The sequence below is a fragment of the Phocoena sinus genome, chromosome 8, assembly GCF_008692025.1.
Source record: "Phocoena sinus isolate mPhoSin1 chromosome 8, mPhoSin1.pri, whole genome shotgun sequence".
Classification (NCBI taxonomy): domain Eukaryota; kingdom Metazoa; phylum Chordata; class Mammalia; order Artiodactyla; family Phocoenidae; genus Phocoena; species Phocoena sinus.
Genome location: NC_045770.1, coordinates 84,351,947 through 84,628,338, shown reverse-complemented (window position 1 = coordinate 84,628,338; position 276,392 = coordinate 84,351,947). Strand labels below are relative to the sequence as shown.

Below are 276,392 nucleotides of genomic sequence, written 5' to 3'. Positions count from 1 at the left end.
GTCCCACTATCATTTTCTCTGAGGCTTGACCATACCAGTCATCTTTGGCTGCTCTCTTGCCTACCATACCCTCCAGGGTGACAGCAATGGAGTCAGAAGAGCTGCATTTAAGCCTGATTCTTTGGAAACCACAGGTGTCACTGAAAGGACAGTGATGAGCCACATTCCTCCCAGTAAGGAGAACTTCAAGAAACTTACTTGATCATCAATTTTGTATGTAGAGGAAGGGTCTAACTACAGATATGGATGACCTCTTGAACTCTGGTGACTGGCTTAGCTGATAGGGGTCTGGAAGAAGCCAGGTTGAATGACTAGAGACCAAGAGATCTGGGGATAAAGCACAGTTTAAGTATGAGCTGGAAAGACAGGGGTGTGGCCTGATGATGAAGTCTGTCATTGAGTGATATCTTTTATCTCCCCGAGTAGATTACAGGAAATTTACACCTGTCTCTGTGGATGATAGCTCTTCTCATCAGAATAACCAATATGTAGAGCGGGGGAGGCATCACCAACGCCACTGCCATCACTTCCTCAGTCATGCCAAAGCACGAGTTCTCTGTGGACATGACCTGTGAAGGCTGCTCTAATGCAGTCACTCAGGTTGTCAATGAGCTGGGAGTTCAGTTTGACATTGACCTGCCCAACAAGAAGGTCTGCATCAACTCTGAGCACAGCGTAGACACTCTGCTGTAGACCCTGGGGAAAAGAGGTAAGGCCGTTTCCTACCCTGGGGAAAACAGGTAAGGCCGTTTCCTACCCTGGCTCCAAGTAGTGAGGGCCTGGGCCTCCAGCCTGCAGGATGGACCAACGTAGACACAACTCTGATCCTCTCCTGCCTTCCAGACAGATCTAAGACCTGGCAATCCTGCTCAGTGATGGGAGTTCCTGCAGAGACCTTCACTTGCCCTGCTCCTCTGTAGCTTCCCTGCAATAAAGTCCAGCTGCTTTTGCTGGGGGAGGTGGGTGGGCAAGAATAACCAATATGTATCGAATACATATGTGCTAGGTCCTGTGCTTTGCATGGTTTATCTCATTTAATCTTCAAAATATCCTTACAATGTGGGTGTTGGTCACTATTATTTCCATTTTATAGGAAATTGAGGCTTAATGACATTAACTGCCCAAATCATATAAACTAATATAAATTGATGAGTGCAAGTGGAGCTTCAAACCAGCTATGTTTGACTCCAGAACCCAATAGGCTTGGTTCAAGTGCTACTGCCAGGTATCTCCACTAAAGAGTTGCTATGTTTTCTTTTATAATTAATGAATGTTTTGTGGGTACTTTAAGACTGTAAACTCCTGAAGCATCATTCCTTCACCACTGGTTTTAGTATCTGTATTAGTTTCCTGTGGCTGCAGCAACAAATTATCACAAACTGGGTGGCTTAAAACCGTAGAAATTTATCGTCTCAATATTCTGGAGGACAGAAGCCCTAAATCAAGATGTCTGCATGTGCGCTCCCTCTGGAGGCTCTAGGGGAGAATTCTTCCTTGCCTCTTCCAGCTTTTGGTGGCATTCCTTGAATCGGCTACCTCGCTCCAGTTTCTGCCTCTGTCTTCACATTGCCTTCTCCTCTGGATGTCTTTCTCATCTGTCCTTTATAAGAACACTTGTCACTGGATTTAGAGTCCCCCCTGGGTAATCCAGGATGATCTCATCTCAAGATCCTCAACTTAATGACATCTGCAAAGACCCTTTTTCCAAATAAGGTCTCATTCACATGTTCTATGGATTAGGAGATGGACACGGCTTTTGGGGAACCACAAATCAGCTCACTACAGCATATCCACTGATGATTCTTGATGAAATCAATTATTATTATGGTTACCAAATTGTAATTTTTGTAACTCCATCCTTTCTTCTATAATAATTAGTTATCATTCTTCTACAAGAAGGAACTTTTCTTTATCCCCTATTTATCTACCTATCTATTTATTTCGGTATAGATTCATGAATTTTTTTATTCAATGGATTTGTGCAGTATAGAAATAACTTAGCAGGTTCAGGTTGTCCAAACCCTGTGTATTCCAAAGAAAGGTTTGGCCCTTGCCAGGCTCCAGGGCCATAACTTCTAAGCACTTGAAATATCCTGCCTGTTAAGAGTGGTTTTTTTTACCTAAGGCCTTGGACCACACTAGATAGCTATGCTAACAATGTGATTTATGGTGGGGGCTTTGGACCACACAGTATCAGCTTGACCACTGGAGGGGTTAGAGAATTAAGGTCAGCCACCAGGGAGTCAGCCATGCCTATATGATCAACCTCCCCCCCCAAAAAACAAAAACCCTGGACACCAAGGCTCAGGTGAGCTTCCCTGGTTGGCAACACATCATGGGATGAATGTCCACAGCACTCCACTGGGAGAACACAACTTCAAGCTGCACCTGGTCTCCCTTAGACTCTATACTCTGTGCCTTCTTCCATTATTGATTTTAATCTGTATCCTTTCATTGCAACAAACTGTAACCATCAGTATAACAACTTGACTGCCTTGTGAGTTCTTATAGCAAATCATTGAATACAGGGTGGTCTTGGGAGTCCTTGAACACAGGATTATAATCTGTTACCATATTTATTTATTTTGATGTTCAAATAGTGCCATATTTGGCCCAATACCCAAATATTTAATTACTTTAGTATAATTCCTCACAATAAGGAGCCATGTGAACCTCTTAAACAGGGAGTAAATGATCAAAGCTATGGAAAACATTCCCTTGCCCTTCCTAAAGTCCCACCCCATTCCACATCTTCAGCCTGGATGGAACATCAGTGTATCAATATGAGAAGTACAGTCCCTTCATAGGTTTACACACATACACACCACCACCACCACCAACAACAACAACAAAAAGAAAATAATATTCCACTACTTAAGACAGTCCTATTATACTCCTGTTCTGGTTGTTTGCAAACACAACTTGAGGCAAATATCTTCCAGAGGTTTTGCGGCTGGAGGATTGAACCTCAAACCAAGGGTGGTAGAGCATGTGTTCTGAAGCCTCCAGTTTCTCATCTATGGCCTAAGAGTAGGGCACTAAAGCACACTCTGCCTGAGCAGAAATCCCCCTGCATAGCTGGTTTATATCCTCTCCCTTCTCTTGTTGCTTCTCTGTTCCCTTTATCACAAAGCCCCAGATATGGTGGTGGTAAAGGAAGCTTGTTGGGAGAGATCTAGACTTCACCTAATTGTCGTGCATGTTAATGTTAGTATATGTATATTAACTACTAAGCGTATCATTACCTGGTATCAGATTCAATTTTGTCAAATGGGATTTCTCCGTTACTTAAGATCCAGATACAGTAGGCTCAAACATCACGTGGAAGTCCAAAACCCTCTAACAATTTTCTGCAAAGTCTAGGGAAACTTATAGTCTCTTGCTCAACGTGTCTTCAAGTTTCTTCTGCTTCCATGAGTTGTTTCTCTGTTCAAGGGAGAAATTGAAATTCAGTCTCTTTATAGAGTTACACACACATACACACACACACACACACACACACACACACACACACACCCTCTACTCATAGAGAACATTTTTGAAAGTAGCAAAGTAAGCACAGACTATTCATTATCCTAGTTTTATTATTTTTATGCATACTCATCTTTTTTGCTACTCATGTAACGTGGCTGCTTGCTCACAACGTTAAAAACTCAGAGGGAGCATTGGTCATGACATGTTGTAGCAGACTCCTCTGGTGCCCACATCACATCGACAGTGCTGACTTACCTTGTGTGCATAGCAGCCTACCCCAAGACCCTGCCATGCATCTTTCTGCATTCTGCTTTCTTGGGCATCACTGGAGCTCCCCAGAATGCAGGGGAGTTTGTATTTCCCCATCAGGAGAAATCCTCAGTCAATGGAGAATGGATGTCCAGCCTCCCAGCTTCCAGGTGGGCTGTTATAGGAGGCATTTTTCATCCTTCTCAGAGAGTGGTCCTTATAGAAGTGAGCCCCTGCTGCCGACAACAGCAACTTTGATAATATGCTCTTTGGTTTGTTCTCCTGTCCTGCCTTTCTCCCTTCACTGTCATTCTTGCTCCCTCCCAATTAAACTACCTGCGCCCAAATTGTTCTGCTTTGGGGGGAACATGTTTTATATTATTGTTTGATATAACTACTTAATTTTAGTGTTGTGATTGAAATTTGTATGTATGAGCTGTCCCAAGTCTTAGTTACTGAATCTTCTCCTTTCAGCTATGGATTGGCTAAGGGGACAAGGCAGAGTGAAGGAAAGAATGTTGCTAAAAGTGCTAGAAGCTACATCTTGAAAACATGTTCAAGAGGTCAGAACTTGGACATTTCCAAAGAAGTTATGATACAAGGGGGAAACAAGTGGGCTGGGGTCTTTAAAAAAACAAAACAAAACAAAACTGTAGTCCTTCCTAACAAAAGCTTACATGCCCACCCCCACCCCCCAAATAAAAACTAAAGATATACTCTTTAGAGAGACAGAATAGCATAAAGCTTAAGAGCATAGACTCTGGAGCCAGGCTACATTCACTCAAATACTGCTTCTGCTGCTTACTGTGTGAACTTGGGTAGACTACTTACCTTCTCTGTGCCTCAGTCTCCTTTTCTGTATAATACCTGCCTGTAAAATTATTACTTAGTAATAATACCTGCCTCATAAAGGTATTAAGAGAATTAAATAACAGTATGTGCTTGGAACAGTGCTTGGCACATAGGTTTCAATTATTTTTAACTTTTTATTTGGACATGGAGTAGAATAAAGAATAATACAAAGCATATCCTGTATCATTCGCTAACATTTCATAAATGCTAACATTTACTACATTTGCTTTCAAACTCTCAGGCAGACCATTCTTCTCAACATCATACTGGAGGTTCGGCCAGAGCAATAAGGTGAGGAAAACAGAAAGAAAAAAATAAAACTATGTTTATTTGTGAATGTCATGTTTATGTCATAGGAAATCCTAAGGAATCTATTTTAAAAAGTAGAACTAATAATTGAATTTAGCAAGATCACAGGATACAAGGTCAATAAGTAAAAAACAATTGTATTTCTACATAGTAACAATAAACAATTGGAAAATACAATTTCTAAAAATTGAGATATTCACAAATTCTTAATTTCAAAGTATTCAATCCAGTGGCTTTTAGTATATTCATAAGGTTGTACAACCATCACCACTATCTAATTCTAGAACATTTATAACACCTCAGAAAGAAACCTCATGTCTAATAGCAAACACTTCTCATTCCCTCCTACCCCTAGCCTTTGACAACCATTAATCTACTTTCTTTATGGACTTGCCTATTCTAGACTTTTCATATAAATGGAATCATACAGTATGTGTGGACTTTTGTGTCTGACTTCTTTCACTTAGCATAATGTTTCCAAGGTCTATCCATGTTGTAGTATCTATCAGTACTTCATTCCTTTTTACAGCTGAATAATATTCCGTTATATGGATACACCACATTTTGTGTATTCATTCATAGGTTGGTAGACATTTGGGTTTTCCACTTTTTGGCTATTATGAATAATGCTACTATGAATATTTGTATACAAGTTTTTATGTGAATATGTGTTTTTAATTCTGTTGGGTATACCTAAGAGTTAGAAAATTAAATTTTAAAAATAGCATTTTGAATAGCATAAAAAGACACAAACTGCTTAAGGATGAATTTAACAAAATATATGCAATCCTTGTATACATAAATCTATGAACATTGCTGAGAAATATTTTCAATATCTTGAAAAATATATTATGGATTGGAGGACTCATAATTGTTGAGGGTGATTCTCTTCAAATTTTTCTATAAATTTAGTGCAATTCTAAATTCCCCAAAGTATTTTGATTTAGAAGTTGACAAGCTAATTCTAAAATATACATGGAAATGCAAAGTGCTTTGAATAGCCAAAATAATTTTGGGAAAGAATAAAGTTGTAGGACTTACACTACTTCTTTTCAAGACTTACTACAAAGCTTCAGTGAGCAAAACAGTACAGTATTGGCATAAGGATAGACAGAGATGAATGAAACATAAAAGAGGGCCCCAGGTATATCATCAATTGGTTTGCAACAAAGATTCCAAGATAATTCAGATAATTAGGTGGAGAAAGGATAGGCTTTTAAACAAATCTTGCTAAAACAGTTGCATAGTTGAATGGAGGAAAATGAATCTCAATCCTAACTTCCTATATACACCAAAATTAGACTTACATGTTAAAGCTGAAACTGTCAAATGTCTAGAAGAAAACAGAGGGAAATCTTTACAATCTTGGAGCAATGATTTCTTGACAGGGCACACAAAATAATGAACATAAAAGAAAAGCAGATAAATTGGACTCCATCAAAATTTAAAACTTCTGCATTTTGAAAGACACTGCTAAGAAAATGAAAAGGCAAGCTATGACTAGGAGAAAATATTTGCCAGACACATATCTGACAAAGGACTTGTATCAAGACTATACAAAGAACACTTGTAACTCAAAAGTAAGAAGAGAGGGCTTCCCTGGTGGCGCAGTGGTTGAGAGTCCGCCTGCCGATGCAGGGGACGCGGGTTCGTGCCCCGGTCCGGGAGGATCCCACATGCCGCGGAGCGGCTGGGCCCGTGAGCCATGGCCGCTGAGCCTGCGCGTCCGGAGCCTGTGCTCCGCAACGGAAGAGGCCACAACATTGAGAGGCCCGCGTAACGCAAAAAAAAAAAAAAAAGTAAGAAGAGAAATTAACCAATTAAAAAATGGCCACAGATTTGAATGAGCACTTGATAAAAAGAAGATATGCAAATAGATAATAAGCATATAAAAAGATACAAAAATAAAATTTTTTTAAAAAAGATACTCAAGGGCTTCCCTGGTGGTGCAGTGGTTGAGACTCCCCCTGCTGATGCAGGGGACACGGGTTAGTGCCCCGGTCTGGGAAGATCCCACATGCTGTGGAGCGGCTGGGCCCGCGCGTCCAGAGCCTGTGCTTTGCAACGGGAGAGGCCACAACAGTGAGAGGCCCGCGTACCGCCAAAAAAAAAAAAAAAAAAAAAGATACTCAATATCATCAGTCATCAGGGAAATGCAAATTAAAACCACAATGAGATACCACTACATTCCACCTGAGTGGACAAAATTAAAAGACTGTAACAGCCAGTGTTGACAAGAATGTGGGAGCCACTGGAAACTTCATATGTTCCTGTTGGGAATGTGAAATGGTTCAACCACTTTGAAAAATAATTTGGTAGTTTCTTATAAAGTTAAACATATGCCCATCTATTACCAGCAGTACTACTCTGAGGTACGTACCCAAAAGAACTGAAATTATATGTCCACACAAAGACTTGTAGAAGAATGTTCATAGTAGCTTTATTCACAAATACTATCAACAGGTGAATAAACAAATTGTGATATACCAATACAATGAAATACTATTCAGCAATAAATAGGAATAAACTACTGGTATATGCAACAATATTCTGCTGAGTAAAAGAAACCAGACACTAAAGAATACATGTCATATTATTTGATTTAGTATATAAAATTCTAGTATAGGCAAAATTAATCTGTAGTGACGGAAAATAGGTTGGTGGTAGCCTGAGGCTGGAGAGTCAGGGAATTGATAGTAAAGGGGCAGATGGGAACTTTCTTCAGTTGGAATGATTGCTACTTGTGTGTCTACATTTGTTAAAACTCATGGAACTGCTCGGTGAAGATGGCTCCATTTTATGGCATGTAAATTACACACCAGTGAAGTTGTTATATGTGTAAAAAAAAATCAGAGAATACAAAAGTGCTCTTGGAAATTAAAAACATGACAATCTAAAAATGTTTAATTTAATAGAGTTAGAAGTTAAAGTATAAGACCTTATGCAGAAAGAAGAATGGCTGGAGGAAGAAATTGGAAATAGTGGATCAATCCAGAAAGTCCAATATTCAACCATTAGGAATCATACAAAAAGTAGAGAAAACTGAGGAGAAGAAAGTGGCAAAAAATTATACAAGAAAGTTTTCTAGAATTACGGGGCACAGAACTTCACATTAAAAGGAGGCACTTGTTGCCATGAACAATAAATGAAAACCAAGGCCCAGAATTGTGAATTTGAGATCACCAGGGATAAGAAAATTTGCAAGTTACCAGAGGATGAAAACTAGACCTTGGGAGACAAGAACAAAAACAGGAAGACCAGTGTTATGAGTGAATTGTGTCCTCCTAAAATTTTAGATTTGAAATCCTAACCCTTAGTATCTCAGAATGTGACTGAATTTGGAAATGGTCTTTAAAGAGGTAACTAAGTTAAAATGAAGTCTTTAGGATGGGCCCTAATCCAATATGACTGGTATCCTTACAAGAAGAGGAGATTAAGACAGACGCAGAGAGAGAAGACCGTGCAAAAACAGAAGATGGCTAATCCACAAGCCAGCTAGAGAGGCCTCAGAAGAAATCAACCCTGCCAACACTTTAATCTCAGACTTCTAGCCTCCAGAATTGTAAGAAAATAAATTTCCATCGTTTAAGAAAAAAAAAAAAAAGGTTTCCCGAGGGAAATAAATATGTCAGGAAATGGAATCAGAACACTGTTAGAATTCTTAATGGCGATTAGATGCTAGAAGATGTTAGAGCAATATCCGCATTACGCCAAGTAAAATGATTTTTTAACCTAGAACACTACACTTAGCTAAATTATAAATCAAATTTGAGAGTACAGAAAACATTCAAGGTCATGCAAGAATGAGGGAGTTGATCCGCTCTTTTCAACTACTTTTCCTTTGGGCGTGCCTTAGCTGGCTAAGGAAGAGGACCAATTTCTCAAATTGTTCTCAATATTATAATCTCTGATATAAGTACTTTAATCTGTTTAAAGCTATTTAATGCTAGGAATTGTTGGAAAATGAACAAGAATGAAATGAAATGAAAATGGTAAATAATGAAACATTACAAAGTTTTCAAAAGCTGTAATAATACTACTATTAGGTGTTAACTCACGTTTACATAAAACTTTGCAATTGAAAGACTTTTAACATGGTCAGAAGAAATGAAAGATCCTGTAGAGCAACGGTCCCCAACCTTTTTGGCACCAGGGACCGGTGGCTTCCTGGAAGACAATTCTTCCTCGGATGGTGGGGGCAGGGGATGGTTCAGGCAGTAAAGCAAGCGATGGGGAGCGACGGGGAGCAGTAGATGAAACTTCAATCACTCGCCGGCCGCTCACCTTCTGCTGAGCGGCCCGTTCCTAACAGGTTCGCGTTCTGGTCCGCCGCCCAGGGGTTGGGGACCCCTGCTGTAAAGTAAGCGTTTGGCCTAGAGACTGGCACATGATAGATCCTTATGGTGGACACACCCTAAGGTGATCCCCAATGATCTCTCACCTCTGGTATTCAAATCTTTGTAGAATCTCCTTCCTTAAGTGCAGGTGGAAACCGCAACTTTGTTCTAACCAACAGAGTATAGCAAAGATAATGTGATGTCTCCCTTGTGATTATGTTACATTACATAAGGCTTTATTTTGCTAGCAGACACAGTCTAGCCATCTCTCTCTCTCGGCCTGATGAAATAAGCAGCGGTATAGAGGAATCCCATGTGGCCGGGAACTGCTGGCGGCTTCTAGGAACTGCAAACGGCTTCTGGAGCTAAGGTTGGCCTCTAGCGTCCAGTCCATAAAGGTCTTCAGTTCTACAGATGCAAGGAGATGAATTCTGCTAACAACCTGACTGAGCCTGAAAGTGGATTCTTCCACGACACAGCCTGCAGATGAGAACACAGCCTGGCCAACACCTTGAGTGCAGCCTTGTCAGACCCTGAGAAGAGGACTTGCTAAGTGGTGCCTGGACTCTTGACTCATAGAAACTGTGGGATAATAAATGTGTGTTTGTTTGAAGTCGTTAGATTTGTGGTAATTTGTTATGCAGCGAAAGAAAACTACTACAGTGCTCAACAAATATTAATTGATTTGAAACGTAAATGAGGTTACGTCTACTGTCTAATCGCCTTCTTTCTGACCATCCTCTTGGTTCTGCATTGTTTAACCCCTGCCCCACGTCATCTGGTTTGTGACAAGAGATTCTGATTGATCTTGCCGCCCACCTTGGGATGATTCTTGATGTCTGAAGTAGAGAGCTGCTAGTTTTTCTGCCCAATATCCGCTTGCCCCTGATTTAGTAACAGCATCATCTTCTTTTAGGGAACTGTCTCTCTCCAACTTCCAATCATGGTATGCTATCCTCTGGATACAGGGTGGGCACATGAACCAGGCCTGCCCACTCATTGGCCCAGCTAAGGTCATGTGACCCAAGCATGGCCAGTTAGAATCTTGATGGTAACCTGTGGGCTTTGGATGGGAGAAATTGCTTCTCTGCAGTCACTAAGCAGGTATAATGTAAGCCTGTGGCTGTGCCTTCCTCTGAGAATGGAGGAAGCCTGTGGGCAGCAGGACAGTGTTAACACAAAGAAGCAGATTTTAGAACTTGAGATATTAAGTCCCTGAGGACAGTTCCAACTGCAGACTTCCCAGTTTTGTAGACCAGTTTGAATTAAGTTTTTGTGACTTTCAACTAGAGCTCCAACTTATATAGCGTCTTTTAGACTCTGCCTCCTAATCTATTTACCAGTGACCCTGACATCATTTCTTCTGGTCCCTGAGTGAGAAAAATACGCTGAGTCAGCAATGGACCTCACAATCCTGCATTAACTTTGTAAGGACATTTCTAATCACCCTCACCTCCCAAATCTCTCTGGTTTTAGCCCTCAGAGTTGTCCTACTTAAGCATATTTAATAAGCTGTTAGTACAGGTTCTGTCTTTAGATGAAATGTGGCTACTCCACCTAGTTTTTTAGAGTTTGTGTCTGTGTTTCATTATCTTGTCACAGCAATCAAAATCTAGGAGATATATACATATATTTTATATTTTTTTAGAGATTCATATATTTTGTTTTTGTTTTTTGGCTGTGCTGGGTCTCCATTGCTGCGTGCGGGCTTTCTCTAGTTGCGGCAAGCCAGGTCTCCTCTTTGTTGTGGTGCGCGTACTCTTCACTGTGGTGGTTTCTCTTTGCTGTGGAACATGGGCTCTAGGTGCGTGGGCTTCAGTAGTTGTGGCACACAGGCTCCGTAGTTGTGGCTTGTGGGCTCTAGAGCACAGGCTCAGCAGTTGTGGCACATGGGCTTAGTTGCTCCACGGCATGTGGGATCTTCCCAGACCAGGGCTCGAACCCATGTCCCCTGCATTGGCAGGCGGATTCTTTTTTTTTCATTAATTAATTAATTTATTTTTGGCTGCATTGGTCTTTGTTACTGTGTGCAGGTTTTCTCTATGCGGCGAGCGGGGGCTACTCTTTGTTGCGGTGTGCGGGCTTCTCATTGCGGTGGTTTCTCTTGTTGTGGAGCATGGGCTCTAGGCACGTGGGCTTCAGTAGTTGTGGCTCGCAGGCTCAGTAGTTGTGGTTCACGGGCTCTAGAGCACAGGCTCAGTAGTTGTGGCGCATGGGCTTACTTGCTCCGCGGCACGTGGGATCTTCCCCTAACAGGGCTTGAACCCGGAACCCCTGCACTGGCAGGCGGATTCTTAACCACTGTGCCACCAGGGAAGTCCGAGGATATATTTTTGAATTTCTTGAAATTTTACTTATAGACTTCACCTAGTTAAATATTACATAAAAATCATAACGAAAACAATACACTCTTTTTTCCTACTCTTCAACAGAATATAAGGAAGTATTTTAAAAAAAAACTTTCAATTGGTCCTAAGAAAACTTTTTGTCTTAAAAGTAATTTTTTTAAATTAATACTTTACTTTTTAGAGCAGTTCAGAGCAAAACTGAGTGGGAAGTATAGAGTTCACATATACCCCATCCCCACACATGAGCAGCCTCTCCCACTATCAATATCCCACATCATAGTGGTACATTCATTATAATTGATAAACCTACATTGACACATCATTATCAGCTAAAGCCCATTATGGTTCACTCTTCATGCTGTACATTCTATGGGTTTGGACAAATGTATAATGACATGCATCCACCATTACAGTATCATACAGAGTAGTTTCACTGCCCTAAAAATCCTCTGTTCTCTACCTATTCATCCTCCACACCCACCCCCTCACCCAATCCCTGACAACCACTGATCTTTTTACACCTCTGTAGTTTTGCCAATTCTAGAATGTCATATAGTTGGAATCATAGTTTGTCGCCTTTTGAGATTGGCTTTTTTCTCTTAGTAACATTCATCTAAGTTTCCACTATAGTCTTTTCATGTCTTGATAGCTCATTTCTTTTTAGCAATGAATAATATTCCATTATCTGAGTGTACCACAATTTATTCACCTACTGAAGGACAACTTGGTTGCTTTCAAGTTCTGGCAATTATAAGTAAGGCTGTTATAAACATCCATATGCAGGTTTCTGTGTGGACATAAGTTTTCAACCCATCTGGGTCAGTACCAGGGAGCATCATTGCTGGATCAAATGGTAAAAGTATGTTTAGTTTCATAAGAAATTGCCAAACTGTCTTCCAAAGTGGCTGCACCATTTTGCATTCCGACCAGCAGTGAATGAGAGTTCATTTTGCTCCACATCCTCACCAACATTTAATGTTGTCAGTTCTGGATTTTGGCCATTTGAATAGGTGTGTATCTCTTTGTTGTTTTGATTTGCAATTCTCCAATGACACGCTGTTGGACATGTTTTCATATGCTTACTTGTCACCTAAATATCTTTTTTTTTTTTTTTTTGCGGTACGCGGGCCTCTCACCGCCGTGGCCTCTCCCGCCGCGGAGCACAGGCTCCGGATGCGCAGGCCCAGCGGCCATGGCTCACGGGCCCAGCCGCTCTGCGGCATGTGGGATCCTCCCGGACCAGGGCACAAACCCGTGTCCCCTGCATCGGCAGGCGGACTCCCAACCACTGCGCCACCAGGGAAGCCCCTAAATATCTTTTTGGTGAGGTATTTGTTCAAGTCTTATGCCCATTTTTAAAATCGGGTTGTTGGTTTTCTTACTGTTGAATTTTGAGGCTTCTTTGTGTAATTTGGATAAGAGTCCTTTATCAGATGTGTCTTTTGCAAATGTTTTCTCCTAGTCACTACCTTGTCTTCTCATTTCATTGATTAAAGTAATGTTAAGGAGTGTAAGTATTAACATTTATGGATTATTCGATTGGATAAAAAAATTTAAGGTGGTCTAAATATTGAACATGAAGTTATGTTTAATAATTATTTATTTATGTGTATGGTACATAGTATTACTTGTGTTTCTCTGAAGTTGGAGGTACTATTACTCCTATAATTTAGTATAACATTACTATATTTTTTTGATTTTTAATTTATAGATATAGGTCACAGAAGTAAATTCAGTTTTAAGGAGTAATATATTATAAATTTGCTTCAAACAATATATTAAATATTAAAACAGTGTTAAGGAATATTGCACTTTCACAACTGCAAGTAAACTGTTTAGAAAGCTAGCAGCACTGGGTGAAAGATACATACAGCAATACCATGCTGTAAACATTGTTTTGAAAACATGCAACATGTTGTTCACATTTAACTCATATAATTATACGCCACTATATGAAGAATGTTTAATTGAAACAAGCAACAAATATTTACTTAACATAAAGTTTATTCACATGTATAAAAAGTGTCTGTGATAACAAATCCGTTAAAACCAAAATATAATCAAACCTGTAGGAAAAATATGCATTCAAAAATGGGTTGCTTTTTCCAGATAATGAAAATGCTGACAAATTTGTACTGAATTGCCTTAAACTCTTAAACTGTTAGGGAAACATTTGTAAATGACAAAAAATGTTGAAGGAAACACACGATACAGAAGATTGAAGGCATCATTATATGTCATATGTGTTCCAAAATGCTACACAGGCAGGATCTACAAAAGAATCTAGTTTTTAAAAAAATTACAGAAATTCTAGACACTCTTCTAGTAGTATAAATGTCACATACAACATTTCAAATCAAACTGGTAACTAATTTATTTCACATTCAGTTAGAACAAAAGCAAAATGAATAATACGAAATTAAGCTTTTAGACAGCACTAACAAACTTTTTCTCACTAAAAAATTCTCTTGCACATATAGGAAAAGTACACACATACATAACTTATCTGAGAAATAGGAAAAAATGATTAGAATTTTACAGGCAAATGGGAAACCAGACACAGAGGACGCTGTTGCTCTAGTTTTTAACTGTTCTGAGAATTATCACCCAGCTCTGTATAATCACTCAGAGGGCACAATATTAACAGATGCAAAACTTTGACACAGTCATAATTTGTGCTCTCTTTGATTTTTTTCATCTTGAAAAGAGAATATTCTGTGTAGAATTATCTAGCCTACTGAAGGCATAACCTATTAATGTATACTTGTCTTTTTCTAGGCTTATTCCCTTTTCATACCCATATTACATTCATTTCCTGATTGTGATAGAGGGGAAAACTGATTTACCTAACTACAAAGCTTTGTGTCAAAAATAGATTTAATGGTTAACACTGGTAAGTTACCCAGGGAAGAAGCACAAAGAAAACAAATTAATCAAACTAGAAAACCCACCACCAAAAGTATACAAGGAATAGAAAAGCGTGAATGGGACAGAAATATGTGTCAATAATTTTATATTGATATTTTCCTTTTAATTATTATAAGTATTTGATTATGGTTCTATCACATTTTCTTTTTTATATTTAAAGTATTATGAGCTCAACATTGGATGCTCTACAAATACCAGTTATTTCATAATCTTAATGATAAATTCTAGATTTGTTCAAGTCAGAGCAACAGTTTCACACTTAATGATGGCACATGACAAATCTAGGCTACTGCTGGGGTGACAGGGGTTGTCACAGGCTCTGAAGCTAGATTTGCAGTTAGATTCTTGTGAGTCAATGAGAGTAAACAAGTTCATGGAATATTTCAAATTGTGATTCAATAAAAGATATATCGTATCTTATATATATATTGGGTTTTTTTTGCAGTACGCGGGCCTCTCACTGTTGTGGCCTCTCCCGTTGCGGAGCACAGGCTCCGGCCGCGCAGGCTCAGTGGCCATGGCTCACGGGCCCAGCTGCTCCGCGGCACATGGGATCCTCCCGGACCAGGGCACAGAACCCGTGTCCCCTGCATCGGCAGGCGGACTCTCAACCACTGTGCCACCAGGGAAGCCCCCGTATCTTATATTTTTATTCATCCTAAGAAACACATGTGTGAGAATACATATACAGATATGTAATATATGCACCTATATACATTTATGTATATATGACAAATGTTTATACATTTCTCATACAAACTTAGAATTGTCTCTATTTTATAATTTCATAATTTGAGACAGTGTAATTCTATAGATATGAGACGGGCCTAGGAAAGTGTGCTTGCTCATTCTAAACCTAGCTCTCACCAACATGTTAGATTTTGGTCAAGCTATCCTTCTATGCCTCAGTGTGATTGCTAAAGTGAGTAGAGTTTGCCTCTGACCTTTTAAAGAGGATTAAAATAAGGGCAAAGTGCAAAGTTACATGAGGAAAAGTGCTTATGTAAGCCAAGGTATGACAAATAGTAAAATTTTTATAGGTAACATAGGTGGCTTTAAAAAGACTTCTTCCTAATTATATCTAAATGTTGCCAGATGATTTCTTTGTAACACACAACCAAAGAGACTGAAAATATAAAAGGTAAAGTCTTTAGCAGTCTATAATGATTAAGATCTTTCTTTTATCTGCATTAAGATCATGCTGTCTTAAAGAGAGACATACACTCAAACACACAGTATAATATGATTTATATTTTCTAAACATTTAATTTGGAAGGAATTATCAAATGCATGTGAGTTTTAATCTCACCTGTGTGAAAATTATAAAACAAAATACGATTTCATAAATGGTCTTAAATAGGAAAAAAGCAATGCCTGGCAAAAAACATAAAGAACAGAATTTTCTATTTCTCAGGAGTATGTTTTTTTTTCGAGCTCCTGCAAAGAGGAAACAAATTCACATATACGTACACACCCACTCAAATAAGTTTGTGCACAAACATTCATTCCAGAAATTTATAGCTTATACTCTACTATGTTCTTAAGGGGAGACTGGTCATATATACAATTAGAAGAAAATACAAAATATAGGTCAAAATGATTACCTATGGTGTTCTGTGTCTAGACATTAAGAGATACAGGGGGTTGCTGGTAACTTTAATCAATATTATTTTGATAGCAGAAAAGTAAGTTACTTCTTCCAGGTTCTCCAACTATTATTTATAAAATTCAACAAGTTTTCCAGATTAATAGTTACAGTCAATACAGACAACGTAGCAATGAAAATGGGTGTGTCTACTCTTCATTAATATGCACAACTTATCAAGTTGTCACTCCTAGATTTGAGGCCTGTATCTTTATTTGGTGGTATAACAACCCTTGCAAATCTGTAACATTGCAACCCTGTTCCCTCTGAAGAACTAACTCTCTAGCAAGTATTTGTTTGGTTTTTCTTAAAGAAGACTATTGACCCCACTCCCCATAATAAAACATGACTGATCGCAAGAGTTCACAATAGGAACGTGCAAAATATGGTGAATGCTATGCAATAATTTAAAATAAAAAAACAAGTGATTATATGAAGGCCACCAATTTATATTTAAATGCCAAATTCTGTGAAGTAGTTCCAACCAAAAAGAAATCCTAAAAAAAGAGTAGGTCAAATATTATGACTTAGGATAATCTAATAGTTAGAAATTCTTACCTTTTTAGTATTCAATACAAGAACTCTACAAACTTCTTCTGTACAGAGGATACAGATAGTTCCCCAGTTGTAGCTGTGACACCCATAACAGAGTTTTTGAACCATTAAAAGGAACAAAAAAGTGCTCTCTTCTTAACTGCAAAGATACAAAGTTCCTTATCCAGCTGATGATGATCAAGTTCAGGTCCAGGATGCTAACAGATCTCCAGTGGCATAGTACACGTGCTTGTTCCTCCTTTACTCTCTGCAGTTTGTCATAAAGGGCTGAATCGACATGTCTTTTTGGTTCAGGGAAAACAAACCATTTAAATAATGTGAATGTCCTATATCACCAAGACAACAAGGTGGGCTTAGTGAGATGGGAGTGACATAGATTTTTTAAATACCCTAAACCCTTTTGCTGGCCCAGGATATGGTGGTGGTGGCGAAACACTGTGTTTTCTGGTCAGTGCCATTGCCTGTTCATAAGAAGGTAATCCTGTGTCCTCCACTGAAGGTGGCAATGGAGACAAGACAGCCTCCTCAGGTCTTCTGAAAATGATGGAGGGAGTGTGTCTGCCCCTTCTTGCATAGGTGGCTGAAGAACTAAACAGAGACAGCATTGAGGTCTAGGAAAGGCAGCATTTTTAGGTTAAGATGGCAATATTAAAAAATCCAACCATTTTGATAAAGGTGAACCCAATTTATTTTTATTGTTTTAATTTTTTGGCCGTGCTGCGTGGCTTGTGGGATCTCAGTTCCCCAACCAGGAACTGAACCCGGTCCATGGCAGTGAAAGCACTGAATCCTAACCACCAGACCACCAGGAAAGCCCCTGAACCTGACTTATTAATATAACAACAGTTTTATTTTACCCATAAACTCTGAAAGAATCTTGATAAAATGGAAAGATCAAGAACTTTGAAGTCAGTCATGGGTAAGAAACAGGATCTTGTCATTTCATAGCTGTGTGACCAGAGGCAAGGTAACCTAACTCAGCTTTCCTCCTCTATAAAATGGGGATAACAATAGCTACCTCAACAGAGATGTTTTGTGTGGATTGAGAAAGATGTCTTATGTAAAGCATCTACGCAATGTCTGGAACACTGTAACAAGGACTCAAAACACGTGAATTCCCTTTTTCTCCTGCTCCTGAATTAAAATTTTCTCAAAGTATGGTGTGAAACCAAATCCAGGCTTTGTTGAAAAGCAGCATAACTCCAAGCCTAGGAAATTGATGCCACAGAGATAATCACAACAGCGATGCCCGTCTCTCTCTCCTCTGTTCCCCACTGAATCCCTGCTGCCTGGGCCATCCCTCCTAAACAGGACTTCTATCATATCATTCTTCTCCGCAAAAGTCTAACCTGCAGCCTACTTTCTACTGAATCAAGTTCTAACTCCTGTGCCTCCTTTCCAAAGCCTCCCTTATTCTGGCCTCACTTTATTTTATAGCTCTCTGCTCTTGCCAAGGTAGCCTCTTTACTCTCCTCTGTATGTGCAATCAATCCTCTGGTCTATCTCTGTGGTTTCACCTGCATTGTTCCCTTTCTCAGATTATTATCTTTTCCCCATTGATCTCCATTGATTTAAGTCCAACAATTACAAAAAAAATTTTTTTAATTAAAAAAAAAAAAAGGCCTAGTTCAATATGGCCACTGTTTTCACAAAACTCTGTCACCTACACCACCAGCCATTGAAATTTGAAATGCAACACAGGTCTGGTGTTTTGAAACTACATTTTCCCTTCTCACTTGTGAATTACAAATTAAAATTTAGACATTAGTAAATTGATCTGTTTAGACTGTGAAGTTGGCTGCCTATGAAGCATCTATGCCTAAATTAACCTCTTATAGTTATGACTAATAAGATAATTAAAATGTAAAGGTAATCCCCAACCTCTAGTCAATATTTACAGTATTCTTCCCAATAAGAGACAGCTTAGCAGACCCAAAATACTGCAAACTTTTGCAAACTGAATCAATCAATTTGCCCCTTAGAATGCCTTTTCCTTTGGAGGTTATAATGAGATCTGGAACTGGACGGAAGGAGAGAGGAAAATTGCAGAGAGAAAAAAAGAAAAAAGTCTGTGTAAATCTAGCAACTGGATAATCAGCCCTTCAATAGTTGAGAGGTGACTGATAGCCTCAGAAGTTTACTTAGAGGAGTCAACACAATTCCTCCTCTGTCAGAAACCTGGAATGTGTTCATGCTAGGCTTGTCACTTGCCACATTCATTAGCTTGTGACGAAAAGTTCTACTTGTTTGTTTATAGGAAACAGGAGAGACAGATGTTTTATTTGAAGAAATGAATTTTTCCACGTTGACCTTCAAAATTTAAGTTACAGGAACAGTATAATTATATTAAAGTCATTAAGTGTCTCCACAGTGATTTCTTACAAGATTGAAATCAGAAAGTATGCACCAGGAACACCTCAAATAAGCTGAGAGCATTATATTATGCCTATTTTCCTCCGTAAAATATAGGGACTAAGAAATGAAAAGATCTTGTTTCCCATTTCTTGGCATGTTTTTACAGAGGAATGAGACAAACTATTCTAACAATGATCTTATTTTTTACTTTTTTCTTTTTCAAATAGTCCTCACCCTTCCCCCACTTCCAGACTTGCAAAATGTAGAAAGAGAACACATAACTCTGCTGCAAGAATTTCTTGGGACAATTGATGAACGGTACTTTACTAAGTATTTAAAAGTTAACCTTAACACAAGTGAATGTCTGGTTAACCTAGTTTGAAATGTCCCCTACAAAGGGTTTCTGTGAGAATCAAAGTGAGACAGTAGATGTAAAAATGACCTGTAAACAGTACAGCATTATACTGTACTAACATTAAGTATAACTAAACTTTTAAAATAAGAGATATCCAGGTTTTCAAAATTTTATAACAACATACATAGAAAATATGCATAATAATGCACCTCTTTATTCCTTGTGTCTTTGAATTCTGCTTCTAACCTCATGCAGGAAAGAAGCTAGAAGGTTTCAGAGAAAAAAGGCATAAGGTAAGAAGGTGTAGTGGTGCAGAAAAGTAGAAAAATGAAGAAAAACCGGAAAGAGGAGAGAAGACAATGTCGAGCATGAGGACACTGAACAATGGCTGTGCTCACAGACCTTGAGGGAAATTATTAAATGTGAGGGCATACAGAGACTTTTTGGGGGAAAATACTATAAATGGGGTGGAAAAGAAGGAAAGATAAAAGGCAAGGAGAGTCTTTAAAGACACATTTTCCGATTTCTTCATTAACCTTTGAGTTTCCAGGTATGCTGCAGCTTGTGGAGAAGGACATATTGAATAAAATCTTAGTCAAAAGCCCTAGAAAACAGGAAGAACTTGCTCATTTCCTGTCTGTTAAGTAAGGGAAACCTCTCAGCTTAAAACATAGTGGCTTAAGAAAAATTGCACAAAATTTTCCTTATCTTCTCTCACTTTTCAAAATTTTATAGGATTTACAGAAGTCTCAGACAATCTCCTTAGTCCCTGCCCACGATCACATTACTGCCTCAGGGAGTTGTTCAGGAATTCCAGCTTGGGGATAGAATTACACTATACTTTGCCCCTGTCCTCTGCCCCCTTTGCTGGCATGTCCTCCTCCGCACCCTTACTGTAGGCATCCTTTAAGACTCCATCACTTGCCTTCTGTCCTTTCATCACACTCAGAGAACTTGCCTACTCTCATGGCTTCAGCTTTTATCCTCCAGTGGATTTATCTTAATTCCATATCTGTTGCCCTAAACTCTTACCTTAACAATAAAGAAAACGTTTTTATTATGGTAAAATACGTGTAACATAAAATTTGTCGTTATAACCATTTTCAAGTGTACAATTCAATGGTATTAATCATATTCACAATGTTGTACAACCATCACCACTATCTATTTCCATAATCATTTTATCACCTGGTTACCATCATTAGCTTCTTCATAGAGTTTGAAAGTGTAAATAGGGATATATAAGCATTAATTTCGATAGCCTGTTTCGCATGTGGTACTTTTTGTTGAATAAGGTTAATTCTTCACTTTCTCATCTCTACTTACAGATAAGATAATAGAGAAGATAATAACTTTTTATTCTAATAAGGATGTTGAGATTCTATTATGCAAACAATTATGGCCTTTATGAAGCTTTACTAATGTGCTGGAACTCAGTTAATAGTAATGTACCAATGTTGGTTTGTTAGTTTTACAAATGTACTATGGTAACATAAGATGTTAACGAGGGAGCTGCGTGAAGGATATAAGGGAACTCTCTGTGCTATCTTTGTAACTTCCCTGTGTATCTAAAATTATTCCAAAATCAAAAGTGTATTTTTAAAAAAAGGCAGCCATTTTTTTTAGCCATTTAAAAATGACAGTATAGAACGTACAATAGTAAATTAAATATTTTTATTTGGTACTTACCCTGGATGTCGTTGCCTGTGACACTTAGTGATACAAAGATAGTAACCAAGTAATCCAAAAATAACCAAAAATATTCCAGCAGCAATTAGTCCAGTCAGAAGGCCCATAACATCGATTTTCTCTCTGTTAGCATCTTAAGATAAATCATTAAAATAACATGAATATAACAACTGAAAAGCACCCCCATGACTTCAATAAATTCAATGCTGGGTGTAAGCATGCTATTAGGCATCTAATAATTAATATTGATTACTTTTAAAAGTCTGTGCTAGAAACATGACCAGAAAAAATTTAGATACACTTCCTAAAAGCCCTAGCTCTGACTTCATTTATTTTTAATTTTTTTAAGTTTTTGACCACACTGTGTGGCATGCAGGATCCCCAACCAGGGATCAAACATGCGTCATCTGCACTGGAAGCGTGGAGTCTTAACCACCGGACCGCCAGGCAAGTCCTTAGCTTCATTTATTTTAAATGTTATATTAAATGGATGAAGGTCAACACTAAGTGGGATAAACATGTTCTTTGTTCAACTATACACATTTTGGTATTAACTACTAAGATAAATGTAGTAAGCAATTCTGGTGTAGCTATGTAATACAGTCTCCCTATGGGGCCCTACCTAGGGGGAGTGAAAAAAGAGCTGTCAAACACAAACAAAACAAAACAAACCTGACTAAAAAGCAGCTAGAGATGATAAATGTAGATAAAATAAAGGATCTCCCCTCTCTAGGAGTTACTTAATTCTACCTAACAATCCTAATTTACCTAGTAGCGTAAGTATTCTGTTTACTTGTAATGGTAAAAAAGAAAAAAAAATTAAAATAGTTTACTATTTGAAACTAATAGAGTACTACTTTTATTCTGTGCAAGTCTTGACTTAGCTGGACTGTTTAAAATAGCATTAAGCCTATTATCTCATTTCCCTACTATCTCACCAAACTTGATTTTCAGTGTGTAAATAGATGAATGTGGCCTTCTCTGTCTCAGATAGCCCAGTGTATAACTGAGAAATCTTCCGTGGCTTTACAAGGTATGTATGTTGTGCAACAACCAAACTCAAACAATGAAACTAAAAATGTACTATGATAGAGGGTGGGAAAAAACATGAAAATTCATCAATTCTTGCCTCACCTGATTCTGTGGTTGGTCCTTTAATTGAATATTCTTGCCAAAATGCCATCTAAGAGAAAGGTAAAATTTCCAAGTTTATTTAATTTCTTTATTGTCATTTCATTTGGTCTCAATGACCTAGACTAGGGGTGGTAAACGCTTGGCATGTGCCACAGGTAGGATACTAGTTCATTCATGCTGGAGGGCGTGACTCACTCTAATAAAGTACTGCCATCCACCACTGTTTCTTCCAACCCTGGAATTGGTCAGGGGATTATTGCCAGTGCTAGCTCTCTACTACTGTGCGCTGATAGTCTCCCTTCACCTGCCCAGAGCCCTCGCTCAGGCATCAGGGGACACTATCGCATTAGAGAGTCGATGAAAGTAGTAGAGGTGGAAGTTGAAGCAGGGGACTCATTATCATGTTTGAAAAGGAGTCTGATTTTTTTCTACATTAGGTGAGCCCTCAGTCTCCTAGGAAATTTTATTGAAAGTTATTTATTGATTTGGAAAGACATCTCTGAGACTGTTTAAGTTCAGTGTTACTTGAGAGAATGGAAGCCATTTTCAAGGAACCGTGATAAAATTAGAAAACGGGTTTGTGAAAAACAATAGAATTTCAACAGGCACAACTACAACGCAGAGTAGACTTTCTTTCCCTTCTCTAATAGATGCAGCAGATAATAGCAGGGAATGGAATCTGGGCACAATTTTGGAAGAAAAAAGAACTAAGTTTCAATAACACCTGCATTTAAAGGATACCTAGAGAGGTTCTTATTGACCAAAGAGTAAAATGGGATTCTTGAGGAAGGGGAAAAGGAGCTGGGGTTATTTAATCTACAAAAGTGAAAAATCTGGGTCACTTGTCATTCTTAAAGAATATGCCAGATTATAACAGGGACAGTGCTGGTTGTTTGTTTTGTACCTTTTCAGGATTAACAGATAGGATTTAATTGTATTTTAAGGGAGAACTTCTAAAGGTTTATTGCCAAGCAATAAAATCCTGAATGCAGGGACTATATATCTTATCTTCAGTCTCTAGCAGAGCACTTGGCACATAGTAGGTCATCAATAAGTACTTGAAATATAAATACAGTAATCAAAAATGGTAAGTCCTAATAGAAAAAATTGCTCTGAGTCTTGAATGATTGAAGCCTGAGTCAGAGAACTAACTCAAATAATATCCTGAAGTTTAATTCACTCTGCTTCATTATTGTCTTTGAATATCATAAAGTTAAACACAGAAAATCACGACATAATTGATAATTTGATAATTACTATAAGCCCAGTTAAGTATAAAGCCAAGTCTAAATGGGCTAATTATAATATAAGAAAGTAGAAAGAGATAACAGGTATGCAATCTGAATTTTATTTAAGGCACATAATCTCTACTGACTGAAAGTGCCACTTTCTTAAGTACAATTTAATAGATGTCTAGCCAATTAACATATCAACCAAATTACCGTTTTATCTTCATCCACAAAAATTTCTCTGGCTTCCTCATAATTACAAAGTTCTTCTCTGCATTCTCTTTCTAGGTCACTGGAAGTGAAGAGCTCCAAATCAAATCTATTATATAGGAGGTGTCTACGTATGAACAAGTTTGCTTCTTCTTTTGATGTAAAGACTAGCAAAAAAATAGAAAGATTTCAAACACCGATAAAAAATAAGGCAGAAAATTCCTGTTTTAATTACGGTAAAAGCATATAGTTCTTTTGATCTGGTTAAATTATATCAAACTTTCTTGTGTGGTTTTAAAATCTGACAAAAAGAAATATCATCAGTAAAAATAATTCCTGCTAACTATGAAGTACAGATACTAACAAAATTCCAGAACATACTTGAGTAGATTATGTCCGAAATTATCAGCATAAATAAAAATTATTTGAGTATCACTTTTTCCTCTAGACAATTATTTTTCCAATAAATGGCAGGCCAGACTATTCTATTTCTAAAGTGTTGGTTTCCTATTATCTTGACTGAGAAAAATTAGTCTGGTGTAATGGACAGAGTACTGGACTAAGAGTTAGAAGACAGACTCTTCTTTTTGATTTGGCTTAGCTATCAGCTATATCCTGGGATAAGTCACTTATCGCTCTGGGTTGCCATTTCCTGAAACACTTTTTTTTTTTTTTTTTTTTGTGGCTGCACTGTGTGGCATGTGGGATCTTAATTCCCTGACCAGGGATTGAACCCATGCCCCCTGCACTGGGAGTACGGAGTCTTAACCACTGGACCTCCAGGGAAGTCCCTGGGTTGCCATTTCCTCATTTGGAAAATGGGAATATGAACTAAATAATAACTAAGATCTCTTTATGTTTTAAAATTATAAATTCATACATTTATATTAAAATTGTTCTATCAGGTTTATACCAAAAAATTTTAAACTTCTAAGCTAATAAAATCATAAGTTAATTATAAGATTAATTAAAAGCCATTCAGTCCCTCCCAAAGGAGTAGCTCCCTCCACTCAGCCCCTAAACATGTGTCAACAGAGTTTTATAAGACTCCGTCTACGTGTGCATGTAGGGAAGGTAAATGGTAAACACCATAGCTAAGCACAGGTTGACACAAAAACCAAAATATCCTACCAAGGCAGTATTTTCAAAACCTGAAAACTTCAAACTCGTTCTGGTGTCACACAAAGCTGAAGTGATCTTGCTCCAGATCATATTACTGAGACTGGAATTCAGAAACTCTCTGAGAACTACCCCAACTGCTTATAAGAATTTAAAAGTCTTGGTATTTCTCACTGCTAACCATTACTAAAGGAAGAATATATTAAAGTGGGCAACTGAAAGATGGATCAAGACTGACGACAGGGACTTCCCTGGTGGCGCAGTGGTTAAGAATCCGCCTGCCAATTCAGGGGACATGGGTTTGATCCCTGGTCTGGGAAGATCCCACGTGCCACAGTGCAACTAAGCCTGTGCCACAACTACAGAGCCTGTGTTCTAGAGCCCACGAGCCAAAACTACTGAGCCCACGCACCACAACTACGAAAGCCCACACGTCTAGAGCCCAGGCTGTGCAACAAGAGAAACCACTGCAATGAGAATCCTGCACACCAAAATGAAGAGTAGCCCCTGCTCACTGCAACTAGAGAAAGCCTGCGTGCAGCCAAAAATAAGACCCAATGCAGCCAAAAAAAAAGACTGACGGGGGCTTCCCTGGTGGCGCAGTGGTTGAGAGTCCGCCTGCCGATGCAGGGGACACGGGTTCGTGCCCCGGTCTGGGAAGATCCCACATGCCGCGGAGCGGCTGGGCCCGTGAGCCATGGCCGCTGAGCCTGCGCGTCCGGAGCCTGTCCTCCGCAACGGGAGAGGCCACAACAGTGAGAGGCCCGCGTAACGCATAAAAAAAAAAAAAAAGACTGACGACAGTGCATGGTCTGGAAGACTAATACTAATTTGAGAGTGACCTCAGGTTGGCCATTTATTCTTAGCCTTTGAGAACAGTCACACCTTGGCCAAGATATTTTCCTTACTAATCAATCACTTTTCCAAGCAGGTCTGAATCTTTTTTTTTTTTTTTTTTTTTTGCGGTACGCGGGCCTCTCACTGTTGGGGCCTCTCCCGTTGCGGAGCACAGGCTCCGGACGCACAGGCTCAGTGGCCATGGCTCACGGGCCCAGCCGCTCCGCGACATGTGGGATCTTCCCGGACCGGGGCACGAACCCGTGTTCCCTGCATCGGCAGGCGGACTCTCAACCACTGCGCCACCAGGGAAGCCCCAGGTCTGAATCTTAACAGAGCTGGATTTGTCCAATACAGTAGCCACTAGCCACGTATGGCTATTGACCACTTGAAATGTGGCTAGTGTGAATTGAGATGTGCTGTAAGTGTAAATACACAGGGGACTTCAAAGACATGGTTTAAAAAAATATGAAATATCTCAATGCTTTCTATCGCTTATATTTGGAAATACTGGGTTAAATATTTTGGATATATTAGGTTAAATTAACTACATTATTAAAATTAATTTCACCTTTTTTTTTACTTTTTAAAATATGGCTCTAGATAATTTTTTATGTGGTTCGTATTTTATTTCTATTGGCCAGTGCTATTCTAGTGTATTCATTTCTATGTTAGGAATAACACATATGAGCTATTTGAACCAAGGGGGAAGCCAGAATGGGATCATTGGTGATAGATGTTTTGAGAAATATTCTAAAGGGTAGACCAGTGTGATAAAATATTTTTGTTCTTTCTTCTTCTTTGTCTCCTTGTAGATTTTACACTACCACCTAATGGAAACAGAATGAAAAATTTTCCAAGTCTCCATCATCTCTCATTGGGGTTCTTGCAATGGCCCTCTAAGGCAGCGGTCCCCAACTCCCGGGCCATGGACCACTATCGGTCTGAGGCCTCTTAGGATCCGGGAGGCACAGCAGGAGGTGAGCAGCGGGCCAGCGAGTGAAGCTTCACCTGCCGCTCCGCTCCCCATCGCTCCCCATCACCAGCATTACTGCCTGAGCCATCCACCGCAACATCCGTGGAAAAATTGTCTTCCAAGGAACTGGTCGCTGGTGCCAAAAAGGTTGGGGACCGGGCTTCCCTGGTGGCGCAGTGGTTGAGAGTCTGCCTGACGATGCAGGGGACACGGGTTCGTGCCCCGGTCCGGGAAGATCCCACATGCCGTGGAGCGGCTGGGCCCGTGAGCCACTGTCGCTGAGCCTGCGCGTCCGGAGCCTGTGCTCCACAACGGGAGAGGCCACAACAGTGAGAGGCCCGCGTACCGCAAAAAAAAAAAAAGGTTGGGGACTGCTGCTCTAAGGGCTCTCCTTGTCCCCTACAGCTACACTGGTTTCCAATGTGCCTGGTTTTCTCCTGCCTTTGAACTTGCTGTTTCCTCTAAATAGAACTTTCTTCTTTCACTCTGCTCTCTCACTTCCTTCAGGATTTTGTTCAATGTTACCTTGAACCCCATCCCCACTCACCCACCTCTGGCAATCCCCATCTCCTACTATATTTTGTTTTTCTTCATAGCACTTATCACCATCTGGTGTTCTGTACGCTTTACTTACTTGTTACCACTCTGTTCCCCTAGCTAGAAGGAAAGTTCCATTAAAGCAAGGGATGTTGACACACAGAGATGCCAAAAAAATTACTTACAAAAATAAATGAATGAACTTGACTTTCCTGTAGTGGGAAGGAACTCTTGGACCTAAATTCTACCAGGTGAAGCAATTCAGAGGTATAGTCCGTTACTCAGCTTGGCATAGGTTTAAAATATTAAAACAGTAATGAAGTAACTCTGAGCCTGCCTAACTTAGCTATATTGTACTTACTACATGAAATCTAATTTCAGAATGGAGAATTAGAATCTGCCTCTGTATTGCTACTTCTCAGGTACGCCCAGATCTTTACATTTTATTGGCTAGAAAAGCAGTGCCAAATTTCTCATTGTCGGTCTCCTATTCAAGTCAGTTTTCTGAGTTATAAAATGCCCCTGCCCTCCAAATGGGACTTTTAACTTAAAACGAAAATAAAAAAGCGAGTCATGAATATTTTTGTTGTTCCTGAAATGATATTTATGCCAACGAAAGTCTTCACTGATGTATAAAACATGCCCTCCAGGAGGGGCTGCTGTTTACCACTTCCCTGAGTGTGAAAGTTCTGACTCAGTCCATGGTTGACCTTACACTTTCAGTGCCTTATCAAACATCTTCCTGCCTCCCTTATGATCTTAGGAGAAATACTGTCCTTTGTTATTTGGGTTCTAAGTAGCCCTGGATTTTCTTTTAATTGAAAGAGGCAAACTTCCTTGCCCCTGGAGCATCCTGAACTTCCAGCGAGAGTTCCTATTTTCCCTCTGGCCGTTGCTGGAGGATGCACTGGCCTTTGCACCTTTGTATCTGCCTCAGATTGTCTTTCCATCTCTGTCTCCTGTCTTAGACCATCCTAGGAAGTTGCCTGTGCATTCCCCTATTTTAAGTCCACCAACTGAGATATTCCATTTTCCTCCTCTCCCCTGTCTCCCCATGCTTTCTAAATAAATTCTTTTTAGGTCATTTCAACCCCACCTTTGGGCTTTATCAGAATGTAGCTGAAGGTCCTTTATTTTCCTAATTACTTTTCATATCTACATTTATTATATCTCATTTGCAGATAGAGAGCACTGGCTTCTGTGCCATACAACTCTCCGGAGACAGAGTTACTGCTAACTCACTCTTTCCTCTGCTCTTGAAACTCTCTGTTTTAACTTCTGTCATAGAGTTTATGGAGATTATCAGTTTACACCCTGCCTCTCCCACTAGATGAAGTAGTCCTCCCGGTCAGGATTACAGTCTTTCATTTCTACATCTCCCGTGCCTAGCAGAGAGCTCAGCACATAGTATATGTTAATAAAGAGGTTATTACTGAACAAATCAGCTTTTTAAATATAGAGGATTCTTCATTTACATCTCCCACAGCTATCTCCAGCCTTCTGCACTCAAGTACGATCTCTAAATTCCTTCCATAGTTTGTGATGTCCTTGAGACTGTCTTTTATGCTGTATCATGTGAATGAATGAATACACTCCCAAGCATTCTGGAGATCAGCATCTGGTCCTGCTGAGCATGGATCATCCACCTTATGTATGAGTGGACTTACATATATGGTGCAACTTGGGAGGCACCAAGAAGGATTTCCTTCCAAATCTCCCCCATCCCACTGGCTAGCCTATCCAATTGCCTAGAATTCTGCCGTCAGTGTTTGATTCCTTCAGGTTAAGATACTGCCCTATCTTAACACACACACACACACACACCCCCTCCTAGAAGGTTTGAGACACTAAGCTGTATTAATCATTAATAAGTCATCCAGGAGTATTAGTGTCACAGATCCTTCCCAAAAGAAAACAAGAGTAGGATCTGATGAGAATGAATAAGGGACAGAAATGTGTGGAGAGGTAGATCCAAAGCACTGGCACTGGGTAGGGAAGCACAATGACTACGCAGGGAGAAATGAAAGCCATTTTTTTTTTCCTTTTCTGTTTTTTCTGGTTAGGCTTTCAAAATATGGGCAGGAATCAGTCTAAGACTTGGAGTCCACAAGGTATGGAATTCTAGGTTAGCAAGCCCCAAACCTAATCTTCTCATACCTTCTGACTTTACCCAGATAACCAGGCATTTAAAAGTTAAAAAGGACCTCAGAGATCATTCCACTCCCCATCCCCCATCATTTTACAAGCTGAAAGGGGTTAAGTAACTTGCCCAGAGTCTCCTAACACATCCGGATTAAATCCTGGTCTCCCTGTCCATCTTTCCAGGAAGAACTGGAAGAATTATGCTCATTATAATTACCACATAGCTTCATCTAGAAAAATGGCACTCACTGATTTTCAGAAGTTGAAATAGGTTTTCCATTCAGTTAACCACCAACCTGGTCTTAAATATATACTTAGCAAAAGTAACTCACAGAAATGAATGTGTAAAAATTGCACTTAACATAACAAACCACAACATTACCAAATAAACCACAAATTAAAGGACATTTTAGTGCTTCTATGATTGACGGGGGCATTTGGTTTCAAAGACTGCACTTTCTGGTTTGAGCTCTATAATCCGAGTCGGGTTTCCAAGAGGATTTTCCTGGAGCCGGAAGCCAGGCTTACCTTCTTCTCCCGCATGCCTCGACTCCTCTGGACTTCTTGTGAGATGAGGGAACGCGAAGGTAAGTATGCGCAGTTGGCTGAGTAGCACCAGGAGTGTAAACATAGTCTGGCAACTGTCAAACAAACCGAAACAAACAAAATAACCAACAAAAACCACGTCAAAAAAGGCCCCGGCTCAGCACTTTGAGTTCCTGGGGGAACTGAGTCACCTACCTGTTGTGCTCAAAGCCACCGCGCGACTGCGCCCCGCACGCGGTTTCGGTCGCCGGCGTCCGACCCGCGCCCGGAAAGCGGCCCCGAGAGCATGCCCGGGGACAAATGCCGCCTCCGCCCTACCCCTCGCCTCCCCACCCCACCCCACCCTCCTGACTCTGCAGACGGCAGAGCGGGCACCTATCGCCGCGGCCGCCCTCTGCTTTCCGTTGGAATCGAGCCCGGTCCGCCGAGGTGGGCCCCTCCGAGTCGCCCATTCCCCGTCGGGGCCGAGCCGCCGGGCCCCTCACCTGCAGCTCCGGGCGCATGTTCCAGCAGCTCCCGGGCCGGAGCCCCGTGCTTGGGTAGTCCCTGCGGCCGCCAGACCCTCCGTCTCGGCGCCCCCAAAACCCTCGCCTTGCTCTCCGTAGGGCCGCAGTGGCCCGCACGCTCGAGGATGCGCCTGGGGTCCGCGGAGCGCCGCCCTGGCCGGCACGGGGACGCGCGGCGCAGGCCCAGCCTTGATCCCGGGAGGCCGCGGAGCTGTGGGAAAAGGAGGAAGCAGCTCCTTGGGAGTACCTGGCAGCGCTCCTCCTCCCGGGGACCGGCTCACCTGCGGCGGGCGGGCAGTTGGCCGGCGTCTCCGGGGAGCCGTCACTCGCTGTAGCTGTCGCCGTCGCCGCCACCACTTCTGCCCTGAGCCCTGGGCTAGCCCGGCCGCCCGCAGCCAGTTCTGGCCCCGCCTTGGCGCGCGGGGGGCAGGTTTGGGACTGGTTTCTAGATCCCGCGTCCTCCGCCGACTCAGGGGAGCGTGTTCGACTCCCAGTAGCTAAGCAGAGCGCCCCCCGGAGCGTCCGGGGCTTTTCGCTTTGGGTTCCACTAGGCTAGGGGCTCTGTCTTGAGACCTTAGGTCTCAAAGGGTGGTCCGCGAAGGAGAGCAAAACATTCATCGGAGAAGTACTATGAACTGGGAAGTGACCTTAAAAATTAATCGATTACGTTGGTTCTCAAATCGTGATCCCCCAGGTCTGGGTCATCTCCAAGATCCTTTCAAGGGGTCTCCGAGGTCAAAATGATTTCCTTTATGGTACAAAGACATGATTTGTCTTTTTCACTCTCATTCTCTAAATGAATATACAGCGGAAATTTCCAGAGGCTGTTTGACGTGTAATGATGTCATCACTCAGCTAACAGGGCGCCTGCATGTGTATTGTGTTTTCCAGTATTTTCTATGGTAGTAGGTTTAAGTATCAACATGTACATTTTTATAGAGATTCAAAGAGATTAATAAAATTTGCTTGTTCTTAGTGCTTTCTGTACTGTTATTCGCTATCTTTAGTCATACCTGGCAGGATAGCTATAACATCATTTTTTCAAACAAGCAGTCATCTGAAATCTTGAGCTTTTCTTTGAGCCTAGGCAGGAAGACAACAAAAACTAAGTACACTTTGTTGTCTTGATTTGAAATAATATTTTGAAAACTTCTCAGTTTAACAGGTAATATGATAAATACCATTAGATAGAATTCACATAAGTAAAAGCTCTTTGGGGTCCACCACCTATAATGACTTATAGCATTTGGCAGTATGAACACAAACTTCAGCCACTATGGAGCTGCAAGATATTTTGAGATCAGGTAGCAAAGAGAGAAGAGACTAGTCAGTAATGACATTGTTCAAGATTGTCAATTTCTTCTGTTATTTATTTGCTGCATTCATCTTCTTATTTTGTATCATTTGCTTTTTTAAAGTCACAGTATTCTTATGCTTTTCTCCCAAAACATTTTAAATGCTTTTATTCTGGCCATCTGTAGAATTGGGCCGGATATTATGAATCTCATTTTACAAAGGATACTGAAGCATGAAGAAGTAAAGGATCTTGGAGAGTCATTGGTCAAGTAGTAGCCCAGCTCTTGACTCTTTCCAGTGCTTCTTTGAGTTATTACCAAGCCGTGGAGGGCAGGAGGTAAAGAATTATTTAATTTCAAAAGAAAGAAAAAAAAATCAGAGCAATGAGATTAATAGACTTGGATTAGTATGGTAATGCATCCCTGAGTTTGAGCACATACCCACCCACTTACCTGTGTGAACTCAAGAATGAAATGGAAACTCACTCTATTGTGTGGGCATGAGGATTGACTCAAAGACTGTGACAGGAAATGTTAAGGTTGCAGCCATGAAGCTCCGCGATGTTAAGGTCACATCCACATCCTTAAAGGCACAGCGTTAACTGTGTCATCAGACTACTCAGAACAGAAGATGCTACTTTACTGAACTTATGTTTCTGTGACATTTTAGCCTTGACATTTCAACATTGGTTGTTTGGTGTTTTAACTTATCCCCGTAAAATCAGTAGGTGGAAAATGAAAGACTCCTGTTCAAGGCTGATTCTATGTCTCTATGCAAGTATTTTCAGATTCAACAAATAGGCAGAGGGGTTAAAGATTTTATTTTAATCATTTGCTTAAATCCCTCTAAAGGAACTTTTGGCTAGAGCTCACATTTAATTTTATCATTTAAGAACAATGATTGTTAATAACAAAATAAAATAAAAAACAGTGTGAGAGGTTATCTGGTTTCCTGGTCACCTGATTTTATGTCATGCTGTGGTTAGTAATGAGAACTACATGTCATGTTAAAAAAAATAGTAATCCTTAGAGTCCTTACAGGGCACATAGGAACCTGAATCAGTGTGGTTCTGAGCTGCCCTCTGGGGCCTGTGACAAGGACCTATGTCATAGCTGGTCACAAAACTCTCACTCTTTGTTCAGACCTTGGCATTTTCACAGCTATGATTAGTTCTTTCACTCATTGGACTCATTTTATCATCATAATCTTACTCTCGGATTGCCACACAATTTTTTTTTGGCCTCTTTTTTGTAAACCCAAGCTCAGGTAATAATGTGCTAAGTAAACAGTTGTTGTTTTTCATACACAAGTTTATTTGGCATCAATTGCAAAACCATACTTTCATGCACAATGTCTGAAAAGAGAGTTTAGACAAATCATGAATTTTTAGCTACACAGCTGACAGTGTTTAAGAATCATTCAGGGACTTCCCTGGTGGTCCAGTGGTTAAGACTCTACACTCCAAATGCAGGGAACCCGAGTTCGATCCCTGGTCTGGGAACTAGATCCTGCACGCCGAAACTAAAAGCCCGTGTGCCACAACCAAGACCCAGTACGGCCAAATATATAAATAAATATTTTTTAGAAAGAGAATCATTCATTTATTCTGCATCAAAGAAGGGTAATAACGGAGTGCTGATGTTGCTGGTACTGATTAAAGACATACATTGTATGGAAGACCTGTTAGGAAATCTACAACCTAGGATCCTATTTATCCTTCTTTGGTGAAGGATTCTCCTTTGTTATTTTATGTACCACCCTGGTTTGAAGCTCTCAAAATGAGAGTTCTCAATGACTGAGTTTTGACATATAAAATGTGGGTTTTAAAGCACTGTTTATTTTACTGATGTACACTAATGGCTTTAGTAGAGTTTATGGGTCTCTTTTACCCACCCTCAACACTGCCACTCTGACAGCAAATTGAGAGCCAGGAACAAAGTTCACCAATTTTCGTACCTTGTCGGGCACATGGCAGGATTTCCTGACCGCTAAGTGAATGAAAGAAGGAATAAGTTCTAGTCCTAAGTCTGCTTCTCTCTAGCTTTGAACAAATCACTTCTCATCACTCTCTCTGCCTCTTCTGAGACATTGAGGGTTTGGTGTGAATGAACTCTAAGACACCTTCTTGGGACTTCCCTGGTGGTCCAGTGGTTAAGAGTCTGTCTTCCAATGCAGGGAATGCGGGTTCAATCCCTGGTCAGGGAACTAGGATCCCACATGCTGCAGAGCAACTAAGCCTGTGCGCTGCAAGGAAAGATCCCGCATGCCCTGCATGCGCAACGTAGCCAAAAGTAAATAAATATTAAAAAAAAAAAAAAAGAAAGACTCCTTCTTATGCTAAAATTTTATGGGTCTTTGACCATTCTTAATCATGAAAGTATAAAGTAATTTTCTAATTTATTCTTTCCTGTCTGGATAGTTTCGGATTATTTGCTTTTATATAATTTATGTTATTTCAAATGAAGTCATTATATCAAAATATAAAATTTGGAATTTATATACACAAATTACCTATTTTATTATTTGTTCACCCTTAATTGTACAAAATGGGAAGTTAATATAATTTTCTATGTGGCAAAAGAGATAGTAAAACATTTTTAAATTTACTTTCTTTGGCTTCTCTGATAACTTGATTTACACTTTTCATTCTTGTGTTATCAGGAGACATTGCTGCAGAATCGTTTTCCTATTATTGGGGCTCCTATTTTATTTCTTTCCAACTTTGCTTTTTCTTGGATTTATATTGAATTTATATCTATTTTTTTGGTATTTCTACTACCATTTTCCCTGTTTTGGCTCTCCAACTGCCTCAATATTTTTTTCATTTTCTCTTGTATCCTCAGAATTTAGAATTTTAAAATATGGGGCACATTGATCTGTCTTTCTTCTCTAAGGAGAATAATGTTTTCTCTTTCTTTTGAGATACATGTTGTGCCTACCATGAGATTATCTGTATAGTGTTGGACACAATATACATTGGATGAATTAAATTATTTCGAATTTATTGAGCTTCCCTGGTGGCGCAGTAGTTAAGAATCCACCTGCCAAAAAAAAAAATAAAAAAAAAAAATAAATAAAAAAAAAAAAAAAAAAAAAAAAAAAAAAGAATCCACCTGCCAATGCAGGGGACACAGGTTCGAGCCCTGGGCCAGGAAGATCCCACATGCCGCGGAGAAACTAAGCCCGTGTGCCACAACTACTGAGCCTGTGCTCTAGAGCCCACAAACCACAACTACTTAAGCCCATGTGCCACAACTACTGAAGCCCGCGTGCCTAGAGCCCATGCTCTGCAATAAGAGAAGCCACTGCAATGAGAAGGCTGAGCACCACAAAACGAAGAGTAGCCCCTGTTCACCACAACTAGAGAAAGCCCACACACAGAAACGAAGACGCAATGTAACCAAAGATAGAGAAAGAAAGAAAGAAAGAAAGAAAAAGAAAGAATTTATTAGTTTTCAACAAACAAATTAACAAACAAACAGAAACCTAAGCTCATAGATACAGGGAACAGATTGGTGGTTGCCAGAGGTAGTGGGTAGGGAGTAGGTGAAATGGGTGAAGGGGGTCAAAAGGTGCAAACTTCCAGTTCTAAAATAAATAAGTCATGGGGATGTAACGTACAGCATGGTGACTATAGTTAATAATACTGTATTGCAAATTTGAAAATTGCTGAGTAGATCTTAAAAGTCTTCATCATAAGGAAAAAAAATTTTTCTGTAAATATGTATGGTGATGGATGTTAACTAGACTTATAATGGTAATCATTTCACAACAGTATATACAAATATTGAATCATTATGTTGTATACCTGAAACTAATTGTTGTATGTCAATTATATTTCAATTTAAAAAATTAAAAAATAATTTATTAGTTTTTATTGCCATATTTTTAAAAATAAATTTTATTTATTTATTTTTGGCTGGGTTGCATCTTTGTTGCTGTGCGTGGGCTTTCTCTAGTTGCAACGAGCAGGGGCTACTCTTCGTTGTGGTGCTCGGGCTTCTCATGGTGGTGGCTTCTCTTGTTGCAGAGCATAGGCTCCAGGCACGTGGGCTTCAGTAGTTGCGGTACGCGGGCTCTAGAGCGCAGGCTCACTAGTTGTGGCACATGGGCTTAGTTTCTCTGTGGCATGTGGGATCTCCCTGGACCAGGGCTTGAACCCATGTCCCATGCAGATTCTTAATCACTGTGCCACCAGGGAAGCCCTCCATATGTTTTTATTGTTCTATTCTTTTTTTTTTTTTTGCAGTACACGAGCTTCTCGCTGTTGCGGTCTCTCCTGTTGCGGAGTACAGGCTCCGGACGCGCAGGCTCAGCGGCCATGGCTCACGGGCCCAGCTGCTCCGCGGCATGTGGGATCTTCCCGGACCGGGGCACGAACCCGTGTCCCCCGCACCGGCAGGCGGACTCTCAATCACTGCGCCACCAGGGAAGCCCTGTTCTATTCTATTTTTGTTTATATGTTCCATTGTTCCCGTTTCCCAATCCTATTTTTTTCTTTTTCCTTTTATTCCCTCTTATTTCTTCTAAGTTGCTAGTTTGGAAAAAAATTTTTTTTCTCATGATTTTCAACTCTGTCTTCTTTCCCTTTCTAAGGAATTTCTTTAATTTTCTTAGGTTGAACTACATGAAATTGCCATTGTTGTAAGTTAAAAAATGCTTGACTATCAGCAATTTCAAGTGGTTCAACCTAATAGTTTTCCTCAGTGCTTAGCACAGTGCTTGGTAGATGCTCAATTAATATTTGTTGAATGAATTCATAAATAAATTCTTTTCACTGGTTTCTCTGAGGGCCTGGATAACGTTAAGCAGAGAACTCTTTACCAGTTGTGGACTCAGAAATTTTTAATCATCAATAATCTTACTGATTTGCTCATTACCTGGTCTTATTAGTTCTTTTCATTGATGTGCTCAAGGTAAACCTGAGGATATGCTTATGCACAAGAATGTGGTTACCCACATCAGTGTTATTATATACATATTTGCATGAATGTAAGTAAACGTAAATTTCTGGAGCATGTGTCTTTTTGTGAACTTTTGTGGACATCTATATGATGAGCATCTCAAAAAGCTGAAATCTGTTAAAAGAGAAGTAGCAGAAATAGAAAGGAAGGTTAGATTTCTTAAAATACTATTTCAGCCTCATTAGCAGTAACATGAAATATCTGTTATTCCCAAAACTTTCACCTCTGATATTCCGCTACCCTCAATGAGCCTTTGAGAATTTATGCACACTGAAAGAACAGCTGAGCCTTGAAGAGGAGACATTAAATGAGGAAATTTTTAGGTTTCCTGAGTTGCTGATGACTAGAATTGCTGACCCTGTTCATGAAGATATTTAATTCAAGATGCTTTTAATACTTTAAAATGTTAACTCATAAGCCCATGTTTCCTGACAACTAAGATCTTTTTTCATGCACTGACGAACAGGTGCAGATATTTTAAGAAATTTATCTAAGGAAATTTAGCAAGTGAATCAGGGGGAGCATTGAAACTAGGGTTTGTGGTTTCTACCCAATAGGATTTCCACTTCACCCCGTTGTCATTAGACTTACTTAATCATTCAGTAATTTCGTTTATGATTCATGCCCTATGAATCATGAAGAGTTTCTTTTGTTTTCTTTTAGTCATGAAAAGGTGAAATTCAAGATCTGTCTCTGACACGCAGCATCAACCTCTCATGCAATGAAGTGCATACTTTTTCTTTCTTTTTAAAGAAAGCAATATGTACGCTTTGTAAAACATCCAAATAATATAAAAGTTAATTAGTAAAAAGGCAACTGCTCCAGAAGAAAACTGTTAAAGTAGGTTTCAACACAGCCCAATCCTTTTTTAGTGAACTCTGAAGAACTGTTTAAATGTTTTGTCATAGGAATTTTTTTTTATGTTAAGTGATGACTCCTTGGGCACATTTAATACTGCAAATATTTTCTTTGCACAGACTCTTTTATAATGTGTAATGTTTTAAAAATGTGTTTTTAAGAGTTGTCTCTCTCACATCTTATTCCAAAATAAACTCCAGATGGCTTTAAGAATAAAATGAAAAACAATGACCCCATAAAAGAATTGGAAGAAAATACAGGTGGAGAATATCTTCTCCTAGAGTGAAGAACTCTCTAATAATAAAAGCAAAGGAAAAATGATAAAGGAAAAGATTGATATATTTGACCTCATAAAAATTAAACGTTTTTAGACATTATAAGACACCATTAAAGTTAAAAAGCAAATGACAAACTGGGAAAAATATTTGAAACATACGTGACAGATAAGGAGTTAAGATCTTTACCCTTTAAAGTACTGTAACAAATCAACAAGAAAAAAGATCGGGCTTCCCTGGTGGTGCAATGGTTAAGAATCTGCCTGCCAGTGCAGGGGACACAGGTTCGGTCCCTGGTCCAAGAAGATCCCACATGCCGCAGAGCAATTAAGCCCGTGCGCCACAACTACTGAGCCTGAGCTCTAGAGCCCGCAAACCACAACTACTGAAGCCTGCGTGCCTAGAGTCCATGCTCCGCAGCAAGAGAAGCCACTGCAATGAGAAGCCTGCGCACCGCAATGAAGAGTAGCCACCGCTTGCCGCAACTAGAGAAAATCCGCACGCAGCAACGAAGACCCAACGTAGCAAAAACTAGATAAATAAAAATAAATAAATTTATATTAAAAAAAAAAAGATCGGGACTTCCCTGGTGGCGCAGTGGTTAAGAACCTGTCTGCCAATGCAGGGGACACAGGTTCGGTCCCTGGTCCAAGAAGATGCCGTGGAGCAACTAGGCCCGTGCACCACAACTACTGAGCCTGCGCTCTAGAGCCCGTGAGCCACAACTACTGAGCCCTCGTGCTGCAACTACTGAAGCCCGTGCACCTAGAGCCCGTGCTCCGCAACAAGGGAAGCGAAGCCACCACAATGAGAAGCCCGCGCACTGCAACGAAGAGTCGTCCCTGCTCGCTGCAACTAGAGAAAGCCTGCGTGCAGCAACGAAGACCCAACGCAGCCGAAAAAAAAAAAAAAAAAAAGATCACCTAAAAACAGAGATGACAGGATTTCCCTGTCAGTCCAGTGGTTAAGACTTCACCATCCAATGCAGGTGGTGCTGGTTCGATTCCTGGTTGGGGATCTAAGATCCCACATACATGCCTCATGGCCAAAACACCAAAAAACAAAACAAAACAAAAGCACCATAAAGCAGAAGCAGTATTGTAACAAATTCAAAAAAGACTTAAAAAAAAATCTTAAAAAATACACATGACACATGAGCAGACAACTCACAGAAGAAGAAATATGAACAGCCAATAAATAAACCTTAGAAAATGTTCAGCTTTCACTAATAATTGAAGAGATGAAAAGTAAATGAGATTCCTTTTTTGTTAGTTACATCCTGTACTGAGAAGGGTGTGGTAAAAAGGACATTCTTTGTTCACTACTGAAATAACCATTTTAGAAGGCAATTTAGCAATTCACTTCAATTAATGTGGAGATTCTGCTCTTAAACATCATGAGAGATTATTGCCTTGTCCATTTTCATCAACCTAACTATTGCACTTTTGTACTGATGGTTTGTAAAGATAATATCTCATGGGTCATCTAATTGTAGACCTAATGTTCCCTCAGTTATTTCTATATTTTACCTATTTATCATTTTCTAGGTATACCACTAACAACCTCAATAAAGTTCTAGTTTATTCATAACAGTTTAAAAAAATTAACAAGTTGACTTCAACAAAGTGAACTGATTTCTCCTGCCTCCATTACTTTTCAAAAATTTAAGAAATACTTTTAGCATTTTCTGTTACAAAAGCAATATTTATGTTTATTGTAGAAAAATTTAGGGGATAAGGACAAGGGAGAAAGTTGCCTTATTCCACCTCCAAGTGTACCACTTGGAGGACATAATGCTTAGACCTTTTTCTAGCCATAAATATATGTATGTAGTATACATATTGTTAAATTAACCTCCAGAAAGCTTATGAATGTATATGCCCACCTACATGCAGTGGGAAATGACAAGCAAGGTCATAATTTTCCCTTGTTAACAGTGGATATTAATGTTTTTAAAAATGATTTTTAAATGGTTTAAAAATAGCCTTTTTGTTTTAATTAGTTGTGGTTTTTTTTTTTAACATACTCAGTGGATATTTATAGATCTTCTTTTTTTGAGTTCCCTATTAATATTTTTTGCTGGATTGTATTTTAGCCAAGTGTAATCCCAAGATTGTTGGAACTGTTTTGTTTTAGTTGGGCCCAGTTGATTCTTGGAATTTCTACAGATCAATAAATTACCTTTTATCTATGATTTGTTCTACGTGCAAATTGTAATCACTGTAATTTATAGAAGTTGCTCAAATCATTTCACCTTTGCATTTAAGGTCATATTAAATCTCTCTTCCTTAAAAAGAAAGCCATACTTCCTTAATGATGTCTCTTTAGGCCCTCTAGGGGATACAAAGATGAATAGTAATATAAACAACATTTTAAAAAATTGAGATAATAGTCACGTAACATAAAATTTATCATTTTAACCATGTTAAAATGCACAATTCAGTGAGTTTTAGTATATTCACAATATTGTACAACCATCACCACTAACGAATTCTAGAACATTTTCATCACTCAAAAAAGAAGCCTCATACCCCTTAATCAATCACTCGCCACGCCCCCTCATCCTCACCCCTGGCAACCACTAATCTACTTCTGTGTCTGTGGATTTGCTTATTCTGAATATTTCATATAATGGTATTTTGTGGCTGACTTCTTTCACTTAGCATGTTTTCAAGGTTCATGCATGTTGTAGTATGCATCAGCACCTCATGCAGTTTTATGGCTGAATAATACTCCATTGTGTGGATATACCACATTTCATTTATTTATCAGTTGATGGACATTTAGGTTGCTTCTATTTTTTTACTCATAAATAATGCTGCTATGAACATTCATGTACTCTATATGTTTTTGTGTGAACATATGTGAACAAAATTCTCTTGGATTTAAACCTAGAATTGGAATTGCTAAGTCATATGGTAACTCTACGTTTAAATTTTTGAGAGATACATAACATTTCTGAAGACTTAATATGTGTGTGACACTTAGTAAGCACTTGACTTGCATTTTCTCATTGAATCCTCACAACTTTCTGTGGTTGGTCCAATTATTATGTCCATTTTACAGAAGAGGGCAACTCAGAGATGTTAAAAAACTTGCTCAAGTACCCACAGCTAGTTGGGACAGATCCAGGTTTTGAACTATGGCAGTCTGGTTACAGAATCTGAACTCTTTACTACTTATTGCCTTGACACATATGGTTCGAATGGGCAGAAGATAGCTCACAATAATGAAACAAGGTGAAATGAAGTAAGAATTATAAGTCCCATGTAATGTGTTAAGAGGATTATAGAGGTGCAGAGTAGATTCAGGAAAGGCTTTCTAAAGGGAATATTTGAAGGGAACCTTAATTTATGGGAACAAGTTCAAGAAGAGGAGCTGGGGTGAAAGCCAACTAGGTGAAAGGACTATTACAGGGATGGCAAGTTAGTTTTACATCAAGTGGCAATTCCAGTTCATTGGTATTGACTGTCTATAGCACTGTGTGGTGCCAGCTCAGTGGGAAAGAGTATGATGAGTCATTAGCAAAATCTGCCATGGGTGAGGGAGTGGAGATTTGAAGACCTCGTGATATGAACGCTGAACTATTACGCTATGGAGATGAGAAATTATGGGGCATGTTCTGGAAAACAATGACTATATGATTTTGACTGGATCATAGGGTATGTGTAAGAAAGTGGAGGCCAAAATAAGATTGCAAATATGTGATGAGGCCATATTGCACAGTGTTTTAGATGACAGGCTGATGAGTTTGTACTTAATTCAGTAGACAGTGAGAGTCATTGAAGATTTTCGAACAGGGTAATATTGGCACAGGAATCCTACTATAAGAAGATTAATCTGGTGGCATACAGGATGCATTGACATGGAGAAAGGTTAGAAACAAGGAGACCAGTTAGGGTAATGTTAAAAAATTTAGTAGATGGTGATAAAGTCATGTTAAAACAGTGAACTACCATTTTTTCCCCCATTAATTCCTTAAAGACTAAAATGTAGGTGTGAGGAAATAAACACTCTAATACTCTGCTGGTGATACATTGGTTCAACTTTTCTGGAGGACATTTTAGCAATGTGTATAAAAAGACTTAATAATGGTTTATTCTTTTTAATTCAGTATCTGTAAATTTATGCCAAGGGAGTAATTCTGAACATATGCAGAGATGTAGCTCCAAAGGTGTTGCATTGCCATTTTAGAAAACAAATGTAGCCCAGTTACTGGTTGGGCAGTTTCTCTTGTCACCAGCCCATCTGAGTCAGGACTTGGCATTTAATTCACCGTGGAGAACACACTGCATGAAAAACATTTAGTTAGCAATGCTGAGTTTACTGAAGATTATGTAGGGGAGATGGAAAAAAATCTTTAAAAAAAATTGAAAAGCATTCATTAGGGGGCTCCCCTGGTGGCACGGCGGTTAAGAATCCTCCTGCCAATGCAGGGGACACGGGTTCGATCCCTGGTCTGGGAAGATCCCACATGCCGCGGAGCAGCTAAGCCCGTGCACCACAACTACTGAGTCTGCTCTCTAGAGCTCAAGAGCCACAACTACTGAGCCTGAGTGCCACAACTACTGAACCCCACGTACCTATAGCCCGTGCTCCACAACAAGAGCCACCGCAATGAGAAGACCACACACTGCAACTAAGAGCAGCCCCCGCTCGTCACAACTAGAGAAAGCCCATGTGTAGCAATGAAGACCCAATGCAGCCAAAAATAAATAAATTAGATAAATAAATTTTTAAAAAATTCAGTAAACTTGATAAATATTCCTTAGACATTCCTGCTTCTTCCACAGTGCTGAGCAGGGATCCTCATCTCTCTGCCCCTTCCCTACACAGAACTTAGCCCTGCTACCCCTCCTCTCTTTTACTGTTCCAAATTACTTCTTCTGCTTGATTTTGGGAATCAAAGTCTATTGCAAGTGGGCCTCTTTTTTTAAAAGCTGGTTTCTATTAGAAAAAAAGTGTCATAAATATTTATGGAGGATATAAAAATTACTTATGAATTATACAAAACATTGGGAAACATATGTTAAAAAAAATAGGAGGGATTTGTTGAATAAATTATGGCACAGCTTGTTACTACCTAACACTTATTGAGTGATCACTCTTTGGAAACATTTTCTCCCTAGGTGTATTCATTTCCACGGTTTTAAACATTACTTATGTGCTGACAACTCCCAGTTGTATACCTCTAGCACAAATCTTTCCTCTGTGTTCCAGACACATATTATCTCACTCGAGACTAACATATGTATACTTGGTATCTTTACTTGATGTCTCATAGATGGCTCAGAGTTGCTATGTTAGACCTGGTCCTCCCTGATCCTGGTCTTCCTAAACTTGGAAAATGGCTGTGCCATATGAAAAGTTACTGAAGTTAGAAGCTTAGTAGGCAATCTTGATTCTTAATTCCTTCCTTTTTCCTACCCCATATCCAATTTATTTGCAAGTCCATTGAGTACTGCCTCCAAAAGAATGCCATCAATCTCTTTTTATAGCCACTGCTACACCCACACCAGAAGTTTCCATGCAGAGAGTACATGATGTGTAAAGGCACAGAGACCTAAGAGGACTGGATTGTCTGAGGAAACTGCAGGTACATTAGTGTGGTAGGTCCATGTGGTTTTAAAGAGATGCTGGAAAGGATGTCCTTGCAGAAGTGGGAGAGGATGGGATTCAGAGCAAAGGCAGCAAGCAGGTTTGGGTGAGGACCAAAGCAGGGACCTGGAGGAAACACTCAGGCCGTCTCTTTTTAGAAATATTAGTAAAATAAAAAATCATACAACCAGGCAACATAAGTCACAGTCTTTTTTTTTTTTAAACAGGTACAATGTTTGTTATTATAGACATAGCACAATAACAAGTGGGAGAGCATACAGAGAAACAGTTCTTTTTCTTTTTTAATAAATTTATTTATTTATTTATTTTAGGCTGCGTTGGGTCTTCGTTGCTGCGTGTAGGCTTTCTCTAGCTGCGGTTAGCAGGTGTGCGGGCTTCTCATTGCGGTGGCCTCTCCTGCTGTGGAGCACAGGCTCTAGGCACACGGGCTTCAGTAGTTGTGGCACGTGGGCTTCAGTAGCTGTGGCTCGCGGGCTCAGTAGTTGTGGCTCCCGGGCTCTAGAGTGTAGGCTCAGTGACACACGGGCTTAGTTGCTCTGCGGCATGTGGGATCTTCCCGCACCAGAGCTCAAACCTGTGTCCCCTGCATTGGCAGGTGGATTCTTAACCACTGCACCACCAGGGAAGCCCCAGTCACAGTCTTTTAATAAGCAAAGAGATGTTACAAAACTGTTGCCATCCCATCTGGAAGGATAGGTTTGCTAAATGTACAATATCAAAGGTGTTACTATTAAAAGCAGTTATTAGAAAAGGAAAAATAATACAAACATAAATGTTCTCTCTTAGTCATGAGTGAATTTGTTTAATCTCAAAGTCAGAAGTAGTTTTATATTGGCAGATTTTGACTTTGGAGGAAGGCCCAATACATACTTTCTTTTCTCTCTCTCTCTTTCTTTCTTTATATTAAAAAACTTGAAATAAAGATGTAATTCATATACCATAAAATTCACCTTTTTAACATGTATGATTCAATGTTTTTAGAATCTTCACAAGGTTATGAAACTGTCACAACTAATTCCTGAACATTTTTATCACCTCCAAAATAAACCCCATACCCACTAGCACTGATTCCCGATTCTCCCTCTTTATAGCCCTTGGGAATTACTAATCTACTTTCTGTCCCTATGGATTGGCCTATTCAGGATAGCTCATGTGCACAAAATCATACCATATGTAGCCCTCTGTGACTGGCTTCTTTCACTTAGCATCATGCTTTCAAAGTCCATCCATGTTGTAGCATGTATCAGTACTTCATCCCTTTATATGGTCAAATAATATTCCATCATGTGAATATACCACATTTTTTTTTTTTTTTTTTTTTTTTTTTTCGGTAAACGGGCCTCTCACTGTTGTGGCCTCTCCCGTTGCGGAGCACAGGCTCCGGACGCTCAGGCTCAGCGGCCATGGCTCACGGGCCCAGCCGCTCCGCGGCATGTGGGATCTTCCCGGACTTGCGCACGAACCTGTGTCCCCTGCATCGGCAGGCGGACTCTCAACCACTGCGCCACCAGGGAAGCCCGAATATACCACATTTTATCTATCCATCTATCACTTGATGGGCATTTGGATTGTTTCCACTTTTTGACTATGATGAATAATGTTGCAATGAACATTTGTTTACAAGTTTTTGTGTGGATGTATGTTTTCACTTCTCTTGGGTATATATTTAGAAGTGGACTTGCTGGGTCATCATATGGTAACTCTGTGTTTAACTTTTTTGTGGGACTGCCAAACTGCTTTCCAAAGTGGCCCACCATTTTACATTCCCCCTAACAACAGATTACAATTTTTCCACATTTTTTTGCCAGCACTTGTCATTTTCTGTTTTTGTTTTGTTTTGTTTTTTTTAATTACAGCCATCCTAGTGCCTTCCCTTCCTTTCCTCTCTCTGAAGTCCTATCTCATTTGCTGGCTGAAACCTGATATTTCATTTATCATTCTTCATTTTAAATCATCTGAGGATGATTGAAGTTGGCAGTCTACACAGTGTGTTAAAAATCAAGACATTTCTAGAAAGTCTAGAATATTTGGAAGTTCTGGTAATACTGGGCAGCAATTGGCTGGAGCTGAGTAGAGACTCTCCAGTCTTCATCATCTTCTACTGTCTTACACTTGGGTCGCTTTCCACGTTGTTCGTTTTTACTTGTCTCCATAGATAATTGAGCTTTCAGGTCCTGGTTAAAGCCATTTGGCATAACTTAATTGTGAATACTGACTCTCAGATCAAAATATAATGTACTCCACATAGAAATAGAGGAGGTACATAAACTTCATGGGGAAAATTATGAAACTTTACTGAAAGAAATCAAAGAAGACCTAAATAAATGAAGAGAAATAATATGTTCAAGGATAGAAAGATTTAATTCTCCCTAATATAATCTAATTCAGTGCAATACGATAAAAATTCTGACAGGCTTCTTTGTGGAAACTTGACAAAATAATTCTAAAATTGATTTGGAAAAGCAAAAGGCCAAGAAAAACCAAAACACTCCTGAAGAAGAATATGGTGGTGGGAGAGTTGCCCTACCAGATTAACACATGACTTAGTATGTGAAGAAATCTGGCATTACAAATCATAAGGATAAAAGGACTCTTCAATAAAGGGTGCTGAAACAATTTGTTATCCATGTGGCAAAAAAATTCAGTCCTCATATGGTATACGAAAATAAATTTTAGGCTGTTTAAAGACCTACATGTAAAAAGCAAAAGTTTAAAATATTTAAGAACAAATATCGAAGAATATACAACATCAGGGAAGGAAAGGATTTCTTAAGCAAAACACACAAAAAAGCACATCCTCGGAGAAGAATATAGGTAAGTGAAATAAAATAATTTTCAGCAAAAGACATAATGAAAAAACGTGAAAGGACAATTTACAAACAAGAGGAAATATTTTCAAAACACATAATTGACAAACAATTGGTATTCAGAATATATTTTTAAAAACCTCTTTCAAGTCAATAAGACAAAGACAAACAACCCAATAAAAAATGTGCAGAGGAGGGGCTTCCCTGGTGGCACAGTGGTTGAGAGTCCGCCTGCCGTTGCGGGGGACATGGATTCGTGCTCCGATCCAAGAAGATTCCACATGCCGCGGAGCGGCTAGGCCCGTGAGCCATGGCCGCTGAGGCTGCACGTCCGGAGCCTGTGCTCCGCAACGGGAGAGGCCACAATGGTAAGAGGCCCGCACACTGCAAAAAAAAAAAAAAAAAAAAATGTGCAAAGGAGAAATCAGAATGGCCAGTGAATATATGACAACATGTTCAATATCATTATTAATCAGAGACATGTAAAATAAAACTAGTACCTGATTGGAAGAAATAAAAACATCTGACACTTCCAGGTGTTAGAAAGGATATCCATCAATGGAAACTCATAATTACTGCTAGGTAGAGTGAAATTGGTAAAAATAACTCCAGAAAGTAATTTAGCATTTTCTCAAATTTGAAGATGCCCATACCTTACCACTCAGCGATTCCACTGCTGGAGTACTCTTGAGTCCATGAAACAGGATAGAGGTACAATAATATTCTTGGCAGTATTGTTTGTAATTAAAAAATTGGGATGGCCATCAACCAAAGAATGCATAAATACATTTTGGTGTATTTATCTAATGACAAGCAATACAGCACTGAAAACAAATACTTTAAGGCAACATATAAAAATTTTTAACAAATGAAATGAGTGAAAAAAGAAAGTTGTAGGAACATATTTACATTTATGCCAATTATATTAAGTTTGAAAGCATGCACAAACTAAATAGTGTATTGATTAGGGGAACATTCACATGTAATAAAACTGTAAAGAAAAGCAAAGAAATAGTAGAAAAGAAGTGACAGTTACTTACTTCTGAGCATGGGAGAAAAGATGCAATCGAGAAGGGATAAAGAAGAAGTGGTATACAAATGGGGTGTATGTGTGTGTGTATACACATACTGTTTATGTATGAAGTAGTATAATAAAATCTCAGAGGAGTTTTCATGAAGAAAGGTAGTGGGGAGAGGAATGGGTTAATTGGGAACCTGGGTTTGTGTAGGAGTATAAAATGCGGAAGGGAGGTATTGAAGAAAGTCTTCACTTCACAGTTTTGCCTAAGGTTGGCCTTTTCCAAGATAGGGATTCTACTTCTTTACACCTTAATGTCACAAAGAATTGGGAAAATGTACGTTTTTAAAAATTATTTTGCATAAGAGATGACTACCCCTCAGGGCATAGGAACTGCAAACATTACATACATTAACAATGTGAAAGGCACAATAAAGGAATTTCCTTTTTTCCCCTTTAAATGGCTTGATAAATTTGAAAGAGCCCTGGATCAAGAGTCAGAGAACCAAGTTTCTAGTTTTGCTCTGTCCTAATTAATTGTGTGACGTAGGGTAACAATTTTGTCTCACTGAATCTCAGTTTCCTTAGCAAGATTATTTCTAAGGCTCAGCTTTTTTTTTTCTTTTTGAATTACGCGGGCCTCTCGCTGTTGTGGCCTCTCCTGTTGCGGAGCACAGGCTCGGGACGCGCAAGTTCAGCGGCCATGGCTCACAGGCCTAGCCTAGCCACTCCGCGGCATGTGGGATCCTCCCGGACCGGGGCACGAACCCGCGTCCGCTGCATCGGCAGGCAGACTCTCAACCACTGTGCCACCAGGGAAGCCCCAAAGGCTCAGCTTTAACGTCAGTCATTCTGTGAGTTACAGAGCCTCTCAACCAAAAAGAAAGTAGGCATGTTCATCATTTTCATTCATTAAAATTCATCATTTTAATAAAGATATATTCTATTAATTTGGAAAAGCAGAAGAGAGTATTAATTTTCCTCCCACAGTCTTAATGAAGAAATAAAGAAACTAATTTTCCATTACCATTCAAGGGGCAATCCACTCCTTCACAGATTGTGAAATTAATGTAACAGATTCAACCAACTGAACGGTCTATGCATCTTTCTTCCCCTCTCCCATTCCAAGCCTGGGAACTATATTTTATATAAACAAAGTTTAAATAGTTAACTAAAAACGAATGCCTTTTTAAACTTAAGTATATATATAGTACTGTAGTTAGAGCAAAATACCTGCAGACAGTTTCCAGTATCTTTGACTTTATAGCATTTATTATCTTCTGTGTCTGAAGCACAGCAGATATTATGATCTTTACTAATTATAATTTTCCTAATTAAAGTAACTTGTATCTATAATGCCTTATTTTCCTAAGGTGTTCAATGTAGTTAGCAGATATTAAATCATTTATCTTTATAACATATCAGTGAAGCTAGTAGGAGAAGTATTGTTCTCATAATTTAGAGGAGAATATGAAAAGTCAATGATCATAGGTCATGATCATACAGTAATTTTTGTCATGAACATTAAGATTAGATCTCTGTCTCTCTCTCTCTCTCTATATATATATATAGTTTTTCCTCCCCCACCCACTTCCCATTTAGGGGAAATTCCCTACCATGCACAACCCTAGTGGGATGCAGGGATCTGCCTTCCACTACTGAAACCAAAGGGCAGTGATATCCCTTCTCCCTGGCTTGGGGCAGCCAGAGTAAGGGCACATTATCCAGAATATAGGATTTGGACATTCTAGTTCAGGGCCTTGAATCTTTTTCTTTTTTGAAAATAATTAATTATTATTATTTTTGACTGTGTTTGGTCTTCGTTGCTGTGCACGGGCTTTCTCTAGTTGTGGCGAGCAGGGACTGCTCTTTGTTGCAGTGCATGGGCTTCTCATTGTGGTGGCTTCTCTTGTTGCGGAGCACAGGCTCTAGGCACACAGTCTGCAGTAGCTGTGGCATGAGGGCTCAGTAGTTGTGGCTCGTGGGCTCCAGAGAGCAGGCTTAGTAGTTGTGGCCCACGGGCTTAGTTGCTCTGCGGCATGTGGGATCTTCCTGGACCAGGGATGGAACCCGTGTCCCCTGCATTGGCAGGAGGATTCTTAACCACTGAGCCACCAGGGAAGTCCCCTTGAATCTTTTCTTAATTTTTATTTTATATTACAGTTGATTTACAATGTTGTGTTAGTTTCAGGTATACAGCAAAGTGATTCAGTTTTACATATATATATATATATATATATATTTTTTTTAGATTCTTTTCCCATATAAGTTTTTACAGAATATTGAGTAGAGTTCTCTGTGCTGTACAGTAGGCTCTTGTTGATTATCTATTTTACATATAATAGTGTATATATGTTAATCCCAACCTCCTAATTTATCCCTCACCCCCACCTTTCCCCTTTGGTAACCATAAATTTGTTTTCTTTTTTTTTTCAGCATCTTTATTGGAGTATAATTGCTTTACAATATTGTGTTAGTTTCTGCTGTAAAACAAAGTGAATCAGCTATATGTATACATATATCTCCATATCCCCTCCCTCTGTGTCTCCCACCCACCCTCCCTATCCCACCCCTCTAGGTGGTCACAAAGCACCAAGCTGATATCCAAAAATTTGTTTTCTAAGTCTGTGAGTCTGTTTCTGCTTTGTAAATAAGTCCATTTGTATCATTTTTTAAGATTCCACATATAAATGATATCATCTGATATTTGTCGTTCTCTGTCTGGCTGACTTCACTTAGTGTGATACTCTCTAGGTCCATCCATGTTGCTACAAATGGCATTATTTCATTCTTTTTCATAGCTGAGTAATATTCCATCGTATGTATGTACCACATCTTCCTTATCGATTCATCTATCGATGGACATTTAGGTTACTTCCATGTCCTGCCTATTGTAAATATTGCTGCAATGAACATTGGGGTACATGTACCTTTTTTTTTTTTTTTTTGCGGTATGCGGGCCTCTCACTGTTGTGGCCTCTCCCGCTGCGGAGCACAGGCTCCGGACGCGCAGGCTCAGCGGCCATGGCTCACAGGCCCAGCCGCTCCGTGGCATGTGGGATCTTCCCGGACCGGGGCATGAACCCGTGTCCTCTGCAACGGCAGGCGGACTCTCAACCACTGCGCCAGCAGGGAAACCCTTCGTACCTTTTTGAATTATGGTTTTCTCAGGATATATGCCCAGGAATGGGATTGTAGGATCATAGGGTAGCTCTGTTTTTAGTTATTTAAGGAACCTCCTTACTATTCTCCATAGTGGCTGTACCAATTTACAGTCCCACCAACAGTGTAGGAGGGTTTCCTTTTCTCCACACCTCCTCCAGCATTTATTATTTGTAGGTATTTTGAAGATGGCCATTCTGACTGTTGTGAGGTGATACCTCATTTTAGTTTTGATTTGCATTTCTCTAATAATTAGCAATGTTGAGCATCTTTTCATGTACTTTTTGGTCAGGGCCTTGAATCTTGAGGGAGTAATGCACAGATGCAGAAACAATTAAGAATTACTTGTACATACTAGAAAAGATAGCCAGAATCTACAATGGTGTTATGTGTCTGCTGTCAATTGTGTCCTGTGGTGTGACCTATCCCAGCGTCCTAGCCAGATGATTCCTCTGGTGTTATCTGGGTTCTGGTTCCTGATGATGAAGCCTCCTTGGCTTCTGCCCATTTTCTGAATCTCCTTCTCCAGGTTTCTCATTGATTTTGTGAGCTGTCCAATGCCCTTCCAATAAATTCCTCTTTTGCTTATGTTAGCCAGAGTTGATTTCAATTACTTGCACACAAGAGCACAGATTCCCTTAATCTAACTGCTTTTGAAGGCATGATTTTTTTTTTGGCCGCACCGCACGGCATGCAGGATCTTAGTTCCCTGACCAGGGGTCAAACCTGCAGTGGAAGCAGAGTCTTAACCACTGGACCACCAGGGAAGTCCCAAAGGGATTATATTTTAATCACTAAGTTGTCCTGTATACTTAGGATATTTAAGTTTTGCACTAAATTAAAAAATTTCTCTGCTATATTAGTTGAAGTCTAGCTGCAAACTCATAAGTCTTTGTATATAGCCTTTAGGATAATGTCAACCACATATTTTTTATTGGACCTAATCAATAAAGTTCAAATGGAATTACAGATTGAAAATATTTCCATTATATCGAGCAAGGAAAAGCAAGATACAAAGCAGAATGTATAAAATACTCTCAATTTTATACACATATTGGTGAATAGAAAAAAGTACTGGAAGAATAGGGAATAAAAGCACTCAGACTTCCCTTGTGGTGCAGTGGTTAAGAATCTGCCTGCCAATGCAGGGGACATGGGTTCAATCCCTGGTCTGGGAAGATCCCACATGCCACAGAGAAACTAAGCCCGCGAGCCCCAACTACTGAGCCCATGTGTCGCAACTACCGAAGCTCACGTGCCTAGAGCATGTGCTCTGCAACAAGAGAAGCCACCACAATGAGAAACCCGCACACCACAGCGAAGAGTCGCCCCCGCTCGCCACAACTAGAGAAAGCCCGTGCACAGCAACGAGGACCCCAAAACAAAAAAGGACCCCCCAAAACTCCAAACACTAATAAGTGTAGTGGGAATATAAGTTTGATTTCTTTGTGCTTTATTTTGACATTAAAAAATTGACATGTATTATATCATAATTAAGAAAAACCTGTAATAACTTAAATTTCTGTTTTTTTAAAAATGGAAATTTACTGTTAAAAGAAACATTTCCACAGACTCTTTACTGATTTAGTAGGCTTTTAGTCAACGATTCATGGATCAGGCAGCATTCAAACTAACAGAGAGGAGCTCTGAATAACTGCACAAGATGAGAGATTTTTATAGACTAAAGTGAGGGGAACAAGGAAGTTATACTGGGCATTTGCTGGTTGATTAAAGCAAAGTTACTTTCCTTATGTGGAGCAAAAGAGCGTCTTGGAGCAGGTCGGGTAACTTGTGCTGAGCAGGCAAGTACTGATTGGTTGACCTAGGACTTCCTTTCTTGGGAGAGCCAAGCATAGAAACATAGTGAAGTTTTGTTTTGCTGACATGGGGCTTAGCATGAGCGACTCCAGCTTGGGCCTCATCTGATTACTTTATACCATTACAAAAATAGAAAAAACTAGACCTCATTTTGCCAACATAGAAAGAAAAGTAGTCATAATTTGGCTTCAGCAATTACCAACACATGGCCTTTCTTTTTTTTTTTTTTTTTTTTTTTTTTTTTTTTAAAATTTGTTTGTTTATTTATTTTAGGCTGTCTTGGGTCTTCGTTTCTGTGCGAGGGCTTTCTCCAGTTGCGGCGAGCGGGGACCACTCTTCATCGCGGTGCGCGGGCCTCTCACTGTCGCGGCCTCTCTTGTTGAGGAGCACAGGCTCCAGACGCGCAGGCTCAGTAGTTGTGGCTCACGGGCCTAGTTGCTCCGCGGCATATGGGATCTTCCCAGACCAGGGCTCGAACCCGTGTCCCCTGCATTAGCAGGCAGATTATCAACCACTGCGCCACCAGGGAAGCCCCCACATGGCCTTTCTTGTTTCATCCGATATATGCTTTACTCCCACTAATGCTAAATTATCAGCTCAGAAAGATTTTTTTCATTTAATTGATTATTCCTTCTTCTGCATACGTTACTCTCCCTTTTAGGAATTCTTAATCAACATCTGTTTCTTTCACTTCTTTAAACCTTATTCTCATATTTTTCTTTCCTTTAGCCTTTATCCCTTTATTTTGGTTAAATTTCTAAGTTTGCCTCCTGCTTTACTAATGCTGCTTCTAACTTTGCTGTGTACTGTCTTCAATGCAATTTTAAATCCAATCTTTTCTAGTCTCAAAGTGTTTCATTTTTATGAATGCTGATTTTGTTCTCATAAACAATCACTTCTTCGATCTTATTGAGAAAAAGAATCAGAAAATGTTCTAGACTTTTCTTGTTTTTCTATTAAATTTATTTTAGAGGGATCTTTTCCTCTGATCATTCTAGATCAGGGGTGGTCGAACTACAGCTCTCAGGTGCCTGTTTTTGAAAACAGTTGTATTGTAATACAGCCTCGCCCCTCTATTTACATAGTGTCTAGGGCTGCTGTTGCATTATAAAGGCTACAATAGCTGCTTTCCTGCTACAATACCACTCTGTCTAGTTGCCACCAACTGTATGGCCTGCAGAAGCTAAGATATTTACTATCTGGCCCTTTATAGAAGACGTTTGTTGACCATTTTCCTAGGTGGTATCTTACTTTTGAATTGCAGAGTATTTTCATAATTCCAGAGATTTTTCTTTATTTGCCTATCAACAAGGATTATGAACAAAGGGTTAGTACCAGAATCAAAAGGGGACCCTTTCAAATTTTGCCTGCCTGGGACCCACATTAGACCTACCAAATCAGAATTCTCTGTTGTGCCAACCTTCTTTCTCTCACTACCCTGGCTCCACTGTCAAGAAGATGCTCTGACCATCTGCTTTTATGGCCAGCTGTGTAATTTGTAACTGGGGAGGCTAACTTCCTGGACATAGTCTACTTGGAAGACTGGTTTTTTCTCCATGCTTTTTCCAGTTTCTCCGCTACGTTAATACAAACCAATAGGAATCAAAGTGTTATTTTAAGCTGCTTTGGCTTGACATAAACAGCTATAATAAGTAACCAAAATAAACTTGCATTTTTAACCTCCTTTAACTGGTTTCTTACTCAGAGTATAGATTATACACATATACGCATGTTAATTCACACAGGGCAATGTGAGTTAAACACCATTATTATCTCAGGTCAGATTAGTTTGCTACTTCAGAACCAGAAAAGAGGACTTTCCAAAATGAGTCTTAGACCTGAGTAGGAAAAAAATGAACCATAGATTTGGTATTAGTGTTAGCTTATTTGTGATTTCTGGAAAAATCTTTGAATTTTCTGTCCTCTGGTTATTCAAGCTTCAGAATTGTAGTTGGAATTGAGACTTCTATCTCCTTCCAGCTCTAAAATTCTTTACTATAACAATACTTGAGTATAGTCCTGGAGCCTGTACTAGTGCTAAGCTCCAACGAGTCTCCACAGAGGAGCCCTGGTTGATCAGAGGGCCAGCTAGGAGGCGGGGGAAAGGCATAATGATGTAGAAAATAACTGAAAAGTAATACCATGGTTTTTCCCAAGACTGGTCCAGATCTCTCTTACTTGGTCTTGTGAAGTTGTTTTTAACTGACTTAATAGGGATGTTTCAAGCCACATTTGGCCAGAATATAAATTTATTAGATAAATCTGATCTTCAGAAAATTATCTCAAGTTGGCCTTGTGTTTTATATCTTTATTTAACTTAGATCCACATTTTGGATACAGGTTTTTACTGAACTCTGTGAATAAAGGAGCCCAACAAGCAGTGTATTTTATAGCAGTATAAGTTTTAAGAGCTCTTTCATCCTTTCCCGACTTATGTGGAATTCCTGTTAATGTCAGTGAGATTTACAATGATTGAAATGAAGGAAGTCTGTGTCCTTGAAAAGTTTGTAAGCAGTCTTTAGATATATAAAAGATATTACATACTTATGAACAACATATAAAAGTTTAAATAGCATTAACATGAACAGAATAAAATAAGATAAAGATATGTCTGTATTAGCAATTGAAGAGAATTGGAGAGGAAATTGAATTAATTATCTGGGTAATTGCCTTGTTTTTTCACTTTAAGTTTGGGACAGAGGCTCACTACTCAGGTTGAGTAATGAAGTGCCTTCTTTCAGATATAAGGTTCTGTATATTGGAGTTAATAAATCAAGGACTGCAAGGATAGAACCACTTTCTTCCAGATGAATTTTTTTTTTTTTCTTTTCTGTTCTCTTAAGATGATTTGTCTCTGCATCCATTCCTTTATCTCACAGTTTGAGTCAGGGAAAAATAGGTGGGTGTTTTATCTATATTCTACAACTAATTTTGGAGGAAGAAGGGGGTGGAGGTTGAACATTCCATTATACATTCTGGCATAAGTGGGTCTCTTTTTTTTTTCCTAATAGATTTATTTATTTAATTAATTAATTTATTTTTTGGCTGTGTTGGGTCTTCATTGCGATGCGAGGGCTTCTCATTGCGATGCGAGGGCTTCTCATTGCGATGGCGTCTCTCATTGCAGAGCACAGGCTGTAGGTGCGCAAGCTTCAGTAGTTGTGGCATGCAGGCTTCAGTAGTTGTGGCTCGTGGACTCTAGAGCGCAGTCTCAGTAGTTGTGGCACACGGGCTTAACTGCTCTGAGGCATGTGGGATCTTCCCAGACCAGGGCTCAAACCCCTGTCCCCTGCATTGGCAGGCAGATTCTTAACCACTGCGCCACCAGGGAAGCCCTAAGTGGTCTCTTTTTTATCTCAACGTAAATATTCAGTGAGGAATATCCCAGCTTCATTCATCAAAGGTATACAGACAGGGCTTAAGTAAATCTTTGTTTTGAGGTTATGGACTAAATCTTTAATCTAGTATAAAAGAAAGAGAGGAAAGAAGAGTGTGGAAGGCTCAGAGCAGCCCATCCACACTATTTTAGAAAAATACTTGGCCTATTGAACAGAGGAATAGTTTGGTATTTGAAGCCCTAGGCAAAATCCATCAGTAAGTCCTAAAACTTGGAGTAAAGGAATAAGACAGGAAAGGACAAGAATACTGTTACTCTGAAGTCTTTACCTTGATTAGGAGAATAATGCCAGCAATGGCATAATACAAGTAAAGGGGTGAGAAAGAGGATCTGGTTGAAGGGGCAAATAAGATAAATTTTATAAACTTGCTGGATTTGTCTCATTGCTTTTCATTAAGATTTGGATTGGAAGTTAAAAGAAAAACCCGGTATATTAGGAAAAAAAATAAAAGTCTTAGGAAGAATATGTTTAATGCAAATTTTCTGATATGAAGATTTTTTTTTTTTTTTTTGCTGCGGGGCTTGCGGGATCTTAGTTCCCCAAGTTTCTCCAACCATGGGTTGAACCTGGGCCCTTGGCAGTGAGAGGGCAGAGTCCTAACCACTGGACTGCCAGGGAATTCCCAAGGAATTTTTGATTTGTTCTCCTATGTAGTATACATGCAACATAAGGTTAAATAAAGTCAACAAATCATAAGCTCCAAAAAAAAAAACCCACCAAATCATAAGCTCACAATAAAACCTCTCCCGTAGTATATGTAGTACATATAGTAAATGTTTTGTAGTTTATTAATCTATTGTCCTGATATTGACACCTAAAATTCAATAGCTAATTGACATGTTACATTGTTATATATGTCAAATTGAAAAGCCAGAGTGAAGACCCAATATGTACCGCAAATTTTAGAGCAATTTCGACTACAATTTGACACTACCAACATGAAATTCTTTAAGTTATATGCAAATCTGACTTTAAATTTAAGTATATATCTGTAAATATTTATTAAATGTGTATCATGTGCTGAGCACTGTGCTGAGGCTGCAGATACAAAGATGAATAAGATACAATCCTTTCCCACAAACATGGAAACGAATAACTATGATGAAATGTGATAAACACTGTGACTAACAAGTTACAAGCACTTATTTCCACTACAGCATTTTTTTTTTTTTTTTTTTTTTTGCGGTACGCGGGCCTCTCACTGCCGCGGCCTCTCCCGTTGCGGAGCACAGGCTCCGGACGCGCAGGCCCAGCGGCCATGGCTCACGGGCCCATACCGCTCTGCAGCATGTGGGATCCTCCAGGACCGAGGCTCCACTACAGCATTTTGATATAAGCTATAGAAACCTGTTCATTTACTTTGTGCATATAACATTTTTATTTGATGTACATATTATCTCCTGTTATTCTCCTAGGGAGTCATTGTGCTTATTCATGACGAACTCTTAAGTAGCTCCAGGCCTATTAATATAGGATGTGAAAACTGTGATTATAGAGAACCTAGTTTGGGAGACATGTAAATATGCTCACTCTCTTTACGACACCAGGTAAAAATGACATACTTTCATTCTCTGACAATTATGGTTAAGGTTGGATTAAGACATTCTGAAGCCTTAATCTGTGTCAAGTGTAAAAGTGATTCTACATTATAATAAAGATTCACAATCTATTTATTAAAGAACACACACTTTGTAGTGAAGAAAGCTTTTACTTTGCATATATGTAAAGTTACATCAGATTAGTTGAGAGGAGGAGATGAGGACAGAGTGCTAAAAGGGGAAAAAGAGAGAGCACAGAAGAAAGAGGAAGAACTTCCCATCAACTGGGCTAGGACTTAGATGCTGATAGCCACTTAATCAATTAATACTTATTCATTCATTCATTAATTCATTTACTTAATACTTATTAAGTTCTTAAAAATAACACGCATAATAACAATAGTAATACATAATAGTAATAATAATAATGATAATAATAATAATTGCAGTTATCAGGTATGAAGTGCTTACTACTTACCAGGCACAGTACTGGGCCCTTTATGCACCTTACCTATCATAGTTATATCTTATAGGTGGTTACTATCATTATTCCCATTTTACTGATGTGGATTTTGAGGCACAAAGAGATTGAATACCTTGCCCTAGGTCATCAGCTAGTAAATGACAGAGTCAGAATTTGTATCAAGCCATCTGCTCTTAACCACTAGGAATGTGCCATCCACTGTGCTAGCCTTTGGGGATTTAAAAGTAAACATGACCAGATTCCCTGTCCTGAAGGAGTTCACAGTCTTACTGGAGAAAGAAAGTGCAAATAATTGCCCTGCAGTGTGATTAAACACTACGATAAACATATGTAGAATCCAGTGATTATACAAAGGAGGGAGTGATTAATTCTGCTTAGATGGGAGTAAAGTGTTGATGAAATTTCAAAGAGGCAAACTGTGAGCGGGAATTTAAAGAATGAGAAGGTGATTTTTAGGCAGGCAGGGTAATAGTGAAAGTAGAAGGAGCAGCATATGTAAAAGCTAAGGGAACTTCAAGTTGGGGCGAGGTACTGGGGAGGGAGAGCCTGGAAAGGAGGACTCCAAGGATATGCCAGGCAAGTGGAAGAAGTGTATGGAATTCTAAACAGTTTTATTATGTTTATTGACTTTTAGATAAGGCATGTCTGTATTAGCAATTTATTCAAAGATAAGATAGCCATCCGTTAAATAGAATTCATTATAAAATGTAACAATTTTGATAAAAACTTTAAAAAGTAAAAGACTTTCCCAACAGTTATTTTCACTTCAAGGGTATCACTTTCACTTTGGGGATATCACTTCTGGGTGATATTCATTGTACACACAGACATTTCAAAAAACAAAGTTCCATCTTATTACACTGTATTAAAGTACCTCTTAGATATTTTGACATAGATATCTGGACCAGGTAGTTTCCATCTGGCTACCAGCATCAAAGGTCTGGTGTTCAGAGACAGAAGAAACAGGTCGGCAACATAACTTACAGAATGAAGTCCTAAGGCTTCTGTTTGTGAGGTATGAGAGAGAAAATCTCAACCTGGGGAATGGTGTCTAGCTTGAGTCCTCACTTAGGTCCTCTGAGTTTTACAGGCCCTTTCATAAAGAATCTGGGGCTGGGGTCAAAGAATCCTAAAGCCCTCTTTAGGATTTTTCACTTTTAGTCTTTAGACTCTTCCTTTTACCTCTTCCCCACACAATTGACTAATACCATGAATTAGATCTCTGACGGATACAGAGGGGCAGGTAGCACTGTATCTAGTATGAGTCCATTAAATAATCATGTGATAATTATGTAATTAAGTATTATGGTAATCATATGATAAATAGTTACATACAATAAGAATGTTATGATTATAATAGAAAGGTGTTCCCTCACAACAATTTCCCTATTATTTTTTGTGTAATCTTCAATTTTAGTGTACTATAATTTACTCATTCTTTAATATGATATTTAGGTTATTTTCAATTTCATGCCATTATAGATAATGCTGCAATAAATAACACTGTGTACATATTTTTTCTCACATGTTATTTCCTTAGTATAAACCCCGAGGAGTGAGAGGAAAAAAATAATATTTTCATAGCTTTTCTGTGTATTACCATATTGCTTTCCAAAAAGGGTATGCTATTTATAAAGGTACCAAAGGTATGAGTGACCGATTTAGTCTCGTACTTCACCGGCATCAAGTGTTACAATTCAACAACAAAAATTGCTGATATAATAGGAGTAAAAAAAATCTCAAGTTTATTTTGACCTGCAACTCTTTGAGGAACTAAAAGGATGGTCATTTCATGAGTTCTCTTACTGTATGTAAAAGAAAATTCCAATTTTGACTTAAGGCAAATCTACATAGTTATAACTTAAAAGAATAAGGTGTTAGAATTTACCAGGTTTTGTTAAATATTTTAATAATTTAAAAAATTCCGTAAGTTTACATTTAAACTTGGCAAGTTACACTGTGCTAAAGTTTTCTCTTATCCTTCTCAGAATTCAAAGATATATTTGTAGTTTTAATCAGTGTACCCATTGCTGTGTTCTTTGAGATTACTTATATTTTTATGCACTGAAACATATACTTATTTTTTAAAGGTTATGAAGGGTTTGAATATATTAATTACTATGTAATTTTCTAAATATCCAACATTTCAGAATAATTATTTCAAAGTTTTCATTACTATAAATAGCACTGCTATGAACACCTTTGTACAATTGTTGTTCTCCTTTCTCCTGTCTCTATTTGATTATTCCCTTTGGAATGTTATCTCAAGAATGGGATTATGGGGTCAAAGTATGTGCCTAATTTTAATTGTTAATTGTTGTTAACATAACGATGGGTTATTATTATTTTTTTTTTTGCGGTACGCGGTCCTCTCACTGTTGTGGCCACTCCCGTTGCGGAGCACAGCCTCCGGATGCGCAGGCTCAGCGGCCATGGCTCACGGGCCCAGCCGCTCTGCGGCATGTGGGATCCTCCCAGACCAGGGCACGAACTCGTGTCACCTGCAGCGGCAGGCGGACTCTCTACCACTGTGCCACCAGAGAAGCCCATGATGGGTTATTTTTAAGTGATTAACTACTCTTGTTTTAATATAGACACTTCAATTGGAACCAAGGTGTTTTCCATTGAACCAGACAACTATAATGAATATTTTAGAAAAGGAGAAGTGGCAAAAAGTTCTGAAAATTACTTTAACTATTTCTTCTAGGGACAAGTTATATTTTATATTTACCAACCATTGGGACATTTGCATAGAATTATAAGGGGATCAGAGGTCATTAAGTTCAATTCCTTAACCTCTGAACACCTTAGTTTCTTTTTTTTTTAGCATCTTTATTGGAGTATAATTGCTTTACAGCGTTGTGTTAGTTTCTGCTGTATAGCAAAGTGAATCAGCTATATGCATACATATATCCCCATATTCCCTCCCTCTTACATCTCCCTCCCACGCTCCTTATCCCACCCCTCCAGGTGGTCACAAAGCACTGAGCTGATCTCCCTGTGCCATGCAGTTGCTTCCCACTAGCTATCTATTTTACTTTTGGTAGTGTATATATGTCCATGCCACTCTCTTACTTCTTCCCAGCTTACCCTTCCCCCTCCCCGTGTCCTCAAGTCCATTCTCTATATCTGTGTCTCTATTCCTGTCCTGCCCCTAGGTTCATCAGAACCATTTTGTTTTTAGATTCTATATATGTGTGTTAGCATACAGTATTTGTTTTTCTCTTTCTGATCTACTTCACTCTGTATGACAGACTCTAGGTCCATCCACCTCACTACAAATAACTCAATTTCGTTTCTTTTTTATGGCTGAATAATATTCCATTGTATAAATGTGCCACATCTTCTTTATCCATTCATCTGTCGATGGGCACTTAGGTTGCTTCCATGTCCTGGCTATTGTAAATAGTGCTGCAATGAACATTGTGGTACATGACACTTTTTGAATTATGGTTTTCTCAGGGTATATGCCCAGTAGTGGGATTGCTGGGTCATATGGTAGTTCTATTTTTAGTTTTTTAAGGAAACTTCATACTGTTCTCCATAGTGGCTGTACCAATTTACATTCCCACCAACAGTGCAGGAGGGTTCCCTTTTCTCCACACCCTCTCCAGCATTTATTGTTTGTAGATCTTTTTTTTTTTCCCTGCGGTATGCAGGCCTCTCACTGTTGTGGCCTCTCCCGTTGCGGAGCACAGGCTCCGGACGCGCAGGCTCAGCGGCCATGGCTCATGGGCCCAGCCGCTCTGCGGCATGTGGGATCCTCCCGGACCGGGGCACGAATCCATGTCCCCTGCATCGGCAGGAGGACTCCCAACCACTGCGCCACCAGGGAAGCCCCTGTTTGTAGATCTTTTGATGATGGCCATTCAGACTGGTGTGAGGTGATACCTCATTGTGGTTTTGATTTGCCTTTCTCTAATGATTAGTGATGTTGAGCATCCTTTATGTGTTTGTTGGCAATCTGTATATCTTCTTTGGAGAAATGTCTGTTTAGGTCTTCTGCCCATTTTTGGATTGGGTTGTTTGTTTTTTTTGATACTGAGCTGCATGAGCTGCTTGTATATTTTGGAGATTAATCCTTTGTCAGTTGCTTCGTTTGCAAATATTTTCTCCCATTCTGAGGGTTGTCTTTTTGTCTTGTTTGTAGTTTCCTTTGCTGTGCAAAAGTTTAAGTTTCATTAGGTCCCATTTGTTTATTTTTGTTTTTATTTCCGTTTCTCTAGGAGGTGGGTCAAAAAGGATCATGCTGTGATTTATGTCATAGAGTGTTCTTCCTATGTTTTCCTCTAAGAGTTTTATAGTGTCTGGCCTTATATTTAGGTCTTTAATCCATTTTGAGTTTATTTTTGTGTATGGTTGAACACCTTAGTTTCTTAATGTGCAAAAAGTATATAATAATAGTGCTGTTGTGGAGACTAAAACAAGAGAATGCATGTAAAACACTTAGCTCTTTGTATGACACATAGTAAATTAACAGTAAATATTAGTCATTATCAGAGTATAGCTGCTATAGTTAGCATATACCATATTGAAAGGTCATATTCTATCCATTCATTTATTTGTCATATGTGCGAGGCATTTTTTGAGAATTTGGTATGTAAAAGTGAAAAAAGCTACACAGCAAAGAAAACCATTGACAAAATTAAAAGGCAAGTTACTGAATGGGAGAAAAAATTTACAAATGATATGACTGATAAGGGGTTAACATTCCAAAGTACAACTCAACATTGAAAAAACAAACAATCTGATAAAAAAATAGACAGAAGACCTGAATAGATATTTTTCTAAAGAGGACATGTAGATGACTAACAGGCATATGAAAATATGCTCAACATTGCTAATCATCAGGAAAATGCAAATCAGAAGCACAGTGAGATATTACCTCACACCTGTCAGAATGGCTATCATCAAAAAGAAGACAAATAACAAATGTTGATGAGGATGTGGAGAAAAGGGAACCCTCATACACTGTTGGTTGGAGTGTAAATTGGTGCAGCCACTTTGGAAAACAGTATGAAGGTTTCGCAGAAAACTAAAAACAGAACTACCATATGACCCAGCGATTCCACTCCTGGGTATATATCCACGAAAAACCGAAGCACTAGTTTGAACAGATACACGAACCCCAGTGTTCATAGCATTGTTATTTACCATTGTCAAGGTATGGAAGCATCCTAAATGTCCATCAATAGATGAATGGATAAAGAAGTTGTGGTATATATACACAATGGAATACTACTCATGCATAAAAAAGAATGAAATTTTGCCGCTTGCAGCAACGTGGATGGACTTGAAGGGTGTTATGCTTAGTGAAATAAGTCAGACGGAGAAAGACAAATACTGTATGATATCATTTATATATGGAATCTAAAAAATACAACAAACTACTGAATATAACAAAAAGAAACAGACTCTCAGATATAGAGGACAAATTAGTGGTTACCATTGGGGAGAGGGAAGCGGGGAGAAGCAAGATAGGAGTAAGGGATTAAGAGGTACAAACTGTTATGTATAAAGTAAATAAGATACAAGGATATATTGTAATACACAGGGAATATAGCCAATATTTTATAATAACTATAAATGGAGTATAACCTTTAAAAATTGTGAATCACTATGTTGTACACCCATAACATATAATATCATATGTCAACTATACTTCAGTTTAAAAAAAAGACAAAAGAAAGTGAAAAAACTAGTCTCTGACTACATGGAGCTTATGTTTTAGGATATAGGCAATAAACAAATATACCATGTTAGATGGTGATTGTGTTATAGAGAATAAAGTGTGTGTGTGTGGGGGGGGGGGGGGAGAGGGTGGAATTCCCTGGCGGTCCAGCGGTTAGGACTTCGCCTTTCACGGCAGTGGCCTGGGTTTCCAGGTGGGGGAACTAAGATCCCACAAGCCAGCCACGTGGCTCCGCCAGCAAAACAAAACAAACTCAAGAACTTGCAGAAGCGCAGTAGGTACCATTTAGTACAGTCTATTGTGAAGTTTCATCTCAGGGGCACTGTTTATATAAAAAAGCAAGGGAGAGGGTAGTAGAATATGTGTATGTGTGTAACTGTTTTATTTAGGGTAGTCAGGGATAATATGGTGACATTTGGGCAAACACCTGAAGGAAGTGAGGGAGTTAAAAGAAAGTTCCAGATAGACTTTTACTTGCAAATATGGTTAAAATTTTGAGGACATGGACAATTTCTTTCAGATTTTGGTAGCAGAGCAAAAACTATGTAGGAGGCCTGAGACATGTTGCATTCTATATTAGTTAGGTGCCGTAATAGGTGTGATCATCAGTGTGATTAGATGTACAGTTTTTCTCTTAATTATTTCATTAAAAAAAAAATCAACGTTTAATTTTTTGCATGCATAACACTTTCATACGATTCAAACATAAAAATACAAAACGATATTCAGTGAGGCCTCCCTCTCTCTCCTGTCCCCATTTGCAGTTCCTATTGCTCCTATTTTCTTTATCCTTCCAAAGTTTGTTTGTTTTTCCTACTTAGGAGGTCTCATTGAAAACTTGAGATCATGTAGCCATGGCTGCCGCTCATCAATCTCCTGTACAGCTGGTTCTGTTGGATACTTGTCAGCTGTGAACCATTCACTCTCAAACACACACTCTGCAGAATCCGAAGGATTTTTTTTTTAACATGGATATATAAACCAATACTGAAAGTAAACAGAGAAAAGCATCGAACATCCAGAGACAACTTTCCAGGAGCATTATTGTAAAGAAAAACCCAAACAAAAACCAAAAAAACCACAATCATATTGCCCCAGGTGCTCAAGATTCCCCACCCACGCTCGACTAGGGTTCCAAACGCCTGAAAACCGGAAGTGCCCTAGGGGTGGGAAAGGTGAACCGGAAGCGCGAGGGCAGCGGGGCTCCGGAGTCCTTTGGCTGAGGTAACTCAGAGCAGTCAGTAGCTTGCGGGTGACCGTTTAGAAGCAGTCCAGATTGTTTTCCTCCAGGGTCCATTTAAGAGTTTGACCTGCATCTCTGGCTGCTCAGGGGCTGACTTGCCCCCTCGTCCGTCCCCTGACTGTGCGTTGGTGGCGTCTAAAATCTTCCGCTCACCGGATCAGGGAGAGGCCGGCACCCTCGGACCTCCCTCTCTTTGGGCTTCTCGTGCCTTTTCCTGAAAACGATGTCAAAGCTGCGGGTTAGTAATGTGTGTGTCTTGTCTGTTCGTCATAGGGAAGCGCAGACGCGTCCATCCTATACTTGTGCTTTAGACTTGTTTTGTTTTTAAACCTCGCATTCGCGTTTTGAATAAATGTAATCATGTTGGTCATTCTTGTGAAAAATTTCGAATGAGTCTGGTGCTCGAAGTTTCTAACATTTCAGACTGTGACTGGTGAGTCTCGATTTTCTTTGGTGGATGTTACTTGGTGGAACGTTTAAAGTATAGTGCAAAAATCCTTCTAGGGCTATGAGCAGTTACCGAAGCGTGTACATTCTCAAGGAAAGTTTTTTTCTTTATTCTTAGGGTTATTTTATTCTGAAGTGCCTTGCACAAGCAAACTGGAATGGAATCTCCCTGGTTATTAAATGACTGACCTCATCCTGATGATGCTGAATTGTAGATTTTTAATTTTTTAATTTTTTTTTTTTTTTGCGGTATACGGCCACTCACTGTTGCGGCCTCTCCCGTTGCGGAGCACAGGCTCCGGATGCGCAGGCTCAGCGGCCATGGCTCACGGGCCCAGCCGCTCCGCGGCATGAGGGATTTTCCCGGACCGGGGCACGAACCCGTGTCCCCTGCATCGGCAGGCGGACTCTCAACCACTGCGCCACCAGGGAAGCCCTTTTTTAAACATCTTTATTGGAGTATAATTGCTTTACAATGGTGTGTTAGTTTCTGCTTTGTAACAAAGTGAATCAGTTATACATATACAGTATGTTCCCATATCTCTTCCCTCTTGCATCTCCCTCCCTCCCTCCCACCCTCCTTATCCCACCCCTCTAGGTGGTCACAAACCACCTAGCTGATCTCCCTGTGCTATGCGGCTGCTTCCCACTAGCTATCTATTTCACGTTTGGTAGTATTATATATGTCCATGCCACTCTCTCACTTTGTCACAGCTTACCCTTCCCCCTCCCCATGAATTGTAGATTTAAATTACTCATGTTATTGTCTTAATCTGCCACTTAGCTTTGCTTTTGGACATAGTCAGTGATGACTCTCAGGGCGTTTATGGGAACCTTTATAATCAGTATAGTTCATTTAGGGGACTGCCCTGGCGGTCCAGTGGTTAAGACTCTGTGCTTAGAATGTAGAGGGGCATAGGTTCGATCCCCCGTTGGTGAACGAAGATCTTGCATGCCGCCTGTTGTGGCCAGAAAAAAAAAAGAGCAGTGTAGTTCATTTAGAAAGAAAATGTGAATATTCCACTAACAATCTTCCCCTTAGATTAGTGAAATCCTTTGATTATTTTTTTTAATCCTTTGATTTTGATTGTTTGCTATTTTGTCTTGGTTGTGATAAATGTCTATGGCTGTGTTTGTTTTGTACCTTGAAGGAAAAACCCTTGCTGAAAGATTCCAACCTGAAAATCAGCAAATGCTATGTAGGTGGAATTTATACTGCAGGCCTTCACAGTTTTCTTCGCTAGCCATTTCTTTAGCCAATTTGAGTGTTTATGATAACCTTCCCTGGTTTCAGGGTTCGTTTGGAGTAGTTAGTGAATTTTAAAAAATTATATTCCCCACTTGATGATTTATAAAGTGTGCTAATGTAACTTGAGAGAATATTTTAAATTTTATACCATATTATCAGGAACTAGTATCAGTTTTTAAATTTGTTTAAATTAAGAAAATTTTTAACATCTTTATTGGAGTATAATTACTTTACAATGGTGTTTTAGTTTCTGCTTTATGACAAAGTGAACCGGCTATACCTATACCTATACATATACTAGCATCAGTTCTTATAGTGCCCACTGGGTGGCAGCATGGTGTTTTTCAGTTTCTTTAGCTTTGACTATGGATTTCATATTTCCTCTTGCTATAATAGTGATATTCTGATTGTAGTAGATACCTATCATATGCTGAATGCCAGACACTGGACTAAGTACTTTATGCATATTATTTCATTTAATCCTAAAAAACAAATCCAAAACCCTCTGACATAAGTATTTTCATTATTCTTATATCATACGAGGAAGCTGTGGGAAAGAGATTAAATAATAATGCAAGGCCGATAAACTACAAGGCTGATAAACTACACAGCCAATGAGTGGTAGAGCCAGAATTGGAATACAGGTGTTTAACTGCTACTTCTTGCTAGTCAAATTAAAGTTATTGTAAGTTTGACCAAATAGTGAAGAACCAACAGTTAAAATGAGAAATCTGGATATTCTGAAAGAGGTGAGAACTGAACATTGGTTTTATATAATGTGCCTCAAGACAGTTGGGGGTGCATGGTTTCCAAAAGGCAGTATTTCCTAAATTGTGTTCCAAGGAGCACCAGTCTTGGGAGATGCTTCAATAAAAAAAGGTTCCTGTGACCAGAAATGCTCTTGGAGATTCATTAAAGGCTCTCAGAAATCCTGCAGAAAAGGAACCTGTTTAACCCAACTTTTTGGAACTGATAGCGTTCTTAAATTTTCTGATTATATCCCACATTAAAAATTACATTTTATATGCAGGCCAGTATAATCATATGTATATACACCTGAAATAAAATACTAAAATAAATACACATGAGGCAATACTTACCTTTAGTATGAGCAATATACTCTTATATTTTCTATTTTATTTTTTTCCAGTCTTTTTTAAAATGGTAAATATCTTTGTTGATATTTATTATTTTATTAGTCCTGGTAATAGTTGAATTAACACAGTGTTTCTTGTTGGGAAGGTATCCTTTATAATCAATTCAGGCCACTAGCAAAGTAAGAACACAGGAACAATTTTATTGTTAGAATTCTCCAAAATACATTTTTTGGCACACATGTTCCCCAGAATATTAGTTGGCCTTGTGAATTATCAAAAAAGTGTTCCACAGTCAAGATAAACTTGGGAAATTCGGTTTAAAGTTAAACAGGTTCTACCTCTGCTAATGGTATTGTTAATCTCTGAGATGGGGAGTTAGTGTGCAGTGTTTCCCAGATTTATTTGACCATGAAACCTATTTTTAGATCTTGTGGTTCTTGTGCCTGTTAGAATACACTTTGGGAAACGATCATATTGATAATTAGGGCAAAAATGTTTTTGTTGTAATGTATGCATTTCAATTGAAAATTTTTATTGTAAATTATTCACTTAATTTTCGTAAGTCATTTATCCTATTTGCTAATATACATGGCAGAGAAATATGTCAGAAAGACTTTTAGCTTCTTAGTTTTCTTCTGACCCATGGAAACTTTCTGTTAATAATAAGAAAAGTCTTTATGAAATTCTCTGGCACTGATTAATTTCATATAAACTAAAACTTTTATTTTCAGTTTAAATTCAATGAGCAGTAAATTTCCAGGTGTGTTAGAGTCAACCGTATTAAGACATTTTGGCAATTTGTGTTTCATATTTGGAAACATTTGGAGTTTAGTTAAAGGTTATAAGTGTTTAAGAAATGCTTAAAGGATTTTCTACATTTTATTTATAAGCTGGACAAAATCAGCGGTTATATATTTGATCCAGAGATCTCTGTTGTGTTGCTTTAGATTAGTTGAATTTATGGTACCTTTAATAGTTTATTTCATGTTTGGTTCCATAATGATCCATAGGGAGAGAATTTCCAGTTCTCTCATTTCCTTCACACATCTCAGACCATTCAATTTTAGAATTTAGGTATTTCTAACTTTATAAAATTTGTATATGAAATCCCTACTCCTTTTCTTAAATCGAGGAGAAGTTTGACAAAGATTTTACCAAATGTGAATAGAGAATGTTTTACTCATAATAGTGTAAAACATTTTCTGTGAGAAACTCGGTGTTTTAGTAATTACACATAATTTATAGAAAATTTAGAGCAATACTTATCAAGTGTTCCCACAGTGAATTTCCCACTGGAGCTTAAGAAACCTATAAACTAGGGACTTCCCTGGTGGAGCAGTGGTTAAGAATATGCCTGCTGATGCAGGGGACATGGGTTTGATCCTTGGTCTGGGGAGATCCCACATGCCGCGGAGCAGCTAAGCCCGCGAGCCACAACTACTGAGCTCGTGCGCCACAGCTACTGAAACTCACGCACCTAGAGCCCGTGCTCCTCAACAAGAGAAGCCACTGCAATGAGAAGCCCGCGCACTGCAATGAAGAGTAGCCCCTGCTCGCCGCAGCTAGAGAAAGCCCATGTGCAACAAGCAAGACCCAATGCAGCCAAAAAATAAATAAATAAAAATTAAAAATAATTAACTTAAAAAATAAAGAAACCTATAAACTAAAACAGTTAAAGAAAAATAACTTCTATGGCAGCATTATCAGTTGATGTAATAAAGTACAAGATTATGTGAATTAGACAGTAAGAACAGGCAGTATGCACAATAAGGTACTAATCATATGATATGGGCAGCAAGTACAGTTCAGAAAAGGAGCAGTTGGTGTCAGATGGATTCATAAGAAAGTTTCATGGAGGATATGGAATTTGATCTGATTTTTAAATATGTTTAAACAGAAAAGGTAGAGGAAGGGATTCTATATGAGAGCAGAATGTGTGAAGGTATTAATCAGTTCAAGCTCCTTAACATGGCATGAAAGATCCTCAAGATGTGCCTGCTTCTCAAGCCTCATCCCATCATCTCCCAGCTTTACATGTTAGACTCTAATATCCTTAAACTGTTTTTAGTTCCTTATAGAAAATGATGTTTCATCCATTTGTCTTTGCTTATGAGGTTTTTCCCCTCTAAAATGCCCTCACCTCATTTTCCACTTTGCTAATTTCTTAACTTTAAAGATTTTTAAGTCTCAACCTAAAACTCACCTCCCTTAGGAAGTCTCTGACCTTCTCAAGCCTTCCTTGATCTTCCCTTTCTGTTTTAGAAGCCCCTTCTTCCTGATACCATAATACGCTGTAGGAGAGATCTCTACCATTACACTTAACCACATTGTATTATAATTATCTGTATATATCTGTAGCTTTCTACCAGAGTTAGTTCCTTGAGGACAAGGTCTCTATTTTTTTTCAATCATTACATTTTGAATATAGAAGGGGCTCAACAAATGTTTGTTTAATGAATGAATTTTTTTTGGTTTCCTTTATTTATTTACATTAATATTTTCAGGCTTTAAGATTCTCCTTAGTTCTGGTATTTTGAAATTTATTGAACAAGATCAGGTCTACAATGTTATAATGTCCTGTTCCTCTCTGGAATCTCAAAAATCTTTGTATCTTGGCCCTTGATCTTATTCTTCACTCTAATTTCTAAGAAAGAAAGGAGAGTTGTTCCCTTTTTTTCTGAAGGCTAATCATTCTCTCAGACCTCACTTCTTCAAATCTCTCTCTTCATGTTTAATCACATGATCTTTACTGGCTTTTTTCTATAAAATGTAAAATGTTTGAATTTCTTCTCTTCTGTCCCCTACTTTTCCTTGATCACTTATGACCTTAAACTACTACCTTATATCTCACTTAACATATCATTTTGTGAAAACTGCTCATCAACAACCTCCTACTTTCCAAATCGATTTGTGTCAGTAAGAACTACCCTCCTATCCTTCAGCCAAATTTGATTTCCCCTTGCTCATGGTATATCTCAGAATCCTCCTCCATGAACTATTTCTTGAATTCCTCAATAGTCTAAATCTCTTCTCCGAAGGTTAATTAAATCAGAAATTTACTGCTAGAACTAGCACTAGACACCATCTGCTTCAGTTTGCTATTGCACTTATAACTATTTGGGTAACAAGACAGGATATTTACAAATTAGCAGTCAAATTAAAATTTAAATTTAGTTTAGCATCCTTATTTTATAGGTGAACAAATGAGGCTCAGTCACTGTGTGCTTTGAACTCTGAACCCTTAGAGAACCCTTTTTTATCTATCACGTCTTTTTTATCATGCCTAGTGTTATCATGTCTGGGATTACACTTATTTGAATAAATGCTTTACATTTCTCGACTTTGAAGGTAAAGACCATTAACTCACATTTGTATCACTTGCAGTTTCTTGAACAGAGAGATATACTGATATTTAATTATATCACTGTTTACTATATGTAAGAAGTCTAATTTAAAAAATCTATATGTGGGGCACTTTTTCCATTTTTTCTTCATTACATAATTGTTCTTCCCTAGGTCTTCCTAGTGTTACAGAATCTTTCTTAATATACCTTATTATAAAATGTAGTCATCTTAATATCTCTTAAGATACAAGCACAGTTACAAGAAACACTTTCAGTGCAACATGCAATGCAACGCAACAAAAATTAATTGACTGCCTGACTTTAGTAATTTATTGTATGAGGCAGTATGGGCGTGAGCGGTGAGGTGGTCACTCAGGCCCATGCTCAGTCATAGGACCTGTACCTGTCAACTTTTGCCCTATCTGTTAAATATATGCTATGTCATTAAATGCTTTTAAATCTAAAAAAAAAAAAAAAAGAATGAGACTTGGCCACTAGTCTCACTACTTAAAATGTAACAGCTAACACATAACTATTGCTAATACAAGATAGAATGTGAATGCAAATTTAATCAGTTCCCGTTTGGCACTGTGCTAAGTGGAATATAAAAAACCCTTTGGGGAAAAAAAAAAAACCCTTTGGGGGCTTCCCTCGTGGCACAGTGGTAAAGAATCCTCCTGCCAATGAGGGACACCGGTTCGATCCCTGGTCCAGAAAGATCCCACATGCCGCGGGGCAACTAAGCCCGTGCACCACAACTACTGAAGCCTGCATGCCTAGAGCCTGTGCTCCTCAACAAGAGAAGCCACTGCCATGAGAAGCCTAAGCGCTGCAATGAAGAGTAGCCCCCGCTTGCCGCAACTAAAGAAAGCCCGCGCGCAGCAACGAGGACCCAACACAGCCAAAAATAAATAAATTAATAATTAAAAAAAAAAAACAAACCTTTGGTTCTTCACTTTTAGAGGGGATACACTGTAGGAAATGTAATGTTTATTATACTGTTATCATACTGTTATAAACGGTCCTGATGGAGTTAAGGTGATTTTCCAATGAATCTTATAGCAATCCAAGATCAGATAATTAAACAGTGATTATATATTTTTAAATCCTGCTTCGGTAATTTTTTCTCAATGTTTTTCAGTCTACACATACACCAGCTTGTGTGTGATTAATGAATACAATTTTTTACATAAGGGTTCACTTTTTGTGACATGTCATCCATATTTTACACTCAAATATATTAATAATTACTTATGAAGGAGACATGCTTATAAAACTGATTTAGCATTGAGTTCAAGTCATAAGAGTATTTCCAAGAATAAAAAGCAATATGAAAAACTAACTTATGGGCTATTTAAGGAAAAAAAAAGGAAACTTGGAATTTAGAGCTCTTTAACAAAGAATTTTTGGGGAAAAATTCTTGAGAAGTTCTAGTAACTGAAAAATCAAATCTTTATTATATATGTAAAATGATTTTTGATGATTTTGTTTATAATCTGAATGTTTTAGCTAATGTCAAAGCCTACCAGTTGTTATTATGTGAAATGATAGTGTGAAATTGATGCAGTTATAGTATAACAATAAGGACGTGACTCATGTATTTTATGTACACATTCATTCAACTGTAGTGACAAATGGCTTCATGCTGTGTGATTAAATGCATATTAGCGATTGCCCTAGGCATTTGATTATTACCATCTTTACTTCATTACATTACCACACTGTATGGCCATATAATTTATAAGATAATACACACATCACTTTGTTGCTGATAGGAATTATTCTGTTTTATGGATGGTGTCCTTTAATTTTGCCTTTCATGGATTATAAAATTGGTTAATATCTGCTGAAGTGAATCACTGGAGAAGCAAATAAAGATGTTGGCCTCAGGTCACAGTGTCATTTGTGATACTGGCAAAATTTTACAGGCTCATTTATCCCTGTACATGATTGATAACAGCATGGGTTAAATGGAGAAAGCTTTGCTTCTATTAAAGGATCATCATGAATGAAGACCTCCCACTTAAAAGTCAGGCATGATGAGAAGACAAGAGACTATCTACAGGTCAAATTAAATAACTTAAATAATTTAAGTAGAATGACAGTGTAATTTGTCCATTTTGTGTTATTACTCTGACCCCTATCAGGACTATAGGCTAACTTACTTTCTTCTGTAGAGTATTTAAAGTGTAATTTTTAATAAATACTTTCAAAGATAAAAAAGCCTTTAGAGCTCTTAAATTGTGGTAAAATATAGATTTTTTATTATGTGCTTCTGAAAAAAAATCTCTTTTTTAAAAAAAACTGCAATACTTTAAAAATTCTGAATTATATGGTGAATGCTGAGGTAATGCTTTAAGCATTTTATAATATTATATTGACTTTACTTAACTATATGTTAATAATGAAATAGAAATAATATAAATGTCATAACTATGTTTTATAAGTATATTTATTATAAGTATTTATAAATATTATAAATAATAAATTTATTATTATAAATTACTATAAATGAACTATTTACAAGAGTTTGTTGGTAACACTTTGATGCCAAACGTTAAAAATAAAGATACAGTCAGGGCTTCCCTGGTGGCGCAGCGGTTGAGAGTCCGCCTGCCGATGCAGGGGACACGGGTTCGTGCCCCGGTCTGGGAAGATCCCACATGCCGCGGAGCAGCTGGGCCCGTGAGCCATGGCCACTGAGCCTGCGCGTCCGGAGCCTGTGCTCCGCAATGGGAGAGGCCACAACAGTGAGAGGCCCACATACCGCCAAAAAAAATCAAAAACAACAACAACAACAACAACAAAAAGATACAGTCAGCATTTTTTAATGACTGCTTTCCTATATGGAATCATTGTTTGAGTTTAACTATTCAAATTGTGGTTCAAAATAGGGAAGCCATATGCATTTTTAGATAATAAAAACAGTATTGAAATGTGAGAATGTTTTGATCTGTTAAGAGTAAAATACAGTAGGGCTTCCCTGGTGGCGCAGTAGTTGAGAGTCCATCTGCCGATGCAGGGGACGCGGGTTCATGCCCGAGTCCGGGAGGATCCCACATGCTGCGGAGCAGCTGGACCTGTGAGCCATGGGGAGAGGCCACAGCAGTGAGAGGCCCGCGTACCGCAAAAAAAAAAAAAAAAAGTAAAATACAGTAAAGCAACTATACTCCAATTAAAAAAAAAATTGAAAAAAGAGTAAAATGTGGATGAAATCTCAAATTAAATATTACGTGTCTCTGACCAGAAAGGTATTTTTGTACATAAAAGCATTCTCATTTCTTGTTCATTGGCTGTTGAACCCTTACTATATGCCAGGACTTTAATATATTACCTCATTTAATCCTCACATCCTGTGAAATAATTATCCCTGTTTATAGATGAGGAAACTGAAACTCAGAGGAGTCACACGGTAGGTAAGAGGAGACAGAATTTGAACCCACATCCACATCTGTTGGGGATTCTTTTTTTTTTTTTTTTTTTTTTTTTTTTTTTGCGCTACACGGGCCTCTCACTGTTGTGGCCTCTCCCGTTGTGGAGCACAGGCTCCGGACGCGCAGGCTCAGCGGCCATGGCTCACAGGCCCAGCTGCTCCGCGGCATGTGGGATCTTCCTGGACCGGGGCACGAACCCGCGTCCCCTGCATCGGCAGGCAGACTCTCAACCACTGCGCCACCAGGGAAGCCCTGTTGGGGATTCTTAGAGGAATCTGCAAAGATGGATATGTCGTTTTCAAAATACATAATAAAAATCTACATTTTATCACAGATCTTCAAAACTGTGCATTTCTCACTTTATCAAGCTGGCTATATTCATACTGTGAAAACTTTTTCTGGACTCTTGGTAAAAAATACATTTCACATCATGATCCAGTACACATACATGTGTTTACATTTACATATAATTAAAACAAAAGTTTTATGAAATTTCCCTCGTGTGAAGATTGCTGATATATTCTAATCTAACCTATTCTGTTCTTTTCTATTCTCTTTCATGATAAGAATTGCTGCTTGCAACTAAACTGATTTTATATCTCTCTAAGGATTCTCAACTGACGTAATTCTGTACCAACTTAAAACATACACAGTAAAGTTTTTTCCTTCATTATAGAAGTTATGTATACTCTTCGTAGAAAGCAGAATGAAGGGGAAAACTCATACCTTGATAACTGAAAGACAACTGCAGTTAACATTTTGTTGTATTTTCTTTCAATGTTTTTTCTGATGTTATTTATATTAGTATTGTTTTAACTATGATATTATGTAATTTTGAATCCAAATTTTAAAAATTTAGTGTTTACTTTTATCAAAGTTATGCGTTCATGTAATGGAAAGAATCAAAAAACTTTTACAAGGTTTGTTCAGAAAAACAGTAATCTCCCCTGCCATTTCCAACTCTCCAGAGCAACTACTTTAAACTATTTTAGCTGATTCTTTATACATTTACTTCCAGAGCTCTAAATAATATACTTATCACTACTATTTCTTCATTTTCCAGTTAGGCATTATTAAATGACTTTCCATAATGGAAGATGAGGATTTAACTTTCTTTCATCTTTTGCCCCAACCCTTCCCCCTTCACATACTATCCATACTCCCCATATAGTTACATCACGATCTTGATTATTTCTGTACTTAGAGTTATATTATTATGACTGCATAAATGCTTTTCACAGCCGAACCATTGTAGTATGCTATGATTATTTTTCCTTTCTTATACAACATTCTTCCCAACTCCATTGTCTTTTTTCCCCCATTCCTTAATTTTTAATGTATTCATCACTAATTCCAAATTTTTCTCAGTTATATAAAATTGTTATTAATGACTTAAAAACAGTTGGTAAACTGTTAATTTCATCCTATTGAGGAGCTTTCTACCAAAGCTTACTGTCTCCCTTCATTACTACTATCTCCCTAAAGTTTTAAAATTTGGATTCAAATTTACATAATATCATAGTTAAAACAATACTAATATAAATACCATCAGAAAAAATATTGAAAAAGAATACATCAAAATGTTAACTGCATTTGTCGTTCAGCTATCAAGGTATGAGTGACGTTTTCCCCTTCATTCTGCTTTCTATGAAGAGTATACATAACTTCTATAATGAAGCTATACTGCTATTTCCCTTCACCATCCCTGGAGTTCCTTTCCTCTTTCTCTCTTGTATAGGATACCCTGTTTCCTGCATCCTATACCTTTCTCTTTCTTGGAGAAATCCTTAAGTAGCTACCTGAGAAAGGGTGCATGGAAGGAAATTGTTTTGGACACTGCATGTCAGAAGGTATCATTTACTTTCACACTTGACATGGCTGGTGAAATTCCAATTTTGTAGTGATTTCCTGTTAATTTTGAAGGCTTAGCTTCTTTATTCTAGCTTTCATTGTAGGTTTTTTAAAAAAGAAATTTATTTAGTCTGTGCTGGGTCTTAGTTGCGGCCCACAGGATCTTTAGTTGCGGCATGCAGGCTCATAGTGGTGGCATGCAGACTTCTTAGTTGTGGCATGCATGTGGGATCTAGTTCCCTGACCAGGGATCGAACCCAGGCCCTCTGCATTGGGGGTATGGAGTCTTACCCACTGGACCACCAGGGAAGTCCCTCATTGTAGATATTGAGGAATTCTAATGTAATTTTTCATCCTTTGTATGGAAAAAAATGTTTTCCCTTTCTGGAAGCTTATAGGACCTTTCCATTTTCTCCAGTGTTTTATTATTTCACCATGTTGTTTCTTGGTGCCAGGTCTTAATGAGCTCTTTGCAAACTCCTATTTTTTAGTTCTGAGAAAATTGATTTTGAAAATTTTTGGTGATTTGATTTATTCTCCTCCAGTTTCTCTCTTTGCTTATTTTGGACTTCTAGAGTACAGTTGTTGGACCTTCTGAATTATCTAATCCTTTTTTCACTTCAACTCTGTATTTCTTTGACTTTCTGCTCTTCTTTTTATAATATTTCTTCAGTTTTGTCTTCCAATCCTTCTGTTGAAGTTTTCATTTCTACTATCTTAATTTTTTTTTTTTTTTTTTTTTTTATTTGGTACGCGGGCCTCTCACTGTTGTGGCCTCTCCTGTTGCGGAGCACAGGCTCTGGATGCGCAGGCTTAGCAGCCATGGCTCACAGGCCCATCTGCTCCATGGCATGTGGGATCTTCCCGGACCGGGGCACGAACCCGTGTCCCCTGCACCTGCAGGCGGACTCTCAACCACTGTACCACCAGGGAAGCCCCTACTATCTTAATTTTTAAAAGAACTGTTTCTTTCTGTGAATCTTCCTTTTACGTTAGCATCTTCCTTTTTTTCCATAAATGCAGTGTATACTCTTATTTTTTAATAAGAATATTAATGATGTTTCTCTGCTTAATCTTTGCTTCCTCTAAATTGCTTTAAAATTTTTTCTATTAGATTTTGTCTGTCTTTGAAATTAGACACTTTCCCCCAAAGTCAATTGGTCTTAAGCTCTCTGCTCTGTATTTAAGAATGGGGCACCAAAAAAGTGGATTGGAAGCTCTAGCTATATGCATAAGGCTTACTGACTGCAGTCTTCATTTTAGGGTAATCTGACCAGAACATTTTGTGAGGAAACTCCCAGTGTCATATTACTTATGTTTTTTCTCTTGGCCAGTCAGATCCTTGAAAACGCACTTCCAGTCTCCTGCTTTGAGTGCTATCTGCCTGTCAGCAGGTGTGGGAGCCCTGTAGAGGAAGAAGGCTTGTGGGCCAGGGGTGTCTCAAAATTTCGTAGATAAACTTTTCAGTATAGTAGCCACTACCCCCAGCCCCACCCCCGCCCTTCTCAGCTGTGCCTGTTATCTCCTGGTTTTTTTTTTTTTTTTTTGGCGGTACGCGGGCCTCTCACTGTTGTGGCCTCTCCCGCTGCGGAGCACAGGCTCCGGACACGCAGGCTCAGCGGCCATGGCTCACTGGCGCAGCTGCTACACGGCATGTGGGATCTTCCCAGACCAGGGCACGAACGCGTGTCCCCTGCATCGGCAGGCGGACTCTCAACCACTGCGCCACCAGGGAAGCCCTGTTATCTCCTGTTTTAGAGACCCTGTTTTATCATCTTCAAAACAACTTCTAATTTGTCCAGGTAAGGGAAGAGTAGCCATTTGGCTACCCAGAAAGAGAGCGGGAATCTGTGGGTCCAGCCTCTTCTTAAATAGACTTTCAAGCAATTGTCCTGTTTTTGGCTTCACATTACCTTCACCTTTACTTTAGAAGCCCTTGGTATCACCAGACCATTTGTTTGCATATGGGAAAGGAGGGACCAGGGAAGGGTTTGGGGAAGTGGGGCAAGTGATGTAAATCAGATTGCTTCTTAGTTTTCCCTGTTACTGGCTTTGCTTTTTCAGGTCTTGCAAATATTATTACTCCCCTATCTGCCTGCCAAAAGCCAAAATTTTGTTGGTTTTGTCTCATCTCTCATTCTCTTGGTCAAAGGTTTATGCCTTAAATCGTGCACTGTCATTTATTGGGGCCAAACGAAATGCCTGTGTTTAACCCACTATCTTTAACTGGAACACTCTGAGTCCTGTTGTTGTTATTGATATTTTAACAAAACATTATAACATAAGTATTTTCTGTCACTATAAACTACACAAACACATTTTTGAGAGGCACTATAATGTAGTGGTTAGGAGTGAAGCCTAGAATCTTCTTACTGGGTTCATATCATGGTTCCACCCCTTACTGTGTAACCTTGGGCAAGGTACTTAATCTCTTTTAGCCCTGTTTTTTTTTTTTTTTTTTCATTTCTGAAATACTAATAGTAAATATCTCTTAAAGTTGTTTGGAGAACTAAATATAGTGTTAAGTTTTGCATATAGTAAGTGCTCAATAAATATTAATTATTATATTTTCATTTTAAGTGGCTGCATATATTTCATCAAGTAGTGATAACTTAATTGACTAATTTCTTATTACTGGACACTTAGGTTGGTTCCAATTTTTCTTTCTTGTTTTTATTAACAAATATTTAGTAGTAAACATGTTAACATGAAATTTTTCCTGCATTTAGGATTTTTTCTTTTTTTTTTTTTTTTAAATCCCAAACCTTTTTTTTTTTTAATTAATTAATTTATTTTATATTTATTTTTGGCTGCGTTGGGTCTTCGTTTCTGTGCGAGGGCTTTCTCCAGTTGCGGAGAGTGGGGACCACTCTTCATCGCAGTGCGCGGGCCTCTCACTGTCGTGGCCTCTCCCGTTGCGGAGCACAGGCTCCAGACGTGCAGGCTCAGTAGTTGTGGCCCACGGGCCCAGCCGCTCCGCGGCATGTGGGATCTTCCCGGACCGGGGCACGAACCCGTGTCCCCTGCATCGGCAGGTGGACTCTCAACCGCTGCGCCACCGGGGAAGCCCAGGATTTTTTCTTTTGAATAGATTCTTAGAAGTAGAGTCAGTGTCTATCTGTATAGTTTATGACTCTTGGGATATTTTTAATTGTCTTCCAAAGGATTGTTTCTGCTTACATTTCTACCAGAAATGTTCGAATGCTTTTTTTTTACTGTCCTTTTACCAGTACTAAGTATTATTTTTTAAAAAAACCTTTGCTAACTTGGTAGGTAAAAATATGTCATTTTTTTTTTTTTTTTTTTGGTACGCAGGCCTCTCACTGTTGTGGCCTCTCCCGTTGCGGAGCACAGGCTCTGGACGCGCAGGCTCAGCGGCCATGGCTCACGGGCCCAGCCACTTCACGGCATGTGGGATTTTCCCAGACCGGGGCACGAACCCGTGTCCCCTGCATCGGCAGGCGGACTCTCAACCACTGCGCCACCAGGGAAGCCCAAAAATATGTCATTTTAACATACATTTTTTAGATTACTAGTATAACACTTTTCAAGAAGAAAAGCAGCCAGTTTTATCTTCTATTTTAGCTCATTTAGAGATGTGTGGTAAGCTATCATGGAAAGTTGTTTTATTGATCCACATATATTCTTCCTCTTTTTTTTTTTTTTTTGGCCATGCCACATGGCTTGTGGGATCTTAATTCCCAGACCAGGGATCAAACCCAGGCCCTCTGCAGTGAAAGCAAGGACTCCTAACCACTGTACCTCCAGGGAATTCCCTCTTCGTCTTTCTTGATGACAGTACCTGACATTTCCCTAAGTAGTCCTCTTCACTTTCTCGGGCATGTGATGTTTGTGAGAATTACCTGGATTGACTTCATCTCCAGCTGCAAAGGATGAGCTGGTAGAACTGTGTTTCCATTAATCCTGAGCTCAGTAATTGGGTCAGGGCTGGAAAGGTAACCCAAGCAGCCCCTAATAGGTAACCTTAGGACTTTCATTGGAACACAGGCTCTCTTTTTTCTTTCTGAAAGAAGGAACAAGGAAGTGTGTAGCCTTGGTAGCTGCTTGCAGCCGTTTTGGCATTATGAAATGATAGTCTATGGAGAATGTAGCCAACATCAAGGGAGCATAATCAAAAATGAAAACAATAACAATCCAGGTGCTGGTCACATTGGTTGCCTGAAGCCAGATCTAATTCTAGTCTTTAAATCAGACAAGCCAATAAGTTTTCTTTTTAAGCCAGTTTGAGTTGGGTTTTCTATATTTGCAGCTGAAGGTATCCCACTCACTGAGTTAGCAGTAATAGTTGGAGCAGTGCTTCCTACTTTTTTACATCTCACATCATGGCACAATTGAAAAATGATATTGGTACAGTGCAGAGGGGCATGCGGACAAAGTTAACTCCTGACCAACTGCAAACAGCCCTGGGTGTTTGGCTTTCCCAGGCTGTGCCTGGCCTTTGCATGACTGAGAGGAGTAATGAGTCTCAAACCTGTAACTTATTCGTAGTATACTGTCTTAGCATACCAGTCGGAAAATTCTGGGTTAGAACAAAATACTTATGAACTTAAGACCATGGGATTGATTCCCATAGCCTTTGCTTATTTTGCTCCTTCTATAACACTCTAACTCTGATTATGAATTTAAAAAGTGTACCAAATGGGGAAATAATTAAATCTTCCTAATCATTTGCCCTGGTTCAGATTTTGGGAATATTTGCAAATTTGTGGGTACTTAGCATTAATTTTCTCTGATTCTTAATACAAAAGATAGAGTTGTCACCAAGTTTCTCATTTCTATTGTTGAGGCTTGAGTATAGTCCACATAGTTTCATTTAGTCCTTTAAATCAGCATTTGGTAAACTAAAACAAGGAAACAAATCCTTTCCTAGATGAGATCTAAAATCTACATTTTCTATATATTTAAATAAAATTCAATGACCAAATAAGTATCCCGTGCTTAGGTTAATTTGTATCTGTGTTTTTCCACACTTGAGTGGACTTGTTAAAACAGGATTGTTGGACCCTGCCCTCAGTTCTTGATTCATTGGCTCTGACTTAAGCCCTAGAATTTGCATTTCTAGCAAGTCCTTAGGTGTTGCTGATATTGTTGGTCCAGGGACTACATTTTGAGAACCACTGATTTATTTCATTGCTTTTGTTGTTTGCTTAACACTATTGATTATTAAAGTTAGCCGATAGGTAATATGATTTTCTACTCTTAACATAAAGATACTGTTCTCAAATTTTGCAGATATTTGGCTAATGATTTCGAACTTTGAACATTTAGGACAAGCAGTGTTGTATGTAGCAAGAAGCAAATACCAGGTCACTAAATAAATGCAGTTTAAAGTGTATTTCTGATAAATGAATAATATTTTGACATTGACTTCCTATATAAAATAGAAGGAGCATTCTGATGGAAATAAGTTAGCCTTCTATAGTAATAAAAATCACAAATAAAAATGTAGCAAGCTTCTTAAAGTGATCACTATGTAAAATCACTTTTGGGATATGTTGGGATATAAGTAATAGATAATATCTATTTAAAGAAATATAGCCTTCTGATAAAATATTAATAATACTTAAACATTACCATTATTTTGTGTATTATTTTTAAAGGTGTCAATAGTATAGAAAATGAAATCAGACATAGTTGTCAATATTTCCTGTATTCTTTTCACAATTATTTATTATTAATTTAACTGGTTGGAGTTGTTAATTCATCTAAAAATATATTTCAAGCCTTTAACAGTGCTGATCTTTTAAAATATGAGCCTGTGTTTTGGGGGTTAAACTTGAAATTTATTGTCAGATTAGGGAACTGAGTCTTTTCCCTCCAAGGTTACACAGTTGATAGAGCAGTCAAGTTTTTACTCAAGTTTAGGCCTCTGACTTTTAGTGATTTTTTTTTTAAAATATACCATACAGGAAGTAATATCCCAGAAACCTCAGAGAAGCAATTTAAGGATCAAAGGAAAAATATAGGTGAAACTGCTCTGTAATATGTAAGAAGTTGTATAAAAACAAGCTATTCTAATTGCCTGTTAATTCATTGAGTACTTTGTGCCTAGAAATGCTGTGGGGGGAGTAAATGAAAGCATGTAGAACAGTTCTTGCCTTTAAGAAACATCCAATTTGGAGAGGCAGTTGGAACACACATAGAACAACTGGTAAGTTATTGTTATACTTTGTAGTGTTGAATTTAACCACTCAATAGAAATTTAGAAAATGGAAGGGTCAGAGTGATTTAGAGTGGTCAGGGAAGGATTCCTGGAGAAAAGAGGCCTTTAATTGGGCATAAAAGATAGATAGAGGGCTTCCCTGGTGGCGCAGTGGTTAAGAGTCCACCTGCCAATGCAGGGGACACGGGTTCGTGCCCCAGTCCGGGAAGATCCCACATGCCGCAGAGCGGCTAGGCCCGTGAGCCATAGCCGCTGAGCCTGTGTGTCTAGAGCCTGTGCTCTGCAATGGGAGAGGCCACAACAGTGAGAGGCCTGCGTACTGCAAAAAATTAAAAAAAAAAAAAAAAAAAAAAAGATAGAGTTTAAATGTGGGGGGGAGTTGAAAAATTATTCTAGGTACTGAGGTGGTAATGAGCATGGATTAGGTAGGAGACTGTAAGGAAACTATAATAGAGGATGTCTTGGTCTTCTGTTGGGACCTCTGTTTGGTGTAGAAGAAGATTAAATTTGAATCAGAGGATGAAACTGGAGAGTGGGGAAGCTTTAAAAACAAGGCAGATGCATTTGGACTTGATTTGTAGACAAGAGGAGCCCTCTTGAATTTGGAGATTGATGAGATTTAAGTGGTATTTTGAAAAATAATTCTGGAGAAAATATGCAGGATAGATTGAAGTGGGGGAGAAGATTAAATAAAGGGATAACAGGAAAATGTGATTATAAGTCATGTCTGAGGTAATGAGAGTCTGACTAGATTGATAGCAGTAGGAGTAGTGATGCAGAATGAATCCAAGGGCTAATTAGAAGGAAGAACAAACAGGTCCATTTAGAGGTTAGATTTAGGGGATAGAGGGGAGTGAAAATGAGACTGAGAGAGGGGGGTGGGGTTAGAGAGAGAGAGGGAGAGAGAAAGAAATCAAAGATTTTATGAATGTTCGTTGGAGACTTAAATATGTCACATATTTTTAAAAGTTTAAAAGATTTCAGGGAGAAATGCAAATGTTGATTTGTTAAATCTGGGGTGAGAAAGTGCAGTGAGAACTTTTGAGATAACTGAAGATACATTGGAAATCATTCACAAGGTAGTCACAAGATAGAACTTTGGAACTGGAAGTAAATTTAGAGGTAAAGTAAGAAAGTAGATTTAGAAAAGTCAAGCATGCTTGTTTGTCTGAAATCACATGACTACCTATTAACAGATTTGTTAATATCAACTGATTCGGGTCTGTTGCTCTTTGAATGATTATTTATGTGCCTAGTGCAGGGGTCACTAACTAAATACCTTTAAGGAGTAGGAAAGTGAGGTAAATTCATTGAATAGTTAACAAATATTTATTTAATCTCTGATATTACTTTATATCAGGCCCTGTCCTAGGTGCTGAAGACACAGCATGGCCAAGAGAGATGAGATTTTGCTCTCACAAAGCTCATTTTTTTAAAGGAGGAGACATAATAAGCCAGGTAAACAGATACATAACAGATAATTTTGGGTAATGGAAAGTGCTGTGAAGAAAATAAAACAGGATGATGTACTGAAGAGTGATGAGGTGTGGTGCACACTGAAGAGGTAACATTTGATTGGAGACTTGAAAAACATTAAAGAAGTTCTGTGTAAAGGTGGAGATAGAACATCTCAGGAGGAACAGCAAGTATGTAGAGGTTAAAGCTGAAGTAAATTTTGTATGTTTTTGAACTGAAAGTAGATTTATTCAGTTTCTGTTATATACCAGACATAATGCTAGGCTCTGGGGGATACAGCAGTGAATAGAACAGCACTGGCTCCTCAAACTAAGTGGCAAATCATCTAGATTTGCACTATCTCTTGGACACTTCTATTGGTAAATTGATAATTTTATGTAAATGATAAACAATATAAACATATAATTATCATTTTGTTTATGTTATTTTCTCCCCATAGTCTTTGCCAAACAAGATTTAAGGCCTAGCACACTTATTATCTTTTCCTGTAACACTCTCTTTAAGCCCTGTGGACAGAATTAGTTGCTTTCTTTTTTTTTTTAAATTTATTTAAATTTATTTATTTTTTACTGTGTTGGGTCTTCGTTGCTGTGTACAGGCTTTCTTTAGTTGTGGCGAGCGGGGGCTACTCTTCGTTGTGGTGCACAGGCTTCTCACTGTGCTGGCTTCTCTTGTTGAGGAGCCCGGCCTCTAGGCACGTGGCCTTCAGTAGTTGTGGTGCGTGGGCTCAGTAGTTGTGGCTTGCGGGCTCTAGAGCACAGGCTCAGTAGTTGTGACCCACGGGCTTAGTTGCTCTGTGGCGTGTGGAATCTTCCTGGACCATGGCTTGAACCCGTGTCCCCTGCATTGGCAGGCAGATTCTTAACCACTGCGCCACCAGGGAAGCCCTAGTTGCTTTATTTGCATTTTCATTGACACTTGTATATGCATCTACTTTAGTGCTTTTCACACTGTTGGTTTCCATGTCTGTCTCTCCAACCAGCTTGTGAGCTCATATCCTGGGAAACTTGCTTAGTGCTCTGCATGCGCTAGCATGTGCTCTGCATATGCTAACCTAATAAAAGTTTCTTTAATCAACTGCTCTGTGCATTTCATCATGTATTTTTTTGAGGACTAACATTGTTCAAGGTGTTCTATGCATAGCAGTTTCTCTAATTAAATAGGATGTGGGTTTTGCAATCCTGTTTGAGGCTTTTGGTTAAACATGATGGATTGACCACAAAATTTATTTTTCTCATTCTCATTAAAAGGCATAAAAGGAATATTAACTCAGACAAGAGAGAGCAGGAGATGATTCAGTAGCATCTCTCAGAAAGCAAATAGAGAAGTGGTGACTGACTTAAAAGTTTGGAAGTATGCTTGGCACTTGGAAAAACCAAATACTAAAGACAGGAATAAGGCTTGGGCATAAAAACGATTTGTTGAAAATCTTGGTATAGAATACTTGAACCTTCCCAGTCTCCTTCCCCACAGGAGATGGGAAATTTATGCTCTGAAAAAAATTAAACCATGGCAGTTCTAGTCAGGAGTACACCAGACACAGTGGAGGACAGGGTTGAGGCATAGGACTGCAAATGAAAATTGAGTAAAAATCTGTCCACTGAATTGTGGAACCCTTACCTCCTGTCTATCACACTTCTATCACAGTGCACCAACAGACAAAATCCTCTTCCTCTCCTCTTGCGTTCCAAGACAGAAGAATGGAGTTTTTCTCTGGAGAAAATGAAAGTCCTGAGAGAAACGATGTCTACATATTGATGTTGGGGAGGTGGTCCCCTAAGGAAAAGACTGTCTTGCCACCCAATCAGCCAGTATTGGAGGCTGTTAGTCAGTAAGCCCTCCCCAGATCTTCCATTCAGCTTTTTAGTATATTATTCCATTTAAAACAATAATAGCTTTATATAGATATATTTTACATACCATACAATTCATTCATTCAGTGGTTTTTAGTATAGTCACAAAGTTGTGCAGCTGTTACTACAATCAATTTTAGAACATTTTTATCACCTGAAATAGAAATCCCAAGCTTATTAGCAGTCTCTCTTTTTTTAAAAATTAATTAAGTAATTTGGTTGCATCAGGTCTTAGTTGAGGCAGGTGGGCTCCTTAGTTGCAGCTCCCAGGCTCCTTTGTTGAGGCTTGTCAGTTCCTTAGTTGCGGCTTGTCAGCTCCTTAGTTGCAGCATGCAAACTCTTAGTTGCGGCATGCGTGTGGGATCTAGTTCCCAGACCAGGGATTGAACCCAGGCCCCCTGCATTGGGAGTGCAGAGTCTTATCCACTGCACCACCAGGGAAGTCCTAGCATTCTCTCTTTATTCCCGTCTAATTTTCCCAACCCCCAGCCCTAAGCAACCACCAGTCTACTTTCTGTCTGTGTGGGTTTGCCTATTCTGGGCATTTCACATAAATGGAATCATACAATATGTGGCCCTTTGTGACTGGCTTGTTTCCCTTAGTATAATGTTTTCAAGGTTCATCTGTATTGTAGCATGTATCCGTACTTTGTTCTGTTTTATACTGACTGACATTGCCATTTTATGGATATGCTGCATATTATTTATCCATTCATCAGTTGGTGGACATTTGGGTTGTTTCCACTTTTTGACTATTATGAATAATGCTCTTATGAACATTCATGTACAATGTTCTCTTGAGTACCTAGAGGTAGAATTGCTGGGTCATGTGGTAACTCTATGTTTAAACCTTTAAGGAACTGTAAACTTTTTTTGTTATTCTTAACAAGCCTGTTTTAAGCACACCTAAGTTTATGTTAAGGAGGTAATTTTTGTTTTTAGCCTTATTTATTTATTATTAAAATATAGTTGATTTACAATGTTGTGTTAATTACTTCTGTACAGCAAAATGATTCAGTTATACATATATATATATTTTTAAAAAATTCTTTTCCATTATGGTTTATCATAAGATATTGAATATAGTTCTCTGTGCTATACAGTAGGACCTTGTTTATCCGTTCTCTATATAAAAGCTTACATCTACTAAGCCCAACCTCCCACTCCATCCCTTCCCCAACCCCCTCCTCCTTGGCAACCACCAGTCTGTTTTCTGTATCTGTGACTCTGTTTGTGTCATATTTTAGATTCCACATGTAAGTGATATCATACAGTATTTGTCTTTCTCTTTCTGACTTACTTCACTTAGTACGATAATCTCTAGTTGCATCCATGTTGCTGCAAATGGCATTACTTCATTCATTTTTATGGCTGAGTCCTATTTCATTGCATATATGTACCACATCTTTATCCATTCATCTGTTGATGGACATTTAGGTTGTTTCCATGTCTTGGCTATTGTGAATAGTGTTGCTATGAACATAGGGGTGCATATATCTTTTTGAATTATAGTTTTGTCTGGATATATGCCCAGGAGTGGGATTGCTAGATCATATGGTAATTCTATTTTTAGTTTTCTATGGAACCTCCATACTGTTTTCCACAGTGGCTGTACCAACTTACATTCCCACCAACAGTGTAGGAGGGTTCCCTTTCCTCCACACCCTCTCCAGCATTTGTTATTTGTAGAATTTTTGATGATGGCCATTCTGACCAGTGTGAGGTGGTACTCACTGTAGTTTTGATTTGCATTTCTCTAATAATTAGTGATGTTGAGCATCTTTTCATGTGCCTGTTGGCCATAAGGAGATGATTTTTGGAAAGCCCCAAAGGATGGGAGCTGGTTGCCAGGGGAACCAACCACATCATTAGAGGATTGGAACTTTCAGCCTCCCCACCCTCAACTAGACCTTGTGGTAGGGAAGAGGGGCTAGAGAATGACTTGGTCACTATGGCCAATCAATCATGTCTATGTAATGAAGCCTCCATAAAATTCCTTGAACTATAGGGGTTTGGAGAGTTTCTGGATTGATGAACAAGGATGCATCTATGTGCTAAGAGGGTGACACACTCCAAACTCTATAGGGACAGATGCTCCTGTGCTTGGGACCCTTTTGGGTCTCTCCCTGTTTATCTGTTCATTCACATCTTTTAATGTCCTTTGTAATAAACTGATAATCTAGTAAGTAAACTTTTTCCTGAGTTCTGTGAGCTGTTCTAGCAAATTAATCAAACCTGCAGAGGGTGGTCATGGAAATCTCTGATTTACATGATTTACAGGCAGTTGGTCAGAGGTACAGGTGACAACCCGGATTTGTGATTGGCATCTGATGTGGTGGTGGGGGGCAGTCTTGTAGGACTTAGCCCTTAACCTGTGGGATCTGACTCTATTTCTAGGTAGATAGTGTCAGAATTGAGTTAAATTGTAGGACACCCAGCTAGTGTTGCAGAAATGCTTGATGTGTGGAAAACCCCTACACATTTGGTGACCAGAAGTGTCAGAAGCGAAGTATTGTGTATGAAGGAAAACAATAGTGTTTTTCTTTATAGTCTCCATTCTGCTCCCTGGATGTGTTCCTCTAGTCTGTTGGTTTCTTCTTGGCTCTACCTCTGGATTCTTGGCTCAGTTCTTTGAAAGACTTTTCATTTTCCATGAGAAATGGTCTCTGTTTGCAACTGAGTAACTGTTTCAGTCTTGTTTCCCACCTGTAGAACTTTGGTGGCCCAGAGGCTCCTTCACTTTGAGCTGTCTCAGTCCTTTTTAGTCCAAGCTGGCAGTGCTCCTACCAGTACTATTAAACAAACAAAAAAACCAAAAACAAAAACAAAAAAACACACTGAAACCAAAAAACCCATAAACTAACTCAAAACAAAAATCATAACACTTTCTGAGTTTCCTATGAATTTTTTCTCCAAAGCCACACCCATAATTGTTTTCAAGATGGACCTCTGTCTGCTTTGGACATATCAGGCTGCTCTGAGATAATGCCCTTGAGATTCTTATATAGTAGCATTGCCTTGCATTTTCTGAGGCATTAAAGGGTCTTGCTTTGATATTTATTTTGAGCTCTTTCTTACTGTGAACATTTTTGTTGATTAGAGACTGCAAGTGTGAACTGGTTTTAATTTTCCAATCCAGCACATCTTGGGCCCTTTATATTTCCTACAAATTTGACTTAATGAACCTAAACAATTCCTTCTTTAATTTATCTGTCTTTACATAGCTTTAATATTCAGCTAGAAAAAAAAAGACTAGTTGACACTTCAGCATTCTGCCTGGTAATCTCCTTAGTCAGATTCACATTTTAATTAGGTACATTTTTTATCTTCCAAGTTACCTTAGTACTTTGGCCAGTTATTTTGTGCCATCTTTACAGACTCTAGTAACACTTCCTCATGGCTCTTCCAGTTTCCATAGTCTTTTTGCCACTCTTCTAGCCTCTGCTTACCATGCAGTCACCGCATCAGTGCTACATATTCTATGGTTTTGTATGGCATCATTTCATTTCCAATATTCATTTCTGTATCAGTTACCTGTTGCAGAGAATAAGAAACTACTCAAAACTTAGTGTCTAAAACAACAATAATTTATTATTTCTCATAATTTTGTGGATTGACTGGGATGTTTATCTGTTGACTTTATGTAAGCTCTTTCATACAAGTTTATTTAATTGATGGGTTTGCCTGGGGCTGAGTTCAGATAGAAAAGATAGAACTCCTGGGTTGCTTTCTTTGTATGTTTTTTCACCCCAGATTGCTTAATAACATGGTGATCTCTGGAAAGTATTCCAAGAGTTCAAAGGCAGAAACTACAAGACTTCTTGAAACCTAAATTCTGGTACTCATACAGTGTCAATTCTCTCACATTGTATTGATCAAAGAATGTAATACAGCTAGCCTAGATTCAGAAGGGTTAAGAAATATATTTCATTTCTGGATGAGAGGAGCAAGAAAGCTCATACTGCAAAGAGGTGTGAATATTGAATGGGAGGAATTTGTCACTGTTAAACATGTATGTAAGAATATACACAATATATAAATAATCACCAGATAAGAGAGGTTTTTATGTTTATAAAACAAAAACACGATTCAATGCAATCCCTATCAAACTACCACTGGCATTTTTCACAGAACTAGAACAAAAAATTTCACAATTTGTATGGAAACACAAAAGACCCCGAATAGCCAAAGCAATCTTGAGAATGAAAAACAGAACTGGAGGAATCAGGCTTCCTGACTTCAGACTATACTACAAAGCTACAGTAATCAAGACAGTATGGTACTGGCACAAAAACAGAAAGATAGATCAATGGAACAGAATAGAAAGCCCAGAGATAAACCCACACACATATGGACAACTTATCTTTGATAAAGGTGGCAGGAATGTACAGTGGAGAAAGGACAGCCTCTTCAATAAGTGGTGCTGGGAAAACTGGACAGGTACATGTAAAAGTATAAGATTAGATCACTCCCTAACACCATACACAAAAATAAGCTCAAAATGGATTAAATACCTAAATGTAAGGCTAGAAACTATCAAACTCTTAGAGGAAAACATAGGCAGAACACTCTATGACATAAATCACAGCAAGATCCTTTCTGACCCATCTCCTAGAGAAATGGAAATAAAAACAAAAATAAACAAACAGGACCTAATGAAACTTAAAAGCTTTTGCACAGCAAAGGAAATCATAAAGAAGACAAAAAGACAACCCTCAGAATGGGAGAAAATATTTGCAAACAAAGCAACTGACAAAGGATTAAGCTCCAAAATTTACAAGCAGCTCATGCAGCTCAATATCAAAAAAGCAAACATCCCAATCCAAAAATGGGCAGAAGACCTAAATAGACATTTCTCCAAAGAAGATATACAGATTGCCAACAAACACATGAAAGGATGCTCAACATCACTAATCATTAGAGAAATGCAAATCAAAACTACAATGAGGTATCACTTCACACCAGTCAGAATGGCCATCATCAAAAAATTTACAGACAATAAATGCTGGAGAGAGTGTGGAGAAAAGGGAACCCTCTTGCACTGTTGGTGGGAATGTAAATTGGTACAGCCACTATGGAGAACAGTATGGAGGTTCCTTAAAAAACTAAAAATAGAACTACCCTATGACCCAGCAATTCCACTACTGGGCATATACCCTGAGAAAACCGTAATTTAGAAAGAGTCATGTACCACAGTGTTCACTGCAGCTGTATTTACAATAGCCATGACATGGAAGCAACCTAAGTGTCCATCGACAGATGAATGGATAAAGAAGATGTGGCACATGTATACAATGGAATATTACTCAGCCATAAAAAGAAACGAAATTGAGTTATTTGTAGTGAGGTGGATGGACCTAGAGTCAGTCATACAGAGTGAAATAAGTCCGAAAAACAAATACTGTATGCTAACACATATACATGGAATCTAAAAAAAAAAAGGTTCTGAAGAACGTAGGTGCAGGACAGAAATAGAGACTCAGTTGTAGAGAATGGACTTGAGGACACAGGGAGGGGGAAGGGTAAGCTGGGAAGAAGTGAGAGAGTGGCATTGACATATATACACTACCAAATTGAAAACAGATAGCTAGTGGGAAGCAGCCGCCTAACACAGGGAGATCAGCTCAGTGCCTTGTGACCACCTAGAGGGGTGGGATAGGGAGGGTGGGAGGGAGACGCAAGAGGGAGGGGATATGGGGATATATGTATATGTATAGCTGATTCACTTTGTTAAACAGCAGAAACTAACACAACATTGTAAGGCAATTATACTCCAATAAAGATGTTAAAAAATTAAAATTAGGGCTTCCCTGGTGGCGCAGTGGTTGAGAGTCCGCCTGCCGATGCAGGGGACACGGGTTCGTGCCCCGGTCTGGGAAGATCCCACATGCTGCGGAGTGGCTGGGCCCGTGAGCCATGGCCACTGAACCTGCGCGTCCGGAGCCTGTGCTCTGCAACATGAGAGGTCACAGCCATGAGAGGCCCGCGTACCACACACAAAAAAAAAAAATTAAAAGAAAAAAAAGAAGAAGACATAGAAGACAGGAATCAGCAGTTCCAATATAAGAAAATGTCAGTGGAAAACTGGAAAACAGTGGTTGTACATCTGAACCAGGCTAGGTTGGAGCAACAGAATGCAAGGATGTGGGAGAGTCTTGAATCATTTGATGTTTTTGAAAACATAGAAAAATTATTGACTGACATTTTTTGGATCATTTGGAGAAAGTAAGTGGCAGGTACAAAGCAAAGTGAGAAATGGAAAAAAGTCTCAACAGTTATTAAACTTGAGGACAACTGAAAAGGACATATAATTATATTTTACTTGGCTTGGCAGTAAACAATATTTACAAAGTTTTAATAATTTAAACCAGTAGTTCTCAAAGGTTTGAGACCTTTTTATACTTTTAAAAGTTATTAAAGACCTTAAAAAGGGCTTTTATTTATATGGGATATATCTTTTGCTCTTTTCTGTATGAGATGAGAAATTAAAACAGAAAATTTTAAAATGTTTATTCAAATAAAAATAACAAATCATGAAATTGTAACATGAAATAACATTTTTATAAAAAATAACATTTCCTTAAGCAAAAATATTTAGTGGTTAAAAATGGCATTATTTTCTATTTGCAAATTTTCATATCTGGTTTAAAAGGAAACAACTGGATTCTCATATCTGCTTCTGCATGCTTTTGCAGTATCATAGTATGTAGCTTATGGAAAATTCCACAGTACAGTAATGAGAAAATAAAAATAAAGAAGGCAAATAACACTGTAGTATTATAGTGAAAATATTTTTAACCTTGCAGACCCCCCTTCCCACAGTTTTAGAACTACTGATGTAAGGTGACCTTTGAGCCAATCAAAAACTGAAGATGGAAGAAGGGAAAGTGGTGGTAATTGTGTGTGATGTAAGTGAGCTAAATCAATTACTATAACAGCACGTAAAAAGTACAGTAAAATGGATACATCAAGAAATAGAGTTACATTATTTGGAAATATAAAGGTATATATCAGAAGAAATGGCCAAAATTATTGAAAGTAGCAGACTCTGGGAAGTGGGAATGGGGAAATGGGGAAGTGGGAATGGGGAAATGTAGACCATATGATCACTGTTTTCCAGTGTTTCTTATCAGCTCTTCTTTTTTAACCAAATGCAAATATTACTTTGGTTAAAATTAAATAACAAAACAAAGCAAAGAAAGAAAATTAAATAAGACATGACCCTGCCCTTAGGGGTCATCTAATGTAAGAGTTGTCTTATATAACAATAATTACTTGTAAATATATGTAGATATACATAGTTATAATAGATTCTCAATGATATAGTAGCATGGTAGATTAGAATTCCTTTGCAGCAGGTAATATAAAATTTGACTGAAACTGTCTTAAACAAGAACATTTATTATCTAACATTATGCAAGCGTAGAGGTTGAGTAGATTCCTGGTTTGGTATAGTTGGTGCCTGAGCAGTGTTGTCAAGGACCAGGTTTCTTTCTTTATTATTTCTATATTATTATCACTGCCCTCAAGCTGACTTACCTTGTGGTGAAATGTGGCTTCAGCAATTCCAGGTGTTAAGACTAGACAAAACAATATCCAGCATAAGAAAAGGCTCATTTCTTCCTGTGACTTCTAGGAGCAAGGAGAGCTTTCCCAGAAGCCTCCCTTCAGAATACACTTTCCTTCTGAACTCTTTGGCCAAGATTGAGTTGCTTGCTATTTATAAATCCATCAATGGCAGGAGTAATGGGATTATGTAATTGGTTTAGTTTAATCTTCTATGGTGAAGAAGATGTTTGGGAATTAGTTACTGTGACTCTAGATATAACATGTATTTTAAGATAGTTAGATATTATTATAGCTGCTCAGCAAAAGGAGAGAACCACTCTAATTAATGAGACCAAAATGACTTCTTGGGGGAAGAGACGTTTTAATGGAGCCTTGAAGTATGGTAAGATTTATAGATCAAAATGGGAGTAGGGATATATACAGAAGAAAGTAATTCCCAGGTCATAGGGGTGTCTGGTGTATTACATAAATGGACACCATTTCTACCCTTTCTGTATATACACCCTTTGCAACGTGACTTTGCATCGCTGTACGTTAAGAAATGGAGTGTATTTTTCACCTCTTCAATCTTGGATGGCTTTGTGCTTTGCTTTGGCTAATAGAATATGACAGAAAAAATATTACACGATATATGAGCCTTGGCCTCAAGAAGCCTTGTATGCTCTGCTTTTTTCCTCTTGGAACCCAGTCCAGCCACTATAAAAACAAACTTAGACCACCTTAATAAATGATGAAAGGTATGTGGCCCAACTGTCCTTGTACTCCAGCTGACAGTGATTCCTCTAAAGCAGAGTCATCTGACAGGCAGCTGATCACAAACTCATAAATAGCCCTAGCAGAGAACAGAGAAACTACCTAGATGAGCCTAGCCCAAATTGCCAATCCTCAGAATCTTGAGTTAAATAAATGTTTTGTTTCTTTTTAAAAATTGAGGTATGACTGACACGTAATGTTATATTAGTTTCAGTTGTACAACATAATGATTCAGTATTTGTTATGTATTGCAAAATGATCACCACAATAAGTCAACGTCTGTCACCATACATAGTTTATTTCCTTGTGATAAAACTTTTAAGATTTACTCTCTTAGCAACTTTCAAATATACAATACAATATTATTAACTGTAGTCACCATGCTGTATATTACATGCCCATGACTTATTTATTTTAGAACTGGAAGTTTGTACCTTTTGATTACCTTCATCCAATTTCACCCCCACCCCCATATCTGGTAACTGCTAATCTGTTCTTTGTACCTATGAGGCTTTTTATTTTTAATTTTGGGGTTTTTTTTTTTAGGTTCCACATATAAGTGAGATTGTACAGTATTTGTCTTTCTCTGTCTGACTTATTTCATTTAGCATAATGCCCTCAAGGTTCATCCATGTTGTTGCAAATGGCAAGATTTCCTTCTTTTTTTACTGCTGAATAATATTCCATTATATACATATGTATATACCACATCTTCTTTATCCATTCATCCATTAATGGACACTCAGGTTGTTACCATATGTTGGATAGTGTAAATAATGCTGCAGTGAACCTAGTGGTACGTATATCTTTTCAAGTTAGTGTTTTCATTTTCTTTGGATAAATGTCCTGAAGTGCAATTGCTGGATAATATGGTTGTTTTATTTTTAATTTTTCGAGGAACCTCCATACTGTTTTCCATAATGGCTGTACCAATTTACTTTCCCACCAACAGTACACAAGGGTTCACTTTTCTCCACATGTTCTTTCTTGTCTTTTTGATAATAGCCATTCTAACAGGTGTGGAGTGATATCTCATTGTGGTTTCTATTTGCCTTACCCTGATGATTAGTGATGTTGAGCATATTTTCATATACCTGTTGGCCATCTGTTTGTTGTCTTTGGAAAAATGTCTATTCAGAGCTTCTGCCTTTTTAAATTGGATTGTTTGCTTTTTTTGCTAGTGAATTGTATGAGTGCTTTATGTATTTTGGATATTAGCCCCTCATCAGATATATGATTTTCAAATATTTTCTCCCATTTGGTAGTTTGCCTTTTCATTTCTTGATTTTTTTTGTTTTTTTATTTTTGTTTTTGTTTTTGTTTGCTGTGCAGAAGCTTTTTAGTTTGATGTAGTCTCAGGTGTTTATTTTTGCTTTTGGTGTCAACTCCAAAAAATCATCATCAAGACTGTTGTCAAGGAGCTTAACTCCTGTTTTCTTCAAGGAGTTTTATGGTTTCAGGTCTTTTGTTCAAGTCTTTAATCCATTTTGAGTTAATTTTTGTGTACAGTGTGAGTTAATGATCCAGTTTCATTCTTTCGCATGTGGCTGCCCAGTTTTCCCAACACCATTTAACAAAGAGACTGTTCCTTTTCTATTGACTTTATTTCTTTAAACATACTAAGCATATATTCTTTTTAAAATGTTTATTTATTTATTTTGGCTACGCTGGGTCTTAGGCATGCAGGATCTTACAGTACCCAGATACTTGGTCAAACAACTGTCTAGATATTGCTGTGAAGATAATTTTTAGATGAGATCAACATTTAAGTCAGTTGACTTTGAGTAAAGCAGATTACCCTTTATAATGTGGATGGACCTCATTTAATCAGTTGAAGGATGTAAGAGAAAAAGACTGAGTTTTCCCAAGGAAGAAGGAATTCTGCTTCCAGACTGCCTCTGGACTTGAGTTGCAATATTACCTCTTTCCTGGGTCTCCAGCCTTTTGGCCTGCCCAAAAGATCTTAGACTTGCCAGACCCCACAATCACATGAGCCAATTCCTTAAAATAAATCTCTTTCTATATATACACATTCTATTGGCTCTGTTTCTGTGAAGAACACTTACTAATATAATACCTGTCAGAATGGCTAAAAAAAATTAGTGATACCACCAAATGCTGATGGGGCTTTGGAGAAACTGGATACTTGTACAGAACCAAACGGAATGTAAAATGGTATAACCACTCTGAAAAATAGGCAGTTTCTTTTAAAACGGAAAATTGACTCAATATTTATTCAGCCTGGCAGTTGCACTCTTGGACACTTACAACTAAAAAATGAAAACATGTGTTCATGTTAGAAACTTGTACATGAATGTTCATAGCAGCTTTATTCATAAGAGCCAAAAACAGAACAACTCAGATGTCTTTCAGTGAGTGCATAATTAAACAAACCATAGTATATCCACACCATGGAATGTTGCTCAGCAATAGAAAGGAATGAACTATTGATACACACAACAACTTGGACAAATCTCAAAGTAATTATTATGAGTGAAAAGAATCCAATCTCAATGGATTGCATGATATATGATTCCAATTTATAATATTCTTGAAATAACAAAATTAGATAGAGAAAAGATCAGTGTAGTGGGTATGGAGACAAAGAACCTGCATGAGGGAGCCTGTGTTAATGGTACACTTCTGTATCTTGATTGTAGTGGTATAGCTATACAAATAATAAACTTGCACAGAATTATAAACACACAAAGACACATACACAAACTAGTGTATGTATAATTGGTAGGATCATTATAAGCTCTGTGACTTGTACCAATGTCAAATACACAGTTTTATATTGTACTCTTATTATATAAGATGTTTAGGAGAGGCTGAGTGAATGGTGCATAGGACTCCTTGTACATTTCTTTGCAACCACCTGTGAATCAATTATTAAAATGAAAAGTTAAAAAGAAGAGCTTCTTGGGACTTCCCTGGTGGCTCAGTGGTTAAGAATCCGCCTTCCAATGTAGGGGACACAGGTTCGATCCCTAGTCCAGGAAGATCCCACATGCTGCAGAGCAACTAAGCCTCTGAGCCACAACTGCTGAGCCTGTGCTCTAGAGCCCGTGAGCCACAACTACTGAAGCCTGCGTGCCTAGAGCCTGTGCTCCACAACAAAAGAAGCCACCGCAATGAGAAGCCCGCACACTGCAATGAAGAGTAGCCCCCGCTTGCCGCAACTAGAGAAAGCCCGCGCTTAGCAATGAAGACCAAATGCAGCCAAAAATAAATAAAAAATAAATTAATAAAAAAAAAAAGAAGAGCTTCTTGCAGCCTGATTCATACATTTTCTGGGTTGAGAAAGACATTGAAATGCCTTGGTTTTTAGTAAAAGGCAGTTATCCCAGTCCTTCTTTTTTAACTTTCTTGGGTTTAAGGATTGCATTGCTGTTAATTAGTATTCACACCACCCTTACAAAATGCTTTATATAAAAGCAAAGCTTAGGAAGCACAGTATCCATCTCAGCCGTTGTATGAAGGGATTAGTGATAGGTCAAGCCTTGTCTGTAACATTAGGAACCCAGCCTTTGGGTGTTAAAGGGCAGAAAATTTGGTCTCAAGGGTACTAAGGTAACAGAAAAAGCCTCAGCCACAGAGAAATAGAATAGGATCATTGTTGCTGTTTTGTGTATGAAGATCAGAATAGCAATGATGACAAAACTGTTATTCAGTGTTAAACCTGGAGGGTTATGGGATACAGGTTGTTATATTTTTATGGTAACTGTGCTTCTACTTGAAAAACCTAAGTAAGTTTTTTTTTAGTTAAAACAGAATGGGCAGTCCATGTGGAGGCAGAGAATTTCGACACAGTTTTAGGTTCTGTGGTTTGGAGACAAAAGAGGAGCAAGTTTGGAGTGGGAATGGAGACAGTAGCATGAGCTCAAATGGGCAGCCAGCGCAGGATTCTTCTCGAGACCATCCTGTCAGAGGGAAGGCTTGTGAGGCTTTGGGAAATAGGCCAAGGAGAATGGGGTAAAGTAGTAGTGTTTCTCTTCACTTATAGATTTTTATCCCGTAGGCAGTAAGGGGCTAATCCAGACCGAGTAGAGAAATGACACAAATGTGCTGTAGGAATTTCAACCAGCAGTATTTTATAGGAGAAATTAGAGTGGATGGAGAGTACCTATATGGCTGAAAACCAGTTTGTTTGTTTTTTAATTTTATTTTTTGGCTGTGTGGCATGTGAGATCTTGGTTCCCCGACCAGGGATTGAACCTGGGTCCCCTGCATTGGAAGGTGGAATCTTGGCCACTGGACCGCCAGGGAAGTCCCCCAAAACCAGTTTTATTCAACAAAAAGTGTTGTATTGGGTTGGCCAAAAAGTACCATAACATCTTACAGAAAACCCGAACGAACTTTTTGGCCAACCCAATAATTCAACAAAGTGGTGAGGGTCCTGACTCACCTGGGAGTATAAGATAGAGACATGTATTTATGAAAATGATTCTGTACTCCAGTAAATCTTTTTCGGCATGGACTAATTTGTATCTCTTCATAGTCATACTCTGCACGATCTGTATATAGTGCATCAAACTTAGAAGTGTGACCTTAAATTTAAATTTTGTTTAAAAAACCAGGAGGTCAATAAAATTTAAACTGCTTAACAACTATGTATACAAAAAAAAAAAAGAGACATGTGAGAGGACTAACGCGACTGAATCTTTAAAAAAAGGGCTGGAGTTTGAACTTGAGTACATAGAAAAAAATGGTAACATCCATGGAAAAGAGTTAACTTGGGAAGAGAAGTTGTTTTGCTTTGTTGTGTGGGTTATGGTGGGAGGGGCATAAAATGGTGAGGAGGGACTGGACTAGCAGCCCTCCCACAGCTGGTTGAAGCTTGAGTTTGGACCATCCTATGACTGGTGGGCCACAGCTGACAGGAGTGGGGAGGGAGGGAGAGCCCGAAGGAGAGCTTTGGGAAATGATTACCTCTGGGGTGCAAAGAATGAAGCAAAGCGGGTTAAGTGAAAAATGGGATGTATAAGGGCCACAGCGAAGTTTAAATAAGTTCCAGTCTTAGTCCCAAAACCTTTAGATTTGACATATTTATGCCTACCACTTCCATTTAAAAGTTGGGGTACTGTCACATCTTAACTCTGGACTGTTGTCATGACTTCGATTCATGTTCAGTAATTTGGAAGGGGTTTTTAAAAATACGGTGACTTAACAATATGAGCAGAGTTGTTTGGCTTTGGTATGTTTAGTCCCTGCTTATAAAAGATGGCAAGAGAGACTGTTCTGGACCACTGTGCTTAGAGACCCCTCATGCATAAGAAAGAAGCGCTGTGTAAGCTCCATAATGAATGGGACCATTCTAGATGTGTGTGAGCCCTAGATCACGATGTCTAACATTGTAAAATACATAAACTAAAACACCGGCAGCTTTACCTTTAGCCTTCTCAAAGTCTTAGCTGTTTCTGAATTCCCATGTCACTTCCCATGAGAGCATGTATGAATCTTTTTCTATTTTGGGTAATAAAATTGGTTATAAATTTACTCCCTCTCCCCCTTCTTAATACTGTAGTTTAGTAGTTTTTAGCACTTTCTCCTTTGGCCATGTCTGAAAGAAAGTCTGGGGAATTCCCTGGTGGTCCAGTGGTTGGGACTCCTTGCTTTCATTGTCGAGGGCCCGGGTTCGATCCCTGATTGGGGAACTAAGATCCTGCAAGCTGCACGGTGCAGCTGGAAAAAAAAGTCTGACTGAGCCGTCCTGTGAAGAAGGTAATGGGAACTTCAGTCTACTCCAGGTTACACAGTCAAGATTTTAATTTCCAGACTGAAGTCTCTCTTCTATAAATTGTCTGTTATTATTTTTGCCAGTGATATTTTTGCTGCCAAGAGCTATAGAATGATATAGAATAGTATCATGAAAAACAGGTCAATTTCTTAAAAGATGTGTTTTTGATTTATTTTTTCCTTTTGGTTTTTAAGCAATTTGGATTATTTAATGTATGAATCATTTCTTCCCTCAGGTAACTGTGAGAGATTAAAAACCAAGTTCCCCTACAAATTTCAAGACCTTTGGCTTTATCCTAAAAATGGAAACTAAAGATATTGGTAATGATTCTCTGTATAACATCTTGAATCTGTTACACAACCAATTTAAGGAAATGTATTCCATTGTTATTTCATAGGAAATAAATTGCTGAGTTCCAGCTTCAAGGAAGAGCTAAATATTACATCATAGGATATCTCTCTTGATTGAACTATTAAAGCATTGTATCAAAAAACAAGAAAATGTGACATTGTAAAGCCTTTGGAAATATAAGTTGTAAAACAGCAGATAAATTGAATTGCAAAAGAAAAAAAAACCTTTTTATATTACAGGAAATAAATGTTAATATGGAGAATGATTTTAAGACTGAGTTAGCATCATCTGTCTTCACTCTTCAAAGTTCTTCAGAGACATTGTTTTCTATTCAGCTATTAGATTTCAAAACAAGTTTACTGGAAGCATTAGAAGAATTACGTATGAGAAGGGTAAGTTTCTTTTTAAAATGCTTTTTTAAATCAGAGAACTTGATTTTGTCTTAAGGGAGAAAAAAAGACAATGAAATAACCTCTTATTTAGAAAGAAGAAATACAGCCCAGATAACAGAGTAAAAGAGAAAAGGTCAGATTTAGTCAACATCAGGAGATGGAAAAGAAGAAGTTATAAACTAAAGTGAAAAATAAAACAGAGATTTGGTAAGTCAGCTAGTACTGAGTGCCTTGGAATTCATAGATAGCATTACAGTTGGATACTATGGCTGATAAAAAAAAGAACTGCTCTTTCAGGAGATTATAGTTTTGTTACGGCTGTAAAATGGGTGCCAATGAAATGATTAAATATGAAACAAGTAACATGATTAAGTGACAGAATAAGTGTATGTAGTAAGTATTCTGAGTTCAAATAATAAACTATCCTTATTTTTGGAAGTGATAACCTTGAGATTTTTAGAAAGGAGATATCTAGTATAAAATTGTAAAAGATGTTTGGTTTTAGCAGGAGATCTGTATTGGACAAAAACCCTTAAAAGCATTTCATTTCTGAGATTCTGTGGGTCTGAATTTGCAGAGCATGTTGTCAGCTCTTAGATAGGTTGGAGTTAGTAAGATTCTGAAAAGAAGAAAATAAACTCTAAAACACTGTAATAATGATCTAGGGATGTGGTCACTAGGACTTATGTGTAACTGAAGATAGAACAAAAGAGACAGAAAGGAGAATCAATAGAATTTGCTAACTTCCTGAAAATAAGGTATAAGTGAGAGAAAAAGAGATCTGAAACAACATTTTTATTATATAAACCCTGTTCTAGGATTTAAAAATATTGCGGGGCTTCCCTGGTGGCGCAGTGGTTGAGAGTCTGCCTGCTAATGCAGGGGACACCGGTTCGAGCCCTGGTTTGGGAAGATCCCACATGCCGCGGAGCAACTACGCCCGTGAGCCACAACTGCTGAGCCTGCGTATCTGGAGCCTGTGCTCCACATCAAGAGAGGCCGCGCTAGTGAGAGGCCCGCGCACCGCGATGAAGAGTGGCCCCCACTTGCCACAACTAGAGAAAGCCCTCGCACAGAAACGAAGACCCAACACAGCAAAAATAAATTAATTAATTAATAAACTCCTACCCCCAACATCTTCTAAAAAAAAAAAAAAAAAAAATATTGCGATTTGTTGTCATAATAAGAAAATTTAATTACCACAATGCTCATCGTGTATAAAGCTACTTACGGGCTTCCCTGGTGGCGCAGTGGTTGAGAATCTGCCTGCCAATGCAGGGGACGCGGGTTCGAGCCCTGGTCTGGGAAGATCCCACATGCCGCAGAGCAACTAGGCCCGTGAGCCACAACTACTGAGCCTGCACGTCTGGAGCCTGTGCCCCGCAACGAGAGAGGCCACGACAGAGAAAGGCCCGCACACTGCGATGAAGGGTGGCCCCCGCTTGCCTCAACTAGAGAAAGCCCTCACACAAAACGAAGACCCAACACAGCCAAAAATAAATAAATAAATAAATAATCCTTCCCTCTACTTTAAATAAATAAATAAAAATAAAGCTACTTACTATCAGTATCACAAAACTCTATTAAACAAAGAAGAAATCCCGCTAAAAAAAGGTATCTTAGATAAGCATTGAAAATAACTACTATTATAAAATTAACTTAAAATGTTATCTTTTCTAAGTAAAGCAAGTTTAGGTAACTATTTAAAGCTTTATATTCTGTTTTATTATGTTTTAAACACTATATTTTTGTCTGTTTATATTTCTTCCATGAAAAATAAGCTTCCCTTAAAAATCTTCTGAGGGCTTCCCTGTTGGCGCAGTTGTTGAGAGTCCGCCTGCCGATTCAGAGGACACGGGTTCATGCCCCAGTCCGGGAAGATCCCACATGCCACAGAGCAGCTAGGCCCGTGAGCCATGGCCGCTGAGCCTGCGCGTCCGGAGCCTGTGCTCCACAATGGGAGAGGCCACAACAGTGAGATCACGGCCCGCGTACCGCAAAAAAAAAAAAAAAAAAAAAAAAAAAAAATCTTCTGAAAAATTTCAGAGTAACAGTAGGAACAGTGGTTTTTAGTAATCAAGTGCAGGAATGTGTACTACGTTTTCTTAATATTTATTTATTTATTTTATTTTTATTTTTGGCTGCATCGGGTCTTAGTTGCAGCATGAGGGATCTTTGTCATGGCATGCGGGATCTTTCGTTGTGGTGCATGGGCTCTTTGTTGTGGCGCTTGGACTTCTCCCTAGTTGTGGCACACAGGGCTCTCTAGTTGTGGCTCACGTGCTTAGTAGCTGCAGTGCATGGGCTTAGTTGCCCCGTGGCATATGGGATCTTAGTTCCCCAGCCACGGATCAAACCCCATGTCCCCTGCACTGGAAGGTGGATTCTTAACCACTGGACCACCAGGGAAGTCCTGAATGTATACTACTTTTAATAACATTCCCCACTGAAAGGAGAACTTTATTCTTAAAAAGGGGGAAATTCCTCCTTTCATTGGAAAATGACAGTTACGATTTTCACATTTACCATAATGGCAACACTTTATCCATATTGCTGGATTTTATTTTTCATCCATATTTTAATAGGAAAATTTCAAAAACGCATAATAGTTGAAAGAATTTCACAGTGAACACCCATATATCCACTAAGATAGGGAGAATAATGGCCACCCCAATGATGTCCACATTCTAACTCTCAAAACCTGTAAATATGTTACCTAACATGGCAAAAGGGACTTCACAGATATGATAAAGTTACATATTTTGAAATGGAGATTCAGATGGGCCTAATTTGTTCCACGGGTTCTTATAAGAGGAAAGCAGGATAATCAGAATCAGAGCAAAAGATGTGATGTCAGAAGTAGAGGGTGTGGTCAAAGAGATTTGAAGAAGTTATACTGCTGGCTTTGAAGATGGAGGGTAGAAGCCACAAGTCAAAGTGTGCAGGTGGAAGCTGGAAGAGGCAAGGAGTTCCCCCACAGAGACTTCATGAAGGTGTACAGCCCATCCGACACCTTGGTTTTAGCTCAGTACGAATATTTTAGATTTCTTTCTTTTTTAATTTATTTTTTTATTGAAGTATAGTTGATTTACAATGTGTGTTAGGTTCAGGTGTACAGCAAAGTGATTCAGTTACAGGTGTGTGTATGTATATATATATATGTGTGTGTGAGTATATATGTGTGTGTGTGTGTGTGTGTGTGTGTGTGTGTGTGTGTATATATATATATATTCTTTTTCAGATTCTTTTCCCACATAGGTTATTACAAAATATTGAGTATAGTTCCCTGTGGTATACAGTAGGTCCTTGTTGGTTATCTATTTTATATACAGTAGTGTGTATATGTTACTCCCAAATTCCTAATTTATCCCTCCCCACTACCTTTCCCCTTTAGTAACCATAAATTTGTTTTCTATGTCTGTGAGTCTGTTTCTGTTTTGTAAGTATGATTTTTTTAAGATTCCACATGTAACTGATATCATCTGATATTTGTCTTTCTCTGACTGACTTACTTCGCTTAGTATGATAATCTCTAGGTCCATCCATGTTGCTGCAAATGGCATTATTTCATTCTTTTTTATGGCTGAGTAATATTCGATTGTGTGTATATCTATATATTGATATCTATATCACATCTTCTTTATCCATTCATCTGTTGATGGACATTTAAGTTGCTTCCATGTCTTGGCCATTGTAAATAGTGCTGCAATGAACACTGAGGTACATTTATCTTTTTGAATTATGGCTTTCTCCGGATATATGCCCAGGAGTGGAATTGCAGAATCATAGGGTAGCTCTATTTTTAGTTTTTTAAGGAACCTCCATACTGTTCTCCATAGTGGCTGTAACAATTTACAGTCCTACCAACGGTGTAGGAGGACTTCCTTTTCTCCACACCCTCTCCAGCATTTATTATTTGTAGAAATTTTGATGATGGCTATTCTGACTGGTGTGAGGTGATACCTCGCTGTAGTTTTTGATTTGCATTTCTCTAATAATTAGGGATGTTGAACATCTTTTCATGTGCCTTGTGGCCATCTGTATGTCTTCTCTGGAGAAATGTCTATTTAGATCTTCTACCCAGTTTTTGACTGGGTTGTTTGTTTGTTTGTTTTTGATATTGAACTGTATGAGCTGTTTATGTATTTTGGAGATTAATCCCTTATCAGTTGCATCATTTGCAAATATTTTCTTCCCTTTTGTAGCTTTTTTTGGTTTTGTTTATGGATTTTTTTGTTGAGCAAAAGCTTTTAAGTTTAATTAGATCCCATTTGTTTATTTTTGTTTTTACTTCCTTTACTCTAGGAGACGGATCCAAGAAGATGTTGCTGAAATTTATGTCAAAGACTGTCCTGCCTAGGTTTTCCTCTAGAAGCTTTCTAGTACCCCGTTTTACATTTAGGTATTTAATCGATTTTGAGTTTGTTTTTGTGTATGGTGTTAGGGAGTGTTCTAATTTCATTCTTTTACATGTAGCTGTCCAGTTTTCCCAGCACCACTTATTGAAGTGACTTTTTTCCATTGTATATTTTTCCTCCTTTGTTGTAGGTAAATTTACCATAAGTGCATAGGTTCACTTCTGGTCTTTCTCTCCTGTTCCATTGATTTATATTTCTGGTTTTGTGCCAGTACCATACTGTTTTGATGACTATAGCTTTATAGTATAGTCTGAAGTCAGGGAGCCTATTTCCTCCAGCTCTGTTTTTCTTTCTCAAGATTGCTTTGGCTATTCGGGGGTTTTGTGTTTCCATACAACTTAAAAATTTTTTTGTTCTAGTTCTTTGAAAAATGCCATTGGTAATTTGATAGGGATTGCATTGAATCTGTAGATTGCCTTGTGTAGTAGTCATTTTGACAATATCGATTCTTCCAATCAAAGAACATGGTATATCTTCCCATCTGTGTCATCTTTGATTTCTTTCATCAGTGTCTTATAGTTTTCGGAGTACAGGTTTTTTGTCTCCTTGGGTTGGTTTTTTCCTAGGTATTTTATATATATATATTTTTTTTTTTTTTTTTTTTTGCGTTACGCGGGCCTCTCACTGTTGCGGAGCACAGGCTCCGGACGCGCAGGCTCAGCCGCTCCACGGCATGTGGGATCCTCCCAGACCGGGGCACGAACCCGTGTCCCCTGCATCGGCAGGCAGACTCTCAACCACTGCGCCACCAGGGAAGCCCTATTTTATATTTTTAAAAAATTTTATTTTATTTATTTGGCTGCATTGGGTCTTAGTTGTGGCACGTGGGATCCTCACTGCAGCATGCAGGATCTTTTATTGTGGTTCACAGGCTCTTTGTTGTGGTGCATGGTCTTCTCTGTAGTTGTGGCACGTGGGCTTAGTAGTTGTAGCACGTGGACTCTCTAGTTGTGGCGCATGGGCTCTAGAGCACACATGCTCAGTAGTTGTGGCATGCAGGCTTAGTTGCCCTGCAGCATGTGGGATCTTAGTTCACCAACCAGGGATCAAACCCGTATCCCCTGCATTGGAAGGTGGATTCTTAACCACTGGACCACCAGGGAAGTCCCTGTATTTTATTCTTTTTGATGCTATGGTAAATGCGATTGTTTCCTCAATTTCCCTTTCTAACCTTTTGTTGTTAGTGTATAGAAATGCAGCAGATTTCTGTCTATTAACTTTTTACCCTGCAACTTTACCAAATTCATTGATGAGCTCTAGTAGTTTTCTGGTAGTGTCTTTAGGATTTTCTATGTATAGTATCATGTCATCTGCAACCAGTGGCAGTTTTACTTCTTTATTCCAATTTGGATCCCTTTTATTTCTTTTTCTTCTTTGATTGCTGTGGCTAATACTTCCAAAACTATGTTGAATAAAAGTGGCGAGCGTGAACATCCTTGTCTTGTTACTGATCTTAGAGGAAATGCTTTCAGCTTTTCACCATTGAGTATGATGTTAGCTGTGGGTTTATCATATATAGCCTTTATTATGTTTGGGTAGGTTCCCTCTATGCCCACTTTCTGGAGAGTTTTTTCATACATGGGTGTTGAATTTTGTCAAAAGCTTTTTCTGCATCTATTGAGATGATCATATGGTTTTTGTTCTTCAATTTGTTAATGTGGTGTATCACACTGATTGATTTGTGGATATTGAAAAATCCTTGCATCCCTGGGATAAATCCCACTTGATCATGGTGTATGATCCTTTTAATGTACTGTTGGCTTCAATTTGCGTGTATTTTGTTGAGGAATTTTACATCTATGTTCATCAGTGATATTGGCCTGTAATTTTCTTTTTTGTGTGGTATCTTTGTCTGATTTTGATATCAGGGTGATGGTGGCCTCATAGAATGAGTTTGGAAATGTTCCTTCCTCTGCAATTTTTTGGAATAGTTTCAGAAGGATAGGTGTTAACTCTTGTATAAATGTTCGGTAGAATTTGCCCGTGAGGCCATCTGGTTCTGGACTTTTGTTTGTTGGGAGTTTTTACATTACTGATTCAATTTCATTACTGGTAATTGGTCTGTTCATATTTTCTATTTCTTCCTGGTTCAATCTTGGAAGATTGTACCTTTCCAAGAATTTGTCCATTTCTTCTAGGTCGTCCATTATATTGGCATAGAGTTGCTTGTAGTAGTCTCTTAGGATGCTTTGTATTTCTACGGTGTCTGTTGTAACTTCTCCTTTTTCATTTCTAATTTTATTGATTTGAGTCCTCTCCCTCTTTTTCGTGATGAGTCTGGCTAATGGCTTATTAATTCTGTTTATCTTCTCAAAGAACCAGCTTTTAGTTTTATTGATCTTTGCTATTGTTTTCTTTGTTTCTATTTCATTTATTTCTGCTCTGATCTTTATGATTTGTTTCCTTTGCTAACTTTGGGTTCTGTTTGTTCTTATTTCTCTAGTTCCTTTAAGTGTAAGCTTAGATTGTTTATTTGAGATTTTTCTTGTTTCTTGAGGTAGGCTTGTATAGCTATAAACTTCCCTCTTAGAACTGCTTTTGCCGCATCCGATAGGTTTTGGATCATCGTGTCTTCATTGTCATTTGTCTCTAGGTATTTTTTGATTTCCTCTTTGATTTCTTCAGTGATCTCTTGGGTATTTAGTAATGTATTGTTTAGCCTCCATGTGTTTGTGTTTTTTACGTTTTTCTCCCTGTAATTGATTTCTAATCTCATACCGTTGTGGTCAGAAAAGATGCTTGATATGATTTCAATTTTCTTCAATTTACTGAGGCTTGATTTGTGACCAAAGATGTGATCTATCCTGGAGAATGTTCTGTGCGCACTTGAGAAGAAAGTGTAATCTGCTGTTTTTGACTGGAATGTCCTATAAATATCAAATAGATCTATCTGGTCTATTATGTTATTTAAAGCTTCTGTTCCCTTATTAATTTTCTGTTTGGATGATCTGTCCATTGGTGTAAGCAAGGTGTTAAAGTCCCCCAGTATTATTGTGTTGCTGTAAATTTCCTCTTTTATAGCTGTTAGCAGTTGCCTTATGTATTGAGGTGCTCCTATGTTGGGTGCATATATATTTATAATTGTTATATTTTCTTCCTGGATTGATCCCTTGATCATTATGTAATGTCCTTCCTTGTCTCTTGTAAGTCTCTTTATTTTAAAGTCTATTTTGTCTGATACGAGTATTGCTACTCCAGCTTTCTTTTGATTTCCATTTGCATGGAATATCTTTTTCCATCCCCTCACTTTCAGCCTGTGTGTGCCCTTAGGTCTGAAGTGGGTCTCTTGTAGACAGCATATATATGGGTCTTGTTTTTGTATCCATTCAGCAAGCCTGTGTCTTTTGGCTGGAGCATTTAATCCATTCATGTTTAATGTAGTTATAGATATGTATGTTCCTATGACCAATTTCTTGATTTTTTGGGTTTGTTTTTGTAGGTCCTTTTCTTCTCTTGTGTTTCCCACTCAGAAGTTCCTTTAGCGTTTGTTGTAGAGCTGGTTTGGTGGTGCTGAATTCTCTTAGCTTTTGCTTGTCTGTAAAGCTTTTGATTTCTCCATTGAATCTGAATGAGATCCTTGCTGGGTAGAGTAATCTTGGTTGTAGGTTCTTCCCTTTACATCACTTTAAGTATATCATGCCAGTCCCTTGTGGCTTGTAGTGTTTCTGCTGAGAAATCAGCTGTTTTCCTAATGGAGTTCCCTTGTATGTTATTTGTCGTTTTTCCCTTGCTGCTTTCAATAATTTTTCTTTGTCTTTAATTTTTGCCAATTTGATTACTATGTGTCTCAGCATGTTTCTCCTTGGGTTTATCCTGTATGGGACTCTGTACTTCCTGTACTTGGGTGGCTATTTCTTTTCCCATGTTAGGGAAGTTTTCAACTATAATCTTCAAATATTTTCTCGGGTCCTTTCTCTCTCTCTTCTCCTCTGGGACTCCTATAATGCAAATGTTGTTGCGTTTAACGTTGTTCCAGAGGTTTCTTAGGCTGTCTTCATTTCTTTTCATTCTTTTTTCTTTATTCTGTTCCACAGCAGTGAGTTCCACCATTCTGTCTCCCAGGTCACTTACCCATTCTTTTTTTTTTTTTAATAAGTTTATTTATTTTATTTTTGGCTGCATTGGGTTTTTGTTGTTGCACGCGGGCTTTCTCTAGGTGCAGTGAGCAAGGGCTACTCTTCATTGCAGTGCGCAGGCTTCTCATTGCGGTGGCTTCTCTTGTTGTGGTGCACGGGCTCTAGGCACGCGGGCTCTATAATTGTGGCACACGGGCTCAGTTGCTCCGTGGCATGTGGGATCTTCCCAGATCAGGGCACGAACCTGTGTCCCCTGCATTGGCAGGCAGATTCTTAACCACTGCACCACCAGGGAAGTCCCCACTTATCCATTCTTTTGCCTCAGTTATTCTGCTATTGATTCCTTCTAGTATAATTTTCATTTCAGTTATTGTATTGTTCATCTGTTTGTTTGTTCTTTATTTCTTCTAGGTCTTTGTTAAACATTTCTTGCATCTTCTTGTTCTTTGCTTCCATTCTTTTTCCGAGGTCCTGGGTCATCTTCACTATCATTATTCTGAATTCTTTTTCTGGAAGGTTGTCTATCTCTACTTCATTTAGTTGTTTTTCTGGGGTTTTATCTTGTTCCTTCATCTGGTGCATAGCCCTCTGCCTTTCATCTTGTCTACCTTTCTGTGAATGTGGTTTTCCTTCCACAGGCTGCAGGATTGTAATTCTTGCTTCTGCTGTCTGCCCTCTGTTGGATGAGGCTATCTAAGAGGCTTGTGCAAGTTTCCTGAATGGAGCGACTGGTGGTGGGTAGAGCTGGCTATTGTTCGGGAAAAATCTTTAATTCCAATTAATAAATGTAGGAGGAAGCAGAGAAATAAAAACCACCCTTAGAACATCACAGTAATAATTCCTGCAGGGAAGATCCACTGATGAATGCTAAAATTAGTGGATGAAACTTTTAGGAGAAACAATAGTTGCATAGTCACACAATATCTTCCCCAAATTATTTAATAAGTTACTGTGGTGGTTTTATACATGTTTACATATTGTTTGATACTCCTCCCTCTAGGAAGTGGAGCTTAATTTCCCTTGCCTTGATTGTGGACTAAGTTCTAACAGACAGAAAATATAAAGGGAAAAATACTGTTTTTTTTTTAAAACACAGTATGTTTTTAAAAATACAGTTTACTGTGGAGAAACCTGGCAGATACCACCTTAACTAAGTGATTACGGTTAAGATCCCCAGAAAGAATTTATATTGTATCAATAATTCATGTGAATATGAAGTACTCATGATATAATGTGATGAGAAGGGATCTTTACCTCTGTGGTATTCTTCCCCAAAACATAGTATAATCATGAGAAAATATCAGACAAACCCCGTATGTGGAATATTCTGCAAGATACCTCAACAATGCTTGTCAAAAGTATCAAGGTCATGAAAAACAGGAAGGCTGAGAAATTCTCACAGATTGGAGGAGTCTAAGGAGACATGATTAAATGTAACATGGTATCCCATTTTGTGTTCTGGAACAGATATTGGTGGAAAAACTAGTGAAATATATAAACTTTATAGTGTAATCAATAATATTGTTACCATGTTACTTTCTTAACCTTGATAAGTATATCCTACTTATGTAAGATTTCAACATTAGGGAAGCTGGGTAAAGGGTATACAAAAACTCTACTATCTTTACACAAGTCTTCTGTAAATCTAAAATTATTTCAAAATAAAAAGTTTGTAAAAAGAAATTAGAACTTTGAAACAGTGAAAATTCAAGAAATAGTATAGTACAAATTAATGTGATTCTTTTTTTTTTTATTTTTGAGAGATATTAAGTAAGCAAGACTATATTTGGTCATTCACTTAATGTTTCCTGAGCACTTACTGTGACAGGTTTTAGAGATTATAATACCATGTAATAATAAAGGAGTGCAGAATATACTGTGAGAGTGTGGCTAAGGAAATGCCTAACTTTACTAAGGGGAGTGAGGTAAGCTTCATGGAAGAAGTAACTCATGCAAAGATATGAATGAGTAGGAATTTTGGATCAGTCTTTCTATCAATTATGTTAGTCTTTTTAAGGAATTAAATTTTGACTTTGATGATTCTCTTGCATATTTGTTTTATGTTTTATTACTATCTGCTCTTATCTTTATTATTTCCTTACTTTAATTTGTTGTTTTTTTTGTCTTGAACTTTTGAAGATGGTATTTAGTTGATTAATTTTAACCTTTTTTTCTTTTCTAATATACAGTATTTAAGGCTCTAAACTTTTCTTTTAGCATGCCTTTAGCTGGATTCTACAAATTTATGTAGATTTTATCTTCATTATCATTCAGTTCAAATTACTTTCTAATTTTTTTTTTTTTTTTTGCGGTACGTAGGCCTCTCACTGTTGTGGCCTCTCCCGTTGCGGGGCACAGGCTCTGGACGCGCAGGCTCAGCGGCCATGGCTCATGGGCCTAGCCGCTCCGTGGCATGTGGGATCCTCCCAGACCGGGGCACGAACCCGTATCCCCTGCATTGGCAGGCAGACTCTCAACCACTGCGCCACCAGGGAAGCCCTACTTTCTAATTTTGTTTTTGTTTTTTTTTGCGGTACACGGGCCTCTCACTGTTGTGGCCTCTCCCGTAGCGGAGCACAGGCTCCGGACGCACAGGCTCAGCGGCCATGGCTCACGGGACCAGCCGCTCCGCGGCATGTGGGATCTTCCCAGACCGGGGCACGAACCCGTGTCCCTTGCATTGGCAGGTGGACTCTCAACCACTGCGCCACCAGGGAAGCCCACTTTCTAATTTTCATTGTAATTTATTCTTTGACCCATGTGTTATTTAGACGTGTACTACTTCACTTATAAATGTTTGGGAGTTTTATTTTACTTTTTTTTAATTTTACTTTTTATTAACTTTTAAAAATTGAATTTTAGCATAATTTTACTATGTCAGATTGTAAGCACTATATAATTTCAACCACTTAATATTTTTGGAGCTTTTCTTTCTAGCCAAGCATATAATCAAGTTGGTAAATACTCCAACATAGATGAACATGAATATAATATGTATTCTGTATTTCTTGGGTGCAGTATACTATGACTGTGAATTTGGTCAACTTTGTCAGTCTTGTTCAAATCTTCTATATAGTTATTGATTTTTTGTCTATATTTTCCTTCTTTTTCTTTATCTGTCCATGTTTCAGTCTGGTTATTTTTTTTTTGTTCTTTCAGTTAATGAATTTTCTCTTCAGTTTACCTAATCTGATGATTAAGTCAATCTATTGAGTTCTTAATTTCACTTCTTAAATTTTCAGTCCTAGTATTTTCATTTGGTTCTACTTTTATAACTTTCATTCCTCTGCTGAAATTTATTTTGTCATATAATTTCTTGAGCATATTAGTTTTATCTACTTCAGGTCTGTGTCTATAAACGCCAATATCTGGACCCCTTGTAGATCCATTTCTATTGTCTCTTTTTTTTCTCTTCATTTTTGGTGTTTTGACCTTTTGGCGGGGCACAGCCAAAACAAAACACAACAAAAAAACCCACAATGATTTGCTAGGGAAATTGTGAAGGAAACTGGGTAATTATTGGTATAATATGTGGTAAATAACATTAAGCAGCATTTTAATGCCCCATAAAGTTAGTTATGCTATGAGTGAAATCATACCCCTTTGTAATTATAATGATTTGTAGAATCTGTATCTTTATACTGCATAGAAAACTGATAAAATGAGTATTATCCACATTGCTGAAAGATAACATTATAATATGCTTCTACTATATTAGGATTTTGACTTAACTTCATGCTTTTTATTAAAAATTATTATTTACATTTTATTTGAACTTTTCATTTTTATTCATTCTTCAAGCAGCTTTCAAAAGTTATTAATAAAAATTCTTATTAAATTGCCAATGAGAAAATATATATTAAATTTGGTAAGAAAATCCCATGTGTAACTTCAATAAAGTATACAAGATAGAACCTTAAAAGTGTTTATTTTTTATTAGCTGCCTTAGGACTACAAGGATTTAAGTGTTTTTATAAAAACAATAAAAGAGGAGTAATTTGATGGTTTATTTACTCTTTATAACCTTTAGAAAGTGCCATGCTTTTTTTGAAGTACTTGCTTCAGGCTGTAGTTTTACAAGATGGGCTGTGTATTGGTCAGGCCTCTTCAATTCTTGACCCTGAACAGATTTAGGGACATAGTACATACACCAGGCACTTGTCCAAGCAGCCAAAACTGTTACTGGGTACTTTTATTCTCCTTTTCAAACTCATAATCCACCTCCTACGAAATTGCCCAATTCAGTTCCTCATGTTGTCTAATACAATACTAATCTCTCTTTCCGAGAGTTTCTTGGTTTGATTATCTATAAAATATCCAAGATAAATATCTCTAATATGCATGGCATAGCCTAAAAGTTCACATTTAAAAAAAAATCTCTTTCCTAATTCGTATTTAAACTACTGTTTTCATGTTAGTCAACTTAATCTATTACAAAGACTTCTCAAATAGAAAAATATTAATATTAGAATATCCATAACAATGTAAAAGTTTTTTGCCTTTCCTTTCAACAAATATTTCTTATTTTGAAGTGTTCAACCAAATAATCAGAATGTACTTGTATATTTAAAATAGGTAGTGTGATTTTGAATGGTTTTCTAACTTTTATGGGATATGAAGATTAAATTCTGAAGTTTTTGAAGGAAAGGAGTATATTATAGCAATTCATACTGTCCTACACAACCCACAGTTTCTTAAAGGTGATATAATGGCATGTTTAAGAGACTCTGGAGACAGATCATCTAGGTTCAAATACTTGCTCTGCTGTTTACCTGCTATATGACTTTAGGCAAGTTATTTATCCTCTTGCTGATAACCCAGTTTCCTCATTTATAAAATGGCAGTAACAAGAATACAAGTAACACATAAAATTATACCTAAGGTTAAATTAATGTATAAAAAGTGCTTAGAACAATATCTAAATCATAGTAAGATCTGAGAATCCCCTGTAGCCACTGAAAGAGAAGTGTAGGGCTTCCCTGATGGTGCAGTGGTTAAGAATCCACCTGCCAATGCAGGGGACGTGGGTTCGAGCCCTGATCCTGGAAGATCCCACGTGCCGCAGAGCAATTAAGCCCGTGTGCCACAACTACTGAGCCTGTGCTCTAGAGTCTGCGAGCCACAGCCACTGAAGCTCGCGGGCCACAACTGCTGAAGCCCGCACACCTAGAGCCAGTGCTCTGCAACAAGAGAAGCCATTGTGATAAGAGGCCCACGCACCACAATGAAGAGTAGCCCCCACTCGCCACAACTAGAGAAAGCCCACGTGCAGAATCAAAGACCCAATGCAGCTAAAAATAAAACAAATAAAAAAAATAAATAAAAGAGAAGTGTATAACCAGGCCCATATGAAGAAAGCTGTATCTTGTACATTTTCAATCCGCCTGCTTTGGGAAGATATGCATGTTATATGTTCTACACACCTCCCCCCAAAAATGTGTATACACTTATTTCTTTTTTCAACGTTTTGACTGTAGGTACGTATTACTTTGAGAGCTTCTGTTCTCTCCTCACTTTATTTATCACATAGCATACCTTGTTTGTATACATTCTGTCCCTTATTCCATGCTGGAAGAACCTTGACTGTGTCTTAGGGTCCAACTCTCACCAATATGAGTTAGGTAAATCCTGACTGTCCTAACCTCTCAGGAAGGTTCAATGCATTTCACCAACCAGCAACTGGTTTAGGAGTGGGCATGTGACCTAGTTATGGCCAATGAGATATCAGAAGATATGATTAGGAAGCTTCTGGGAAAAGTTTTGTTATCCTTTTAATAAGAGATTACACTTTTTCTACTGTAGGATAATGTCCTTTCCGTCCTTGATGCTTAAAATTAAAGTAGCCAAGGGGTGAAAAGCTTAAGGAAAATCACTTGGATAATGGCAAAATGGAAAATGGGCAGAATTATAGTCCTTGATGATATTGTTGAGCCACTGAAATAAATTCTAGAAGGACTCTGCCTTTGGACTTGTCATGTGAAACAGTTAAGTCCCATAAGCCATTGTGAGTCTGGGTTTGTTGTTGCTACTTGCTGCTGAAAGCATTTTCAGTGAGACAGCTTTCATGAAAGCCTCTTTGAATACCATAGCATAAGTGTGTGTATGTAATAAAACAAAGAACATGTGAGAGAGTCATAGGAAAATATTTCATAACAAAATGTATTTTATCTGTTAACATCCACTCTTTGATTTCTCCCAGTTTGTTATGAAAATTGTTAAACATACAGCAAAACTAACAGAATTTGACAGTGAACACTCATACACCATTAACATTTTACTGTACTTGTTTTATCACGTCTATCCATCTACTTAACCCTCCTTCAGCTTTATTTTTGACGATTCCAGAGTAAATTGCAGGCATCAGTGCACTTCCTAAATACTTCAGAATGCATATCATTCAGAATTCTATGGTGAAATTATGTGGGCCTGTACATTTCTTTTTTTGGAGCTTTTAAATTTATGACTATAGGGCTTTTGAAGATTGTTATTTATCTTCTTGGTTGAGGTCTGATAGTTTGTGGTTTTAGAAGAATTGGTCTGTTTCTGTAAGTTGTCAAATTTATGAGCATAAACTTGTTTGTAGCATTCCCTTAACTTTTTAATGGCTTTAGGACTTTTGTATATGGTTCTTTTAGCACTTTGAGCATATTTTAAATTATTGATTTATTAAAGTCTTTGTCTAGGTCCGTTGTCTGCACTTGCTCAGAGACAGTTCCTATTAAATTGTTTTTTTTTCCTGTGTATGGATCACACATTTTTTTAAAATAATTATTTTATTTATTTATTTTTGGCTGCGTTGGGTCTTTGTTGCTGCACGTGGGCTTTCTCTGGTTGCGGTGCACAAGCTTCTCACTGCGGTGGCTTCTGTTGTTGCGGAGCATGGGCTCTAGGCATGTGGGCTTCAGTAGTTGTGGCATGTGGGCTCTAGAGCGCAGGCTCAGTAGTTGTGGTACACGGCTGTAGTTGCTGTGCGGCATGTGGGATCTTCCCCGACCAGAATACAAACCCGTGTCCCCTGCATTGGCAGGTGGATTCTTAACCACTGTGCCACCAGGGAAGCACTGGATCACACTTTTCTGTTTGCTTGCATGCCTTGTAAATTTTTTTTGAGAAATGGACATGAATATTTTGAATATGTGACAACTCTGGAAATAAGATTCCTACCTCTTCTCAGGGTTGCTTCTTGTTTTTGTCATTATTTGTTTGTGTAGTGACTTTTCTGAAATAATTGTGTTAAGTCTTCAGTTTTTGTCATGTGCTCTTAGCTTAGTGATCAGCTAGTGCTTTGTTTGACATAGATTTCCTTAAATACCTGGAACCAAAACAAACAAACAAAAAAACTCTGTCTTTGCAGAAGAGCTCTGTGTGTGTGTGTTGGGGTATGCTTTCAACACTCAACCAGGCAGCTTTCAAGTCTACCTATTGAAGTTTCTGACAGAAGCTTCAGATTTCTCTAGTGATACCTTGTGTTTATTGTGTGGGCTAATTCAAGAGTATTACAATATTTTAAATGAAATCAGAGGGTTTTTCTAAATAACTGCTTCTTGCTTGGCTTTGGGCTTCCCCCCTTGACTTTGGGTCTTCCTTTTGTGCTGCTTCCCAGAGAGAGTCTATCCTTTCAGCTCTCCCAGCTATGTCTCACTGTTTTTTTACTTGACACTTGTTAGTTGGGTGGTGGCAGCAGGTGGGGAATAGGAACATTCTCTGATGTTTCTATTAAGCCTCAGTTTTTGGTGAACCCCAGTCTCAAGGTGAGGCCTCCACAAGAATTCTGATCCCTCTTTCATATTTAATTGTGGGCCTAGCATGTATTCCTTCCCCTCCCCAAAGATAGAGCTGTTTTATTTTTCTAGCCTTCTCCTCTCAGCTGCAGTGGGTTTCCATAAGTGCTCTCATGGGCTAGTTTTTATTGCCCTTCCCCCTGTAGATTAAGGCTTTTGTTCCTTAGAGGAGATAAGAAAGACAGGTCTGTCTAGGTAGAGTTTTCAGTGGTGTCTGCTGGTCCCTTTCCCCCCTGCTGCAGAGGATTTCCACTAGTGTCCTTAGATATAGTTTTTGTTGTCCTATCCCCTGCAGATTAAGGTTTTTGGTCTGTAGAAGATTTAGGGAAGAAGGCTTGTGACTGCTCTCCTCCCCAGCCAGTACCACAGGAGAAAAGCTTTCTCAGATTCTTCCCATCCTTCCCTGTAACCACCTGGTGGGTTTCATGGAAGAAAAACCTGTTAGAAGGTATAAACCTCCTTATTTCTAGAAGATATAAACTTCTTTATTTCTGGGGACCTCAGGAGATTCATGTTCTTACACCAGCCCATGTTCTGCCTTTAAAAATTTATTAAGGACTTTTAGCTGAGTTTTAAAATCGGTACTCAATGGCTTATGTCCCAGGTAAGCAAATGCTGTGGTTCTGTTCTCCCTGCAGTAACCCGTTTCTCTATCCAGATTTTGGATTACTTGGTCGATCTGGGACCTCAGTTCTCTGATGGATTTGGCTATTTAATTTGCAATTTTTCTAGCCCTTTTCCTTGTTGTAAATGTGGGAGGATGCTCTTTTTATCTTTCTAGAAAGAGTTGAAACTGGAAATTTTCAAGTCCTAATTTTCCTAGTATTTTTCTTCTTTTTGACTTAGGAAGCAGAAGCTCAGTATGAAGAGCAAATTGGTAAAATTATTATGGAGACACAAGAACTTAAATGGCAAAAGGTGAGTATTTTCTCCCCTCTAATTAGCATTTTATTTTATGTATTTTATTCCTTAATTGTGAAGTTAATTTTTAAATTTCCTAAACATATTTGGGGAATTGTGCTTCATTTTAGAGAGTCTCAAGAAAATTCCGACTAAAACTGTTAAGAACATTTAGGCTTCCAGAAAACTGAGAATAACTTTTTTTTTTTTTTTTACAATGTTGTGTTAGTTTCTTCTGTGAGAATAACCATTTTCCCCCAGGCTTTCTGATAAGAAAATAGACAAGGATAACTCTGAAAACTACTATGAACTATTTCATATCTGAGAAACATATTTTGTGTTATAGAGGAGTCAAAATGTTTTTTAAGAAGTGAAACTTCAGAATAGTACCGTATTTTCCTAGGCTGTTGTTATATACTATAACCAAATCTTAAAAAAAATAGTATCATATCTGATTTTCTTTTGATCCTTATCCATATAGAGGCATTTTTGATAGTGCCTCTCTTGCCTTTACACCAAAGTAATCTTTTCTTTTTTAAAATATTTATTTATTTATTTATTTGGCTGCACCAGGTCTTTGTCGTGGCACGTGGGGTCTTTGTTGACATGCAAGATCTTTTAGTTGCAGGTTGTGGGCTCTTAGTTGCAGCATGTGGGATCTAGTTGCCTGACCAGGGATTGAACCCGGGCCCCCTGTATTGGGAGTGTGGAGTCTTAACCACTGGACCACCAGGGAAGTCCCCCACCAAAGTAATCTTAACAGCTAAAAATTGAAAGCTTAATTAAGATGACCCTTCTTCTCAGTATTTGGCAATATTGAAACAGGAACTTGGAGATAACATGTCAGAAATAGAATTCAAATGACAGAGGATAGGCCAACGATGGGAATTTTGAGGCCAGAGAGATCCACAAGGTTGTGTGGGTTACATATTAGGGACAGGTCAAATAAAGAGACCTGTTTGTGGAGAGAAAAAACAGGTAAACACCAAATACAATCTAAAGCTCCAAGCAGACATAAAGTCAGAATGTAAAGTCAGAATGTAAAGTCGTATCTTGTTTTGAATAGAGTCAATAGTAGAAAATTATCAGAATCCTTAAGTTAATCAGTAAGTTTAATACAATCCAATTTAAAATACCAAGCGTGTGTTTGGTGTACTTAAGCTGATTCTAAGGTTTATATGGAAATAAACTTACAATAGTGGCTGGGAAAGTTTTGAAAAGGAATCTAGTCACACTAGATTCTTAAATATATTATAAAGCTATAATAGTTAAAATAGCTTGGTAGTATATATGAACAGATAGACTATAATGGAGTCCAGAAATCGATCCAAATACATAAGATAATTTAGTGAATGATAAAGGTGACATTGCTGATCAGGGGGGAAAAGTAGATTATTCAAGAAATGATATTAGAACTGGGTATACCATCTGAAGAAAAATAAAACCAGATTCCTACCTTACTTTACAAAGTTGTAGAAAAATAGAACTTTCATATATTTCTTATTGGCAATGTAAATTAAAAGTATCTTAAGTTCCCCCAAACACCTAAATCCCATAACCTTCTATATAACCCAGTTCTAATTTGTTCCTTTTGAGATACTACTAAGACTTTGTCAAGGTAGTGTCCTCACTTACTGCAGTGAATTCCAATAAACATGGTTTTGCTTTATTAACAGGTTGTTTGGTGGTGTTTCGATGGAGTTCATTTTTGTATATGGTGTTAGGTAAGGGTTCAGCTTCATTCTTTTTCTCCTTTTTTTTTTTTTTTTTTTTTTTGCGGTACGCAGGCCTCTCACTGCTGTGGCCTCTCCCGCCACGGAGCACAGGCTCCGGACGCGCAGGCCCAGAGGCCATGGCTCACGGGCCCAGCCACTCCACGGCATGCGGCAGGTGGACTCTCAACCACTGTGCCACCAGGGAAGCCCAGCTTCATTCTTTTGCTTGTGTATATCCAGTTTTCCCAGAACCTTTGGTTGAAAAGACTGTTCTTTCCCCATTGAATGATCTTGACACCCTCGACCATGTGTGTGAGGGTTTATTTCTGAGCTCTTTATTCCATTGGTCCATGTGTCTTTCTTTATGCCAGTACAGCACTGTTTTGATTCCTGGAGCTTTACAGTAAGTTTTGAAATTAGGAAGTGTGAGTCCCCCAGCTTTGATCTTCTTTTTCAAGATTATTTGGCTATTTTGGGTTCCTTGAGATTCCATATGAACTTTAGGATGGGTTTTTCTATTTCTGCAAAAAATATTATTGGGATTTTGATAGAGATTACATTGAATCTGTAGATAACTTTGGATAGTATTATTTTACAAATATGAAGTTTTCTAGTTCCAGAGCAAAAGATGTGTGTGTATTTTTAATTTAATTTCTTTGGGCAGTGTTTTGTAGTTTTCATTGTACAAGTCTTTCATCTCTTTGGTTAAGTTAATTTCTATGTATTTTATTCTTTTTAGTACTATTGTAAATGTAATTTTTTTCTTAATTTCATTTTTGGGTAGTTCATTGTTAGCGTACAGAAATGCAATTGATTTTTGTGTGACTTTGTATCATACTACTTTGCTGAAATCATTTATTCAAATTTTTTGTGGAATATTTAGGGTTTTCTACATATAAGATCATATCATATGCAAACAGATAACTCTTTTTCCTTTCCAAATTGGATTTCTTTTTCTTGCCTCATTGCTTTAACCAGTACTATGTTGAATACAAGTTGTGAAAGTAGGCATCCTTGCCTTGTTCCTGATCTTAGAGGAAAAGCTTTCAGTCCTTTACCATTGAATATTATGTTCACTGTGGGGTTTTCAAATATGGCTTTTATTATGCTGAGGTAGTTTCCTTCTATTCCTAGTTTGTTGAATTTCTTTTTTACCATGAAAGGGTACTGAATTTTGTCAGGTTCTTTTTATTGCATAAGTTGAGATGATTATGTGCTTTTTTGCCTTCATTCTGTTAATGTGGTGTATTACATTGACTGATTTTTTTGTATGTTGAACTCTCTTATCCCAGGGATAAATCCTACTTGGTCATGGTGTATGATCCTTTTAATATGCTTCTGAATTCAGTTTGATAGTATTTTTTTGAGAATTTTTGCATCAGTGTTCATCAGGGGTACTGGTCTGTAGTATTCGTAATGTGTTTTCATCTGGCTTTGGTATCAAGGTAATACTGGCATCAATCATGAGTTAGGAAGTGTTCCTTCCTATTCAACTCTTTGGAAAAGTTTGAGGAGAATTGCTGTTAGTTCTTTAAATGTTTGGTAGAATTCACCAGTGAAGCCATCAGGTTCAGGGCTTTTCTGTATTGGGAGATTTTGATTATGGATTCAGTTCCTATAGTCTCTTAAAATTTTCTATTTCTTCATAATTTGGTCTTCGTAGGTTTTGCATTTCTAGGAATTCTCCATTTCATCTAGGTTACCCAATTTGTTAGCATGCAATTGTTCATAGTACTCTCATCATACTTATTATTTCTGCAGAATCAGTAGTAATGTCCCCACTTTCATTTCTGATTTTAGTAATTTGAGTCTTCTCTGTTTTTCTTAGTCCATCTGGGTAAAGGTTTATCAATTTTGTTATCTTTTCAAAGAACCAATTTTTAATCTCAATTATTTTCTCTATTGTTTTTCTGTTCTGTTAAAGGGAGGGGGGATCTCTCCCATTCTTTTCTTTTTTAAAAATTTATTTATTTATTTATTTTTGGCTGCATTGGGTCTTCGTTGCTGTGAGTGGGCTTTCTGTAGTTGCAGCAAGCGGGGGCTACTCTTTCTTGCAGTGTGAGGGCTTCTCACTGTGGTGTCTTCTCTCGTTGCGGAGCATGGGCTCTAGGCATGTGGCCTTCAATAGTTGTGGCATGTGGGCTCAGTAGTTGTGGCTCACAGGCTCTAGAGCACAGGCTCAGTAGTTGTGACACAAGGGCCTAGTTGCTCCATGACATGTGGGATCTTCCCAGACCAGGGATCAAACCTGTGTTGGCAGGCAGATTCTTAACCACTGTGCCGCCAGGGAAGCCCTGCTTCATATATTCTGATGGTCTGTCATTCGGTTCATAAATGCTTATAATTGTTATATCTTCTTCCTTATTGAACGTTTTATGGATATATAATATCTTTCTTTGTCTAATGTAACTTCTTAAAATTTAAAGGCCATTTTTAATTTTATTTTTTTTTGTTCTTTTGGTTATTATTTTATTGGAATATCTTTTTCCATTTTTCTACTTTCAACCTGTTTGTGTCTTTAGATCTAAAGTGAGTCTCTTGTAGACAGCATAAAGTTGGATCATGCTTTTTATCCATTCTTCCAATTTTTGTCTTTAGGTGAGAGAGTTAAAATATACATTTAAAGTAATTACTGATAAGGAGCAACTAACTTGTGTCATTTTGCTATTTGTTTTCAATGTGTCTGATAGTTTTTGTCCCTCATTTCCTGCATTACCATCATCTTTTGTGTTTAGTTGATTTTTTTGTAGTGAGATGTTTAAATTCCTTTCTCATTTCCTTTTGTGTATATTCTCTAGCTATTTCCTTAATGGTTACCATGGGGATTACAGTTAGCATCTATCATTATAGCACTCTAATTTGAATTTGTATCAGCTTAATGTCAATAACATACAAGAACTCTATTCCTTTATAGCTCCATCTACACCCCTTTCAGTTGTTGATATTATAAAATTACATCTTTATATATTGTGTGCTCAAGAGAATAAACTAGTAGGGTTTTTTTTGTTTTTTTGTGGTAGACGGGCCTCTCACTGCTGTGGCCTCTCCCGTTGCAGAGCACAGGCTCCGGACGCACAGGCCCAGCGGCCATGGCTCACGGGCCCAGCTGCTTCACGGCATGTGGGATCTTCTCGGACTGGGGCACGAACCCGTGTCCCCTGCATCGGCAGGTGGACTCTCAACCACTGCGCCACCAGGGAAGCCCCTAAACTAGTAGTTTTAAAAATGCATTAGTCTCTGAATTATGTAGATAGCAAATATGGAGTTACAAACCAAAGGTACAGTAATACTAGCTTTTAGCCTAATAATTGTCTTTTTAAAAAAAGTATTAGTTTCTTTAAAAAGAAATAAAAACTGCTGTTAGAGTAATACTAGCTTTTATAAATTGCTCATGTATTTACCTTTACTGAGATTTTTATTTCTTCATACGGCTTTGAGTTGCTCTCTCTTGTCCTTTCAGTTCAACCTGTAGGAATCATATTATTTCTTGCAGGGCAGGTCTAATGGTAATGAACTCTCTCAACTTATGTTTATCTGCATTTTAGATCATGTAGAGGAAAGGCAACTTATGTGAGATGGTGATAAGACTATGAAGTATATTTCCTGAGTCCTTGGAGTACTTTGCCAGGTTTGTCTGAAGTAAGAAAATGTCCAAGATTGGGGCACAAGTATGCAGTTTCATGTGGTAACCTCTAATAGGTGTGTATGGTAGAAGCCAGTGAAGTATAGGAGACTGTGGACTTAATGGTATTGAGAGTTAGACATAACCTTCTTGGTCATGGAAGTTCAATAATGTCAGATTTAAGGTGCCATTAATTCTCTCTACTTTTCCTCAAGATTGGGGATGATTGGGGCAATGAAATTTCTAAATCAATGACAAGACTTTGCAGAGTTCTCTAAAAACAGGTCCAGTAAAATGAGTGCCTCTGTTACTGGAGATCCTCACGTTGGGAACACAAAATCAAGTAATTTTTTTCCTACTCTCATAATTATAGCTCTCTCTCAAGAAAAAGTTTTAATCCATCCAGAGAAGTAGCAAGCAATGATCAGAACATATTCAGAACCCACTGTAGGGGTTTATTTTAGGAAGTCCATTTGGACATGTTCAGTGGGGTCCTGAAGCTTGGATTTACAAGGATAACAGTTTTACTAGGATTGTGAGGGAGACAGATGAGATTTGCACCAGAGACATCCTCAAAAATCTTAGTAAAATTTCCCCACCAATGCTAATTGAATATCATTTTCAATATGTCCTTGCTCTGATGGATAATTCCTTGTAAAATATGTTTGCAGAGTTTCGTCAAGGTTCTCTGGTGCCACCAAGTGTCTGTCCTGAAAGTGCCAGGGATTCTCTTGTACTTTACAACCATGTATTCTTTTCAGACTTTGGAGCCAGTTGTGGGCATTCCAAAATAGGATTTTTTAATCTCCAGAAAGATTTAGCTTTTTAGAGTATAATGGGGCCAGGACCTGATTGAGGGCTTCCTGTGTGTCATAAAGATAAACCTAGGATATTTCTTTTAGCCTTTGTTATCCCTTAATAGTGTGGCTTCATGATAGCCACCTCCTTAGGAAGCATTAGAGTACTTAAAACTGTTGTTCATCTTACATTGGGATTCCTATTAAGGTTGGAAACTCTCATTGTTTCTACAGTATTACAAAATCATGGACTACTCTGAAAGATATACCTAATATTAGTTTTTTGTTAACTCTCTTATCTCTTGACAATTGGCAAGCCCTGCTGAGGGGGTAAGTACTGTCATCAGGACTGGTTTTACTTCTGGTAAGGAGTCATGTTTTAGGGGTCAGTTGAGACTGTTCCAGTATATCTTGCCTTAGTTCCCATTTCAGTTATAAAAATAGATATATCAACAAACAATATTAAACCTAGATTTTCTAGGAGGAGTTTCTAATAAATCCATCTGAGGCATAGTCATTGTTTGGACAGAGGTTAGATCTCATGGAATTCCCCTTCTTTGGATAATGGGAAAAGAGTAGCAATCTTTAAAGTATAGCACTGAGTTGAAATGTGTGAGGAAGAAAATAATAAAAAGTTCATAGGATGTAAGCCTGCTTGCCAAGAAGTGTGTTTTCAGTAGCATCCAGGATTGTACAGCATACAGAACCATCAAATTTAAACAGGATCCTTAAACCAAGTCAGCAGAGGCCTCTACTCGTTTGGCTGCTGCTTATTACTATCCTTAGATAAGTAGTAGGATTTTCCCCTCACTGGGTTGAGGGGAAGATTGTAGTAAGCAGTTGGGCCCTGATGATACCTGTGGTGTTCTGTTAGAGTATTAAGGACTTGTCTACATTGCTCAGATACAAATAGATGGAAAGCTTTATGACAATTTGGAGGGCCCCAATTGCGGGGGTGCAAGGGGGGCTGTTGAGAGTTATTTTTAAATCACAAAATTCTTGTCCATGTTTAAGTTCCTAAGGGAAAGGTTCCATTGTTGAGGACTTAAATTATATAGAAATGTGTCAATTTCAGAGATGTTTGGAACCCAGTGTCTACAGTAGCCAGTGTAATCTGGACAACTTCTTAATTTTCTTTTAGTAACCAGCCTTGGAAAGTATTGAGGGGCTCATAATTTATCAGTAATAATAGATTTACCCCCTGGGGATAAATTATTCCCTAAATAATGCACTTTATTCTTACAAAATACTAAACTGTTTTTTGGAATTCTCATGTCCTTTCTGAGCTAAAACAGTACATAGATAAATGGAGTCAGTCTTAGAGCTCTCTTCATCTTTAGAACATAACGAAAGCTTGCCCGCATATTGTATAAGTGTAGAGTTTACAGGGAGGTTTAAGGTTCCTAAGTTCCTCAGTAAACCACTGAGGCATAACTGTCCAGGTAAATTGTTGACTCTCCCAGGACAGAACAAACAGGTAAAACTATTTTGATCTAAAGGGACGCCATAGAAAGCAGAACACAGATAAATATATAGTAGTAAAGTATGTAGAGTCAGGTGGCACTAAAGATAAAATAGTATCTGGGCTCAATGAATTGGGGAAATTGATATTTTATTTATGGCCTTAAGGTCTTAAATCTTCACCCATTGGGTTTTTGACTGGGGAACAAGTCAAAATTTTAAAACTGGTATAGGTATGATTGATTCATCCTTTCTTTATTAGGCTTTAGGACAATTGACTTTAGTTCTTCTTCGTTTCTGGTTTTAGAGGTATTATATAAAGTTAAGTAGAGGTTTAGATGGGTCAGTCTGAACCCTGCTGCCAATATCAGTTAAGACATTTTTCCCACAAAGAGTCCACTTCATGGAGATCTTTAATTTGGTTCCATGGTACACACAGGTACCGAAGTCAATATCCAAATAAGCTATGATCTGATTGTGAATAGAATCCCCAGGAATCTTAAAAAACAAACAAACAAACAAAAAACTCCTCCTCCAAAAAAACAGGAGTTTAATTTTTCAGTTCTATTTGCATAGTAGATTCCTATCTCTTAAGTCAATGGGTGTGGCGTCATAAAGGAGAAAATAATATTCCTCACTTGAGAATCCAAGAATAACGGTTATGGGCTAAAATGGGACGAGTATCTTTGGATTATTAGAGATACACCCTATTTGAGTAGCTCATTGACCCTGAGGGAAAGGTTATGTGATGTTGCCAGAGTTTATGGTATGAATAAAATTTCCAGGTTTCTTTTAATATTTAGAGAAATTGCTCTTTGCAAGTTTGAGGAATAAATGGGAAGTTGGGTGTGTGTCAGAGCAATGACATTGATTTGCCCACCTGATATTTTTTCCCTTCATTTTCTTAGCTAGTTCAGGATGTTTTTTTCCCCAGTGTCTTTTCTGCTTATAATAAGTATCTACAGGTGTCTTTACCATGAGACTCACTCCTCTCATGCTTGATGACAGGAGTGGGAGTATTAAATTGTTTTATCTGTAAGGGTACCAGTTTCTTCTTCTTTTGTTCTAAGGCTTTTTGAAGATCTGAATTTGGAGATCTAGTAATGGGGCTGTTTCCCATTCCAGTTTTTGTTGCATATTAAATCTATTTCTAGATTTACGGCTGTTCACAAAAAACGGGGAGAGAGCTGGAGTTCATGTTTACTTCAGAATCTGCTCCTCAAAGGATTTATCCCTGAAGTGTCCTATAAATTCATTCTTTCCTTGTTTGCAGGAGTAGAGTCTAATATATTTTTATAAGAAAACTGGGCAATATCCTCTGAAAAATTTTGTCCAATATCTACAGCTTTTCTAAATGTCTGGTTTCCGGAGAATTCCCTGACAGTCCAGTGGTTAGGACTCGGTGCTTTCACTGCCAGGGCCTGGGTTCATTCCCTGGTCAGGGAACTAAGATCCTGCAAGCTGCGTGGCGTGGCCAAAATTTTAAAAACTAAAAAAAAAAATGTCTGTTTTCCTATGCAGTTCGGGATTTCCTAAGTCATTCTTGGGATCTTCTCACTTTGCCTTTTCTATTCTTTATTTTTTGCTTCTGAGCATATGAACCAATTGATACAGACCTTGGAACTGGCAGTATTATTTTTCAAAATTAGTTATGGGAATTAAAATAGTTTAAAGTAATTGCTAACTTCAGGAAAAATAAAACTTGTATATATAGAAATGTAATCATGGGACTTCCCTGGTGGCGCAGTGGTTAAGAATCTGCCTGCCAATGCAGGGGACACAGGTTCAAGCCTGGGTCCAGGAAGAGTATCCCCCGCTCATTGCAACTAGAGAAAGCCCACATGCAGCAACGAAGACCCAACGCAGCCAAAAATAAATAAATAAATAAAATTTTAAAAAAGAAATGTAATCATGATATACCATATGGCTTAGCATTGAATAAAAATTGCAGTTATAAGAGTGTAAATACTGACTGTTGATTTAAGCCACAATTTTTATATAATTCTGTTGGAAGAATAGACGGAGGACATGTAGGATTATGGTTATACAAGAAAGCTATCATATAGGAGGTCAGTAGATAAATTTTTTAAATTGTAGAATCACGGAGTAAAATAACAGAAGCATTTGAAAGTGGTTGCCAGTTTTAGCTCTAAGTTTTTAAATTATGAGAATTATTTGATAAAGATAGAAGAAAAAGTTCATCTTGAATCTAAAGGACAGGACACACAACTTGTACCAAAAAAAGGTGGAGGGGAAAGAAATGGAATTGTATACATGGATTTTTTTTCAAAAATGCCCTGTGGTAGTTTTGGTTTTGTAAAAAATTATTTCAGTGAATTTAAAGAATCATATGTTACCATGTAAACATTTGTGCTTAGATAATAAAATTGGTGTTTTTGGAAACTGTAATAAGACTATAGTCTGCTTGTATATTAGACTTAATTTTAATAACTTTTGGTGAAAGATATTTTCTTGAAGAAAACTTTAAAGTAAGCTATATTCAGAGTTTAAAATTTTAGAGAGCAATATGTTTTATCATGAAGAAGCAACTGGAAGCAAAATTATTGTATGCTGAGTCCATGACAGTTAAAAAAATAATAAAATTGTCATAAGTTACATTTTAAGAGCATAAAATAATATGTGCAATGAATATGTTTAACTTTAATTTGTGAACCCAATTAAAATTTAAAACTGAAAGTGGCTAGAATCTGTTTTAACTTTTCATGATTTTAAAATAGGAAACTCTTCAGAATCAAAAGGAAACATTAACAAAGCAACACAAAGAAGCAATGGCAGTTTTTAGAAAGCAGGTAATTTCATAAGGATAGACAAACATTACAGTTTTAAATATTGCACTTTTCCCACTTCTCATGAATATTATGACAGGTTGTTCTCCATTCTCACTGAGGACAAAAATGTTATTATTGGAAGCAGGAAATAAGATTATTTTGAATCACAACTGATAATAATGTAATGTGGTAGAATGATTTAGTTAAGGAAAGAAATTAGGAATACTATTTTCTTGGAGATGTGTTTTCATTGGTCCTAAATAAAATATGTTAGTGATATGTGTGTTCTTGCTCTTTCTCTCCCTTCTCCCTTTTCTGTCTTTAATTAGCATATCTTAGGAGCTTACCTTTTCCACATTACTCCTTTACCCAAGCTAACATTATAACACTGGTGAAAAGCTGAAATGCAAGTAGGAAGAGATGTGATTATCATGCACCTCCATAAATATCAACTACTAACAACTAAGAAAGATCAGTAGAAGAATTGAAAAAAATATATTTTAAAGAAATGAAGAACAACTCCTTCTGTTATTTTGAATTCTATAGCTCTTCTTTACTACCTCACATTTCTCTTCAGTTCCTAATTATAAAATAGAAGTGTAAGAAATGTGCCTATGGAAAATGTACTCTGGAAATGCTTTTCCTTATAGCCATGCCAACATCACCATTTTTTTTTCCTTTTTCCTTCCCCCTTTTTTGTTTTTATCTCCATACAAGTGTGTGTGTTCAGAGAGAAATGCATAAAAAGAAATAAACCTATATAACCTAATCACTAGTGGGTTAAGGTTATTGGTAATTTACACTGTAGTGTGGATTTGTTTAAGCAGATGATAAACTTCCTTATAGTCTGAAATTGGCTTTACCTAAGTTATGAGAGTTTTAATTGAAGGGTGAGGAAGCAGAAACCAAATGTACAGCATAGTATTCTTTAGGAGAGAGCAGTTCTATGTCTCTGTTACCACAAGGGACTCTGGGCAAGAAGAAACATCCAGGTAATTGAAGGGTAAAGGAGAAAGTGCTATTGGGTTCTTTTTTTTTTTAATTTTCTTTTCTTCTTTTCTTTCTCTTAAAAAAAAGGATTCTTGAAGGTAAGTGAGGAATATGGAAAATGAGATGGAGAAATTCCAAAGAAAAATTTTATTTCTTGACAACTTTGCCTAGTATCCTTGTGTTGCTTGGAATATTTAATTACTTTCCTTTGGCAAGTTCACCCTAGTTTTTCTGTTTTAAAATGTCATTATTTATTTATTAGACTAACACATGCATTTAAAAAAAATTTCAGAAAATACTGTCAGTGCAAATACAAATGATATCAATTTTATAAAAGTATGCCTTCAGAAAATGTTATATGTTATTGTTTATGAGTAGATGGCAAAATATTGAAACATTTAAAAAAAACTGGAGGGAAAAACTAAACTTTCAAGGATGATTGGTGCTCTGATCGTGAGATTAAATTGTTCATTTTCTTTGGTGACTATCTTTTTTCCCCCTTTTATACCTTTTATTATTTATTTTCTCAGTGTAAAAGTAGCATAATCACATTGTACTAAGTTCAAACAATATAGACATGTAAAACATTTCTGTAGTCTCACTGACCAGTGCAAATCACTGGTAACATTTCACTTACCTGTATTTTAATTTTTAAAATTCTTTATCAGTTGCATATGAAGATGTGTGCCTTGGAAGAAGAAAAGGTATATATTAATTTTTTAATAATTTGAAACATAGCTTAAATGCATTTAATTATCAGTTGTTCACCATAATGGAAAGGAGCATTGGTAATGAACAAATGGAGACTGTTAATTTCTTAAAATTTTAGAAACAGAAAGGACCTAAGGGAATCATGTTACTTGAGCTCTTATCATTTTACAGTTGAGAGTACTGAGGCCTAGTAAGATATGAATGACTTGCTGAAGTTCCCATTTTGAAGTGGCAAAGCTGGGACTAGAACCTAGATTTCTTCAGCCCCTAAATTAATTGCTCTTTCCACTATACTGCCGTGTTTCTATTAAGTATAATATATTTTTAGTGCCTTTTCAATGAAACTACCTTCGTTAAAAAACAGTAAGATGATTTGCATCTGCATGCAGACCAACAGGAAAAGAGTATACAACTCTGAACAATGCTAGAAATTCATGTGGCATTAAATGTTTTCTCTAGCTATTCAATAGTTCATACATGTTTTTATTATATCAAAGGACATGTCATTTATAATATTAAAACTTAGAGTTATTTTTAGCAAAAGACTTTCTTTTAAAATTTTTCTCATATCCTTATACTTATAAAACAAATGTACTTGTGTCTTATTGTTTAGAATATATTTATTCTAGCCATATGAATTAAATACTTAATTATATAGTATCCATAAGTTCTCAGGAATGCTCTATTGATAAAATGATTTATTGTTATAATGAGATTTTCCATTTCATGATATTTGTAACCTTGTATAGACCTTTTTGTAATTTTATGATATCTTGAAGTCATTAGAAATACAAGTTGTAGTACAGATACATGTTTAAATTCTGTGAAGTATTAGGTTGCAAGTAGAGATTTTGGTTCTTGAACTCTTGTTCTCCCTGTTAATAGTGTCACTTACATTGGAAAGTACTGAAATGTAGTTTTTTACTTGAAGGGAAAATATCAACTTGCTACAGAAATAAAAGAAAAAGAAATAGAAGGATTGAAGGAAACATTAAAGGCGTTACAGGTAAAGTAACTTAGTATTGCTTGAAAAGTAATTTGGTATTTTAGCATTGTATCAGTAAAATGCTGTAAACATGTAGTGTAGCAAAGTGAAGCTGAAAAAAATTCATATATAATTTAGTACTTTTTCCTGAGAGCCTTGGATTTCAAATTAGTAGGATTTTTGCTTTATCTTTTATTTTAAAAGGAAATATTAACATAACTTTCATTATTTCTCACAGTAATATAATTAGATATATGTTATTTTTAGCACTTTATAGATGACAAAAGCAAGTTAGGCCTATATATTATAACTGATTTATCTATGGTCCTTAAAAATGAACATAAAATAGCATTTATTGTTATTATTATTTGCTAAGTACTATGCTTATTTTCTACAAATACAAAGATGAAGGAAACATCACTTTGCCTTTAAGTCATTCAGTCTCATACAGAGGTATGAGGTATACAACAGAATACAGAGGTATACAACAGATGATGAATCATTCAATACATATTTATGAAGGTCTACTATGTGCCAAACCCTGCTCTAAGCATTGGGAATACAGCTGTGAGTAAAAGGGTCAAAAACCTCTGCCCTTGTGGAGTTTACATTCTAATGGGGAAGACAAACAATAAAAAGAGATAAAAAGTAAAATAGAGATTGTTGGGGGAAAAGATATTCACGTGATTTCAGAGTATCACCCTATAGATAATATTAATTACAAAGAGCAAAGTAATTTTTTTACAGTGGAAGGATCTTGATGGTTACTACCTGAATCAGGTAATTCACACTGTAGTGTGGATTTATTTAAGCAGTTGACAAGCTTTCTTCCTTTAGTCTGATTACAGTAGTACAAGGATTCCTTTTCTCCACATCTTTACTAGCACTTTTTATCTCTTGTCTTTTTGATCACAGCCATTCTGATAGGTGTGAGGTAATCTCATTGTGAGTTTGATTTGCATTTCCCTGATTATTAGTGATGTTGAGCATGTTTTCATATACCTGTTCATCATTTGTATGTCTTTCTTTGAGAAATATCTGTTTAGGTCCTCAGCTCATTTTTTAATTGGGTTATTTGGGGTTTTCTGCTATTGAGTGTGTATATGACTTCCTGCTACATTTTGGATATTAACTCCTACTCAGATTCATGGTTTGCAAATGTTTCTCCCATTACATAGGTTGTCTTTTCACTCAGTTGCTTATTTCCTTTGCTGTGTAGAAGCTTTTTAGTTTCATGCAGTCCCACTTGTCTATTTTTGGTTTTGTTGCCTGTGCTTTTGGTGTCATGTCTAAAAAATCATTGCCTAATGTTGAGAAGCTCTTTTCCTAAATTTCCTTCTAGTAGTTTTATGGTTTCAGGAGTTATGTTTAAGTCATTTTTTTTTTTTTTTTTTTTTTTTGTGGTACACGGGCCTGTCACTGTTGTGGCCTCTCCTGTTGCAGAGCACAGGCTCCAGACGTGCAGGCTCAGCAGCCATGGCTCACGGGCCCAGCTACTCCGCGGCATGTGGGATCTTCCCGGACCAGGGCACGAGCCCGTGTCCCCTGCATTGGCAGGCGGACTCTGAACCACTGCGCCACCAGGGAAGCCTTATGTTTAAGTCTTTAATCCATTTTGAGTTGATTTTTGTTTATGGTATGAAATTTTGTATATTGCATGAGGTAAGGGTCCAGTTTCATTGTTCTGCATGTGGATATTCAGTTTTTCCAACACCATTTATTGAACACTATCCCTTCTCCATTATGTGTTCTTGGTGTCCTTGTCGAAGATCAGTTGGCTACAGATATGTGGATTTATTTCTGGGCTCTCTATTCTGTTCCATTGGTCGATATGTCTCATGTTGGTTTTGGTTTTGCTTTTGTTTTGTTTCTTGTCAGTACCATGCTGCTTTGATTGCTGTAGCTTTGAAATATATTTTGGAATCAGGAAGTATAATGTCTTCAGTTTTGTTCATCTTGCTCAGATTGCTTTGGCCATTCAGGGTCTTTTGTGATTCTATATAAATTTTAGAATTGTTTCTTCTATTTCTGTAGAGACTGGCATTGTGATTTTGATAGGGATTGCACTGAATCTGTAGATCACTTTGGGTAATACAGACATTTAAACAATATTTAATTTTCCATCCATGAACACAGTATGCCTTTACATTTATCCGTGCCTTTTAAATTTCTTTTATCAATGTTTTATAATATTCAGTGTACAGACCTTAGCCACTCTGCTTAAATTTGTTACTAAATACTTTATTCATTTTGTTGCTATTGTGATTATTTTCTTAATTTTCTTTCCAAATAGTTTATTGTTTGTGTATAGAAATGTGGCTGATTTTTGTATGCTGATTTTGTATCCTCAATTTTACTGAATTCATTTATTAGTTCTAACAGTTTTTTGTTGTCTTTAAGGTTTTCTGTATGTATGATTATGTTACCTTCAAATAGAGATAATCTTACTTATTCCTTCGTGATTTGGATGCCTTTTATTTCTTTTTCTTTTCTCATTGCTCTGGCTAGGACTTCCAGTATTCTGTTGAATAGAAGTGGTGAGAATAGGCACTCTTGCCTTATACTGGTTTGATTATGATGATCACTGTGGGTTTTTTATAAATGGCCTTTATTGTGCTGAGGTAAATTTCTTATATACCTATTTTGTTGAGAGTTTTTATCATGAATGGATGTTGAATTTTGTCAAATGCTTTTTCTACATCTATTGAGACGAACATGTGGTTTTTTTTCTTTCATTCTATTAGTGTGGTGTATCACATTGATTTATTTGCATATGTTGGACCATCCTTTTAACCCAGGGATTAAATCTCACTTGGTAATGGTGTATGATCCTTTCAATATGCTCTCGAATTTTGTTTGCTAGAATTTTATTGAAGATTTTTGCATCTATGTTCATCATAGATACTGGCCTGTAGTTTTCTTTTCTTGTAGTGTCTTTGTCTGGTTTTGTTGTCAGAATGATGATGGTCTCATAAAATGAGTTTGGAAATGTTCCCTGTTCCGTGTTTTGGGAGAATTTAAGAAGGATTTGTATGAAATCTTCTTCAAATGTTTGGTAGAGTTCTTCCATGAAGCCATCTAGTCCTGGGCTTTTCTTTTTTGGGAGGTTTTAAATTAGCGATTCAATATCCTCATTTGCTATTGGTATGTTCAGTTTTTCTAGTTCATCGATCTTCAGTTTTGGTAGGTTGTATGTTTCTAGGAATTTATCCATTTCTTTTTTTTTTGCGGTATGCGGGCCTCTCACTGTTGTGGCCTCTCCCGTTGCGGAGCACAGGTGGCTCCAGACGTGCAGGCTCAGCGACCATGGCTCATGGGCATGTGGGATCTTCCCGGTCCGGGGCACAAACCCGTGTCCCCTGCATCGGCAGGCGGACTCTCAACCACTACGCCACCAGGGAAGCCCTCTATTTCTTTTAATGGGAGAATTTGTTGGCATATAATTGTTCATAATAGTCTCTTACGATCCTTTTTATTTCTGAGGTATCCATTGTAATGTCTCCTTTCATTTCTAATTTTGTTTATTTGATTCTTCTGTCATTTTCTTAGTCTAGCTAACAGTTTGTCAATTTTGCTTATTCTTCCAAAAAACCAACTCTTAATTTCGTTGTTTTTTTTTCAATTGTTTTTGTATTTGCTATTTGATTTATTTCTGTTCCAATCTCTATTATTTTCTTCCTTCTGCTGATTTTGGCCTAGTTCTTCTTTTTCTAGTTGTTTGAGATGTAAAGATAAGTTGTTTATTTGAGGGTTTTTTTTTTAATGTAGGCGTTTATCATTATGAAATCTCCTGTTAGTATTGTTTTTGGTGCATCCCATAAGTATTGATATGTTGTTATTGTTTTTGTTTTGTCTTGAGATACTTTTAAAATTCTCCTTTTTTTTTTTAACATAACGAATGTTCAAGAGTATGTTGTTTAGTTTCCATGTATTTGTGAATTTTCCTGTTTTCTTACTGTTAGTGATTTCTAATTTTATTCCACTGTGATCAGAAAAGATACTTGGAATGATTTTGATCTTCTCAAATTTAAGACTTTTTTGACGACCTATCACATAGAAGGTGACTTTTCTGTGATACACCATATGGTAGACATATGATCTATCCTGGAGAATGTTCCATGTGTGCCGGAGAAGAATGTGTATTCTTCTTCTATTGAGTGAAAAGTTCTGTATATGTCTGTTAGGTCCATTTAACCTATAATGATGTTCACATCAACTGTTTCTTTATTGATTTTCTGTCTGGATATTCTATCCATTATGGAAAGTGAGGTACTGGAGTCTCCTACTATCATTGTAGTTTTGTCAGTTTCTCTCTTCAGATCTGTTGATGTTTGCTTTGTATATTTAAGTGCTCTGATGTTGGGTACATATATACTTATTATATCTTCCTGTTGAATTGACTCTTTAGCATTATAGAATGACGTTCTTTGTCTCTAAAGACAGTTTTGACTTAAAGTCTATTTTATCTGATATAAGTTTAGCCACCCCTGCTTTCTTTTGGTTACTCTTTGGTATATCTGTTTCATCCTTTTACTTTCAGTCTACATGTGTCCTTAAATCTACAGTGAGTCTCTTACAGATGTATCACTGGATTTAAAAAAAATTTGTTTAGCCACTCTGTGCCTTTTTATTGGAGAGTTTAATCCATTTACATTTAAGTAATTATTGATAGGTGTGGAATCACTGTTGTCATTCTGTTGATTGTTTTGTTTTAGTTGTGTTGTACATCTCTTCCTCTCTTGTCTTCTTTTGTTACTTGATGTTTTTTATAGTGATTTTTAAAATTCTTCTCCCTTTATCTTTTGATGTTGTTCCATAAATCATATGGCCTTTCTTCACCCTCTTTCATTCTTTTTTCTTTTCACTGGATAATTTAAAATGATCTGTCTTTGAGTTCACTGGTTTATTTCTTTTGTTCCATTGAGTGTGCTGTTGAAGCTATTACATTTTTCATTTCATTCATTGTGTTCTTCAGCTCTAGAATTTTTTTGGTTCTTTCCTTATGACTTCTATCTCTTTATTGAACTTCTCATTTTATTCATGTAATATTTTCCTGATTTTTTTTTTTTTTTTTTTTTTTTAAGGTATGCGGGCCTCTCACCGCTGCGGCCTCTCCCGTTGCGGAGCACAGGCTCCGTCCGGATGCGCAGGCTCAGCGGCCATGGCTCATGGGCCCAGCCGCTCCACGGCATGTGGGATCTTCCCGGACTGGGGCACGAACCCATGTCCCCTGCATCGGCAGGCGGGCTCTCAACCACTGCGCCACCAGGGAAGCCCCCTGATTTTTTTGAGTTATCTATCTGTGTTATCTTGTAGTTTGCTGAGCTTCTTTAAAACAGTTATTTTGAATTCTTTGTCAGGTAGTTCATAGATCTCCAGTTCTTTGGGGACAGTTACTGGAAATTTGTAGTATTCCTTTGATGGTGTCATGTTTCCTTGATTTTTTGTGTTCCTTGTAGTCCTTTGTTGGTGTTTGTGCATTGAAGGAGCAGTGACCTCTTTCAGAGTTTTTGGACTAGCTCTGGTGGGTATAAACCTTGACCTACTGGTGGATGTGAGGATGCTGGCTGGGTGGCATATGTGGTGGTGCCAGGTGTAGTGCTGGGTCTAGCAGCTCTGGCGTGGTTGGGGAGCAGTGATGCTTCTGGTTCCAAGAAAGGGCACAGTGGCCTGGGCTCTAGGCAGCTCCATCAGCTCAGGTAGGTGTAGACATTAGCAAAGACTGTCAGTGTCCTTGGAGGTGAAAGCTGCTGGTGTCCATGGTAGTGATGAGGGCTGTTGAGGTCCTTGGTGGTGAAGGCTACTGGTGTCTTCCTGCTCTCCTTTTCTCCCATTTGGGGGGAGTTGTTGCTGAGGGCATTTCTTTTGGCGCCAAGCTGTATGAACCTAGACAATTGAATGACACAGGTGAAATGCTTCCTATACTTTTCTATTCAGACATCCTTGTTTTTTTGTGCTCTACTGGGTTGCTGCAGCTTCTTAATAGTACTCCAGAGCTCTTCCAGAACTATTTTCATTTTTAGGTACTTGTTAAATCATGTGGGGGTGTGGGAAGGCTGGGACCTCCTGGTCTACCATCTTTCTGATGTCACTCCCATGAATTCTTTATATTTCTCTGAAATAAGCCCTTTTTGTTTGTGTTCTGGGTTTCAGATTGTTTCTTCAGTTTGTCATTTGTATTTTGATTTTGTTTGTTTGGCTTTTTGTTTAACATTTGCTATAAATTATTTATTTTTCCTTTACGGCTTTTGGAGATTGTCATGGTTAGAAAGGCATTCACAACTACAAAGTTATAAAAAGGATTTGCCAATGTTTTCTTTTATTACATCTAAGTACTCAAATTTTACATTAGATCTTTGATCATTTGAAGTTTATCTTTGTAACAGTATGAGATATGGATCTAAGTCTATATTTTTTCAGGTTGTTATTCAGTTGTCTTAACACTATTTAGATTCTCCTCATTTGAGATATTAAGCAATTTTTATTTTAGATTTCATTTGTTACTTTGATGTAACAAAGTGAATAAAAATTAAGTACAACAAAATGTCAATGAGTTCCAAGAAGAATGTTTTTAATAAAAAGAAGGGCATGGATTCCATGCCTCAATTTGGATGAATTAGAGGCTGGAAGATATTAGTGATATCGTAAAGACTCCTTATATCTTGTTTCTTCAGCAACAACAGCAACAAAGCAGTAAGTGATTAGAAACTCCAGAGAAAACAGATTACCGTATAACTAAAGCATAAAGTAAATTAAAATTTGGGATGGTTTTGAGCAATTGATGGGTTAAAACAAGAGAAGAAGAAGAAAAAAAAACAAAAAAAAACAAGAGAAGATATTTAGGTCCTGACCCTAGTAAAATCATCCTTCATGTAGCACATTGGACCTATACAAAGGAAAGGTGGTATTAACACCCTGTTGGGCTTGGCATTAAACAATATCTATATTGATTGTAATAACATAAACACTGTTGACTTCCAGTTTTTAGAATTAACCTATAAGCAAAGCATGGGAGACTTAATTGTGGTTACAGAACAAAACTTAAATGTTACTAACCTTGTTGATGAAAAAGTAAAGGTGCAGTGAGATGAAGTTGATGGTGATATCCAGAAATATTCTTTAAAGTTGATGGAAAAGAAATAGAGGTTTAAGGCTACTATTTAAAGTTTATGTAGTTATACAGTTTAGTGATTCTTATCATACCTCAGATATCCAGTTTAAAATGACCCCAGTAGATAAACTTTTTTTTATTATTTAAATTAAAAAGTTGTTCTTATAATTGAGTATACCGAAATTACCATTATAGCTATTATAGAAGACTCTAATGTGTTTTCTTACAGTATCTTGAACTAGGCATAACTTACCTCTTACTTCTGAATAAATCTTGAAAAAGTGTTACTTTTTTTTTTCTACTAAAATGTTGTCAATAAAGAAATATGCCAATTTTGTTATAAGTGCTTTGTTATTTTAGCACTTTTTCTTAAATTATTTCATTTGATACCACTCATGCATGTTTAATTATCTGGATAATGTAATGAGTATTTTCAAATCAAAAGAAATTTCTTCATATGGCTGACCCTCTGTGCAAGAACTGTAAGGATTTGTTTTGCCTTGTTCAGCCTGTGACCTAGTACAGGTGATGTATATATTACTTTATGGCTGGATGAACATGATATATAAACAGTGTAGAACAATGAAGATACTTCTGGTGTTTCCCCTCCAAGTTAAAGAAAAAAATTTCCTCTTTAATTATGGATCTGATATAAATCCATTAGGCAAAAAAAGTTCACAGCCTCTTAACCATCATGTAGCAACCTCCCTCCCTCCTTTACTTAGGTTGCTACTTTTTTTCCTTTCATGAGGTTGTGCCTACCATGTGCAGGAATAAGAAATCAGATAATGCCTTTTCTTGAAAAGCTCATAGCCAAGCCACTCTACCTACTGAATTCTAAAATGAAACAAACAGACACAAAACCACAACACACCAAAAGCTGAATTATTTTTCTTTTAATGGATTCTTTGAATGTGTTTAACTTCTATCTAAAATGGTACCTTGTTACTTGATTTTAAAAGGATTAGTTAGGGCTTCCCTGGTGGCGCAGTGGTTAAGAATCTGCCTGCCAGTGCAGGGGACACGGGTTTGTGCCCTGGTCCGGGAAGATCCCACATGCCGTGGAGCAACTAAGCCCGTGCGTCACAACTACTGAGCTTGCGCTGTAGAGCCTGCGAGCCACAGCTACTGAAGCTCGCACGCCTAGAGCCCGTGCTCTGCAACAAGAGAAGCCACCACAATGAGAAGCCCGCACACCACAAGGAAGAGTAGCCCACGCTCACCACAACTAGAGAAAGCCCGCGTGCAGCAGCAAAGACCCAACACAGCCAAAAATAATAAATAAATAAAAATTTAAAAATATATACATATTAAAAACTAATAATAAAGGGATTAGTTAGAGCAGGGCAACCTGCTTATATCTTAGTTACCTGACAAATTAAACTTTGTTTATGTAAACAGTATGCCTAAGGGCTAAATTTTGCTGAGTGTCCTGTAGATTTTAAATAAATTATTTCTGCCTGTTAAAGGCTTACTATTATACATGATCCTGTGGTAACTCTTTGTCTTCTTGAACCTCGATTTTCCTTTAGGTAAAATGAGGAAATTGAAATACATCAGCATTTCCCAAACAAGACCATTTTGTGAAGCAATAACGTATTATATGCTCTACTTCACTTAATTTTTTTTTTGTGGTACGTGGGCCTCTCACTGTTGTGGCCTCTCCCGTTGTGGAGCACAGGCTCCAGACATGCAAGCTCAGCAACCATGGCCCACGGGCACATGGGATCTTCCTGGACCGGGGCACGAACCCATGTCCCCTGCATCGGCAGGCGGACTCTCAACCACTGCGCCACCAGGGAAGCCCCTACTTCACTTCATTTTAAACTTACTGAATTTATAAATTAAGACATTAATTCCTCTCACAGAACTGAAGGCATATTTAATACATAACGTGTTATTTCTACTATTGAATCTTTATCTTATTAGGCCTTACCTAACCACAGTGATACAAGGGAACTAAATTCCTAGAGCTTTGACTGTGCGCATTTATCCACAAGGAATTCTTAGATATTTGGAAATTTTGTAGTTTGGAGAATCATAAACTTACAGAGATGTTAGAAATACATTACAGAGAACTATTTTCCTGGATGATTTAAAAGTAATATGCCAGGGACTTCCCTGGTGGTCCAGTGGCTAAGACTCTGTGCTCCCAATGTAGGAGGCCCGGGTTTGATCCCTCGTCAGGGAACTAGATCCCACATGCAGCAACTAAGACTTCACATGCTGCAACTAAAAGATCCCACATGCTGCAGTGAAGATCCCACATACCACAACTAAGACCCGACGCAGCCAAATAAACAAATAAATATTTTTTTAAAAATAAAATAAAATAAAAGTAATATGCCAATCTGATGCCCTGTCACCCCAAATACTGTAATATCGCTCCTATAATCAAGGACATTGTCCTACAAAACCATAACACAACCATAAATTCAGGAAGTTAACACTGATATATAATTGTAAATTAATTCTCATGCCCCGTTCAGGTTTCACCAATTGTCCTAGCAAAAGGATCCAGTTTAGAATCTTCTGTTGCATTTAGTTGTCATGTCTCTTTGATCTCTTTCAGTCTGGAACAGTTCCCCAGTCTTTGTATGATTTTAATGCCTTTGAAACTCTTGAAGATCACAGTTTAGTTATTTTGTAGAATGTCCCTCAATTTCTGTTTGTTTTTTTTTTTTAATTGAAAAAGAGTTGATTTACAGTGTTGTGCCAATCTCCCTCAGTTTCTGTTTGGATATTTCCTCATGAATAGAGATAGTTTATGCATTTTTGGCAAGAATATTACAGAAATAAGGCCTTATTCCTATAATTGAATTCTATCAGATAGCTGATGATTTCAGTTTGTCTTATTATTGGTGATGTTCACTTTGAACATTTGATTTAGGTGGTATCTGACAAGTTTCTCCACTGGAAAGTTACTCTTTTCCCCTTTCTAATCAGAGTATTTTATAGGCAGGTACTTTGAATAGAAATGTTCTGTTTCTCTCCAAACATTTAATATATTCATTTATTTATATCAGTTTAGAATCGTAGTTTCTTATTTTATTCAATGGATAAAAATCTGTGACTATCATTATTTATTTTGATCCTCACATGATCATTAGTTTGGCCAGTAGGAGTCCATTCAGACTGATTTTTTATTCTTTTGGACATGACTTTATCATTCTTTCAGCATTTTCCTGCTCTCAGGTAAAAACAAAATGTTCCAGGATCACCTTGTAGTTTATGTAACCTTGCCCTGGAATACAGCATTTCTTCACATTGCCCTGGTTCCTTTTAGTGGAAAATGGAATGTAGACACCCAGATCTGGGCATTGTTACACTCACTGCTATTGGGGTGTCATTGGTCTCAGACCTTCTTAGTAGACAGAGCTAGGGAATCTGTGTATGTATTTATATACACACAAATATATAAACACACATTTATAATTATGTTTGTTTCTCTATCAATCTAATATGTCAAAAACCATGAATTCACATTACTTCCATTTCCAATCCAAAACCATAAGGTTAATTTTAATTTATTTCCCTTCCATATTTATATATTTCTTTTCTGTTACAGTAAGAAATATGACTTTCTTTATTCTTAATATATTTACTTATTTGATAAATTACCCTGTATGTGATCAGGCCTCCATTCTGCTACTCCTTCCTAATGTGGATGCCCTCTTCTCCCTGCTTCAACTCTGATACCTGGGTTGCCCTTTTTCAGCACTGCCTACTAAGCACCCTACTCAGCTTTTGACTCCCCATTCAGGCCTCATACCCTGTTCTGGAATGCTGCCACCACTACCCCTTCACCTCTTCCCCACCTAATGAACTTGGGACTGAGTTGTTCAGGAAGGTGAGGGGTTAAATATTTTTAGCACAGTACTTAAAGGACTTTATTCCCAAGTAACATAAATCCCATTAATTTAATGGGAAAATAGATTTGCTCTAAACAAATGTACTTTACAGTAAACTTTTCATAAAATTTTCCAAAAAGTGAAGGATAGCTATAACTAGGGAAACATTTGTACTTTATCTTTCAAATTGCTTTCTGTTGTTAATACACTAATTAGTGTTAGTATAGTTTTGTTCCAGTATTAGAAAGCTGCCTATACCTGGTATTATAAACCAGTTTTATGTGATTTCAGAACGAGTAATCATTATATAGAACATCTGTAAAAAGATTTCATGTCAATCTAGTTATGTTACTTTCAAATTTGACTTATTTGACATAGGAATGCAGCTACATGGTAGTTTTTTAAGTTGGAAAGTGCTCTAGAGGTGTTGATAAAATAGAGCTGTGAATCATGGTTCAGAAAGAATAAAATGCAGAGATATTGATGTTTGAAGAACAGTGACCTGAAAGAATTTGGTAAATTTGCTCTATGTTTATCAGTTTTATCTTTGGCTAATGGTAGCTGTATTAGTGAAGGTTCACCAGCGAAACAGAACCTGTATATATAGAGAGAGAAAGAAAGAAAGAGGGTGATTGATTGATTATGAAGAATTGGCTCACACAATCACACAATTATGGAGACAGAGAAGTGCCATGATCTGTTGTCTGCAAGCTAGAGATTCTGGAAAGCTGGAGGTATGATTCCAGTCTGAGTCCCAAGGCCAGTCTTTTTTTTTTTCCTCTTATTTTTCTAGATGACCTCTACCTTTTTACTTTGCTTTTGTCTGTATGCCTTAAAAATACTCTGATCTCATCTAGTCTCATTTCTTTAAAATGGGGTCTACATGCAGAGGGCTTCCAAATGTATATCTCCAGCCCCAACTCCAGCCTGGATTGACTATTGGATGTCTAAAAGACATCTCAAACTTGACATGTCCAAAACTTAGTTCCTAAAATCTCACCCTGAAAGCTAACTAACTTAATTGTCTTTTCTGTTTTTGTTAATTACAACTCCTTTCTTCCTGTTGCAGATTTTTTTCAGCTTTTCCCTCAGAGTATATCCAGAATCTGACCACTTCTCACTACATCTGCTACTAACACCCTAGTCCTCTTTCATCATCCTCTTTCATCTCAATTGCAGTAGTTATATGAAATGTTCTTCCTGCTTCCACTTCTGTTCTCCTTCAGTTTTAATATAACAGTCAGAGTGATCCTTTCAAGGAGTAAGTGAGGCTCTGTCACATTTGTGCTTGGGTCTCTTCAGTGGCTTCCTGTCTCATTCAGAGTAAACCATTATTATGCACCACAAGACCTACAGTGATTTGGCCCTACCTCCTCTCCTACTCTTCTGTGAACTCATCTTTTGCTGTTCTTCCCCTTGCTTAAATCTTCCAGCCACATTGGCTTCTTTTTCTTTGAACACACAAGACATTTGCCCACCTTAGGGGCTTTGCACTTGCTGGAATACTCTTCCTTACTTTCTGTTGAGTCTTACTCAAAAGTTGCCCTCTCAGAAAGGACTTTCCTAGCCATCCTGAGTAATCCCCTTCCCTGATTTATTATTTTTCCTTAGCACTTATCAATATCTAATAGAACTATATATTTTAACTTATTTATACTGCTAATTATCTACATTCCCCAGAATTTAAGCTGGACAGGATTTTTTGGTCCAATACTATACCCCCAATGTCTACATTAGTGCTTTACTTATAGCAAGCATTCAGTATTTGTTGAAGAAATGAATCACATATAACTCATTCCACCAAAATGAAATAAAATTATTAGTTCAAGGCAGTATGCTAAAAATTTATTTCACAGGAAATGTAAAGTAATTTTAAGAACTTTTGCTTAAATTTTAGCAAATATTAGGTGAGTTTAAGTAAATAAGCACTCATACATGGCTAGTTGGAGTTTAACTTGGTCCACCATTCTGGAGGACTATGTGTGTAATAACAACTGTTAAGTCTATAAACATGAACAAATCTTAGGAGTCCTGCTTCTTGGAATTTATTCTGCTAAAATGAATAACTACAGAGCTTTCTTGGTACAGCATGTTTATTTCGGAATTCTTTCATAGAACTGAAAACTCGGTAAATCTACAAAAATGAGAGTGATTTGATAAACTATGGTATAAAGTTAAACAGTGGAATACTGTGTAGCCATTAAAAACTTGTATTGTAGATTAATTTGTAATATAAAAGTGTTTGCTCTATATTAAGTAAAAATCGGTTACAAAATAGTACATGTATTATTTTTCTACTCCCTACTGACTCTCTTTTAAAGTATAAATACATAGAAAAATATCTGGAAGTACCACGGTATGAATGATTGTTGTTTCTGGGTTGTGAGATGGTTTAAGACAATGTTTTTCCCCATGCTTATCTATTTTATCAAAATTTTTTCAACGAAGAGCTAATATTAAGTAGCAGACTCTCCTAGAGTTTTCTTGCTGTCCTTCTTGCTTTATTTTTCTTCATAGTAGTTGTCACTCTGTAACTTCTTTACTTTTTACTTATATTTAATTGTCTGTCTACCACCACCCCCACTAGACAGAAAGCTTGTTACGGGGCAGGGACTTTGTTCATTGTTGTATCCCAGGATCCTAGGAAAATGGCTGGCATATAGTAAGTGCTCCATAAATATGTGTTGAATAAATAAATAAATGTATTGTTTTTGTTATAAAGAATAAAGTTATGGTAAGTAACATTTTGAAAAAGTGTCACTGGAAAAAATTGCATATAAGATACACGTCACATTATATAACATACAATTTTAATATCAGAAGGAATTTATAACAAATAACTAAAAAGTTTTCATGAGTTTTTTTCCCCTTATTGTTTTCAAGGTTTCTGAATATTCTTTACAGAAGAAAGTGAGTGAAATGGTAAGGAAATTTCAAAATATACACCCACCCCAGATTAGTGCATAATGTGCACAGTATTTTTGTCAATATTAATGTGACATTTATTGTAAAAAAATGTTGAAACTGGATATTAATATCCCCTTTAAAGGACTGAATTACAATTTCAGATATAGCTTAAATGAATTTATTTCACAAATTTATTTCCAGATAGTGTTTACATGTTATAAAATAAATTTAACACAGTTCCCAAATTATTGGTAGAGGTCTTATATGAAAATTGAACAACAAAGAAGTGAAAACAACAGAATTCTGAAACCCCTTACTTTAATATCTTTTCTAGGTATTTGTGTAAACACATAGTTATTACTTTTAGCCTGAAAATTTGAAATAATATGAAGTAGCATTTGAATACTACACTTGGGATATGGTACTCATCCCTTATCATTCAACAAGTGTTAATTTGTTGTGCATTCCTCTTCTGCAGTATATTAAAATTAATATTTACATTTTTACAGCATAACATTTTATGAAATATTTACTTTGATATTCTATCTTTCTATCCCTGTTCGATTCAGAAGAATTTTTTTCTCTGTATTTTTGATTGAGCAAAATTCTCCCATATCCACTTATATTTTTAGAGGGCTTCTTGGGTGGGTTTATGCTATTTCGTTCTTCCTTCTTTGGAGCAGACTGTAAGGCAAGTAAAAGTAATTTTTGAGTAAGGTTTATGTATTATATCTATGAGAAGTAAGAAATGAGAGATCATTCCTTATGACGTTAAATACAAAAATATAAAGTAAGTATTTTGCTTCTTGAAATGTTTTGGTGTGTTAGAAAATAAAAGAGCCATAGAAAGATTGCTAAGCTTGATTGAATAAAAGATGTGAAAATTCTGTCACTGTTCAACTGGAAAGACTACAGATAATATTGTCAGACTATTTTAAACTATGATTTTAATTAAGGAGCTGAAAAACTAGGTTCTGGTTTAGCTTTAAGTACCATGACATTTGTACTGAAAGTCATCTTCAACGCTACAGTGGTTTTACACAAAATATAGTGAAATTGAATAATGTACCCTCTGACCTGGGAGATAAGGCTACAAGTTAAAGATCAAAGGCAACATAAAATGTGTTTTATTTTATTCCACTTTAAAATTTCATCAAACAGATACTTATAATCTTAAAAAAACATGGAAACATGCAATATACTTTTGATAGTTTTTGGTCACTTTTGAACATTTTGTTAATGTGAATTTAAGACTCTTAAGAACCTACTAAAATTTGAATTATAGTTATATTTTTTCTGACAGTTCAAAGCATTAAATAAATCACTTTACATTAAAATAATTTTATATATTGATAGATATACAATATTTCATGCCAATTTTGGCAGAATATTATGTATATTTTAGATGATGGATTTAAAAGTTAAAAATAAACCTTTTTCTAAACATTCTTACATTATTCTTTTTACATTATTCTTACATAATTCAGGTGACCTTTTCTTTATTCAAAGTACTAAACAGTATTCAGTAATCCAGTTAATTTTATTCAAATCAGCACATTATCCTTTTATATTGATATTATTTGGCTATGTGCAAGACATGAAACAAGATGGTCACTTGTGCCAAGGCAGGACTTTGGGGAGCAATTGATAAGTGTCCCAAAAGAAATAATTTTAAAAATAGTATTAAGACACTTTTAAACAAGTTCATGATTTCCTATAGGCAAGCTCTTAACTACTAGAAAATTTCTGTCTTGTGGGAATTCAATAAGGTGATTTTCATGTAGAGGTGGTATGTCTCTAGATAAATTAACACAATTATGAATGGAAAGATTCATCTAGCTCTAAAAGTACCCAGATTTTCTCTTGAACAAATGATCACATTGATCATTACCAATAAAACAAATGCAACTAAATATGATAAAAATAAACTATAGAACATCAAATTAATTGATTTGGTCATTGATGAAAATCTTTCCTGCTTTGTTCCCATAATTACTGTATAGGTGACTATGTTGTGTAATTGAGTTGCCAATAGAGCTTAACGAACAAAATAAAAATTTATCCAACCATCTCTTAGTTATAGTTTCTTTTTTGTATATCACTTTCCTTTAAAGAAAAGACTTATAAGAATAATTTATTTTGTCTTTATTAAATTAAAACAATTTTTCAGTATTGAAGGTTTTGATGAGATTTGGAATTACCACATATTTTCTTTCAGAGTAGAATATTTTTAGACTAAAGACTTGTCTGGAAGTAATCTTCATGATTATAATAATTATATACATCTGTACACATAAAATATGTAACTTTAGTTTTTTTAAGTAGTATATACCTAATGTTGTGACTAAAAAGGTGAAAGTATCAATATCCTAAGAAAGATGCCATGGGTTTTTAAAAAGTGAGTTTTATAATCCATTGATTTATTTTGGGTTTATATTGAAGAAATTAAAAGGTAAGTTGCAAAAATAGAAATGAGGAATATATGAAGTTTGTTTTGGGGTTTTGAATCTTTTTCTCTACAATTTACTTATAACAAACTAATTGTTTTAAGGGAAATTAATTTTATCTCCAGAAGTTTTCAAATCAGTCTCTATAAGGAAATAAGAAATGAGGGAAATGAGCAGCTATGGCTTTTATTAGTAAGTATAGTTCTGAAAAGTTGGGTGTAAATGTTATTTTTAAATTATTCTTATTTTAAATGCCTTAAGAGGCTTTTAAGTAAACTTTTAGCCCACACACACTTGTAATTATGCATGTGCTGTCTTTCTCTAATCTTGATTTTCAAAGATTAAAATTGTTTAAAATGAGGTACGTATGTATTTGGAAAGCAGGCAATCCTGATATTATTTTCTTGTTGACAGTCTTTGCATTTAGTAGTAAAAGTGTATGAAAGAGAAAATAACTTGACCCAATTCAGACAGGTAAAAAGAACAAAAGCACTACATACTTAGCCATTTCTTAGTCATTGCAATAAAATAATCTTTATTATGCTATAGTATGTAATGTTAAAGTTATAATAACACCATCAATTTAGTTGTATTATTCTTTATAATGTTCTTAGCTTTCTCAGGCAGGTGTTACCAATCTGCTTTTTGTTGTTGCTTCCCAAAGAATTTAAACTATTTGCTGACAGTCATGCAGTTAGTGGCAAGCTGCCCTCTTCATCTCATTATCAAAACTAAATCAGGGCAGCCAAGTAGGTTTATATGTGAACAGCCGCATATAGGCCTGTATGAGCTAATGAGCTGTAGGTACCCATTGTGATTTAAACGTCTTTATAGCATTTATCATGGCCATTGTATAGACTAATGTATTTGAAAATCAGAATTGTATCATGCAAACAAATGAAACTGCATTTTAATTCAACTTTGGCTTCAAGCAAAGGATGTTGGGATAGAGTATGTTACAAACTAATCTAATGTGTACAGAGTTCTATGTATGTAGAGAACACCTATGAACTCACTTTGATCTTTGCTGCATTTTTACTTCCCGGGATTAGTTAACCTTTGCAGACATTAACAGTATTAATGTGTATTAATATGTAGTAGATGGTATTCTCATAAAGGCTATCTAAAAATTGATTTGACTTGAAAAATTGAAAGAATTCACTGAATTGAAAAAAATGTCTTTAGACCAATTTTTAGTGAAATTGTATTGGGTTTCTACACATCTCCTGAAAGGAGTATAATTCTCTAGAGAATTAAGTGGTATTTGAGAGGAACAGAATATGGGTCATTATTGTTCATTGTTTAGTTATTGATAATAGTGACTACCCAGATAAGCATAAGATCTCAGGGGTAAGTGCACTTGTCAACTTGTTTGAATTTATAACTGCTGCATGCTTAATTCAAATGACTAAGTAGTGAATTTGAAAAGCCCATAGAAGTGCATGAGAAAAATTTAACTCATCTTTCATAACCATTGCCAGTGTACTTACCACTTTGCTTAAAATTGTTTAAAAAAATCTTTGAAAAGTTAAGATTTTTACCAGATTTGCCAAGTTAATATAGTTAGGTACAACTTAAATTATGATGTGTGTTCCTTATTAATATTAGAGAGGGCTATTCTTAGTCCAAATAAAAATTAGGCTATTGAAGGCACTTTTATCATTTAAGGAATAGTAATAACAAAACATTATATTGTACTTGGTATGTGATAGGCTCTGTTCTTAGTGCTCTGTAGGCATTAATTTGTCTTATCTTCACAACAACCCTATGAGGGAGATACTGGTATAATCTCTATTTTAAAGACAGGGTAGATAATTTTCCTGAGGTCACACAGCAACTAAATTACAGAGGCAAGATTTAAACATAGGCAGAATAGCTTTTGACCACTCTACTATACTGCCTGTACTTTGGTGTTAAGCAGTACAAAATGGCTCTGGTTAACTTATGCAAAAGGAAATTTAGTGGAGACACTTGCAATCAATCAGAGAGTCAAGAATGGTTTTGAAAATGAACAGGGACTAGGTTAATTCCGGGGTTTGAGAAGCAGGATGTAGGAACCCAGGATGGAGGAGGTCTCATATCAGTCTGGATAGGATCACCACTGAATTTCTTTAGCTTTATAGTCTTTTTTGATCAAGATTCAGATTCCAAGAATGTAGAAATCAATTGGTTTATTTGGAGTAATATGCCCTATACTTGACTAGGGGGAGAATAGGACCCCTGAATTTGGTCTACTAGATTGCAATGAAGAAGTATTTCAAGGAAATACTTGAAAATGTGTTACTTTTGGGTAAGGGAAATAGATGCTGTCCAGGCAAATGTAACAAATTGCCACTTTCAGAACTCTGTGAGACAACAGTTCATTCAGAAAGTAATTACTGAGTGACTATTGATGGGCTACACTGTTCTTTGTTTATCCTCTCTCAGTAGAAACTGAAATGTGTGGCAGAAATGAATGAAAGTTGTGAAATCAATGATTCTGCTAATGCCAGAATAAAAACTTTCAAAGAGTGTTATTGATTCTGTTAACATAATATTTCTTCTAAAAATTTTAAGTCATTTTTCTAAGTATGGTAAAACAAGCTCCTTTAGCTGAAAGCAGTGAAGGCCCATATTATATTATATATAGGGTCTAATTTTTACCAACTGTGTCTCCTAGCTTAAGTAAACTTTCTGCTATACTATATTGTCTCCCTATCACTGATAGATATTGTTCTCATTGTTCCAGTTTTTAATGCAGTGAGAAGGTGCTATATTCATTAATATTAATCTCAGAAAATTTATCTGAGTTTTGATAATGTACATTATGCCAGCATTTAGAGAAAAAAATTGTTTCCTAAATAATCAGGAGTATTGCTTTAATAATATTCTCCTCACTTTGCTTAGTGCTGTACTGGACTAATTAACTTTTCGGTAAATAAAACAACCAATTGATTTTGAAAAAGAAATTATTAACAAGGAAAATATAACTTTAAGTGACTATTTTGTTACAGGAAAAAAAAAATGCTTTAATTTTACCTAGATTTAGAACCTAACTAATATTTCCTCTCTAAGGTGTACTCAGAGAGTACTTTTTCATGACATACTTATGTTAATAACAACAGTTATTAAAAACAATAAATTGTTATGTATGTTTAATAAATATGTGTGTGTATATATATATGTATGTATGTGTTATATATGTATAACATTTAAAATAACTCTTCAAAATAGGAACAAAAAGTCCAGTTACATTTTCTGGCTAAAGAAGATCATCAGAAGCAACTGAATGAAATTGAGAAATACTATGCTACAATAACAGGTCAATTTGGACTAGTAAAAGAGAATCATGAAAAGTTAGAGCAAAATGGTAGGTGCTATCTTATTTAAACTTAACATATTTAAGAGGAAATGTTTAAATGGACTTATTTATAATGAATAAATTGAACTTATCTGATACTGGTAATAGTAAATGGCAGTTTAATTAATATTATTAAATTCAGTAATAATTATATATATTGCATTGAGGCTATTTTCCTTGTCCATGTTAGTAATATTTCCTTAAAATGTACAATGAATGTAATGTTTTCCTAAGTGTCTTTCATGTTACAGTACAAGAAGCAATACAGTTAAACAAAAGACTTTCAGCTTTAAATAAAAAACAAGAATCTGAAGTATGCAGTTTAAAGAAGGTATGATTGATATAGTTTATTGTATTATATAAAACTAGTTTTATGAAATAATACCAGAAAAGTTGGGTGGGTTTTTTTGTATAAAGATAAATGAAATGTTTTAAATACAGATTTATAAACTTTGAGTTATGATTTCAATAAATGCAATGAATGAATTTGTTCTAACCCATTCAAAATATTGTTTCTTTGACGTGTGACCAGTGGCATGCATTTTTATGATGATATGAATAACCAATAAGCATTCACTATATGTTAATCTCATTAGCACCATTCATTCATTCATTCAACTTTTGAGTGGCTCTGTGTGCCAGGTACTATATGGCACTTAGGGTACAGGTATGAAGAAAATGAAACATGCTCCTGCTTCTTTGAGTTATAGTCCAATGGAGGAGTTACACATAAAACCATCACACAGATCAAGTAAGTTAAAACTGTTATAAGTGATATGAAGAAAAAGTAGAGGATGTGATGACATTATCATAGATGACTTCATTACATTGGGGGTAAAGTGGTGGGGGAGGGAAGAGGATGATGTTTCAGGCAAGGGAACAGCAAAAGCCTTGAGACAGGAAAGAGTTTAATGTATATGAGGAACAAGAAAAAGTCTGGTATGGCTGGAGCATTTTGAGTGAAGGAGTGCATTGGATATTTATTGGTAGCTTACTGAGCGTCAATATCCCCTTTCTCCTTTCTAAACTTATCCAGAGTTTTGTTTTGATGCCTCCAGCTTTAGAGAGGAGCTCTAAATTGGCACAAGGCCATAAACATATTTCATTACTCTAGCCACAGTCTTTGGCTTAGGAGTGGATAAATGACCTTACCCGGTGGTTATAAACCAGGAAGAATGTAACTCCTACTGGGGCTGGCAGTCATCCTACAATCATGAGAAGCTAAAAAGGAGGAACTTGAAATGTGGATGCCAAATTGCTGTGATATAAAGAAACCTGTTCTTTGATGACACTTTTGAGTTCCTGAATGGACCAACCCTGCACTTGCCCTGCCTCTAGACTTTTCAGTTATGTGAGCCAGTAAATCCGCATTATTTTAAGCCAGTTTCCTTAGGGCCAGTTTAATTTTCCATTATTTGCAACTAAAAATATCCCCACTGATAACAGGGGAGAACGGTATGAGAGCAAGGTGAAGTAGGCAAAGCCTTGTTCTTTCTACAGAGAATGACTTACTTCCTTTTCCTAATCTTTTCAAAGCCCCAGCTGAAATAATACCACTTTGGACCACCTCCTTATCCCTGAGAGAATTAAGTATCTGTCTTTACTGACACTGAATAAATGCTTTGAAACAACATTTACTGAGTGTCACTTAAATATCTTTGATTTTCTAAAATTGGAATATGATATGCCTGGGTTTAATTTTTTTATTTTTATTTTTTTTGCGGTATGCGGGCCTCTCACTGCTGTGGCCTCTCCCGTTGCAGAGCACAGGCTCTGGACGCGCAGGCACAGCGGCCATGGCTCATGGGCCCAGCCGCTCCGCGGCACGTGGGATCTTCCCAGACCGGGGCACGAACCCGCGTCCCCTGCATCGGCAGGCGGACTCTCAACCACTGTGCCACCAGGGAAGCCCCTGGGTTTAATTTTTTTAGTCACTTTTTCTTCTTGATGTTCTCTGAGCTTCTTGGATTGTGGTTTGGTGTCTGACATTAATTTGGGGAAAGTCTCAATCATCAGTGCTTCAAATACTGCTTCTTTTTCTTTCTTTCATCTCCTTCTGGTACTCCCATTATGTATACGTTACAATTTGCATATGTTACATTAGCTGACCCGCAGGCGATGGATAGTCTCTTATGCTTTTTCATTCTTTACTCTTTGTTTTCAGTTTTGGAATTTCTATTGTCATATTCTCAAGCTCAGAGGTTATTTACTCAGCTTTGTCCAGTCTACTATTGAGACCATCAAAGTCATTCTTCGTTTCTATGGCAGTGTTTTTGATATGAAGCATTTCATTTTTATTCTTTTTTAGAATTTCCATCTCTCCATTTACATTATCCATCTGTTCTCCCATGTTTTGTCTGTTTTTTCCATTAAAGCTTTTAGCATATTAATCATAGTTTTAAAAAATTTCAGGTCTGATAGTTTTAATATTCCTGCCATATCTGACTCTGGTTCTGAGGCTTGTTCAGTCTCTTCAAATTGTGTCTTTTGCCTTATAGTATGCCTTGTAATTTATTTGTTGGAAGGCAGACATGATATACTGGGTGAAAGAAACTGCAGTCAATAGGCATATAGTAATGTAGTGGTAAGATAGGGGGATGGGTGCCCGATGATTAGATGAGCCTGTTGTCCCTGGACTGTGAATTTCACCAGTGTTTCTCAGTCCCTGCCCACCCACCCCATACGGCACAAGGATGGTTGGAGGGGGATAGAGTTGGATATTACCCTTCCCTCAGGTAGTTTAGACTCAGGTCAAATAGTTTCTCCTGAGGGCAGGACTTGTTGATAAGAAAAAAATGAGTTGGTGTATTCAAAATGGTTACTTTTTCTCTCCTTTTCCTCCTGCTTTTAGCAGGAGGGAATTTTCTCTGATATTCAGTATGAGAGGACCTGGAGGTAAAATTTCACAAAAGTTTGAGACCCCCAATGACTGTGTCCGCTGAATTTTTTAATTCTGAATTGTCCACTCTGAGCCTCTGGGAATTAGTCAATTACAGTTCCGTTTTTCCTACCCTGGCATTGGTTCCTGTGGAGGTTTCTGTTTCTGATTCTCTGTATTTACCTGTCCATCTCTCCAATTTTTGAGGCAGCAATTTGCCTTATGACCTCATTTGTCTAGCAGATGTAAGAGGAGTTGTTGCTTTTCAGTTCAGCTTTTTACTTGTGGTGGGATCAAGTGGAAACTTCTAACTAAGCTCATTACATGCTGGACCAGAAACCAGAAGACCCTCTGTTTTTATATTTAACTATAATTTTACAAAAATTAAAAATTTATTAAGACAACTTATTATTTACAGAGACACAGGCTTAAGTTTTGAAGAGTGTTTGTGCTACCAGATGAATGACATATACTTTAATATGTAATTCAAGAAATCAGGAAATTTTACTACTTTATCTTTTAGTACCATTTCCAGGAAAGCAGGACCACAGGGGCTAAAGATTGACGTGACTTCTGAATGCTAAGCCAGAGTTCAAAGACCATTAATATTTGTAACTCTGTTATATCTAGGTCTTGTTCTTATAACTGCCAACAAATTGGTTTCAAATTCCTTGGACTCTCTCCTTATACCCGAGGGATCAGAAAGTAAGAGCATAGGGGTAGCCCAGTACAGAATATTAGAATGGTAATAAGTGTATGTGCCTAGCCCTTAAAAATCTTCTCTCTATCTAGCAAACTACCTAAAAGGATAGGTTTTTAAAAAATATTTATTTATTTGGCTGCATCGGGTCTTAGTCGCAGTGTGCGGGGTCTTTGTTGTGGCATGTGGGATCTTTCGTTGTTACGCGTGGGCTCTTTGTTGCAATGCACGGGCTTCTCTCTAATTGGCGTGCAGGCTCTCTAGTTGTGGTGTGCGGGCTCTAGAGCGTGCGGGCTTAGTTGCCCCCTGGCATGTGGGATCTTCCTTCCCTGACCAGGGATCGAACCCACGTCCCCTGCATTGGAAGGTGGATTCTTAACCAGTGGACCACCAGGGAAGTCCCAAGAGGACAGTTTATATGTAAAGAATATTTCTTTTCAGTCACATTTAAGAATATTAGAGATGGTTCTTATGATACAAGGAGAAAAAGCTGTAATTTGAAAATTTCGTCTGTCATTTCAAATCAGAATTGTCAAATGGACCATTCATTTTTATCAATATAAACTTTGAAAGCAAATATAAATAAATAATACTGACTGAGTAGTTGTGAATAAGCATGTTTTCAGTGATATCTCTTTGGTTCATTTTTTGTTTAATATTGTTGTCAGTGTCTTAAGTGGTTAGATCATTAATTTGATGATTATATTAAAATAGTCATATGTGCTTTATTCAGTTAGTTTTTGCATTATTATGAAAATATTATACCTCATAAATTTCTCTATTAAATTATGTTTTTTTTCATTAAATAAGAACAAATGTTGCATTGTAATGTAATAGACTTGTATTTCTAATGTATAGTTTAAGACTGACCTGTAGATGGAGATGAGGCTCATGTACATCCATGGAGCATTTCCCTTGCTGGATTTTTGTGAAAGGAGTAAAGAATGTCTCTGTACACAAGTGGAATAGTGTTGCTCATGAGCACACTTGCCCCCTTTTCCCAGGTCTTGCAGCCTTGGCCAGGGCTGCCTAAATGTACTGAGGTGTCATGTGATGGTGGCCTCTGTCTCTATAGAAAGCATTAAGTCAGTAATCATGCTGCTAAATAGTTCTTGGAAGAGAGATTGTAGAGAAGGGTAAGGTGAGAGAATGTTACTACCTTTGAGAGTTCCAAGTTCGAGAAGCTGAAAGGGTAAGAATTTACAAATATATTTTTAAACAGATAGTTTTTAATATTTCAGACATACTAGGTACAATAATTTTGTAGTTTTTAGTGTAGCCTTAATTTTTAACTTTAAGAAAAGTGTTTTCTGTTTTGATTTTCTTTTTCAGAGGCTAATCGAGCCTACTAACATTGTTTTCCATTACTCAGTTAACACTTTTAATCATTAATTTTTCCAAAGATAACTTTTATTTTTCTTTTATGCTGTTCTATGATTATGTCCAGGACAGTTAAGTTACTGGTTTGTGATAAGATGGAATTCTTTTTTTTTTTTTTTTTTCCTTTTGTGGAACAAAGTTAAACAGACCAAACTTACTTGTTAGATAAAATTAAGTATTACAGTTCTGAATGCTGGGTTCACCATTATGGCAATCATGAAGAATTCCTGATACTATCTGTGAGCAGCATTCATAACCTCTGCTATTTGTCTGAGTAAACGTCAGAGGACTCAAGGAGATAGTGATATTTAACAGACTACCTCATACCAGAAGAGGAGGGGTAAAGGAGAAAAGGGCTTGATATTTATGACTCTAGGAACTATAAGTTGTAATTTAATGAGATCAAAGCATGTGCTGCATGCTTATTTGCTGCACTAACAGCTTTGAATAAAATGGTTAGAAAACAGACAATGTACTAAAAGTTCAGGATATTTAAAAGCTATAAGAGCTATAAATTCAAAAACATACTTTCAGTCGAAAATCATTTTGTGAAGGTCTCTGCTTTTAATTTAATATGCTATTAAGATTACATAATTAATATATAAAAGAAAAAGAAAGACTTAAGAAAAGATTAGTTTTTACTTTTGTCAGCCACATACTGGGTTTTTGCCCCTTGCCACTCCCTTCCCACTTCCCTGTTGTTTTATAACAGTTATTGTAATAGGAATTGATGTATTTTAGAGTATCTTCTGTAAAACTTAGCTGATTACAACAGCTCCATGCTTTCAGTTGTGGAAAAATGTATTGACAGAAAGACATAAGACATTTGTTGCACTTTGTAACCTAGGCAGAAGAAAAACTTTTAGAAAACCAATCCTTTTTTTTAATTCAGAGAATTGTAAGCTACTTTAAGTTTTAGCCATATACCTCAGTTTAATTATATTTTTATCAATAGGACATTGTATCTTAGGAGTGAATCTAGAACAGAACACTAATTTAAAACAAGCCATCTAATTAATTTCTAAGTTGTTTACTTTATACAGGTGTATCTTGCTCCAGGAAAACCCAATATAAAAGAATTTTAAATTCAGAAAAATTGTTGGAAGTTTTCTTTTAAAAATTACCATTTTAGTGCACAAAAAAGCAGCTTGAAAGCAAGGTTTTAGAACACCATGTGCAAAGCAAAGAAAGATGTACATTATTTTAAACCTAATATCATTGGTGTCTTTTAAAAAAATCAGTTCAGCATAAAAGATTTTTTATTACTCAGGTGGTGTTTGATTAAATAACAAGAAACAACATAAGTATTAGTCAAACATCCTGAAAATCTGAGTTGAGATTAAAACTTTGAGGTACTCTAACAGATATTTTTCCTTTGAACTAATCTCTTTTAAATTTTTAAAAACTTAAATTAATTGCTGAAATGACTGTCTTTAGTTTTGTATCCTTCAGTACGCATAGTCAATTTAACTATCATCCTGTTTTTGAATGTTTATCCAAGGTGGATATAATAAGATCAATAAATTCGTTTATTCAGGAAGTTTGTTGAGTCAATGACCATATGGCTTATGAACTAGAATGTTTTATTATATTGTCTTATGTCTGTAATTGTTGTTTTGTAGAATATTCTTGGACCTGAATTTGTAATGCAGAATTAACCCATTTTAATCTCACAAGTTTAGGGTTGTTGATTAAGACAGTCAAGGTTCTAGCCCCAAAATATGCTGTTCTTTTATTTATTTATTGCTGTTCTTTTAAAGTTAGCATGATGTTAGTGACTCACCACCTACTAAGCTTTATTTTTTTATCATCGATAAGAAAATTTTAGTGGTCTGTTCACATTTAAATGAGAAGCATCTGTTTATAACATGGTGGTCTACAGGGTTGTGGTTGTTACCTTGATCAGAGGAAGCCATCTCGTTCAATCAGTGATTAAACCCCCAGCACTGTACTTTCCTATGTGCTATACAATACACTGAGCACTATACTACGCCTACCACTTTCTATACAATTTTACAAATTGACTATGAACTATCATGTCATTAACAATAGTCTTATTTGGCTGACATTGACTGCTGTCACCAAGTATTTTTATTGCCATTTGCTTTATCCTGAATAAATCAACTTTGATTTCATCAAATCTTATATTAGGCAAAGGTGTCACATTTTTTTAATATCATGTTCATCACTCTTTTCTTCTTATGTTCATTAAAATTTTTGGTTCTTCTTAGATCCCTGACTGTATTACGGTCTATGGGATAAGTATGAAACGTGGTTCTTTTCCTTGAGATGTTCATAGTCTACAAAAAATCTCTTATTGTAATCAGTTATGAAATAATGAATCTTAATTCTTTAAATAAAGAATACTTATTCATAACACCATTAGGACTTCAGACCACTTTATTCTAAAAGTAGAGAAAATAATCATAGAATCCCTTGAATTCACCTTAGTAGTAATAACAGGTAACAGTGCCTAGAACATAGCAGATGCTCAACAAATACTTGTTGCATAGATTATTACATGCCAGGCACTTTGTTAGTGTTTTAAAAAATTATATCTCCATTTTACAGATGAGGAGCTTGAGACAGAATGCATTTAAGTAAGTTACCTAAAGTTACACAACAAGGAAAATAGAATGAGGTTTGGAACCCAAACAAATTTGGCTCCAGAACCTGTGATCTTAACCATTCTACTGGTAACAGTAACAGTATAAGCAATTCATCCGTGTAAGTTTCCTCTCTGCTTCATTCACCATTAGAAAGCATATGTTTATTAAAAGGGGAAGTTGCTAATATTCATCCTCCTAAACTACTAGGTCCCCATAGACCTTGACTCTTTGTATCTAGACTAGTATTTCCATTACCTTGAAACTTATCATTAAATACTGCTTCCTTTGGGCTCTGTCATTCAGCCCTTCTCCTTCTCCCACCAGAGCATCCTTTTCTATCACCTGTACCATTTACATACCCCACTCTGTTCTTAGATTGACCTCTAGTGTTTTAGTCTCCATTACTTCACCCAGTCCATTGGCCTATTTCTGCCTACACATAATTCCCTGCATAATATTTCTCATTTATTCTGTTTATTTTAACTCATACTTTACCTTTTTTCTCTAAAACTAAACCTTTCAACTATAGTCATCCAAAGGAGGTACATGACTTAGATCATAACTAGTGTTGCTTTTCTCCTTATATTCTCATTTGCAATATGAATTTAATGATGTCTGCCTTTCCTGTTTTATATATGTGTAACAAATATAAAATAATATGTGGAAAAGCACTTCAGAAAGTTTAACATGCATAGAAATTTATGGGATTATTGTTACTTGCAAGTGAAATTAGGTTAAAATTAAGGCATATTTTGATGGTGCAGTTTTTCTGCACCATAACTATAGGTGGGTTATATGCATAGGCTTTCAAGACAACTAAAACATTGCCTCATCTGATAAATTTTTTATCAGATAGGAAAGTCTGAAATTTCTTCCAACTCATTAATTGCTTTTTCCCCCTTCGTGCTTGAATTATATTCTGTTTTTACAATGACTAGTTCTCTCCCAACTATTTGTCTTCTTCAGATCTTCTCTAAATTTCATGGAATCATAAGGATCATCTGATCTACTGGTTTTTATCTTTCTTTGAGTTGTAGAACCTTCTGTTAAAGATGTGGAAACTCAGTATTAAAACAAAGTAGAGCTACTTGTGCTTGAAGGGAGAGTTTTAGGAACACTGGAGCCATGCAAGTTGGCGCTTTCTTCTCTATCAGCAGCTGTGGAGGGGCTCCATGGAACCACTAGGACTTCTCAGAGCACAATTTAAAAACCGTTAACTGGATCCAACAGTTAGTTGAATTATTCAGAGTCAAGCATCTTGTAAAAAAGTCTCCATTTATCCTCACTTTGTACTGTGTACTATTTGTAGTCAGTAATATTCTAAACAACCTATAAATTTTATAATGTTATTTGAAATTCTTCATGTAGTGGATATTGTGATAATTCCTCAACATCTAGTGCACCTCATATGATCAGTCGGTCTCTAAGCCAATTAATATCATCTCCATTCCTTATGCCAGTATTTGGTTCAGGAATGAGCATGTGATCTAATTCTGGCTAGCAGGAGGTGGTTCAAAGAAAAATTCTCTTACTCTTTAGTAAGCGTTCCAGGAAGAGACAGTTGCTGTGGAATACCTAAATTACCTCATTATTATTTAATGGTTTAAGTATGGTTTTCTGATAGTTATAACCAAAGCATCCTAACTTATACTGACAATTCATGCTTTTCATTACAGAATATTGTATTTTGTACAAAATGATGTTTAAAATATAAAATATATTAATTTTGAACATCTGTGTGATAGTTCACTTTTTAAGGGTCTTTGGGTACAAGTAAATTCCTCCGGTTCCCAGATTATCTTTTTTTTTTTCCAATTCCTCCAAAGCTGTATCATAATGTCTCTTTCTTTTCTTCATATTCTTTTTTTCAATTAGCTCATCCTCCTTAATTCCATCATTCACTTCATATAGATGACTTCATATCTATATTTCTAGCCTCACATTTCTTTTAATCTCCAGTTCTGTATTTTTAACTGCCTGCAGGTCATCGCCTTTTATGACTTACTGTAGGTCACCCATTGGATTGATTCTTTATTCTCCCCATGCTTCCTCCTCCTGCTGCCAAAAAAAAAAAAAAAAATCATGCAACTCTCCTTTCAAAGGAAACCATCTTGCTGCCTATGAAGGTGAACCATCACTGATACCTTGAAACTTCATTTGAGGGAATTCATCATATGTAACCTTTTATAATTTGAAAAATAATAAATGAATGGTTTTTTTTAGAACAGTAACAGCCTATGGCTTAGGCTTTGTGATTTGTGCTTTTTGGCTTTCTTAAGAGTGAATCTCAGAATATTGTCCCTCTCTTATTTCTTGTCTTTAATAGATTTTTCGTCTATTTCATCAGTAAAGTAGATTTTTCGTTTCCTTTCCATTTTCATGCATCTCTGTTTCACATTTCATGGTCTCTTATTTCTTCTAGCTTCATCTAAACGCTTTGAAATCATCTTTTTTCCTTCATTTCCTTTGTCTATTCAATTATATCTTTCTTTAGAATGTCTCATTTTTCATTATCCATTTCTCAGTGGTATAGACATTCATCATCTCATGCCTGGATTAATAAAATAGCCTCGTAGCCAGTGTTCTATTCTCCAGTTGTGGTTTTTTTTTTTTTTTTTTTTGGGCGGGGGTTGGTATGCGGGCCTCTCACTGTTGTGGCCTCTCCCGTTGCGGAGCACAGGCTCCGGATGCGCAGGCTCAGCGGCCATGGCTCACGGGCCCAGCCGGTCCGCGGCACGTGGGATCCTCCCGGACCGGGGCACGAACCTGTGTCCCCTGCATCGGCAGGCGGACTCTCAACCACTGCGCCACCAGGGAAGCCCTATTCTCCAGTTTTGATTCACTCTTTTTGCTAGACTAACTTTACTAAGTTACTAGTTTAATATTCTTGCTTCTACATGCCTGACACATGCTAGATACTTAGCATATGTAGAAGGAATGATAAATTGAATAGTTCTCCTTTGTCTAACAAATCAAGTCCAAAACTTTTTTTTCCAGCTTTATTGAGATATAATTGACGTATAACACTGTTTAAGCTTAAGGTGTACAACATGTTGATTTAGTCCCAAACTTTTAAAATTGGCTTTCCAGAACTTCCATGGTCTGGTCCCATTTTACATCTTCAACATTGTTTCCTACTACTTCCTAATAAGCATCTTCCATTCTGTTTAATCCAAAATCTTTGTTGCCATTATCATAATTCTTAATTTTCCCTATCTTTTTACCTTTTCTCTCCTCCATATTCCCTGCCCCAACTTGAAATGCCTTCTCTCAGCTTACTTGTATTAAACAGGATTGAGGCAGGAAACAGATGGTACATTGGTATGGGAAATTGAGAAAAGTTTGATGAAAGAGCTATTTACAGAGTTGTAGGCAGAGTTAAGGGAAACCAGCAAGGGATAGAAGCTAGACCTGATGGTGGCAAGGGAAGGAAGCAGATACTGGAACCTGGAGGGAGCTATAGGTAAAGCTGTAGAAGAAAGCTACAGTTCAGAAGCTGTGACCTTTGGTAAAGGTACAGAGCTATTGCCAATTTGTTGTCATGTAGGGAGGGAGCTGGGGAAACACCTCCATCTCTCTATCTTCCCAGCATACTGATTTACTGATGCCTCCCAGAGATTGAACCCCACAAGCCAGAGAGAAGGGAGCTTGCTTGCTGTATCCACAGATGCCACACAGGCCACAGAGAAAGTAGAGGGTGAATCAGGAGCGACAAATGAAGGTTATCCAGTATACTACTCATTCTTCAAGGCCTACCTCCTTCATTAAAACTTCTTTCATTATTCAGTACATGCTGATTGTTCTCTTTGTACATTATTTTGTCTGCCTGCTTTTCTGAAAATAAAGCTGTATCTCTTAACCCACGCGGTTACTTTAGCAGTCATTTTATGTAGTGCACATATCTAAAGGGAATATGTGAACTAAGACCAATGAATCCATTCTCCTGGATTTTGGACTAGGGGGTAAAAGGTAATCAATCAGGCAAGTTTCCCTCTAGGTGGCTGAGGTTATAACATGTAGAACTGTGGAGGTATTGACAGCCCTGTTTTCTGCTGTTCCTTTTTCAGCTTCCTTGATACCACATTCTCTTGGTTTTCTTCCTGCCTCAGTTGACTGTATTTCTCAGCCTTCTGTATTAACAGCTTCTTTAATCCATGAATCTTGGAGTTCTTTAAGACTCAGTCATTTGTCATCATCTTTTCTCTAACTAATAACTAAATGACTGCACCTGTTTCCATAGCTTTACATACTATTTAAAAACTGATACATGAGAAATATGTGTTTATTGTAGAAAAAAAGAGAAAACACTTAACAGCAAAATGAAGAAAATAAAAATTTCCTGTAATCTCACCACACTAATTAACCAACTTCGGTACTTAAATACAACCTTTTAAAAACTGAAGTATATTAATCAAGATTCTTAATTGTAAGATGATTTTTTTTAGCAAAGGAATTTGGATGTTGGTCATCTCAGACTTGGAAAATTGTCAGAAACAAGAGAAGGTATATAACCAACTTCCACTACTAAGTTGTTGTACACTGCAGCTTGTACCATCACTGTTGACCATAGTAGATACTGCTACTGCTACAGCAGTATCACTGTTATCCATGGAAGGTTGAAGTAACTAGCACAGCCCCTGCTATCTACCAACAGAAAGGTTTGCAACAGTTCTTGTTCTTATGTTACTAGTTCCTGATCCAATATCCAAGACAAGTGCTTCTGATTATCAGAGCCTGGTGTCATGCTTATAAAAGTAGTATTTGGCATTTCTGGCTTCTCTAGTGGGCCTTCAAAATTCAAAGGGAGTTCAGGTGCTGTGTAATCAAGAATGTGAAAATCAGATCCTTGAGTATTTAATATACAATATACACAGAACAGCAGTACAATAAAGTACACGCCATTCAGAAGTTGGTGTTTCGGGATTTAAATGTGTTTGGATGTATCTGTTAAACTCAGTGGATATATAACTTCACAGTGAAGACTTCTTTTGTATCCCCTTCAAGTCTATCCTCTACAATGATGCCAGAGTTATTTTTCTAAAATGCAAATCTTGTTATGTCATTCTCTTATTCAAAATCCTTCAGTGGTTAATTCCTCATTGTCTATAGGATAAAATTAAAACTCTTTAACTTGGCCTACAAATCTTTCAATATTTGAATTTTGCCCAATTTCTAGTCACAACTACCAGTACTCTACTCCTCCCCCTTACCCATAACATATTAGCTCCAACCATATCATATTAGTTCTGTTTCCCTGAAAAATATGCTCTTTCATGTTTCTGTACTTTCTGAATCTTTTTGCCTGGAATATCTACTCATTTTTTTGTCCTCTTCAAAAATTTATCTTCAAAGACTCAGTTCAAATACCGCTTTCCTGTGTAATGCCTCCTTGATGCCCTCAACCAAACTGTTTCATTCTTTATACTTCTATACATTCCTTCCTGTATTATAGCATTCATCACGTTATAATTATTTCTTACATAAATTTTTCTTATTAGCTGCTAATAACTTGGGAATTGATAATCTTTTATATCATGTTTTTATCTTAAAGGATTTTTGTTGAATAAGTCATCAGTGAAAACACCCTGCTTCTGGTTGGTTAGTTCATTTAGTTAGTGTATTCTTTTTAAGAACAAAGATCATGCATTCTTTGTGTCATTGCGTTTGCCTATTCCATAACTACAAATAGCATTGGCTAATTATCTTGCAAGGAAACTAGGGGAAAAGGACCTTGATGGGCAAGTAGTAGTATCTTAATATATGAAATATAGTAAATTATAGTGATAGGTTTAAAATGAACTTTAAAACTGTCAGAAAAGTGCCTTGCTTTGATGAAACATGTGTACTGAATTCTCTGTTTGATGTTTCTTATGTTAAGGAACTTAAAAAAGTAACCTCAGACTTGATAAAGACCAAGGTCACATGTCAACAACATAAGATGGGAGAAGAAAACATCAGTTTAACAATTAAAGAACAAAAATTTCAAGAACTTCAAGAAAGACTCAAAATGGTATTTAATTAAATATATTCATGTTTATAAAATGAACATTTTTGTAAAATTTATAAGATATATAAACAATAAGAGGATTATAATACAAAAACGTTCCTTCTTTGTAGAGTTAATATACATAGTAAAGATTTTACAAATTTTTAAAAAACTGCTAGATAACTTTTGGCATTATCAACAAAACTTTAAGATAATAAAATTTAGCTATAACCACTTTATTTTCACTTTAATATGGTATCAGGTAATCTTCTGGTATAATGGTATCCTCAAGAAAGCTTTTGGAGATGAGAAATTCTGTAATTTCTAACATTAATGTTTATAAGTTTGCACCAGCCTGTACTGGGTATCTAACACCATCTTCAGTTCACTAGAGTCACTGCTTCAACAGTAATCAAACATTGGTTCTCTGGAGTAATAATAGGTCATCACACTCCCAAATTTGTTAAGCACTGAATTGAATGTACAATTTGCTGAATTTTGTATCATAACTTTAAAATTATTCACATTTTTTAGGAATTGGAATTAAATAAGAAGATTAATGAAGAGATTACCCATATTCAAGAAGAAAAACAGGCAAGCAATCATAAGATAATTTGGAAGCCAGTAAATATTTTAAAAACCAAATACAATGTGGGAAATAAACTAAGTTAAGTAACAAATGGAATCATGCCTAGGTCAATTCATAGCACATAGTAAGCACTCAGTTGGTGTGTATTGAATGGATACATGTGTACCTCTTTTAACCAGGTCTCACGTATACTCCCATTAAAAAATAAATCAGAGGAGAAATGGAGAGATGTTCATCAAAAGATACAAACTTCCAGTTGTAAGATGAGTTAGTTCTGGGGATGGAATGTATAGCATGATGACTTTAGTTAACAGTACTGTATCATATATTTGAGAGTTGCTAAGAGAGTAGATTTTTTTTTATGAGACTCCGAAGACATATTATTTTAAAAGTATTTATTTAGTTAGTTGAGGGGTAGTCGATTTACAATTTTATATTAGTTTCAAATGTACAACATAGTGATTCAAAATTGTTATAGATTTTACTCCATTTAAAGTTATTATAAAATATTGACTATATTCCCTGTGCTGTACAATATATCCTTGTAGCTTATTTATTTTATACAGAGAGTCTTAAATGTTCTCACCACATACAAAAAACTTGGTGATTATGTGTGGTGATAGAGATTTTAACCTTATTGTGTTAATCATATCACAATAAATATGTGTATCAGATCAGCACGTTGGACACCATAAGCTTGCATGTTATATGGCAATTATATCTCAATAAAGCTGGAAAAAAGATTACATTAAAATATTTTATAAATAAAATAAAAAGAATAAAAATAAATTAGTTTTTTTCCTTAGTTTGGACCACTAGCAGATAATTATTGAAATGTATGTATGCTTAGAGCATGCATTTACAGGACATTTTACTCTCATTTGCATTTACTTGATATTTATACTTATTCTATTCTAAAAAAACATATGTGAAAGAAAATTTCTCCTGTTTCTTTTTTTTCTCTTCTGCTTTTCCTCTGTTTGATTCTGAATGCATGCCATGCCATCCTAGCCCACCAGCAGTGATATATTTTAGTAGTGATAATATTTACCATTTGGGGAGAAAACCAACAAAAGTTTTAGTTTTGAATTCTTTACATTTTTCAGTAGTGTCACAGAATTTGTGGTCCATTTCAAAAACTTTGTTAATTATTTGAGGAACTCTTAGAAATAATACTTTGTAAGAAATCATGTAATACAAATTATGTTAAATATTAAATTAATAAAATATGCCATTAGTTTATTTCAGTATATTGTTTATTATGGCATTGAAATTAACTGTAAAGATAATAAGTTAAGAAACTAGAAAATATATTTTTAAGAATGAGTTTAGAAACATACCTACTGCCTTAAAACTTTATCAATTAATATGTCATATTTATACTTTTTTATAGGGCATCATCATTTCTTTCCAACAATTGCAGCAGTTACTTCAGCAACAGACTCAAGCTAATACTAAAATGGAAGAAGAATTGAAGGTGCTAAAAGAAAATAATCAGGATATATATACATATCCTGATTTTATATATATATATAAGTATATTTTCATCTAATGAGTTTTACCTGTTTAGTTGCATTCGTCTGTCCAACTTTATCTGAGATCATTTTGAATTTTAAGGGTAAAATACTGGTCTCCTTCATCAGCTTGTTATCAATGTCCAAAGTAATGAGCATTTATTTTATTTTATTTATTTATTTTTCCCCAGCATTTTTTAATGAAAATTTTTGAACATACAGGAAAGTTGAGAGAATTGTATCATAAACAATCATACACCTACCGCCTAGATTCTACAATGAATATTTTACCTTTTTGCTTTATCATATGTTTCTCCACCCCTTTTTTATAATATGCATTTCAAAGTAAATTGCAGTCATCTGTACACTTCACCCTTACCATATTACATCATGAGCATCATTAAATAGAGCTCAGTACTTGACAGATCTTTTGTTTGCTTTTTGAGGTGAAATTTATGAGCATGTTTTATTTTAAGATTTAAGTTGCTAGTTAAATGTTCAGTTTTATCAAGTAACTGATTTGTAGCAGATTGGATGGGTTTGTGGGGTTTTTTTCTGTGTCTTAGAATTGTGGCCAAGATCCAAAACTGAAAATAAAAGGTGACAAGTGTCACCACATTCTAGGAGAGGAATCTGTGACCTCACAGAAATGGAGCGGGGCAGGGGGGTGGAAGCTCCCTCTTCACAGGAACATGATAGAACTGGCCCTATTACCATAACAATCACCCCATCATCCTCTTCCCAGTATATATACGAAAATGATTGTGGAGGAGAAGAAGTTATGGCCACTGATGTTTTGGGAGTGCAGGTTCATTAAGAGAGATTTTTCTCTTAAATCCCTAATAGAGAGAGATACACTTCCCCTCATGAATCTAAGTGAAGGAGTCTACAGGAAAATTGTGTAAAAATTGGGGTACAAAAAGGGGAAACTGCCATCTTGTTTTTTAGATGGATGTTTGAGATGCTATCGAAACCTGAAGGTCCACTGTGGTGTTGCCAGTAAAATGTGATAAGTTCACGTGGGAGAACTTGGCATATGTTTCTTGAAGTTTTGAAGTGTATACCAAGAACATATAGACTGATGCCCAGTGCTAGTCTAGAAATTTCAAGGAGGAAAGTTTTTGGAGTAATCTGTTCCAGTGGAGCTTGAAGTGTATATTATGCTTGTTCTAATGCTATATGGCCCTGGAAGTGTGCAGAATTGAGAATATGGTGGTTCCTTGGCTCCACGTGAAGGCATGTGGAGGTTAGTGGAAGAGCAGGAACTGCCAAGTGATGGGATGTTCAACTCAAGAGAAGGCGTTGGGGACATGTTCCACTGGGGTGGCCAGTAGAAAATATTTGTGCGCCTCTGAAGGGATTCTTGGTAATGAAGGGTGGAGCTGAGCATTTCCCAGGAAAAGTACATTCACCTCCCACAAAAAGACCACTCTCAGCAGAGGCCTGGGCCAGCTTCATGGGAATGTAACCAGTACAGTTGCATAAAGCCCAGAGGAGCCTTGAGTTCAGGTTTAATATTCTGTGGTCACTGTCTTAACATTATTTTTAATTAATTAATTACTTTATTTATTTATTTTTGGCTGTGTTGGGTCTTCATTTCTGTGCGAGGGCTTTCTCTAGTTGCGGCGAGCAGGGGCCACTCTTTTTTTTTCCGGTATGTGGGCCTGTCACTGTTGTGGCCTCTCCCGTTGCGGAGCACAGGCTCCGGACGCACAGGCTCAGCGGCCATGGCTCACGGGCCCAGCCGCTCCGCGGCATGTGGGATCTTCCCGGACCGGGGCACGAACCCGTGTCCCCTGCATCGGCAGGTGGACTCTCAACCACTGCGCCACCAGGAAGGCCCAGGGGCCACTCTTCATCGCGGTGCGCGGGCCTGTCACTGTCACGGCCTCTCTTGTTGCAGAGCACAAGCTCCAGACGTGCAGGCTCAGTAGTTGTGGCTCACAGGCCTAGTTGCTCCGTGGCATGTGGGATCTTCCCAGACTAGGGCTCGAACCCGTGTCCCCTGCATTGGCAGGCAGATTCTCAACCACTGCGCCACCAGGGAAGCCCCGTCTTAACATTTTTTAAAAATTTTATTTATATATTTAATTTATTTTTGGCTGCGTTGGGTCTTCGTTGCTGTGTGCAGGCTTTCTGTAGTTGCGGCGAGCGGGGGCTACTCTTCATTGCGGTGCGCCGGCTTCTCATTGTGGTGGCTTCTCTTGTTGCAGAGCACGGGCTCTAGGCATGGGCTACAGTAGTCGTGGCTCGCAGGCTCTAGAGCGCAGGCTCTAGAGCGCAGGCTCAGTAGTTGTGGCGCACAGGCTTAGTTGCTCCACAGCATGTGAGATCTTCCCGGACCCAGGCTCAAACCCATGTCCCCTGCATCAGCAGGCAGATTCTTAACCACTGTGCCACCAGGCAAGCCCCTTTTTAAAATTTTATATTTGAATATATGTTTTGTAAATTAAGTCTGATGAGAAAATGGAGCATGCACTGGGGCTTGAAGCCTCAGCTCCAGCGTTCTCCTGCCCCCTACTGCCTACCAGGAACCATTCTTGGCTGCTGACTCTTCTACCCTTTGGTGCCCTCAGCCCGGCACAGCCTTAGCCTCCCTGCTCCTGTCATGCCACTGCTGTGAGTCGACTGGGTCACATTGGTGGGTAGAGGCTTGTGTTCTCTTGTTGCCCTTTAACACAGGTGGAGGCCTAGATGTAGCAGGGAGGGTCTGAGCTGAGTACATGTGCCCTGAAGCATCCTCTGTCCCAGGTTGGCAATGCCCCGGCACATTAGGTAGTTGCCTTGGCAGGGAGTGAATCCCCAGTCCAGGTACTGAGTTGCATCCCTGCCTGGCAGTTGCAGTCCTTTAGAGGTTACCCACCTACTATAGGTTGGGGCAGAGGAACCATGGGATGGAGAGACTGACTTCACCAACTTCAGCCAGGACATAATACATAGGTGTAGCAGCTTGCAGGAGGTAGAACCCAGTGCTGAGTCGTGTGGTGAGGCCCTTAGGCATCTGTGAGGGTCTGCCTTTGGCCTGTGAATATTCCCAGGGGACCATAGCATTAAGTAGAAAATAAAAAGCACCATGGTAGGTGGAAAGGAAGGAAAAAAGAGAGGGGGAGAGAGAGAAAGAGAGAAGGAGGGAGGAACCACAAAGAAAAGAAAAAGTTTTGTATCTAAGTGTCTTTAATTTCTGTCACCTGGCCCCAGAAATTATGCTGAGTCCATCATCATTGAATGAAACCAAACTTAACCTGAACAATGAAACACTTATCTTCTTACCATTGATGTTCTATGACTAGCCATGTAAAGAGAGGTTTGCCTTCCTCTTTTCTTTTGCCTGCCCCCAGTACTAGGGAGAGGGAAAACTTTGGCTCTCCTACTAGAGCCAAATCTCTCCCTTCTTTTAACGCTTTCACCTACTCCAATAAAAGATAAGTTTAAAAAAATTTCTCTTAAAGTCCAGTTATCAGCAAGCATCTCCCCCCCTCACCTGTTCTACCCACCCTATAGATGCATAACTGGGACTGTTTCTCTAAGGTGTTGAACTTTCTCTCAAGAAACATATGATATAATTTATCCAAATTGTTGATGAGTAACAGTTATCAGGATTGTCTGATAACTTTCAATCCATTTAAAGGAGTTGATGCGTAGATTTTTAGGATGATCAAAATGTTAGAGATTAGCCAGTCCAACCATTTCATTTTGTGATGAAATAGAGATCCACTAAATGTAAGCAGTGTAGTTCAAGGCCCTATAATTAGTGGCAAAACCAGAATTAAATCTTTGTCTTGATTCTACTTCAGCACTATTTCTACAACATTACATTGTTAAGATATTTTTTCCTAGATCTGTGAGAACTGCCATTCTTGTTACATCAGTTATACAAAGACTGCAACTTTCAAATTGCCCTTCATCGGCTCTAAATCCAATGTTTATGTATTGTTGAATTCTACAGGGCCTACAGTAGTCATAAATATATGTAGTCATGTGTTTCTTTGAGTTAGTGATGAAGGTAACTATGGTTCCAGGATCTTTTAACTATAACTGCCAGTATTTTAGATAATCCAAATGCCTCTCTCTTTTACCAGCCCCATTATTGCCTGAGCCTTGATAGTACATGGAGAAACTAGATTTCATATAGTAAAATTTCAAACAAAGTATTGGCAAGAACAGGGTAGAGTTGTCCACTTTTTAACAGATAAGGGCATTAAAAAATAAACAATACCATCTATCATCACTTTCATTTTATAAAAGTTAACGTTTTAACACCAAAAGTATATTAAGGATGTAATATCAGATAAAGGACAGTCCTTTACAAGAGAACACACTTGATGACTTTATATTGACATTTCTTGCCATGGACTAGTGAGATTTTTGTCATGGATCAGTACTTGTTTACAGACTGGTGCTGGAGAACCACTGATATATAGTATAACAAAATATTAATGTTTAACTCTTGCTGAGGATTATGCTGCATAGATATCGCAAGTGTTTTCCCGAGGAGCATTCTAATTCCACCTGTACTAAAAGGGATCATTACTCTTCATAATGGCCTACTGTTTTTCAGTGCTCTGCAATCATGCTATCATCTGTCTTATTTTTTTTTAAGTACAATTTGGAGCATAGAGACCTAAATTCTCATGATAGAGAATATTTTCTACTATGATTTAATCATAGTTTAGTCCAGATAAAAGTATAGTTATGCTGCTATTATCATAGTGTTAGGAAGAATAATTTATTTATTTAGTTTGCTCCTATAGTCATAGTGTTAACATAGTATTAACCAGAATAATTTACTTAGTTTTTGGTATATTAAAGCATTAACAGGTGGTTTTATTTTGATTTTCCACAATATACATTTTTTCAGAGAGGGTTTTCAGACTTGTTAATCCAGATGCACATAGTAGCAAATAACTTCCTGGTAGACTGTAAATTCCATAAAAAGAGTAGCATTTTCACTAATAAGAGCCCAAAAGAGTATCTGCCACATGGTAGGAGCTCATTATATCTTATTAAATTAATGAATGATTAACAATGAGTAAATTCAGACTCTTTACAAGTTCAGATATTGCTAGGTCAGGGCTTCTGGTTAAACATATCAGATTGAACCTATACATTCCCTTCTATTTCCTTCTGAAACTGCAATAAATGACATTAATAAATCCACAAGGATGAGGAAATAGGGAGAAGAAACAATAAAAATTAAGTTTTAAAAGTGGGAACCATATGGAAAATTAGTAATTTACTTAGCAAATGAGAGAAAGTAGAAACCCAAGTTGAAGATACAGAAATAATCAGGAATTGCAAGCATCATGTGCCTCTAGAAGTAAGGTGCACAACTGAAGCCAAAAGCTAGAAGGTCTGTATAGGAAGCTGTTGCATATCCAGATTCTTTCCCCTACCCTGCACAAATAGGCACTCCCTGCCTTCTGTTTGGCAGAAGATTGGAGAATTACTTTGGAGAGTTTGAGGAGCAATTGAGGTTTGGGAGATTCAGTAGTGTGCTAGAGGCAACTGGTACCAGGGAGAGCTAGTTGTTAGAGCTGTTGTCATTTTGTAAGTTGGTTCAAATGAGTGGTAGCTTGAGTTGACCATGGTGGGGTTTTTAACACTAATGAAATTGGCAAGTGCTGCAAATCAGGCTTTTTTTTTTTTTTTTTTTTTTTTGTGACCCTATTTACCAGCACAGTACTAAGAGTATTGTATTGAAAACAGTTTGGGAAGTCTAAATGCTGAATTCTGAAACCTCCCAGCCTAGTCCTTAAGAGGACAGTTAGCCTTGTAACATCCAGGCAGCAGAATGAAAGATTCCATTATGGGGCAACTAACCTGCTCAAGAGAAGAGACTATAGCTGCTGCAGTTAAGCTCTCCTGATGAAACAACTCAGCCAGATCAGTGCACAATGAAGCCCACCATTATAGTGACAAAATTTTGTAGTTGACAAAGCTTTCAGCCAGCTTTTTAATATTTCATTGTTAAATATGAACAAGCAGTTAAGGATCACTGGATATTTGAAGAAAGTCTCCAATGTGAGAAACAAACAAAACAAACAGGGTAATGAAAAAAACTTGGAGAAGCTAAGAAAATATACTCAGTTAAGAGAAATATATTTATTAATCCACAAAACAGTAATTGAGTCTAAAAAAAGAAACATTCCTAGAATAAAAGAGAACCCTTAAAATAAATGTATTAATAGACATGAAAAAGTACAATGGAAAAGTTGGAAGATAATATCGAGATGATCTGAGAAAGTAGAACCAAAAGACAAGAAGATGAAAAACAGGAAAGGAAGAAAATGAGAGGTCAGTTCAAGAGGTCTGGTGAGTTTCAGAGAGAACAGAGAAGATGGAAGGAGAGCAAGTGACCAAAGAAATAATGCAGGAAAGTAACCCAGAACTGAAGGATCTGAGTTTGTTTTGCCTAACACCAGTGCATATCATTACGAAATTTCATACTACGCTTAAAGAGAAGATTATAAAACTCTCGGTGGAAGAAAAAAAAGTAGGTCACATAGGAAGGATCCAAAATGAGAATGGCAACATAATGACTTCAGACTTTTCATTGGCAGCACTGGAGGTAGAAGATAATAGAACCATGCCTTCAGAGGTTCCAAAGCAGAATTGTATGGTATTTAGCCAAAGAAGTTGTTGAGTATTGGTAGAATAAACATATTTTCAGACAAGCAGGGTCTCAAAAAATGCCTCCTTTATCAAGAAGTAGTAGAAAGGTTGCTTTATCAAGACAAGGGAGTAAACCAAGAGGAAATCATGGGATCTAGGAAACAGGAGACCCATCACAGAAGAAAAAAGGAAATTTTCAGAGATTACCTGATCAGTGTAGCAGAATGAAAGAGCAATTGGTCCAAATTCTAAGGGAAGGATGGAATGTCTCCAAAACATGGAAACTGAGAAAAAACCTGGCAGTTTCTTTTAGATGGGGGTATAAGTAGGGACAGGAAATGATTGATATATATTAATATACTTTTTAAGAACATAATGCTCTTGGTCATTTATTATTGCTAGGATAAAGTCTGTGGTATACTCTCCCATGTCTCCTCTAAACTTTGATTTGTCCGTCTTAAAATACAGTGTTATTAATATAAATACTGCAAATATTTATTACAATGTTAAAGTACTAAGCATCTATTAAATAAATGCCATTGTAAATATTCAGAGACTGCCCTGTTATTATAATTAGTACCTATAAATTAAGATGAAATCATGACTTATATAAAAATATTTGCATTGTCCTAAAGTAGAGGCAGTCAAAATAGGTATTCATTGAGTGCTCTCAAAGTGCATAGTTCTTTATGAGCTAGAGGAAAATCTTCATGTTAAAATTGCAAAATGCTTTTTTTAGATGTTTCCATAATTTTGCATAATTATGTCCTTGCATATTGATAATCTGTATAGTAATTGAGAACTCTAAATAGATGGAATACTATGAAGCCTTTATTTTATTTTATTTATTTATTTTTTTGCTTTTATTACTTATCTTTATTTGAACAGAAATCTTAAATCTTCAGAGGCTCACAAGTCCACTGTCTACTATAGTTTCCTCTAGCTTAGAGACTCTCCTTGGTGCTTTGATGTTGTGGGTTCTGCCTTCACGGGTGTGGTGAATCCACGGCTTAACCCCAGCTGCTTTCACTCATAACTGAGTGGTTAGCAAGACCTCATATGGCCCCATCCTGTCCACTTCACAGCCAACTGATGGTCATGTCCTTGCTCTTTCCAGCTTTTGAGGAGGATGAGGTGTTTGGGTTGAATAGGGTCCAGGGGTACTTCAGGTGGATAGGCAGACCTATTGGAAGCACATTTATAAACAGAGGTTGGTATAGTGGCTATAATTTTGACATAATTAGCAGTAGTAGGTCCTTTTAAAACATCACTGGATTCTTCTGCCTGAGTAGACACCTGGAAAATCCTGCCACACAAAATTTCAAAGGGGCTTAATTTAAGCTTGCTTCTGGAATCCACTCTAATCCATAACAGGGCAACTGGCAAGGCCTTATCCCAAGTGAAGTTAGTCTCGACATACTTTAGCATTGCTCTTTTTTTAAATGTATGACTCATTTTCTCACCTTTTCCTGTTGATTGTAGTCTCAGGATAAATGTAGTTTCTAATCAATACACAACGCTTTAGACACTTTTTGGGATATGCTAGAGACAGCAGCCGGTCCATTGTCACTTTGAAGGGTGTTAGACGACCCAAATTAGGGAGTGATTTCCATAATGAGGGCTTTAACTACTTCAGAGATGTTTTTCTGTCCAGGTGGGATATGCTTTCACTCATCCCGAAAAAGGTACAAACACTAACATGGATTTTAAATTTCCTGGGGCTCTGGGAATTTGAGTAAAGTCTATTTTCCATTCCTCAGTGGGGCAAGTTCCTCTATGTTGAGTTCCCATTTGAGGGGACTTGTCATGCAATTCCGAGTGACTTGCTGGATGACCTTTTGCAGAATAGCCCCTATTGTTATTATTTTTTAACATCTTTATTGGAATATAATTGCTTTACAATGGTTTGTTAGTTTCTGCTATATAACAAGGTGAATCAGCTATACATATACATATATCCTCATATCTCCTCCCTCTTGCATCTGCCTACCACCCTCCCTATCGCACCCCTTTAGGTGGACACAGAGCACCAAGCTGATTTCCCTGTGCTATGTGGCTACTTACCACTAGCTATCTATTTTACGTTTGGTAGTATATATAAGTCTGTGCCACTCTCTCACTTCGTCCCTGCTTACCCTTCTGCCTCCCCGTGTCCTCAAGTCCATTCTCTATGTCTGCATCTTTATTCCTGTCCTGTCTCTAGGTTCTTCAGAACCACTTTTTTTTTTTTTCGATTCCATATATATGTGTTAGCATACAGTATTTGTTTTTCTCTTTCTGACTCATTTGACTCTGTATGACAGACTCTAGGTCCGTCCACCTCACTTCAAATAACTCAATTCTGTTTTCTTTTTATGGCTGAGTAATATTCCATTGTATATATGTGCCACATCTTCTTTATCCATCTATCTATCGATGGATGCTTAGGTTACTTCCACGTCCTGGTTATTGTAAACAGAACTGCAATGAACATTTTGGTACATGACTCTTTTTGAATTATGGTTTTCTCAGGGTGTATGCCCAGTAGTGGGATTGCTGGGTCATATGGTAGTTCTATTTTTAGTTTTTTAAGGAACCTCCATACTGTTCTCCATAGTAGCTGTATCAATTTACATTCCCACCAACAGTGCAAGAGGGTTCCCTTTTCTCCACAACGTCTCCAGCATTTATTGTTTGTAGATTTTTTGATGATGGCCATTCTGACTGGTGTGAGGTGACACCTCATTGTAGTTTTGATTTGCATTTCTCTAATCATTAGTGATGTGGAGCATTCTTTCATGTGTTTGTTGGCAATCTGTATATCTTCTTTGGAGAAATGTCTGTTTAGGTCTTCTGCCCATTTTTGGATTGTGTTGTTTGTTTTTTTGATATTGAGCTGCATGAGCTGCTTGTAAATTTTGGAGATTAATCCTTGGTCAGTTGCTTCATTTGCAAATATTTTCTCCCATTCTGAGGGCTGTCTTCTTGTCTTGTTTATGCTTTCCTTTGCTGTGCAAAAGCTTTTAAGTTTCATTAGATCCCATCTGTTTATTTTTGTTTTTATTTCCATTCCTCTTGGAGGTGGGTCAAAAAGGATGATTTATGGCATAGAGTTTTCTGCCTATGTTTTCCTCTAAGAGTTTTATATAGTGTCTGGCCTTTCATTTAGGTCTTTAATCCATTTGGAGTTCATTTTTGTGTATGGTGTTAGGGAGTGTTCTAATTTCATTCTTTTACATGCAGCTGTCCAGTTTTCCCAGCACCACTTACTGAAGAGGCTGTCTTTTCTCCATTGTATATTCTTGCCTCCTTTATCAAAGTTAAGGTGACCATATGTGCGTGCGTTTATCTCTGGGCTTTCTATCCAGTTCCATTGATCTATATTTCTGTTTTGTGCCAGTACCATACTGTCTTGATTACTGTAGCTCTGTATGATAGTCTGAAGTCATGGAGCATGATTCCTCCAGCTCCATTTTACTTTCTCAAGATTGCTTTGGCTACTTGGGGTCTTTTGTGTTTCCATACAAATAATGAAATTTTTGGTTCTAGTTCTGTGAAAAATGCCATTGGTAGTTTGATAGGGATTGCGCTGAATCTGCAGATTCCTTTGGGTAGTATAGTCATTTTCACAATGTTGATTCTTCCAATCCAAGAACATGGTATATCTCTTTATCTGTTTGTATCGTCTTTAATTTCTTTCATCAGTGTCTTATAGTTTTCTGCATACAAGTCTTTTGTCTCCTTAGGTAGGTTTATTCCTAGGTATTTTATTCTTTTTGTTGCACTGGTAAATGGGAGTGTTTCCTTAATTTCTGTTTCAGATTTTTCGTCATTAGTGTATAGGAATGCAAGAGATTTCTGTGCATTAATTTTGTATCCTGCTACTTTACCAAATTCATTGATTAGCTCTAGTAGTTTCCTAGTAGCATCTTTAGGATTCTCTACGTATAGTATCATGTAATTTGCAAACAGTGACAGCTTTACTTCTTTCCGATTTGGATTCCTTTTATTTCTTTTTCTTCTCTGATTGCTGTGGGTAAACTTCCAAAACTATGTTGAATAATAGTGGTGAGAGTGGACACCCTTGTCTTGTGCCTGATCTTAGAGGAAATGGTTTCAGTTTTTCACCATTGAGAACGTTGTTGGCTGTGGGTTTGTCATATATGGCCTTTATTATGTTGAGGTAAGTTCCCTCTATGCCTGCTTTCTGGAGGGTTTGTATCATAAATGGGTGTTGAATTTTGTCGAAAGCTTTTTCTGCATCTATTGAAATGATCATATGGCTTTTCTCCTTCAATTTGTTAATATGGTTTATCACATTGATTGATTTGCGTATACTGAAGAATCCTTGCATTCCTGGGATAAACCCCACTTGATCATGGTGTATGATCCTTTTAATGTGCTTTGGGATTCTGTTTGCTAGTATTTTGTTGAGGATTTTTGTGTCTATGTTCATCAGTGATATTGGCCTGTAGTTTTCTTTTTTTTGTGACATCTTTTTCTGGTTTTGGTATCAAGGTGATGGTGGCCTCATAGAATGAGTTTGGGAGTGTTCCTCCCTCTGCTGTATTTTGGAAGAGTTTGAGAAGGATAGGTGTTAGCTCTTCTCTATATGTTTGATAGAATTCACTTGTGAAGTCATCTATTCCTGAGCTTTTGTTTGTTGGAAGATTTTTAATTACAGTCTCAATTTCAGTGCTTGTGATTGGTCTGTTTATATTTTCTTTCTTCCTGGTTCAGTCTCGGGAGGCTGTGCTTTTCTAAGAATTTGTCCATTTCTTCCAGGTTGTCCATTTTACTGGCATATAGTTGCTTGTAGTAATCTCTCATGGTCTTTTGTATTTCTGCAGTGTCAGTTGTTACTTCCCCTTTTTCGTTTCTAATTCTATTGATTTGAGTCTTCTCCCTCTTTTTCTTGATGACTCTGGCTAATGGTTTATCAATTTTGTTTATCTTCTCAAAGGACCAGCTTTTAGTTTTATTGATCTTTGCTATCATTTCCTTCATTTCTTTTTCATTTATTTCTGATCTGATCTGTATGATTTCTTTCCTTCTGCTAACTTTGGGGTTTTGGGGTTCTTCTTTGACTAATTGCTTTAGATGTAAGGTTGGTTGTTTATTTGAGATGTTTCTTGTTTCTTGAGGTAGGGTTGTGTTGCTATCAGCTTCCCTCCTAGAACTGCTTTTTCTGCATCCCATAGGTTTTGGGTTGTCATGTTTTCATTGTCATTTGTTTCTAGGCATTTTTTGATTTCCTCTTTAATTTCTTCAGTGATCTCTTGGTTATTTAGTAGAGTGTTTATATTTTTTACAGATTTTTTTCCTGTAATTCATATCTAGTCTCATAGCATTATGATCAGAAAAGATACTTGGTACGATTTCAATTTTCTTAAATTTACCAAGGCTTGATTTGTGGCCCAAGATGTGATCTATCCTGGAGAATGTTCCATGAGCACTTGAGAAGAAAGTGTATTCTGTTGTTTTTGGATGGACTGTCCTATAAATATCAGTTAAGTCCATCTTGTTTAATGTATCATTTAAAGCTTGTGTTTCCTTATTTATTTTCATTTTGGATGATCTGTCCATTGGTGAAAGTGGGGTGTTAAAGTCCCCTACTATTATTGTGTTAGTGTCGATTTCCCCTTTTATGGCTGTTAACATTTGCCTTATGTATTGAGGTGCTCCTATGTTGGGTGCATAAATATTTACAATTGTTATATCTTCTTGGATTGATCCCTTGATCATTATGTAGTGTCCTTCTTTGTCTCTTGTAATAGTCTTTATTTTAAAGCCCATTTTTTCTGATGAGAATTGCTACTCCAGCTTTCTTTTGATTTCCTTTTCCATGGAATATCTTTTTCCATCCCCTCATTTTCAGTCTGTATGTGTGCCTAGGTCTGAAGTGGGTTTCTTGTAGACAGCAGATATATGGGTCTTGTTTTTGTATCTATTCAGCCAGTCTATGTCTTTTGGTTGGAGCATTTAATCCATTTACATTTAAGGTAATTATTGATATGTATGTTCCTATTACCATTTTCTGAATTGTTTTGGGTTTTTTATTGTAGGTCTTTTCCTTCTCTTATGTTTCCTGCCTAGAGAAGTTCCTTTAGCATTTGTTGTAAAGCTGGTTTGGCAGTGCGGAATTCTGTTAGCTTTTGCTTGTCTGTAGAAGTTTTAATTCCTCTCTCAAATCTAAATGAGATCCTTGCTGGGTAGAGTAATCTTGGTTGTAGGTTTTTCCCTTCATCACTTTAAATATGTCCTGCCACTCCTTTCTGGCTTGCAGAGTTTCTGCTGAAAGATCAGCTGTTAACCTTATGTGGATTCCCTTGTATGTTATTTGTTGCTTTTCCCTTGCTGCTTTTAATATTTTTTCTTTGTATTTAATTTTTGGTAGTTTGATTAATATGTGTCTTGGCGTGTTTCTCCTTGGATTTATCCTGTATGGGACTTTCTGTGCTTCCTGGACTTGATTGACTATTTCCTTTCCCATATTAGGGAAGTTTTCAACTATAATCTCTTCAAATATTTTCTCAGCCCCTTTTTTTTTTCTCTTCTTCTTCTGGGACCCCTATAATTTGATTGTTGGTACATTTAATGTTGTCCCAGAGGTCTCTGAGACTGTCCTCAGTTCTTTTCATTCTTTTTTCTTTATTTTGCTCTGCGGTAGTTATTTCCACTATTTTATCTTGCAGGTCACTTATCTGTTCTTCTGCCTCAGTTATTCTGCTATTGATTCCTTCTAGAGAATTTTTAATTTCATTTATTGTGTTGTTCATCATTGTTTGTTTGCCCTTTCGTTCTTCTAGGTCCTTGTTAAACTTTTCCTGTGTTTTCTCCATTCTATATCCAAGATTTTGGGTCATCTTTACTATCATTACTCTGAATTCCTTTTCACGTAGACTGCCTATTTCCTCTTCATTTGTTTGGTCTCATGGGTGTTTACCTTGCTCCTTCATCTGCCATGTGTTTCTCTGTCTTCTCATTTTGCTTTACTTACTGTGGGGTCTCCATTTTGCAGGCTGCAGGTTCGTAGTTCCCATTGTTTTTGGTGTCTGCCCCCAGTGGGTATGGTTCATTCAGTGACTTGTGTAGGCTCCCTGGTGGAGGGTACTGACGCCTGTGTTCTTGTAGATGAAGCTGGATCTTGTCTTTCTGGTTGGCAGGACCGCATCTGGTGGTGTGTTTTGGGGTTTCTGTGAACTTATTATGATTTTATGCAGCCTCTCTGTAGCTTGCTGGTAGTTGAGTGGAGCTGGGTCTTAGCGTTGAGATGGAGATCTCTGGGAGAGTTTTCACCATTGATATTATGTGGGGCCAGGAGGTCTCTGGTGGACCAATGTCCTGAACTCGGCTTTCCCACCTCAGAGGCTCAGACCTGACACCCAGCTGGAGCACCAAGACCCTGTCAGCCACAGGGCTCAGAAGAAAAGGGAGGAAAAAAAAAAGAAAGAAAGATAGAAAATAAAGTTATTAAAATAAAAATATTTTTTTAAATAAAACAGTAATAAGGGGCTTCCCTGGTGGCGCAGTGGTTGAGAGTCTGCCTGCCAATGCAGGGGACACGGGTTTGTGCCCTGGTCCGGGAAGATCCCACATGCCACAGAGGAGCTGGGCCCGTGACCCATGGCCGCTGAGCCTGCGCGTCCGGAGCCTGTGCTCTGCAACGGGAGAGGCTGCAACAGTGAGAGGCCTGCGTATCGCAAAAAAAAAAAAGTAGTAAAAAAAAAAGCAAGAAAGAAGAGAGCAACCAAACCGAAAAATAAATCCACCAATGATAACAAGAGCTAGAAACTATACTAAAAAAAAGAAAACGAAAAAAAAAGAGAGCCCTAGGATGTATGGTAAAAGCAAAGCTATACAGAAAAAATCACACAAAGAAGCATACACATACACACTTAGAAAAGGGAAAAAAAAAAAAAAATATATATATATATATAAAAGGAAGAGAGCAACCAGATCAATTAACACATCTACCAATGATAATAAGCTCTAAATACTAAACTAAGATAATCATAAACCAGAAACAAATTAGATGCAGAAAGCAAACCCCAAGTCTACAGTTCCTCTCATAGTCCACCAGTTCAATTTTGGGATGATTCGTTGTCTGTTCAGGTGTTCCTCAAATGCAGGGTACATCAAGTTGATTGTGGAGATTTAATCCGCTGCTCCTGAGGCTGCTGGGAGAACTTTCCCTTTCACTTCTTTGTTCTCACAGCTCCTGGGGTTCAGCTTTGGATTTGGCCCCGCCTCTGCGTGTGGGTCGCCTGAGGGCATCTGTTCCCACCTCTGCGTGTGGGTCGCCTGAGGGCATCTGTTAGGGGGCTGTGGGTCCCTCAGGCCAGAGGGAGGGAGGGGTACGGAATACCGGGTGAGCCTGCGGGGGCAGAGGCCAGCATGACATTGCAACAGCCTGAGGCGTGCCGTGTGTTCTCCCGGGGAAGTTGTCCCTGGATCACGGGACCCTAGCCGTAGTGGGCTGCACAGGCTCCCGGGCCGGGAGGTGTGGAGAGTGACCTGTGCGCGCACACAGGCTTCTTGGTGGCTGCAGTAGCAGTCTTAGTGTTTCATGCCAGTCGCTGGTGTCTGTGCTGAGAGCCGCGGCTCGTGCCCGTCTCTGGAGCTCATTTAGGTGGTGCTCTGAATCCCCTCTCCTCGCGCACCCCCAAACAATGGTCTCTTGTCTCTTTGGCAGCTCCAGACTTTTTCCTGGACTCCCTCCCGGCTAGCTGTGGTGCACTAGCCCCCTTCAGGCTGTGTTCACGCAGCCTACCCCGGTCCTCTCCCTGGGATCTGACCTCTGATCAGCTCCCAGCCCCCACCCGCCCTAGCGGGTCAGCAGACAAGTCTCTCAGGCTGGTGAGTGCTGGTCGGCACCGATCCTCAGCGTGGGAATCTCTCCACTTTGCCCTCCGCACCCCTGTTGCAGCGCTCTCCTCCGTGGCTCCGAATCTTACCCCCCACCCCGTCTCCGCCAGTGAAGGGGCTTCGTAGTGTGTGGAAACTTTTCCTCCTTCACAGCTCCCTCCCAGAGGTGCACGTCCCATCCCTATTCTTTAGTCTCCGTTTTTGTTTTTGTTTTGCCCTACCCAGGTGGGGAGTTTCTTGACTTTTGGGGAAGTCTGAGGTCTTCTGCCAGCATTCAGTAGGTGTTCTGTAGGAGCTGTTCTGTAGGTGTATTTTTGATGTATTTGTAGGGAGGAAGGTGGTCTCCACGTCTTATTCCTCTGCCAACTTGAAAGTCCCCTAGGCCTATGAAGCCTTTAAAATGAGATAGATCTATATATAATGATATGGAAATTAAGCAAGATACATTATTCATAGTTTTAGAAAAGCAGATTGCAGAACAACATGGTATGTATGATGTGGTTTCATCTCTACTTAAAAAGATATATTTTATGTACTTGTATGCTTATAGATAATTTCTGGAAGGATACACAAGAAACTACTAGAGTGGTTACCTCTGGGGAGGAGAGCTGGAAAAACAGTAGAGGAAAACTTTGCCTTTTCTTTCTATCCTTTGTGTGGCTTGGATGTTTACCCTGAATGTACTTAGCTTTAATAACGATAAACAAATGAACATAAAAATTTCAGATATATTAGACATGTAGGGAGAGTTCTTACTATTTGTCCTTTTAGAGAAGTTTACTTGGATTATCAGCTGACACTGAAGAAACCTAATAATATTGGTGACACTGATTTAATTGCTTTTAAACCCTTGTCTTAGAAAACAGTAGTATTTTTACCCTTTAAAGGTTTTTTGGGAACAGGAGAGGGAGTGTGGTGGTGATTATATAATATGTTAATATATGAAGTAATAAGTTAATATAGTAAATATTGAAGTTCTACTAAAAAAGTGTTAATTTGAAATTAAAAATTTATATTGTATTTAAGAGTTTTCCAACCAATTAATTTCTGAAATAAACAGATATGGAAAATATGTTCTGTGGTAGATAAAAATTTTTAGTAGGGTTAGGCTGGATTGTGCTACATTTCATATTTTTCAGTGCTGTAGTTTATATTACTTTTTCAGTACATTAAAACTTATGCAGTGAAACTGAATAATGGCAATGTTTTTATACCCTTTTATAGCCATTTCTTTTTCATAACCTCCCCCTATTTCCTGTTAACTAAACTATAAGCACCTTTCTGTTAATTTATGAAAATTATTGTTGAGGTAGCACATTATCACTGATCTGTATGGCACTTTCAGCATGTTAGAAGCAAAGGTCCAAGCAACATAAAACACATCAAAATTCATTAATGTGGTATTAATTATTTTTTGGATAATTAATTTTATTGCAGACCCTTGAAAGAGATAATGAGCTGCAAAGGGAGAAGGTGAAAGAAAATGAAGAAAAGTTCCTTAGTCTTCAAAACAAGCATGAGCAAGCACTAGAAACTTGGAAAAAGCATGTAGGTTTATTAAACAGTAAAATATTAAAATATTTTAAGTAGTAGACATTTAAAATAACTATTAAATGCTAAAAAAATATTGCAAAAATAATATAGGAATAAAGTCAGACACATTGTCTTCTTGTACTTATATTTCCAAGAAGTGAATGTTTTTAAAGCTAAATTTAATAAAATTTTCTGTAATGCTTTCGTGCATGAAAAACCATACATATATGTGTGTATTTATGTATATTTTGTATGACTTTTCGTATGTGACAAATAAAAATTAATTTTCCTTTTCACAAAACCATTGATAGTGTTTTAGTAAATGATTATAATACAGAATTATATAGGCCTTATTGTTAGCTGATCTCTTTAGCTTTCCTCAGCAGTTTTCTTGACTTGTATTAAAGCCATGTGTAGAACATATATACAGTAGTTGTGTTCTATAGTATTAACATTTTATCATGAGAATTGTTATGTTATAAACGTATTTCCTTAAAGCACAACTCTTTATTTTACATTAAATTTTAATTTCAGTGAAGTAGATAATAAAAGTGAAAAGTGATGTAAATTAAAGTTGTGAAATATAAGGTTCACTTTTATGACTGGTGAACCCCCAAATCAATTACTCTACTTTATCTATTTTTATTGCCTTCAATTCTTTTAAAAGAACTAAAAAAAATAGAAGGTAATTATTTAAGAGTTTATGAAAGCTATATTTTGGGTAAGTAAGATTATATTTTAAACTATTATACTAATTATAATATATAATTCTAATACTATAATAATATATATATGCATACTATTCTGTAGATGATTTTGTTTGATATAAATTGTTATGTAAGTAATTCTTGATTTTTTGATCCATTTGCAGCTAACATGTTCTCTTAATCTGTATTTTGAAGAGATCAAATCTTCACTGATGAATTTGATAAGCGTTACCTAATTCTCAAAAAATATTTTGTAATTAATTGTATCAAAATACTATAAAATGCTTAGTGGCCCCTAAATAGGTAAAGTTTGTCATTAAGCAACAAGCATAGTAATTTTCATTTTAGCTTCAGCTAATCTACCCTGCATCCCAACACTTCCTTCTCATTTCTAAGGCTTAAAAGATCATGGAAATAGTACTGTCAGGATAAGGAAAACTATGAAGTAAAAAGAGAATATAAACTTGAATATGCCAGCCACACCAAAAATAATTAGTTGAGATAAGAGAAAATTAAGCATTTATTTTTCCTAATGATATTTCAAGTATGTCCCTCCCCCAAGAAAAAAAAGTCAATTGAATTAAGAAAATAAGCATTCAGCTTCACTGGTGAGGCCGCAGTCTATAATTTGGATAAAATTGGTTTTGTCTTAGGATCTTTAGCATCTAAAATCATTTCACTTCCATATGATTTCATACTAAACAGAACATAGGTAAATTTCTAAAAAGCTGCTTTGGTTCTATAGGAGTATTCTTGAATGGGAGGTCAGATCTACTCTTTAATTGTATTTCTATCTTGATATCAGTTTTTCACCATTCTTGAGTGAAGGACAATTATAGTGTTGCTACTGAGATTGGATCAGGATGGGTTTTTAAAAATCATTAAAAGATACTGACAAAAATAAGATGAAATCATATATACTGCTGTTTAAAAAAAATAAACAGTGACTATTACTAGATAATATATTTAAAACTCTTTGAAATGTCTTAAAGAACATGGTATGTGTATCTGTTTTTATTTGGCTAGTTATACAGCCAATGGTTGTGTATAGATAAAAAGATAATAAATGGGGATGTTTAGAAATTATTTAGGGAAAGGGGGTATCACAAAAGGAATTCAATTCACAACATATGTTGAGCATCTGTTATGTGTTAAGCACTATTCTAGGTGCTGGATTTTCAAAGATGCCTAAAATACAAAGATTATTAAAGAGCTCACACTCTCAAAAGACAGGTAATTATTAAGTTGACCACAATAGTGTTGAGTGTTTTTAGTAGTGTTAGCATTAGTATTAACAAATTACTGTGAAAGCACAAAATAAATCATATTGTTTAACTAGGTTGGAGAAAGTTTTAGAGAAAAGATGACACTAGAATTTGGACTTGAAAGATGAATAGGGTTTCACCAGGCAGAAGGTGCCTGCTTCCTATACTTCCCATTCCACTCTGTGGGTATTCCATTTAAGAAAGGGAAAAATGATGGAGGCATGAAACTGCATTCTCAAGGATGATGAATAGTCTGATCTAGAATGTGACAGTGGAAATTAGGTTGAGATCACCTTCTGAAGAGTTCTTTACTAAGGAAGTTGAATTTTATTTTATAAGTAATGGGAAGCCATTGAGATTTTTAAAGCAGAAAAGTGACATAGATCTGCATTTTAGAAAAATAACTCTTGCAACAGTATGGAGAATGGCATTATGGAAAGAGATTAGTAAGAAGAATGTTGCAAATAAGCTAACCACGAGCCTATGAGGGTGTAAATTAGGGCAACAGTAGTGAGAACAGAGAAGAGGGATAGATACAGGAAGCATTTTGGAAGTAGAATTAGCAGGATTAGTGACATTTTATGTATAATGGATTTTAGAAGGAAAAGGAGTAAACCATGATTCTGAGATTAACATAATGAGCAGAATAATAATGTCACTAATTGACATAAGGAATGTGAAAGGAGAAGCACATTTGGTGGATGAAAATGAATTTAATTTGGAAACTGATGAATTTATGGTGACGGCAGGACATCTGACTTGAAATGTATATCATGCATTTGGAAACGTGAATCTAATCTTAGGAGAGAGGTTGGGAGATGAGATATAGATTTAAGACTTATTAGCATAAAGATGAAATTTGAGCGTATGATAAGATCATCTGTGGAAGGAGTGGTAGACTTGAAGAGAAGGCTAAAGAAGAAAGAGCCTTGGGGAACACCAACATTTTGCGAGTGGTTAGTGTGTGTGTATTGGGGCAGGAGGGGAGAGGGAGCCTGATAAGAATGGTGAGAAAGGTAGAAGGATAAAAAGAGAGTAGTACCATGAAAATGAAGAAAAGAGGCTATTTCAAGAATAAGTAGTCAACATAGTCGAGCTACAGTGCTGTTAAATGGTGTGAAACTTGGAACAAGTCCTTTGGCTAATTTGCAGGTGATAGCTGAGAAAAAAAATCAGTAGAACAATGAGGGCAGAAGTCGGTTGTTAAGGAGTGGTGAGAGATTAGAATTTGAAAGTAGTAAGAGTGGACTTTATTTTAAGAAGTAAGAGAGTTAGAGTAATTGAGTCAAGGAGAAAAAAGTTAGGAACGTGACAAGAGCATATTTGTTGGCTGAAAATATACTGGTATAGTGGGAAAGATTGAGACTAGGCAGGAGTGAAGAGATCTTTGCTAGAGCTAAGCTCTAAGGGAGACAGAAGTGACTTCCCTGATGGTCTAGTGGTTAAGACTTCACCTTCCAATGCAGGGGTGCGGGTTCGATATCTGGTCGGGGAGCAGATCCCACATGCCTCGCGGCCAAGAAAAACCAAAACATAAAACAGAAGCAATATTGTAACAAATTCAATAAAGACTTTAAAAATGGTCCACATCAAAAAAATCTTTTAAAAAATGGGGGAGGGGGAGACAGGAGAGGATGGGATAGAGAGCACTTGTGGAATTTTTAGTCGTTTAAAATTAAGAGAAACTTTTGTAATATTTTATGACAAAAAGGTATTTTTCTCTTCAATGGAACTTACTTTGTCTTACATTTGAGGTTCCTATGAAGGAGAACCCCCCCAAGAAAAAGATTATGAAATTTTATAGCCAGTAAAAGCCCAGTGTGTAGATGCAAGTATTAGGCTGAAGAGTCAGTTTCTGTGGTACTGCTTAGTGCTCAGTATTCTTCATCTAATTGAGTTAAAATCTGTATATCTAATTTGCAACAAGGAAAATAAAACTTTAAGAAAGCAATGAAGTGGTAACTTTTATAGAATTTTTATGATTAAAAATAAATTAATTTTTCATTTGTAACAAGAGGTAGTTTAATGTAGTACTTGAAAGCACAACCCCTAGACTTAGCCTTGGATTTGACTCTTGACTACCACTTTATATCTACCTGATCTTGGGCAAGCTACTTAACGTCTGTGAGCCTCACATTTCTCGCCTGTAAATTGGAGACTAAAAATACCTCATAGGATTTTTTTTTTTTTTTGGCTGTGTTGGGTCTTCGTTTCTGTGCGAGGGCTTTCTCTAGTTGCGGCAAGCGGGGGCTTCTCTTCATTGTGGTGCGCGGGCCTTTCACTGTCGTGGCCTCTCTTGTTGCAGGGCACAGGCTCCACACGCGCAGGCTCAGTAGTTGTGGCTCACGAGCCTAGTTGCTCCGTGGCATGTGGGATCTTCCCAGACCAGGGCTCGAACCCGTGTCCCCTGCATTGGCAGGCAGATTCTCAACCACTGCGCCACCAGGGAAGCCCCTCATAGGATTTTTATGAGTGTGAAATTATGTTTATTAAGTACTCAGCACTATTCAATAAATGGTAGCTTTTAATATTAGTAATTACTTCTGGAATGTTTTCATTTTTTACTATTTCCAAAGACTTGTGTTAATAAAGTATTTTTATACAAAATAAATTTATATACGTTTTCATTTTGGTTAAATGTTATATTAGGTTGAAGAACTTAATGGAGAAATTAATGAGATTAAAAATGAGTTATCATCGCTTAAAGAAACTCATACTAAGTTACAAGAACATTATGATGAATTATGCGATCAGAAAAAGTTTGAGGAAGACAAGAAGTTTCAGGTAAAATTCAAGTATGTTGGGGGTATAAGCTCTTAAAGAAATTAGGACCATCACTGATGATTTTCTCCATGCTTCATATTTTCCATTTCTCAACTTTAAAAAATTAGTATAAGTGTTTAGTCTGTAATACATTTTTAGTTAATTTTTATGTACAATATGACATAAGGATCAAGGGTCTTTTTTTGGACATGAATTTTCAGTTCTAGCACATACCTTTGTGGAATAGACAATTTTTTCTCCCATTGTGCCTTGGTACTTTCTTTGAAAATCAGTTAACCAAATAAATATATGTGGGTCTATTTCTGCACCCTCTATTATATTCCTTTGATTATATGTCCATCTTTAAGCCAATATAACACTTTCTTTATTAGCGTAACTTTATAAGAAGTCTTAAAATGTGGTAGTATAGGTCCTTCAATTTTGTCCTTTTCCAAAATTGTTTTGGCTATCCTAAGTCCTTTGTGTTTCCATATAACTTTTGGAATCAGTTTGTCAGTTTCTAAAAGAAAAAGTCTCTGGGGTTTGGACTTGGATTGTGTTGAATGTATAGATTAATTTGCAAAGAATTGACATCATAACATACAATTCATGAACATGGTATGTATGTTTACATTTATTTAGATATTCTTTAATATCCTTCAGAAATGTTTTGTAGTTTTCATTGCACAGGTCTTGAAAGTATTTTGTTAAATTTATCCCAGAATATTTCATGTTTTGTGCTCTTACTGTAAATAGTATTTTAAAAATTAATTTTTCTAATTGTTGCTAGTATATAGAATTAAAATTGATTTTTGTACATTGACCTTGTATCCTTTTACCTTTTCTTTATCCTTTTACCTTTTTAATTAACTTATTATAGTAGTAGGGTTTTTTTGGTTGGACTTTGGAGTTTTCTATATATATGATTATGTCATCTGAGAATTTAAGGCAGATAAATTTTACTTCTTTTTCTGCTCTGTATACATTTTATTTTTTTCCTCAACTTATTGCCCTAGCTAGGACTCTTTAGTACAGTGTTAAATAAAAGTTCTAAGAGTTGACATGCTTGCCTTACTTCTCATCTTAGATGGAGCGTATTTAATCTTTCATCATTTCATATTATGTTAGCCATAGATTTTTTTGTATATGCTCTTTGTCAGGTCGAGGAAGTTTCCTTCTATTCCTAGTTCACTGAGTTTTTATCATGAATGAATTTTTATCATGAGTGGGTATTAAAGTTTGTCAAATGTTTTTTCGGTATCTATTGAGATCATATTTTTTTCTTTATTCTGTTAATGTGTCAGTATTAACCAATTAATTACATTAATTAATTTCTAAATTTACCTTGCATTCCTGGGATATGTACTATCCTTTTTATATATGGCTAGATTTGATTTGCTAATGCTATGTTAGGGGTTTTGAATTGATGAGGAATATTGATACATAGGTTTTGTTTTTTCTTTGCATTCTTTTGGTCTGTTTTTTTGTGTCAGAGTAATACTGGCCACATAAATTGAGTTGGAATGTGTTCTCTCCTCCTGAAAGAGTATCGTGTAGAACTGGTGTTACTTACTAAATATTATATACGATTCATTGGTGAAGCTATCTAGGCTTTTTCTTTGTGGGAATATTTTTAATAACAAATTTAGTTTTTAAATTATTTATAGGGCTATTCAGAGTCTCAATTTCTTTTTATGTCAGTGTGCAGAAAATAGTTGACATAGCAGGCCTGTGAAAGGCCTCTGAAAGACCTGCTTGTAAGTTTGGCTCTTGACTGATACCTGGTACTTTGGATTTGGGGAGGGTTCCCACCACTTTCTAACAGACAGGAATGGCTCACTGGGCCTAAACTATTAAGTAGTTTACTTTGAACATCTGCTTTCTTTCTGGGAGTCAGGAGTTTTGGCACATGCTAGGCAGAGAGTGACCAGCAACCAAAAAACTTTGGGCACTGAGTCTCTAATGAGCTTTCTGGTAGACAACAATTTACATTTGTGATCACAATTCATTGCTGTGGGAATTAGGCATGTCCTATGTGACTCCACTAGAAGACTCTTGAAAGAGGTTTGTACATGGTTTCCTCCAGACTTCACCTCTTGTGCCTTTTCCCTTTGCTGATTTTGCTTTATATTCTTTGCTGTTATAAATCTTAGTCAGGAGTACAACTGTATATTGAGTCATATGAGTCTTCACAGCAAATCACCAAACCTGGGGGTAGACTTGGAGACCTCCAACACAGTCCATTTTGCTAATTTTTCTTTCAAGGAACTTGTTCTTTTCATCTAACTTGTCAATTTATTGGTTATTGGCCTTTCTTCTTTTCTAATATAAGCATTTAAAGCTATTAATTTTCCACTAAGCACTGCTTTAGCTTCATTCTACAAATTCTGATGTGTTTTCATTCTTATTCAGTTGAACATATTTTAACATTTCTCTTGTGAGCTCTTCCTTGACCCATGAATATGAGTTTGACCTATAAGCATGCTGTTTAATTTCCAAATATTTGAGAATTTTCCAAATATATTTCTGTTAATGACTTCAAAGTTAAGTAAGACTTTTATCATTTTAAATATATTAAGACTTGTTTTTTTGCCAAGTATATTGTCTATCTTGGCAAATATTTCATGTACCCTTGAAAAGAATGTGTATTCTGTTGTTGACTGGTAGAATGTTTTATAAATGTCAGGTCAGTTTGGTTGATAATGTTGCTCAAGTCTTCTCTATCCTTACTGATTTTTTTGTGTACTTGTTCTATAAATTAGTGGGAAATCTTTAATTATAACTGTGAATTTATATTTCTCTTTTCAGTTCTGTCAGTTTTTGCTTCATGTGTGTTTAAGCCCTGTTATTAGGTGTATACACAGTTATAGTTATTATGACTTCCTGATTAATTGACCTTTTTATCATTATGAAATGTCCATCCCTATCCTAGTAATATTATTTTGTCTGATATTAATATAGCTGTTCCATCTTTTATGATTAGTGTTTGCTTTTTTCACCTTACTTGTGTATGAGGGGTAGACCTCACACAGCAAGACATTTTTGAGCTGAGTTGTTAAAAATAACTAAGAATTTTCCAGATAGAGATTTAAATTAGATGGAGTAAAGTGAGCAAGAATCAGAAAAGTGAAATATTGTTATTCAATATGTAAACTAGATGTTGGTTAGCAAGGCAGTAAGTAGCAGGATAAGAGGTTGAAAAGATAGGCAGAAGACCGACTGTAGAGGGCTATATAGTCCATTCATAGAAATTTGTTCTTGACACTACCATTTGGGGGCTTTTAAACAAGGAGTAAAGTGCTTAGATTACTTTTTTGAAACGTCATTTTGGTGATGATGTGGGTAGATAGTGGGACAAAGCTAAAGGCATGGATTCCAACTTGGAGAACAATGCAATAGTCCAGGCCAGAGATATTGATTGTCATTTTAATATTCATAGCTATAACATAGCTTGAGAGCTATAAATAGCAAGTAATTCCTACATCTGATTGATTATAGAAATGAATATAGGGCTTCCCTGGTGGCGCAGTGGTTGAGAGTCCGCCTGCCGATGCGGGGGACACGGGTTCGTGCCCCGGTCCGGGAGGATCCCACATGCCGCTGAGCGGCTGGGCCAGTGAGCCATGGCCGCTGAGCCTGCGCGTCTGGAGCCTGTGCTCCGCAACGGGAGAGGCCACAGCAGTGAGAGGCCGGCGTACCGCAAAAAAAAAAAAAAAAAAAAAAAAAAAGAAATGAATATAGACTTGCATTCATAAAAAGTTGATCAGCATTCATTCACTTTCATACTGAAAATAACTTATTCAGATTATAAATCATGTTTTTATTTTAAGAAATGTAGACGATATAGATACTTTAAAATAAGAAAGTGAAGATCACCCATAACCCACCATCCAGAAATAGTGATTGTTAAAATTATGGTATATGACTTCCAGAGTTTTTCTATGTGTGTGTTTGTATAGAAACAGACACACATAGCTATTCATTTATATGCATTTTTTAAAAACTAAAATAAATCATACTTTCTCTGATGTTTTGTAGACCACTTTTATTTAGAAATTTCTTTTATTGTGGTAAAAAATATATAACATAAAATTTGCCATTTTAAAGTGGTTAAACTTAAAATTACAATTCAGTTGTACTAATTACGATTTAGTGGCATTAATTACAACTACAATGTTTTGAAATCATCACCACTATTTCCAAAACTTGCATCATCCCAGACAGAAACTGTGTAACCATAAATCAATAACTTCTGATTTTCCCCTCTCCCCAGGTAACCTCTAATCTACTTTCTGACTCTATGAATTTGTCTATTCTATATTTTTTATATAAATAGAATTGTACAATATTTGTCCTCTTTGTCTGGCTTATTTCATTTAGATGATGTTTTCAAAGTTCACCGATGTTGTAGCACTTCATTCCTTTTTATGGCAGAATAATATTCCATTGTATGGATACACTACATTTTGTGTGTCCATTCTTCTGTTTTGGTTTATTTAAAAAATAAATTTATTTATTTAATTTATTTATTTTTGGCTGTGTTGGGTCTTCATTGCTACGTGCGGGCTTTCTCTAGTTGTGGTGAGCAGGGGCTACTCTTTGTTGCGGTGCACGGGCTTCTCATTGTGGTATCTTCTCTTGTTGCAGAGCACAGGCTGTAGGTGCGCAGGCTTCAGTAGTTGCGGTGCATGGGCTCAGTAGTTGTGGCTCGCAGGCTCTAGAGCACAGGCTCAGTAGTTGTGGCACACAGGCTTAGTTGCTCCGTGGCATGTGGGATCTTCCTGGACCAGGGCTCAAACTCGTGTCCCCTGCACTGGCAGGCAGATTCTTAACCACTGCATCACCAGGGAAGCCCCATTCTTCTGTTGATGGACGCTTGGGCTTTCACCTTTTGGATGTTGTGCTGTTGTGAACATTAGCATACAACTATCTGTTTGAATCTCTGCTTTTAATTTTTGGAAGGTATACACTGAGGAGTGGCACCAAGTGATTCCCACCTCCTGGTGTTCATGTTCCTTCGTAATACCATCCACTGGGTGTGAGTTGGATTTAGTAACTTGCTTCTAGTTAATAGACTATAGCAGAAGTGATGCGTTACAATTCTTCTGAGATTAGGTTACAAGAAGACTGTGGTTTCTGTGAGAGCGTGGGTGAACACGCTCTCTGTCTCTCAGTCTGTGTCTGTCTCTCCGCCTCTCTCTCTTTCTGAGCCATGTAAGGAAGTCCCAGCTATCCTGCCAGAGAGGCCACATAGTGAAGAGGGGCTCTGGAGGATGAAAAGCCACATACAAGAGAACTGAGGCACTCCTCCACACAACAGCCCTCACAGCTGCTAGCCACGGGAGTGAGCCTTCTTAGAAACAGAACCTCCAGCTCCAGTTAAAGTTTCAGACGACAGACAGCTTGACTAGACCCTCATGAGAGACCCGGGTCAGAACCATCAAGCCAAGCCATTCCTAAGTTCCTGACCCATCAAAACTATGGGATAATAAATGTTTGCTGTTATAAACCACCACATTTGAGGTATTTGCTATACAGCAATGGATAACTCTTAAAATGGTTGACCCCAGAACAACTCCAGGGTTAGGGGCACCAACCCTCAGAGCAGTCAAACATCTGTGTATAACTTATAGTTGACCCTTCATATACGCGGTTCCTCCATATCGATGGTTCAGCATCCACAGATTCAACCAACCAACAGCAGATGTGTAGTGCTGTAGTATTTACTATTGAAGAAAACCTGCGTATAATTGGACCTGTGCGGTTCAAAGCCATGTTGTTCAAGGGTCAACTCTGTAAGTATCCTTCTAGGGTTTCACAGTTAATAGGTACTGAAACAGGATTTGAACCTATATTTATCCAACTCCAAAGCTCCTGGTAACCACCATACTATTTTTCTCCATCTCCTTTGCAAACTCCTCCTTTGCAAGATTCCCTTCCCCTGCCTTTCCCTTGGGGATTTTCATTAGCATTTTATTCTTTATTCTCTTTCTTCTTAAAATATACTCTTAATCAGTCTTATCAACTTGTATGTCTTCAGCTGCCCTCTATCTGCCAGATATTTTCAAATCTACATTTCCAGCTCAGTTTTCTCTTAAAAGTTCCAGTTCTATACATCTAAATGTTCATTAGACATCTCCCACCTTTTTGTCTTACTAATAACTCTTCAAACTACAGAGATTTAAAAAAAAATTTTTTTATTATTTAAAAAATTTTTTGGCTGCATTGGGTCTTCGATGCCGTAAGCGGGCTTTTCTCTAGTTGCGGTGAGCAGGGGCTACTCCACCTTGCAGTGCGTGCGATTCTCATTGCAGTGGCTTCTCTTGTTGCAGAGCATGGGTCCTAGGGTCATGGGCTTCAGTAGTTGTGGTGTGTGGGCTCAGTAGTTTGTGGCTCATGGGCTCTAGAGCGCAGGCTCAGTAGTTGTGGTGCACAGGCTCATTTGCTCCATGGCATGTGGGATATTCCCGGACCAGGGATGGAACCCATGTCCCCTGCATTGGCAGGCAGATTCTTAACCACTGCGCCTCCAGGGAAGTCCCATCAAGAGATTTAAAATGAACTCGTGATATTTCTCTAAACCTCCTACTCCTGTTTTCTAGCTCAGTAAATAACACCCACCAGTCACCTAGGTACCTAATCCAAACTCTGCAAATCAGTCTCGACTCTCCTCTCAGTTTTCATAACCAATCATTCAACAGTTGATATTAGCTTAATAAATAATTCATGAATCTATTCAGGCTTTTCATCTTTGCTGATATCACCTGGACTACTGTGGCATTCTTATGACGCATCTCTCTGCCTCTTGTTGCTTCCCCTTAATTCAGTGTTTTTCAGACTTCTAAGTGCAGCCTGTTAGTGGTACATGGAAATCAGTCTGGTGGTTTCGTGACTGGCATTCCTTTAAAAATGAAATAAAATAATGTAACATAGAAAATATTAGAATGTATCTCATTGAGTTGGTGTTACTTGGTATGCTCATTGTGTTGTAAAACATATTTATTTCTTATTTCAGGTTTTAAACAGTGAAGTTTGGAAAATATTACTCTAATCCATTCTTTATACTGCAGCCAGAATGGTCTTTCCAATCAGCTCATGTTAATCACCTTGCCTGAATCCTTCAGTGACTTCTCATTGACTTCTGGTAGAGTTAGAACTCCTTAGTATGCTATATTGGGCCCTTAACGACCTAGGCCTAGTTCAAGCTTCATTTCTCTCCATTCTTCTCCCAGCATCTAAGCTCAAGCTGAAGTAAATCCCAAGTAGTTCCACGAAGTAAAACTACATGAAAAGACTATAATTTTGTTTGCTTTTAACATCTGTGAATGCCATTTGTTCTCCCTGGAGTGCCTGCTTATCCCCATCTATATTAAAATTGCCTGTCATTTCTTTTACTATCTTCCCCAGTGGACCATAAGTTTTTTGAGGATAGGGACTATATTTTGTTCATCATTGTATCCCAAAGCCTAGTGCAGTGCTTCCATGTAATATGTGCTCAGTATTTAGGGGGAATAAAAAGATGTTGAATTGATTCACTATTTTAAAGATACATAAAAATACCAAACACTCAAAACAATTTGCCTGCCATGATTACTTTGCTTTTAATAAAGGAGTAGTTCTTAATGTGTGGTATTATATAATAATGTGGAATGCATGTTTGAAAACATCTAAGGCTCTCCATTTTATTTAAATATGATAGACTATACAAAATTAACTTACAGTGATCTTGTTACAAAGAACAGTATATTAAATTTAGCCAAAAAATCATTTGGCTTTCAAATAGAAACTGCTGGATGGTTGAACTGAAATATAGATTCCACTTGCATTAACAAAGTTTGTTCAAATGTTTTATACTTTTTAACAGTCTGTGTTTACATTAAAGGAACCTTTTCTATTTTACACTAGAACCTTCCAGAAGTAAATACTGAAATGTCAGTGGAAAAATCAGAAAATACCATCATACAGAAATATAATTCCAGGCAAGAAGTAAGGGAAGAAAATACTGAGAGTTGTTGTTTAGACACTGAATACAGAGAAAAGGAGGAAAAGAAAGAAGCCCCATTTATAGAAGAAATCACTATAGGTAATGAAGGTAACCTAAGGTTACATTGATATTTTCTAATTTTTATATTGATCATTTTAGGGGAATATCAATTACAGTCTTTGCTTTGAGGACCTAGTAGTATAATTGGAGAAATACTTTTCCCTTTGTATGTGTCTTAACAAAAGTACTTGTATGTCTTTTGAGCTATTCTTCAATAGAGTCAATATTAGGGGGAAAAATACATTTTTGCTTTCCCTTCTCATCACTTATTCATTGGCTTTTTGCATTCTGGTTTCTGCCTTCACTGATTTGCCAAGAATGAGCTACCAATAACCTTTTGATGACCAGACTCCAGAGCACTTTTCTTAGTTCAAATGACCTTTCTGTAACCATTGAAAATTTGACTGATTCATCCATATTGAAAAAGAGTGGTTTAAAGAAGGTAGTTTGAAGTTTGTTCAAACCTAGGCTGAACAACCACTTGGTGGAGATGTTGTAGAGAGAATGATTGGATTAAAAAGACCCTTCATGCCCTAAATTTGTAGTCCAGATTATTGTTAACTATACTGAAATTTTGAAATCTATGGTTAAAACCCAGATGAATAAAATTAATATCTTAAGTAGATATTCTATATATTTTACCCAAAAGTATTCCAAATTTTAAAAATATTTACAAGGTAGTGAGTAAGAAAGTGATGATTATTAGTCTTGAAGAAACCAGCTAGCAATTTCTGCATCTACATAGTAAGAGAAATTACAATTTGACCGTTAGAGTAAATTAATTTTTATCTAATCAGCTGTGTGTTTATATGGAATTGTACCGTATGCCCAAAAGGAAGCAACAGACTAGAGAAATAACCATTTTGTAATGCCCTCAACTTACTTTTTGTAATGCCCTCAACTTAGCTTTTTTAAACCAAAAATACTTTCGCTGTTATGAAATAAAAATTTAGTGTGAATACAGTCGAACATTTTAGCATGCTTATTAAAGGGAACTCAATATTTATATAAAATTGGTGTCATTATGTTTGTGTAATAGCTTGCCAGTGAAATATTTAAAGCTAAATATGTTTTTATAAAAATAGTTAACATGCATTTTATAAAAGCAGGCTTTTGTGTATAACCCAAAATTTTACTGTGTTCTCATTATAACAGACTTACAACCTTTTGAAAAAAGCCCCAAGAAGAAAATTAATACTATTGTACCTCAGAATGAAAATCAAAGTGAAATCTCCCTAAGAGAAACCCTCAGCATAGAAAAAGAATTAATTAGTCAAGGACAAACCTTGGATGTTACTGACTTTACAAAAGTGGTTACTATAGAAATACAAGACAAAGTGGACTTGGAAAAAGATAATGGGTGTACAGAATTTAAATCACCAAATCTTTCTTTTTTAGTGGCAGATATATCAATAGAAAGAGAAAAGATACATCCAGAAAGAACTGAAGGATTAGATCATCACCATGCAGATGTACACCTGGGGGTTGAAAATAACAGAACATCATTTAACAGTATTTTAGATGAGATGGCTTACAATACAAATCATAAAAAAGATGTTTCTGAAGATGAACCATTCAAACAGCAATTCAGATTGCTTCCAGGGACTCAAGAAAATGACACGGAGAAGGAAATTACAAATAGTTGCCAAACCAAAGCAGATTTGGATTCATCTCTAGATGTAAAAAGGAATCTTGTCCAGTGTCAGAAATATAATTTACCGGATTCAAGGAATGTTATGTTAGATGATAAACAATGTAAAATAAGACAAATACAACTGTTAAATAAAAAAAGTGAATGTAGCATATTGCCATTTAAAGAAATTTCAGATTTTCAGCAAGTTGGTGATGGTACTTCAGAGCAACCTGAACTAACTATTCCCTGTGATATAGCAATCAACCGCCCCATTTCTTCTGCTGTTTTCAGTGACAGTTTGAACGTACTTTTAAAGAATTCAGATAAAAATGTTAATATTATGCCTGTGTTGGTGACACCCAACTCAAGCCCTGTGAAAAGAACTATATATAGGAAAAATGTGAATGATATGCATAACAGTCAAGTTAAGAACTGTTTGGGGTATCTAGAAAACAATGTGACTGTTTCCCATCTTCAGATTAACAATGAGAATATAGATGCTTCACAAGCCAAAGATATGAAAACTGCTATTCATGTGAAAACTTCCACAGAAATACAGTTTTCCAGTAAAGAGAGCCAGATTGATGAGAATCAGAGAACTGAAGTAAAAAAAAATGACCTCTTCCCTAATGAAAGACAGCATACATTGTTAAATAGTACAGAGAAAACAGAGTCATTAAATGACATTGTTTCAGGAAAAATTTACAGTGAAGGACAGCTGGAAGAATCATGTCCATTTCACATAAAGCCATCTGGAGATTTAGTAAACAGAAGTGGAAGGTCAGCCTTTGATCTTTCAACTTCAGATAAAAAAACTGAGAAAACTCTAGTATATGTGAATTTTTTAGACCCCAGTTCCTGGCCAAAAGTAAATCAAATTGAAAGTCAAACAGTGAGCACTTCAACATCTAGCATTCCTTTGTTGCTGAAGAAGAGACCAATAGGTCTATTAGAAAACAAAAAGATGGTTTCGTTGACACCTTGTAAAAATGTTGGTGTGGATGATGACGGGAAGGATAGCGGACCAGGTAAGAAAATAAGGGTTATGTTTTAATTCTTTTAAAATTTGTATTTCTACTTATTATTCTTGGTAAAAATTTTCCAGATTGTTTAAAATGAAAATTTATTTATATTACTATATATATATAAGTATTTTTTTTGCCTAAACCTAAAAGACTCCTTATACATATTGATATATATGTAAAAGTAGGAAAAGTTTTATTTAAATGGAAATGGACTTATTTTCACCTAAATCTGAGCCAGTATTATCAACATGTACAGAGGTCAATTGCATTTTGGAAATTAAAAAGAAAAACATTTCATTATCAAAGAACTGAAAATAGCAAAAACAGCCACAAGTCTGGGTCATTAATTTTAAATTAGGAACATCTACCTAATCCAAGTCTCTTTTTTTACTTTCTAGAGCAAATGCAGTGAAGTTGTTGATACAGCTTCTGCCAGTGTTATGTTTACTCCTTTTCTTTGTATACTAAAAAAACCCCCCCAAAACAAAAAACATACCAAAAAAAACCCAAACTTCCTTCTCTCAGAACTATGTTTTAGTTTCTCTCCTATGTTGTCACTTTCTTCTCCCAATTTTTTCCCTCCTTCCTTAATTTTTCTATTTTTGTCTGTCCCTTCACCAGCACCACAAATCTAGCTTTGTTCTTTTATTTTGCAAGTAATAGTGAGGTGTAACATTAATACCTTTCATATCATTGATATTTAGCATTGTTTGAAACACTTTAAATTGAATCCCTTAATAATTATATGCCTGTATTAATACATTCAAATATTAAATAGTTCAGATAGTGGAGACTGTTTTACTCTTTCAAACCACCACATGAAATAACAATGTGCAAGTTTTGCTTTAAAAATCCTCCAGGAAAAGGGAGCTCTCTTGCACTGTTGGTGGGAATGTAAATTGATACAGCCACTATGGAGAACAGTATGGAGGTTCCTTACAAAACTAAAAATAGAACTACCATATGACCCAGCAGTCCCACTACCGGGCATATACCCTGAGAAAACCATAATTCAAAAAGAGTCATGTACCACAATGGTCATTGCAGCACTATTTACAATAGCCAGGACATGGAAGCAACCTAAGTGTCCATGAACAGATGAATGGATAAAGATGTGGCATATATATACAATGGAATGTTACTCAGCCATAAAAAGAAACAAAATTGAGTTATTTGTAGTGAGGTGGATGGATACAGAGTGAAGTAAGTCAGAGAAAAACAAATACCGTATGCTAACACATATGTATGGAATCTAAAAAAAAAAAATGGTTCTGAAGAACCTAGGGGCAGGACAGGAATAAAGATGCAGACATAGATAATGGACTTGAGGACATGGGGAGGGGGAAGGGTAAGCTGAGATGAAGTGAGAGAGTGGCATGGACATATATACACTACCAAATGTAAGATAGCTAGCTAGTAGGAAGCAGCCACATAGCACAGGGAGATCAGCTCGGTGCTTTGTGACCACCTAGAGGGGTAGGATAGGGAGGGTGGGAGGGAGACGCAAGAGGGAGGAGATATGGGGATATATGTATATGTATAGCAGATACACTTTGTTATACAGCAGCAACTAACAACAATGTAAAGCAATTATACTCCAATAAAGATGTTAAAAAAAAAACACCAAAGTATAGGAAACTTGGTAAGTTATAACAAAAGAATCTTAAATGGATTGCAGTTTACCTAAAACTTAGATCATTCTTAAAATAATCAGAAACAAAAGATTATAAAACAATTTTTTAATCCTCCAGAATTAAAAAAAACATAGGGAGAGAGGTAAATGGATGAAATACGTGACTTAATATTGAAGTACTGAAGGTGGGTGATGAGTACATTGATGTTCATACCCTTCATTTTCGTGTATTTGAAAATTTTAATATTGAAGATATTTTAACAGAGATATACTACATAACATATATAGGTGCTGTATAAATGTAACTTAAAAATAACTATTGTTTAAGAAGTATGATCATGATAAAAATATGTTTATTTTGCTAATAGCAATCTCATAGTTAAAGTTGTTGAGGTTGTCGTAGACAGTCTTAGATTTTACAGGAACTTTGCCTGTTTAACAATATGTGTCTAGATCCAGTGAAGAAATATGGATTACAAGGAAAGCTTTGCATGGCCTTCTGACTTAACAGGCTTCTTTTAAAAAGGAAATTGAGAAAATTTTAAAAAGAAAATGTGGGAATTAAAAGCAAAATAAGTATATCTTGTTTACTGGCATGAATGGAGAAGTAATACAGGGGAAAATAGAAAACACCGAAACACTGTAAAATCTCACTTCACAAACTGTAATTTTCCTGATATAATAAAATGTATTAAACTTCAGATTCCATTAATTTTGTCTGTCAAATGCTGTGGTTAGTTTAATGCTGTTAGTCAATGGACTGGTCTAACATTTACCATTTTCTCACAAGTCCTTTCTTCTAAATTAAATCTCAATCATATAAATTAGGATGGAAGTAGAGATGACTAAAATTCTATAGATATTCAACTTGTAAAATACTCAGACTTATAAAAGATACTCCTAAATATCTTTTAACCTTACATGTTTCTCTAAATCATTGTTATCTATTTATTAAAGCCCAATGACCCCCTACTAGACAGCCCTTTGTTGGATTTTTTATCATGGCCAATTTCTTTTTAAATATATTTTACAAATCTGACTTTCAGTTGGTTCAGACTTTTCCCTTAGAATTGGTAAGATGTTCACTATATAAATGTTTATATGTGTAGGCAGTGCAGTAACCAGGGGAATAAGGATAACATTTTAAGGTATGTTATATTGCTTTAGAAGATATTTATACCATGTCACTAATTTTAATGTGAAATCAGCAGGTTTTAGAAAGTAGCAATAAAAAAATTGTTTTCTGAAATGAAATGCCTAATGTAAGGGCAAACCCTATGGAAACCAGTGTTCAAAGTGAGAAGAAAATAGAAATTGTTACTTTTTAAATACAAAGCATTGGATCAGAAAAAAGTTTAGTCACTAAAATGAGTGCCTGGAGAATAAAATTTAGTTGTCATTTCCTTTTTGTCAACCAGATAGTACCAGCATTAACAGAGTTGCTGACATTTTGAATAACTCGAGTATCCATCCAGATCCCAGGAGAGAGCCCAGTGAAGAGAGGAATGCAATTGCAAAGACTTTTTGTGATTCTTCTTTTCCCACAGAACATGTAAGTCAATTAAAAATATTGTGGAGCAGACCTTAGTGAGCTAATTCTACAGATATGTGTAGAACTGTGTGCATCTGGATGCTTTAAGACCTAACTGATCTTCAAAATAATATCAAGAGGGCAACATGGCACCATTTTTCACAATTAAGTTTGATGGAAAACAGCAGGAAAAAGTCACAGTGTATAAATCAAATAGATATAATCCAGCCTGTTTTGGGAAGGAGAGTGTGAGGTAGTGTATTAAGTACTTATATTTTTTAGTCACCTAAGTTTAGGAACAGTGGCATTTGAGCATTTATTTATTTAAACTATTAAAAAATAGTTCACTCATTTGAGCATTTAAAATTTTAATAGAAGATGCCTTAAATAATCTAATCAATAGAGTTCAGTTGTTTTTAATAGTGCTTAAGTTAATTTATATTATTTTGGGAAACTGACTATTGCAAAGGAAGAATTTGTCTATTTTAAATTATTTCTATTAAAACACAGTATGTGAAAGGATCAAATATTCATAAATATATCAAGTATGGATATAAATATTAAGCAAAGTATTTGTAGAGATTATTTGGCTCCAAGAGTCCATTTGTCATATGAAAAGCAAGTAACTACAACTGACAGATTTTTTTTTGGAAAATTTGTAAGTTTTTTAACTTAGTGTGCAAAACTTTAGTGCAAAAAAGACTGTATTATAAAAAAGGCTGTTATTTTTCAAAATCTAAAAAACAATTACAGGTATAACTGCTAAAAGGTAACCTAAAAAGTTTAGGAAAAATGACAAAAAAAACAACTGCATAGTCACTGTATATTTTAAATTTTAGAGATGCACATTAAACAACTTTTCCTTTAGCACATCTAAAGTGAAAATTATAATACTAACACAGCCTTAAGTAATAGGTTCTAACAGTACATTTAATTTCCATTTTTAAATTGGAGAAACCTCAAGATAGCATAACTCTCCCTTTGGGAAAGTTGAAACTAAAATCAGGATCTACCTTTTCCACCTTTGCATAACTGAGCTCAAAAACAAATCGTTTCAGCTTGATGTTCAAGTGTACAATCTTTAAACTATGGTAACTAAAGCGCAGTGGGCCGGGCACTGGGAAATCTAAGTTCTTACCTTGGCTAATTGGATAAGTCATAGAATCAAGGCAAAAACAAAAAGAAGCTTGAGTATCAAAGCTAGACACTCATTCTAATTGGGTTGAATACTTAATACTTCTAATTGTCCTGTTTCAAACAGTTTAAGGGTATGATGGAACATTTCACATCTCCCTTTCAAGCCCATTTTTATAATAAACCCAATAGGGAAGTTCTTTGTATCTGATTCCTAATGCCTTTTCTGTTAATTAATGTTAAGAATTTATATTTATAGAATTTAAAACTCTTTCGTAGAAGTATTCCCACAACAGTCCTACATCTTTAAAAACAGATGAGGCAGGGCTTCCCTGGTGGCACAGTGGTTGGGAGTCTGCCTGCCGACACGGGGGACGCGGGTTCGTGCCCCGGTCTGGGAGGATCCCACATGCTGCGGAGCGGCTGGGCCCGTGGGCCATGGCCGCTGAGCCTGCGCGTCTGGAGCCTGTGCTCTGCAACGGGAGAGGCCACAACAGTGTAGAGGCCCACATACCGCAAAAAAACAAAAAACAGGTGAGGCAGTGACACAAATGTGAAGTAATTTTCCAAACTCAGTAATTTTCCAAAGTCATTAGGAACACAGTCTGCAGTGGACTTTGACTAGGTATCTTGGCTCTTAGTTGCATGCTACATAACCTTCTCAATTTTCACAATATAAAAAATTTCTTCTCAAAATACTGGTGTATGTAAAACACTAAATGTCTGTTTAGCTAAGTGATTATCACTAGGCATCACGCACTATGCTATGTATCATTGTCCCAGCTGAACCTTGATTACCAATTAACATCTAATGTGAGACAAATTTAAAAGCAGATGAACTCTTGCCTAGTCTACTGAAAATGCTTTGATCCCTGGATTAAACCAGGCCAATCTAGTCTCTTTATGATGCCTGTTTACTTGCTTACATACACTTTTCTAAAATCAGGGGCTGTTGAATGACAGCTGGCAGGCCAAACGCAGCCGACTGCTTTGCTTTGCCTGTAGTTCTGTGGCTGCTTTTGTATTGCAATGACAGAATCAAGCAGTTGTGAGACCACTTGGCTCACAAAGCCAAAAAAATTTACTCTGGCTCTTTACAGAAAAAGTTTGCCAACTTCTGTTCCAAATGAAAAGTGAATTTTATGAAGACTTATAGCCAGAAAGGGAATATAAGTTCTTTACATTTTTCAACATATTTTTATGCATACTGTCCACATCAATCCTGTAAAATTCTGGGTAGTTATGAGCTAATCCACTTTTCCCCTACAGATCCAGAGCAACATGAAGAGTGTTTTTTATTCGTAGAGCAGGGGTTAGGTTGGTAGCCTGCTGCAATCTTGATTATACCCAGGAATGATGGGAGAGAGGGGCCAGAGTAAGCAAAGAAAGCCACTTATTTTACACAGCCAGTGATATTAGGTTCATTTAAGTTAAATTTTTTTTAACATCTTTATTGGAGTGTAATTGCTTTACAATGGTGTGTTAGTTTCTGCTTTACAACAAAATGAATCAGTTATATATACACATATGTTCCCATATCTCTTCCCTCTTGCGTCTCCTGCAGGCTTAAATAAAAAGGACTAGTACCAGGGTAGGGGAAGTTCTAGGCCAGAGTAGATCTTTTGAGCCAGGCAGAAAGAGGTTAGGAGGCAAGTGATTTTTATGAGAAGAAAAGGAAGGAGCAAAGATATGTGGGAGCACCCCTGTAACTAGAATTACTTCTGTAGGCTGCAAAACCTAAATTGAGCTAAATAGGACAAGTTTTATTAAGTGTAAACTTTAAAATTACATCTTGTTTCTCTCTACAGCCAATCCTTCCTGCCCCTCCCACCAAGTAGGTAAAGGGAAACAAACTAAAGCAGATATGTATAAATGTCTCCTTCCTTTTTCAAGATTAAGAGTCAAGGAATCAGGATTTTGGAAAATTAGGTGATTTGTACTTGATATCAAATGCACCAAAACGCTTCTAGCATTTTGTTGGCAAAACAGGACCATTATGTTATATAGATCATCAATCATTTTACTCCAAAATCAGTAGCAACCTACATTTAGATTTGGTCTATTTCTCTGTAACTATTCTCAGTAGTGCATGAAACTGACACACTGCCCCCTGCACTTAGGAAGCAGGTTCTCAGTGTTGCACAGATAACTAACATTCATTTTGGCCCTGTGAGCTACATGAAGTACACTGAACACTTATATGCCAGACATTATGAGAAATATACATTTATGCGCATTTTTATCTATTATGTTACTCTTTACAATAACAGCATTTTCTAACTAAAAGAAGCTGATGAGAAAACTGAGGCCCACAAAAGTTAAATGACTTAAGGTCTCTTGGTGGTCCTGTGCTGATACTTTTTTCATCTGTTATTTCATAGGAACATAGGCAATTAGACAAATAAGAACCCAGCATTACCCTAAGGATCAGAGGCTAAGACTCTGAGGGGACTGGCGGCTGACTAGAATTCTCAGGAACCAAAGAGAGCAATCCAAAAGTTCCCTTTAGGAAACTGAGGTTAAATGTAAACATTTAAACTCATTTTAAAAATTATTACTATATAATCTCACTTTGAAAACACAATGTTACAAATATGCCATTTTGATTTATCAGACTGGAAAAGATTTTAATGTAAGGCAGTACTCAAAGATCTTCACAAAGACTTAAGAACAAATGACATTCATTATAGCCTAATTCATAACAGTAACTGTTTTCCAACAACTTATATATTTAAGTATATTAAATTATGGAACATGGAATATGATGGAGCCATGCTCTTTCTAGAGGGAAATGTTAAAAATGTTTTTAACCCAACATAGAAAATGATATAAATATGATACAAATTTTTTGAAAGTGTATATATAGAGGAGTCCTGAATATTTACATCAAAATGTTTGATGGTGGCTGGAATCTTGGGAAATTTTAATCTAATTCTTATCCTATTCCATACCTCAAAAATATATTCCCTTTCAACAGAGGATTTTATCTGAGAATCTGATAAGTCCATAAAAGATTTTTTTCAAGAATTTTTGATAGGGATAAATTGGAAACAAATGTTAACAACAGCATAGTTAAATGATCACACATCCATAAGAAGTATTTTGCAGCCACTGATATTTGCTTACGAGAAACTTTAATGACCTAGGAAACAACTCACAGAGGGAAAAACTGAGATATAAAATTCTATAGAATGGTCAAATATGCTAATAGAAAGACTAATAGCAAATACCAAAATGTTGACAGATCTCTCTGGATAGTGGATTTCTAGTGATTTTTAGTTTCTTTACACTTTTCTCTATTTTCTAAATTTCCAGTAATTATTTTATAATCAGAAGAAACCTTAAAATGGAAAACTTATTTAACACGGTATTAGAAGTACAACCCAATGTGGTGCCTTGGAAACATGCCAACTTCCAAATACCTCATTGCTCTTTCCTGTTTCTCCAACAATGGTGCTCTGAAGCGTAAGAGGAAACATGAAGTAAAAGGCAGTTTTTATATGGCAGTTTACTTCCGTTAGCATTTTAAATTTTCCCCTGGCTTTGATAGAAGTTACAAAACATAGACATGTTTGGGAAGGGAAGGGGAGTAGAGGACAAAACAGATTTTTATCTGCATTGTTTTAAATATGTTTTCTTTCAATGTAAGCTTAAGACCTTTAAGGAAACGTTTGTAGTATTCCTGGAATACATTAGGGATCTTGAAGAGCTACTACATAAGCCTACAGATTCACATTTTATAGTTTTTTGGTGCCAAAATGACTAAGGTAGTTGTTGAAAATTAGCCAAGAAAACGGTAGCTTTTATCACATACTCATAATTGCAGAGGCTTAAGGATTTTCTTGAAACTTGATGATTGTTTAGAAAATGAGTAAAAATTTCAGTGGTAAAACAAGTTTGGTATTTCCTAGGTGAAAACAAAGCCTCTGAAATCAACCCTGCCACAAAGCCATTTTCAGGAAATCAAGATCAAAACCAATGGTTTGGCTGTGTCTTCTACTGGTGAAGATGACTGGCAGAGCTTGGTAACAAATCAAATAAATGAAATTGAAAAGTTTCTAAGCTCCGAAAATGACAACCTACCTAAAAAAAGAAAAGCAGAAGAGATGGTAGGAAAAACGGATTAAAATAATGTTGATAAATGCTTTCAGTGGTGAACTGACTTAATTGAAATATTGATGTGGTTTAGACCAGAACACGACTGTTACATCTAAAACTTTATAGCTGTAGTCAGTTTTCCAACTTTTTCTGTGATGAAACTGTGTTACTGTTAACGTTTTCTCTCAGTAAATGCTTCATTTAAGATAGCTAAGATTGCAAGGTTTGATGTTAGCATTGTTTCCCTTAATTAAATGTGTCTTTCCTCCATATACTCTTTCATCAAAGCTCTTGCTGCACACTCCAAAACCCTTCCTTACAGAATACAACTTATGTGTTATACAAAACAGACGTAGTGACCCTTTGTAATCTATTACTTTGTACGCTCTGAAGATTGTGATTTCTTTTAAATTTGAGACAATAACTATCCAGACTGTAGTCAGATTTCAGGCTATAATGTTTTACTATGATTTAGATCTTCCAAAAAGAACAAAATTATATAGCATAAAAATTCAGGTATCTGAAAGACTCAAAAGGCTGTTTTTCACTTTGTTCAAGTTTTGTTTCCAGGCATTAAGTGTGTCATAGAGTTGCTGCCATTGTTGTTTTCCAAATGTCCGATGTGTGCTATGACTGGAAAAATTAAAAACAAAGTTATTACTCAACCTTTTATCCTCTGGGTTTTTTTTTTGTTTTTGTTTTTTTTTTTTTTACAATATTACACACTTCTATCTAGTTAAAAGCAAGATTAAATATACACAGAAGACATAATGTAGAGTTGTAAGAATGATTAGAAGCTTATTTTTTAAAAAACCTTTATTTGCCATACTGATCCTAAACCATCTATTTTCCTGAACTACATAAACCAGACACGAAAGTCATTAATATTCTAGCCAGTACTGAGCCATTAAATGAAATGTGCTGGAAAATAGGACTCTTTCATTAAATAAGCTAATCACATTCAGTCTGAACTTTAATAAAATTATGATAAATAGCAACTATTTAACTACAGTCAACTGCTAACACCACCTTGGTTCTCTAAACATTTAAGTGAAATAGAATAAATTGTTCTACAAAATGCTGCAAAGTATTAAGTGTCTTACCTGACAACTACTTTTCTCTGGGTTTGATCAATTTTGCAGTAGACCATTTTAGTTCTTACCGCTGAAAAAAAGATGTTTTACATGACATGTTATATGGAATATTCCCAAGGAAAACAGCCTAAGGTATGAAGCTGTGACCAAGTAAACCATAATAAAACTTTACAGTTTTCCAACATTATTTTACAAACTGGCTCTTTGAATTTAATAACAAGCCCAGCAATGTAATGCAACCAAAAGGAAGGCCATGAATTTGTCCTCTGGTTGCTGCGCCTATCTATATTAAATATCACATACGGTTTTCATTAAGAATTCTGGCGTTCTCTGAAATCACATGGGGGCGGGGGGGGGGGGGAACGGGGCTAGTTTCTTAAGATATTATAATACATGTAGTTAATCTTAAAAGTCCTAATTAACAGTTAAACCACTTTATAATGTAATTATTGAGGAAGAAGGTGCTATTTCTAGGCCAATCATAAAAAATTGGTAATGGTTAATATTTGCAGATCATTTACTATGTGCCAGGCACTGAGCTGAGTGCTTTACCTGCATTAATTCATTTAACCCTCACAACCGGAAGACCTAGTCTCAAACACAGGTCCAATACTAAAATCTAGGCTCTTAACCACTGTGATATACTGCCTAAAGGTCTTTGTTCTACATGACTTCAAGGAATAGACACACACCAAAAACCACATAGCTCTTTATGTTCCACTGAACTTTCACTACGCTACAAATATAATCTTCTAATCTACTAAGCTCAGTTTCAAGATTAAAAATCTTTAGTTTCATGGGGTAGGAAGAGAAATTCTAGGAAAAAACAAAAATGTTCCAATTGCCTTACCATCAATAACAAATGCTTCAACATCATCAGCTCCAATCTGAAGTTCTTGTTGCATTGTGTCAAAAGAAATTTCTTTATTTTCCACTGCCATTCCCATAAAAGTAAGTAGTCTCATTTTTGCCATATTCTGTTCATGTAGTAGGCCTGAGTAACACAGTAGTGAAGCCAGATGAGTATCCATACTAATTACAGTCCTGCATGATTACAACTCTTGTGTAAAATCGTGGAATTCACTGTGTTTGGGCACTTATACAGAGTAATTTTCACAAAGCTTCTTATATTTACAAACCATAAACTAACCCCATAATTAAATTATGAAGCAGTTAAAATTATTTTTCTATAACTACATTTCTTTATTGCTTCAGTGCCACAGGTGATAGATTCAAAGTTAAGAATGAGCTATAAAATGGTATTTTTAGGCCCTAAGTTTTATACATTTTACATTTTTAATATTTATTTATATATTTTAGGAGATAAAGTATACAAAGTACATTTCGTAAGAACATTCTCATTTAATTGAATTAAACTTACTTTTACTAATGGCTCTCCATTTAAACACAAGATTCCTTATCTACTTACTATTTGTTCTGTGTCTGAGTTACTGGCAAACATGGAGTTTTAAAATATTTTAATATACATTCACTTATGAAAATATTCCATTTCCCTTTAGACCACTTTGGACTTAATACTTAAAAACCAAAACTGCAGAAGTGTATTTAACATTTATAGGTTTAAAATGGTTAGTACTAGATAAAATTAACAGTGATACCTGTTCTTTTAAGGCAAAAGTAGAAAAACTATACAAATAATCAAATTTTGCCTTATAATAAAACATTCTGCTACAATTATTCAGATCACAAACAACTGTTAAACCTTAAAGGAACAATGAACTACCTAGTCCCGATCCTTTCACTTTAAAAAAACAATAAAACTGAGTAAAGAGATTAAGTGATTTACTTTTTAATAACAAGGTGGCAGTACTAGGCCTAGAAAAGAAGTTCATTTATAAAATAAATAACTAGAAATACAAATACCTACAAATCCTGAATATCCAAATTACCTATTCCTAAATAGAAGCTGCATTATAACACAAACATACTTGATGCTATTTCTTAAATACAAAAACAAGTTTCTAAAGTTAATTTAGAAATATTTAACATATTCCTTTTCTCTGAACTTGCAACTTCTGTAAACTCAGCAAATGACCAATCACATACCCTCTAGTAATTAAGAGCCTCAAGTTTGTACTGTTAAAAAAGTTCTAAGCACATTTAAAATTTACAACATTCAGAATATTAGCAGAAGACTAGGGAAGCCCATTAATATAGGACATAATTGTTAATTAGCTGTAATTATGATGCAGGCTTTCTATTTGGCACAGATTCAACAAAAACATGATCACCATAACTCAAATGAATGAGGTACCCAAGTAAGTACTGCTAACCGGGTTTAATGGAAATCTACAAGCATCAAAAAATCAATTAGTGCACATTAACCCTAATTAACAAATGCAAATTAGATGCTGATTAACTTTCCGAAGCAAGAAGGCAGCAACTGGATAACACCAGATTACATGTGGACATGTTAGGGCAACTCAGCTGACACAAGATAGTGCTACTGTTGGCCCAAGTTGTCAGTGTTAATAAGTGTTCTGAGATAAACTGATGCCACCTGTGGAACCTAGACATTTGTAACCAGACTTTCAGCTGTAATAAATGTTTAATACATCTAAAAACCAAAAATAAACATTTAGTAAGATGTTTTCCCAGAAACATCTTTCACAAATTTCCAATAAATGGTTGCTAATTTGCACAGACTGCGAGAAACAAAAGGAATCTGATTTCTGGTTTGCACAGAAATTCTATTATGTTTTTTCTATCACAGAGAATACTAAAGATTTTTCTCAATATTTGGCAATATAAGAAAATTCCTTAACATTACCAGTTCAATGGACATATTTAGTCCTCTTTTAATATGATAAAATGATAGAAACTCCTAAAATTTTTAATATATAATTTAAAATACTCTTGAAATTAGATTTGTTTTACTGCTACGCCCTGTGCAGTGACAAGCTTACCGTAAATCAAAAAACTTAGAGGAATGAAGATTGTTTCTAGAATGAATTATGTAAAACCATGATCTAACACGTAGAAACCTGCATTTAAAAACATTTCAAACTGATGTTTAAAGTAAAACAGAACCAAACTTAAAGCCTTTAGGACTCTTGTTCTCAAAATCAAACTATTATGCTAGTGAAGTCTGAGTTTAGACTTGTAGGAAGCTGTGCTTTGTTTCATGAAAGTAGAATATTACCTTCAAAGAGTAAGTCACAGTGTTGTGTCATATTTCAATTTTAAAGTTATAAAAAAATCTAATTTTATGGAAACATTTATTCATTACTAATATGTCAAAACCTTAATGCAGTAATAAAAAAATGTGCATCATTGAGCAATTTCTGCATTGTCACTGACCCCTGTCTTAAAATGCTGCAATATAGAAAACGTAATTTTAATGCATGCAATAGCTTATGAACCAGTGCTCCTTTGAAACAGTCAATTACACATCAATGGGGGAGTGTCAAAGTGTTAATTACTACTCCTTTTTCTTTGGTGCCTAAATAAAGAGGTTGCTGACATTAACATTCCATCACATAGCTTCATGCCAGGAAACAAATTAACTGGGACAGAATGTGGTTTTCTGGGTCTAGTGCACCTGGCAAAGCATTCAACACAAACACACTTGCATCTACTTTATCTTGGTGTATTTCAAACACCTTATTATGTTCAGAATAATTCAATCTTCCCAATTCCAATGGCTGCACAAAATTTACAGGTGACAGGAATTAATGATTACCAAATTGAGGACTAATAGTATAATCAAAGTAGATTATAAATGTATTCTTTATCTACACTTCAACCAACCAGGAAAACTAAATTCAATTTTAATATGGAAAATATAACTAGTCTCTAATGTGTTCTGATTACAGCCCAGTAGAAAAACAAAGCACCTTAGCTTTAGTTGACTTCACTCTCAAAAAATGGGTAGTTTTGGGCTTCCCTGGTGGCGCAGTGGTTGGGAGTCTGCCTGCCAATGCAGGGGACACGGGTTTGAGCCCTGGTCTGGGAGGATCCCACATGCCGCGGAGCAGCTGGACCCGTGAGCCATGGCCGCTGGGCCTGCGCGTCTGGAGCCTGTGCTCCACAGCAACAGAGGCCGCGATAGTGAGAGGCCCGCGCACCGCGATGAAGAGCGGCCCGCGCTTGCCACAACTGGGGAAAGCCCTCGCACAGAAACGAAGACCCAACACAGCCAAAAATAAAATAAATAAATTTAAAAAAAAAAAAAAAAAAAAGGGTAGTTTTAGAACAATTTAAACCTGTTCAACTACAGATTTTCTAAGTTTTCCCTTTTTAATTTTAGCATGATAAAAACATGCTCCAGAAGGAAAATATTGAATATATACTATGCAGTTTGCTCAATGAGGATAACATTCAATTCGGCAACATTTACTGAACTCTGTTGGTCTAGAAAGAAAGCTCCAAGATAAAAATCATAAACCTTAAACTTACTATGCTGTCTTCAACAAACTGTAGTTAGGAAAATTTCTCCTATCACACAAAATCACAACTCCATTTCTAACTCTATCTTCAGCTTCACGTAGATGTGCTTAGCAACACAGTGTATATATATACTTCTATAATTTGTTAATGGGGGGAGGGGGAGAACCAAGTATAAAAGACTATATTAGAAGGAAAAAAGCTATTTGCTACAAATGTGACTATGGCTTTTTAAAAGAAGTACCAAAAATGTAAATCACCAAGCATCTAAGGAATAAGATCTTTTACACCACTGGTTAGGGTAACCTACACACAAGGCCATGATCATATTTGCTGGATCTTTCATTCCTCTCTCTCTCTCTACCCCTCCAAAGAAAAATCCCCACAACTTACCAAGTGAATCAATGAAGTCTTTATTATTCTGATAAAACTTGACATATGATGCCAATTTAGCACTCACAAAAATGGTTAAAAGCTATACAGATAAACACAAAAAGACAAAGATACAATATTCAATACAGAATTAACATTTATACTCAAGATACTTTTAAGACATTGACTCCCAGCAACAAGACTCCACATTTCCTTCAAGCAGAAATTTCAATCTGATCAAATTACCATCTAAATTTGCTTTCATTAAAACTCATTTAGATGAAAGAATCAGTAAATACAGTGTCCTCTAAACGATCTACCCCAAAAGATGGTGGAAATGACAGTACAAATAGAAATAATCCAAAATGTATTTATAATTGCACTTGAAAAGTACGTTCATCTGTTTTTTAAATATCAGATTTATCTTTCTAATTGGGGATAGCTGACACTATACACTAAGAAGAAATCTGTATTCTCTAAGTTCATAATGGGCAGGCAAGGGAGATGAAGGAAAGGGAGGAAGAACAGGAGGCATGTGTTTGGTGGCTGGAGAAAAGCTGAATTCTAGTCCTAAATTTCAGTCTGTTCCTGATACAAAAATGAATATAGTTCTTCTCTTTCTAGATTTCTCTAAGAGTCATGTTCATTAATACAAAGAAGTAGAGTTACGGTTCAGTATGTTAGATTTAGGAGAAAATATTTTTAACATTAAGGATAAACTACTTACATCATGAATAAGCTCGCCTTCCAAAAACTTGACTGGTTTTAAAGTAAGAAGATGGTCAAAAAGAAATGCATTTGGGTCTTTCAATGCTCGCACAATACACCTTAATTGGAAAACAAAAACCCAAGCTCAGAGTCTTGAAATTCAGGTACTTTTCATTGCCTTTGCAGACTGCAAAATATATTCAATTAAGTAAAATATCTATGAGTTCAATATACACTGCATTAAAAAAGCTACTAAACTGGGCTTAAAACAGGCCAATAAATCTATCAGTGATGTCCATTTTAATAAAATTACTTGTAGAGGGACTTCCATGGTGGTCCAGTGGTTAAGAATCCACCTTCCAATGCAGGGGCTGCGGGTTTGATCCCTGGTCGGGGAACTAAGGTCCCACATGCTATGGGGCAACTAAGCCTGTGCCCTCAACTAGAGAGCCCGTGTGCCGCAAACTAGAGCCCACGTGCCACAACTGACGAGAAGCCCATGCGCCCCAATGAAAGATCCCACATGTGGCAACGAAGATCCCACGTGCCACAAATAAGACCCGACACAGCCAAAAATAAATAAATTTTTAAAAATAGTTACCATAGACAAAAACAGCTGGAGAGAAAGCACCACCAAAGTAATCAAAGAATAAAACAGCACCAGTATTTTTTTACTATTTATGCCAGACACTAAGGTAAGTGCTTTAACATGTATTACTTCATTTCATCCTCACAGCACCCTGAGAGACATGGTATTATCATGCCCATTTTATCAATGATGGAATAACCCTATAAAGAAGTTATCATAATTTCCATTTCATAGATTTAAAAAACTGACTATTCTTATTGCCACTAACTAGATCTAGGACTGTTTGAAGCAGTTATTCCCATTAGCAATGGGCTAATTTTTACAGAAAGCCACCAGCCTTTCCCCATCTACGTACCTTAGTATTAAGGTAAAATCAACCCAAGATTAGGTTCTACTACTCAGGTTGGGAACCCCCACTGCAGCAATACCCCAAAGAGCAAACACCATGTGGCTATTTCACATGCATTCTTTGGTTTCTTTCAATACCAAATCTTGAATTTTGGTATCTACATTAGAATCCTCATGGCGCACATGGTATCAAATGGCTTTGGATCACTGGTAGATGCAAACATGACTTCAGCTATATGACTGAACGGTGTAGCTCACCTCTACCCTGTTGACAGTCATCATTGGAACACTGTGTTTAACGTTACCTGTGGGCATCAACTCGAGCCTGGGAAGCATTGTCTTCCGTGTAACTTCCTAGCAATTCCACCATGACTTTTGATGCAGCATCACTAAAAAGAAATACAGCTTTAGGAATTTCACAGTATCATTACTGCTATCCATTCATTCAAAAATATTTACTAAGTGCCAGGTACTGTGTTGATGATACATATAATGGTGACCCAGAGACACAGTCCTCCACTATGGAAAAAGTCATGGAACTTTCCTTCTAGGAGGAAAGAGAGACGACTAAGGAAAAATAACAAGTAAGTGCCATAAAGCAAATAAATGGTGATGTAATAGAGTAACAAGAGCAGAGACAGGAAAGAGGAGGCTACTTCATATAGAATGAGCAAGGAAAGTCTCTCTGAGGAAATGACATGTAAGCTGAGATCTAAAGAATGTAAAATAATTGGCCATGAAACGTACTAGAGGTAGAAGGTGGGGGCTGGATGAGCTTCCAGGCAGAGAAGACCAGGTATAAAAGCCCTAGGTGAGGAACTTCGCTGGTGGTACAGTGATTAAGAATCCGCCTGCTAATGCAGGGGACACGGGTTCGAGCCCTGGTCCGGGAAGATCCCACATGCCGCAGAGCAACTAAGCCCGTGTGCCACAACTACTGAGCCCGCATGCCACAACTACTGAAGCCTGCGCACGTAGAGCCCGTGCTCCGCAATGAGAAGCCACTGCAACGAGAAGCCCATGCACCGCAACGAAGAGTAGCCCCTGCTCGCCACAGCTAGAGAAAGTCCGCGTGCAGCAACGAAGACCCAACGCAGCCAAAAATAAAAAAAAATTTTAAAAAAGCCCTAGGTGAGAAAAAGGTTTTGTGTCTGAGAAACTGTTAGGATAGTACAGCTGAAGTTGAGCCAACACCAGATATTTAAATAACTCCACTAATGATATCCTTCCAATTGAATCATCCTTAGAATTATGTAGATGATCAATTTTAACTGCAAAGTACAAAATAATTAAATGCATTCTCTCAATCTGAACTCTTTGTAAATGTTTATCTTCACCCTTCATTTCTTCCTTTAAACTGATGAATCTTCAGCCAGTTACAGAAAGCTTAACAGTTCCCCACCACCTTTTTTCATTTTCTAAAAGCCCTTCTTTCCCCCCACATCTGGATTCAACCTGGGTAAAATCAGTAAGAGCTATACTATTTATTTTAAAAACTTAAATGATATTCTAAAACTCCCCCACAAAACCAGGATTCAATTAAATTATTATCTTGCACCACACTGCAAGCATAGGCACACTTTCCAGTTTTAACAACCATAGTATACTTCAGTCTAATACATCTTATCAGTTAAAGAAATCTGAATTCACAAAGATCAGATAAAATGGTCCATTTAAAGTGCACAATATCTGACATATAATGAGGACTCAGAAGATATTACACAATTTGCACTCATCAACCACCAATATAAACATAATCATGAAGGGGGCACCCATAAACGTAAGCACTCTTACTAAGAGGGCAAGGCAACTCTCAGAGTTCTATTTAGAAGCAGAAACAAACAAACCAACAAAAAGCCAAACAACCACCAAAAAACAACCATTTTCTGTGTACTAGACAAAAACCAAATCTTAAAATTTAAATCAGCAGCATGACAGAAATTTGAATGAGCATCCTTCCCTAGTTCCTTAAGTGTAGGTAGCATTCATCAACTCAGGGCCCATCACTACCAACAGATTGGGAATACAATGGTTGACAGACAAGGTTCCTAGCCTTCACTGAACCTAAAACCTCATAAACCTTTTAACCAAGTGTGTGAAGCGCCATGATAAAAGTACAGGGTGGGCTTCTCTGGTAGCGCAGTGGTTGAGAATCTGCCTGCCAATGCAGGGGGCATGGGTTCAAGCCCTGGTCTGGGAAGATCCCACATGCCGCGGAGCAACTAGGCCCATGAGCCACAACTACTGAGCCTGCGCATCTGGAGCTTGGGCTCCGCAACAAAGGAGGCCGCGACAGTGAGAGGCCCGCGCACCGCGATGAAGAGTGGCCCCCACTCGCTGCAACTAGAGAAAGCCCACGTACAGAAACGAAGACCCAACACAGCCAAAAATAAACAAATAAATAAAATTAAAAAAAAAAAAAAAGTACAGGGTGCTGTAAATATGGGAGGAGCATTTCAGGCAGAGAAAAGGAGTTGAGTGTAGTTCTAGACCAAACATAGGCAAACTTTCCATGAAGCACCAGGCAATAATTATCTTAGGCTTTGCAGGCTATCTGGTTTCTGCCGCAACTACTCAAGTCTAGGCAAAAGCAGCCACAGATGATACATAAATGATAAGTATGGGTGCATTCCAATAAAATTTTATGGACACTGAAATTTGCATTTCATATAATGGTCACAATTCAAAAAATATCCTCCTTCTTTGATTTTTTTTGTCAACCACTTAAAAATGTAAGTACCATTCTTAGCTTGTAGGCCATATAAAAACAGGTACCAGCCTCTGGTCCAGACTGGGAAAGAGCATGAGTGCTTTTGCAGCTGACACAGGTTCACTATGTCTAGGGTATGATATACCAAGAGGAAGGGTATAGGGTCATGTGTATGTGAGAAAGAGGGAGAGAGGGGGAGAGAAATGGAGGGAGGGAATAATCCATACAAAGAAAACAAAGTTTCTGTGGTTTGTCACTGCCACCATACAAAACTGGCAAGAGGATTATTATCACATTCACCAAGCCCATGCTACTGCAATAAACAGGAGCCCATGTCAGAAAGGACTTATATGCCAAACTAAGAATTCTGTACTGTATGCTAAAGAAAATGTAAACCTAAAGAATGATAGGCTGAAAGTTTTGTTTCACAAAACCGCTGTAGAGAGAATAAACAGAAGACCACTTCAACATGTCTTGCTTAGGAAAACAGAAACTAATTTAGGGGGAGAAAACGATAAATTCATTTTGGTCACATTGAGTTTGAGGCAACTATGGGCCACATCTAAGTAGAACCAGGTAGAAAGCAGTTGGACATAAGGGTCTGAAGCTCAGAAGAGAAGCCCGGGTTGAATGCCTCTGGGAAGGGCATACACTCTAGTTCCATAAACCACTTCATACTGCCTTAAGTCACTGCTTCTTACATCCACTGCTTTTGCAACATGTTCATTTTTCAGAAATATTCATTTAGCCCTTATATACTAAGTACCTACTCATGTCAGACACTGTTCTAATAATGAAGAAAAAGTTCCTGCCCTTGGGAAACTTACATTCTAGAGGGGACTGACACATAATAAACATGAAAATATAGCATGTCAGTTACTAATAAGTGTAGTGGGGCTGATAATAAAATAGGGATGAGGGGAAAAAAGCAATGTGAGGGTAAGGGAATACTGTTATTTTTACCGATAGCCAGAGAAGGTCTTTCTGATGAGGTATAAATTGAGCAGATTCGAAGAAGGGAGGGAGCCACAAATGAGGTGTGAATGAAGCAAAGAATCTAGACACGTGCCCCAAAAGCCAACTGAAGGAAGTGTTTCAAGAAGGAAAGAGTGATCACCTGTGACAAATGCTGCAGACACTTCCTAATATGTTAACATTAGGGTATGTCTAGGAGAGCACAAGATGGGTAATGATGTCTTATCTCAATTTCTCTGAGAATTAGCTTTGTAATTCTTTGTAATTACCTTAGTTATTTCCTTTTTACACAGAAAAGACTGAGGATCTACTAAATAGCAATTAGAGAAATCATCCAATGAGTAGTCATCAACTCTGATAAGCACTAGACATTCAAAGGGAAACAGTAACACTCATCATTTTAAATTACTGTACCAGAAAAAAGACTAACTTTTTATTTTATTTATTTTTTTGCGGTACACGGGCCTCTCACTGTTGTGGCCTCTCCTGCTGCGGAGCACAGGCTCCGGACACGCAGGCTCAGCGGCCATGGCTCACAGGCCCAGCCGCTCCACGGCATGTGGGATCTTCCCGGACCGGGGCACGAACCGTGTCCCCTGCACGGCAGGCGGACTCTCAACCACTGCGCCACCAGGGAAGTGCAGACTAACTTTTTAAAGATGAGCTTGAAATGAAAAGGATGATAGGAATAAAATATCCAATATTTACTGAGTGCTTTCTCAATAAGGAAACCACTATTTTAAGAACTTCATGTGTACATTAGCTTATTTAATCTTTTCAACAACCTTATGAGGTAAGTACTACTATTATATCCACTCTGAAGTTGGAAACTGAGGTACAGAGATTTAGTGTCATATACAAGTAAGAAAGCCAAGATTTGAAATCCCAGTAGTTTTATTCCACAGCCTGCACATTTATAGCATATGTTAAAATATGGACTCTTTCTCCAATAGCTTTTATGCCCTCCCCATTTGAGACTGTCCAATATAAAACTACCTACTCTTAACAGTTACTGACAACTGGCTAGAATGCTGCCACAAGTGTGCTAGCATGTAACAGACAGTAGCCACTGATACAAAATGAAATAGGCTATTAATGCAAGATTCCCTATTTAACTTCTTTTATAATAAAATGCTGCAATTTTCACAACAAAAATATAATTTCCTCTTGTATTGTTAAATGTAAATGATCTGCAAAAACTTTACATTACTTTAACATAACAGAAACATTAATCTTATTGATCGTCTCTAATATATAAACACCCTAGCACTGAAAGCAACTATAAAAATTGTTGCAATAAAACTAAACCGAAGGGCATCCCTGGTGGTGCAGTGGTGAGAGTCCGCCCTGCCGATGCAGGGGACGCGGGTTCATGCCCCGGTCCGGGAAGATCCCACATGCGCGGAGCGGCTGGGCCCGTGAGCCATGGCTGCTGAGCCTGCGCATCTGGAGACTGCGCTCCGCAACGGGAGAGGCCACAACAGTGAGAGGCCCACATACCGCAAAAATAATAATAATAATAAAAACTAAACTAAAGACTGATTACTTTTCCTAAAAGTTTTTAACCACTATGTGAAAAGAGAAATTAAAAAGCCAGGTCAAAATGGTAGGATTATCCTTCAACCCTAATTCTAAAAACTGGGCCAAATATATCATTTGGTAGCATCCATAAACTGGATGAAGAATAAATATTTTGGGCATGAAGTTTGCTGGGCTGAATACAAGCCTTAGAAACTCAAGACCTTGCAAAAGCACAATTAAGTACCATTTAGTACAGTCTATTGCAAAATTTCATCTCAGGGGCACTGTTATTTATATTAAGAGACTCTGACTCTGACTATGACTGATAGACTCTCACCACCATTAAACGAAAGTGATAGCACTACCCTATACTAAGACATCAAAGCACCATTAAATAACTTAGTCTAATATTACACACAGCTTTGGGATTAACAGTTGTACCATTTTTAGAACAAAAGCAAGTTTTGCTTTTTAAAAAGTATAAAGATGGGAAAGACTATTTTAAACTTTGCAGTTATCTTTAATTTAGTAGGTGAAATTTACAGAAAGAAATTTATAGCAACTCCTTAGAGAACGAAGTAGAGCAAAATCACTTATCCTACCTGTCCTTAAAAAAGTCTCAACTACTTATATTGCCATTATGTTTTAAGTCAGTACGTTAATTCTGAATACCTTTTCTTACAATCCACAAGTGCCTCATAAAGTAGCCTTAAAAGGGTGTGTTTTTTCTCAGTGGTGAGGTTCCAGTCAGAAATCCATTTTCTAACCTACAACGAGATTGACAAAAAGGAGAAAATTTAGTGACACAGTGAACATATTTTCACAATTTAAAAGATAACATTTAGAAGACATATTTGCTTATTTGAGCTCTAAAACTATACTTCTTATAAGGAGAACAAGTATTTCACATGGTAACTCACTTGATCCAGCTCAGTTGGAATATACTGGATGGCCCCACAAGATGCTGCCACTTTAATGAGGCTGCAATATACTGTATATCTTACAGGAGTATTCTTATCCATCCCATGGAAAAGGTTGCTTAGCCTGGTTAAGAAACAAATAATAAAACAATGCTGGAGATCAGTAACTATGGTAACTAAATTGAGATTATATGTTCTGACAACAAACTTGAAAGGGATACTATTAAGAACGCCACATTACACGGAGGGAAATGGTGCACAGGAGAGTTAAGTGACTTGTCCAAAGACACACCACCAATAAGTCACAGGTGACAGTCAAGTTCTAGAATTCTTGCTTTTAACCATTAAATGACAGTAACATGAAGAGCCCCTTGAAAAACTGGGCCTCTTCCAGTTCTTAACTTACAACTGCAGTCTCAGAGATGGGCGTTCACCTTCCCGAAATTTGACCAGTTTCTCACACAGGCTTTCAATCAGAGCTTCTTGCTTATCTGCTTCCAGGATCAACAGGAGGGATACCACACTGTTCATCACACTTTCAACATCTACACAAGTATGGATGACACAACAGTGATATTATAATATTTAATGTATCTTGTTAAACATGTATTTCCAGTGTTTTAATACACCAAAAACCATTAAACATAAAACACTTAAAAGGTACTCTGGCTACTGTAAAGCAGTTGTAAAGAACACCTTTCCTTCAATGGTGTGCATTATACCAAAAAACATAGTGCACATGAATTCAAACTAAACCAGCTCTGTTGTATAGTTATCATTCAGAAAGCAACTCACACATTTTATTGAAGGACGAAGTTACTACCCAAGATTTGGTTTTCAACCAGTAAAACAGAAGACTGATTTACATGTCTATGTAGTATACAGTTTCAATTTTACTAGCAAGATACTAATTGTACACCAAGTTTAATCTCAAACCTTAACTAGAGATTTTAGGACTCCCAATTTTCAAAATTTCCCATTTTATCTCAATAAATAGGGAATCAGCCAAATAATTAAATCAGCTTTTAGATTACCTGAAATTGTATTCCATCTCATATTAATCTAAACCTTATGAAAAGATTCATTTTTTCCTTCAGTTCATTCTGAAATTACCAGTATTTACCATGTGCAATAACACTCAAAAAACATGTAAAAAAGATGTTTTATCAAAATAGGCTTATTTCATGAGTAAAACAGATGAGAATAAACTGAAAGTGTGTGCAAAGATTAAAAACAGTGCTTAAAAGTTCTAAGGTCTAAAACAAAACAAATATAATTCACATGAAAGTTTTAAAAGTAGGTCCTCTATGATTAGTAAATATTACAAAAAATTAAAGACAAACCTTTATCATCTTCTTTCAGACATACATCACAGGCTTCAATAATTTGAGCTAAATCTACATGAAGTCCACCTTCTGAGTTCTCTTCTGAAATTTCAGCTCCTTTAGATTTCAAATAAGCTCGAAGCTCAGCAGCCTGTTGAATCAAATAGGGTTGCTATATATATCTATAAAACGAACTATGAATCAGAAATCACAAGATTTCAAACCATTCTGACGTATTTCTAAAAAAATAAAATGTAAACATAGCACTTAATGATAACTTTAAATTATGTTAAAGTGCCTTTCCCCCAGCTCATCCACCATCACAGCCCCACAGGTTCTCGTCAACAAGTGGCTACACAGACCCACTATAACCCACACTGATCACTGTCAAATTTCCCTCATATCACCTATATATCCTGCTGGACTTCCAGTATACAGCAAAAACCTTTCTACTATAACACAAAGCTTTTTTTGGGAGGAGGAGTGGGGAAAGGGAATAACTGATCTGATTTCTTTTAAAGAAGTTTTATTGCTCTCAGGTCTACATAACACAATACTTAAAAAAGTTACAGACATTACCCTGGCAAGAAAGTAATCATTCATTAATTAAATGTTTGAGGACCTATCTAAGATAAGGGCTGTGGGAGACACAAAGATAAAAAGGTGATGCCTTTGAATGTCACCTTGAATAAAATGTTTCTATCAAATAGCATCTACGATGTAATTACTCTTTTAAAATGCATACCTGGATCAGAAAGCACTTTTGGATCTATAAAAACATAACTATAGTACTACATCCAGATATTTAAATATTTTCTACTCTAATGCATATATAATATTTAACAACTTATTCTTCTGAGGACTTGGTATTTATGGCAACCACACATGAATGCAAACAGTGTTTAAGATAATAAAATGAAGAACTGAAATGGAGATGTAGGGATACCATTAGTAAATATGTAGGCATCACATTTCTAAACCCACAAATATGTCTGGCTACCTAAGTGTATTAAAGCTGTTGCTCTGATGGTGCTATCATTTCAGATAACACAGTAACTTCTCATGAATTGGTATCATAAACAAGATTTCATAAAACAAACCTCACCATATCAGAGTGCACAAAAACATCACTGCATATTTCTCTATGAAGGAAACATGGTATGGTTACCCCCTACCCCACAAAGGCATCTGTTCAGTTCCTGCTTTGTACCCACAAAGCAAACTATTCAATCAACAGTTTATTGTTTTCATCTGTCATCCTTACCGGCCACAGGTGGTTATGGAGTGGTAAAAGCAAAGAAAAGGAAACAAGGACTCTGACCGCCACTTAACTCTAATCAGAGAATATGACCAAAGTTTAACTCCCAAAGCAGTCACCTATTTACTGTGAAACAAGAACATTAGCATAATCTAACTAGAAATGACACTTTAAAACTAATATAATCAATGACAAGAACTTCCTGCATCTACAAACCCTCTTCTATGTTAGGAAAAAAAACCACTTTTTTTCAGTCACCTAATAGCCAATTGCTGATAACGTGATTCTATTCCTACTCAGGCCTTTTTTTCCTTCCACATCTTCTTTTCTAATTATGCTCAACTCATTCCCTAGCCTTTTTTTCCCCCCATTTTTCTTTCCCCTTCTTCCTTTGCTCTTCAGGACTGAAGGTCTGCATTTCTACCAAGGTGGGGGGGAATCACATCTGCAATTCTAAAAGTTATCTTAAACTAGTACTGATATTTTCTCTTCTATCGAAACCAAAATTTCCATGTTAGTGGAATAGCAGAAAAATACAAAATGACAACTCTTAACGACTTCACAGAATAGTTTTCAGTTCTGCAAAATTAGAGAAAATCATTTCAAGTTTAGTTTAACTCCCACCAACTAAAGTTTAACTTTTGTTATGGGGAAAATGAGAAGCATGAGCCATGCAAACCAAAGAGCAAACCCCAAACAGAAAATTTTAAAATATTAAGATTTGTTCACCAAGTGTATGCCTCAAAGTATGAGGATGGAATTGACGTTATGCGTTCAGGTTACAGAACTCTCACTCTTGCTCAAGTAAGAATGTAAAATAGGGCCTACGTATAAAATAGGCGTCACCTGTGCCCTTGTGGTCACAATAATAACATAGCCATTTTGATCTTTAGTACCAAATTATTTTTCCCTGAACTGCTTACGCCGTCTAAAGATTCGCCACCTCCCACGCCGGATGTGGCTGCATTTGGAGGACGGAAGCAGATACGCTCCGCAATGAGTCAAAAAGTACCGTGTCGACAGACAGCAGTGACTCCAGGCTGGAAGAGTCCCGACGCCGACCAGGAAATTGGCCGTCAGGCCTCGGGCCCAGCACAGGGAGTGCTGGCTGGCGGGCAACCCCAGGCCTCCAGGAACGCGCGCCCCTGCCTCGCGGCCTCCGCACTCCGAGGTGTGGAGGACTGAACCGCGGCTCTCGGCTCCGGGGCGGGCTCCGCGGGGCGGCGTCCCGCTCGCCCGGCGCTGGCTCGGCCCCGACTCGGTCCTTCACACTTCTGAGCCTCCCCTACACCCCACCCTGGCGGCATCCGCCTTCCGGGAGCATACCTGATCTTCCTCGCTGATGTCGATGAACGCCGGGACGCTCATGGCGAAGGCTGGAGCACTTAGAACACTCGGCCCTCAAACCACGCTGACCGGAAAAAAGGAGCTGGGCCGCGCGCCGGCGCCTCACAACCGCTTCCGGGTCAGCCTGCGCGGGTCTTGCGGGGCGGGGTCACCAGGACGGGCGAAGCCACGGAGACCAATCGCAGCGCCCGCTCTGTGGGGCGGGGCCGGGCGGTGGCGGAAGCGGAAGCGGAACGAGCCCTACGGGCTGCCTTCCTGCGTGGTCTCTCGTCTCTTCCAACTCTGGTAGGTGGGGTGTGGTCTGTGTTCCGTATTATCGCCCCGCTTGCGCCTCACGGGGACCACCTACCCTTTTGAAATTTGGGTGCGATTTTTTTTCGAGTTATAATTTAACCCACATTTCAGCCTTTATTGAGGGACTAGCTAGCAGGCAGGCAGTGCTCTCTACCCCGGGGACAGCAGTAGTTTTCAAAATAAGCTCCCCCACGTGCAGCTTACATTCCATTGGGGGCACACAGAACACAAACAGTACAAAGTAATTAGAAACGCAGCCCTGAATAGTGTAGTGTTTTACAGCACAGACTCCAGAGTTGAATTTCTTGGGGTGGAATCCCTGCTGCACCATTTGATGGATGTGTGATTTGGGGCAGTTGCTTAACCGCTGCTTTCCAGCTTCTTCTGGAAAAATTAGATCAAGTACTTAACTCATGGCGTTGTTCTGAGGATTAAGTAAATTAATACATAAAGCAATTAAAACACGGTGAGCTCTAGATGTATTAGCTGTTATTCAGTAGTTATGTCAATTAGCACCAGTAAAACAACAGAGAAAGGGGTGGTGTGTGTATGAGTGTGCGTGCATGCCATTTTAGATAGAGTAAGCAAAGAAAATGGCTCACATGTCATTGAGAAGTGAAGGAAATGAGGAAAGTACCAATGGAGAAATCTGCAGGAGAGCTTTTCATGCAGAAGACAGCAAGGAAAGGACTCGAGGCAGGTGCAAGGAAACCTGCAGGCTGGATTTGAGGAGGAGAGGAATAGATGAGATAGCCATGGCCAAATCATTGTCTTGTAGGCTATAATAAAAAATTTGGTTTTGACTTTAACAAGCCTCTAACAGGTTTTGAGCAGAGGAGTGAGGAGGTCAAACAACTTTTCTTGTAAAGGATCACTCTGGCAGGTGTGTTGCAAAATGATATAAGTTGAGCAAGGGCCCAAGTAGGGAGGAAACTGGTTAGAAAGCTATTACAGAGACAGAGCAAGAGAAGATGGTGGAGTGGTGGTGAGAAATTGATTGAATTCTCGATGGTAAAACTGATAAGATTTACTGACAGATCAGGTAAGGGGTGAGAGAAAGAGGAACTCAAGGGGATTCCAAAGTTTGGCCTGAATTCAAGCCAACGCCTTCTAATATTCTGGGGCAGACTGTCTACTTGCAGTAATTGCAAGCTTGCTTCTTATTTGAAAAAGCAAGAAAAACAACATGGAGGCCTTGATACGCACCCAAGATGGGTATTGTTTAGGAAATTAGGGAAAATTAAGTTTAAAAAAAAAATGGGAAACTCAATAGTAAGAAAGAGAACAACCCAGTTTTAATGCAAATCAAAAACATGATAAGATACCACTACACACTTACCACAAAAACTAATTTAAAGAAAACAATACCAAGTCCTAATAAGGATGTGGAGCAACTGGAACTCTGATAAATTGCTGGTAGGAATGCAAAATGGTAATAGTAATCAAGATAGTGTGATACTGACATCAAGGTAGACAGATCAAAGGAAGAGAAAAGAGAGCTCAGAAATAGACTTACACGTGGTCAATTGATTTTTGCCTAAGATACAAAGGCAGTTTAATCTTTTAAACAAATGGTGCTGGAACAATTGTATATTCATATTTGAGAAAAATGAAACTGAATCCATACTTTTACCATATGGAAAAATGAACTTAAAATGAATCTTAGACCTAAATATAAAATCTAAAACTGTTAATTAAACTTTTAGGAGAAAACGCGGAGGAAAATTTTTGTGACCTTGGGTTTGTGACCAAAGATTTTTTAGATACATCTCTGAAGGACATGATCCATGAATGAAAAGAAATTGGCAAATTGGACTTCATCAAAATTAAGAACTTCTGCTCTCTGAAAGACACTTAAGAGAATGAAAAGACAAGCCACAGACTAGAAGAAAACATTGGCAAATTACACATCTGGTATGGACTTGTATCCAGAATATATAAAACACTTTCAAAACTCAATAAGAAGGGAATTCCCTGGTGGCCTAGTGGTTAGGATTCCAGTCTTTCACTACAGTGGCCCTGGGTTCAATCCCTGGTCCCCTGGTCGGGGAACTGAGATCCTGCAAGCTGCGCAGCCCAGCCAAAAAAAAAAAAAAAAAAAAAAAACAACCCACAGGTGAATGGATAAACAAATTGTTATATATTCACATAATGGAATACTGCTGTGCAATAAGAAAGGATGAACTATTGATACATGTAACAATATGGATGAATCAAAATAATTTGTTGTGTGAAAGAAGCCAGACATACTGTATGATTCCACTTATATAAATCTCTAGAAAATACAAACTAATCTTAAGTGGCAACACTATAGATTGTCATTGCCTGGATGAGGGGGACTAATATTCATTTAAAAATAATATCTTAGATCTAATTGGTTTTTAAATGAGTCAAAAAATTTTAGCTCTGTTTTGTTAAAATAAGTGTGCTGTGGACTTTTGTTTTCCTTTTTAAAGGAGACAAATCTCCCTTAACTTAGACAAGTGGTATAAGGAATATTGTCTATTCTTCTATATATGGCATATTCCATATGTTCCAAATGTTTCAGATAAAAAAGTTTGGAGCCAATTGAAGAAATCTGGAGCCAGTTGAAATTTGAGCTGGCCAATTTTAACTTGCTCCTATGCCCAAAATAAAATACAGGTCAACTGGTGTGTTAAAGGCAATAAAATAAGAGTTGTCGTTTATACTGTCACAATAGCAACCTGTTCTTATTGTATCATATTCTTAGTTTCTTAAAAACATATCTAGGCACTTTCAAAAAATGAATTAGTACCAAGATGTTGAATAGGTCCTCTATCTTCTGAAAGACAATATTCTCTAGCTGATTTTTTTAACCTGAAAAATACAGCTAAATATTTATAGTTTTTCTTTACTGTTTAGTTTGTCTGCTTTCCCTCTAGTAATATCTCCTTGTTCTTTCTGATGAAAAATTCTGGAAAACCTGGATTTAGCTCTATTTTTAATTGTCTTATGTGAAAGGACCATATTAATATATTCACCTGAAATTTTATAATTGGACAAAAACTACATTGTTTTGCAAGAAGAATGCATTGCATGATATTGATATCCAAAATTTGTCTTCAAGTATATATCAAGTATCTCAAAACTATAGAATTATTCATCTGATAAATAAAAGTATATTTTTCTACTAAAATAGTACATGTAGTTGATTACCTAAATAGTAATGCTATATTTTAAAGGGTAACCCGTTCAAAATGGGCATTATTTATAATAGTTAATCATCGTCCTTTTACTGAATCAATATCCTGGGAGCTTTGAGAAGGCGGGAATGTGTTCATTATTTCATTCCTTTGCTTATGGAAGTGGCTGATACAAAGAAGGAGTAATAAATATTTGTTATATTAGTGAATGATATCATAAAAGTTAACTAACTAAATTGACATATGTTTGATATGTCAGATATAAAGCAATGATATCCGATCATTGCTTTAAATTTTGAATGAAAAATAGATGATTACAACATTCTAGAAAGACATGGAAAAGAGTGGGGGAAAAAAGTGTGGCACAGACTGCTGCCACTTGTCAGCCTGCTATCCATCCTCTTATTCCTTAGTAGCAAGTCCTCCCTATAGTGTAGATGAACCCTTCCATGCAACTAAATGAATGAACCCTTCCATGCAATGAACCCTTCCATGCAACTAAATTTATCAGCCTTATTATGGCTGGGGTAGCCAATGAGATGTAAATGGAAATATTGGGAGGAGCTTCTGGGAAAGCTCTATAAAAGCAGCAGACCCAGCCTCTTTTGTCCTTTTCTATTTCTTGCTGCCTAAGAACACATGTACTTGATGGTGGGAGTTGCAGTAACCAAACTAAAACCAAGATGTGGCCTTAGAGGTAGAAGCCAAGATAATGGAAAGGAAAGATGGAAGAGCCTATATCCCTGATGACATCAGGAAGATGCAGTAACAGGCCATGACTGCCTGCCTCTTGACTTGTTTTACATAAGAAAAAAATAAACCTCCATCTCATTTAATCTACCATTATATAGGATTTCTCTCATATACAACTGAATCTAATCCTGATTGACACAGAGAGAAAAGTTTGAAATCTAAAGTCATAATTTTGTAAATAAAAAGTTTATGTAAATGTAAGTCAACAACTTTATGTAATGTGTGTTTATGGTGGGAATCTTGGAATCTCTCTTCGTGCTGTTGTGGTATAACACTGAATTTACAAAGCAACCATCATCTTAGGGTCTCAGAGATTTATAACTAATAATTACATTTTATACTAGTGATACAACATATGATTATAGTGACTTTACAGGTGAAACAACTAATGTTTAAGCCAGTTAATTGGTGGCTTACTGGAATATATTGCACCTGAGCTGTAGATTCAGCACTGGAACTAATACAGTGCTTTAAATCTCAAACACTTTGACCATTAGAAAACATTAATCTTCCCAATTAACTTCCCCAAATTCATAAGGTTAACTTCTGCACATGACATAGCCGATTATTGAAACATTCATAAATCTGTTGAATCCAAAGAAGACACATTCATCATTTATGTTTTTAAAATGATTTCAGAAAGACATGTCTATACCAGAGGGAAAATCTTACTGCGCTAGTCAAGAGGCGTACCAACTGCAAACCATGTGAATGCAATAGTAGTTTTATGAGCTAATAATTTTTACATTTTTGGAAAAAACATGATTTTTAGCTCCTACATGAGCTGCACTAACCACAATCCTGTGAGGTATTATTAGTTTTACAATTTTATTGAAAGATGAAGCAACAGAGGCTCAGAGGAGTTAGGCAGCTTTGCCAGCCTGAGACACACAGCATCGGTCAGCATGGATTCCTATCCAGGTCTGTGTCACTTGAAAGCTGCTGCTCTTGTCTCCTTTTTTGTTGCTTGGTAATGATTTCATTTTAAAAAATAGAATATAAGAAGTCTTTACCTGATGTGGAATATGTGCTTTCAAAATAAACTTTTTATTGTAGTGTAACATGTTCAGAAAAATGCACCAATCCTGTGTATACTTTGATGAATTATCACAGTGAACATATACATGTAACTATCATCCAGGTCAGAAGAAGAGCACTCATTAGCCATTGGGGAAATGCAAATCAAAAGCAAAACGAGATACCCTTTCACACCCACTAGAATGGCTACGATATAAAAGACAATAACAACTGTTGATGAGGATGTGGAGAATTTGGAATGCTCATAGAGTGATGATGGGAATATAAAGTGGTACAGCCACTTTGGAACTTTGGAAAACAGTCTGCAGTTTCTTAAAAGGCTAAACATAGAGTTATCGTATGATGCAGAATTTCCACTCCTAGGCATATATACAAGAGAATTGAAAATATATGTCCATGCAAAAACATATACAAAGTGTTCATAGCAGCATTATTCATAATAGCCCAAAACATTCATATTAGTCAAATGTCCATCAATTTGATGAATGGATAAACAAAACGTGGTATATTTATACAATGGAATATTATTTGGCAATAAAAGGAATGGAGGACTGATACATGCTACAACATGAAAGAATCTTGAAAATATTATGCTAAGTGAAAGAGGCCAGAAGCAACACATATTGTATGATTCTATTGGTGGTGTGTGTATGTGCTGGGAGGGGAAGGGGTTGAAGGGGAAGAAGGGGGAATGATAACTAAAGGGTAAGAGGTTTCTTTAGGGAGTGATGAAAATGTTCCCAAATTGATTGTGGTGCTGTTGCACAGCTCTGTGAATATACTAAGAACGGAATGAATTGTAGATTTTAAATGGGTGAAGTGTATGGTATGTGAATTATACCAACAGAGCTGTTTTTAAAAAGAAATAAATAATATACAGGAGAGGCAGATGGGGGAAGAAGTAGTGTCTTCATTGTTGATAGAGATAGATCATATGATGTGGCTTTTGACCTGTTAACTAAATATGCTGGGTAAACCTCAACTCCAGAATGTGGAAGATTTATCCACCTAGCCTCCTGGATAGGAAGGCCTCGGATATGTAAGACTTACACAGTGGAGGAGGATAGAACTCATGCTGTCTGTGGCCAAGAGGAGAAAAGGCAGTGATGGACTGGTTCCCAACTACACAAGGCCAGTAAGGAAAGAAACCTCCAGTTTTCCAGCGCAAGGCTGTGCTCCACAGGGGGGGATCCACTCCCTAGTGCAAAATGGTGGACCTGAAATGCTCCTAGTTATTCTTCCCACAGGTACTGGTCAGAGAAATCACTCAACTGCCCATTGGGCAGAGGGAGGTAAAGGTATGGAGAAACCACAAGTGTCAAAATGGACACTCTGTACAGCTCTCTTCACTTGGAGGAAACGTCAGAAATAGGGAGGCACTATTTTCCCCCAATTCTGAACAGCTTTTCTACCCTTTTGATTAACTTTTCGATTCAGACCCTCATCATTTCTTGTCTGGACTGTTGAAGTTGTCTCCTATATGTTCTCCTACCTTCACTTTCACTATCTGGCCATGAATTCCCTGAGATTGTACTCAGAGAATCTGCAGTACAGATAGAGCTTAAAGGTATGTTTATTTCTCCTATATAGCACTTAATTTTTTTAAAAATTAATTGCTGTGGCAGACATTGCTGGTAACGTATCCAATACATGTTTTTCTCTTTTACTTTACTAGCAGAACCCATCTTTGTTCAGTATGGCATCACACCTACCCTAAAGAACTGTGTTTCCCAGCCTCTTTTGCAGCTGGGGGTGAGGATGTGATATCTTTGGGCTGATAAAATGACACGAAAGTTGCTACATGGGCTTTTTCAAAAGTTCTTTGAATGGAAGCATACTTAGCTTCTGCCTTTCCCCTTCTTGCTATCTTGGTTGTAGATGTGAAGCTGGAGGTGGGGCAGCCACTTTGCAACCACAAGGTAGCAAGCTGAGGATGAATTTCACTTGCTAAAGGGCTGGAGTAGAAAGCTAGAAGGAACCTGGGTCTTGGTTCACTATGGAACCACCCTTTCAGCCCTGGGGAATTCGAGATTTCTAGCTTTGTGGGGAAAATTCACACCTTATTTGTCTAAGCCACTATACGTCAGTGTTATTTTGTTACTTGGAGCCAATTTAACCAAGCAGATTTGGTACCAGAAGTAGAGTGCTTCCAACAAGAGAACCTAAAGTATGGTATTGACTTACGGAAAGAAGTAAGGATTTGACAATGAGGACCCAGATTTTTCAGGCTTAGAAACAGCATGAACCTTGTTAAATGATGTCAAAACATTCTCCATGGAAAACTGTCTTCTTTTATTTCTTGGGACATAAACCATGATATTTTATGTTGTTGTTGGGGGAAAGAGTAGATATAATCCATGTTGACATATTCTGGTTACTCCTTGCCACTTTCAGCAAAGTCTCAAAAGATGGGGTGGATGGGCGCAGATGTGTGTCAGATGTGCACGTTACAGGACAGTAACCCTGAGCTTAGGGAGCCCAAATAGTTTATAATGGACTGTAAGCATGTTTGCCCTTTGTTCTGGAGGGAAACACTATCTCAATCTTCCAAGGCTGTTTTCTACACAAACACCCTTGAAAAGATAGTCTGAGACAAAGGGTGATCAGTGCCTCTGCATATAAGATATTAGAGAGACAAGAAACTCAAGGAAAATTGTCTCACAACAGTATGTTGTCAAAGAAATTCCAGACTTGTCTAGCAACAGCCTATAATTCTTCAACCCCTTAAGCCACCCCAGGTTCCTAAACTCACACCTATTAGAAGTGGACTGAGAGGGTCTTGTGAGGTCCCCAGGAAGGGCATCCTTTCTAAAGCCCTTATCCGTGGCCTATTATCCGTGAGGCCATGCATAATAATGGACCCGGAGGATTCCTCCAGAGGGCAGAACCAGATCTTATACCACCACCAAGGCACGGAGTCCTCCTTCTCACTGCCAGAATACAGGGTTTGATATTTCCTGTGGCTGCAACGTTTCCTATTCACTTTCCTGACCCGAAGGAAAGTGCATTACTGCATTCCTGCTCCTTTTCTATTGTGTATTCAATACATAGGGGGCAGTTATCTTTTAGTGTTAAGGTCATATCTGGACCTGCACATCATCCAGAGAGCTAAGATTCAGCTGGGTACAGTACTTGGATGAGATTGTTTTTTAGATTGTCTCCCTTTGGGACAGAGAGTGTTTTTATTTGCATCAGGGACGTTTGCACTGTGATCAATAGGAGAATTTTATCGTGATTGTTCACGTGTTGTTATTAAGTTTAAAGTAATGACGTATTAATGTTGAACAGCTAAAGAAGTATGCTGTAGTGGACTTTCTCATATTTTTTGGCTACCTATCACTTTTTGGACATACTTGTTATGATTTCCTGCCTTCTAATTCCCATCTCCCTTGAGGGGGAATCCAGAAGACAAATTCCTCCAAATTTGACCTTAGGCTCCGTCAGTTAGATAGACCCACTTGAAACTAATATATGGCAATTGAAGAAGAAAGCTCTATGCATGTCTGTTTGCTGGGCAGAGGTGGTGGTGGAGGTCTCTGGCTTTCAGGGGCAGCACTGGCAGCGGTGACTTCCTCTTACGTTCCCTGGGGCAGCAGCAGCTGCAGAAATGGTTCTGTTAGGCCAGGTGGGCCACATGGTCCGGGATGTTGTTTCAAAAATAGCCTCAAGCCTGTTAGTCCAGTTTGCCCAACACTTCTGTGAGCTGCCCCACATATTCTTTCTTCTTCTTTTTACCCTTTTATTGAAACAAAATATGCATGCAGAAAAGGGCACAATAATGAGGTGCTTTGTCTGTGGATCATTTTAAAACATATATCTCTCTAAAATATTATTATATATAACATAATATTATATAATATCAGTATAAATATATTCATTAAAAAATTCAATAGTAACTGCACCAAATGCTTAAAACTTAACCATGAAAAGATTTTTTTTCAGGGAGGACTATTTTATCACTGACATATTTAGAAGTAACTATATATATGCACATATATAATATGTAGAGAACTATATATACATTATACACACACACACTCACACACACATGTCAAATCAGCACCGTTTTATTTCCCATCCTTTAGTAAGCATTGTATTTTATAAAGAAGTTAATTTGGAGGACACCCAGTTATACAGTTAGGACCTGACAACTCCGGGCTCAGTTACATGTATACAGTTCAAGAGTACATCTTAAAGTCCTGAAACCTTTTGAGCTGGCTTTCAGCACAAATTATGGTTCTCCAGACTTCTGCATATAAATAGGAGGTTTAGAATAAATGACTGGTAGTACAGTGGTTGTAAAAACAAAGAAACAGAACTTGAATTACTTCAGTTCTATCAGTCTGTGTGAGTACTTGAAGTTTTTATTTGTGTTCAAAATATGAAACAGAGAGGAAACTGCAAGATGTAATATTTTTGTATGGTAAGTGTAAATTTTACTTCATACATAATATATGTTCCTGAATATGAACAATATATTTAAAATCAAAATTTCTTTTTTTTAGATTGTTAATTATTTAAAAACATATATGTGTGCGTGCATAGGTATATAAAAGTTAAGTAAAGAAAGATTTCACTATCTACATTTCTTTTATGGCCACTATTTTAGTTTTATTTCATGACTATCATTGAAAATTACTTTGTCATGTAGGTGAGTAGATGTTTAAAAACAAACACGCTAGGGACACCTCTGCACGTATCATAAATGTATTGCTCAATAAATCTTCACAAACAAACAACAATGTACCCAGAGCCTAACTAAGAGACCACCATGAGAACCTCAAAATACCCTGTTGTGTGCCCCTCCAATCACAACACTCCTAACACAACAATCACAACAGAATAGTGGTAAACACTATTTAGATTTCAAACAGCATGGATTAGTTTTGCCTGTTTTTGTGTTAAATATAAATGGAATCACACAGTATGTACTCTTTGGTTTCTCGCTTCTTTTGCTCAATGTTATGTTTGTGAGATTTATCATTTGCTGCATGTAGTTGTAGATCGTTCATTCTCATCGTACACAGTATTCCACTGTGTAAAGGCATTATACTATATCATCCTTTCTATTGTTAATAGGCATTTGGGACATTTCCATTTCTTGTAAGATTCATAGCGCTCCTATGAATATCCTACTACATGTCTTTTGGGGAACATACCTTTTAATTAGGTATGTATCTAGGGATGAGGTTGTTGGAACACGAGGTATACATATGTTTGCCAAATAATTTTCTAAGTAGCTTTCCTAGGTTAAACATCTTTTTAATAAACGTATTTTCTGCTTTATCATCCAGAATCTGTTTCTGTTCTTTGTAACTAAGAACCTTACTGATATAGCCAGTATGTAAATACTGGGAGATTTTACATGAAAATATAGATAATCACTTTATTTTGAAAAAGTGAACAGTCTGACAGCACTGGGTTAAAATTCCTACTTGTCAATAATTGACTGAGGCTGCGCAGTGACCACTCCCTTAGCCGAGGTTGTGCTCTTTGGTTTGCCTCAGCCCCCACCACTCCCGGATCATTCCATGCAGCCTACTTTAGTCATTTATTTTACATGCCTAGACCATGTAAGCATCTGGGATGAGGATCTTGAACAATACTACTAAAAACAAAATCTTTGTAAAAGCAAATCTGATTTTTGTCCTCTATTTAAAACTTTGAATGTCTCCCCATTGCCTATAATAGCAGTCTTCAAACTTAGGAATCTCTGAGAGAGCTTTGCAGACTCTTGGTCTTTCTGACCTCACTCATCGTTCTTCTTGAGATTCTGTATCATTAGAGCCCAGGGATCTGCATTTTAACGAGGACCTTCTAAAACAGTCTGAGACAAGTGTTCCTTGGATCAAAATTTGAGAAACACTGGCCGATTGAATGACATCCCAACTCCTTAACAGAGCATATAAAGGGTCATGTACCTCACTGCCTACACACACACACACTCATGTACCTCACTGCCTACACACACACACACACACACACACACTCATGTACCTTACTGCCTATACACACACACACACACACACACACACACACCAGGTCCAGTCATACTGAATTGTTTGTACTTCCTTACTCACCAGCCTGTTTCAGAGCCTCGAGCCTGTGCTTGTGCTTCTCCCTTTATCCTGAATGTCCACTGTCCACAGATGAACACACACTAACTTTCAAAACTCTGATCAAGCATCACCTCTCCTGGGAACCTTGTGTGGTGTGCACACTTCCCTCTCTCCGTCTCCCCAGAGGAACGAAGCACTCTCTTCTTTGTCTGCACTTTGTTTCCTGTGCATACTTCCATATTTGATCCCTACAACATTTCATTATACTCATATGTCTGCCTATCCGTATAGTCTAAGAGCCCCTCAACAGCCATGGCCCTGGGTTACTGGTCTTTGTAGCAAGGGCCTAGCACAGTGCTTGATACTCATCAGATGGCTTAAAAACATTGAGCTGCTCAAAGAATAAAAATATTGCTCTCTTGAAATTAAGCCAAGTACCACAATTCATCTCTAACTAGATATACCTCTAGCGATGAAAGTTCTTTTCAAACTATAAAAGGGCAAAAGAAAGAACTTAATAAAGGAAAACATATCAAATTTCTGCTGATCCAGAAGCTCCATGAATGAGCAGGATTAATATTTCAAGATACGCTCTCTAGGAGTTTCTTCTAAAGTCTCAGGAGATCAAGGTCTAATGCCCTGACTCCAGACTTTTCCTCTCTAAATTATTAACATCAGAATTAATCATTTCTGGCATTTTTCATTACAGAGAAAGGGTGTTCCGAAGCATAGTTGTTTTGGAGGTAAAAACAACCTAATTACATTTGAATCTGAGGCAAAGACTTGGCCCTTTACACTCAGGAGCTCTGTTTCCCTCTTCTATATGGATATAAACAGATTTTACTTCTCTGGCCTTATATCCCACCCCCATATACACGCTAATATTAAGCTATAAAAATTCCTTGTAATTTCTCCCCACCTCCTTCTGAACTCGGTGAACTTGCGCACGGCTGTCAAGTCTCTCTTTACATATTGCCCTCTGGATGAAGCCTAAGCCTTTCCTGTCGGGGCTGTTTCCATCTACATCCGGCCTGGCCCCGCTCCTTATCTGTGCTCTCATCTCCCCCAGCACATACCACTATCACTGCACTCAGCATCCCGCTCACATCATGGTGCTTTAGTTCCTTTCTCCTTCTCCTAGGCCGGAAGGACTGTATCTCATCTCTGTAGCCTCAGTGCCAGAATCGCAGTTGCTTAATTAATGCTTTCTGAATTTCCTGCACACTTATGGTGTGTCAGACACCGTCTGGGCACCTGGGACACACCAGCAAACAAAACCAGCAAAGGTCCATGGCCCTTGTGGGGCTTACATTGCATCACAGAGAGACAAGAAGACTTAATAAACAAGCAAATCATATATTATATTGGAAGGTGGTAAGTTCCACTGAGAAAAAAAATCGATCAGGATAAGAGGTAGCAAGGAGGCAGGGGACGGTGGTTTATAAAGGAGCGGCCAACTCACCCCACAGGCCCGAAGCCAGAAGCAAGACTGTAAGGGAAGTTTCACTTGACCTACACATAGGGGACTGAATAGGGATCTCTGAAGGTGGAAGGTGGTAGTGAGAGGTTTAAACCCCAAAGAGCATTCCAGGAAGAGGAAGCAACGCGTGCAAAGGCCTGCGGTCTTGAGGGCCGTTGACGTGAATGGTGGGAGTTCAGCGTGGCTGGGGGAGGGTACCGTGCCGGGCGGAAGCCGTGGAAGACGAAGCTGGTGAGGAACATGGGGCCAGATGTGAAGGGACTTGTGTGCCCTGCTAAAGAGTTTGCACTTTACCCCATAGACAGCCAGAGTCCTGTTGATGATTTTATGCAGGGGAATGTCATGTTTATATTTATTTTTAGGAAGATAATTCTGGCAGATGGACTGGAGTGGTGAGGGACTGGGCAAGTCACTTAACCTCTCCCTTCCTCTGTTTTACCATCTATCACATGAGACGAGCCATATCTGCTCTACTTACCTCATAGGATTTTGGTGAGAAATAAATGAGATAAGAGACGTAAAAACATTTTGAAAAGTAGATGGTGCTGTAAAAATGCAAGCTGGTGCTGCTGTTATTTCAGCTGTGCTGCATTTGGGAATGTGATTTTAGAGAAGCCCAAGGAATCAAGGAGCGAAGCAGAGGGACGACCCCATTTCTGTCTTCCTGAAAGAATAAAACCCAATTATTAATTTATTAAATGCCTATTTCGGCCCTCTGCTGTACAAAGAGCTAAGGGGATTTTATAGAAAATAGAGAAAACCAACCCTAGGGAGTTTATGGTCTAACTGGAGAGATATAGTACCTCTAGAAAATGAAAACAAGTACATGAAAATATCCAATCCAAAAGGAAAATGCTGGAGGGGGACAGAAATAGAAGGAGTCTAGAGAGACACCCTGTGAGAAATGGAAATCATGTAATTTGCTCTAATGAAGATGATGATTTTATAAATAACAAAATCTCTGTTATTCTACTCCCTCTGATGAGGCAGAAATGGGTAGAGGAACTAGGAAAACATTTCACCAAGTAGAAAATTTTATTTCATAATTGGTTGCATCATACAGATCATCTTTCCAAAAGCAATGCTAATAAATTATGACATTTTGACATTTTAAAAATTATGAGTTACTTGATAACAAATTTGAGTAAACCTCATTACAGAAATATCTTGAGTCCATCTACCAACTGCTTTTCCCTTCTCAGGTATGTTTTAGGTAAAAACAGACTCTAGGCATATTAAATTATTTCTCTAGGCTCCTTCATGAATGCAAGTCTCCTCCTTTGAATTATACCTTTCTATCTCCTGCTAGCCCATGTTGTTCCATAAATATATTACATTGACAATTTTATGTCCATCTGTATTTTCTTTTGTAGATGATGGTACAAGGTGGGTATCTTTGTATGACTGGCAGAATCCTTGGTGTTTTGGAGATATTGATAAAGGATGATGTAATAATTATTTGTTGTTGGTTTTTTTGCGGTACGCGGGCCTCTCACTGCTGTGGCCTCTCCCCTTGGGGAGCACAGGCTCCGGACGCGCAGGCTCAGCGGCCATGGCTCACGGGCCCAGCCGCTCCGCGGCATGTGGGATCTTCCCGGGCCGGGGCACGAACTGGTGTCCCCCGCATTGGCAGGTGGACTCTCAACCACTGCGCCACCAGGGAAGCCCAATAATTAGTTTAATAAGAGATATATTAGCTTCTCCCTAGCTTTTGTATAAACATTATTTCATTTATTAAACACCCTCTGAGTTGGTGAATTATCCTTTTACTCAAGGTTTTTAGTTAGGAATTATATAATCTTTAAGATACTACTTTAATAAAGCAAGCATTCAACTGAAATGGAGTTCTCATTATGTGAGTTCTTAGTATGTACCTAGAATGTGCTATGGTTAGTTCTAAGTATGTACTTAGCACATGGTCATCACCTCATTAAACCAATAACCTGATTAAGGAGACAAAATTTACACATAAGAAACAATTATCAGGGCTTCCCTTGTGGTGCAGTCGTTGAGAATCCTCCTGCCAATGCAGGGGACACAGGTTCGAGCCCTGGTCCAGGAAGATCCCACATGCCGTGGAGCAACTAAGCCCGAGCACCACAACTACTGAGCCCATGGGCCACAATTACTGGAACCGGCACACCTAGAGCCCGTGCTCTGCAACAAGAGAAGCCACTGCAATGAGAAGCCTGTGCATGGCAACAAAGAGTAGCCCCTGCTCACCACAACTAGAGAAAGCCTGTGCACAGCAACGAAGACCCAACACAGCCAAAAATTAAAAATAAATAAATAAAATAAAATAAAAAAGAGTTATCAAAAATACACTATAGTATAAAATGTGCTAAATTATGAGGCATAAGCTAAAAGAGCTATGAGAATGAATTAGCTTGGTTAGAAACAATTTTTTAGTTTTGATGCTGATCTATCAACAAGTGCAACTGATAGTGAATATAAATATGACTGTTCCCCTTGCCAAGGGCCTGGTGCAATGGAAAGAGTGTGGCTTCGGCATCCAGCCGACCTGGGTCCTGATCCAGGCTCTGATACCTTCCTTATGGCCTTGAGCAAATTATTTAGCCTCATCCATGCAATGCAGCTATTTTTAAAAAATTATTTTCTATTTAAAAAAAATTTTTTTGGCTGTGCCACGTGGCTTGTGGGATCTTAGTTCCTTGACCAGGGATTGAACTCCCGGCAGTGAAATTCCCCTACAGGGAATTCCTGAAATGCAGCTATTAATAGTAGCAATCATGACTCTTGTAAATAAATAATGGCAATTTCTAGAAAGAAGAGTAATATGTCAGCATCTTTGTATTTAGTTCTGCCTCTTACCACCTACCCCAAAATTAGCCAGTGTGGAGTATTTTCCTGAGAGCCCTCCAAAACAAGGAAAAGATAGTCATTTTCCTATTGAAATTTAGGATAATGTCTCCCCACAGAAAGTGTGTAGTAGGAAGTACAACTGGATAGGTAGGGTGGGGTGGATTACGAAGAAGCTTGAAAGTCAGGCAGAGTTATTAAGGCTTGAGGAGAAAAGCAATAGGAGGCCACTGGTAGGGCTTGAGCAAGGAAGTGTCAAGATAAAAGTGATGGAACATGGAGAGGTTGGGGGAGATGGGCATGGAAGGGAAAAATCAGATATGAGACGTTTAAAAACACCATTTTGTCTTCTTATACAAAATGTAACACGTGCATTGCAGCAAGTCAGGAAGTATACAAAATCAAAAGAAGAAAATAATTATCAAAGTCCTTCACCCTGAGATACTCATTGCTTATGTTTTGTCATATTTTTTTTCTGAGTCCCTCCACATTCATTACCCCTAATAGACATTGGGGGAGAATTTTGAAATAAAGATGATATAAACCTTATATGTCACTCTTCTGGGAAGCCTTCTTGGATTTCCATGCAGGATTCATTCTCTGTGCTTACAATATTTTGTACATATGTAGCAGGAGCCCAAAATAATTTTAAACCAAATGAAAGTAATGTAATTAATGTCATTTGTTCTAAGAGTGCGGCAGAATTCTTCTTTAAAGGAGGATTGCTGTTTTATTTGTATGCGGCCTCTCCCGCTGTGGAGCACAGCCTCCGGACGCGCAGGCTCAGTGGCCATGGCTCACGGGCCCAGCCGCTGCGTGGCATGTGGGATCTTCCTGGACCGGGGTACGAACCCGTGTCCCCTGCATCGGCAGGCGGACTCTCAACTACTGCGCCACCAGGGAAGCCCTATAATGTGCCTTTTGACTTATGCAAAGGGAAAAGCAAATCCTGCTTTGGGATAAAGCAGTTCAGGGTGAGGTGCTAAATTGCTTTACATAACAATGTAAAAGACAGTCAGGCTGTGATCAGGGAGTGTTTCTGTAGAAATTATTATTTAAACAGGGCTTTTACTTGGGGGGGACAAGGGAGAGATTTTGGGGTGCTTGACTTGGGTGGGGCCTGAGAACAGGCCATCGAGGACTTCTCTCTTAAGGTTTATGGGCTGACTCCTGCAATCCAAAAGTAGGCTGAGGGCTGAGCAGAGAGATGCCCTGTAACTGTCTTCCTGGAAAGGGGCGTCATTAATGAACTCTGGGTTCTAGCAATGCTTTCATAAACACTAGAGTATTTATCAGCAGCGCTTTGCAGAATTAAAGGAAGCAACTATAACAGCTAGTAGTGCTGTAGACTTATGGGAACATAGCATCCTGAAGAAATGAATAAGACACTTAAGACACGTGGATAAAATCCTTATTACATCAGGTATGTACTATTCTGAGACCTCTACAGATGTTAATTCCTTTAATCCCAGCAACAACCAACCTTATAGATGAGGAAACAGAGGCACAGAGAAGTTAAACAAATCAAAGATATCTAGGAAGTAGTGGAAACTCAAGTCTGTGCTCTTAACCACTGAACTCTAGTCTCTTGAAAAGGGATCATGCATGCCACCTGCAGACACACAGCATGGTGGTTCAGGCAGCATCCATTGAGACTCGGAGGGAAAGAGAACATACAAAAGCTGGAGAACTTAGGAACTTCCATCAGAGCATTTGCCAGATATTTTCATCCATGTACCTCTCCCACCCACCAGACTGATTTCTTCATGGACTGGAATGTGTTGTATTTTCTCTGTATCCACAGTGCCCAGCACAGTGCCCAGCACATAAGCACACAGCAACCACTCAGAAATATTTACCCAAAAGAGCACATGAGACACATCAGTGATGACTCCAAAGCGTTGAGTCTGGTTTGCTGAGAGAAGGATGTTGCTACTGAGAGAGAGCTAACTCTTTAGTTGGAAGATCCTTACAGCCTAATAAGCATACTGTTATTTTGAACAATTTATATATTTTTCAGCTTTTCTTCCTAGAAAAGTCTACATTAGGAAATGGGCTGAATTTTGCTTGCAATTTTCTCTCCAATGCCAGGGTACAATAGGGCAGGAACCAATCTGAGATTTATAAACTAGTATATTATCAAAATATTTAAGAACAGGTAATAGGAGCAATCTATGAACTTGGTAGGATTTATAGCATGTTTAAGTCTTGTGTCTAGCCCTAATATATAACAAAACACAGTGGGACATTCAAGTAAAATTCATGTAGAATGCAAGGTGCATGGAATAGATAGCTAGTGCCTCAATGCCTGAACTTGAAACTTCTGTTCCTTACTAACAAGTCCACGGGGAATTTTGGACCACTAATGCACTGCAGCTGAAGACATTTCACTGTGTTTAGCTTAAAATAAAATGCCCTGAATAATCTGTGTTTAGTAGTATTGATATTATTGTTGTTGTTAGGTTTAAGCCAAGAGCAAAAGCAAGATTTTACCTCAAAACCAAAAGACAAATATGAAAAAATTCAAATATAGACAGAAATGGAGAGAATAGTATAATCAGTTCTTACGTACCTATCATCCACTTTCAACAGTTAGTAATTTGTGGCCAATCTTGTTTCATCCATTGGTCCTTACTCCATTCCAGATTAATTTGAAGCAAATTCCAAACACCCAAACACCATATCATTGTAGCTCTAAATGATAAAAACTCCTTTCTTAAACTTACCACACCTACAAAATTAACCATACTTCTTTAACATCATCAAATATCTAGTCAGAGTTCAAGTCTCCCTGATTGTCTTACTGTTAGATTTTTGTAGTTTGCTTGAATAAGGATACAACTAGATTCTATACCTTGTGATTGATTGTAATGTCCACTGAGTCTCTGTTAATTTATAGGTTCCGCCTTCGTCTCTTTTTTTTTTTCTTGTAATTTTGGTTCTGAAGAGTACCTCACAGGTGGATTTTACGAATTGCACCTAAACAAGTATTTTTTTTTAGCATGTTCCTTTCTCCTTCGTATGTCCTGTGAATTGGTTATTAGCTCTAGAGTTTTGATTAGATTCCTTTTAGCAAGACGTGTTATAAGTAGTGGTTCAGAGGTGTGTACTTCTATCAACAGGCATCTATACCTGGTTATTTTAATTTTTATGACATTAGCAGCCACGGATCATCATTGCCTATATCCATTAATTCATTAGGAGTTGCACAATTCACTGATTCATTAGGGGTTACCTTGATTTTTCTAATTCTAGAATTCCCTAAATGTTTATCAGCTGAAATAATTCTATAAAGAGAAAATTGCTCTCATCAACTACTTGATTTCCCTAGGATATAGTTCATATGAAAAAAGCAGGACAAATGCATGATTCTTTCCCTTTATTTACCATATTTTAAAATAATAAATTGATTCCCCAGCATCCTCCAAAGATGTCGAGGAATCAGTTCAAACTCATGGACTTATATATATTTGATATATTTCAATCCATTATGATTATTGACCAGTGGGATCTTTTGCAAGTTGTCTCTTGACCTTCTAACTTTCACAGAGAGATGTTTCAGGCTCATATTATAGATTTCCTACCCTAGACCTGGAATCAGCTATTTATCCAGTCATTTAGAGGGAAATGGTACTAAGAAACCACAATCTGAAGACTAGGGTGACTAGGACTTGTTTGAATTAAAAAAAATTCTAGATCCAAATGTCAAAACCTGTCAATATTTAAAGCACCATTCATTTAGAGGGGCTCTCAAGATTCCTGAAGATTTTTTTCCCATAGAGAGTTACTACTTAGATAAAGCACTGTGTTCTTGGAACATCCAAGTTTAAAATCTAGAAGGAAATAATAATACAATATAATTACTTCATACTTGGCACCTATGGTAGACTGAATGTGTGTTACCCCCATCCCGCCTCCAAAGATGTTACCTGATATGACAAAAGAAACTTCATAGATTCTGTGATTAAATTAAAGATGTTGAGATGGGGAAATTACCGAGAATTATCCAAGTGGGTCCTAAATGTAATCCCAAGTGTCCTTGTAAGAGGGAAGCAGAGTGAGATTTGACTACAGAAGAGGAGAAGGTGATATGACAACAGAAGCAGAGATGGAAGTGATGTGACCACAAGCCAGGTAATGCCAGCAGCCACCAGAAGCTGAAGGAAGCAGATAATAGATTCTCCTATGGAGCCTCCAGAAAGAACTGGCCCTGCCGACACTGATTTTAGCCCCAGAAAACTTATTTTGGACTTTCATCTTCCAGAACTGTAAGAGAATAAATGTCTGTGTTTTAAGCCATTAAAGTTGTTGTAATTGATTAAAGCAACAGCAGAAAACTAATATAAAGACTTACTCTAAAATGAGAGATAAGAAGGAGGGCAATATATTTTGGAGTTTTTCTGCTCTCATCTGCACCTTGGGCCTCGGCGTCCAGTGCAGAGACGGCTCCCCCTCCCAGCTCCCTTACAGGGACAGGGCGATGCTGTCCCACAAGAACCCCAGGGTCACCTGTCTGGTCTGCACCCAGTAGGTGTCTCTGTGGACCTCTCGGAGGTCCGGTCCACCCCATTTGGACCCGGGCCTGTTCTGCCAGGCTGGAGGAGTCGCGTTGTCTTCCGGGCCTCGTCCCCTGCTTTGTTCTCCCTCACGTCTCTGACATGCTGCTCCGACCAAGCACTGAATGCTTTGGTGCTCTCCTCCCCCTGTTCTCAGGAACGAGCTGATAAACTAATTCATTCTCAGGTGTAAGTGTCTAATAATACCTTAAAAATGAGAAGAAAAAAAAAAGCAGAAAAGTTGTGCGTTAGGGGTCCTCTGGGATCTGTTGAGAGGCTCGTATTTAGATAAAAGAAAGTAAAAGGACTAGTTAACAGCGTAGTTATTAAACTTCACTTTCCACATCTGTTTTAGCATCTTGAACTTAGGCTCAAGCAGCAGTGGAGGTGATTTGCAGGAGGCCTGACTGCAGGTAGCCACACCAGGTTTTCAGGAATGTGTGAAACTCACAGGAGCAGTTAGGTACTGATGTGATGGGTTAGATGGGACTGGCAGCAGGATGGGAGGCGGGACAGCAAAGGCGCTCAGACCCACGGTTCTTGGTAATAACAACGACTGTTAGCAAGTAATAAAAGAGCTTTTCATCAACCATCAGCCGTGGAATAATTCGAAACATATTTTTGTGAGGAAAGAGGAGGTAATGGGATTGTGCCGTAGTAGGAACCAGGGAGCTGAAAACGATCGCTTCTTTAATAGGAGTTCAGAGGCTGGTGCTGCGACCTTACGGTCTGTGTGGTTTACACGAGAAAGTGGGAATCAACCCCCTGACCGAATGCTTCGTAAACTCTTCCCTCTGACTTATGGTTTCTAAGACAGACACAGTACATACTGGCTGCATTTTGCTTCATGCTTCAAAAGTTTAAATAAATAATCCTTCACTTCAATTCAGCAGCTATCAGGGAAAATGATATTGTTTTTACTCATCCTGCGAGGGGAGGCACTTCTGAAGTGCCCACGCTTTCAAGCAGAAAGAGAGCATTTCTGTCAATGAAGCGTGTAGTGAGTTCCCAAGTCACCAGCCGAACTTTTTATCACAAAGGAAAGATGAATGCCCCCATCTAAATCTCAGAGACCTGCTATTTTTCCTATATATATGGTCAGCGGTTTCCATAGAATCAAGTATGAGAAAGGCTTTTGATAATGATGTTTTCTTCTCTTGGCTAACTGAAAGTTTTTGATATTTAGGTGAAAAAGTCAGAGTACTTTGTTGGATGGGTTGTGAAATTCACGAGGGAGCAGCAAATTCACACTGGTGTCGAGCAGCCTCATGGGGCCACGGCAAGGTTACTGTACTTAGGAAGAAGGGAAATGAATGTTCCTTTAAAATTCTGCAAACTCCCTTTCATAAAAGTGTATCAATCCCCATTAAAAAACACAACTTGATAATTTTGACTTCCTTTGGCAAAATAACCGTGAGAGTTTGCTATGAGTTGGACATCAAAGAACCAATATATTTAATGAGTAGTTTTCAACACTAAAGCCTCACTAGCTAGTATGTTTCACTATTACTATGCCCATGTTAAGAAAAAGAGAATCTCGATTCTAATGGACACGCCTCTCAAGCTTTAGCATAGAGAATGTGCCCAAGACCTGTCTTATGAATAGGTAGACTAGTGATGTAAAGGCTTGTGGTCTAGAATATGCCTCATGGTGCCTAGAATGTTGTCATTAAAAATCCACTGCTTTCAGTGAAAAAGGCTTTTCTACACTCTCTTCTCTGCAAATGCAAAGGACGCTATGTTAAGTCACACATTATCAGATTACTTTTCTCTGGGAAAACAGGGAGAATGTTAGGAAGCCTTGGGAAATAGGGGTAAAGTGAAGTTGAAAGGTGGGGAAAGGGTGTTGAAAGGGGAGATGTAGGCTGAAAGGACAAGCTGCCTCCTCTTCACAATCTTTCATAGGATGCCCTGAATCTTCCCGTTATCTCAGGGGATGCAAACTGAAATATCTATGGGGCATCTTAGCTCAGATATCTATGGGGTAACTAAAGATATCTTTAGTTACAAGGTAAGTTAGGTAAGTAGTGAAAACCATGGGGAACTGGATAGCAGGTCTTGTCTAAAGAGGTCAGCATCTTCTTAGCTGCAGTCCGTTGTTGCCATGCACATTGTCAGGTGCAAGTATCGGCTCAGTCTTGCTAGACCTTCTGATTTTTCCAAAAATCTGGAAATCCAAATTTCTATATGCAATCCCCTGATTTTGAAATATAATCAACTACTTGCCCTGTTCTTAAAACACAGCGCAGACTAAGCAAATTGTGTCTGTAAGCTGAATCGAGCCTTGGGTCACCATTTCACATCTTTCACATTAGCTTAAGAACAAATTTTGCATTTTCAAGAACATGTTGGTTATTTATAAGAAAAGGCTGGGGTTCCCTTATATCTTCTGTAGATAATGTCCCAGGTAAGAATGAAGAAGGAAAATAATCACTTAAAAAGGAAATCTTAAATGATACTTAAAAAAAAAAAGTTCTTTTGGCCTTTAATCTCACAGACCACTTATTTCCAAAGTTGCACCTTCAGACAGGTTGTTTCATACAATCGTAATAGAGTTGACTGTTTTGCCACATTCTTCAGGAGGATCCCCCAGCCTCCTAAATGAGTTTTTAAAAATCATCATACATTACGATTCACCTTTTGTGCTGTGAAATTCTACGGGTTTTGGCAAATGTATAGCATCAATTATCCACCATTACTGTATCATACAGAATAGTTTCACTACCCTAAAAAAATTGCCCTGTGCTTCACTGTTCAAATGATTTTTGGTCTAGTCACCATGAGTCAGACAATAAGAAACAGTGTGGAGCTCAAGCTAAAACTATACTATTTTAAATACTAAAATTTTCTTTTTCATTGCCATGAGGTATTGGTAGGTTTTAGTTGACTAACTTGCTATTTAAGCAGAAAGTGATTTAATTAGGATTCTAGGTTGGATCTCCAGAATTACTCCAAAAACACCACCAAAGAACTGACCTGCCAGGAGAGCTGCTGCCTTTGCCACATTTGGGAAGGTGGGAATCAGGAGGACTCTTTTGGCTTCAATAAGACAGGTTTGGAGCTGCCTTCTAGAGATCAGGAAGTCCTGCAACTGCCCTTGCTCTTTACAAATTTAAAAGCTGTCCTTAACTAACTTGCTGCAGAAAATCCGAAGATCTTAATAACTGTGATTGCCAACAGCTTCAGCCAAGGTAGTAGAAAACTAGCCCCCTCCTCACTTCTGCCTTCCAACTCCCACGCAGTCCATCCAATGGACAGAACCAAGTTCGCATCCAGAAACCTAGTGTAGTAGGCTGAATGGTGGCTCCCCCAAAGATATGTCTACCCAGAACCTGAGGATATTACATTAGTTGGAAAAAAGGTCATTGCAGAAATAATTATGTCTTGGGATAAGATCATCCTGGACTATCTGGGTGGGCATTAAATCCAATGACAAATATCCTTGTAAGAGACAGGAGAAGACACAGAAAGAAGAGAAGGCCATGTGAAGATAAAGGCAGAGACGAAAGTGGAGTGATGCAGCCACAAACCAAGGAATGCCTGGAGCCATCAAAAGCTGGAAGAGGGATTCTGTCCCAGAGCCTCCAGAGAGAGCACAGGCCTGCCAAAACCTCGATTTTGGAATTCTGGCTTCCAGAAAATATACTTCCGTTGTTTTAAGCCATCCAATTTGTAGTAGTATGTTAATGGCAACCCTAGGAAATAATATACCTAGCTTCAAGTGAGTCTAGGAAGTGTCCTTCACTTCAGTTTTCCAGCCTGCCATATAAGAACACTACTAGAAGAACGCTGGTTGGATGCTGAGTGCTAATCTACCATGTTTACCACTAGGAAACAGAAATTACATGGATCATGCTTCTTCTGAGCATGTCTGCTCGGTGATAGGTAAATTCAAACCATCTTGTTTGCATTTGTAAATCCATGGATCCAGCCCTCATATATATGCCCTTAATGCATTCACACCAACCAAACACACATAAAGTACAATGCCGATAGCATTGTTCTTCCTTTTCCTTTAAAAATGTTGCCTGTGTAAAGAATCTTGGGCCAAGTATAAATTGGATGAATTTATCTTGATTTATGAAGTATCAGGAGGTATATTCTTTTGTAAAAAAAAATCTTGGGTATTATTTATTTCCACTGCTGTATGTATATGCCTTGCCAATTACAAATTGGCACTTACCATCTACCTCTACAAGGGTTAAATTATGAGCTGCTGTAGCTGCTGACTTTCAACACCCCCTGAAAGGAGTTCAGGGTGGAGATTGAGAATGAGGCACTCTGTGATCTGGGGAAAACTGGCAGAACAAGGCTTTAGCTAGTTAGAGACTTTCAGGAGAAGATTTTATGAGCCCAATTCTTTCATCTCCTCCTATTTAGAAAAGCACTAAAATCCTTCATGGTGAAGTCTGCTCCTCGTGACTAGCAGAAACTTTCTGCAAAAAATATGTGCTTGATTTCATGTATTCCCCCTTCACCAAAATCACATATATATTAACCTTTCCCTGTAACTTCTTTGGAGCAGTTTCTCAGAGCTATCTGAAATGCTGTCTCCCAGGCTATAGTCCTCATTTTGCCCCAGATAAAACTTAACTCACAACTCTCACGTTGCACATTGTTTTTCAGTCGACAGCCTCCTGGAGTTAAGTGTGAGGCATAAAATACCATACCATGGTATATTTTACATATACATTCTATTTAAGACATGCAAGAATATGTCATGTTTCTGGCATCGTATGAGGTTGGTTAAATGGGGTTAACAGTCTTACAGAATAAAAGAGTTATTTCTCAGGTTGTCCCAGGAAAATTGAATCTAAGTAAGCCATTACATAACAAATTATTATATGACAATTACTAGTGTTGAAGGTAAGATTCTGCCTATGTGAATTCTACCACCTTTTTGCTGGGAGATTGGACTGGTTGGTCCCTGTTAGATTCTGTGCAGGTGGAATTTCTCATTTGAAACTAGTGGGGAGACCAGAACCAGGAGAGACAGCAGAGTTTAGAATCTTGTGAAAATCCACAGTTCGAAAAGCTAGAAGAGGAACGTAATGGGTCTTCAAACAGAAGGGGGAGTAGCATATACTGAAATAAGGTGTGGAGGCTTCTGCTGTTTGTGCCTTCATTTCAGGAAGAGCTAGGGCGTGTGGTGAGTTAGGCAACTTAAAGGGCCAGAGTAGAAGGGACCCCTGGGATAATGAACACTTCAGGGTCATAATAAGCATTCAATAAACGTAGTCAGAAACTCACTGAAGTGATCCACATTTTCTCAGCCATATGGATAGTATACATATAATAATAATCGATTTAGCATTAAAGATGCACAGTGTAGCCTCAAACTATAAATTAATGAAATTCGGAACCCTTACATGTTTAACAATAGCACAGAGTGGATAGCAGCTTTATGATGTGATGTGTTGGAATGATGGTTAGATGAATGGATGGGAAACTTCTATCTCCCAAAACATTCTTCCCATTTACCATTCTACCATCACCAATTCCTTCCTACGCCAAGGTACCACCACAAACAACCTCTTTTCATATGTAAATAAACCACGCTGAGTAATAACATATTAGTTTCACTAACAAAGGCCATTTCTATAGAGCTGTGGCATTTTCAAAGCATCATCTTGTAAATATTCCGTATCACTTTTCTAACATTTATGGGGAGAGATCAGGGAGGAAATAGGAGCTTTGATGGAGAGCTATGGGAGGACTAATTTGGGAGCAGAGGCCATGGTCAGAGGTGACGGCTAGAGTGGAGAGACGCATCAGAGGGCCCCAGGCATCGCGGGGCCACTCGGGGCCAGCAGGGGCCTGGGAACGCCAGGAGAGGGAGCACTGCCAAGGAGAGCTGTGCTCCAGGTGACTTCACTACGTCAGCATCTTTACCCCCAGCTCAGAACGAGGAGCTTGCTGACATTCTCTTTGCTGCTCGCCTGTATGACTTCGATCTACTCTGTCAATGAGCTTAGCAGCCCCATGGCCCAGCTATTTCCAGAGGCAAAACCACCGTATATTGATCTCCAGTGGCAAAAATCTGAGACCCTTTATTTGTTGTGGAAGAATATGGTGGGGAGCTATTGAATGATAGCTACAACCCTGGGATTTAGTGACTTAATTCAAGAACTTTCCTTTACCAGTATATGCTTGGATATTTTGTGTGTATTATCTCAGTACTTTAGCACCACTGTCACACTCTCTAAGTTCTAGTTATTGGCAGGCATTTTGGCGGCCTTTTTTTCAGTAGTCAAATAAAAATCTCTATTTTTTAACATAATGTGAGCCTTAATAATGGATAAAACCATTAAAGTGGAGAAAAGACAAAAAAAAGAAGAAAACTGTAATAACCATGAGAAGCAATTTTCGGTTTGGTGGGGTTTTTTGGTGCTGGGGCTTCAAATGAATTTCAAAGTAAACATTACTTTGGATAGTTGATCAAATGGAGTGTGTGAGTTTACATATTGATTTGGTAGCAGTGATAGTCTTGTTAGAGCCGGGGCTGAAGGGGTTGGGTCACATTCTTTCCATGACATTTTAATGAGCGGTTTAGGGAGTATGGCTGGTGTGGTGATAGTAAGTGGGGACAAGTGGCAAAGATTAACTCACTGTTCATTTGCCCAAGTGCAGGATTTAATACCTTACTGTGGCTGGTACTGTCAACACAATGGTAGAAAATATAAATTAGATCGTGCTCTATGATATCTTGTATGTAATAACTAGACCTCCTGTTTAAGTATTTTTAAAGGTTTTTGATCATTAATAATAGTCCTTTCCCAATTTTTCTGTAAGGATCATGTATTATTAACAGTATATTTATATTTTTGTTGAGCTATAATGCACATACCATAAAATTCATCCTTTTAAAACGTGCAGTTCAGTGGGGATTTTTTCCAAAGGGTTGTGCAATCATTATCCATATATAATTCCATAACACTTTCATCAAGCCCAAAAGAAACCCCATCCCCATTAGCAGTCACTCGCCAAGTGTTTTTATATTTAATTGACCTACAAATAAAAGGGTAGAAGAGGTTGTTCAAGGATATATCACGCATGAGAATCGGGTACTTAAGATGGACGCTTCAGACGTGTGAGGATACCACTTTCTCTGATGAACCAGCTTGTGGCCTGCTCTCGATTTTTTTGATTCTTGCCAAATTTTTTTTTAGCTGCATGCAAATCTCAGCTGCTCCCAGAGCAGAGAAGAACAATTTGGACAGTGAACAGTTAAAAGTGTCAGATAATGAGTGGTGTACAAAGTTTTATATATTATTTTACATCATTCCCTTTCAAAAAAAATCTTCCCTGGCTTTTGATTTATTTTACTGGTTAATAATAATAAAACTTTAATAAGCTACTTACAAAGCTGTGGACAGGAGTTTGGAAATTTTAAGTAAAGGATCTAAAACAACATCTGGCCCAAAACCACTAAACAAACAATGACTACTGTTACTAACAATGATGATTTGTGCCATGTAATATTTAATTCATAGCTATCAAAGGACTTTGTAAACCACTCATTTTCTATTTTTCAGGGGAATTGAGTAAAATCCTAACATGAATAAAACCTCACAATATGCTAACAGTATATCGTTATTAGTGAGAGCTACAATATGTTGTCATGTAGTTGACAGTGGATACAACATTTGCATGCCTTACAAAGCAGGTGGCACTGGAATACAATACCAGTAGTAAGTAATCTAAAAATAAGTAACTGAATTATTGCCAAATTATGTAATAAAATTTTAGACAATTGATTCTGTATTTCTGAATATCCTGTGAATAAGGAGATACAGCTTTTACTTCAAATATATCCTTCCATACACACACCAAGAAAAAAAGATAACATTTGTTTGAGTTTGCATTCCCTATGGTAGCCAGTAGTTAAATACTGATCTCTACCATTTCTAGAAGTATTTCATGGATTTGAGGGTGTAGCAGTTTTTGAAGATGGCCCCAAATTCTTTGACACTTCTCCCCTCAAGACATGTGGTCTATGTCCCTTCCTTTGAGTATGGGTAGGCTTATGACTACTCTGACCAAAAGAGTACAGAGAAGTGATGTTGTGTGCCTTCCAAAACTGGGTCACAAAAGGCCATGCAGATTCTGCCTTGTTCACCGAGACACTGGCTCTTGTAAGAGGTCTGACCCCTCAAGCTGCCATGCTGGAGAAACCTCATAAAGTCATTCTGGTTGACAGTCCCTGCTGAGCCTCGCCTTGCAGCCATCCCCGTCAAATCACCGGACATATAAGCAAAGCCGTCTTGGATCCTACAGATGAGCCTATCCACCAGCTGAATACCCCCAAGAGGATTCTGTTGACACCACATGGAACAGCCAAGCCCTTCTCGAAATCCTGACCCACAAAATTATGAGACACAATAAGAAGAGCTGTTGTTCTAAGCCACTAGGTTTCAGGATAGCTTGTTACACAGCAATGTCTGCATCATCAGCTACACTGTTGATCCCTTGGATTGATTCTACTGGCTAAACTGATATTCGCTCCCTCCCTCCCTCCCAGCTCTAAATGTTCTCCAAAGAGCAGCCTTCCCAGAAAGAGACAACAGTTTCAGTTCTGGCTTGCTCTTCCCTCCCTTGCCCTGTCCCATTCTCCATCGTTTTGTTTCTGTTTACTTTGCTCTTGTTGAAGGCCTTTGAATTTATGTCCGACCTTGGTTGTGTTGGTCTCTGAATAGTTCAAACAATATGCTCTAAGGCCTATAGTCTGCAAATGCATTTGGAAATTTTACAAAAAGTTAATTTCTTGAAGGATTTAAAAATTCTTTCCACTTACATTTGTCCAATATAGCATAAATGTTCTTGAAATCTTTTCTTTCATTAAATTGGATATTCATCTACAAAGTGAAGTGGAAAACTGAGGTCATCACTCTTGATCTCTACTCTTGAAAAATACAGAAAACAGAAAAAGAAAACTGGGATATCAGTTTTCCATGTTTCTAAATTACTATATCTCTTACTCATAAGAGAAAAGAAGGAAAAATCCATGAAACCCAGCCCCCAACAATAGATTCTAAGCTAGACAATTCTTTTTTAAGCTTGGAGAAAATTTCAATTTATATCTTGGCTGAAGGTTTAAGAGTTATCCATCTCTAGCCTTATATACAGTCTGAATGATATAGGAATGAGTTGGTATTGGAGAAAGAATTCTCCTGGATTAGTGGCTAAAGCTTCAGGATATCTTGGGAACATACATGATGAATCCACATTTCCTCCCATGCTTCCTTGAGAACACAACTAGGCTTTGAGTAAATTTGTGTACATCTTATCAGAGGCGTAGCTGAGTATCTTTTTTCTTTTCTTTTAACAGTACAGCTGTGAGTTTCTGGATGATGGTTGATGAATGAAAGCAAAATTCATGTAAGTACAGGAGCTATCCAACTGAATGTGTGTGTGGGAGAGGGGTCAAGGTTATTGGAAGAAAAAAGAGAAGGACAGAAAGATCTAGTGTGAAAATGAATAAAATAATTTTCTCTTGACCCAAGACAAAGATTATGTTCAACATCATGGTTGCTTCTAATCAGCTAATGTTTGGTTTATTTTTATTCTCCTGGTTGCATTTCTTGAAGAAGGGCATTATATGTGGCTGTCAAAATTAAAAAAACTTTTCTGATAAGAATTTTGGGTCGTTTCATAGAGCCTTCAGTGACCCCACAGGAACCTCACTGAAACTCCTAGGATATGGCATTTAAACTTGGAAGAGACCTTTGATATCATCTAGTCCTTGCTACTCAGTGTGGTCCAAGGGTCAGTAGCATTGGTATCACCTGGGAGCTTGTTAGAGATGCAGAATTTCTAGCGTCACAGGAGAACCACTAAGTCAAAGTTACATTTTAAACAGGACACCCAAGTGATTTACATGTATTTACATTAAAGCGTGAGAGGCTTGGATGTAGTCCATCTCCTACCCTAGGTAGGAACCAAATAGAACGAATGTCAGTATATCCTGAGATGGTGAAATTATCATTGTGGTGACAGGTAAAGAGAGTTTAAAGTTCCATTGTCAAGTAGGAAAACAACATTATAAACCAAAACCAATCAGCCAGACAAAACCCATAACAAAATGGTGGGAAATCAAAGAAGATGAATGTAGAAACTTTAATGGGAAGAATTCAGAGTAACATCAAGATAACATCAAAACCAACAAACAGCTGGAGGTGGGGGTCAAGATATAGGACAGATTGGGAACCACTGGTCCAAGGGAGCAGAGTGACCTGGGCATGATTCTACACATTTAGTAAACAGGGGACAATTCTCTGATGATTTTCAAACAATCCTGGCTCTCTGGATTTGTTTGTGGAAATTCCTAACCAGGAAGTCTACAAGAGAAGTCTTTAATAGTACTGAAGTATTTGTTTGTTTGTTTGTTTGTTTGTTTTAGCACAATTTTGTTTGAAGCAAGTAAACCATGTTTTGGGACTGTTGTAGCAGGTGTTTTTCTTAATCTTTCTCTTTTTTTTTTTTAAAGGAGAACTGCTGAGTTCAGAGGAAATGAGCACTCTTTTATTTAAATTTCCTGAGATTAGAGGAAGAACATATTGCCAAACAATGCCTCTTCACTTCAAAACCTCGCCCCATAAATTATTTGAAGATATCTTATTAAAAGTCTGTAAAATTTCCTATTAAGAATGGTTGATTGCAGTCCAGATCATCATAGCTTTGGTGCTTTCCCTGAAATACCACAGCTGTCGGGAAGAAATATATTTTGAGACAAAAGGTTTTGTTTCCCCAGCAATAAATTATTTTAGTGATATCTCAAGATAGATAAAACTTTCACTTATGTTTGAGTGAAGGAAGATCCTACTGATAACTTGTTAAAAAATCTATAAAAAGAATATGAGAATGTAGATGTAGATAGCAAATTAAAATCAGACTTCCTTTAAGTTTAGCAAAGCAATTATTTCTAAAGCCAGTGAAGATTATTATTATGGATAATGAAATGATTTACTGGAATACGTGGAATGACATTCAGTATGGCCACATCTCTGCACAACCTCAAGTTGGTATTTTCAACTTTAACCTTGGAGCCATTAAGGAAAAAAAAAACTTACCTCTAGTAATATTTTATGTAAATTGCCAAACAAAAACCCTGCCTATGGTGATGTGGATCCTGAATGAGGTAGGAAATGCCTTGTTTGTAGCGCTGATGTAATAATCCATTGATTCCACTGTAGATGAGCTCTTTAAAACAAAGTTGCTCTCCCTAATACTTTTGGGTCACCCTCCACCCCCTGCTTCCTCCTATCCCTAAACAAGGAGGATCTTCCTTGCTATAGTCATAAGAAAATGTATTTTGTCCAAGGCGTTCATTTTCAGAGTTGCAAATATCCTTTTAACCACTGGAAGTAATGATGTACATGAGCAAGTTGCTAAAGTCTTCTAATTTTATTTCCCATGAACCTTTTCAGGGAACACTGGGCTCATAAAACATTTTGTAGGCCAGCAGAACTTTTTGTTTTGTTATGTTTTGTTTTCAACTCTGGTGTAAAGCCAGTGAGAAAAATTTGTTACATCTTCACCATTTCCAGAGTGATGTTAATTAAGAAAGAGCCAGTCCGTTTCTCATCTAGTCCCTGAAAGCAATGCTGCTGACTTCTGGCAAAGGCAGTTCTTTACTATTTAAGTGATGGATATTAACAGTGGATAGAGTTGGCGGGTTTGAGACTTCACATAGCTCAGTAATGATATAACTCACCAACTCTGATGATAACAGCACACTGGTACAAAATGCTACTAAACACTCATAAAACAATAATAACTTTAAATGTGTGATAAGATAATCCTAATGTCCATTCATTTACTTTTCATTTAGAGATGATGAGGAGATTGTGTTAACATACATTTTTTTTGAAATTAAAATCTGAGGGTCCTTTGTAATTTTCTAACATAAAAAAAATACGTATCTCAAAAATACATACTTGCCCTCTCGTAGGGTACCTGAAATTAAAAAAATGATACAACTCCCTGGGGACTAGAGTGAATATTATTAGCAATTTTATATTTGAACGGCCTCATTTTGCCTCGAATAAAGAATCTGCGCACAGTAAGTACATGCTGCCTTCGCAGCCTGCAGTTGTTAAGAGAACATTAATCATTTTAACAAGGTCACAAGCAACAAAGGCCAATGAGGGTTCAAAGTTTACAGGTCCAGGCATTTATCAGGTAGAAATAAGCTACGTTTCAATATTTTGTAAAATACCCTTTTATGAAAAAGCTATCAGTCATTGTATAACCTGGCAAAACTCTGGTTATTCCAGTGAACAAAATGAATGATGGCAATGAATCAAGAACCCCTTTATGAGTTTACATTTTTGCAGGACCACCATGGCTTGAACACACATTTTCAGTCTCTATAAGGATGTGATCATGATGTGGGAATGGCTTCCTCCCTCCGGCAAATGCAAGAGATATATTAAAATTGCCTCTGCTTATGATAGGCAAAACTAGGATCAATTGGTTAAGGAAATCACTGAGCTGGTATCACCACATACCATGCAAATTATCATTTTCCACTGACTTTTGTGATACTTTAGATTATTTTTATGAGAGATGTATAAAACAGAATGCTTTGGTTTGTATTCTACCATTTGATGGTGTTTTAAACATGAAGCTAGGTGCACTGCATTTCTGATCTAAGTTTTAGATTGGATATTTTCCCCATTTGTTGTTGATTTCACATACGCCTTTTCTCATTCATTTGAAATCTTGACTTTAGGGACTTCGAATCTTTCAATTTCAGAGAAGAAATAAATGTTCCTTTTCCCAATGTGTGTGACCTTGCATTCAATCAGAGAACAGCCCTTTAGTATCTGAGTTTATATTTTAGCAGCTTCACTGAGATATAATTCACATGCCATACAATTCACCCATTTAAGGTGTGCAATTCCATGGTTTTTAGTATATTCACAGAGTTGTGTAACCCTCACTGCAATCAGTTTTACAACAGTTGAGCACTGCAAAAGGAAACTACTCACTAGCAGTCAATCCCTATTTTCTCCCAAACACCCCCAGCCCTAGGCAACCACTATTCTCCTTTTTGTTTCTATAAAGTTGAGTATTCTGTATGTTTCATATAAATGGAATCATATAATATGTAGCAGTTTGTGACTGGCTTCTTTCACTCAGCATAATGTCTTCAAGGTTCATTCATGTCGTAGCATGTATTCGTACTTATTCCTTTTCATGATCAAATAATATTCCATTCTATGGATATACTACATTTTGTCTATTCATTCATCAGTTGACAGAAATTTGGGTTACTTCCACTTTTTGGCTATGGTGCGTAATGCTGCTGTTAACATTTGCGTGCAAAGTTTAGTATGGACATGTGTTTTAATTTCTCTTAGGTATATTCCAGGAATGGAATTTCTGGTCATATGGTAACTCTATGTTTAACATTTTGTGGAAATGCCAAACTGTTTTCCAAAATGGTTGCACCATTTTTGCATTCCTACAAGCAAGGTATGAGAGTTCCAATATCGCCACATACTTTCTCAAACTTGTTATTACAGTCTTTTTGATTTTAGCCTGTCTGAGTTTAATTTGTACCATTGTTACAATGCCAGAATTAGACACTGAAAAAGTATTACGTTAAAAAAGTATTTACTTAGTAGAAAAAATATTTAATTAAATAATAAGACTAAAAAAGTGTTTAACAGAGATATAGCATTTAAATTTAGATAGTACTTTTAACTTTAAGAGAATTGTCATACCTTTCAGTATAATGTAAAGGATTAATACCCCACTTCTAGAGTTATGTAACTACACCCCCATCCTCATGAATCCCACCAGAACTCAGAAGTTTTCTGTAGTAGTCATAGGTAAGAGGCTACAGGATGGGCCAGATAATATGACTGGTAAATGGAAACATTATAAAGTGCTTCATACATGATATTACCCAGGCTGAGTCAATACGGTATCAACATTTGTCAAAAATATAAGGTAAATTATTTAAAAAAATTAACTATAAGATGCTTAGATTCTAAGAAAGCATAATTTTCTTTGACTACACAATATTCCTTCATTGAAATGGATCATAATTCATTTAAGCATTTCCTAATTTGGGGATGTGTAGGCAGTTTCTAAACTTCACTAAGATAAATAGCGTTGCAATGGATAATATGGCAATTTCTCCCATGCCAAATAAAGAGTTGATAGACTGAATTTCCTATTGCTGGCTTTGGCTTCATGGAGATCCAGTCTGAGATTATCTTGAGATTGTGTGAAGTTGATGCAAAGCAGACCGAACTTCACTTAGCAAGGGGCTCATCCGAAAGACCCCTACAAGCCCACTAAACAGGGGCATTCCAAGAACTCAATTTATCTGTCTTAAAAGGTTAAGCTCTCGTGTTGACCTTGCCAAGATTCAGACCTGTGCTCCCAAGATGGCTACATGTTCTGATACTGCTCTTGGCCCTGAGTAGCCATTCCCTTCAGTTATACCAGTGCAATTTCCTTATCCCCAAGACTGGAAGCCAAGGACTCTATGACCTAACAGAAATTTCTCTTCTCATTTGAGACTATGCAGTATAGATTTCTCTCTTTTTCCAAAGAAGTAGATTTTACTATGGTGGAAAGACTTTGAAAAAAAATCACATGTGATACAGCAGAAAGAGTATGTAATACTTCAACATATAAGTCAAATACAAGAAGCATAATAAAGTGGAATGAGTATGGGATTAGAAGTCAGGAAAGCTTGAGTCAAGTCCTCATCCTGTCTCTTACTAGCTGTGTGACTTTAGATGAGTCACTAAACTTCTCTGAGCATCGGCTTCTTTTTGACAAAATCTGGGAGTTTGATTAGATGATTGCTACAGACCTTTCTTACCTCCAAAGCTCTATGCTTTCCAAAACAAAAATGTTATTAGACTAACAAGCGCATAGAATTTTCTGAAGAGTGAATGATGCTGCTGGTGGTGTAGGTGAGCCAATTCAAATCTGTATGTTTGTTGTGGCTATTACACCATATTATCTATTTAGTTCTTTACAGTTTGTAAAATAGTTACATACATTTTGTGATTTGATCATTCCTCAGTTCTTTTTACTTGGAGAAACTAAGCGAGGTGCCTAAAGTCATACATCTACTCAAGGACAGAGCCCAGGGCTCCAACCCATGTCTTCTGTATCTAAAGTCCATGTTCTTTCCCCCCACATCAACTATTTTATAGTTCGGGCACATTGAGAAACCATTACAGGTGAATTTTAAGACCAGATTCTTATGTGCATGGGAGGCGAACACTGGCTGTATATAGAATGTTCCATTGGTGGGCAAAGCTGATACGCTCTCTTAATCCAATCACTCTATCTGATTACCACCTTCTGTCCCTCAGTCTCATCATGGCCAAGTCCTTAAACACCATTTTTTCACTTCCCATTCACTCCTTGGGCACTGCAGTCTGACTTCTGCTCCCAAAACTTCTCTTTGGTAAGGCGGTCTGTGGTAGCCCCAGCTCAGGGGTGGGGGGAGGGGGACTCCCGGCTGGCAGTAGTGCCCCCTTCTCTAACTCAGCCCAAATAACGCGGGAACAGGCCCACACTGGCCATTCTCTACGAGGTTATCATACCCCATGACAATGGCTGATCATTTAAGAGTAGATATCTGGGACATCCTTGGTGGCATAGAAGTTAAGAATCCGCCTGCCAGTGCAGGGGGTCACAGGTTCAATCCCTGGTCCGGGAAGATCCCACATGCCATGGAGCAACTGAGCCTGTGCGCCACAACTACTGAGCCTGCGTGCCACACCTACTGAAGCCCACGTGCCTAGAGCCCGTGTTCTGCAAGAAGAGAAGCCACTGCTGTGAGAAGCCCACACACTGCAACGAAGAGTAGACCCCGCTCGCCCCAACTAGAGAAAGCCCATGCGTAGGAACGAAGACCCAACACGGCCAAAAATAAATAAATAGAAATAAAATTAAAAAAAAAATAAAAAGAGTAGATACCTAACCTGAGCTGGGCCAATCTCCCAGAACTCTGAAACTTGAATAGAAATACAGAGACGGGGAGCGATTGGAGCTGAGCTGGTGAATGGCAGTTCACTGGAGACAGAGGCCACCAGGTGCTCCAGCACAAGTTCCTGCAGCTGCCTTGATTCAACTCTTCCTCTGACTTTTTACATGACTACTTTTCTTGCTTAAATTGCTTTCTGAGGCTTCCCACCCAGAGACTCTTAACCAGCCTGTTCATCAGTAATCCTTTTTCTCTTTAAATTCAATGGACACTTTTGTCAGTTCCCTTTCTTGAAACTTACCATTGATCTTCATGATACCCTCTCCCCATTCTCCTCCCCCTTCTTGGATGACACCTTCTTGGTGTCTTCAGGGGGTCCTTCTTGGTGTTTTCAGGGGGTCCTCTCTACCTGCTAGGCTCCATCCTTAGATTCTGCTGCTCTGCCTATTCTAACTTTTTACCTGGGTGATCTGACTAATCCCATGGCTTCAGCTGCCCTCATGGGGCTCCACTCCAGCTGTCCTAAAACATTTTTCCCTTAAATATGTCATCTTCTCTCTCTAGTCTCCCAGCCTTGGCTCATGCCCTACAGGGGTTGCCACCAGCCCCCAGTCCATTTCCTCTGGATATCTCTTCTGCATCTTTTTGGATTCAGCATGGACGTTATATCTCACAGCAGGGATCTTGCAATGCTTTTGCTTTCATAGGTACCAAATTCATTTAAAAAACCATGCACACCCTTGCACAATTTATGTTGACCATCAGAAAGTGTTATCATAAGTTTAGACAGTTGCAAATGAGGTAATTTCTGGTTTACTGGAAACATTGACATTTTAAAATAAAACTGGACTTTAAATACTTTAAATACTTCAGTGATTTTATGCCTTTCATCACCCTTTTAAAGAGTGGATGGACTCGCTCTTTAACAGTTTGAAATTTTGTATCATTTCTCTTTCCCTTTGAATTTATATTTTCGTTCTACTTCTCCCACAGAATTTCACCCACATGTAAATTATTTTAATCTTGGAAGTCTTTTATTGATCACTCATAGTTCTTTGCCACAGAAATATGTAAATAAATTGAAATTTTAAAACTTATGATCACAAACCTTTAAAAGTTACATTTTCTTTTTTCTGGATCAAGTTTTCATTACAGTTACACAGCACATGGCAGTACACAATTAAGCAAAAGATTATAAAATATATTACAAAATTTTAATAAATAATTATTAACCACAAAGGTAAATGATTAATGAGACAGGCCTTTATAAAAATTGATTTATATTATCCATGGATAGTTATTATTACCCAAATGAGATAGCGATAATGCATCAATTCTATTCCAATTTTTCTTTTACATGTAGGCATTGCAAAACCTCAATCACAAACAGAATCAAAGTTTTATTAGGGCAACGTCATTTGATTTTTTTTTTTTTTTTTTCGGTACGCGGGCCTCTCACTGTTGTGGCCTCTCCCGTTGCGGAGCACAGGCTCCGGACGCGCAGGCTCAGCGGCCATGGCTCACGGGCCTAGCCGCTCTGCGGCATGTGGGATCCTCCCGGACCAGGGCACGAACCCGCCTCCCCTGCATCGGCAGGCGGACTCCCAACCACTGCGCCACCAGGGAAGCCCCCCATTTGATTCTTTGAGCTCCCTCCAAAATGAGTGCTTAAAATAACATAATTATCTAGCATAAAAAATTATTTAAAATTTTATTTTGGTTAACAACTATATTATATGCTCCCTTAATTTTGTAAAAGGATTTGTGCTTTAGCTATTAGAATAATTTGCTTTCTCAATTGCTGGGACATAAACCCAAAGTTTTTAGCAAAACTTATTGGATGACTATTAATTATATCTGTTACATTTTCACCTACCTGTTTTCTTATTTAACCCACTAAGTTCAGAAAGATTTGGGGTATATCAAAAAAAATTTTAATTTCAAAACTCCTTTGTTGATACTTTTTTTTTTTGCTAAAGTTATTTTATATTGCCACATGCTTTAAATATATTTTTATCAAATCCTAGGAGCTTCTGATTATAATCATTCAACTTATGGAAAATGTCTAAAATACAACCTAATTGACATAAAGAGTCCTCGCTCTTAAGGTAGCTGCATTTGGTCTTTCTATGTGGAAAGAAATAAATTGTTTTATGGTCTATTTGGCTTCGGGTTATGTGAGTGTGTGTTTTATTTAATGACATCATAACTGACCAGGCTGTTCCGTTAATGTTCACATTTCTCTGGCTTTACAGCATCTTGTGTCCTGCTGGCATTTCTGAAGCGTAATTATCATCTGGAAATAGAACAGAAGAATGAATTCATTTAATCTACAGACTCTTTTTAAAGCTACTTTCTTCATAAATGCTTATTATATGGTTTATTTGATTCAGTAAAGACTGGTTAAAGAAATTAAATTAGATGCAAGAATAGAATTATATTGATCATATATTGACGGAATTAAGTTATATTGATTCCATGACAACCAGCCTCAAATAATCAGGATAGTTACAATGACTAGGTACTCAATAAATGTTTTGCTGAGTAAATGAATAATGAATGGGAAAAAATACCAAATAAATGTCCACGTAGTTGCTTGAAATTTTCCGGTAAACTCTACCTACTTCTGAAATTTCTCCTGTTTCTAATTCTCTTAAAAAGAAAATTAATATCAGCAACTTACATTTATTAAGTTTTTAACAGGTATCAGGCACTGTTCTAAGTGTTTTGCATGTATTAATTTAATTATCACAATGCTATGGGTTTGCTATAAAGATTAAAAGTGTATAAAGTTCTTACACAAACATGGAAATCTGTATCTAATATTAAGAGATTTAATTGACATCTTTCTAAATTTAATTTAACTGAGAAATGACACTATTTCCCAATCCTCCAATAGTACAAGTTACATATTTCTACAATTGCTACAAAAGCCTCTGATTTTATTTTATTTTATTTTTAATTTTAATTTTAATTTATTTATTTTTGGCGGCTTGTGGGATATTAGTTCCCCAACTAGGGATTGAACCCGGGACCTAGCAGTGAAAGCACCGAGTCCTAACTACTGCCCTGCCAGGGAATTCCCAGAAGCCTCTGATTTATAAATAACCAATTCAAATCCTTCCAGAACCTGTGTTGATAAACCAAAGTTTGTTTGTGTGGCCTTTTTTTTTGGTACGCGGGCCTCTCACTGTTGTGGCCTCTCCCGTTGCAGAGCACAGGCTCCGGACGCACAGGCCCAGCGGCCATGGCTCACGGGCCTAGCCGCTCCGCGGCATGTGGGATCTTCCCGGACCGGGGCACAAACCCGTGTCCCCTGCATCGGCAGGCGGACTCTCAACCACTGCGCCACCAGGGAAACCCTGTGTGGCCTTTTGAAGTATTTACTTTTTTTTCTAACATAAATAGCATTCAAACAGGCACATTTAAACTGTCCAATTAAATCTACTTTGTCTGAAATAGTTGTTTTATACATCTGACCCTCTGAGTCTGCTCACAATGGCCATAGGTGCCATCATCCTCAACGTGCCTGGAGAAAATGTACACATTTGCAAATTATGGAAACTCTGGAAATTGGCTGTTGACTCTTCACAGTTTGCATTTGTTGATATGCATCTTTAAGACCTTGATTATCTTACATCCTGTATTAATGGACAGCTCTACCCACAGAATGTTTATCAAGACCAGGCTATTGGGCTATCACTAACTTCTGAGACATCTCCCAAGGGCGTTTTACAGAGTAGGGGATTTTAGTTTCTCTCCTGAGCTTTTTTGGTTCTATTGGCATTGCCAAAGGGCAGTCCTGCATCCATTCAAGGTGTGAAATAGTATTCTTGGGTGCAAAGCATCAGCAGCATTCCCTTACCTATAAATTAGGGTGACCACTGTGTTGGTTTGCCTTGGACACTCTGAGTTTATGCCATTTTCCCAGCCTCCCACCTAGCATTTTTACCAGATGTTTCATTTTCTAATGGCATATTTTTACTAATAGTGGAATGAAAACTTGGGATGTTTTTGACAGACCTCCACTTCTTAAAAATTGAAATATATTTGATGTACAATATTATGTTAGTTTCAGGTATGCTACATAGTAATTTGACATCTGTGTGTACTGTGAAATGATCACCAAGCTAAGTCTAATAACACTCTGTCCCCATACAAAGTTATTATAATATTATTGACCATATTCCTTATGCTGTACATCACATCTCTGTCATTTATTTGTATATAACTGGAGGCTTGCACCTCTAAATCTGGTTCATCTATTTCCCCCCAACCCCTCCTCCATTCTGAAAACCACCTGTTTGTTCTCTGTATCTCTGAATCTGTTTTAGTTTTGTTTTCTTTGTTTTAGATTTCACACATAAGTGAGATCATGTAGTAACTGTCTTTCTCTTTCTGTTATTTCACTTAGCATAGTACTTTCTATGTTTTTATTGATGTGGACCATTTTTAAAGTCTTTATTGAATTTGTTACAATATTCTGTTTTATGTTTTGTTTTTTTGGCCCTGAGGCATGTGGGATCTTAGCTCCCCAACCAGGGATCCAACCTGCACCCCCTGCATTGGAAGGCAAAGTCTTAACCACTGGACCGTCAGGGAAGTCCCGAGCATAATACTTTCTAGATCCATCCATGTTGTCACAAATGGCAAGATTTCATATTTTAGTAATATTCCATTGTATATGTGTATAAGTGTGTGTGTGTGTGTATATATATATATATATATATATATATATATATATATATACCACATCTTCTTTATTGATTCAGCTATCAATGGACACTTAGGTTGCTTTCAAATCTTGGTTATTGTAAATAATGCAGCAATGAACATTGGGGTGCATATATCTTTTTGAATTAGTGTTTTTGTTTTCTTTGGGTAATACCCAGAAGTGAAATTGCTGGATCATATGGCAGTTCTATTTCTAATTTTTGAGGCTTCTCCATACTGTTTTCCACAGTGGCTGCATCAATTTACATTCTCACCAACAGTGCAGGAAGGTTCCCTTTTCTCCACATCCTCACAAACACTTGTTATTTGTTGCCTTTTTGATGGTAGCCATTCTGGCAGGTGTGAGGTAATAGCTCATTGCAGTTTTTTTGTTGTTATTGTTGTTGTTGTTGTTTTGCGGTACGCGGGCCTCTCGCTGTTGTGGCCTCTCCCGTTGCGGAGCACAGGTTCCGGACGCGCAGGCTCAGCGACCATGGCTCACGGGCCCAGCCGCTCCGCGGCATGTGGGATCTTCCCGGACCAGGGCACGAACCCGTGTCCCCTGCATCGGCAGGCGGAGCCTCAACCGCTGCGCCACCAGGGAAGCCCTCACTGCAGTTTTGATTTGCGTTTCCCTGGTGATTAGTGATGTTGAGCATCTTTCTTTGTGTGTGTTGGCCATCTGTATGTCTTCTTTGGAAAAATATCTATTCGGTCCTCTGCCCATTTTTTAATTGGATTTTTGATGTGAGTTGTATGAGTTCTTTGCATATTTTGGATATTAACCCATAATCGGATACATCGTTTGCAAATATCTTCCCCGTTCGGTAGGCTGCAGTTTCATTTTGTTGATCATTTCCTTCACGTCCAAAAGCTTTTTAGCTTGATGTAATCTCATTTGTTTATTTTCTGCCTTTTTTTCCCTTACCTGAGGATCCATATCCAAAAAAATATTGCTAAGATCAATGTCAAGGAGAGTACTGTCTGTTTTCTTCTAGGAGATTTATGGTTTCGGGTCTTACATTCACGTCTTTAATCCATTTGGAGTTTATTTTTGTACATGGTGTGAGAAGGCAGTCCAGTTTGACTCTTCTGCATGTAGCTGGACAGACCTCCACTTTGAACAAGCCAGCTTTTGTCATGGTCTCTACTGGATGTGAGACATATGTGTAATGAATAGAATTCTCACTTTAACACATGGTTCAATGTGGAGACTAACTCTCCTCTCTTTACTGGGCCTTTTCAAGGTGCAAAGCAATCACCACCTTCCTTTCAAGGTGTGCAGAGTTCTTGCCTATAAAAACCAGCATCCTTAGACAGGAGCAGCTAGTGACAGCTTTTTCCTTCCATCTCCGGTGATGGTGGGAGAGACAGTCAGCGATGCTGCTCCTACTGGGCTCTTGGTATACTTGCCAGACCATCAGTGGGCTGGGTCAGAGGGAAATGGGGAGGTTATAAGTTAGGTGTACATGAGACATGTGCAGGAAATTCAGGGAGAGCAGTCCTACCAAAAATGCATGAAGTGGGTTTAGAAGTTTTACCATTTATTGCATGATGAAAATAGCATTTATTTTTTGGTAATGCTTTCTTAAAATGTTGCAATAAACCCTCTCAGCAGCTGTCTTAGACTGGGTTTCTGAGGAATAGACTCTGAAATGGAGGTTCATTCAGGAATGCTCTTGGGAACCGCACCTGTGAGGGAGTGCCGGAAGCAGGTTTGGGCAGAAGGAAAACTGAACTGTGATGCGGACGCAGCAGAGGCCTCAGCTGATCCCGTGGGAGTCCTGGTGCTGGGCGGCCCTGTCAGGGTTGTCCTGAAATGAGGCCAGGTCTTTATTTTTCACCTACATCTCCCACCCCCCCTTACCAGTGACCAATTATAGGTTGGAAACTGCCCCTGGGGCAACAACATGACATTTGATAAGGCAGCATGTTTCAGCCAAGGGCAATTCCTGGAGCTGGAATCAACTGTGAGCTGTCAACAGCCAATGTTCCCAGCAGCCGGGGTGACCTCGCCACAGTCCTGCAGGGGGAGTCTGGGCAGCACAGCTCGCGATATTCACTACAGCAGCAATGAGAAGGAATGCAGGAAGGAAGGGAGGGAGGTTGGTTAGTTTTATAAAAATGACTGAGTTTTCATATTTCAAGAAAGTTGATCACCAAAGGTGTTGAGGTACTCTAACAAAGAAAGATAGTCCCCATCCCACCTCCCCCTACCCCCAGCAAATGCAAGTGTTCCAACTGGATATTCTTACGGAAAAAAATGAACCTCATTCCTTACCTCAAACCATACATAAAAAATTATTTATAATCCCATAATGAAAACATCATAACTTAAATGTCAAAGCTAAGCAGTAAAACTCTTAGAAGAAAATATAGAAGAAACGGGGAAAGTAAAGATTTCTTAGATAGGACACACACACAAAGTACAAATCATAAATGAAAAATTTGATCAATTTGATTTCGTTAAAATTGAAAACTTCTGTTCTTCTAGCATCACCCATAATCATAAACCACTGACTAGGAGGCAATAGTCACAACACATATACCTGACGAGGGACTTGTATCTAAAATATATAATGAGTGCTTACAACTCAATAATTAGACAAAAACCCAATTAAAAATGGACAAAAGGTTTGAACAGAAATTTCACTAAAGGAGACATATGAATGGCCAACAAGCATATGAAAAAATAGTTTCACTTGACAGGAGCAGAGTGGGTATCAAAAGGACTAGAGTGGAAACTTATGAATATCCAACTATACTACTACTTTACTAATAAAAAATGTTTTGATCAACAAATAAATATTTCAAAAATATATATAATTTTAATTATTTTTACACCCCTTTCACTCTCACATGGTGATCTGGATGATAAATTATGTGGTCACCTCACCTGTGAATGTAACCCAAGCTCCCCTAGTTGGGTATCATGATTCTCCACTCTCTTCTCTTTTTTTAATTGAGATATATATAGTTGCTGTACAATATTATATGTTACAAGTATACCACATAGTGCTTCACAATTTTTAAAGGTTATACTCCATTTATAGTTATTATAAAATATTGGCTTTATTCCCTGTGTTGCATACTATATCCTGGTAGATTATTTTATACATAATAGTTTGTATCTCTTAATCCCCTGTCCCTATCTTGCTTCTTCCCCCTTCCCTCTCCCCGCTGGTAACCACTAGTTTGTTCCCTGTATCTGTGAGTCTGTTTCCTTTTTGTCATATTCACTAGTTTGTTTTATTTTTTAGATTCCACATATCAGTGATATCATACAGTATTTGTCTTCTCTGTCTGACTTATTTCACTTAGCATAATGCCCTCGAAGTCATCCATGTTGTTGCAAATAGCAAAATTTCATTCTTTTTTATGGCTGAACAGTATTCCATTGTATTTATATACCACTTCTTTATCCATTCGTGTGTTGATGGACACTTAGTTTGCCATATCTTGGCAACTGTAAATAATGCTGCTATGAACATGGGCTGCATGTATCCTTTCGAATTAGTGTTCTCGTTTTTTTTTTTTTTTCAGATATATAACCAAGAGTGGAATTGCTGGGTCATATGGTAGTTCTAGTTTTAGTTTTTTGAGAAACTGTCACTTCCTTCTTTTTGATACACATTCTGCTCCTGTCAAATGAAACTATTCACTTTTCACATCCAGGTCTTGTATTTTTCTGCCTCTTTGCCTTGATTTCTGTTAATTCCCAATCCTTAACCCCATTCCCATTCCCACATAGCTTTTTCCTATCCCTTTTTCCAAGGCCCCAGCTAACCCTTCTACAAAGCCCTTTTCTCTAGCCAGATCTCTGTTCCCTGGTACTTAAATTCTTTTGGATGATTTATCACATTTTACATCTATATTTCTTTAAGCACATGTTTTATATCCTCTTCTTTCCTCCAAGTGCTTTAAGGCCAGAGGTAGTATCTTATTCATCTTTTTTTTGTTTTGTTTTGTTTTTGTTTTTGTTTTTGTGGTACGCGGGCCTCTCACTGTTGTGGCCTCTCCCGTTGCGGTGCACAGGCTCTGGACGCCCAGGCTCAGCGGCCATGGCTCACGGGCCCAGCCGCTCAGCGGCATGTGGGATCTTCCCGGACCGGGGCACGAACCCGTGTCCCCTGCATCGGCAGGCGGACTCTCAACCACTGCGCCACCATGGAAGCCCTCTTATTCATCTTTATATCACCCATGGTTCCTAGCACAGTGTATGTACTCAGTAAACATTTGTTAAATAAATTAATCAGTGAAAGAAAGAACAAACCAATGAATGAATGAATGAATGAAGCCTCTGTTTAGCACAGGCGCTGAGCATGATATCAGCAGGCATGGTGTAGTGAAACAGACTTATAAGGGTTTTTTTCCATTGAATTTGTGATCTTTGGTAAAATTTACAAATCCATTTTAGGATAAGGTCTGTGCACACGAAGTAATTAAAAATCTTTCTTTTTCGCACTTCTGATTTCTTGAGGTTTACTGGAATGCTTCTGACATCCTGCTACAAAACAAAGAGGGAAGTTCTAAAGTGTGGAAGTCCTTATTCAAAAGGTCCTGATCCATGGTTTGCCTGCCCCCAGGACAGCCTGTTCCAGCAGAGTCAGGACTCCAGCCAGCAGCTCAGATACTGACGTGATGCCCATTGTTTGCAAATTCTGCCCCCAGGCTTCTTCCGTGAGGAAGATCTTCCGTGAGGAAGAGCCAGGATTTTATCTGATCCTTATTCAGGCTGTGTTATAGGGCACACCGACATCATGGTTCAGAATTGTTTTGTGTGTCCTCCATGATGCTTGGCACATTGCTTCACACATACTACATGCTTGCGGCTCAAAAAATAATACGGTAGTCTCTCCTTATCCACAGGGAACACATTCCAGCACCCCCAGTGGATGCCAGTGCGGATAGTACTGAACCCTATATACACCATGTTTTCTCCTATGTATACGTATCTATGATAAAGTTTAATTTATGAATTAGGCAGAGTAAGAGATTAATAATAATAATAAAATAGAACAGTTATAACAACATACTGTAAAACAGAATGTGGTCAGCCTCAGAATATTTTAATGCCTCTTCTGTTGAGAATGTAGAATCAGTAAGGGCATGAGCATTTTCTTTTAGCAGCTCAAACGATGCAAATGTATTATCTTAGAGTTCTGAAGTTCTACGTAAGTTCATATACGTGTCGGTACATGTCAGAAGTCTAATGTGTGTCTCATCGGGCTAACATCAAGGTTTTGGCAGGACTGGGTTCCCTTCCGGAGGGTCCTTGCTTATTCAGTTTGTTGGTAGAATAGACCTTGCTGGGATCTCCGTTTTCTCGCTGGCTGTCATCGGAGGGCTGTTCCCAGCTTCCCACATAGTGGGCATTCTTAGCACATGAAAAACACTGGCAGGTTTGGAAGTTCGGAGTAATAAAAGCCAAATATATGCAATGAGTTCTTAAAGCAGTGAGAACATGAAAGTATTAACTAAGGATAGGAATATTAAAGCATCTCACCAGATGCTTTATTTAAAAAGCCATTCTTACACCTACCATGAGAACTGACAAAAGTTCAGTTCATGATTTCAAGAGGTACTGGTAGATGATGTGGCATTCAACACTAGAAACCAAGACAGAGATCTAGAATTTAGGACAAAGGGATAACTCTTGAAAAGGCTCTGAATAAATGAGTAGAGACCCCTCAGTCAATTCTCACTGACTCCATAAAAGACATGTAACTTTGTGATTTTTATCACAAAGTGCAGCCACACATGTCTGGGGGAAGGCTGCTTCTGAGGTGGGGTGTGCCTACTGGGTTTACAGACTCCCTGAAAGCCAGTGTGGCCCAGGTGACATGAATGAGGGGGCAGTAGGAGGAGACTGTAGTCAACTGTAGAGCAGGGACGGTAAACTTGAAGGTTCAGGGAACATGTTCCAGAGGAAGAGAAGATGCTGGGAGAAAAGTAAAAGCTAAAATTAGACGGAGGGCTTTGCTCATAGGCTAAATTTGAAGTCAAATCTGTATATTCAACGATCACTTTTGAGTACCTACTCCATAGCCTGGCAGGCGCTAGGTATAAATGGTAAATGAATAGTCCGAACATTTAATGGGTTCTATGTGGCTCACAGATCCATCTTCCATGAAATATCCGAGAGGTTGTCAACCATTTTATAGATGAGACTAAAACTCAGCCACCCTTTCAGGGGCTGAGAGGCCATCCTATAAGGCTGTATCAGCAAAAACCCTATTTAAACAGGGTCATCCCCTACTTGCCCTCACTAAAATGCCTACTTAGAAGGAGACGCGAGGCCTGTTTTTGGATGTCCCCGACCTTTCTGGAGCTCTGGGGCTCTGCTTCCGGGCCCCAAGCCAGGGTGGAGCATGTGTGAGCTGCTGTGCTCAGCTCCCGGAGTTCAAGGGCAGGCCTGACTCTCTTCTCTAAGCTTGCTCAGATCTTCAGCCAGCTTACCCACTTAGGTAGTTCGCCTTGGCCTTGCGCAGAACAAACATTGACAAAAGATGGCGTGGAATTTTGCTCCAGTGTCATTTAGGAAGGCCAGCTATTCCCAAGACAAACCCTCGCAGCCGCAGAACAAAGAATTGGAGGCTGCCTTTCCTCAGCAAGAAGGCCGGTGGGGCTGGGCCCCTCCACTTGGGCCCCTCATTACATAGTTCAGGCTGTAAATGAGGTTGATGGTTTTCTTCCCCTTTCCCTGTTTTTCTCCCACAGAAAACAAGATTCACGGTGTTTTCCTTAATTTTACCTTCATTAATCTTACTAGGTTTCGGCAAAGCTTGTTCCATGAACGCCCCGACGGGGAATGTTTTCTTTACCAAAGTTCATGATTCTCCTATTCAAATCACTAATTTCCATGGTTTCACCTCAGTGCTTTAGTGCTCCTCAGGCCTTTCAAGAATGAGCTCAATTATCAACCCCGAGTGAATCTGAAACCTGATTCGGTCTTCCTATGATCTGATTAAAGGAATGGGGTTTTATAAATGTCGCTAAAGAAATAGTCCAACCTAGACTGCTAGAGGCTGGTCAGGCAATAATTTCCCCCCTGTGAACTTGTGGCTTATTAGCTTTTGAATATTTGAAGCAGATCAGTGGTCGGGTGGTCATTGTGTGTCTTAGGGGGTTAAGATTTTACCGTGAAAAACATGCCTTATAATATTTGGCATGCACATTCCAAAAAACAAATCCTATTATGAGACTGGCAGTTTTAAAATTAATTATTTGAGCTTGAACAACTCAAAAGCATCATCAAATTAAAACAAGGTAATTTGGCACAGAGGTTGTTGCCCATCATGTCTTCTAATTACTTTTCTGTATTTTGAAAAAACAAAAACAAAACATTAAATGCTGAGATAATGAACTTTGGGGGCGGTGTTCCGCAGCAGTCCCCTTGGTGATGGAAAAACAGTGCTGACTTCCAAACAGATCCATCTGATCTTTCCCAGAAAGATCTGTTTGTAGAAAGTAGCAAGTTGAAGACCCAGTCTCCTTAGAACATCTTTACAGCACAATGGTCACAAATTACACACATGGTTATGGAGCAAAGAGAATTAAAAAAAAAATAGACACAAGGGTGCTTTAAAAAAATTCAACTTTTTGTAGTGTAATTTACATACAATTAAGTGCATCTATTTTAAGTGTGTAGTTTAATGAGTTTTGACAAATGCACACGGTTGTGTAACCACCAGTGCAATCAAGATAAAGCACATTTTCATCACCCCCCAGATCTCCCTGTGTCCCTCATGGTCCATGGCCCCCACCCATGCCACTTTCCAGGCCCAGGCAACCGCTGATCTGTTTTCTGCCACTATAGATTTGAATTTCATGTAAATGGAATCATAGAGTATATATTGTTTTGTGTCTGTCTTTCATTCAGCAAAACATTTAAAAAAAATCTATCCATGTTTCTATGTGTATCCCTAGCTTGTTCTTTTTTATTGCTAAGCAACATTTCATTGTATGGATGTACCAAAATTTGTTTTCCTTCCAGTTTTTTTCTATTTTAATATAGCTGCTATGAACATTTGTGTATAAGTCTGTGTGGACACACCAAGTCTTTTTGCAAGAATAACTCTAAGAAATGTAAAAGGTTCATGTAAAGTCATAAGTTCAGTTGTCAAAGGGGAGAGGCAGGTAATGTAAATGAGGGAAGCAGGGTAGGTATAAGCCAAAAGGAGGTGGTGGGGACTATAAAAACTTGCCTTAGGAATAGTTTTCAACTCCTGGTTTATACAAATAATGTTAAATATGAAACAGCAATGGATCAAAACTATCAAAAGAAAAAGTTTTATAGGTCAACTCATTCCTTTGGGTCAGGGAACAAAGCACCTTTTCCAGACTTTCCCCTTCCCACAGGCATCATGGCATAAGAATCAAGAACATAAAATTGGGGCTTAGACAGTCTTGGGTTTGAATTCTTGATCCACACCCACTAGCTACTTACATGCATTCAACAAATTCAATATTTGCCACATTTGCTTGATATTTTTCTCTCTTGCTCTCTGTAAACCTGAGTAGAGTTTAAGACTTATGTACAATTCTTTTTGTCCTTACAATATATCCCATTAAAGAATACTATGCTCAAAAGTTACCTTGAAAAATTCTTTTCTCTGTGTGGTTATGATATCAATCTGATGTACAGTTAGTTCTTTTATTTCTATTTTGCCTCAATTTTACGGCTTGTTTGTTTTTTCCATTTGATGTAAGTGTATTTTTAGAATATATAAAACATTTACAGTCTTCAAAAGTCCAGATGATATAAAATGTATCTTTTTTATATCCTCAGAGAAGTCTCACTCCCATCCCCAACCCCTCTCCCCATAAATAAACATTTTAATCCTATTGCAACTTATCCTTCTTGTAGTTCTTTTTAGAAAAATAAGCAACTACATGTATATATCCATATTCCCCTTCTTTCTCACGTAAAAGGTAGTGTACTATAATGCAGCTCTGCATCTTGAGTTTTTTTTTTTCATTTAACAATATATCCTGGAGAGGTCTCTGTATTGGTTCATTGTTCTTTTTTATGGCTGTGAAACTTGCTGTTATGTGGTTGATCCAGCCATTCCCTTTTAATGGACATGTGGGCCATCTCTGATCTTTTGCCATGAAATAATGATATAGTGAATAACTCTATTCATTCATGCATACGTTGTTTCATATTCATCTTGTCTTCAAAGCAGAGTCTTAGGAGTAAGACTGCTTGTCGAAGGGTAATTGCATGTATAATTTTGATAGATATGGCCAAGTTCTCCTCCATAGGAATATACCGTTGTGCATCCAGTAATGTGTGAGAAACCTGTTTCCCCACAGCCTCACAGAGTTATCAAGCTTTTAGGTTTCTGTCAGCTAATGGGTAAGAAATGGCATCTCATGCAGTGTTAGTTTACAGTTCTCTTACTATGAAAGAAGTTGAGCATCTTATAATATACTTGAGTTATTTGTATATCTGTTTCTATAAACTGTATGGTCATGTTTTATGCCCATTTTTCTATCAAGTTTTGTACTTTTTCTTAAGAGCCCTTTGTATATGAGGGAAATTAGCCCTTATTATAAATAAAAGTTGCAAATATCCCCCCTCCACCATTTGTCTTTTGTTATTATTATTGCTGTAGTTTGCTTATGGTGCTATTTTGTTACTCATTAAAAAGTTTTTAATGTATTTAAATTTATTATTTTTTTCTTTTTATTGCTTCCAGCCTTTGAGTCATGGTTAGAAAGACTTTCCCCACTGCAGATTATAAAGGAATTCAACATGTTTCCTTTTAGTAATGTTCTGGTTTTATTTTTTGCATTTAGATCTTGGATCCATTTAGCATTTATTCTGGTAATACTGTACGTTTTTAAACAAATTTCGTTTGGCATTTGACTTTTTCTTTATTTAATAGTATTTTTAAGATTAATCAATCAAATGTTTTTATATTTTATCATAGGCATCTTTTCTGCTTTTAAAAGTATAGTAGGGACTTCCCTGGTGGCGCAGTGGTTAAGAATCTGCCTGCCAATGCAGGGGACACGGGTTAGAGCCCTGCTCTGGGAAGATCCCACGTGCTGCGGAGCAAGAAGCACGTGCCCCACAACTATGGAGCCTGCGCTCTAGAGCCAGCGAGCCACAGCTACTGAGCCCACGTGCCACAACTACTGAAGCCCGTGCGCCTAGAGCAGGTGCTCCACAACAAGAGAAGCCACCGCAGTGAGAAGCCCGTGCACCGCAACGAAGACCCTTGTAGACAGAATGAAAAGCAAGTATAAAGAAGCAGAGAAAAAAATTTCAGTTTACATATGTGCATATTTTCATTTTTACAATAATATTTTGTATTATTGTGATAATACTGCCAATACAATTTAGTATCCTCCTCTTTTTCACTTAACATTCTAGCATAAGAACTTTCCCATGGTCCTAAAAGCGATTCATAAACATGCATTTTAGTGCCTGCAAAATGGTCCATAATTTGGATATATTATTATGTACTTACCCATTTTCACCTTGTTGATACACTTTTTTGGTTACTCTTTCAATTAGATAACCAACTGTGTGACGAGTATGTCTACATTGTTCAATTTGGAAGATAGATTCCAGAAGAGGAATTGCTATGTGAAAACCAAAGCACATTTTTTTAGAATCCTGATACACAGTGCTGAATGCTTTCTAGAAAAGTTATAGCAATTAACATTGCCATCAGCAATATATGATACTATCACTACATCTTAGTACAGCATTTTTGAGAAATATCTCTTCCCTTCAACAAACGTTTCTTTTTTTAAATCACAGAGGAAGTAAAATTCTTAGAATGGAGCAGAAAAAAGAGTAAAATTCAAAATATCTTTGCATTGACCAGTAAATTTAGTTTTATCCTCCTTAAATCTTGTATAAGTCATTATAGTGATGTTTACATAATTAAAACGCTACTAAAATGTCAGATGCATAATTTGCATCTAACTAATAAAAAATGTCTCATATTAATTCTTTTAGCAAGTTTTTATTGAGTGTATTCTATGTAGCAGGCACTGTCTGGGTCACATAAGATACACCAGTAAACCAAAGTCACCCCTTCACATACTTAAGTTACCTGGCCAAACCTTGAAGCATATGAGTTTGCTGCATCTTCTATACATTAAACTGTCTTGCATTTCTTCTTTTGCAAATGTGTTTACATTCATTTATCAAACACATATATGTTGATTGCTTATATTATGCCAGACACTGTTCTGGGATCTCAAGATAAACCAGTAAACAAAGACCCTCCCTCAAGGAACTTGTCTTCTAGTAGGGGAGCTAACCACTAAATGTAATAAACAAGTAAATTACGTAATAGGTTAGAAGGTGGTTAAGTATACAGGTAAAT

At 37.5% G+C, this 276,392-nt stretch overlaps 3 protein-coding genes and 1 long non-coding RNA gene across 8 annotated transcripts; 2 read left to right on the top strand and 2 right to left on the bottom strand.

The window, feature by feature from the left end:
- Positions 1-13,787: 13,787 nt before the first annotated feature.
- PRRG4 (proline rich and Gla domain 4) lies at positions 13,788-30,817 on the bottom strand. 4 transcript variants are annotated; one of them, XM_032641748.1, is made up of 6 exons: positions 30,312-30,817; positions 29,809-29,921; positions 23,673-23,836; positions 22,231-22,279; positions 21,097-21,229; positions 13,788-17,285 (listed from the first exon to the last, which is right to left on the bottom strand). In XM_032641748.1, exons 2-6 carry the CDS (start codon positions 29,909-29,911, stop codon positions 17,051-17,053), a joined length of 684 nt encoding a protein of 227 aa, XP_032497639.1. In that variant the 5' UTR covers positions 29,912-29,921; positions 30,312-30,817; the 3' UTR covers positions 13,788-17,050. The 4 variants fall into 4 exon arrangements, with proteins under 4 accessions (XP_032497639.1, XP_032497640.1, XP_032497641.1 ...); XM_032641749.1 differs by having other exon boundaries at positions 30,614-30,751; XM_032641750.1 differs by having other exon boundaries at positions 30,580-30,699.
- A 33,655-nt stretch (positions 30,818-64,472) lies between these two features.
- CCDC73 (coiled-coil domain containing 73) lies at positions 64,473-206,921 on the top strand. Its single transcript, XM_032640053.1, has 18 exons — positions 64,473-64,742; positions 100,092-100,244; positions 117,366-117,437; positions 127,753-127,824; positions 129,462-129,497; positions 130,436-130,510; positions 144,335-144,373; positions 150,019-150,154; positions 150,397-150,476; positions 163,591-163,722; positions 164,233-164,292; positions 165,681-165,764; positions 182,698-182,808; positions 187,415-187,549; positions 195,434-195,611; positions 196,728-198,233; positions 201,282-201,415; positions 206,440-206,921. The coding sequence occupies exons 1-18, from the start codon at positions 64,728-64,730 to the stop codon at positions 206,653-206,655; spliced, it is 3,234 nt and encodes a 1,077-aa protein (XP_032495944.1). The 5' UTR covers positions 64,473-64,727; the 3' UTR covers positions 206,656-206,921.
- A 144-nt stretch (positions 206,922-207,065) lies between these two features.
- EIF3M (eukaryotic translation initiation factor 3 subunit M) lies at positions 207,066-224,335 on the bottom strand. 2 transcript variants are annotated; one of them, XM_032640055.1, is made up of 11 exons: positions 224,180-224,335; positions 221,614-221,746; positions 220,677-220,815; positions 220,271-220,394; positions 220,023-220,117; positions 214,450-214,533; positions 213,227-213,326; positions 212,521-212,602; positions 208,571-208,714; positions 207,730-207,790; positions 207,066-207,259 (listed from the first exon to the last, which is right to left on the bottom strand). In XM_032640055.1, exons 1-11 carry the CDS (start codon positions 224,219-224,221, stop codon positions 207,139-207,141), a joined length of 1,125 nt encoding a protein of 374 aa, XP_032495946.1. In that variant the 5' UTR covers positions 224,222-224,335; the 3' UTR covers positions 207,066-207,138. The 2 variants fall into 2 exon arrangements, with proteins under 2 accessions (XP_032495946.1, XP_032495945.1); XM_032640054.1 differs by having other exon boundaries at positions 221,614-221,767; positions 224,180-224,303.
- An 88-nt stretch (positions 224,336-224,423) lies between these two features.
- On the top strand, positions 224,424-255,002 carry LOC116757779. Its single transcript, XR_004351076.1, has 3 exons — positions 224,424-224,485; positions 253,693-253,742; positions 254,851-255,002. It is a non-coding gene; the product is annotated as an uncharacterized LOC116757779 (long non-coding RNA).
- The last annotated feature ends 21,390 nt before the right edge of the window (positions 255,003-276,392 follow it).

Excerpts from the sequence above, each read along its gene's own strand:
- PRRG4 (XM_032641748.1), bottom strand. The coding sequence starts at position 29,911 with ATGTTTACACTCCTGGTGCTACTCAGCCAACTGCGCATACTTACCTTC. Across the intron at positions 23,837-29,808 it reads GAGGCATGCGGGAGAAGAAG|TCTTTACATCAAAAGAAGAA; the intron begins GTAAGCCTGGCT and ends TTTTTTTGCTAG. Across the intron at positions 21,230-22,230 it reads AGGACCAACCACAGAATCAG|ATGCTAACAGAGAGAAAATC; the intron begins GTGAGGCAAGAA and ends ATTTATCTTAAG.
- CCDC73 (XM_032640053.1), top strand. Across the intron at positions 163,723-164,232 it reads TTCAAGAAAGACTCAAAATG|GAATTGGAATTAAATAAGAA; the intron begins GTATTTAATTAA and ends CACATTTTTTAG. Across the intron at positions 182,809-187,414 it reads TAGAAACTTGGAAAAAGCAT|GTTGAAGAACTTAATGGAGA; the intron begins GTAGGTTTATTA and ends ATGTTATATTAG.
- EIF3M (XM_032640054.1), bottom strand. The coding sequence starts at position 224,221 with ATGAGCGTCCCGGCGTTCATCGACATCAGCGAGGAAGATCAG. Across the intron at positions 214,534-220,022 it reads CTTGTGGATTGTAAGAAAAG|TGATGCTGCATCAAAAGTCA; the intron begins GTATTCAGAATT and ends ATTTCTTTTTAG. Across the intron at positions 207,791-208,570 it reads TGAAGCATTTGTTATTGATG|CGGTAAGAACTAAAATGGTC; the intron begins GTAAGGCAATTG and ends TCTTTTTTTCAG.